Genomic DNA, 286,173 nt, shown 5'->3' with positions numbered 1-286,173 from the left:
GGGGTGGACCTCCAGCAATGGACGCAGGTAGGGGATACGCGGCTCTGAGTACGCCGCTTTCCGGCGCCCGGAAAATCGGGGAACCGGTGCCGGTCCCGATTTCGTGCGCCAAAATGGATTCTCCGCCCCGGCGCAGGCCGTGATTTTGGCGTTGCGGTGCGGAGAATCTAGCCCAGGAATTCCCCATGGCCCAACTCCCTGTAATGTTAGTCCCACTGTAGAGAGTACAGTGGATTTGGCTTGATTGTCTCGTGTACTGAGGTACAATGAAAAGCATTGTTTGGCGCACAGTCCAGATAGATTGTTCCATACATGACAAAACATAGGACATACGATAATTACACAAAGTAAAACATGGACATAGACATCAGGTGAAGTTTATGGAGTGTAGTAAAGAGTGGAATAGTTTTCATCTCTGCCAGGGCCCCGGTGTATTGAAGTTACAGTGTGATTGCACCAGAAAGGTTGTAAATATTCAGCCCCATTGTAATAGAATTCTTTTTCACTTATTCGATCAATATAAATCAATGGCCCTGACAGCATGCTGTGTGATATACGGGACAAAACATCATACATTCCAGCTGACCATCAACAGCACCATGGAATTTCTCTATCATGTTGAACACTGTTAAGTTTATTACAGCTTTCATCAAATTTGATTATTCCCCTTTCTTGTTAAGAGGATCAGAGTGGGCCATGTTACTGATGGGTGATACACAATAAACATCTATAATAAAGAATCATGAACTGTGATATGATCAGTACAACTTAACCAAGTGATGATTAGCAATTGATTACTGGCAATGACCTGTATATATTGCGTAATTATACAGTGAATATACAACTCAGCAAAAACACTGCTGGTTTATATTATAGAGAAAATTCTACTCTTCCGTCTTTTTTGGTAGTTACAAGAGTAAATTCTGCATGTCAGTGGGAAAGCTACGATCAAGGGAGAAAAGGTCAAAGATGGGCTTCATCCCCTGCCAAGGCAGCATTGCATAATTTACCAGTCTAAATAGCAAACAAGGTTCAAGTATTTTAATGTTTACAATGACAGCTCCAGCAGACACAATTTTTCTTTTCATTAAAGCAGGCTTCGCAGTGTTAAGTCAATCATAATTTTATGGTGCAATTTGTCTCATATTATTTCCAATCTGGAAAATCCCTTTTGTATGTGTAAATGTCCTTCTATCAGTAACTGCTGGATTCCACCCACATCTAGATATATAAACATGGATTTACAACACTGATCGTTTTGCAGTATTGCTGTTGCATACTACCAGGGAATGAATGCACTTCATTCATTTTAATGATCCCATCTGTCCCTCATTTTGATCATTCATGTTAAACAACCTGGTTCACTGCATCTGGCTAAACAAACAAAATTCCATTTTGTAGATCATTATGTTTAAACTGAACAAAACTGATAGCACACAGTTCAAAGTCCAAAACGGGGGAAAGAAATTCGGAAAAGCATAGGTATTCATAGATGACTGGTAATCCCTTTTTGCAATCACTCATATTTGTCGCCGAATATGAAAAAAAACCCTGAATTGAAATCACTGTGCCAAAATAGTTAACCAAGTCCATCAGGCTAGTTTTAACGGATCCTATTGCATATCTGTCTTTGTTGGGTTGTAATTAATACTTCTTAAAGACGCACGTGTGCATGAAAAGGAGTAAAAAGATCTCCAAACGGAGGAGAAAAAACAAAAAGATCCTTGCAACTGCGATTTGCAACCGTACATACTTTAAGAAGATTTTGCCATCTGTGCAATGATGCACGTCGGGCTTTGTAACTTTGAAAATGACAATTATTTTAAAAAGCATTAACTCTATTCCTTTTAACTTAGAACCCATTTAATAAGCAGGATAAGGTTGCCACCTCCCTCATCTTGGACCGGACAATCTAATTTGTGAGTCTGTAAATTGTTCAGACGTTGCGTATTTTTCCTACTTTGTCAGTCTCAGAATGTGAATGACTTTGTCAGTCATTATGTTTACATCGCCTGCAGCATTCGTCCTCAGCAGAGAAAGCATTAGAACCCAAACCGTGGAAAAGCTGTGTACCCCAGTCCAGCTTCTGTCATGGCAAAAGGTGCCAACCTTAATGGGAGACAAACATTTCCCCAGCAAATGGCCACATTTCAATTGCTTTTTGCATTGGCAAAATGCATTTCCATTGATTACAATCGACCTGAGAAGCAATGTGCACATCCTTCTCCAAGATACACAAAAAGATACAATGATTTTCAGACATGTAAAGCAGTGAGGTAGACCTAGGAGATTCACGTGTGTATTTTCCTTATGAGTAATGGAGTGCTTGCATCTGCTGCACTATTGTATGCAAAATGTATACTTGTTGCAAGTTGCACATTTATACCAATGATTGTACTTTTATATTTCAATAAAGTTTAAATTGAAGTTTTGAGATTAAATGTTCAAAGACTTCTCAAACAGATCCCACTGAGTCAATAGTCAATGATATTTGTGTACACAAACACAATAGATGCTACAACATTGCCAACTTAATGCTGTTCCCTGTTTTTTATGTATTTCTTTTCCTTTTTTGTCCCTATTTTCTGCCTCCTCCCCTACAGGCTAGAGGAACATAGGAGCAGGATTAGGCCCCTCGTATCCTTAAGCATGGTCTACTATTCTGTTCAATCATGAGCGATCTGCACTTTTAATTCCTACAGGGGTAACTTGTAATCTTTCAGTATCTCATCATTCTACCTGTGCGAGCCTATACGATAAGTGCCAGCAGGAGTTGGGAGCCGAGCCCAGTCCTATCCCAACCTGATACCCCATGGATACTCATCAGTTTAGGTGATTGGATAATTGCCGTGAGTGAGAATCCCAGGCAATTTTGTTCCCTTGCCAGGAACATTGAGGTCAATTGTAGAGGACTCTTACCAGCACCCTGGCTGAAGTCAGCTGATCCAACGCAGACTGTGATCAAATCTGTGATCTCCTTGATATATAGGTGGTCACTTCCACATTGTAGAATATTCACTCAGGGAACATTGCTGACCTTTCAATTTTTAAAATAAATCTTGCGTTTAGATCTTCGGTAACTTAGATCCTGCTTCTCCGTTTCCTTGAACCAGTGTGATTCCATAATGTTATAGTTTTGAGCAGGTCCATTAGAGATTATCCCCTAATATTTGGACATTGTATAACTTAGTCACCAAGAGTGGTTCCCTAAATATATCTTTGTGTGTGTGAAACTCTGTATGCTGAAAATGTGTGGGAATTTTTGTTTAAAGGGAGATGCTACTTTTCAAACATGTTTTGTTAAAATCTGGATTTGTTCAAAGGTGCAGTTAACTCAAGTTTGTCTCTCTGTTAGGAAGGTTTTGTGAAAAGTCAGGTTATTCATTACTCAGGCAAATGAAAGATGACAACCTTAAATCCAGCTGTTGTTACACAATGTAGTTGTAAAATATTATTGATGATACGTCAACAAAGGTAACAAGACTACGGACTGTGAAAACAGTTGATGCGAATCGTTGCCCACCATTCATCATGTTAAGGTTAAAGAAAGCACTCCGTCAACAAAACAATACTCTCACAAAAATGTCTACGCTGACTACTGAGATTGATGATCAATGATGCCTCCCTCCTGCGGTTAACAGCAAACCTATTTCACAGCAGTGACATTTTATTGCTACTGTGAACAAATCTGAGTATAATAACAGGAACCGCAAAAAGTTGCCATTGCCATAACAAGAAAGCATTTCATTACAATTGCAGAAACATGTAATAGTGGCATGGCATAAAGACATCTCATCATAATAGCAGGAAGGCAATCTATTCTAATTGAATTGTACTCCCTAACGGCACTCACTATTTTCTCGATGACTCATACTGGTGCATAATTCCATAGGAGGTTCCAGTCTCCAGTATTCACTCAAGCGGCTATTATTTAATTGTGGACCTATTTGACAAAAGGGTTTATCGCAGTCCTCACTTGACACATGGCGTACAAATTTGTTTACATTGCACCCCATTGTACACATGTGAATTTGACGCCCAGTTGTCCAATATAGTGTGGGGAGCATTCTGCCCAGGTGGGGCTGGACTTTATCAGCTCCTAGGATTGGGCGAAATAGGCTGTGCAGTAAAATGGTGAGGGGTGGAATACCTGCCATTTTACTGGCAGTGGGGAAGTTGGAGAATGACCCATCCGCCAAGAGGTCAAGTGTGCCAGTTTTCTGGCCAATTAAATGCCTCTTCTGTCGGTTTACCAGTGGTGGGTGGGCCTTCCACCGCACATGAGGAGACTGTCTGGTAAAGCCTAGTGGCTTGGATGGGGAGCCTTCTGATTAAAGAGCCTGTAACCCATGGAGGGCACCCCCATAGCAATGGCTGCTGCTGCCCTCATCCCTACCTTCACCAAACATCCAACTACTTTGCTGGGACCCACCTGAATGTCCCAGCAGCCCGGAAGACGCAGGGGCAGAATAAAGCCTTTCGGCCCATCGAGTCTGCTCCGCCATTCAATGAGATCATGACAGATCTGATATGAAAATCCTCAACTCCACTTTCCCACCTTGTCGCCATAATCTTTGGTTCCCTTACTGATTAAAAATTGGTCTATCTCAGCCTTGAACAGACTTGATGACCCAGTCTCTATGGCTCTCTACGGTTAAAAATTCCATAGGTTCACTACCCTCCGAGAGAAGAGATTCCTCCTCATTTCTGTCTTAAATGGGTGACCCCTTACTCTGAGATTATGCCCCCTGGTCCTAGACTTTCCCACAAGCAGACCCCCACCTTTCAGATCTATCCCGACAAGCCCCCTGAGAATTATGGACTGGATTCTCCGATTCTGAGGCTATGTTCCCACGTCGGCGTGGGAACGGTGGCGTTTTAGACAAAATGCTATAAAACGGTCACTGATCCCCCGTTTAGCTGGGGGCTAGCATGCCAGCAGCGTAGAGCACCCTGCTCTAGCTGCCGATACGGCCCGGAGAATTGCCGGGTCCCTGGCCGCGCATGCGCACGGCGGCTGTCTGCAATGGCAATGCCGCGCGACATGGCGGAGGCCGCTCGCGGTCCCGACCCACTAAATAGTGCTCACACGCCCGGACCACACCCCCCCTCCCCAAAGTGCCCCCAGCCCCTGATAAAGTTCCCCCTTGCCTGCGGATCAGCCATCCCTCGACTGTGGCGGCCCTGGGCTGAGTCCACAGCCGCCACGCCACGTTCCCAACGGGTGAGACCATGAGTGACCCATGCCGTCGGGAACTCAGCCGATCAGGGACGGAGCATCGGCAATGTCCTGAGGCCGTCGATACGGCGCTCTGAGTACGCCACTTTGGATGGGTGTGAGCATTGTGAAAGCAGCACCGCCCCCAATTCGGTCGTAAACTTTGATTCTCCGGCCGATCGCCGAACGCGATTCCGGCGTCGGCTACCGGAAAATTCAGCCCTATGTGTCTCACTAAGATTGCCTCTCACTCTTCTAAACTCTAATGAGTACAGGCCCAACCTACCCAAACTCTCCTCATAAGAAAATCCCTCCATTCCCCGGATCAACCGAGTGAACCTTCTCTGTACTGCCTCCTCCAATGCCAATATATCTTTCCTTAGATAAGGAAACCAAAAATGTTCACAGTATTCCAGGTGTGGACTAACTAGTGCCTTGGCAGGACTTCCTTATTTTTATACTCCATTCCCTTTGCTGGAACCACTGCTGGGACTGCGCCCAGCCGACAACAAGCAGTAATGGACGCCGCCCTCGCATCAAGGTGGGTGGGGCCAAGGGAAGTTATACACTTTGGTAGGAACATAGAACATAGAACATACAGTGCAGAAGGAGGACATTCGGCCCATCGAGTTTTATACTCCATTCCCTTTGAAACAAAGGCCAACATTCCATTTGCCTTCCCAATTACTTGCTGACCTTGAATGCGCGCCTTTTGTGATTTGTGCACGAGAACCCTCAAATCTCTCTGTGCTGCAGTTTTCTGCAGTCTTCCTCTGTTTAAATAATATTCAGCTCCTTTATTCTTCCGGTTTCCATAGTGACCAAAAAGGATAGGAGGGGTTATTGGGTTACGGGGAAGGGTGGAATTGAGGGCTTAAGTGGGTCGGTACAGACTCGATGGGCCTCCTTCTGCACTGTATGCTCTATGTTCTATGTTCCTACCAAAGTGTATAATCCCTTGGCCCCACCCACCTTGCTGCGAGGGCGGCGTCCATTACTGCTTGTTGTCGGCTGGGTGCAGTCCCAGCAGTGGTCACCACTCCCAGTGGTGCTGCTGAGACTGTAGAACCGCTGATCCTCCCATTGGCCTACAGCTTTTGGTGGGAGCTCTTGCTGGGTCCTTTGTCCCTTAAAGGAATGGGAGACCCGACACAAACCAATTAGCTACATGCGGCTGGGGGTCCATGAGACGGCCAAAATGGGGTTGCCCCTTGCTTTGGGTAGCATGGTAGCACAGTGGTTGCACTGTTGCTTTGCAGTGCCAGGGACCCAGGTTCAATTCCCGGCTTGGGTCACTGTCTGTGCGGAGTCTGCACGTTCTCCCCATGTCTCCGTGGGTTTCCTCCGGGTGCTCCGGTTTCCTCCCACAAATCCTGAAAGACATGCTTGTTAGGTGAATTGGAAATTCTGAATTCTCCCTCGGTGTACCCGAACAGGTGCCACAGTGTGGCGACTAGAGGTTTTTCACAGTAACGTCATTGCAATATTAATGTAAGCCCATTTGTGACCACAATAAATATTATTATTATTTTCAACTCTTGCTTTTCATTGATGCCCTTGCCACCCAAACAAAATTCAGTATGTTGACTACCACCTTATCATATTGGTAAAGGCTCCAATAGGCGTCCAGGGACTGAAACAGGAGTGCAGGACTTTGCCTGTGCAAAGCAGTGGCTTTATACCTGCTGGAGGCTCCCTTTTCAGAATGGAGCTGCTCTGAGCACAGCAATTTCCAGGTCTGTTGTATACAGGCTAACCTGATCTATCTGAGGCAGCCCTTAACTAGATTGTTAGAGGCTGCGAGCAAAGATGTAGGGCGAGATTTAATGGCCGTGTTGCGCTTAAGCAAGAACGCAACGGGGCCGTTAAACCGCGGGACAGGCCAAAATCGAGACAGTGCCGGGGGCCGATCAGTTTGCGATTTAACCTTCCCGCTCCTGCTGATAAAATCAGGATCCGACCTTAGCATGGCGAGAAACCAATAGTCACCACCTCAGCCCATTCCCACAGGAGCGACCCCCTATTTAACGTCCCCCCCATGATCTAACAGCCTCCCCTGTAAGTGGTCACGTGGGCGCTGATCAGTATACCTTCTTAAAAACGTGAAGCTGGCGGAAGAGATGCTGCAGGGAGCTGGGGAGGTGAGGATCTTCGCTCACAGGCAATGAGCTGGGGGCATTGGGGTTGCTGCCCCTGTGCTCGGAAAAGAGGTGGCCTCAGTTGGGGTGGCCCGCCCTCGATGGGGCGTTTGTGGAGCAGAGGGGGTTGCCCATGGCCTGGGCTGGTGGGGGGGGGGGGGGGCAGTTGGGTGTCTCAGCGCCCAAGGGTCCACCTTGCCAACCTCTGGACCATGTGTTCCCAATCCAGGGGCAACCCCAGCCCCTGCCCGCCTGCCCCACTGACCACCCATAACGCTCGCTGACGGCGGAGGCATCTGGCCGTGCGGCTGAAGGTTATCGCTAATTGAGAATTGGCAATGATAGTTAAGTGAGCACTTCACACATCCTAAGTGGATTCCTGTGAGTAGGTGGGCCATGTAGCATGTGGGAGTCATTGCCTCGCATCCCAATCACACCATGATGGCCAGACACTGTGCCTGATCACTGCGGGAGGCAACACCACACATGCAACGCCCAAACACCCAGGGGCTGGACTCCAGCACCGGGGACATTTCGGCGGCCAGAGGGTGGGTCAGTGCACCAGGGAGGGGACCGATCCCTGATCCAGATAGTGTTTAATGCCGGTGTCTGGGTGCAGGGTATGGGGTCTGGTGAGTAGGGGCTCCCGCTGTGGACTGGTATGCGTGGGCAGAGTGTACTGGGTTGGCGGGGGGGAGGGGGACAATGGGGGGACTGAAGGGTCCTGGGCTGGAAGACACCGCCTCCTCGCGCCTGACAATTTCTTACAGATCTTACACGGAATGGATGATATCTTGGCCCCACGGAAGCTGCCATCATGGTGCTGCTGGTTAGACGCAAGAGAAGGTGGAGAGACTCAAGGTGGCGGCCCATGTACAGGGTCCCGTCCCACACCCTGTGGAGCCGGCCACCCAACAGGCCAGGGACGGACCCAGAGGGGAAGGCCCGTAATGGCCCAAAGTGTACAGGCGTCTGATCTTTCGAACTGATGACGGACGTGGCACCACGTGGAGGAGGAGAATACTCGCTCCCGGTGCCCATCAAGGTCAGCTCAGCCCTGACTATCTATGTCTCAGGATCATTCCAGGGCTCAAGCGGGGACTTCTGCTGCATCTTCCCATAGGCTACGACCCACAGGTGCATCCGTGAGGTCACGGATACCCTGTTTGGCCAGGCAGTGAACTATATAAACTTTGACACGGACCAAGCCCAACAGGATGCCCGGGCAGCAGGATTCTCCGGCATCAACGGGATGCCCCAGGTCCAGGGGCTAATAAATAGCATTTATGCTGCTTCGCGCTCACTGAGCCGTTTGGGAGTGCTCTACATCGACAAGAAGGGGTCCTACTCCTTGAACATCTAGCGTGTGTGACCACCACATGCAGATAATGCATGTTTGTGCACGCTTCCCAGGGAGTGTACATGACATCCAGGGGCAATCGGATATCTCCGGCCTATTTGAGGACCACTCCAGGATGGCCGGTTGGCTCTTGGGGGACAAGGGTATCCGCTGAAGACCTGGCTAATGACACTAAAATGAAGGCCAGTGACCGATGCGGAGACACGGGCTGTCATTGAGCGGTGCATCGGACTGCTCAAGAGGTGGTTCCATTGCCTCGGCCACTCTGGTAGTGCAACACACCCCCCAGAGGGTCGCCCGCTGTGCGGTGATCTGCGGTGTCCTCCACAACCTGGCACAGCACCGGTGCGACATGGTGGAGGTGGAGGGGGAGGAACATGTGGCCACCTCCGAGGAGAAGGACGAGGAGGCACTGGACCAGGAGATTTAAGATAAAGATAGATAGTTTTTTGAAGAATAAAGGGATTAAGGGTTATGGTGTTCGGGCCGGAAAGTGGAGCTGAGTCCACAAAAGATCAGCCATGATCTCATTGAATGGTGGAGCAGGCTCGAGGGGCCAGATGGCCTACTCCTGCTCCTAGTTCTTATGTTCTTATGCCGGAGGACGATCCCAGGGATGATCCACAGGACCAGCCAGAGGATGGAGGAGAGGAGGCAGTGGCAAGGGTCCGGCAAGCTTGAAGGGCCAGGGAGGGCCTCAACCTCGCCCGCTTCACATAGGATGTGGCCTCGTCTGTCATTTACCCTCACCCCAACCCCCCCACTTCCTGAACCACTCCCCATCCCTCAGCCTTCCCCTTCCCTGTTCCCATTCCCCAACCCCTTTACCCTCCCTCCAACCACCTCCCCCCATTCTTCACCCTCCCCCCAACCACCTCCCCCCATTCCCCAACCCGCTTCACCCTCCCCCCAACCACCTCCCCCCATTCCCCAACCCGCTTCACCCTCCCCCCAACCACCTCCCCCCATTCCCCAACCCGCTTCACCCTCCCCCCCAACCACCTCCCCGCATTCCCCAACCCCTTTACCCTCCCCCAACCACCTCCCCCCATTCTTCACCCACCCCCCCAACCACCTCCCCCCCATTCCCCAACCCGCTTCACCCTCCCCCCAACCACCTCCCCCCATCCTCCAACTCTCTTCACCCTCCCCCCAACCACCTCCCCGCATTCCCCAACCCGCTTCACCCTCCCCCCCAACCACCTCCCCCCCATTCCCCAACCGGCTTCACCCTCCCCCCAACCACCTCCCCCCCATTCCCCAACATGCTTCACCCTCCCCCCAACCACCTCCCCCCATCCTCCAACCCCCTTCACCCACCCCCCCAAACACCTCCCCATTCCCCAACCCCCTTCACCCTCCTCCAACCACCTCCCCGCATTCCCCAACCCCCTTCACCCTCCCCCAACCACCTCCCCCCCATTCCCCAACCCCCTTCACCCTCCCCCAACCACCTCCCCGCATTCCCCAACCCGCTTCACCCTCCCCCCCAACCACCTCCCCCCCATTCCCCAACCCCCTTCACCCTCCCCCAACCACCTCCCCCATCCTCCAACCCCCTTCACCCTCCTCCAACCACCTCCCCCCATTCTTCACCCTCCCCCCAACCACCTCCCCGCATTCCCCAACCCGCTTCACCCTCCCCCCCAACCATCTCCCCCCCATTCCCCAACCCCCTTCACCCTCCCCCAACCACCTCCCCCATCCTCCAACCCCCTTCACCCTCCTCCAACCACCTCCCCCCATTCTTCACCCTCCCCCCAACCACCTCCCCGCATTCCCCAACCCGCTTCACCCTCCCCCCAAACCACCTCCCCCCCATTCTCCAACCCGCTTCACCCTCCCCCAAACCACCTCCCCGCATTCCCCAACCCGCTTCACCCTCCCCCCAAACCACCTCCCCCCCATTCTCCAACCCCCTTCACCCTCCCCAACCACCTCCCCCCATTCCCCAACCCGCTGCACCCTCCCCCCCAACCACCTCCCCCATTCCCCAACCCCCTTCACCCTCCCCCAACCACCTCCCCGCATTCCCCAACCCGCTTCACCCTCCCCCCAACCACCTCCCCCCATTCCCCAACCCCCTTCACCCTCCCCCCCAACCACCTCCCCCCCATTCCCCAACCCCCTTCACCCACCCCCCCAACCACCTCCCCCCATTCCCCAACCCGCTTCACCCTCCCCCCAACCACCTCCCCCCATTCCCCAACCCCCTTCACCCTCCCCCAACCACCTCCCCCCCATTCTCCAACCCCCTTCACCCTCCCCCCAACCACCTCCCCCATCCTCCAACCCCCTTCACCCTCCCCCAACCACCTCCCCCCATCCTCCAACCCGCTTCACCCTCCCCCCCAACCACCTCCCCCCCATTCCCCAACCCCCTTCACCCTCCCCCCAACTACCTCCCCCCATTCCCCAACCCGCTTCACCCTCCCCCCAACCACCTCCCCCCCATTCCCCAACCCCCTTCACCCACCCCCCCAACCACCTCCCCCCATTCCCCAACCCGCTTCACCCTCCCCCCAACCACCTCCCCCCATTCCCCAACCCCCTTCACCCTCCCCCAACCACCTCCCCCCCATTCTCCAACCCCCTTCACCCTCCCCCCAACCACCTCCCCCATCCTCCAACCCCCTTCACCCTCCCCCAACCACCTCCCCCCATCCTCCAACCCGCTTCACCCTCCCCCCCAACCACCTCCCCCCCATTCCCCAACCCCCTTCACCCTCCCCCCAACTACCTCCCCCCATTCTCCAACCCGCTTCACCCTCCCCCCCAACCACCTCCCCCAATCTCCAACCCGCTTCACCCACCCCCCCCAACCACCTCCCCCCCATTCCCCAACCCCCTTCACCCTCCCCCCAACCACCTCCCCCCATCCTCCAACCCCCTTCACCCTCCCCCCAACCACCTCCCCCCATCCTCCAACCCGCTTCACCCTCCCCCCCAACCACCTCCCCCCCATTCCCCAACCCCCTTCACCCTCCCCCCAACCACCTCCCCCCCATTCTCCAACCCCCTTCACCCTCCCCCCAACCACCTCCCCCCATCCTCCAACCCCCTTCACCCTCCCCCCAACCACCTCCCCCCATCCTCCAACCCGCTTCACCCTCCCCCAACCACCTCCCCCCATTCTCCAACCCGCTTCACCCTCCCCCCAACCACCTCCCCCCATTCCCCAACCCCCTTCACCCTCCCCCCAACCACCTCCCCCCATTCTCCAAACCCCTTCACCCTCCCCCCAACCACCTACCCCCATTCTCCAACCTCCTTCACCCTCCCCCCAACCACCTACCCCCATTCTCCACTGCTCCTTCACCTTACTCATCCCCAACTGACCCCCGCCCCATTCCCCACGCTCTCTGAGTCGGTGTAACATCACCCCAGATGGATCGACACCACCAGATGAGGATCCTGCGGGAGAATGGACATGTGGTCAGTGGGAGGGATGCGTCAGTCTGTATGACATTAACAACTCAGATGTGACAGATCATCTGGGTGGGGGCCGGTGGATCCTCACCTCTGTGCTGTACGCCAACCTCTATATTGGTTACATATCTGTCCTCGGCCACCCTCGCGACCTCCAGGGCCCAATCCTCATGGGGGTGAGGACTCTGATGTCTGGCACCTCACCGCCCATCGTGGCCCTCTCCCGTCTGTTGTGGGCCAACATCTCCTCCCAGGACACAGAGGGGGCATAGTTAGCTGCATACATCATTCATTGCGGGGCTAGGGGGAGCTCAGGGTGGGGTGGGGGGGTTTCGGCGGGAGGAGCCCCTTCTCCTCAAGGAGTGAGGGAGAGGCCCTTAGCCACCCATAGGGAAATGGAGCAGCAGCCAGACACCCCAGGGCCATCCACCGAGGACTCACCTGAGCTGTCCATCCACCCAAAGTCCCCTTTGCTTGTGGCCAAGGAGGGTGCACCTGCCCCACAGCAGGAGACCCAAAGCAGTTTGGGGCCCTCCAGACGGCGCCCGTCAAGGTAATCCCTGACAACAGGGTGTAGTGGTCAGCATGCTGCCTCCACCTCTGCTGCTGATGTCAGCAATGCACCTTGATGTAGCAGTGGGGTAAAAACACAAATGAAGAAATTTTGAGATAATAAAGGTGTTTACAATCTGTATATATATTGCCCGTATGTAAACACTTTTAGTTTCTCATCTAGTGAATGGCTCTTCTAACTGATGCAATGTTCCAGGGTCTTTCAAATGGAGCCAAGACTGCCCCTCCTCACATATTTCCCATTGTGTGCCTGAGGTCCATGGTGTCTCACACCATCTCCTTACAGTGTGTCGCCTCTCTGTACACAACAGGGACATGTGTAAGGCCTCTGGCTCCAGAAAAATAGTGGTTGGGAAATGCAAATCTGAGATTTGCATGAGAGGATCATATCATGTGGCCCCATGAGTATAGACGTTGCAGTTTGGTTTATTCACCTGATGTTTTTGCACTGAGAAATGGTCCATGTGGTCCGCTTATGTTTTAATGTTGAGCCGTATTGGAGTCAATCTCAGTCCGTGCATCTCTCAATGGCCTCCATGTAATGGCTGTCACATTTAGTGTGGGTTACATATCTACCAGGATGTTATGCGCTCCTGAAAGCCTGCAGTATTATGCCATGTCCGCATTCACAAGTCCCTACTTGTCCACCTGCCTAATGCAGAACCTATTGACCTAGTTAATATTCGGTGACTCCTGAAATAGCTGCTAAAGGGCAATGAGAATGCAAGAATAGAGGTAGATGTCAAGGCCTCAGATGTCAGACTATTACATGTGAGAATGCCACTCTGAACCTGAAGCTCCGGTGAGTGTGGCTTTCCCAAACTCCCAAGGCCATTCTCTGATGGGCAATCGCCACGGTTACCTGATCGGGAGAAGCCATCAGTGTGCCTGGTTTCCGTATGGACTCCTGAGACTTCGGAAATGAAAATGTGGAGGTCTCGAATGGGATCAGACCTAAACTCTACTACATCTGACCTGTGTTGTTTATTAACAAAGAATTAACTATTTAATGTCAAAATGCAGTGTCTGCATTCTCAGGCCACAGATACAAAGGCTGGGCTACACAGGAAGTTAGGATACTCCAGACGAGGGCAAGATCATGAGTGATTGTCAATGGTCAGACGATGCTGCTGTGGAATCTCTCACAGAGCACACTTGACCCAATTTGAAGGCTTGCATCCATCCGAGAGAGTGATAGAACACTGCGTCCTAAAGAACGATCTGAAGCAATGGACCCAGTATGATGATGAGGTCTGAGCACTAATCTTGCATGAGCCATTGCCTGTGGAGAGACCCTGCAGTCCGGATTCAGATGGGCTCAGACATCAAAGCGAGAACCAGTTAGTGTTAATGATCTTCCTTGAGGTGCCTAACAGCACTCCAGGCATACTGCCACGAGTGCACTGAGGTTGGCAGTATAGGTCCTGCCTCTTGTTTGCTACCAGTGGCAGTGGAATGTTGGTGAGACGGTTGAATAGACTACATCATGTTTACTCTGTTCACAATGCACCGAGTTATGCTCCGATAACAGAATGGTCAAATGTTCCAGGGGCTTCCCAGGGATGCAGCCATCATCATGCAAGACTGTGACTCCTCATTCTGAGATTGGTGTCCCTCATTGAGATGCTGAAGATACCATTGTTGAGGCAGCATGGAGGGCACAGGTGAAAGAGAATCATCATCATCGTCTTAGACCTTTGTGACTATAAGAATCTCACGGGCACGTCTGCCACATCTGGCCTGTGCTATAGCCACACCTTCTCCTCCAGAGCCCCAGCTTCTTCACCCTCATCTGACGCGAGGAAGGAATGGTCAGGTGAAGGAGCCTTGGATGACAAGAGAAGTGGAGCTTCTAGTCAAGGGGAAGAAGGAAGCTTATGTAAGGTTGAGGAAGCAAGGATCTGGCACAGCTCTAGAGGGTTACAAAGTAGCCAGGAAGGAACTCAAAAATGGACTGAGGAGAGCTAGAAGGGGGCATGAAGGTGGGTGTCATGCGAGAGTGCCTTTAAGAATTGGATGTTTAAGCAATGTACCTTTAAGAAAACAGTGATGTCATAGAGTGGGTGGAGCTCAGCTCAGTTCAGCCATTTTGCAGGTTTTTAGTTTCAGTTTAAAAAGCAGTTTGAAAAGTGCCTGGCTGGCTTTGCTGAGAGCAGTTTCAAAGTAGAAAGCCAGTTTGAGAAAGCAGCTTGTGTGTGTCTGTGTTTCCAGAGAGTTTGCAGGAAGAAAGCAAGGTGCTGGAGCTGAAGTCAACCAAGCTAATATGTCTCTGCCATTCAACAGAAAGTATATATATCCTTTAACCTGATGTGATTCTGTTTAAAGGTGTTAAGTCTCTTGGAAGTTTGAAGGAACATTTTAAGGAGTTATTCACTGTTGCAATATTTTCTGAGTTATCTTTGAAGTAAGGGGTGTTAAGAGTTTGGCTTTTGTGAACTTAAAGACAGTGAAGGATTGTTGCTTTTCCAGTGTGATATTTTAGTTTAAGTGGGGAGAGTGTTGTGAACAATGGCTCTTTCAGAGGCTCAGAAGTTTTTGGGGGTGGAGAATGTTACACGTAGTACCTTATGGACAGAAATGAAAAGCTTGGCAAGAACATTGCAGTTAACATTACCTGACAAAATGCGAAAAGATGAGGTAATTATGGCGGTGGTTAAGCATTTAAAGTTGCCTGAGATAGAGTTTGGCTCATTGGAAATGGTAAAAATTCAGTTTCAAATTAAACAAATGGAACATGAGAAAGAATTAAAGTGGCTGGCATACGAGAGTGAGAGAGATGAGAAAGAGAGAGAGAGGAAAAAGAAAGAGAAAGAGAGAGAGAGGAAAAAAAAGAGAGAGAGAAAAAAGAAAAGGAGAGAGAAGAAAGGAGAAAAGAAAGAATAGCCCTAGCAGAACAAAAAGATAAAGAGACGGAGTTTGAACTTCAGAAAATGGCCATGAAATATGACAATCAGTTAAAATTGGCAGACGTAAAGGGAAACGTACAGTTGGATGATAGTGATGAGGATAGTGAGAAAGAGCGTCATAGTCGAAGGCTTGGTGGGAATCTATTTAAATACGTCCAAGCATTGACAAGGTTTGACGAGAAGGAGGTAGACGCCTTTTTCATTTCATTTGAGAAGGTAGCTAAACAAATGAAATGGCCACAGGACATGTGGGTATTACTGATTCAAACAAAGCTGGTAGGTAGAGCTAGTGAAGTGTTTGCATCACTACCGGAGGAAGTATCTGGAACGTATGAGGAGGTGAAGAAATCCATCTTAAGTGCATATGAGCTAGTGCCTGCAGCTTACAGACAAAGGTTTAGAAATTTAAGGAAAGAATTTGGTCAAACATACATGGAGTTTGAAAGGCTCAAACAGAGTAATTTTGATAGGTGGATAAGGGCTTAGAAAATAGACCAAATGCAGAGAAATTATACTTTTGGAGGAGTTTAAAAATTCAATTCCTGATGTCGTGAGAACTCATGTGGAAGAACAGAGGGTTAAAACTGTGAGATTAGCAGCGGAAATGGCAGATGATTATAAATTAGTTCATAAATCAAAGATTGGTTTCCGACATCAGCTTCAGCCGGTGAGGGATAGAAACTGGGGACATGAGAAATACTCAAGTGGTAAAGGTAAAGGTGATCTGATGGGAGATAATAAAGAGTGTGTACCTCAGATTAAAAAAGAAATCCAGGAGGATGGAAAAGAAATGAAAAGTTTCAGATGTTTTCACTGTAATAAACTAGGCCATGTAAAGTCACAGTGTTGGTGGTTGAAGAAAAGCACTGGGAAGGCTGATGTGGTAAAACAGGATAAGACAGTGGAGTTTGTTAAAGTGGTAAAGGAAAGCCCAAGGGAAGTGAAGGAGGTGCAAACGCTTGTACAGCCTGCTCAAGAAGTAATTGTTAAGAAGGTGCCAGATGTCTTTGAAGAATTTACTTGTGTGGGTAAAGTTTACTCATGTGCATCAGGAGGAGCAGGTAAAGAAGTCACAATTTTAAGAGATACAGGGGCTAGTCAATCTTTAATGGTAAGAGATGAGGAATTATGTAGTTTGGGAAGAATGTTGCCAGAAAAGGTGGTGATACGTGGAATTCAGGGTGAGAGGAGTAGTCTTCCATTATATAATGTAAGGTTGAAAGTCCAGTGAAGAGTGGTGAAGTGGTAGCAGGAGTAATAGATAAACTATCTTGTCCAGGAATACAGTTTATCTTGGGTAATGATATAGCTGGATCGCAGGTGGGAGTGAGGCCTACTGTCATAGATTGTCATAGATTGTACAGTGCAGAAGGAGGCCATTCGGCCCATCGAGTCTGCACCGGCTCTTGGAAAGAGCACCCTACCCAAGGTCAACATCTCCACACCCTATCCCCATAACCCAGTAACTCCACCCAACACTAAGGGCAATTTTGGACACTAAGGGCAATTTATCATGGCCAATCCACCTAACCTGCACATCTTTGGACTGTGGGAGGAAACTGGAGCACCCGGAGGAAACCCACGCACACAACTGTGGTTGATAAGCCAGTGGAAAATCAGTCAACTGAAGTGTTGAAGGAAGAATATCCTGGGATTTTTCCGGATTGTGTAGTAACAAGGTCGCAAAGTCACAGATTAAGACAAGGGGAGAAATCAAGAGTGAAGATGAAGTTGAAGTGGAATTATCAGAAACGATTTTTGATCAGATGGTTGAAAAAGAACAAGAACAGGTGGAGGATGAGGCAGATATTTTTAGTTCAGGAAAATTGGCAGAGTTACAACAGAAAGATGTCGAAATAAAACGGATATATCAGAAAGCATATACGGAAGAGGAATCTGAGAGTATACCAGAGTGTTATTACCATAAAAATGATGTCTTGATGAGAAAATGGAGAACTGTACACATACGGGCGGATGAAAAGTGGGCAGAAGTTCATCAAGTAAAATTGCCGGTAGGGTATAGAAAGGGGGTGTTGCGAGTTGCACATGAGGTACCAGTGGGAGGTCATTTGGGAATAAGGAAAACTCAAGCTATAATCCAGAAACATTTGTATTGGCCTGGACTACATAAAGATGTAGTTAAATTTGTCAATCATGTCACACATGTCAAGTGATAGGGAAACCTCAAGCAGTGATAAAACCAGCGCACTTAATACGCATTCCAGCATTTGAGGAACCTTTTACAAGGGTCCTAATTGACTGCATAGGACTGCTTCCTAAAACAAAAAGTGGGAATCAATATCTTTTGACTGTAATGGATGTGTCTACTAGGTTTCCAGAAGCCATTCCAGTACGTAATATTACAGCTAAAAGGATTGTGGAGGAGTTACTTAAATTCTTTACTAGATATGGACTACCCACAGAAATTCAATCGGATCAAGGATCAAATTTTACTTCAAGGTTATTCAAAGAAGTTATGGATAGCTTAGGAATAAAACAATTTAAATCAACTGCGTACCATCCAGAATCGCAGGGAGAGTTAGAAAGGTGCATCAGACATTAAAGACAATGTTAAGGGCGTATTGTCAAGATTATCCAGAGAATTGGGATAAAGGAATCCCATTCGTATTGTTTGCAATTAGGGATGCACCTAATGAATCTACCAAATTTAGTCCTTTTGAACTAACTTTTGGTCATGAGGTAAGAGGACCACTTAAATTGATTAAGGAAAAATTGGTGGGTGAGAAATCGGAAATTACACTATTGGATTATGTGTCAAATTTTAGGGAATGATTAAATAGAGCAGGTGAATTGGGCTAGACAACATTTGAAAGTTGCACAAAATGTGATGAAACGGGTAGCGGACAAGAAATCCAAAGTTCGTAATTTTGCCAGTGGGGATAACGTTTTAGTGTTGTTACCAGTGGTAGGGGAGCCTTTAAAAGCTAGGTTTTGTGGACCATATTAGATTGAAAGGAAATTGTGAGGTAAATTATGTGGTAAAAACACCAGATAGAAGGAAGACTCACCGAGTGTGTCATGTGAATATGCATAAAAGGTACTTTGAAAGGGAAGGAGAGAAAAAGGAGGTTTTAATGATTCTAACTCAAAGTGACCAACCAAATCCAGATGTCTGTGAATTTGACATACCTCAAATTAAATTGGAAAATGAGGATGTTCTTAAATATTGGGATGAATTGTTAAGTTACCTTCCAGAGGAAAAACAAACTGACCTGAAAGAGTTATTGATATCACATGGACAAGTTTGTGGAGATAAATTGGGAAGTACTAAAATGGCTATACATGATGTAGATGTGGGAAATGCTATTCCTATCAAACAACATCCATATAGACTTAATCCTTTAAAATTGGCACAGGTTAACAGAGAGATTGAGAGTATGCTGAAGAATGGCATAATTGAAGTGGGTTGCAGCCAATGGAGCTCACCCATAGTGATGGTACCTAAACCAGATGGTACTCAATGGTTGTGTGTGGACTATCGAAAGGTGAATGCAGTTACAAGAACGGACTCTTATCCTATTCCACGTGTGAGGGATTGCATTGGGAAAGTGGGACAATCTGCTTTTATTTCCAACTTCCAGACATGGAAAGAACATTTAAAACATTGTATGGAGTTCTTCGATCGACTTCAGGAGGCGGTGATGAACCTAGCCGAAAGTGAATTTGGAGAAGCCCGAATCACTTTCCTTGCGGAGTTTCCGTTATCTTCAAGACAAAGGGAAATAATGCAATCTCTTAGCATGAATGAATTTGATCGACCCCTTGTGCAAAAGATTTGTGGCGTGATTACTCCACTGGTGGAATTGCTGAAGAAACGTAAAAAAATTTCAATGGACAGGGGACTTTCAACAGGCATTTGACTGCCTGAAAGCTGTGATCACCAATGCTCCTGTATTGGAGAATTACAAGGGACTCTGTGGTCAGATTGAACTAAAGTATCTGATTCTAAAGAGAAATACTGAGGAGTAGAGGAATGGATGGATTGTGCAGAGACTTTGTTCAAAGAGACTGTCAATTGAGAAGGTTTTCGGTTGGAGGAAGAAGAACAAAGAAAAATGAACTATATTATTATACCTGTTTGCATGTGTTGGTTTTTTTTTTAAAAACGAAAAGGTATATTTATTGTGTACATTTCTTAGTGGATGGTGCAAAAGTGAAAAATGAAACCTTCTTGAAGTTGATGGTTTATTTTTTTTTCTTGGGGGGAGGTGTCATGAGAGAGTGCCTTTAAGAATTGGATGTTGAAGCAATGTACCTTTAAGAAAACAGTGATGTCATAGAGTGGGTGGAGCTCAGCTCAGTTCAGTCATTTTGCAGGTTTTTAGTTTCAGTTTAGAAAGCAGTTTGAAAAGTGCCTGGCTGGTTTTGCTGAGAGCAGCTAAAACGTGCCTGGCTGGTTTTGTTGAGAGCAGTTTAAAAGTAGAAAGCCAGTTTGAGAAAGCAGCTTGGGTGTGTCTGTGTGTCCCCAGAGAGCTGCAGGAAGAAAGCAAGGTGCTGGAGCTGAAGTCGACCAAGCTAATTTATCTCTGCCATTCTACAGAAAATATATTTATCCTTTAACCTGATGTGATTTTATTTAAAGGTGTCAAGTCTCTTGGAAGTTTGAAGGAACATTTTAAGGAATTATTTACTGTTGCAATATTTTCTGAGTTATCTTTGAAGTAAGGGATGTTAAGAGATCCAATGTTTATTTAAGATGTTAAGTTGAGTTCATGGAATAAACAGTGTTTTGTGTTTAAAAACCCACGTGTCCATAATTGTAATCCCACACCTAGGGAAAAAGCTGCGTGCTAGGAAAAGCAACAAACCATTAAAGGGAGAGGTTGGTTGAACTCCATGATACATTTTGGGGTTCTGAAAACACCTCGCCCATAACAGTGGGAAGGATTAGGGAAAACTCCAAGGTGTTCTACACTTATGTGAGAAATAAGAGGATGATCAGAGTGAGAGTAGGGCCGATCAGGGATAGTGGAGGGAACTTGTGCCTGGAGTCTGAGGATGTAGGGGAGGCCCTAAATGAATATTTTGCTTCAGTATTCACTAGAGAGAGGGACTTTGTTGCTCGTGAGAACAGCGTGACCCAGGTTAATGGGCTCAAACAGGTTAATATTAAGAAGGAGGATGTGATGGAAATTTTGAAAAGCATCAGGATAGATAAGTCCCCTGGGCCAGACAGGATATACCCAAGGTTACCACAGGAAGCAAGGGAGGAGACTGCTGTGCCATTGGCAATGATCTTTGCATCCTCACTCTCCACTGGAGTAGTACAGGATTATTGGAGGGAGGCAAATGTTGTTCCCCTGTTCAAGAAAGGGAATAGGGAAATCCCTGGGTCTTACATCTGTGATGAGCAAAATACTGGAAAGGATTCTGAGAGATAGGATTTATGATCATTTAGAAAAACATAGTTTGATTAAAGATAGTCAGCATGGCTTTGTGAGGCGCAGGTCATGCCTCACAAGCCTCATGCATTCTTTGAGGATGTGACGAGACACATTGAAGGTTGGACAGTGGATGTGGCATATATGGATTTCAGTAAGGCATTTGATAAGGTTCCCCATGGTAGGCTCATTCAGAAAGTCAGGGTGAATGGGATACAGGGAAATCTGGCTGTCTGGATACAGAGTTGGCTGGCTGAAAGAAAACAGCGAGTGGTAGTGGATGGAAAGTATTTCACCTGGAGCCGGTGACCAGTGGTGTCCGGCTAGGATCTGTTCTGGGACCTCTGCTCTTTGTGGTTTTTATAAATGACTTGGATGAGGAAGTGGAAGGGTGGGTTAGTAAGTTTGCTGATGACACGAAGGTTGGTGGAATTGTAGATAGTGTCGAGGGCTGTTGCAGGTTACAACAGGGCATTGACAGGATGCAGAGCTGGGCTGAGAAGTGGCAGATGGAATTCAGCTTTGATAAATGTGATGTCATTCATTTTGGAAGGTCAAATTTGAATGCTGAATACAGGGTTAAAGGCAGGATTCTTGAAAGTGTGGAGGAACAGAGGGATCTTGGGGTCCACGTACATACATCCCTCAAAGTTGCCACCCAGGTTGATAGGGTTGTTAAGAAGGCATATGGTGCGTTGGCTTTCATTAACAGGGGGATTGAGTTTAAGAGCCGCAACGTTTGCTGCGGATTTATAAAACCCTGGTTAGACCACACTTGGAATATTGTGTCCAGTTCTGGTCGCCTCATTTAGGAAGGATGTGGATGCTTTGGAGAGGGTGCAGAGGAGATTTACTGGGATGCTGCCTGGGCTGGAGGACATGACTTATGAAGAAAGGTTGAGGGAGCAAGGGCTTTTCTCACTGCAGCGAAGAAGGAAGAGAGGTGACTTGATAGAGGTGTACAAGGTGATGAGAGGTATGGATAGAATGGATAGCCAGAGATCTTTCCCAGTGCGGAAATGGCAATCACGAGGGGACATAATTTTAAGGTGATTGGAGGAAGGTAAAGCGGAGATGTCAGGGGTCGGTTCTTTACACAGAGAGTGGTGTGTACATGGAATGCACTGCCAGTGGAGGTGGTGGAGTCAGAGTCATTAGGGACATTTAAGCGAGTCTTGGACGGGCACATGGACAGCAATAAATGGAAGGGGTGTAGGTTAGGTTGATCTTACATTAGGATCAATGTAACATTGTGGGCCGAAGGGCTTATACTATGCTGTACTCTTCAATGTTCTATGAAGAGTCGGGAGCGGAAAATTTAAACCTGTTTTCACGCTGGCGGGAAACTGACTTTTGGCGCCGCAGTCCAAATGTTCCCGTCCCACCCACCCAGGCTCCTGGCGGGACTGGAAATCCCACCCTTAGGGTCTCTGCACAATTAGTTAATTATTTCTCACTTTGTACCCACGTTTGCATATAAAAGTATCTGAAAGTCTTTAAAACATGTGACTGCCTGTGCAAATAAATAGGACAGCTGTTAGAATCAGGGACAGGAGTGTTGCTTAGGAGCAGGCCAAGCAGAAGGAATTTCAAGACACCAAAATCTCTATTACATGGCATCCCTTGTGTTTCTGAAATCCACAGAGAATTATCTTAATTATGGCTTTACTTTGTTCTGATAAAGCATTATTCACTGAAATATTTTTGAAAAGGGTGCATAGTTGATATTAACGGAGAGGGGTACATATGTGTTAACAATCATAAGATACATGTTTTTGTTTATTTGTTCATGGGCCGTGGGCATCGCAGGCTGGGCCAGCATTTATTGCCCATCCCTAATTGCCCTTGAACCACATGGCTTACTAGGCCATTTCCAAGTCAACTTCTTTGCTGTTGACCTGGAGACACCTGTAGGCCAGACCAGGTAAGAATGGCAGATTTCCTTCCCAAAAGGATGAATTCCCAATTTTTTTATGGAATTCAAATTTCACCATTCGCTGTGTTGGGATTCAACCCGGGTCCTCAGAATATTACCCTGGGTCTCTGGATTACTAGCTCAGTGACAATAACACTACACCACCGCCTCCCCTATTGCACATGCACTAGCTCCTCGGGGATCTGACTAATAATGGTGAGGAAAGGCTCTAATCTACATTAAGAAAAAAGACGTTCATTTGATCTCATCATTTCTTGTATCTTACTAATAAAATCAAGAGAGTGTGTAGTTTCAAATTGTGTAATTCCCGTGAGTGTTATTTTATTAGCAGGAATGACAAAATGGCAACCATTTAACAACATAAAATCTTAACAAAGAAAATGGTAAAAACAGATGCCAAACCAAATGAGATTCTAGGAGAATTGACCAAACGTTTATTGTTCAAAAAGATGTGTTTTAAGAAGGTCTTAAAGGAGGAGGGAGTGGTGGAGAGGTATTGAGGTTTATAGCAGAATGCCCAGGCAATGAGAAGTACAGAGGATGCATTACAGACCAGAGTTGGAGGACCAGAGTTCTTGGAAGGTGTAGAGCTGGAGGAGGTTACAGACAGAGGGAGGTATAGTATCACAAGGGGATTTAAACATGAGCTCTGTTCCATTGTGCAGCCTGTGCATAAGCGACAAAGCAGAAGGCACCACTTCTGAAAACAATGAGATCACAGTGATTCCATCAAAAGAGACTGGGCACTGCTGCAGGTACATCAGTGATAATGGCATAGTTTCTGCATACCTTCTAGCTTTATAGTGGCATTGCAGTCACCTAACATGAAGACAATGAAGTCATGCACAGCTTGGACATTCTCAAAGTCTCCTAACACCTTTCAGTCAATTAAGGGAGCACTTAAAGGCACCTCCACAACTAGCACAGAAAATGTTCTAGCATGCAAGAGGCAAACATACTGGCAAACACATTAATCATGTACACCAGTTTCACAGCACAATAGAATACAATGAATTCACATTGACTTTGTCATGCAGTCCCTGATTCTTTCATGGTGAAAACTATTCTACGGCTAACTATCTTGCAGATAACTGGAATGACACTCTGGTATTAATTTGAAGGAACTGATGACCTCCACTACTTACAACATTGCAAATGGCAGATTGTCCCTGCAGGGCACTGAGGGCAGGTGGCATATTGCAATCATAACCTCCTTGTACACTGCTCCTCCACCATGTGCAGGTAGCTAGATAACTGACTATGCGGGAGTTGAGCCATGAAGAGATGCACACTTTCTATGCCCTCTGCAGTCTCCAGACACTCCTTACTCCTTGCAATATACAGTGCCTGCAATGGTTGTCATACACATTTTCTGACATCAATCTGAGGAAAGTATGGACCTTAAAAAAAAAAGAAATAAATCACAATGTCTAACACTAACTGATCTCATCTTGAATCAAAAGACAGAAAATACTGGACAATCTCAGCAGGTCTGACAGCATCTGTGGAGAGAGAAGGAAGCTAACGTTTCGAGTCTGGATGACTATTTGTCAAAGCTTTGATAAAGAGTCATCCAGACTCGAAACATTACCTCCCTTCTCTCTCCACAGATGCTGCCAGACTCGCTGAGATTGTCCAGTATTTTGTTTCAGATTCCAGCATCCGCAGTAATGTGCTTGAATCAAAAGAACCTCAATCAGGAAAAAAAATGATTTAAAGATGTTAAGAGCAGGTAGACATCGCTAAACATCTACTTGTATGTCAGAAAATATAATTTTGCAACATTTCTGATGCACTGCAATTCTATGGGTTATTTGGAATGGAATTGGTCGTCTCGAAGGAGCTTGAAATCCTATTTAAATGCGGAGTGGGTAATAGAGTTAGTCATTATGTTGATGATGCTCTTCAATCTTTGAACCATGAAGGGATTGGTGGGGTTTTGATAGAATCCTGAAAACTATTTCAAGGCATATTATCCACCTACTGAAATTCCAGTCATTTCAGCTAATTATTGTGCTCCCACTCCAATCTGATGGCTATTTCAAAAATTTCAATTAGACCCCTTCTCATTGTCAAATAATAATATACGCACTTGACATTGTTGCAAATAGGGCTGGAGCAGATATGCCTATGAAAACGCACAAAATAAAAACTTTGCAAAAATAGCTTGGATTCTCCAGATTTTATTGAACATCATTGTGTATTCTGACCTCAAACTTAAACAGCCCTAGTCCATGCTGAGCTAATTGATCTGAGCTAGGGTGGTGGTATCTACAGTTGTGTTTAATCACCCTCATTGGGGGGAGCAAAGATCGGAGACTTCTCTCTCTAGGTGCATACATTCAGATGAGAAGCAGTTGAGATCTGTACTCGATGGAGTTTGGGAGAATGAGGGGCGATCTCATTGAAACTTACAGAATACTGAGATGCTTATAGAGTGAATGTGGAGAGGATGTTTCCACTCGTAGGAGAAACTAGAACCTGAGGGATGGTCCTTTAAAACGGAGATGAGGAAGAATTTCTTCAGCCAGAGGGTGGTGAATCTGTGGAACTCATTGCTGCAGAAGGCTGTGGAGGTCAAATCACTGAGTGTCTTTAAGACAGAGATAGATAGGTTCTTGATTAATAAGGGGACCAGAGGTTATGGGGAGAAGGCAGGAGAATGGGAATGAGAAACATATCAGCCATGAGCGAATGGTGGAGTAGACTTGATGGGCTGAATGGCCTAATTCTGCTCCGATGTTTTATGGTTTTATGGTCTTATGAAAATGGTCACTCAGGTGAGGTGTTGAAGGATGGAAACTGTAAAAATATGGGGCGGGATTCGCCCACCCCGTGCCGGGTCGGAGAATTGTTGGGGGGGGGGGGGGGGGGGGGGGGGCGTGAATCACGTGACGCCGTTCCGACGCCAGTCCACTGATTCTCCGGCGACTGGAGAATCGGCACCATTGGCGCCAACGTGATCGGAGCGGCACCAGTCGGGGCCCCCCCCCACCGATTCTCCCCGTGCGATGGGCTGAGTGCCCACCGGGTTAGGCCGAGTCCCGCCGGTGTCATTCTCGTGTGGTCCTACCTGGCGGGACCTCGGCGTTCATGCTGCGGGGGGAGGCCTGGTGGGGGGTTAGGTCGTCCCCATAAACTTAAATTTAAGGGAATACAAAGGAGAAGTCCATCGTCTCCAGCCCAAACTTGTGCTTCAATTCCTGTGGGATAGAATGTAGACAGATCAACCTTGTCTAATCCTACTTATTTTGCCCAGCTCCAATTCAATGTCCATGCCTGGTTCACACCTGTCGGCTAGTTCTGGATGTGATAAAAACCTTTGTCACAGGAACATAAGAAAAACTCTACAGGTTATTAGCCAGGGTCGAAATCTAATAAGCAGAAATCAATTACATGCACATTTTCAAAGTTTCAGCAGTTTCCATAACCTCAGGGGAAGTCATTCACTAAAATCGCAGGCTGAAAACCTTTGTCAACTATTGGTTTCATAGTTTCGAAAGAAATGATAAAAATCGGCAGTGTTTTCACCCAGTTCAAGAAGGTTATGGTCTATGGTCTGTAGTAGCAGAGGAATCGTTACAGTACAGCAAACCCCACAATCACTCACTGCAGATCAGGACTCGCTGATGTGAATTTAAGAGGAATGCTGAGAATTCCTCAGCCATGGGGTCGTTGTGTAGCCATTGTCTATTCCTGCTTTAATCCAATGTTATAATAGCATTGATATTTTTGCAGAAATCGTTATAAAGCATAAGACTTATGTATTCAGCAGACTGCCAAGTTTAATAATTGCTAATGTTGAGCCTTTTATCACCATATTGGGGAAACAAGCCACCAAAATGCAGGCTGGCAGCTATGTCAGGATAGCATGTTTATTCCAAATAAATCATAATGGTATTGAAATCACTAGTTCTGTAAACATGGTGTGACACTAAATATTTTTATTGTAAAGCAATTCTAGATTTTATTCTTGTGCTCTAGTCATTTCACTAATATCAGGTTTTAGTCACCATTTGCTGCTTTGCAATCTATAATGGACATGGTACAAAAGCCGAGGGAGCTCTGCTGATTGGGAAAAACATTTAATCTGAAGCTCCATAAGTCAGATGATTCATTCTATTTCATTAAGGGTTGAATTAAGCACAGGGCGTGCTTATTGATATCCTAACCACGAAGAAAAGGAAAATCTTGGCGACCTCTGTAACTGTCTGAAATTTGATTGCTGGTTGTTTGACTTGCTTGCCAGAAGAAACCACGAGTCCAGCCAAAAAGATAGGTTATGATCCAAAATATTAGCGCTATGAACTGGGAAATAAGTTGGCTCTGCAATTTCATTAGTGAACTTTTACTTTCCATTCTTATCTATCACTCTGTCTGGACTGTGAGTCGCATGTGGGCCACAAGATTCTGGGTTCAAGTCCCACTGCAGAGATCTGGGGCTGAATTCTCCGATTTGGAGACTATGTCCCCACGCTGGCGTGGGAACGGTAGCTTTTTACGCCAGGAAAACTGGCACAAAACAGCTGCTGATTCCCCATTTTGCTGGGGGCTAGCAGGGAGGCAGTGTATGGCACGCAGCGAGAGCTGCCATTACGCCCTGGAGAATTGCCAGATCCGTGGATGCGCAGTATCTCATTGCTGTTTGTGAGGCTTTGATTGTGCAGAGTGACATTTTTTACAATAAAATAGTGACAACACTTCAACGGTATTTAATTGGCTGGAAAATGTTTTGGGATGTCCTGAGGTTGCGAAAGAAACTATACAAGTGCAAGTTTTCCGTACTCCTTGATGTCGATAATTGGCTGCTGGAAGGTGTAGGAGCATAAAGGGTTCCATCTTCGTTCTAATTTTCCCTCATTGAATCCACGCATGTGTACCAGACTTTTATTCATGATTCCAGATCCAGGCTTAACTTAGTAAGAATTGTGATAACGTGCTCACAACCACTCTACCACTTTGTAATCCTATCAGCACACCCACACTAACCACTGACTGCATGCCTCACCCCATGGCTCTACCAGACTCTTCCAACCTTGGTGGCATATTTGACTCCAAGAAAAGCTTCCAACCACATATCTGCCGCATCGTTAAGGCCAAATAGGGGCTGTTTGGCACAGTGGGCTAAGACAGCTGGCTTGTAATGCAGAACAAGACCAGCAGCACTGGTTCAATTCCCATTCCAGCCTCCCCGAATAGGCGCCGGAATGTGGCGACTGGGGGCTTTTCACAGTAACTTTATTGAAGCCAATATTATTAACTATTCCCCCCCTCCATAATGTCCCTAACTCTGGCCCTGACTCAGCTCATCTACTGCTGAGATCATCATCTGTGCCTTTATCACCACTAGACTTGATTTTTCTAATGCACTCCTGGCTGCTCTTCCATACTCTACTCTTTGTAAGCATGAGGTTGTCCAAAATTCTGCTCCTGTCTCCTTACTCAGATCATTCGCCCTGTGCTCACTTGCCCACTCTGGCTCACAGTCAAGCAACATCTGATTTTAAAATTGCCATCCTTGTTTTCAGATCCTTCCATGGCCTTGCTTCTCACCGTCCCTTTAATCTCCTCCAGTGCCACAAATCTCTGACTTATCTGCACTCACCTAACGCTTGAGCATCTTAAATTTTAATCACCCCATTCTCACACTGGGGAGAGGGATGGAGTTGGTGGTGGCCGTGCCTAGTCCCAAGCCCCAGAATTCCCTCCTTATGTGTTGAGCCAGAGGAAATGGGCGAGGTACTAAATGAGTACTTTGCATCAGTATTCACCAAAGAGAAGGACTTGGTGGATGATGAGTCTGGAGAAGGATGTGTAGATAGTCTGGGTCACAGTGAGATCAAAAAGGAGTTGTTGGGCGTCTTGTAAAACATTAAGGTATATAAATCCCCAGGGCCTGATGGGATCTACCTCAGAATACTGAGGGAGGCAAGGGAGGAAATTGCAAGAGTCTTGACAGAAATCGTTGTATCCTCACTGGCTACAAGTGAGGTCCCAGAGGACTGGAGAATGGTTAATGTTGTTCCTTTGTTTAAGAAGGGTAGCAAGGATAATCCAGGAAATTACAGACCGGGGAGCCTTACGTCAGTGGTCGGGAAATTATTGGAGAGGATTCTTCGAGATAGAGTTTACTCCCATTGGACGCAAGTGGGCGCATTAGCGACAGACAGCATGGTTTTGTGAAGGGGAGGTCGACTCTCACTAACTTGATCGAGTTTTTCAAGGAAATGACGAAGATAATTGATGAAGGTAGGGCAGTGGATGTTGTCCACATGGATTTCAGTCAGGCCTTTGACAAGGTCCCTCATGGCAGACTGGTACAGAAGGTGAAGTCACACGGGATCAGAGGTGAACTGGCAAAATGGCCACAGAACTGGCTAGGTCACAGAAGACGGAGGGTAGCAGTGGAAGGGTTCTTTTGCTGAATGGTGGTGTTCCGCAGAATCAGTGCTTGGACTTTTGCTGTTTGCAAGGAACAATATATACAAATGATTTGATGGAAAATGTAATTGGTCTGATTAGGAAGTTTGCGGATAACAAAAATGCTTGTGGAATTGTGGATGGCGATGAAGACTGTCAGAGAATACGGCACGATATAGATCGGTTGGGCGGAGAGATGGCAGATGGAGTTTAATCTGGACAAATGTGAGGTAATGCATTTTGGAAGGTCTAATACATTTTGGAAGGTTTTGCACTGAGTGCTGAATTTGGTGCATTTTGAGTGCTATAGTAAGAGTTTGGTGACCGAGGGAGTATACGGCTTCATTTTTATCTAAAGTTTAGTCTTTCTTTTATTTAGTTAATTAACTTAAAAGTTGCTGTTTGGTTTAGAAGAAGGTGAATTTTCAATCAGCTTTAAACAAGCTTCTACTTGTAGGCACTTGCAGCTGGAGCTTGTTAATTAGTTAATTGGATTAGGCCAGTTTTCAGAGGCTAGATTCACAGTATAAAAGTGATCCCCTACAGTGCAGACTTTGTTTGCACTGAGTGCTGAATTTGGTGCATTTTGAGTGCTATAGTAAGAGTTTGGTGACCGAGGGAGTGCTGAATTTGGTGCATTTTGAGTGCTATGGTAAGAGTTTGGTGACCGAGGGAGTGCTGAATTTGGTGCATTTGAGTGCTATAGTAAGAGTTTGGTGACTGAGGGAGTGCTGAAATTGGTGCATTTTGAGTGCCATAGTAAGAGTTTGGTGACCGAGGGAGTTAGGTGAGGAAGGAGTAAGGTGCTCCTTTCATTTTGTTTCTGACATTTCCGCAAAGAGTGAGAAGAGAGCCAGGAGTTTACAGAAAGTGTAGCTGACTGGGAGCAGAGTCGGAGGGCGGAGATCTAGTTAGTCCACAGGGCAGCTATATTCTGTCAGGTAAGAGGGGATGGAGGCTAGGCCAGTTGCATGCTCCTCCTGTAGGATGTTGGTGGTGAGGGATACCACCGGTGTCCCCGCTGACTATACCTGCGGGAAGTGCACCCAACTTCAGCTCCTCAAAGACCGTGTTAGGGAACTGGAGCTGAAGATGGATGAACTTCGGATTATCCGGGAGGCAGAGGGGGTGATTGAGAAGAGTTACAGGGAGGTAACCACACCCAAGGTACAGGACAAGAATAGCTGGGTTACAGTCAGGGGAGAAAAAACAAACAGGCAGACAGTGCAGGGATCCCTCGTGGCCGTTCCCCTTCAAAAGAAGTATACCGTTTTGGATGCTGTTGGGGGGGATGACCTACCGGGGGAAGGCCCTAGCGGCCAGGTCTCTGGCACTGAGTCTGGCTCTGGGGCTCAGAAGGGAAGGGGGGAGAATAGAAAAGCAATAGTTGTAGGAGATTCAATGGTTAGGGGAATAGATAGGAGATTCTATGGTCGCGAGCGAGACTCCCGGAAGGTATGTTGCCTCCTGGGTGCCAGGGTCAGGGATGTCTCGGATCGTGTCTTCAGGATCCTTAAGGGGGAGGGGGAGCAGCCAGAAGCCGTGGTGCACATTGGTACCAACGACATAGGTGGGAAAAGGGGTGTGGAGGTAATAAACAAGTTTAGGGAGTTAGGCTGGAAGTTAAAAGCCAGGACAGACAGAGTTGTCATCTCTGGTTTGTTGCCGGTGCCACGTGATAGCGAGGCTAGGAATAGGGAGAGAGTGCAGTTGAACACGTGGCTGCAGGAATGGTGTAGGAGGGAGGGCTTCAGGTATTTGGATAGTTGGAGCGCATTCTGGGGAAGGTGGGACCTGTACAAGCAGGACGGGTTGCATCTGAACCAGAGGGGCACCAATATCCTGGGAGGGAGGTTTTCTAGAACTCTTCGGAAGGGTTTAAACTATTTTGGCAGGGGAATGGGAACCGGATTTGTAGCCCAGCAACTAAGGTAGCTGATATTCAGGACGCCAAAGCGTGTAATGAGGCAGTGGGGAAGGGAACACTGACAAAGGAGAGTACTTGCAGGCACGGAGATGGGTTGAAGTGTGTATACTTCAACACAAGAAGCATCAGGAATAAGGTGGGTGAACTTAAGGCATGGATCGGTACTTGGGACTACGATGTGGTGGCCATCACGGAAACTTGGATAGAAGAGGGGCAGAAATGGTTGTTGGAGGTCCCTGGTTATAGATGTTTCAATAAGATTAGGGAGGGTGGTAAAAGAGGTGGGGGGGGGTGGCATTGTTAATTAGAGATAGTATAACAGCTGCAGAAAGGCAGTTCGAGGAGTATCACCCTAATGAGGTAGTATGGGTTGAAGTCAGAAATAGGAAAGGAGCAGTCACCTTGTTAGGAGTTTTCTATAGGCCCCCCAATAGTAGCAGAGATGTGGAGGAACAGATTGGGAAACAGATTTTGGAAAGGTGCAGAAGTCACAGGGTAGTAGTCATGGGTGACTTTAACTTCCCAAATATTGAGTGGAAACTCTTTAGATCAAATAGTTTGGATGGGGTGGTGTTTGTGCAGTGTGTCCAGGAAGATTTTCTAACACAGTATGTAGATTGTCCGACCAGAGGAGGGGCAATATTGGATTTAGTACTTGGTAATGAACCAGGGCAAGTGATAGATTTGTTAGTGGGGGAGCATTTTGGAGATAGTGACCACAATTCTGTGACTTTCACTTTAGTAATGGAGAGGGATAGGTGCGTGCAACAGGGCAAGGTTTACAATTGGGGGAAGGGTAAATACGATGTTGTCAGACAAGAATTGTAATGCATAAGTTGGGAACATAGGCTGTCAGGGAAGGACACAAGTGAAATGTGGAACTTGTTCAAGGAACAGCTACTACGTGTCCTTGATATGTACGTCCCTGTCAGGCAGGGAAGAGATGGTCGAGTGAGGGAACCATGGTTGACAAGAGAGGTTGAATGTCTTGTTAAGCGGAAAAAGGAGACTTATGTAAGGCTGAGGAAACAAGGTTCAGACAGGGCATTGGAGGGATACAAGATAGCCAGGAGGGAACTGAAGAAAGGGATTAGGAGAGCTAAGAGAGGGCATGAACAATCTTTGGCGGGTAGGATCAAGGAAAACCCCAAGGCCTTTTACACATATGTGAGAAATATGAGAATGACTAGAGCGAGGGTAGGTCCGATCAAGGACAGTAGCGGGAGATTGTGTATTGAGTCTGAAGTGATAGGAGAGGTCTTGAACGAGTACTTTTCTTCTGTATTTACAAAATAGAGGGGCGATATTGTTGGAGAGGACAGTGTGAAACAGACTGGTAAGCTCGAGGAAATACTTGTTAGGAAGGAAGATGTGTTAGGCATTTTGAAAAACTTGAGGATAGACAAGTCCCCCGGGCCTGACGGGATATATCCAAGGATTCTATGGGAAGCAAGAAATGAAATTGCAGAGCCGTTGGCAATGATCTTTTCGTCCTCACTGTCAACAGGGGTGGTACCAGGGGATTGGAGAGTGGCGAATGTCGTGCCCCTGTTCAAAAAAGGGACTAGGGGTAACCCTGGGAATTACAGGCCAGTTAGTCTTACTTTGGTGGTAGGCAAAGTCATGGAAAGGGTACTGAAGGATAGGATTTCTGAGCATCTGGAAGGACACTGCTTGATTAGGGATAGTCAGCACGGATTTGTGAGGGGTAGGTCTTGCCTTACGAATCTTATTGAATTCTTTGAGGAGGTGACCAAGCATGTGGATGAAGGTAAAGCAGTGGATGTGGTGTACATGGATTTTAGTAAGGCATTTGATAAGGTTCCCCATGGTAGGCTTCTGCAGAAAGTAAGGAGGCATGGGATAGTGGGAAATTTGGCCAGTTGGATAACGAACTGGCTAACCGATAGAAGTCAGAGAGTGGTGGTGGATGGCAAATATTCAGCCTGGATCCCAGTTACCAGTGGCGTACCGCAGCGATCAGTTCTGGGTCCTCTGTTGTTTGTGATTTTCATTAATGACTTGGATGAGGGAGTTGAAGGGTGGGTCAGTAAATTTGCAGACGATACGAAGATTGGTGGAGTTGTGGATAGTAAGGAGGGCTGTTGTCGGCTGCAAAGAGACATAGATAGGATGCAGAGCTGGGCTGAGAAGTGGCAGATGGAGTTTAACCCTGAAAAGTGTGAGGTTGTCCATTTTGGAAGGACAAATATGAATGCGGAATACAGGGTTAACGGTAGAGTTCTTGGCAATGTGGAGGAGCAGAGAGATCTTGGGGTCTATGTTCATACATCTTTGAAAGTTGCCACTCAAGTGGATAGAGCTGTGAAGAAGGCCTATGGTGTGCTCGCGTTCATTAACAGAGGGATTGAATTTAAGAGCCGTGAGGTGATGATGCAGCTGTACAAAACTTTGGTAAGGCCACATTTGGAGTACTGTGTACAGTTCTGGTCACCTCATTTTAGGAAGGATGTGGAAGCTTTGGAAAGGGTGCAAAGAAGATTTACCAGGATGTTACCTGGAATGGAGAGTAGGTCTTACGAGGAAAGGTTGAGGGTGCTAGGCCTTTTCTCATTAGAACGGAGAAGGATGAGGGGCGACTTGATAGAGGTTTATAAGATGATCAGGGGAATAGATAGAGTAGACAGTCAGAGACTTTTTCCCCGGGTGGAACAAACCATTACAAGGGGACATAAATTTAAGGTGAAAGGTGGAAGATATAGGAGGGATATCAGAGGTAGGTTCTTTACCCAGAGAGTAGTCGGGGCATGGAATGCACTGCCTGTGGAAGTAGTTGAGTCGGAAACATTAGGGACCTTCAAGCAGCTATTGGATAGGTACATGGATTACGGTAAAATGATATAGTGTAGATTTATTTGTTCTTAAGGGCAGCACGGTAGCATTGTGGATAGCACAATTGCTTCACAGCTCCAGGGTTCCAGGTTCGATTCCGGCTTGGGTCACTGTCTGTGTGGAGTCTGCACGTCCTCCCCGTGTCTGCGTGGGTTTCCTCCGGGTGCTCCGGTTTCCTCCCACAGTCCAAAGATGTGCAGGGTAGGTGGATTGGCCATGATAAATTGCCCTTAGTGTCCAAAATTGCCCTTGGTGTTGGGTGGAGGTGTTGAGTTTGGGTAGGGTGCTCTTTCCAAGAGCTGGTGCAGACTCAGGGGGCCGAATGGCCTCCTTCTGCACTGTAAATTCAATGATAATCTATGATTAATCTAGGACAAAGGTTCGGCACGACATCGTGGGCCGACGGGCCTGTTCTGTGCTGTATTTTCTATGTTCTATGTTCTAATACAGGTGGGAAATATACAGTAAATGGCAGAACTCTTAAAAGTATTGACAGGCAGAGAGCTCTGGGTGTACAGGTCCACAGGTCACTGAAAGTGGCAATGCAGGTGGAGAAGGTAGTCAAGAAGGCATTCAACATGCTTGCCTTCAAAAGCCAGGGCATTGAGTATAAAAATTTGAAAGTCATGCTACAGCTGTAGAGAATCTTAGTTTTATTTTTAAATTTAGAGTACCCAATTATTTTTTTTTCCAATTAAGGGGCAATTTAGCGTGGCCAATCCACCTAACCTACACATCTTTGGGTTGTGGGGGTGAAACCCACGCAGACACAAGGAGTAGAGAATCTTCGTTGAGCCAAACTTGAAATATAGTGTTCAATTACCAAAAGGATGTGGATGCTTTGGAGAGGGTAGAGAAGATGTTGCCGGGTCTGGTGGGCATTAGCTATGAGGAGGGATTGGATAAACTCAGTCAGTTCTCACTGGAACAATGGAGGTTGAGAGGCGACCTGAGAGAAGTCTACAAAATTATGAGGGGCATGGACAGAGTGGATAGTCAGAAGTTTTTTCCCAGGGTGGAAGAGTCAATTGCTAGGGGAAATAGGTTTAAGGTGCAAAGGGCAAAGTTTAGAGGAGATGTGTGGGGGAAGTTTTTTTAAACAGAGACTATTGGGTGCCTGGAACTCGCTGCTGGTGGAAATGGTGGAAGCAGGTATGATAGAGACGTTTAAGGGACATCTTGACAAATACATGAATAGGATGGAGATAGAGGAATACGAACCCTGGAAGAGTAGAAGGTTTTAGGTTAGACGGGGAGCATGGGCGCCACATGCTTGGAGGGCCAAAGGGCCTGTTCCTGGGCTGTACCTTTCTTTGTTCTAGATTTCTCCACCTCGCTTTGCTCTTTTAAGAGACTCCTTAAAACCTGCCCAAGCTTTTGATCATCTGCTCTTCTGTGCTCCTTATGTGGCTCAGTATCATGTTTTGTTGTAATTAAAGGTGTTATGTAAATACAAGTTGTCTTATGTGGTTGTAACCTATGGAAGCTAAAAGCTTGATGCAAGTAGCCTAGTTTCATTACTTCTTATGTAATTAGCAGAAGAAAAATAACAATTTTCAAATAACTGACCTGCAGTCTCTCCAAGCAAGCACAAAAGACAGATTTGAATTGTATTCTGGACTGGGAATTCAAATCTGTGTTTGATGGGGTGTGAGGAGAATAGAGATGTACTCATTATACCATTCTTGTGAAAACAAATACAAGGCAATAAAAGCCTACCTATCCATTGGGCCAGAGAGACAATAGGCAATGTTGTAATGCTGTGATACAGACTGCATTATCTCCTTTAACGAAAAGCTGCTTACATTTATAAACGGTGCCAATAATTTTATATATGAATGGAGACGGTGCAGTCCTCTGATATGAAATTGTTTCCCAGTCCTCAGACCTTTGTGAGATTGCCGTGTTTCCACAATACCAATTGATTAGAGGTGCAACTATCATTCCAGAAGCAGCGAAAGGACTTATCTTTTAAGGTATTTATTCTCGGTCACATCCAAGCCAGTCGACCTTTTATCATACGCATGTCAAACTGATTACTTGCTGGTCAAGTACCTTAGAGTGAGATGTCTACAGAACCATTGAGTCAACTGTACAGTTACGGGGTGATTGAAATTGGATTCTGCATCATTCTTCAGTGTTCAAAACAAAAGCATCATTAGGCGGCTATGTTTCCATGTAAATTAAGCCACTGAGATCTTGCCGATACAGGTCGGAACTAGACCTTAATGCCTGAAAATGCTGGATCTTATCCCCACAGGTTGTGTTATGAGATATCCATTATTGTTGTTTATTCCTTCAAGTATAATTTCACTGCACCATTCAAAAATATATTTTTTATAGTGAATAAATTGGTGTGCAGCAAATATGGTTCGCCATTAAATAACCCATAAAAGTTCTTTATTTTAACAAAAGGATATTAAAGCTTTAGTAAATATCAACTTTGAAACATACTTCAACAGCTATTTATAATCAAGCCGCATCCATTCTTCAATGAGTACAACAATCTCTTTTAAGATATAAAACAATCAAGAAGACCATTTGCTCAACCATGTTCATCTCTCCAACCCCTAATCCCTTTGATTGTGCTATCTTACCTTTGTTTTAAATTTACTTTTCACTCATTTGAATTTGTATCCTTTGGTTTTATTGAGCTGACTCAGCAAATACTCCAGCTTTGCCCAACCATTAGCATCTAATATTTCTTACCCACCCCCCCACCTCCTCCTCCAAGTGAGGTTGCTCATAATCATGATAAGCTGCACAAAAGACCTAGATAGTCACCCCCAGGTTTGGTGGGCGGAGATGGGAGAATTCCTGGCTCGGTGAACACAGCCTTTAACAGTGGCCTCTGCAAGTCGAATTTCAGTTCTGGGGTGGGGATTGGTATGGTGGATTGTAAATTGGGCTCCTGTCAAAGGAATCAGTGCAGAGGTTGCCTGGTGTGGAGGCGGGCTGGGCAGGAGACTGCTCTGGCATGGTGCTGAATTGAATTTGAAAACAGCTGTCACCCATCAGCCACCACCCATTTCCCAAGTCCCAACCATGACATCTCAAGCTCTCGACCGTCCCATGGCCTCTCATCTCTCATACCCACTATGCCCCCCACATCCTCGTGGCGCTTTATAGCCCTAGGTGTATCCAAACCTTTCACTCTGGGGGATGGTGGTGGGGGAGCATATTTAAAGGCTGGCACAAAAAGAAACTGAATTTGTTTTTAAAAAGCTGAGGTTTTAAGGAAAGAAACAATTGCTGATCAAAAATACAGCAATACTAGAGCAATATATATTTATGTTAAAAAAGTAATGAGAATGACTCACTCGCACACACATACTTGCTTCTCGGGCCCGCCTGGACCTTTCGTTCCCTGAGCCCGGCTGAACAGTTTTTTGTCAGCTTGACAACATCTTGACAGCTTGGCAGTTCTTTGACTGCATGACAGCTTTTTGACAGCATGACGATTCCTTGATAATTTGACATCTTTGACAGAATGAACGCTTGACAGTTTTAATTAGTTTACACAAAATCATGTTTACTTTTAGCAATCCCAACGGGTGCCTTACCTCTCCCAGGACCAGATCAAAAGGGGTACCTTAGCTCTCCAGAAGAGTACCCTGACTATTCAAACAAATCCATAATGTTCAGACCTCCTCCTACATTAACTAATCTGCACATTCCACAATCCTGACCTACCAAATCCCACTTCAGTGGAGTCAGCTGCTGATTTAAACAGCCAGCTGCCTCCGCGAACCGAGTGTGCGCAATACCTGATCTGACTCCATCCTGCCCTGTGAAAATTGAATATGTGTGGGTGTGAGACATAGGATTTCTGGGTTCCATCCATCCGTCCATCCATTTATTTTTAATTTTAAAAAAAATTTAAAGTACCCAATTATTTTTTTTCCAATTAAGGAGCAATTTAGTGTGGCCAATCCACCCAACCTGGGTTGTGGGGGTGAAACCCACGCAGGCACAGGGAGAACGTGCAAACTCCACAGGGACAGTGACCCAGGGCCGGGATTCGAACCTGGGTCCTCAGCGCCGTAGGCAGCAATGCTAACCACTGTGCCACCGTGCTGCCCCCATCCGTTCATCCATGAGAGAGAGAAAATTGACAGTACTCTGACTCCTGAGGTACATCATGTCACTCATTCTCCAATCAAGCAACTGTTGTTTACCATTCAACTTTCTATCTATCCTCCTACATTTCTTCTTACAGCATACATGAACAGGCCTAACAAGCTTCTGGTGAGATACCATATTGAGTGCTTTTCAAAATCTACCTTTACCACAACCACTGCACTCCTTTTGCCTATCAAATTGATCATTTCTTCAAAACAATCAACTTGAAATTATTTTCAACAAATCTATGTTGGTTCTCCTTGATTAGCCGACACATTTCTGAACGCTTACTAATTTCACTTCGCGTTGTAGAATTTGAATTTGGCCATATTGACAGTAACAGTTTATAGTTACGCACTTCATCCTTTTCTGCTTTATTTAATAATAATAATCAATTATCTTTATTGGTGTCACAAGTAGGCTTACATTAATAGTGCAATGATGTTGCTGTGAAAATCCCCTAGTCATCACACTCTGGCGTCTATTCGGGTACACTGAGAATTCAGAATGTCCAATTCACCTGACAAGCCTGTCTTTCGGGGCTTGTGGGAGGAAACTGGAGCACCCGGAGGAAACCCACGCAGACACGGGGAGAACATGTAGACTCCGCACAGACAGTGACACAAGCCAGGAATCGAACCGGGGACCCAGGCGCTGTGAAGCAACAGTGTTAACCACTGTGCTACTGTGTTGCCTTGGATGTATGGGGCGGGATTCTCAGTTTTACCAGCCCCCGGGGGTTTCCCGACGGTGTGGGGCTGCCCCACAATGGAAAACCCCATTGACCGGCCGGCGTAACGGAGAATCCCGCCGGCGGGTCGGGGCAGAAACATGCTTCAGTTTATATATTATGGGGGAATTGAAAAATTGGGGCCAGAGCCTCTGCTTATTTGTCCCTGATTCATTTTAACAACTGAGTATGCTTATTCACAGGACCCAGTATCTATCCACGCTGCTTTTTCTTTTAGCACCAACAATGTTTCTGCAGTTTTTTTGAACAAATACCACATATCCTCCTCAAACACACACATTCTCACTTCTGCCATTATTTGTAAATGCCAATGTAAAGCATGGTTAACTCGAGTGCCTTTCGAAGTTGATGGTTTTGTTAATGTAAACAAAAGTGCAGATTTGATGTTGATTTTCACCCATTGCCTTCCTATCTTTTCGGTGCTCTTTCCAAGAGCCGGTGCAGACTCAAAGGGCCGAATGGCCTCCTTCTGCACTGTAAATTCAATGATAATCTATGATTAATCTAGGACAAAGGTTCGGCACAACATCGTGGGCCGAAGGGCCTGTTCTGTGCTGTATTTTCTATGTTCTATGTTCTATGGTACTGGTTGTCAGATGTGCTCATGAATCCATGCAATGCTGATTGGCAGCCTGTTCGAAGGTAGAACTTTAATGGCCGTAATTGAAACAGTCCCAGTCGCTATAATAAATAATGACTGCTTCTGTCGGTAGGAATATCACATTAATGGATAAGACTTATGGTGACCCCCCCATAAGAGCAGTAATTACTGCAATGTGGATGCACAATTCTTGAGTTATAATCTTTTTATAGTCATAAATTTATTAAAAAGAAATTCTGCATTTCACTATTTATCAGTCCCAAATGAGTTGTAAAGTTTCAAGTAGAAAACAATATTAGGAGACCATGAAGACTCACTACTCTGGAGTCAAACTTTCTTGTTTGCTAATGTTTCAAGCAATTTACTTCCTCTACTGGTACGTATGGTTCTCGGAGGGTGCTGAGCGTTCTCTGCTATCTCACCCAAGGGTGGGTGTTTCTTAAGTAAACGAGACAATGAATGTCATTAGGGTATTCAATCATGTACCTCACCACAAACCAGTCCAATTCTATTCTAACTCAACAGCCATGCACTTAAAAACATGCGATGGAAACCTCTGCTTTGGAGACCCAGTCCGGAGGTTGGCAGGGAAGCTGGAGTGGTTCCTGTTGATGGCAGGATGCCACAATCTTCCACTTTTCAGTTCATTATGCAACTGAGAGGAGCTTGGCGAATTTCCGGGGGGGGGTGGGTTAGTTGCAGGATGTCAGTCACCCCGCCATTATCTCATGGGCTCGAAGGGAGCCCGACCAGTCATTCACTCAATGCAGCACAGGGGCTCCACTCTTCTGGAGTCCTTGTATCTCTGCAGCTAATGCTGGAGAAGCTGGGTAGATGTCAGCAACCACATACCAAGACACATGAAGGCACCTCCAGCTTTGCCTTTTGCTCGTCTCTAGATAAGAACACAACCGGCGATACACCCATGGTCAGACCAATGCTCTCCGTTGCAGTAGGCCCTGTTCACCACATCTTAGCCTTTTGGAGGCTCCGCTGCCTCTTGCTACTCAGGTCGTTGCTCCTCCTGGCCCTGTGCCAACTGGTGACAGACCCTCCTTCTCCTCATCTGGATGAGAGTCATTACCAAGGTATGGATAATCTGCATCATCAATATTTCAGTGGATCCGTGAACAAGTCAAAGTGATACATTTAGTGAGCCTGACCTTGACAGGTTTCCCTTCATTTCAAAGCCAGCAGGCCAGTGCTAAGACCTTTGCCTGGCCTGTCTAGTCATAGCAACCCCACCTCACCCCTTCCAGGTGAAGGATACTCTGGAGGAACAGAGATGAGTGTTCCTCCTGTTCATACATGACACTGCATACATTGCTCTTTAACCAGGGTGATGAGACCCATATGCACAAAGCTTCCCTCTGACACGATTCTGCTCGCCTGCACTACCTTTGAGACTGCAGAGAGACCACTGTCTTGGCAGCATAGAAAGACAAACCACAGGAGTCCTTGACAGGCATAACCATTCACCTGGGAGGATGGAGGTTTGGAATCACAAGCTGGCTGCATTCCACCAGTTGTGCCCCTTGGAGGCATCGACTTCCCTCCCCCATTGCTGCCTCTTACTGCAGCAGACAACAGCTGGCACAGAATGAATGGCAGCTCTACACCTTGCTGGGATCTCAATATCCTGAGCGTCTCACCATGGAGAATCCAATTGAGCATAGTTGACATCCAATTGTCTCATAATTATTAGTGCCCCCCATTAATCGGCCACTTGCACAAACCTTAAACCCCACCCACCCGAAAAAACTCTTCTCCTCAGATGTGATGCTTCCTGCAAAATAGGTCTGGATAAATGCAGGGTAGCCTGAATTTTGTTCGTGGCACTCCCAGGTGGCATACAATGCTCCCAACCACTAACTATCCTGCTGGTTTACTCCAAGTCAGACTGCTGTACTACAAGTGTGCAGCTGTAAGCGTCCTAGTCAGGGTTCATTCATGGGTGCACCCTGAGGTAGGTCGAAAGGCAAAAATGGTATTCATCAGTCATCCCTTGAGGCATTAAAGTAACCTGAGTCAATACAGAATGTCATGAGTAGCTAATGGTGCCAAGCTTGCGATATCTTATAAAGCCCTTTCTGCCTTAACTTGGTGGAGCCTGTTCCCACATCACAAAGTACATCGGTAGCAGCAATGGCTACATTTTCTTATGGAAAGCCCGTGATGGGCCATCTCTTCCAGTGTGAGCAACCAGTTGGACAACTATTACAGTTTGTACTCACCTGGCTGGTGAATATATCTCTTACAAGTGAAAGCAGCACCATCATACATCTCCTGCCTCAAAGAAGCAACTCCTGACCAGCCCACCTTTCTCCAACCGAGTTGTGTAACCCCACTGGACTTGCCTTTCCATTACTTCACAAGTCGATAGGTCCGACTCCTGTTATCCGGATTGGGAGCAAAAATTCAGCCCATTGTTTCCATCTCATCACTAATGACCACTTGAAGCAGAAGATACTGACAGCAATCCAGACTATGACCCCTAGTTTATTTCCATTTCCTATCCCAAAGGCATTGAAACAATTCTAATTTATTTTAGCCCTGATAATACAAAGACCCCAAAGAGTTACTTATCAGAACTGTCAGAGGAAATTAGGAGCAAAATAGCAGAACACAAAATATGCAGTTGTATTTAGTGTTGTGCATTAAGCCTGGTCAGTTTAAATTTTAAAAAAAGAAAAAAAGAAACAAATGGCCTATTTTGATACATCGCTCTTAACACAGCTCAATTTGTTTAAGCAGCTCCCAACTGCTCCACTCTTCATGGTCCTAAATTTGATTTATTTCTTTGTTGACACAGCTTAACATGAACGAGCCGTTTGAATTATTTAAACTTGCAGAACAAGTGGAAGCAAACAGTCTGGAGATGTCAGGTCAGCAAGTTAATGAGGTTGGGATGGACGAGACCTTGGCTGTGTCAGGTCTCCATGCCAAGGGCTATTATAGTTTCACTTCAGTGCCATTTAATATCTCTAGCATGGGTTGGCAGAATTCCATCATCAAAATCAATTTTTCCCCCTGAAATTAAATTTTTAAAAAGCAAAAAATTACATCCTCAAACAGGCCAAAACACTGGAGTGAGAATCAAATGTTTAACAATTAATCAGGGACAAATTTATGATAAGAGTTTTTAAAAACCAAACACTATACTCCAGAACAATTAAATACTAACCAAGAAAATCAATTTTCAATTAAATCTATTCACAAAACGTAGATTGAATGTATGTTTAAATAAATGTGGATTTTACAATGTCTTTAATTATTAATTAATTATTAAGATTAAAGAGATATGACATTGAAGCTGTTCGTCTGAATGGAGTTGGAAGACAGGTCTGCGTGCATCAGAAGGGATTTGCTTTCAACTGGAATAGGTCAATGAGTTAGAGTGGACATTCCAAAGATCAGGTGTAAATAACCTATGACTTGGGAAATATGTGAGACAAAGACGACGTGGGGTTATCTGCTATGACAAGACTGTGATTTATATTCCTAATGAAGCTGATGGAAATAAAAATCAGGCTATTTCTATATGGAGCAGGTGGTGCACAATCAGTTCCAGCCTTTCAGTGGGGCACGGTTCCATAGACATTGTTACAATTTCTACACTGGAAAAGAGATGAATTGCCCAAACGACCAATGGAAATGAAATCTTGTCCACTGGGTTAAGATTTTTACTGTAGCTAAAATCCACACAAATCAAACATTAATTAACAGGCAACTAATACAAATGAGTGTTCAGAAGACGTCATATTCGGCTTGAAACTAAATGGGAACAAGTCCCATAGCGAGCGCATTTAGCCGCGTGTTTCCCAGCTCTCGCAACGCCAAAAAACACAAAGCTATACAACGGCACTCTTATTACATAAGGGGCCTCAGCGGGGCATGCGCAGCCAAGCCGCATATAGCACCATTCGCCACACCGAGGAGCTCTGCTCGCTGGGAGTCCTCAGTGTAGTGAGAGATCGGGGCACCATTTTTAAATGGCATCCTGATCTCAGAGGCTCGCCCCCAATGCAATTTTCTCTGTAAACACTGTGAAGACTGCGCCCATCATATTTGTCCCATGTCACAAACTGCATTCCCTTGCCAAATAATATATACCCTTCTCTAGCCAATGTTTCAGAATGAACAAGACTGTTCTCAGCCTGTGCTCTCGGCACTGTTTGACTCAGCTGAGCTCCCAATGCCTCTTCCACAAAGACTGCACATCTCCACGTCTCCAGCATCACCTGTCTCCACCCATCTATTGAAACTAGACTCAGGACTCAACTATTCAAATACTCTTTTTTTGTCCAACTTCAGTTCATCCAAATTTCTGTCCACATTATCCCACATCAAGCTACCATTTGCCAGTCTTCCAGTCAGCTGAGACCTTGGATTTAAAATTCTCATGTTTAAAGACCATTATATGGCCGTACTTCTTCCATCTCTGTAATCTCTCCCAGCCCACAACCTTCAGATTCCGATCACTTGTGAATTTGTCTCTTCCTTCATGCAACTATCGCCGGCCATGCTTTGATAAGATACTTGGGAATTCTGTACCTAAACCCCTACATTTCCCTCTCCTCCTATCCTTAAAACTTCATCTCTTTTAATCACCCCCTCCTAATATGCCCTCCATTGGTTCATTTCTTTTAATTACATTTCCATGAAGCATCTTTTCCCCTGGTTAAGGTGTAATGAGTTCCAGCATTTGCAGTTTTTCCCTTTCATTTTACTGCACATCACAGGCTGTCGGCCATCTAATTTGTTCAAGTCACAAAAGAAACAAACAACAGGAGATTTTTATTAATTTTATTGAAAATCTCATCTTTCAGAAGAAAATTAATTATAAAATTAAATGCAGTGTGGACTCACATCGCAGCTACAGTATGCAGCATAAATGGTATCACGCAGAGCTTGGCAAGAACAGCACTCCTCCAAACTGTGTCCCATTTTACATCTGAATTCAATGTGGGAATTGTTGACACATATGGCTGCTGAACTCACGAAAAAGGCTGGCCTTACCATTTCCCAAAAAACATGTTTTTCTTGCTCTCAAGATAATAACCACCCCATTACAATTTATGAACTAGACACTTCACATGTTCAGAGAGGCAATAACATACAGTGTTGACTGTGAAGGAAGGAACTACACCTTCATCTCCATGACTGGCCATGCAGTGGATGGCATCCACGTTATAGATACTTTTGTTCTCCTCACGCCTCTCTTCTCCCCCCCCCCCCCCCCCCACCCCCCACCACCCGCTTCCCCATCACATTTAAAACTATACACCTCAGTATATTCTGTGAAGTTAACTTTAAAACCATGAGCTTATGCCATGGATCTTGAGATAATTTCGTTGATAAAACCATTATTCTGTGCTAGCACTTCAGACTTTAGCTTCATTAACTTCTGCTTTAAGTCTTCCTCAGACATATCAGTAATGGGTAAAGCTCTGATTTTTGACAGAAATTCGGCAATGATCCTTTCACCATCCTACAAAATAGAAGGGAAAATATTATTTATGTTGTTGAATTACAGTATGCCCCTCGGGCCACAATGCTCTATTACTCTTTAATTATGTATTAATTGGTACCTCAGATATGACCACACAGATACTAAGCATTCCAGGCAAATTAATTTCCCCAGTGGGTCTACTGTTGCATTAAATTACCCCACAAAATATTGCCCACGACCGACTCTTCCCCATGAACATTTTCAGTGGCCTGACGCCTACAGAAAAGACTGATTAACATTCTCAGTCTGTGCAATCATAATATTGTAACCAGGGGCTGGTTTAGCACACTGGGCTAAATCGCTGGCTTTTAAAGCAGACCAAGGCAGGCCAGCAGCACTGTTCGATTCCCGTCCCAGCCTCCCTGAACAGGCACCGGAAAGTGGCGACTAGGGGCTTTTCACAGTAACTTCATTGAAGCCTACTTGTGACAATAAGCGATTTTCATTTCATTTCACCACTAACGCTGAAGAAAGTTGCAATTTTAAAAGGAAGGACAAGAGTCTGAGGGTACTGTTTAGCACAGGGCTAAATCGCTGGCTTTGAAAGTAGACCAAGGCTGGCCAGCAGCACGGTTCAATTCCCGTAACAGCCTCCCCGAACAGGCGCCGGAATGTGGCGACTAGGGGCTTTTCACAGTAACTTCATTGAAGCCTACTTGTGACAATAAGCGATTTTCATTTCATTTCATTTCACTAGTACCAATTTCCAAGATCACATTATTGCAATTAAAAATAATTAACATCTTTTTATTTGGCAATGTTTGGTTGAAATTATTTGTTTAAATAATTTATTGGCAGGTGGTTTTTCAGCTACGGGGTACCTAGCTCCAACTTTTGCTCCACCAGAGCGAAGAGTTCCTGTACAGGTAGGCCTAATGATTAAGGTGGTCATGATGACTAATTCCACTCTACTGGGTCACTAAGTGGTCACCTGGATTGAAATCCTGAAAAAGATTCTGGGCCCCATGTACAAAAACTGTACTCCTGGCTCAGGTTTTTACAAAGTGAACATTCCTCTCTACAAGTAGTTTTTGATGAAACAAGAGAATATGGCAGTTGAAATCCAATGTGACACGAGTACAATGCATGTCACCCTCTTCCTGCTGACTTCTGGGGTCCTCATTTCATTGGATTTCATGGAGATTGAACCACAGGATAAAACTCTGCACGATTAATTAGACTGAGATGGCCCATGTGGAGATAATCATATCATAGAATTTACAGTGCAGAAGGAGGCCATTCGGCCCATCGAGTCTGCACCGGCTCTTGGAAAGAGCACCCTACCCAAGGTCAACACCGCCACCCTATCCCCATAACCCAGTAACCCCACCCAACACTAAGGGCAATTTTGGACACTAAGGACAATTTATCATGGCCAATCCACCTAACCTGCACATCTTTGGACTCTGGGAGGAAACCAGAACACCCGGAGGAAACCCACGCACACACGGGGAGGATATGCAGACTCCGCACAGACAGTGACCCAAGCCGGAATCGAACCTGGGACCCTGGAGCTGTGAAGCAATTGTGCTATCCACATGGCTACCGTGCTGCCCCATATCATACTGATCATGGTACAAAGTATCCTTCTGGTCATGTTTGAAGTACTTAAGACAGAGTAGGATCCACCCAATTCTGTATATGATCTTTGAGTACTTAATGGTAATGCTGAGTCCATTGTAGAAGTGCTCCCCTTCTCAGCACTGATATTCCTCACTTCTGAAATGTAAAATAATTCTGAATAATTCAGAGTGTCTAAGCTCCCTTTGTTCAGTCACAGACCTGCTTTTCTTGGCGGGATTTCTTAGCTGCAGGCCCTTCGTCAGAATCTTCAGAGTTCCCTATAGTTTGGAACGCCTCGAGCTCCATGGCTTTCTCTTTAGCACTTTGAATAACATGTTTAGGAAACTGAGCAAGCTCAGCCACATGAATCCCAAAACTCTGGTCACAAACACCTGCAAATAAAATTTGAAACATGTTTAAAGCGTTCAATACCATACAATTACTGGGTGCCACGAGGTTAAGAGTGCGATCATGGAAGTTGTAACAATGAAAAGCTTAATTTCCCGTGTTCTGGAATTCAAATTATGCACTGTTCATATAAACAAAGCTTAGCAAGAATTTGCCGGACATTAATGCAGTTTCCACGAGTTGGCAATAGCACAATTGGTCAGATGAACCAAATTATAGTATAGTTTCAATTTATAGGAATTCAATAAGGTTCCAGGATCCAGCAACAACTGAAACTTGAACTGCTGAATGAATGTAAGTATCCAAAAAAGAATCTCAGAAATGGTTACAGCACTGAAATAGGCCATTCAGCCCATTCAGTCCACATGTAGACTTTAGCTTAAACTGCTAGCCTCTGGTTCTCAACCCTTCCATCAAGGGGAACAGTTTTCCCCATCTACTTTGTCTGGAACCCTCATGATTTTGAACACCTCTATTAAATCTCCTCTTAACTGTCTAATTTCTAAGGAACATTTCAGCTGGTACTTCGCTGGGAAGTGGAGCTCCAGGCTGAGGGAAATTATGCCCTGCAAACACATTGCACTACTGGGAAGCACGACACTTAAGTAGCTGAAACGATCTATGTTTACAGCAAATGGCCAGTTAATATCCTTGGCACGATTCTATGCACCTCCTTTGCTTATTCATCAGCAATTCATCAAGCAACTGCAGGACCTACAAAGTTAGCACTGCGTTATTAACATTTAAACATTACTGTAGATGATGACATGTTTAAAAATTCAAACTGGTGGACTTCGACAAGTATTAGTTGGTCTTCTAGCTAGAAAAGCTCCTGAAGTTTCAGGTCAGGGGCAGGATATTTATTATTAGCGTTGAGCATTTACAAGCTATAAGAATACGGGGGGGGGGGGGGGGGGGGTGGGGCTGAAAAAGGAAAATACTGAGGCTTCCATCTTTGCCAAAATAAACTGATTTCCGAAATCCAGTTGAGATGTAAAATACAAAACAAAAGCTAATGCGACCCTCCTGAAGTTGTGGTACTGTGCCATACAAGTCATTTCTCGATTAGCTAGCACGTCTTTGCAGAGGAGACTGGAGGTGATCATTTTAAGTTCTGGCATTGCCTGCTGTACTGCATATTTAGAGGTCAGCCACATCCTTATTGGAAGTGTCCTATCCACTGTTAGAAAGAATCAGTTTATAGCTAATGGTTATGCTCCACTAGTTTGGTTCTCAGTACCCGACTGCAGTAATAGTGCAAAAGAACTAAAGGCTCTCCCCCCGGTCCCAACTGGAAACAAAGAAACTGAATAGTTCTGAAGAAAATATAGGAAAATAAACACCCTCAATGACAATGCATAATCCTCTCTGCCATCCTACTGCATCACTTCTGCATATCATAGCATTTCAGTACTTTTAATTCATTTTATTTTAACCAAAATAAAACTCTCACAAATTGAACACCAATTCTGGGTGAATTGCTGACAATAGATTTTTTAAAATTTCTATGTTTTTGTTGGGGCACAACCTGTCCAGGTCACACCTTCCCCCGAATCAGTCCCAATCCCTCGGGAATCTAAATCCCTCCCACCAAAACCAACTCTCCAGCCACACATTCATCTGGTCTACTCTCCTATGCCTGATCTCGCGCTAGCATAGATTATCATATCATAGAATTTACAGTGCAGAAGGAGGCCATTCGGCCCATCGAGTCTGCACCGGCTCTTGGAAAGAGCACACTACCCAAGGTCAACATCTCCACCCCATCCCCACAACCCAGCAACCCCACCCAACACTAAGGGCAATTTTGGACACTAAGGGCAATTTATCATGGCCAATCCACCTAACCTGCACATCTTTGGACTGTGGGAGGAAACCGGAGCACCCGGAGGAAACCCACGCACACACGGGGAGGATGTGCAGACTCCGCACAGACGGTGACCCAAGCCGGAATCGAACCTGGGACCCTGGAGCTGTGAAGCAATTGTGCTATCCACAATGCTACCGTGTTGCCGCATGCGGCACTGGGAGTAAGGAATAGAATAAATGAATATTCCACATTTGTTCCGATTTCCAGAACCTCAAGTCCGTGATAAAAGCATTCTAGAGGGAAGCAGATTAAGCGATTTGAGTAAAACCTATTGTGATAGCCTCCTGTCCAGCTCATATAAAACAGAAAGATTGGTACTTCAAAATTCAAATTCAAACTCAAAGTACCCATTACAGACCAACAATCAACAACACAAACAGAATCCGAACAATATTGTCAAATGAGTTGACTCGATATAGTCTGAAGCCAAGTTCGGAAACTATAATGGTCTGGTCAGATTACAGCTTCAATATTGCATTCATTACGAGCTGCCAACTCACGAGGTTAGGCTCTAAACCATTGAAATGGTAGAGAAAGCAACAAGACTGACTCTTAATATTAGAAGACTGAGTTGAGAAAAAGACTTCTGAAATTTGAAGGGAAGCAAATGAGCAGACATTTTGCACAGGAATCTAAGATTAAATGATAGAAAAAGTTAATCCTCATGACTACTTCAATTAACCCAGGATAAGGGAGCTTGGTACAAACTGGTAAAATGCAAACTCAGAAAATGCTGACAATACTTGTAGAAATAAAAACTCAAAATATTCATGAGGCAGTTCGAGGCCATGGTGGCCAGGAACAGGGAGGAGAGCCCGGAGGGTGTTATGGAAAAATTAACTACAATATGGAAATGTGTTCTCCTTCATCTTTAGTTTTCACATATGATGATTGACCACATAAATAAGGTACAGGTGGGACAGCCGACAGCCAAGAACCAAGGGGGCAGAAAGCCAAAAGGGGAAAAGTTGGGGGGGGGGGGGAGAGAGAAAAACAAATTGAAGTTGAAGCAACCTGATAGGAGTGGAGGAGGAGGAGGGTGAGAACTGAATCGACAGCTTTGAGGTCTTATGAAGGCAAAATATATTAACAAGCACAAGATGTTTGGGCTGTGTGCAGCAGATGCAGCTTCGAAGACACTCTGAACTCAACATGTTGTTCTTAGTTACAAATGTTCCCGTCCCACATTAATTATATGCTTCAAAATGAGGGGGCCTACACAGACTTGCTGGGCTTTAAATTACCCAGCACCAACTGCTTTCCTGAAATGGTGACACTCTCACAAACGTTCAGAATGAGCTGAACCCCAGGTCTCCAATCCTCCCACTCTAGCTGTGTGTTACTCATCCTGCTTTTATTAGTCAACAGTAATTACCTTGTGTCATATCCATTTATAAAACACGGGGCCACTGGCGGCATTTTTAAAACAATTAGGATTAACATTTTTATCCAATTTGTTCTGCCTCGAAGTTTTAATGTCACATTCAACCACTGATAAATCCGGCTGAGGCAATGGCATGAACCAGTTGCTGGACACAAGTGCCGGAAGCAGCCAATCAGCAGCACTAGAAACCCCGTCATCTACTCTTTGCACTGCTGCACTGAACTGTTTCTCTATTACAATGAATTGCACCAAAAAAGAAACGTTTATATTGATGGCAATAAATTTGTACTGCTTCCTCCCCCCCACCCCCCACCAATGTTTTAGATGAAAACAAATATTTGTCATTTTAAATATCAAAACTTCACTCCTCCATGAAGCTTTGTGAATTCAGGAGTGTGACAGTCAAATTTGTTAGATTCAACAGTAGTATACATTTACAGGTCGTGTTTCCCTTCAAGTCCTGTTGGACATTTATTAAAATAGGTCAGTAGCTGTGCCAGTAGTGGGTACGATAGTAAATCAGCCAGAGACCCACAGGCACAAGTAGAACCTCTGGGACGGGTATTGAAATGTTCAGCCCAAATGTCAATGGAAAAATGACATTATCGAAAGATTTCCAAAACTATGGGCACGATTCAACAGAAAATTTCTAAGTCGTTTTGGTCGTATTTGGCAAGGTGTTTCTCGACGGCCGCGTTGGCGAGATCGCGGCCCGTATTCAATGGTACTTATGCAAAAATAAGCCCCACGTGAATCTCTCCATTACTGGTTGTCTCGCCGCCTGTTTCGACGGATGGCGCCTCAGCGCCTCGCCGCTAACGTGGGGAAGCTGCTTCTAAATAGTCCCTCACCACCAGTCAACACACAAGCATGGCAGCATGCTGACCTGCTCCTCGCTTTGCCAATGCCAACCTGGCCAGCCTTCTCGACGCCGCAATGTGTGACGGGATATCCTGTTCCCTTGAGGGGGCTGCAGGCCCAGCAGCAGGAACAGCAATGCCGCCTGGAAGGCAGTGGCAGCAGCTGTCAGTGCGGGCAGCATGACCAGCGTCCAATGTTGGAAGACCAACCACCTCAACCGAGCTGCAAGGGTAAGTTATCATTTTTCTCTTGGCATCAGTTCCACCTGCTACCCCTCAAATTCCCAAAGCCTCCCCCTCACAGATCACTGGCTCACACCCTCCCACATCTGATGCTCAGAATACACTGGCACCCAACCAGCACAACCCCTTCATGTCCAGGTGCGGTGCCCACACATGACACCTGCTACAGACCTCCCTGACCCATCAGGTATGCGGCTCACAATGCCCTCTTTGTCTCTGCAGGAGAAGACAGCCCATAATAAGCAGGAAGGGCCAAGACGGGGCGGAATCCTGGAGATTCGAGCACTCACCCTCTATGAGGAATGGTCCCTGGACGTCGTGGGATTGACCGAGGAGTGAGCATTATCAAAAGATTTCTAAAACTATGGGCACTAGTTGACCTGCGCCAGAGAGGGGAGGATCCGCTGCCCCTTCACCCAAATAACCCGTCTCAAGTGAGTTGTTCATGTCAGATAAAATCATCCTTCCCTCTCTCAGACCACATGTCCGTTGTCTCGCAGGTTCTCAATCTGATGAGGCCGGTCCATCTGGAGTCGTTCCCCTCTCCCCAAGAGACCACCTCAGAGGAGAGCTCCAAGGAAACCAGCGAGGCATCACCTCCACTTTCCATCTCGATGGGCAACGTCAGTGGACAAGCTTCTGGGGCACAATCTGGTGAGCACCACACAATTGCTGATACATATCAGGTGGAGGCAGAACATCCAAGGGAGACAGCAGTCGGAGATCTGACCTGGAACTCTTCAGCCCCACCCCCCGACGAAGCCCAGCCACCCCAGCACTGGGGCAGCAGCTCCGGTGCCCTTGAACTGCATGCCGGAAAATGGAAATGACTACTCGCCTCCCCTCAGCAGCTATTGCACCAGCCTCAGGTTTTTATAAAGGAGAACTGAACAACATCCAGATGATTTCTCGTGGGTGAGTCAAAGTAATTCCTGGGAGGCCGCTGCATTCAACTTCAATCTCACAAATGAGATTGAAATTAATGCAAATGAGGGTTAATGATAATCTCGCCATCTTTGTGCGAGACCCGGAGCTCGCCATCGACAACGGGCCACGTGAATTGCAAACTGGTTCGCGCTCGGCGCCAATCAGGGTTTTGGCCTTTCCTGCTATTTACCCAGTGCGTGCTGATCTGCGCCAGGCGCAAGGCAGTGGCTGAATCACACCCTTTATCTTGTAGCGAGGACCTCATTTATTGTGGAATGAAATTGTTCCACCCAAAGGTACATTTTGTCCATTAGTCTTTTCAGAAGAGACAAACCCAATAAAATTCTGAGAAGGGGGCAAATGTAAAGGTATTGCCTTGTCTGTAGGGATATATTTTGTAAAATACATGAAAGGAAATCACTCACTCACTAATGCAGAAAGCGGTTTATGTGGCACAATTAACCAGCAATCTGCTGCACTCTTGTAGACCAATTGGAACCTTTGGAATATGCATGATTATCATTAACCTGTTCTACGCAATACGAATTAGAGAATAGAGTAACAATCATTTCAAACAGAGTTGGTGCCGCTATATGTTCGTGCTTTACCTTTCTTTACACGGTACAACATGGTTAGTGTTTCATCTGTGGTTAGCGCAGTCACATGCAAGTTGTTGACTGTTGCCACTTGGTCAGCCAGGGCAGTCAACTCGTGGAAATGAGTGGCAAACATACAAAATGCACAAATCTTGGTGGAAATGTATTCTGATATGGCCCAGGCCAGGCCAAAACCATCGTATGTAGAGGTGCCTCTTCCCAATTCATCGATGATAATTAGGGAGTGTTCAGTCGCTGATCTGGGAAACAATAATAATGTTAAAGTTAGTGCCTCCTCTTCTGGGGCCCAAAAGGTGAGTCAAATTCAACCATCCAAAGTTACATGTATATTATTCATAATGGTTTTCTACCCTTGCTGAACACCTACATTCTACTTGGCAGGTTACAAGAAAAGAAACTCCTGTAGCCTCCTATCTCTCCTCAGAGCAATCTGAATTTTCTTCCTGTTAGTACTGAATCCTGCAGACGAGCCAACACCTATCCCCTGCAATTTCACTGTCCTGAAATCAAGACTTGACAAGTTGGGGGCGATTTTCAGCCTGCGTTCGCTGTCAGCGAGAACGGCGAAGTGGAAGGAAAATCCCATGAGAATCGGAAAACGCAATTTGTGTCGGCATGATCGCGTTTTCCGATTTCCAGGTCCCTACACCAGTGACATAATGAGGTTCACGCCTAGAAAGGGCGGGACCCTCACTTAAATACATTTTAATATACTTACCGAGCCTCTCCCGCCACGATTCCCACCTCACTGAATATTCATAGCTCGCCGATGTGGTTTACAACAGGGTTTGGAAAACGAGAATCAGTCGAGGAGGTACTGCCCGGGGGCACATGAGTATAGCCCCGGGAGAGGGGAGGGGGACACGAAAAGCCATTCTCGGGCACTGTGACAGGGGCGGACCATCTGGGGGGCGCAGTTGCAGCAGATTCCATCTACTTTATGTGTCTTGGGTGGGGGGTGGGGGAAGAGAGAGAGAGAGAGAGAGAGAGAGAGAGAGAGAGCGCTGATGAGGGCGGTGGGGTAGAGCTGGTGGTTGGGGAGGAACTATCCCCGTCTTTCTATTCTACCCCACCTCCTTTGCCTGCCTCTCCAACTATATAATTTATTACATTTCCAAACCTCTTCAGTTCTGCAGAAGTCATATAGACTCGAAATGTTAACTTTGTTTCTCTCTACATAGATGCTGCCAGAGCCGCTGAGTTTATCCAGTATTTTCTGTTTTTATTTATGGTAGAATTTCCTATGTGGACAGCTTTGTACGTTAGCTTCTGTCCTCAAGAGCAGTGAAGTCTTTGTCTCAGGATAAGAGGACAGCCATTTAGGAAGGAGATCATGAGAAGCATCGTTACTCAGTCGCAAATCAGTGGAGCGAAGATCATAAATAGGAGCACAATTCTCTACCTTATAGGGCTGGGTGCGCTATTGTTGAGTCAAAAATCTAGCAATCCCATTCTTGAATAGAATGTCAAATCAATCAAGGGATAAGACAGGAATGTGAGGTTGATGTAGAAGTTCAGCCATAATCTTATTGAATGGCAGAGTGGGTCTCAAGGCTATGGCCTACTCCTATTTCTAATGTGCTTATGAGTCAGGGCTCTGGGTTCACGGTAGCACAGGGTCCCAGGTTCGAGCGGAGTCTGCACGCTCTCCCAGTGTCTGCGTGGGTTTCCTCCTGGTGCGCTGGTTTACTCCCCAGTCCAAAGATGTGCAGGTTAGGTGGATTGGCCATGCTAAATTGCCCTTAGTGTCCAAAAAGGTTGCTGGGTTACAGGGATAGGGTGGAGGCGGGGGCTTAAGTAGGGTGCTCTTTCCAAGGGCTGGTGCAGACCGAATGGCCTCCTTCTGCACTGCAAATTGTGTGATTCAGGAGCGTTTATTCAGCAAGAATTGGGCTATGAACATTTTATTCAAGAAAGGAAGAACCTGGATCTTATTTGAACATGCTGAGAATTTTATTAGGCAATCCAAAATCAATGAAAAGCGTAAAATATAGCATCAGCCTGGGAGATTTTCAATTATCTGTCCGGGTAGGGTGTCGTCTGTTGCAGCAGATAATTAAAGTTTCACTGCATGCCTTTTTGGATTTATTCCATGGAAACCATTTGCAGAACTGCTGACTCAATGCCCCAAATCAGATCTTTGTGAACAAAATGCTGACAAGATTAGCTCCTATTCTCATCTTGTACTAACAGAAGCCACAAACACAGGCTAAGTGCAGCATTGATCTCCCTGTGGGACGCATGGAGTATGAGCTCCCCCAGGTAGGGAGCGGAGGCACCGCCTGGGGCTCATTATGTACAAATGTAAATGCTGGTCCAAAGCAGAGCCCTGTGTGGTGAGTTCTCCCAGCAAGGACTGTACTGGGGCGATATGCTGCTTTGAGCAGAACTCTGTAAATAGTTTATTACCACCAGCGTCCTCAAGTTACCAAAGTAGGAACGTTAGTTATGAAGAGAACATGAGGAGTCTGCAAAGGTATCTGGAAAAGTTTAGGGTGTGGGTAGAAATTTAGCAGATGGAGCTTAATGTGAAAAAATATGAATGTGTCCACTGTGGCAAGAAGAATGGAAAAGCAGCATATTATTTAAATGGCGAGAGATTGCAGAATTCTGAGATACAGAGGGATCTGGGTACATGAATCACAAAAAGTTAGGATGCAGGTTCAGCAAGCGATTAAGAAAACAAATGGAATGTTGACATTTATTACAAGAATAAATATAAAGATAGGGATGTTTTGTTACAGTTGTACAGGGTCTTGGGGAAGACTACATCTGGAGTACTGTATACAGTTTTGACCTCCTTACTTATAAAAGGATATAAATGCATTACAAGCAGTTCAAAGAAATCTCACTTAACAGATATCAGGGGTTATGGGGAAAGATTGGTCAGGCTGCGTCTGTACCCATTGGAGTTTAGAAGACTGAGAAGTGATCTTATTGAAGCATACAAGATCCAGATGGACTTGACATGGTAAATGCTTAAAGGGTGGGAGACACTATGACGAGGGGAAATAAGGTCTCTCAATTAAGTTGGAGAGGAGAAGAATTATTTTATCTCAGGAGGGTGTGAATATTTGGAACTCTGCTCCCCAGAGTGGTGGAAGCAGGGCTAGATCTTGACTAATAAGGGAGTCAAAGGTTATCGGGGGTAGGCAGAATGTGGAGTTCGGGGCTGCACGGTGGTGCAGTGGTTAATGCTGTTGCCTCACGACGCCGAGGACCCAGGTTCGACCCCGAGTAACTGTCCATGTGGAGTTTGCACATTCCTCGTATCTGCGTGGGTCTCACTCACCCCCACAACCCAAATAGATGTGCAGGGTAGGTGGATTGGCCATACTAAATTGCCCCTTAATTGGAAAAAAAAAAAAGAATTGGGTTCTCTAAATTTATTTTAAAGAAGAATGTGGAGTTGAGGCCTCAATCCGATTGGCCACGATCTTACTGAATGGTGGGGCAAGTTCCAGGGGTCAAATGGCCTACTCCTGCTCCTAATTCGTACACTCATAAATGGCACATTGCCTTTATTGCAAGGGGATTGGGTTGGAGGAATAAGGAAGCCTTGCTTCAATTACACGGGTCTTTGAAGAGATCACACCTGGAGTAGTGTGTAAATTTTGGGTCTTCATCGTTAAAGAAGGATATCGTGTAGTGAAGGTTCACTAGATTGGTTCCATAGAATCCCTACAGTGCAGAAGGACACCATTCAACCCCACTCCCCCATCCTATCCCCTTAACCCCACCTAACCTGCACATCTTTGGACACTAAGGGGCAATTTAGCATGGCCAATCCACCTCACTCGCACATCTTTGGATTGTGGGAGGAAACCGGTGCACCCGGAGGAATCCCACACAGACAAGGTGAGAACCTGCAAACAGAGGGTTGTTCTCTCAAGAGAGGCTGAGTAAATTGGGCCTATATTCTATGGAGTCAAGAAGAATGAGAGGCGATTGCATTTGAAATATACAAGATTCTGGAGGGTCTTGACAGGGTTGACGCTGAGGGGTTCTTTCCCCTGGTTGGGGAATCTAGAATGTGGGGGCACAGTTTCAGGATAAGATGATCAACATTTGAGGCTGATTTGAGAAAAAAATGTCCTCACTGAACAGATTTTGAATCTTTGGAATCCTTTACCGCAAAGGAATAAGTCTATTTGAGGCTGAGAGAAGACAAAGTTTTGGTCTCAGGAAATTCAAGGGAATTGAGGCACACATAGGAAAGTGAGCCCAAGTTCAGCCGTAGTCATTCATACTAAATTGCTGAGGAGGTTCGAGGGGCCATGTAGTCTACTCCTGCCAATTTTGCATGTTCAGTTCTTCCCCTTCATAGGATGGGGATTCAAAGATGAGACCTAGTACGCAAAATAAAATGCTTAGGTCAAAGCAGATGTCAAAAATGAGAATTTCTAATCTAAAATCCCTGCAGTATTCGTCTATATCAGCTAGACTTATATGCTAGATGCAGGTACAATGGAGTTACTTAAATTGTCACACTGCGAGGAGGACAGATGGTACTGGAACGAGCTAACAGAATTGTTCACCAAATGAACAGGCATACCTGCACCCTCAACACATTAATGCACGTGGACACAGTAGTGTTGTATAAAGTAAATTTCGACATTGAAGCAAGTTGTAAATATAGAACAATCGGTGCAGGATGTTGTAATGCTCTTACTCCCCTTTCACTCAGCACAAACACAAACTGAAGTGTTCATCCAGGAGATCCAAAGCCTACACAATCTCGCTGAACCTCTACAAAATAATAAATTCAGAGGATGCTGCAGGCCCCTATGCGACTATATACAATAATGAACTGCACTAATCATAGGCATTTGGCAATGACATTTTATCCAAATAGGTAACATTTTTCAAGGTTATTTAATTTGTTCAGATCTATTACAGTGTTATGCCTACAAATTATATAGATAAATAATCATTTCACCAGAAGGACCCAAGTGATTAAAATAAAATCTTTTTCCTCTCTGCTAATAAAGGGGCCAGATCAGAGGCTGCGGGGGGGGGGGGGGGGGGGGGAGAGAGAGACACACACAGGACTGGTGTGCACCAGAAGGGGGGCAGGATGCACGAGCTGCAAAGGTTACAGCAACTGGGATCTGGCATGGTTGTAGCAGCAATTCTGTCAGAAAATTATCATCCCATTGGACAATTACTGTGCATATACCAAACTGCTCCTTGATCTGCCAGAAAAGATGAACTGGAAATCTTTCCAATTTGTTTGTAAATTGATGAGTGGCTCTTTGCCGAAACCAGTTCCTGCACACAACCAGTGACACCGGTCATTTCTCCACACAGCAGTCAACTTGCAACATCTCAAGAGATGGCTAATAAATACAAATTAGGCTGAAAGCCCACACCCACTAGGAAGGAATCCAAATTGATTTGACATAAGGTCCTTACAGTCAACAGATAGACAGCTTTCATCCAACATTCTAAGCTGGTTTTACCGCAGGATCCCAAGGTGAAATACTACATAATTCAGTCCCCGAATAATTTTTAAAAAATAATTGACATAACTTGCATGTTCAAGTCAAAAATGCAATCATTTCTACAATGGAAGATCAAATGCAGACTGAATGACCACTTTTCAAAAATACTACATTCAGTTGCAAGCATGACCATATCTGTACGTCTTCTGGTCACCAGTCATTTTAATTTCCCACCTTGCTCCAACTGGCCTTGATCTTTGACACTATTACAGCTCAATGTAATCTCAGGGAACAACATCTCACTTTTTGATTATGGAACAAAAAGGCTTCTGTGATCAATATTGCTAACAATTTTAGATCATAATCTATGCCCCTTTTTTCTGACAATAAAAAACAATATAACACAGGAATAGTCCCTTCAGTCCTCCAAGCCTGCACCGATCAGGATGCCTGTCTAAACTAAAACCTTCTGCACTTCCGGTGTCCGTATCCCTCTATTCCCACCCTATTCATGTATGTGTCAAGATGCCTCTTAAACATCACTATTATATCTGCTTCCACTACCTCTCCGGCAGTGCGTCTCAGGCACTCATCACCCCGTGAAAATAAGCTTGCCTCGCACATCTCCTCTAAACTTTCCTCCTTGCACCTTAAACCTATGTCCCCTAGTAATTGACTTTTCCACCCTGGGAAAAAGCATCTGACTATCCGCTCTGTCCGTGCCACTCAGAACTTTGCAAACCTCTATCAGGTCTCCCTTAACCTTTGTCATTTCAGTGAAAACAGAGTTCATCCAACTTCTTCTCGTAGCTAATACCCTCCAGACCCAGCAACATCCTGGTAAACCTCTTCTGTAACCTCTCCAAAGCATCCACATCTGGTAGTGTGGCGACCAGAATTGTACACAATATTCCAAATGTGGCCTAACCAAGGTTCTGTACAGTTGCATCATGACTTGCCAATTTTTATACTCACTGCCCCGACCGATGAAAGCATACATGCTGTATGCCTTCTTGACAGCCTTATCTACCTGAGTTGTAATTTTCAGTGATCTGCGGACTGGCGCGTCCAGATCTCCCTGCTTGTCAATGCTCCCAAGGGTTCTGCAATTTACTGTATAACTCTCACCTGCATTAGACCTTCCAAAATGCATGTCCTGATTAAACTCCCATCTGCCATTTTCCGCCCAAGTCTCTATCTGATCTATATCCAGCTGTATCCTGACAATCCTCTTCATTATTCACAACTGCACCAACCTTTGTGTCGTCCACAAACTTACTAATCCGACCCGCTACATTTTCCTCCAAATCATTTGTATATACTACGAACAACAAAGGTCCCAGCACAGCAGAACACCACTAGTCACAGCCCTCCATTCAGAAAAGCATCCTTCAACCGCTACCCTGTTTCTATGACCAAGCTAGTTCTGTCGCATCTTGCTGGCTCAACTTTAATCCCGCGTGATTCACCTTTTGTACCGGTCTGCCATGAGGGACCTTGTCAAAGTCCATGCAGATGTTGATATAATAGTATATATATTGATATATGGGTGGCACGGTAGCACAGTGGTTAGCACTGTTGCTTCACAGTGCCAGGGTCCCAGATTCGATTCCCAGCTTGGGTCACTGTCTATGCGGAGTCTGCTCGTTCTCCCAATGTTTGAATGGGCTTCCTCCGGGTGCTCCAGTTTCCTCCCACAAGGCCCGAAAGACGTGCTGTTAGGTCATTTGGACATTCTGAATTCTCCCTCTGTGTACCCGAACAGGCGCCGGAATGTGGCAACTCGGGGCTTTTCACAGTAACTTCATTGCAGTGTTAATGTAATGCCTACTTGTGACAATAAAGATTATTATATAACAATAGCTGTTGGTGACTCTGGTTTTCCCATTTACACCTCCTCTAGACACATCATTTATTTCTTTACTCATTCCACTATCACTTCCTTTGCTTTGCATTATCACTTCTTTTTGTCCTTTCATCACTTTTGCCTTCCTTTCTATCACAGACTTTCCCTTTCATCCTTGCCCCCTCTTCCCCCATCTCTTTCCCTGTTTTTCTAACAGGTTTTTAAACAAGTACATCTCTAAATCTCTTCCGGTTTTGACAAAAGTCAGACACCTGAAATGTCAATTCTGTTCCTCTCTCCGCAGATGCTGCCTGACCTGACTATTTCTGATGCTTTGTTTTAATGCCTAATTCTCAAAATCCACTGTAGTTTGGTTTTGATATACTTTGAAGCCTTGTGACATTTTAAAGAAAAACATTACAAAAATCTATGCTGTTATCGTGGATTAACAGTCACATGGAAGTCATCAGAATACACCAAAAAGAGCAGTCTGTAATTAGTGCTTTCAATGTGATAATTATCAATGATGCACAACTTCCTGCAACATACGTGCTTCTTCCCAAAATTCAAGGCATTAGCACACCCATATTTAGAGAACAATCCAGTGAAAATTATACATGTTCAGTACTCTTTCCTGGTCCCTTAGTAGAAACTACTTGAGACAGTGAAGTGTAAAAGATTCAGTTCATTCAATAATTTGGGATTTATGAGCAAATGTTCTCCATTATAAATTACAGTAAATTCATGCAAGTGACCTATTCAATTAGCACTTATGCTTACGGTTCACATTAGTCAACTACCGATCCCTCCAGGCCACTTTGCTGATGGACTGAATGGAGGTACAATAACTTGCTCAGTAACACCTTAATCGATCACACTTTCTACAGAACAAAAGGATTTAGGTGAAGCACAACTCCAAAGGCAATAGAAGCCAGATTGCACTGAAAGAATGGCACTAAGGACTTTTAATGCCAACAGATACAGATGAATCTGCGTTTGTTTCCACTATCTGTCCCATCTGCTTTACAGAGGTGCTTTTGACCTGAAACCATTCTTACTGTAGGCAGTAAAATAGAGAATGCAACAGCTTCAATGTGGAGTACTAAACTTTCAGGAAGGTGAAGCGGTGTTAGGAACACTACCTCAAAATTGCTGCAGTCTCCAACATTTCCGCCATGAAGGTTGAAACGCCTTTGAGCTGGCTGTCACCGGCGCCAACTCGAGCAAGAATGCAGTCCACAATACTGATTTCTGCAGAGTCACAGGGTACAAAACAACCAATCTGGGCCATCAGGACCACCACGCCAGTCTGTCGGATATACGTTGATTTACCACCCATGTTCGGACCTGTTAAATGTCGAGAGAGACGAGGTAGAAACTACATTAGTACCATTAAAAAAGGCGTTTACAGCATCAGCACAGTTAATCAAATTTGACTGCAATCTGCGCCGCTCAGAATTCTATGAAGGAGGAAATCTGTTGCTGCAATTGTTTACATGGTTCCTCGATATCAATTGCAATGCTGTGGGGCGCCCTCCACCTTTCCCACCCATAGAGGAACAAAGAGAACGTCTAGAACAGAGAGCCTCAGTCAGTAAAGATTTTGATGATGGAAATGGTTTCCAGACTTTGTTTAGTGAGCTGGACTCTCACTGGAGATTCACGTTCGATGTACACCACCTTTCTTTCGAAGGAACATTTTCAGATAGAGCATTTTTTTCTTTTCAAAGCTCACTGCTGGTGGTTGTTACAGCATCTCTGCTCCAAAGCGGTGTTTGTATACAGATAACAGCAATGTTTTGACCTGTTTATCTAGAACCTTTGGTAGCTATAGAACCACTAAAACGCCCTGTAACAACAGTCTTTCTCCAATCTTACATTTCCTGTGCCAGTTGAATAGCTGTTATAATGCATTGGAAAGGATTGCCAGCATCTTTCAGGCAAGAAGTAGTTTGAGACAAAAAGCAGAAAAATGCTGGATAAACTCAGCAGATCTGGCAGCATCTGTGGAGAGAGAAACTGAGTTAATGTTCGAGTCAATATGACACTTCTACATTCAGAATGGAGAAGAATCATGTAGACTTGAAATATTAACTCGGTTTCTCTCTCCTTGGATGCTGCCAGACCTGCTGAGTTTATCCAACATTTTCCGGTTTTATTTCAGATTTCCAGCATCTGCATTATTTTGCTTATTTACATTGTTTCAGACAATCAGCAGAGCCATTCAGGCTAATTCTCGGTCTGCATCAGCAATCCCTCAGCACTGCACCATCAATCCTTCAGTACTGCACCATCAATCCCTCAGCACTGCACCATCAATCCCTCAGTACTGCACCAGCAATCCCTCAGCACTGCACCATCAATCCCTCAGCACTGCACCAGCAATCCCTCAGCACTGCACCAGCAATCCCTCAGTACTGCACCAGCAATCCCTCAGTACTGCACCATCAATCCCTCAGTACTGCACCAGCAATCCCTCAGCACTGCACCAGCAATCCCTCAGCACTGCACCAGCAATCCCTCAGCACTGCACCAGCAATCCCTCAGCACTGCACCAGCAATCCCTCAGCGCTGCACGATCAATCCCTCAGTACTGCACCATCAATCCCTCAGTACTGCACCAGCAATCCCTCAGTACTGCACCAGCAATCCCTCAGTACTGCACCATCAATCCCTCAGTACTGCACCAGCAATCCCTCAGTACTGCAACATCAATCCCTCAGCACTGCACCAGCAATCCCTCAGTATTGCACCAGCAATTCCTCAGCACTGCACCAGCAATCCCTCAGCACTGCACCAGCAATCCCTCAGCACTGCACCAGCAATCCCTCAGCACTGCACCAGCAATCCCTCAGTGCTGCACGATCAATCCCTCAGTACTGCACCATCAATCCCTCAGTACTGCACCAGCAATCCCTCAGTACTGCACCAGCAATCCCTCAGTACTGCACCATCAATCCCTCAGTACTGCACCATCAATCCCTCAGTACTGCACCAGCAATCCCTCAGCACTGCACCAGCAATCCCTCAGCACTGCACCAGCAATCCCTCAGCACTGCACCAGCAATCCCTCAGCACTGCACGAGCAATCCCTCAGTATTGCACCAGCAATCCCTCAGCACTGCACCAGCAATCCCTCAGCACTCCACCAGCAATCCCTCAGTGCTGCACGATCAATCCCTCAGTACTGCACCAGCAATCCCTCAGTACTGCACCAGCAATCCCTCAGTACAGCACCAGCAATCCCTCAGTACTGCACCATCAATCCCTCAGTACTGCACCGGCAATCCCTCAGTACTGCACAATCAATCCCTCAGTACTGCACCAGCAATCCCTCAGTACTGCACCATCAATCCCTCAGTACTGCACCAGCAATCCCTCAGCACTGCACCATCAATCCCTCAGTACTGCACCAGCAATCCCTCAGCACTGCACCATCAATCCCTCAGCACTGCACCATCAATCCCTCAGTACTGCACCATCAATCCCTCAGTACTGCGCCAGCAATCCCTCAGTACTGCACCATCAATCCCTCAGACCTGCACCAGCAATCCCTCAGCACTGCACCATCAATCCCTCAGTACTGCACCAGCAATCCCTCAGTACTGCGCCATCAATCCCTCAGTACTGCGCCAGCAATCCCTCAGTACTGCGCCAGCAATCCCTCAGTACTGCGCCAGCAATCCCTCAGTACTGCGCCAGCAATCCCTCAGTACTGCGCCAGCAATCCCTCAGTACTGCACCATCAATCCCTCAGACCTGCACCATCAATCCCTCAGACCTGCACCAGCAATCCCTCAGTACTGCACCAGCAATCCCTCAGTACTGCACCAGCAATCCCTCAGTACTGCACCAGCAATCCCTCAGTACTGCACCAGCAATCCCTCAGTACTGCACCAGCAATCCCTCAGTACTGCACCAGCAATCCCTCAGTACTGCACCATCAATCCCTCAGACCTGCACCAGCAATCCCTCAGTACTGCACCAGCAATCCCTCAGTACTGCACCAGCAATCCCTCAGTACTGCACCAGCAATCCCTCAGTACTGCAACAGCAATCCCTCAGTACTGCACCAGCAATCCCTCAGTACTGCACCAGCAATCCCTCAGTACTGCACCATCAATCCCTCAGACCTGCACCATCAATCCCTCAGTACTGCACCAGCAATCCCTCAGTACTGCACCAGCAATCCCTCAGTGCTGCACCATCAATCCCTCAGTACTGCACCAGCAATCCCTCAGTACTGCACCAGCAATCCTTCAGTACTGCACCAGCAATCCCTCAGCACTGCACCAGCACTCCCTCAGTACTGCACGATCAAACCCTCAGTACTGCACCAGCAATCCATCAGTACTGCACCAGCAATCCATCAGTACTGCACCAGCAATCCCTCAGTACTGCACCAGCAATCCATCAGTACTGCACCAGCAATCCCTCAGTACTGCACCAGCAATCCCTCAGCACTGCGCCAGCAATCCCTCAGTACTGCACCATCAATCCCTCAGCACTGCAACATCAATCCCTCAGTACTGCACCATCAATCCCTCAGTACTGCGCCAGCAATCCCTCAGTACTGCACCATCAATCCCTCAGACCTGCACCAGCAATCCCTCAGCACTGCACCATCAATCCCTCAGTACTGCACCATCAATCCCTCAGTACTGCACCATCAATCCCTCAGTACTGCGCCATCAATCCCTCAGTACTGCGCCAGCAATCCCTCAGTACTGCGCCAGCAATCCCTCAGTACTGCGCCAGCAATCCCTCAGTACTGCGCCAGCAATCCCTCAGTACTGCGCCAGCAATCCCTCAGTACTGCACCATCAATCCCTCAGTACTGCACCATCAATCCCTCAGACCTGCACCATCAATCCCTCAGACCTGCACCATCAATCCCTCAGTACTGCACCAGCAATCCCTCAGTACTGCACCAGCAATCCCTCAGTACTGCACCATCAATCCCTCAGTACTGCACCATCAATCCCTCAGACCTGCACCATCAATCCCTCAGTACTGCACCAGCAATCCCTCAGTACTGCACCATCAATCCCTCAGTACTGCACCAGCAATCCATCACTACTGCACCAGCAATCCCTCAGCACTGCACCAGCGATCCCTCAGTACTGCACCATCAATCCCTCAGTACTGCACCATCAATCCTTCACTTCAGCACCATCAATCCCTCAGTACTGCACCAGCAATCCCTCAGTACTGCACCATCAATCCCTCAGTACTGCGCCAGCAATCCCTCAGTACTGCACCAGCAATCCCTCAGTACTGCACCAGCAATCCCTCAGTACTGCACCAGCAATCCCTCAGTACTGCACCAGCAATCCCTCAGTACTGCACCAGCAATCCCTCAGTACTGCACCAGCAATCCCTCAGTACTGCAACATCAATCCCTCAGTACTGCAACATCAATCCCTCAGTACTGCACCAGCAATCCCTCAGTACTGCACCAGCAATCCCTCAGTACTGCACCAGCAATCCCTCAGTACTGCACCAGCAATCCCTCAGTACTGCACCAGCAATCCCTCAGTACTGCACCGTCAATCCCTCAGTACTGCACCAGCAATCCCTCAGTACTGCACCAGCAATCCCTCAGTACTGCACCAGCAATCCCTCAGTACCGCACCATCAATCCTTCACTTCAGCACCAGCAATCCCTCAGCACTGCACCATCAATCCTTCACTTCAGCACCAGCAATCCCTCAGTACTGCACCAGCAATCCCTCAGTACTCCACCAGCAATCCCTCAGTACTGCACCATCAATCCCTCAGTACTGCACCAGCAATCCCTCAGCACTGCACCAGCAATCCCTCAGCACTGCACCAGCAATCCCTCAGTACTGCACCAGCAATCCCTCAGTATTGCACCAGCAATCCCTCAGTGCTGCACGATCAATCCCTCAGTACTGCACCAGCAATCCCTCAGTACTGCACCAGCAATCCCTCAGTGCTGCACCATCAATCCCTCAGTACTGCACCAGCAATCCCTCAGTACTGCACCAGCAATCCCTCAGTACTGCACCAGCAATCCCTCAGTACTGCAACATCAATCCCTCAGTACTGCACCAGCAATCCCTCAGTACTGCAACATCAATCCCTCAGTACTGCAACATCAATCCCTCAGTACTGCAACATCAATCCCTCAGTACTGCAACATCAATCCCTCAGTACTGCAACATCAATCCCTCAGTACTGCACCAGCAATCCCTCAGTACTGCAACATCAATCCCTCAGTACTGCAACATCAATCCCTCAGTACTGCAACATCAATCCCTCAGTACTGCAACATCAATCCCTCAGTACTGCAACATCAATCCCTCAGTACTGCAACATCAATCCCTCAGTACCGCACCAGCAATCCCTCAGTACTGCACCAGCAATCCCTCAGTACTGCACCATCAATCCCTCAGTACTGCACCAGCAATCCCTCAGTACTGCACCAGCAATCCCTCAGTACTGCACCAACAATCCCTCAGTACTGCACCAGCAATCCCTCAGCACTGCAACATCAATCCCTCAGTACTGCACCAGCACTCCCTCAGTACTGCACCAGCAATCCCTCAGTACTGCACCAGCAATCCCTCAGTACTGCACCATCAATCCCTCAGTACTGCACCATCAATCCCTCAGTACTGCACCGTCAATCCCTCAGACCTGCACCAGCAATCCCTCAGCACTGCACCATCAATCCCTCAGTACTGCACCAGCAATCCCTCAGTACTGCACCAGCAATCCCTCAGTACTGCACCAGCAATCCCTCAGTACTGCACCATCAATCCCTCAGTACTGCACCATCAATCCCTCAGTACTGCAACATCAATCCCTCAGTACTGCACCAGCAATCCCTCAGTACTGCAACATCAATCCCTCAGTACTGCAACATCAATCCCTCAGTACTGCAACATCAATCCCTCAGTACCGCACCAGCAATCCCTCAGTACTGCACCAGCAATCCCTCAGTACTGCACCATCAATCCCTCAGTACTGCACCAGCAATCCCTCAGTACTGCACCAGCAATCCCTCAGTACTGCACCAACAATCCCTCAGTACTGCACCAGCAATCCCTCAGCACTGCAACATCAATCCCTCAGTACTGCACCAGCACTCCCTCAGTACTGCACCAGCAATCCCTCAGTACTGCACCAGCAATCCCTCAGTACTGCACCATCAATCCCTCAGTACTGCACCATCAATCCCTCAGTACTGCACCGTCAATCCCTCAGACCTGCACCAGCAATCCCTCAGCACTGCACCATCAATCCCTCAGTACTGCACCAGCAATCCCTCAGTACTGCACCATCAATCCCTCAGTACTGCACCAGCACTCCCTCAGTACTGCACCAGCAATCCCTCAGTACTGCACCAGCAATCCCTCAGTACTGCACCATCAATCCCTCAGTACTGCACCATCAATCCCTCAGTACTGCACCAGCAATCCCTCAGTACTGCACCAGCAATCCCTCAGTACTGCACCAGCAATCCCTCAGTACTGCACCATCAATCCCTCAGTACTGCACCATCAATCCCTCAGTACTGCACCAGCAATCCCTCAGTACTGCACCAGCAATCCCTCAGTACTGCACCATCAATCCCTCAGTACTGCACCGTCAATCCCTCAGTACTGCACCAGCAATCCCTCAGTACTGCACCAGCAATCCCTCAGTACTGCACCAGCAATCCCTCAGTACTGCACCAGCAATCCCTCAGTACTGCACCAGCAATCCCTCAGTACCGCACTGGAGTGTCAGCCTTGATCTTTGTCCTCACACCTTGGAATGAGATCTGAACCTGGAACCTTGCCACTCAAGAGACAAAAGTGCTACCACTGAACCACAGCTGGCACATGTTAACAAGAAGCAGGAGAGGCAGGAGGTTGCAATATCAAGGAGAATATATACCATCAAGAATGGTGGAAAACAAAATTCAGTGATTTTGTTTCATGGAGTGCTCAGGGTCAGCATGTGATAATTAAATGATCCATGAACCAAACCAGGCACATGGATGTTTATAAAAGCAAATTACGAAATAGCGCAGGTTAAGGATAGCAGAGGCAGACTGGTAACAGGGCCAATGGAGATCAATCGAGCATTTGAGACCTTCCTTCTACTGGGGACTGTACACCTCCAAGCCCCCCAACGGGGACGTGGGAATGAAACAGTTCCTAGACAGACTGGAACTACCAGTGGTGGGGAAAGACATTCAGGGGGGGGGGGGGGGAGAAAAGACATTCAGGGGGGGAGCTGGAAGCACCAATAGACCTGGAAGAAATCATGGAGAGCATCAGCTCCATGCAGGCGGGGAAGGCACCGGGACCCGACGGGTTCCCGGTGGACTTCTACAAAAAATTCGCACCAGTCCTGGTCCCACACCCAAGGGAAATGTTTGCGGACTCACTGGCAGGGGGCGCCCTGCCGCCCTCCCCCCCCCCCCCCCCCCCCACGCTAGCGCAGGCCACAATCTCACTGATAGCCAAAAAAGATAAAGACCTGACGGAATGTGGATCATACAGACCCATTTCACTGCTGAACATAGCTGCGAAAATACTCACAGAGGTCCTGGCAAAAAGGCCGGCGGGCTATGTACCAGAGGTGGTTGCAGGACCAAACAGGCTTTGTCAAGGATAGGCAGCTCACAGCGAACATCAGGCGTTTGCTGAATAACGGCCCAGAACAGATTCTGTTACCGGGCATCCAAATAGCCAGAGACTGGACACAGATACACAAGTGAAACCTGACCAGCCTGGCTACAGCAGCACTCCCATCCTCCTCAGCAAGGTACACAACGGGCCCAGTGGTAGCGGCCACGCTGAGAACGTTGAGACAGCACTTTGGGATAACTAAAATGTCCCCCATGGCCCCCATCCGCGGCAATCACAGATTCCCCCCCCAGCCATGCTAGATACCACCTTCAAAAGATGGAGACGGGACGGGGGCACACTGACGGTTGGGGACTTCTACGTTGGGCACAGACTGGCGACACTGGACGAAATGAGGAAATGGAAACTAGCAAAAAGGACAGGAATTGAGACACCTCCAAATAAAACACTTCCTCCGCAGAGACAGTAAGGTACCCGGGTCCCAGAAAACACACTACTAGAGGACCTGATAGGCACAAGCAGCGAGAAGGGAGGGCTATGTGGGAAAATATACGGACAGCTACTGGACAGAGCTCGAACACCATTGGACGAGATCAGACAAAAATGGGAGGATGAACTGGGGACAGAGTTGGAATGGGCACTCTGGAGCGAAGCACTGAGCAGGGTGAACTCCATCTCCTCCTGCACAAGGCTAAGCCTAATTCAGCTCAAGGTGGTGCACAGAGCGCACCTGACCAGAACCCGAATGAGCAGGTTCTTCCCGGAGGTGGAGGACAAATGTGAGCGGTGCCAGAAGGGCCCGGCCAACCATACCCACGTGTTTTGGGCTTGCCCCAAGCTTGCTGGGTTCTGGACAGCCTTCTCCTAGGCAAAATCCAAGGTTGTGGGGCGAGGGTGAAGCCATGCCCAATAGTGGCAATCTTCGGGGTATCGGAGCAGCCAGAGTTACACATGGGGAAGGGGGCCAACGCCCTTGCTTTCGCTTCCCTAATCGCACGCCGGAGAATCCTGCTCGGCTGGCGATCGGCAGCACCACCCACAGCTGCAGACTGGCTCTCTGACCTCTCGGAATTTCTCCACCTGGAGAAGATTAAGTACGCCATCCGAGGGTCAGAGGACGGCTTCCTGGATACTTGGGGGCAGTTCATCGGCCTGTCCCAAAACCTGTTCCAGGCCAGCAACGAGGAGTAAGCTGAAAATAAAAGATAGATGAGGAGCCAAAGGACTGCGCAACTCGGGGGGGGGGGGGGGGCAACAAAATGTACATAGTTAGTTAAAGGAAGGATAAAATAAACCTCTCTTTAAAATAAAGTGAATTAGCGCGGGCAAGAAAATTGTAATGTATATACACAACAACGGTTTATAAATATGAGAACGGCCAATAAAAAGATTTTCAAAAAAAAAAAAAAATATTAAAGCAAATTACTGCGAATGCTGGAATCGGAAACTAGCTAGCTTTTTAAAAATTAAAATTTAGAGTACCCAATTCATTTTTCCAATTAAGGGGCAATTTAGCATGGTCAATCCATGCACATCTTTGGGTGGTGGGGGTGAAACCCACACAGATATGGGGAGAATGTGCAAACTCCACACGGACAGTGACTCAGAGCCGGGATCGAACCTGGGACCTCGGCGCGTGAGGCAGCAGTGCTAACCACTGCGCCACTGTGCTGCCCGGAAACTAGCTAGCTTTGACAAAGTGTCATCCAGACTCGAAACGTTAGCTTCCTTCTCTCTCCACAGATGCTGTCAGACCTGCTGAGATTGTCCAGCATTTTCTGTGGATGTTTATAGATGGTCAGTCATTTCTCGTGACTGTGGGCCACCCTATGGTGCTCTCCCTCTAGCATCTGCTTTTACCATCAGATGCTGGCCTAGTGTGTGCTGGATTACTACCTTTACATTATAGAAACAGTCATCTTTAACCAGACAGCAGATTTATGGACCAGCATTTTTCCAGGTCTCTTGTTGCCATCCACTCCCTTCAATCTGTGCTGCTTTATATTTTAATGAGTGCAAATAACAATGAGTTAAAACCCACACCTACAGTTAGCAAATGTCCTACGAAATAAAAACAAATTTTGTTTCCAGCTGAAGGGAACCAGCTATTTCTGATAGGTAAAAGGGTAATTGCTTTAACCATTTTGATGTAAATACTAAAGCCCACTTTGAAATCCATTTTAAAATGGATTTCCTCCTAAGACTTCAAGCATAACCTTAGATTACAAAAACACACAGCTTGCAGTAACAAAAGCACAGAATTTGAAACATCCTCAGGCTAGTTAGAAACAAATGCAACATTTCTACTGAATAGTTAAATTGACATTATAAACTATCCATTGTTCTAATGAACAGACTTGCAGAAGTTCAAATTAGTTTCATTACCACAATCTGATCAAGGTCAAAATAAGCACCATGACAACATGAATCTACCATTGTTCAGAATATGAATAGTATAGCAGTCAGTAGAAAAAACAGCAGAAACCAGAGCTGATTAAAAGTATAAATCACATTCCAACACACGACAAGCAACTAAAAAGCAACATATCTACAGCTATGTTGCATACTGATGATTGACAACTGACCATCCAACCAAATGCATTTGAGACTCATCCAAGCCAATCAGCACACTGCAGGGGTAGGGATAGATGGAGTCAGGCTGATAACACTTTCCTTAAACATAGAGGTCCAGGCAGCCATTTTCCATCCAAGATCACTCTATACCTTTTACCTAACTATTCGCTATCCTTATTTCGTATTTTCATATTTCCACTCTAACTCTTACAAGTCTGCGCAAGCTGTTCTTGCTTTGAGCAAGAAACCATTACTGTATTTTGAAAGTTAAATCTGTTTGTAAACTACTAAGTCGATTGTATCTCAAAGTCTTCTGCAGGCAGGGGCTTATTGAGAACATTTGAGTTGTAACCACAAGATGATCTCAAACTCTCAATTATAATCAATAAACACAATAAAAGATTTCATTTTGCACCCGAGACGTGTAACTTTAATGTCTACTGAGTTCAAAGTGTATACGAGACTACACTTAAACCGCATGGTAGATTTCAACACCAGCATACTATTTTATCAAAGTGTGAGGAAAAAACCCAACATCATACAAATGCTCAGCTGGGAAAGGTCCAGCGCCCTCTACTAGAAATCAACAAGGAGTCAAAATCTGAACTTTAACCAGGATCACCACATATGCATTACCTCTGGCTATACAAGGCAGTATGAATGTCTCTCATACTTATTCCTTTAGATCAGCGCATTCTGTTCATGCCACAACCCCAGATGACCTCTGTCTCACCCCACATCCCCCTCAAGCTTAGGATTCGCTGCACCAAGGTACGTAGTATTCTGCAGGAATTTCAATCCTTTTTAAATTGGCATTGACCAACAGGTAAATCCCGAAATTATGTAATACCAATTTACCTGAAATGCCGGTTTTACGGACAGGCTTGCAGACTTGCAATAGCAGCGGGATGATATTGGGAGTCACTCAGGCTACAGTAATTTAGATTCATTTTATATGGATTTTGGCTGTTGGTCTGCTTTCCATAGTGGATTGATTTATATTGGTTATTGATCATCTTCAAACTCAGTCAGCACTGCAGTACTTGTGCCAATCTACTTGTTGCCAATGCAGGTTTAACAGTGACATTTCTCAGCTGGTCAGTCCTGCAGCACAGCCTCCGTGTAGGGTCATATTAATGACACCTTCCCAAGAACACTAGATTAGCTGAAGGGAACCTTCCAAAAGAGACAGAGACAATCCCCTTTGTTGCTGGGGAAGTGCCGGTTTTATGGACAAGCTTGCCTGTTTGGGGCGAGTGTTATTTTGGTTTTTGTTTTCGGCTGATTCGGCTGAAACGTTCCCTCGCGGAAACACAGCGCCAGCTTTAAGGAAAATCTTTTATTATGGAATGAACTCGGCCCTGACCCGTTCCATATTTTGTTATGACAACTACCACTGAACAATCCCAAGCAAAAGTTCATCAAAGATTAAGAGTAGGGGAGTAGGGTAATACTCTTGACTCCATAAAAAAACTCAAATGTGTTATATAATTAATTTTTTCCCCATCTTATCCTTAATTGAGTAATTTCTCCAGTAAAAGCACCAACACTTACCTGTTATTATATGGAACATTTGTTTATCTCTCTCAAAAGTAACATCGTTGGGTATGAAGGCCATGTCATCCTGGACCTCGATGCAAGGATGCCTGGAAGCCTTCAGGATAATCCGACCATTGCCCTTCTCGAGGATCACAGGCCGTACATATGGCACTGGTGCTCCATTGGCCACATGGGCAAAACTGACTACTGCATCCAGTTGAGCAATCACATCACTTAGAGTCTGTTGAGGTTCCACATATCCTGTAAGTGTAGGAAAAATACCCCAATAGGGTTATCATTAAGGTTTCAAAGCAAAGGAATTGCAGCTTTCTGGGCACATATTAATGAGGTGGTGGTGAGGGCGTTTATGGGGGGCTGGCAAACTCCTTTTACCTCTCATACCTGGAAGTGAATTCAGCCCATATTGAGGAAAGTTTTCTCCCTCTGACAGATGTCAGGATCTTAAGTGAAATTAAGCAGTCTCAATCACTCTGTGACAAGACGCCAATTCAGTACCTACCACCATTCTTACTCAAATAAGCCAGGCTGATGTAAGGAAAAGTGACCATTTACCCAGTCGGAGATCTCTAACAAGGTTGCAGTTACAGCAGGTTATTGTACGGTACAGTAATATCACCATAGTCCCAGATGACCATCCCCTTTGAGGGGAAGAGCTGACTGGTGGTGATTTAACCTGAGGATCATTGCACCTCAGGCGAGGGGCAGGGTTGAGCAGGTGGGTCTTCATGAATAACCTCAACCGGTATGGGAATTGAACCCGAGCTGCTGGCCTCACTCTGTATCACCAACTAGCTGTCTAGCCAACTGAGCTAAACCGGACCAGCATTGCTCTGTAGTTAACCAATGTTGCGCCTGACTTAGATAACTTTTTTTAAATACTTTTATTCGGGATTTTCTATTTTGTAAAAAAACATATTACCCACAGCAGATGATGCACAAAACCAACATAACAAAATCCCCAGCCAACGATACCCACCCCATCCAACCATACCCACCCCATCCACCAATTGCTGGCTCCTAAATTCAGCCTGTTAGATTTGCCAAGAATCCCCACTACCACTAAACTACAAAACAGGAGTAGCAGAGCTGTAAGAAGTCACCACCATATTTATGGGATCTTTTAAACCAGAAACTAAAAGTTATCTCTCACTCTCAGACAGAAATGGAAACCATTGCATGTAGATGAACAAACGAGTTGAACCACGCTTTAATTGCAAATCTTGTTTTTAAGAAGTCCAATACTTAACATTCATTCTAGGATTGAAGTCATTTAACAGGCACTCCATGTGTCATGATAATAGTGAAATTTATGCCCCTCAAACAAATATTCTACAAGTAAAGACTGACGGAAATCAAGACTGGAACCACGTTAAGATGATACCAGTTCCTCAATAATGCCATCATTCCACCCCCTCCATTTTAGGTAAGAATGCTAAAACAGTGACCTGTCTCAATTTTAATATATACCAAGGTTTCTCTGAAAAGGCGAAACATTTCCCATAAAAAAATCAAATATTTATGAGATAAAAATAAAATAAGACATTTTCAAATAAATGAATCTAAATTCAACTGAACCCAGACAACCTGGAAGACTTACTCTCAAGTCTGGCAGTCTGACTGAAGCCACCCACTTGTTCTGCTGTGCTGAATTTATATCCAAACATGTGCCTCAAGTTGTCGTCACATGCGCATGCCCATTGTTAGCAAACTGAGAGGTTAGGTCAAAGGAATTAGATATCAAGTTGTGTGGGCACTTAGAACGTTCATAATTCTGTTCAAAAGTGCCCTTAATTATACCCTCGGAGAATAACTCGTTATTTTACTTTGACAGCATCACAACAGCCTCCGTTGGTCTCTGACACCATTTTGCAATTATCTGTAATGAACATTGTTTTTTGAATTTTAAGACCCTACTAACCACCATCAAAATTGAAGATGCCATAAAACTGGGTATTAACTATTTAATTCTGATGTTCAGACATTAAAGATATAGGACATATTTTAACAAATTCCAGAAATAACCTATAATGCCATAATAAAATGTTACAGCGTACCAAAACACTATAGGCTGCTCTGTTTACAGTGATCATTTAGAGCATCTTATTTGTGCCTTCAGTCGGAAGATTTATTTACTCGATACAAATATAAAAATCCTTAAGGTCAATTACTAGCTCGAGTCTCAACACCCATTAACTAATTAAAATTGATCAAATTCTATAGATTAATGTTATAGTTATAAATAGACAACTACTTCTCCCAGTCTCACTGTTGTATTGCATGGTAATTTCTGCAGCTTTCAAAGAATTGCAGGGAATTATATGGTGCAGTGAGTCATTCATCTCTAGGATCAAATCCACCCGATCCTAATGACCCTTGGTTTCCATACAGTCCAAAGATTGAATGATTTCAGCCATGAAGGTGATCAACAACTGAGCATCGAATAAACCTCTGGGGCAGATTAAGTTTCATAACCCTCTGAGTGAATAAATATATATTTTTTTAAATTTAGTGCACCCAATTCATTTTTTCCAACTAAGGAGCAATTTTAGCATGTTCAATCCACCTAGCCTGCACATCTTTGGGTTGTGGGGGCGAAACCCACGCAAACACGGGGAGAATGTGTAAACTCCACACGGACAAACTCCACACGGACAGTGACCCAGAGCCGGGATCGAACCTGGGACCTCGGCGCCGTGAGACTGCAGTGCTGCCACTGCGCCAATGAGTGAATAAATATACGCTTGTCTCAATCTTAAACGATCAAAGCCTTACCCTCAGACTGGACACCTTAATTTCCGAAACTTCAGCCTGGGAAACAACATGTACCCTCTCAACATTCTCAGAATCCATGCATTTCACGAGATCACATTCCACTCCAGAGAACCTAAGCCCAATCCACTCAACCTCCAATAAAAGGACAATCCTTCCATCACAGAAATCAATCTAGTGAAACTTTGCTGCACAATCTCAAAGACAAATATATCCTTCCTTGGATTAGGAGATCAAAACTGTGCATAATACCCCAGGTGTATTCTCACCAAAACCCCACACAATTGTAGCAATCCTCTGTATTCCAACCCCCTTGAAACTAAGGTTGCCATGCCATCTTCCTTCCTAATTGCTTGCTATATCTGCATGCTAATTTTGTGTATGATGACATTTAAATCTTGAGGAACATTAACATTTAAGTTTCTCACCTTTTAAAAAATATGTTCTGCTTCTGCACTGTTATTACCAAAGTAAATAACTTCAAATTATCCTACAGTACACTAGACACCTTATCGCCTTAACCGGATTATATCCCTCTGTGGCCTCATGTCCACACCACAGCTTATCGTTCCATAAAGCTTCGAATCATTATCAGACTTGGATAACATTATACTTGATTTCATCCTCCAAGTCATAGATTGCAAATACAGTAAAATCTCGGAGTTAAATCCCAGGAGAGCCACCTCCAAATTCATGTTAAGCAGAGTTCCATAATAGTTGAGGAGGCCCCATTCCCACATGAATCCATCTCTATGTAACCTGATATGCCTACAAACCTGGTCTACGTCAGAAACAAAAGGTTCAAATGCCTTCACCCTCCCTCCGATCAACACTTTTAACTTTCTCACAGGTTTTCTGGATCAATCATATTCACAGGTTTTGAATCCGCAGGGGGGTCTCAATGTCAAATGATGGCCTGCCCAGCATTCCATGACTTTGTGCTCATGTTGTCTAACTCCACTCTGATTGGTTAGCTCGGTCATATGACAAACTTAAAGGCACAGAGTTACCAGTGCGGAAGTTCAGCTAAACACGGGCACTGTTCAAAGGGATTTGCTACTCTGCCAGTGGGAACGGTTGATTACTTTGATATTACCGGAATTTTGTGTTATCCAAGTTTAACTCATCGCAATTTCACTCTTGTAGAGACACCAGTACTGATCCTTGCAATGCCCCATTGGTTACTGCGCCAACTTGAAAATCCCCCGTTTATCCCGATTCTCTGCTTTCTGTTCGATTCCTCTATCGATGCTAATATACAACTCCAACTTTATGACCCTTTATTTTTATTCGTTCTTGGGCTGTGGGCGTTATTGGCTGGGCCTGCCAATCCCTAATTGCCTTGAACGGCTCGGCCATTTCAGAGTCAACCGCATCGCCGTGTGGGTCTGGAGTTACACGTAGGCCAGACCGGGTAAGGATGGCTGGTTTCCTGAAAGACATTAGTGAAATAGATGGGTTTTTACGACAATCGACAATGACTTCATGGTCATCATCAGATTTCAATCCAGATTTTTACGGATTTCAAATTTCACGATCTGCCATGGTGGGATTTGAATCTGGTACCCCAGTGAATCACCCTGGGTCTCTGGATTACTAGTCCAGTGACAATACCATGGCACCACTGCCTCGCCACAAACTTATCTTGTGTAATGACAATCACATCTACTGGTTCCCCTTCAACTATTTCAGCAGACAATCTTCAAAAAACATAAATACATTTGTTAGACATGAATTCCCTTTCTTAAAACCATGTTGACTCCGATCATATTATGAGTTTTTAAGCACATTAGGATTTCCTTAACAGCATTTTTCTGGATTAACGGCAGGCTAACTGGCCTGTTTTTTCCTAGTTTCTTTCTCCGTTCTAGTGTTGTTACATTGCTTCTTTTCAATCCACAGAACATTTCTAGGATCTAAAATCACAACCAGTCCACTCATGGCTTCTACAGCAATCTCTCTTAGAAAATTACGTAAGCCATTAGGTCCAAGAGACTTGTAGGCCTTTCATCCCATGAGTTTCTCCAGTGGTAAAATGCCCACTTGAGTTGAAGCTGGGGCTGAGGTACATTGCTGAGGATGGTGTAAAGCTTCTACTTTGCACCTGCCGTGTGCAATATCTGATCTAGCAGTGCTCAGTGCTGACACGTACGTGTGTGGATGGTGGTGGGGGGGATTTCCCCTGGACCGTGGAGACACTGGGCGTGGTGTAGAGAATCGGGAAAATGGCAAAATGAAAATGCACAGACAGGGTGATTCTCAGCCTAATTGTACCTTTAGCGGAGGCGGCCTCAAAGTGGTGTCAGCAATCTGCCCAATCATGATGGGAAGCCAATTAAGGTAGAGCAATTTTTTAATTTTAATAATAATCTTTATTGTCACAAGTAGGCTTACATTAACACTGCAATGAAGTTACTGTGAAAAGCCCCTAGTCGCCACATTCCGGTGCCTGTTGGGTACATGGAGGGAGAATTCAGAATGTCCAAATTACCTAACAGCACGTCTTTCGGGACTTGTGGGAGGAAACCGGAGCACCCGGAGGAAACCCACACAGATATGGGGAGAACGTGCAGACTCCCCACAGTGACCCAAGCTGGGAGTCAAACCCGAGACCCTGACGCTGTGAAGCGGCAGTGCTACCCACTGTGCTGACCCAGCATCAGGGTGTTCCAATTTTCCCCAGACTGCCACAGTGCGCATAACCTGCTCGCAGGAAGCAAGAGCATAACAGGAGATTCCAATCGTTTGACATTTACTTGCAATCTGACCTTTAGTTGCCAAAAACAAAAATCCTTCAGTCATTCATAGACACAGGTCTGACATTCTGAAAGTCTCTCATGGGGACTGTGGTGCCATAGTGTGTGTGTGTGTGTGTGTGTGTGTGTGTGCGCTTGGGTTAAAGAAAAGCCTTGTGGTGCCTTTGACCTCATTGACATTTCTTTGCATGGATCCTTCTTGTGCCTAATGCACTGTAGCTGCACCCACATCATAGCCAAAGTGAAGGCTGCTAGCCACCGTCATCATGTTTTGGGTGTTGAATGGCCCTCATGCTAATGCTCATTTAAAAATATATATTTTATTGAACAACGTTTCACCATTTTCACCGTATGGAAGAAAAAAAACAATCCCAACAACACAAAAACAATCCCACCCAAACCCAGGAAACCCTCTCCAATCCCCCCCCCTTCACCCCCACAATCAACGGTAACCAACTCCCGAAAGTGCATGATGAACAAACCCAAACAATTGTAGAATCCATCCTTTGCCCCCCTCAGCTAGAACTTCACCTTCTCCAGGGTCAAAAACTCCAGCGGGTCCCCCCCGCCAGGCTGAGGCACAGGGTGGAGAAGCTGACCTCCAGCCCAACAAGACCAGACTACAAGTTAGCGAGGCGAAGGTTAAAACATCTGCCCCCCGTTCCCGCCTGTAGCTCCGGCTGGTCCGACACCCCAAATATCACCCTTCTCAACTGACGCATCACTTTCCCCGTGGACAACTGGTCGAACCTCGCCTGCAACTCCTTCCTCTTGGCCAAGAGACCCGGGTCCGGGTCCCCACATACCTCCAATCCACCTCCAGAATCTCCTCTCTCAGTTTTTGGTGTTCCTCTCTCTCCTCCTTGTCCACCTTAGCTTTAAACAAAATCACCTCCCGCCTCACTACTGCCTTCAGTCTCCCAAATCACCGTCTGCGAAACCTCCCCCGTGCAATTAATCTCCACATATTCCTCAATTACCTTGCCAATCATATCACAAAAGCTCTGGTCAACTAATAACCCCACGTCCATTTTGCACCCTGGTATCTGGACCATCCCCTTCTCCAAAATCAAATCCAACCAATGCGGCGCATGGTCTGAAATCGCAATTGCTGAGTACTTTGACCTCCTAATCCCAGCCAATAGCGCCTTCTCCACCATGAAAAAGTCTATCCTCACCGGGGAGCAAAACGAATGCTCCCGTTCCCTCGGGTGCAAGAACCGCCAGGGGTCCACTCCTCCCATCTCCCTGATGAACCCAGTCAGTGCCTTCGCCCCTACACCCGCCGACTGGGTCAGCGAGCGCAGCTGAGACCTGTCCACCTGCACTTCCTGCACTGTATTCCAATCCCCACCCACTATCAACTCCTGGATACCCAGATCAGGGATGGCACTCAGCACCCTCTTCACAAACCCTGCATCATCCCAGTTGGGGGTCATATACTTTCGCCAATGCCACCAACCCCCCCCCCCCCTCTAGCGACCCTATCACCATCACGTACCTGCCCCCCTGGTCCGCCACCACCTTCTCCATCTGAACCCTCACCCTCTTGCCCAACAATACAGGTACCCCCCCTCCCCCCAAGCCCCGCTACTCAACCACGAGCGAGTGGCAAACCTGACTTACCCAACCCTTCACCTGATCCTTTGCCCCCAGATGGGTCTCCTGCAGCATCACCATAACAGCCTTTAAGTTCTCATGTGTAAAAACCCTCGATTGCTTCACTGGTCCCCTAACCCCCTCATATTCCATGTCACTATTCTGACTGGGAGGGGTCGCTCTTCTCTTTCTCCCCCACCATAACAACCACGGGCCCTGTCCTTCAGGCTGCCCTGCCCCATCCCTTTGTTATCGTCGAACCCCTCTTCCCCCAGAATCCCCACCCCCCATCCACTTCCCCTTGCAAACACCTCTCCAAGTATCGATCCCCTCCTCCCACCTTTCAGGCCTCCCAGACCCATCAAAACCTGTTCGACCAGGCCCCCATGACCTCGCGCCCACTCCCCCTATTCACTAGCCAACCTTCGCTTCCTAGCGTGGAGGATTCTGCTCAGGCCCCCCTTCTGGTTTATTGAATGGCAATCCTAGAAGCTGGTTTCTTAATTGGCTCTCTCCCATATGATTGCACCTGATGGGCAGCACGGCTGTGCAGTGGTTAGCACTGCTGCCTCACGGCGCCGAGGACCCAGGTTCGATCTCGGCCCCGGGTCACTGCGCGTGTGTAGTTTGCACATTCTCTCAGTGTCTGCGTGAGTGCCACCCCACAACTCAAAGATGTGCAGGGTAGATAGATTGGCCACGCTAAATTGCCCCTTAGTTTAAAAATAAATTCCACCTGAAGTTCAGCTGCTGCAGCCAAGGGGGTAAGGAACCAAAAATAGTTGCTGCCTGAAAATGATCAGAGTCTGAAAGATTGCATCCAAAACCTAAACGGTCCATTCACCAGCATGAATATCTCTCATTGCAGCGCAAGATTTTTCTAAAAAAACACAAACTGCATAGTTTATTTTTTGCATTGCCAGTATTTTCTTTTTTTTTTAAGCAAACAATTTTATTGAGGTATTTTAGGCATATAGAAAAAATGACATTGTACAGTACAAACAAAAAAAGGCAAGACACAAATTCCACATGAAATAGTGCAAACCACGGCTCTGTTCACGCACAGACCTGCCTCAATATTCCCCTACTCTACTCTACCCTAGCCCCCCCCCCCCCCCCCCCCCCTCTGCTGACGCTTACTCCTCTGTGAAGATGCCAATAAATGGCTGCCACCTTCGGGCGATCCTTAATAGCGAACCTCTCAAGGCGAACTTGACCTTTTTCTAGGCCAAGAAAGCTCGCCATGTCCGATAGCCATACCTCAGCCCTCGGGGGCTGAGTCCCTCCATGCTAACAGTATTCGTCGCCAGGCTACCAGGGAAGCGAAGGCCAAAACATCGGCCTCCCTCTCTTCCTGGACTCCCGGGTCCTCCGAAACCCCAAAGATTGCCACCTCCGGGCTCATTACCACCCCAGTTTTCAACACCCGGGACATAGAACATAACAGCGCAGTACAGGCCCTTCGGCCCTCGATGTTGCGCCGACCTGTGAAACCACTCTAAAGCCCATCTACACTATTCCCTTATCGTCCATATGTCTATCCAATGACCATTTGAATGCCCTTAGTGTTAGCGAGTCCACTACTGTTGCAGGCAGGGCATTCCACGCCCTTACTACTCTCTGAGTAAAGAACCTACCTCTGACATCTGTCCTATATCTATCTCCCCTTAATTTAAAGCTATGTCCCCTCGTGCTAGACATCACCATCCGAGGAAAAAGGCTCTCACTGTCCACCCTATCCAATCCTCTGATCATCTTGTATGCCTCAATTAAGTCACCTCTTAACCTTCTTCTCTCAAACGAAAACAGCCTCAAGTCCCTCAGCCTTACCTCATAAGATCTTCCCTCCATACCAGGCAACATTCTGGTAAATCTCCTCTGCACCCTTTCCAATGCTTCCACATCCTTCCTATAATGCGGCGACTAGAATTGCACGCAATACTCCAAATGCGGCCGCACCAGAGTTTTGTACAGCTGCAACATGACCTCATGGCTCCAAAACTCAATCCCTCTACCAATAAAAGCTAACACACCTTCTTTTTAAAAAAATATATATTTTATTAAAGTTTTTCGATCAAACAAAAACTAACATTTCCCATTTTACAACTTTGTAATAATATATACATTGATCGTTTTTTAAATAAATAATATGCTAACCACCGTACGCCTTCTTAACAGCCCTCTCAACCTGGGTGGCAACTTTCAGGGATCTATGTACATGGACACCGAGATCTCTCTGCTCATCCACACTGCCAAGAATCTTACCATTAGCCCAGTACTCCGTCTTCCTGTTATTCCTTCCAAAATGAATCACCTCACACTTTTCTGTATTAAACTCCATTTGCCACCTCTCAGCCCAGCGCTGCAGTTTATCTATGTCCCTCTGTAACTTGTAACATCCTTCTGCACTGTCCACAACTCCACTGACTTTAGTGTTATCTGCAAATTTACTCACCCATCCTTCTACGCCCTCCTCCAAGTCATTTATAAAAATGACAAACAGCAGCGGCCCCAAAACAGATCCTTGTGGTACACCACTAGTAACTGGACTCCAGTCTGAACATTTCCCATCAACCACCACCCTTTGTCTTCTTCCAGCTAGCCAATTTCTGATCCAAACTGCTAAATCACCCTGAATCCCATACCTCTGTATTTTCTGCCGTAGCCTACTGTGGGGAACCTGATCAAATGCCTTACTGAAATCCATATACACATCAACTGCTTTACCCTCATCCACCTGTTTGGTCACCTTCTCAAAGAACTGAATAAGGTTTGTGAGGCACGACCTACCCTTCACAAAACCATGTTGACTATCTCTAATCAAATTATTCCTTTCCAGATGATTATACATCCTATCTCTTATAAACCTTTCCAAGACTTTGCCCACAACAGAAGTAAGGCTCACTGGTCTCTAGGTACCGGGGTTGTCTCTAATACCTTTCTTGAACAAGGGGACAACATTTGCTATCCTCCAGTCTTCTGGCACTATTCCTGTAGACAAAGATGACTTAAAGATCAAAGCCATAGGCTCAGCAATCTCCTCCCTAGCTTCCCAGAGAATCCTAGGATAAATCCCATCCAGCCCAGGTGACTTATCTATTTTCACACTTTCCAGAATTGCTAACACCTCCTCCTTATGAACCTCAAGCCCTTCTAGTCTAGTAGCTTGAATCTCAGTATTCTCCTCAACAACATTGTCTTTTTCCTGTGTGAAGACTGACAAAAAATATTCATTTAGCACCTCTCCTATCTCCTCGGACTCCAAGCACAACTTCCCACTAGTGTCCTTGACTGGCCCTACTCTTACCCTAGTCATTCTTTCATTCCTGACATATCTATAGAAAGCTTTAGGGTTATCCTTGATCCTACCTGCCATGACATGACATCTGCGAATCCCTACCAATACCCCCCCCCCCCCCCCCCCCCTGAGTTTAGGGCACGGCCAGAACATGTGTACACGGTTAGCCAGCCCTCCGGCGTATCGAGCACACTTGTTCTCCAGCCCGAAGAATTTACTCATCCGGGCCACCGTCATGTGGGCCCAGTGCACGACCTTAAACTGGATCAGGCTGAGCCTGTTGCAATCGTGTTTACTCTGCTCAGGGCTTCTGCCCAAAACCGTCCTCCAGCAACTCCCCCCCCCCCCCCCCCCCCCCCCCCCCCAGAGCCCCTCCTCCCACTTAAGCTTCAGGTCCTCGGTCTGCGTATCCTCAGCTCTCATTAGCTCCTTGTAGACGTCTGAAACTCTACCCTAGAAACTACCCTGTCCTGCCTCCCCTTCGGCAGGAGATGTGGGAAGGACGGCACCAGTCTGCGTACAAAATCCATCACCTGCAAGTATCTAAAGCCGTTCCCTCTCATCAGCCCAAACTTCTCCTCCAGCGCCCTCATGCTCGGAAAGCTCCCTTCCAGGAACAGATCCCCCATCTGGGCAGCATGGTAGCATTGTGGATAGCACAAATGCTTCACAGCTCCAGGGTCCCAGGTTCGATTCCGGCTTGGGTCACTGTCTGTGCGGAGTCTGCACATCCTCCCCGTGTGTGCGTGGGTTTCCTCCGGGTGCTCCGGTTTCCTCCCACAGTCCAAAGATGTGCGGGTTAGGTGGATCGGCCATGCTAAATTGCCCATATGTGTCCAAAATTGCCCTTTGTGTAGGGTGGGGTTACTGGGTTATGGGGATAGGGTGGAGGTGTGGATCTTGGGTAGGGTGCTCTTTCCAAGAGCCGGTGCAGACTCGATGGGCCGAATGGCCTCCTTCTGCACTGTAAATTCTATGATAATCCTCACAATCCCCGCCCTCCTACACAGTCGATACCCCCCCGTCCATGTTCCCCGAGGCAAATCGGTGGTTGCCGCAGATTGGGGTCCACACCGATGCTCTTACCTCCCCTACATGCCTCCTCCACTGGCCCCAGGTCCGAAGAGCCGCCACCACTGTCGGGCTGGTGGAGTACCACGCCGGCGAAAGCAGCAGAGATGCCGCGACCAGGGCTGCTAAGCTAGTGCCCCTGCACGAAGCAGCCTCCATCAGCTCCCAAACCGACCCCGCACCCACCATCCATTTCCTTATCATCGCTATGTTGGCCGCCCAGTAATAGTTGCTGAAGTTCGGCAACGTCAGCCCCCCTTCTCCTCTGTTCCTTTCAAGCATCACCCTCTTCACCCACGGGGGCTTCCCTGCCCATACAAATCCCAGAATTTTATTCAGCCTCTTAAAGAAGGACCGCGAGATAAAGAAGGACCGCGAGATAAAGATGGGGAGACACTGAAAAACAAACAAAAACGCGGGAGAATCATCACCTGCAAGTATCTAAAGCCGTTCCGTGCGGGGAGGGTGAACAGTCTGCACCCTCCCCGCCAATGACGGCGGGAGTGCATCCCACCTCCGGACCTCCTCCCTCACTCGTTCGACCAGTCGGGACAGGTTGAGCTTATGCAACCTGCCCCAGTCCCGTGCCACCTGAATCCCCAAATATCAGAAACTCTCCCCCACTAGCCTGAACGGCAACCCCTTCAGCCTACTCTCCTGCCCCCTCGCCTGAATTACAAACAACTCGCTCTTAGCCATGTTCAAATTTGTATTCGGAGAGCCGGCCAAATTCCCTCAGGATTGCCATAATACCGTCCATCCCCACCATCGGGTCCGATACATACAACAGCAGATCATCCACGTATAACGAGACTCTATGTTCCACAGCCCCCCCCCCCCCCGGACCAGCCCTTTCCAGCCTCTAGAAGCTCTCAGTGCAATTGCCAGCGGCTCTATGGCCAGTGCAAACAGCAGTAGGGAGAGAGGGCAGCCCTGTCTTGTCCCACGGTGCAGTCTAAAGTAGTCCGATGTCGTCCTGTTCGCCCTTACACTTGCCTCCGGGGCCTGATGCAATAGCCTAACCCAGTCGATGGACCCCCCCCCCCCCCCCCGACCCGTCCTAGTACCTCCCACAGATAATCCCACTCGACCCGGGCCTTTTCAGCATCCATGGCTACTACTATCTCTACCTCCCTACTCTCCGGGGGCATCATAATCACGTTGAGCAGCCTTCTTATTTTGGCCACCAGCTGCCTCCCCTTTACAAGCCCGGTTTGGTCCTCCACAATTACATCCGGTACACAGTCCTCAATTCTGGTGGCCAAAATCTTGGCCAGTAACTTGACGTCTAAGTTAATCAAAGAGATCGGCCTGTATGACCCACAGGCCTCTGGGTCCTTATCCCGTTTCAGAATGAGCGAGATGGTGGCCTGCGACATCCTCGGGGGTAAACTCCCTGTCTCGTTAAAGACCCTGACCAGCACAGGCCCCGGGGCTTTACCCGACTGCATGACCTTCAGGCCCCCCAACACCTCTTCAATCCTGACCAGGGCCCCCAGTCCGCCCACCAACCCCCTCCCCACTCTTGGGAAGGTCAGTCCGTCCAAGAATCGCCTCATCCCCCCCCAGTCACCCGGGTGGTTCCGAAGTGTACAGCTTCCTATAAAAGTCCCTAAAGACCTTGTTCAACCCTGCTGGATCACCCACTAGATTACCTTCCCCATCCACCACCATCCCTATTTCCCTAGCCTCTTCCCTCTTCCTCAGTTGCTGCGCAAGCATTCTACTGGCCTTCTCCCCATGCTCATAAATCGCGCCTTTTACCTTTCCCAGCTGCTCTACAGCCTTGCCTGTAGTCGGCAACCTAAATTCGGCTTGCAGCCTCTGTCGTTTCCTGAGTAACTCTGGCCTCGGGGATTCCGGGTAACTCCTGTCCGTCCGTAGAATGTCCTTAATCAGTCGGTCCGTCTCTGCCCTATCTGTCCTGTCCCTGTATGCCCGGATTGAAATCAGCTCCCCTCTCACCACTGCCTTCAGTGCCTCCCAGAGCACCGCTGCCGAGACTTCTCCAGTATCGTTCACCTGCAGGTAATTCTGCATGCATTTCCTCAGCCTCTCGCACACCGCCTCGTCCGCGAGTAGTCCAACCTCCAGCCTCCATAGTGGGCGCAGAAAGCTATCCTTCCAAAACTGCAGGTCTACCCAGTGCGGTGCATGGTCCGATATGGCAATTGCCGAATATTCTGCCCCCACCATTCCGGCCAGCAGGTCCCTACTCACAACAAAGTAGTCAATTCGGGAATACACCTTGTGGACGTGGGAGTAGTACGAGAACTCCCTCGCCGTCGGCCGGCTAAATCTCCACGGATCTGCTCACGCCATTTGCTCCATGAACCCTCTCAGTTCCTTTGCCATTGCTGGCAACCTGCCCGTTCTTGAACATGACCGGTTCAGGCTCAGGTCCAGGACCGTATTAAAGTCCCCGCCCATGATCAACTTACCGAGTCCAAGTCGGGGATCTTCCCTAGCATCCTCCTAATAAAATCCACATCGTCCCAATTAGGGGCATACACACTGACCAGTACTTTCACCCCTTCGAGCAGAACCCGCAGATGCGCAAACACACGCTCCCTCTTCACTGACCCGTTTAACCCTCTAACGTTCCAGGTGATCCAGGTAACGTTCCACTTTGCACCCCCCCATGCCGATCAGCCATCCCCTTTCCTTGGTCAGCCCCCCAGTCATGTGTTGCGCTTCTTCTGGCCCGCCTCCACCCATGACCTCCTCACTGTTGCCATGCCCAGTTCCCCTCCCAGTCAGCAGAACAACTCTTCCCCCCCCCCCCCCCCCCCACCCCCCGCAACACCATCCTATCACCTAACTCCTGCCCATATCTAACTATATGGACACCCCCCACCTCGGCTCCCGTTGACTAGCTGCACTCAGCTAGCCTGGGGCTCCCAGCCTCGGCTCCAGCCCGTCTCCCACCGATTGTTCCCAGTCACCCCTCCCCCCGACACCACTTCCCCAGATCAGCCCTACTTATGCAAATACTCTTTACAAGTCATAAACAACCCCCACAATAGCACAATTCAAGTTAAACAAAAGAGAGATCAGGCACTCTTCAGTCCTTCCCATACAGACACAGAAAAAAAAATTGCACAAAGTTTCCCTGAAGCATCCATTTTAACCCAACCCTTTTAACTGTTTCCTTTATTAATGTCCCCCCAGCCAAACTCCAAATAATCAAAGAGCCCAAACAGGAAACATTCAGGTAAACCACGCAAAAAACAACCACAACAAAAGAAAAAGAGACACCACATATACTTAAAAGCCCAAACATGAGTCCAAACGTCTTCAGCTCAGGGCCAATACTTCCAAACGTCCTCAGCTCAGGGCCAGCCTTTGCTTCTTAATGAAGTCCATCGCCTCTTCGGGTTCCTCGAAATAGTGGTGCTGACCCTTATACGTAACCCACAGTCGCGCTGGAAAAAGCAGCCCGAATTTCACCTTGTTTTTATACAGTATCTCCTTCACCTGCCTGTAGCCTCCCCTCCTCCTGGCCACCTCAGCGCTCAAATCCTGGTACACATGGAGGGTGGTATTGTCCCAAATACAGCTTAGTATGCTCTTTGCCCATTGCAGCACCCGTTCCTTGTCCAGGTACCTGTGAAAGCGTACCACCATAGCTCGTGGAGGACCCCCTTGTCGCGGCTGCCTCACCTGCACTCTGTGTGCCCTGTCCACCACCAACACCCGTGCCCTCCAGCAACTTCTGAAACATACCCTCTACAAATGCAGCAGCATCTAGCCCCTCTGCCTCCTCCGGGAGGCCCACAATTCTCACGTTCTGCCGGCGAGATCAGTTGTCCAGGTCCTCCAGCCTTTCCAGAAGCACTTTTTGCTGGTCCCTCAGCCTCTGAATTTCCATATCTGCCAGCGTTTGAAAGTCAGCCTGCTCCTCCACTGACTTCTCTAACTGCTGGAGCTTCTCAGCCTGATCATCCAACCTTTTTCCCATCTGATCAATCGACTTCTGAAGCGGCTCCAAGTTGTCACGCTTCAAAGCCAAAAAGCCCTCCTGCGTAATCTGCAGCAACTGCTCCATTGTGGGCTGGGCTGTCGGCTCCTTGCTCTGAACACCACCATGCTGGTCTCTCTCTCAGCCTCCACTGTGCCCTTACTCGACCATTTCTTCTGCTGTTTACGGTCCCTCCGGCTTCTTAGGTCCAAACAATTCTGTATGGGTCCAGTGCCTGAGTACTATTGCTTTCCAGTTCCGCGCTCAAAAGCGCAAAAATGTCAGGGGAAAAGGTCCAAAAGTCCGACCGAAACGGGAGCCACCAAATGTGCGACCTACTCCCTCATAGCCACCACCGGAAGTCATTGCCAGTATTTTCCCCACATGGCTGGAGAAGCTCTATATATTCCAGCTGTAACAAAACTGCATCATTTGTTTCTGGCTGCTTTTGCTTCTGATGGCAGGGTTAATATTGATACCCAAAGGGCAGCACGGTGGCGCAGTGGATAGCATTGCTGTCTCACGGCGCCAAGGTCCCAGGTTCAATCCCGGCTCTGGGTCACTGTCCGTGTGGAGTTTGCACATTCTCCCCGTGTTTGCGTGGGTTTCGCCCCCACAACCCAAAGATGTGCAAGCTAGGTGGATTGGCCACGCTAAATTGCTCCTTAATTGGAAAAAAATTAATTGGGTACACTAAATTTAAAAAAAAAGAAAATATTGATACCCAAGAGTGCACTGCCATTAGCGGTGCTGCTTAAATGCTTAGATCATAAAATTTACAGTGCAGGAGGCCATTCGACCCATCGAGTCTACACCTGCCCATGGAAAGATCACCACACCTCCACCCTATCCCCGTTACCCAGTACCCATCTATCCTTTTTGGACACTAAGGGCAATTTAGCATGGCCAAGCCACCTAACCTGCACATCTTTGGACTGTGGAAGGAAACCGGAGCACCCGGGGGAAACCCACGCAGACACGGGGAGAACATGCAGACTCCGCACAGACAGTGACCCAAGCCGGGAATTGAACTTGGGATCCTGGAGCTGTGAAGCAACTGTGCTAACCACTGCGCTACTGTGCCACCCTTTACTTTAGTAGTGGACATCAACCTTTACACCAAGGCCAATGATACGGAGGTGTCTGCCTCAGTAGCTACCCCAAACATTAGTATAATTAGGGAATAATATAATTCAAGCTTTTATCCTTTAAAAATAAAATCTGCTTAAAACGAATGACATGATACAGAGCTTCCCAGTAGAGCCGGCTTCCACATTGCTGGAGGAGGTGCTGACGACAGGGGGACTGGAGAAGGGGGTAGTATCAGTGGTTTACGGGGCTATTTTGGACGAGAAGGCGCCGCTAGAAGGGATCAAGGCAAAGTGGGAGGAAGAGTTGGAAGAGGGTATGGAGGAAGGGTTCTGGTGTGAGGTGCTCCAGAGGGTGAATGCCTCCACCTAGTGTGTGAGGTTGGGGCTGATACAGCTGAAGGTAGTGTATAGAGCGCACCTTACAAGGGCGAGGATGAGCTGGCTCTTTGAGGGGGTAGAAGATGTGTGTGAATGGTGCCGGGAGGGGGGGGGGGGAGAGAGACCACGTTCATATGTTTTCCCTCTCGGGAGGCCATATTCGGGGTGTCGGATGAGCCGGGATTGGAAACGGGCGCGGAGGCAGATGTTGTAGTCTTCGCCTCGTTGGTCGCCCTAAGGCGGATTCTGTTAGGGTGGAGATCAACCTCTCCACCCTGTGCCCCGGCGTGGCAAGGGGACCGGTTGGAATTCTTAACGCTTGAAAAGGTCAAATTTGAACGGAGGGGAAGGATGGAGGGGTTCTACAATTGACAGGCGTTGTGCATTATGCACTTTTGAATTGGATCACATCGAACTTAAAGCGGGGGGGGGGGGGGGGGGGACTGTGTGTGTTAATGGTGACTATGGGTGATTCCTGATTCCTTTTTGTTATTTGTTTATGTTAACATGCGGGCTAATGTTTGGGGTTTGGTGGGAGGATGGGATCGTTGTTATTGATCTGGGGATTGACATTACATTCGTTACTGATTATTGTTGGGTGTACATTTGGGAGAAAATGTGAAAAAGGAGAATAAAAAATTATTTTTATAAAAAACTAATGACATGCCTTTTGGGCATCACTAAAGTTTCACCTCTTCTTACCCAACCTGAATGTAATCTGCTTAACAATAACTGCACTAACCTGGCAGGTGGCCCAAGATTGCCACCGCAATAGATCGGTGCTTGTTGATAACATACAGAACCGCATCAAATAGTGGGTCTCCAATCACCAATGCTCACACACTGGCCATTCTAACCTACTCCAAACACACTTTGCAAATGGCACTAAATAAATATTTATAGTGTCTCACATCAGGTTAAATTATCTCAAAAGTGCTGCATATAATGAACCAGTGCAGTGGCTACTTTGGAGGCAACTGCCAATAGCCTGGAGAACAGCAATTTAGATAGGTGTTTCTTTTTAATGGTGTTCTTTAAAGGTGGAACGCTGGCCAAGACAATAGGAGGAAGAACTATGCACACTTCTTCCAAATTATGGAATGATACCATTGCAACTTTCAAATGAACAGAGCAGCAGGCTCTTTATTCAATGTCGCATGTGGATTTAAAAACATGCAGAGCAATTTATTCCAGAACATCTTACCTGCAGAGATATTAATAATTTCTTTGACAATTGCATTCTGAGCTTCTTCATATTCCTCCCTACTCTTCATGTAATCCTCATTGTAGGAGGTCAGTTTACTGCAAGGAAGGAAGATGTATGTTTGTTTCATAAATTCAGTACAAGCAGCTTAGTAGCCTTTCTTTTGCAATTTAAGCAATGCACTTTAATATGCTGCATCTTAACACTTGGCAAGCAGAGTTCAAGGTAGACGGTTGCACGTCATGCACTGGGCCGCTGCAGAGTAAGGAGGTTGGGGAAATATACTTTTGCTCTCTCAGCATAGTAGCAGCCGTGAGTGCACATCAATATATTAGGTGTGGAAGAGAGCAGATATTAGGCGTGGAAGAGAGCAGATATTAGGCGTGGAAGAGAGCAGGTATTAGGCGTGGAAGAGAGCAGGTATTAGGCGTGGAAGAGAGCAGGTATTAGGCGTGGAAGAGAGCAGGTATTAGGCGTGGAAGAGAGCAGGTATTAGGCGTGGAAGAGAGCAGGTATTAGGCGTGGAAGAGAGCAGATATTAGGCGTGGAAGAGAGCAGATATTAGGCGTGGAAGAGAGCAGATATTAGGCGTGGAAGAGAGCAGATATTAGGCGTGGAAGAGAGCAGATATTAGGCGTGGAAGAGAGCAGATATTAGGAGTGGAAGAGAGCAGATATTAGGCGTGGAAGAGAGCAGATATTAGGCGTGGAAGAGAGCAGATATTAGGCGTGGAAGAGAGCAGATATTAGGCGTGGAAGAGAGCAGATATTAGGCGTGGAAGAGAGCAGATATTAGGCGTGGAAGAGAGCAGAAAATAGGCGTGGAAGAGAGCAGAAAATAGGCGTGGAAGAGAGCAGATATTAGGCGTGGAAGAGAGCAGAAATTAGGCATGGAAGAGAGCAGAAAATAGGCGTGGAAGAGAGCAGATATTAGGCGTGGAAGAGAGCAGATATTAGACGTGGATGAGAGCAGATATTAGGCGTGGAAGAGGGTACATTTAGGACAAACCCTATCCAAATTTGTGCGTAGGGGGGTTAGGCAATCTTATGTACAAGATCACAATTCAATGGTCAAAATTGTACAAGAATCTCACTTAGCAAAAAGAAAATGAAAAGCAATATGCACAGCAGTGATTGCATTGAGCAGACCGTCTAGAGTTGGCATGGGGAACTGAATGAATTAGCAAATTCAGATAGTTAGATAATAATAATCTTTATTGTCACAAGTAGGCTTACATTAACACTGCAATGAAGTTACTGTGAAAATCCCCTAGTCGCCACACTCCGCCACCTGTTCGGATACACAAGAATTCAGAATGTCCAATTCACCTGACAAGCACATCTTTAGGGACTTGTGGGAGGAAACCGGAACACCCGGGGGAAACCCGCACAAACAAGGGGAGAACGTGCAGACTCCGCACAGTGACCCAAGCCGGGAATCGAACCCAGGTCCCTGGTGCTGTGAAGCAACACTGCTAACCACTGTGCTACCATGCCGCCATATCTTGAGAAAAGTACAATTGGGATTTAAATGTATCACAAGAAAGGATATTTCCAATATTTTTGAGACACTGGGGCAGCCACAGACCTCAATAGCCCTTTTGATTTTCTACATGCCTATGTCATAAGGTATATTCCTGGCCCTGCTGCAACACAGTTCGCTTAATTCATTCTAATGTTCTGCATTTGAGTTCTCAATCTATTACCTAATTAAATATTACATTCTAATGATACATTATTATTGGAACATCTATCCGTGAAGTTGTGCTCCAATTATAGGTTCCCAGTCCCAACAGCAATAGGCATTTTGCCGCAGCAAAATTGAGCACAGATTAATTTTAATTTTTGACCTGTTCTGCTCCGAAATTACATACGGAGAATTATACATTCACTTGCTGGAGTTCAAAAAGAATCATGTACAAACAACCAAACCCCACAGGATATAGGAAAAGATGCAGCAACACAAACTAATTTAGACATAGAATTTCTGATCAGAGGAGTACAAATGCAGAAGAGTGTGACACCAATACAGTCTTGAGGGAGGGAGGGAGCATTTCATTCGACTCCAGACTCAAAAGGTGGCGATCTGAACTGGAATATAGGGCTGCAAGAGGTAGAGTGGACAATTTCTAAATCAAAGTATGTGGGAAAAGGTTGCACCACTTGATGTTGCACCACTTGATGTACGAGGTGATAACGGTGAGCAAGCTCTTTGCTAGCTGGGACACAGCCAGTGGAATTCTGGAAGAGTTGGAGTTTGCACAGTGTGGGTCCAAGAGGCCACTCAAAACGACACTAGTAAAAGCGGAGCCTTGTGATGCCCAGCACTGTGCTTAGCTGCAGGGAATAGACTCATTTATTATATCAAATGAACTGTCATATTCCGCAGCAGTAACTGTGCAATTTAGGATGAATGCAAAGAGTTGGAGGTGGGTGGCATTAAAAGAGATTCACGCCATGCTCACCGATAACTCTGCCAAGAGGAAAAAGGCAGCCACGTATCATGCCATGGCTTGGAGCATGCCACGTGATTGTGTGGACAGAGGAAGTCGTCAGTGGAGCATGAGAGAGAAATGTGGAGTCAGTGGAGCATGTGCTGGATAGACTTAGCTGGAATTGGACCACGGTGTCATGATGACCGAAGGTCAACTTTACTGAAGAATATGGAGAAATGGAGGACAGCCATGGAGAATGAAAGTGGGAATCACAGCTAAACCAAAATCCCCAAACATTCCCGCAGCAATCAGGAGCAGAAGCCCTGGCTTGTGTGATCTGCTCTTCCCCCCTCCCCACACTCCCCTCTTACTCATAGCCCAGGAGCAGCAAGTATGGCAGAATGAAAACTGCAACTTTGAGCTAGGCAGAAAGTTAAAAGACAGGACCTCGAGGGTTGTAATCTCGGGATTACTCCCTGTGCCACGTGCCAGTGAGGCTAGAAATAGGAAGATAGAGCAGACAAACACGTGGCTAAACAGCTGGTGTAGGAGGGAGGGTTTCCGTTATCTGGACCACTGGGAGCTCTTCCGGGGCAGGTGTGACCTGTATAAGATGGACGGGTTGCATCTAAACCGGAGAGGCATAAATATCCTGGCCGCGAGGTTTGCTAGTGTCACACGGGAGGGTTTAAACTAGTATGGCAGGGAGGTGGGCACGGGAGCAATAGGTCAGAAGGTGAGAGCATTGAGGGAGAACGAGGGAATAGGGACAGTGTGGCTCTGAGGCAGAGCAGACGGGGAGAAGTTGCTGAACACAGCGGGTCTGGTGGCCTGAAGTGCATATGTTTTAATGCAAGGAGCATTACGGGTAAGGCAGATGAACTTGGAGCTTGGATTACTACTTGGAACTATGATGTTGTTGCCATTACAGAGACCTGGTTGAGGGAAGAGCAGGATTGGCAGCTAAACGTTCCAGGATTTAGATGTTTCAGGCGGGATAGAAGGGGATGTAAAAGGGGAGGCGGAGTTGCGCTACTTGTTCGGGAGAATATCACAGCTATACTGCGAGAGGACACCTCAGAGGGCAGTGAGGCTATATGGGTAGAGATCAGGAATAAGAAGGGTGCAGTCACAATGTTGGGGGTATACTACAGGCCTCCCAACAGCCAGCGGGAGATAGAGGAGCAGATAGGTAGACAGATTTTGGAAAAGAGTTAAAACAACAGGGTTGTGGTGATGAGAGACTTCAACTTCCCCAATATTGACTGGGACTCACTTAGTGCCAGGGGCTTAGACGGGGCGGAGTTTGTAAGGAGCATCCAGGAGGGCTTCTTAAAACAATATGTAAACAGTCCAACTAGGGAAGGGGCGGTACTGGACCTGGTATTGGGGAATGAGCCCGGCCAGGTGGTAGATGTTTCAGTAGGGGAGCATTTCGGTAACAGTGACCACAATTCAGTAAGTTTTAAAGTACTGGTGGACAAGGATAAGAGTGGTCCGAGGATGAATGTGCTAAATTGGGGGAAGGCTAATTATAACAATATTAGGCGGGAACTGAAGAACATAGATTGGGGGCGGATGTTTGAGGGCAAATCAACATCTGACATGTGGGAGGCTTTCAAGTGTCAGTTGAAAGGAATACAGGACAGGCATGTTCCTGTGAGGAAGAAAGATAAATATGGCAATTTTCGGGAACCTTGGATGACGAGTGATATTGTAGGCCTCGTCAAAAAGAAAAAGGAGGCATTTGTCAGGGCTAAAAGGTTGGGAACAGACGAAGCCTGTGTGGCATATAAGGAAAGTAGGAAGGAACTTAAGCAAGGAGTCAGGAGGGCTAGAAGGGGTCATGAAAAGTCATTGGCAAATAGGGTTAAGGAAAATCCCAAGGCTTTTTACACGTACATAAAAAGCAAGAGGGTAGCCAGGGTAAGGGTTGGCCCACTGAAGGATAGGCAAGGGAATCTATGTGTGGAACCAGAGGAAATGGGCGAGGTACTAAATGAATACTTTGCATCAGTATTCACCAAAGAGAAGGAATTGGTAGATGTTGAGTCTGGAGAAGGGGGTGTAGATAGCCTGAGTCACATTGTGATCCAAAAAGACGAGGTGTTGGGTGTCTTAAAAAATATTAAGGTAGATAAGTCCCCAGGGCCTGATGGGATCTACCCCAGAATACTGAAGGAGGCTGGAGAGGAAATTGCTGAGGCCTTGACAGAAATCTTTGGATCCTCGCTGTCTTCAGGGGATGTCCCGGAGGACTGGAGAATAGCCAATGTTGTTCCTCTGTTTAAGAAGGGTAGCAAGGATAATCCCGGGAACTACAGGCCGGTGAGCCTTACTTCAGTGGTAGGGAAATTACTGGAGAGAATTCTTCGAGACAGGATCTACTCCCATTTGGAAGCAAATGGACGTATTAGTGAGAGGCAGCACGGTTTTGTGAAGGGGAGGTCGTGTCTCACTAACTTGATAGAGTTTTTCGAGGAGGTCACTAAGATGATTGATGCAGGTAGGGCAGTAGATGTTGTCTATATGGACTTCAGTAAGGCCTTTGACAAGGTCCCTCATGGTAGACTAGTACAAAAGGTGAAGTCACACGGGATCAGGGGTGAACTGGCAAGGTGGATACAGAACTGGCTAGGCCATAGAAGGCAGAGGGTAGCAATGGAGGGATGCTTTTCTAATTGGAGGGCTGTGACCAGTGGTGTTCCACAGGGATCAGTGCTGGGACCTTTGCTCTTTGTAGTATATATAAATGATTTGGAGGAAAATGTAACTGGTCTGATTAGTAAATTTGCAGACGACACAAAGGTTGGTGGAATTGCGGATAGCGGTGAGGACTGTCTGAGGATACAGCAGGATTTAGATTGTCTGGAGACTTGGGCGGAGAGATGGCAGATGGAGTTTAATCCGGACAAATGTGAGGTAATGCATTTTGGAAGGGCTAATGCAGGTAGGGAATATACAGTGAATGGTAGAACCCTCAAGAGTATTGAAAGTCAAAGAGATCTAGGAGTACAGGTCCACAGGTCATTGAAAGGGGCAACACAGGTGGAGAAGGTAGTCAAGAAGGCATACGGCATGCTTGCCTTCATTGGCCGGGGCATTGAGTATAAGAATTGGCAAGTCATGTTGCAGCTGTATAGAACCTTAGTTAGGCCACACTTGGAGTATAGTGTTCAATCCTGGTCGCCACACTACCAGAAGAATGTGGAGGCTTTAGAGAGGGTGCAGAAGAGATTTACCAGAATGTTGCCTGGTATGGAGGGCATAAGCTATGAGGAGCGGTTGAATAAACTCGGTTTGTTCTCACTGGAACGAAGGAGGTTGAGGGGCGACCTGATAGAGGTATACAAAATTATGAGGGGCATAGACAGAGTGGATAGTCAGAGGCTTTTCCCCAGGGTAGAGGGGTCAATTACTAGGGGGCATAGGTTTAAGGTGAGAGGGGCAAGGTTTAGAGTAGATGTACGAGGCAAGTTTTTTACACAGAGGGTAGTGGGTGCCTGGAACTCACTACCGGAGGAGGTAGTGGAAGCAGGGACGATAGGGACATTCAAGGGGCGTCTTGACAAATATATGAATAGGATGGGAATAGAAGGATACGGACCCAGGAAGTGTAGAAGATTGTAGTTTAGTCGGGCAGTATGGTCGGCACAGGCTTGGAGGGCCGAAGGGCCTGTTCCTGTGCTGTACATTTCTTTGTTCTTTGTTCTTAACTCTGGCTAAGACCATCAGTAAATGCAGCGCAAGATGACAGATCAGACCTGGTATGGAAGGTTCAGCTCCTTAGTGGAAATGTATTTGAGCAACTGTTTTTATTTGTGCAAAAAAACCTAGAATATCTAATAATGCATGCCTCAGTATTGAACTTGAGTCAATGTAACCTTCAAATCAATATCAACATTCTCAAAGCAGAGATGGAAAGTGAAAATTTTGGATATTTGATATCCGTCCAGTACAATAGGCTTCTCCAATTCCCATCTAAATGACTGACTATTACAATAAAAACAGAATTCTAACCCATTGGTGAATCGAACTCCATTCTTCTGGATATCTATGGTGTTAAATTTCTTATTGTTACGAAGAGCCTTCTCCTCCTTGCAAGTGACACGGAAATAATAACCCAATTGAGCATTTGACTCCAGTTTCACAGTCTTGCCGGCTTCAAGACCTGCATGTAAATTGAACAAATAATAATTTAATGAACGCATTCCACAGATATTCAATTATTCCACAGATATTCAATTACTAAGTATTCATTATTTTTTACTTACCAAGCCTGTTCTCTCCCAATAACACCTTCCTCAACAATGCACAATTACCAACTCACATTGACACCATCAATGATGCTCCTGGTATAGTCCAGTGCTTACTTGCAGCTACCTTGTTCTTGATCTGACATTCACAGTGGCAATGCAAGTTGGAAGAGGATGTCAGTGCACCTCAGATTTAATGCAACCCAGGCAGAAAAAGTAAAGGAACACCAGTTGGAATCTATCCCAATCTATTCTGGTACTGAAAAAGGAAACGTCTCATGGGAAAGTAGGAAACACAAGCTGAATTCTCCGCTGCCCGCCACCAGCAGCAAGAATTGGGATCAGGCGGAGAATAACACACAAGTGAAATATCGCGATTTGCGCCGATTCCAACACCATGCTCCGATCCCTTCTGACGGTGTCAACAAAGTTTGCGCTACGAGCCGATGGGTCCATGCGTTATTGGCATGGATTAAAATCTCATTAGCAGGTTGAACATTTCATGCTCCACCCCTTCGCAATGCTCCACTCCCCTCAGGCGGAAATCATATGAGCACGAATTGGTGGTGGAAGTATTTACTATTTTTAAAAAATATATTTATTTTAAAAATTTCATATTAATCGAAACAAACCGAAACAATCAAACTGAAATACACAATAGAAGAGAAAAACATTCACAAACCAAGTTGTCTTTAACACAAAAACCAACCGAAACCCCTAACAGCTGACGGCGAATAACTCCTGAAAAGAAGAAATGAATAGTTGCCATCTTATTTTTTAAATATTTTATTCAATACATTTTCACATTTTTACACAAAATATCAGAACAGCAAAACAACTCAACAAACAACCACAACCCGCCTGCCCCCTGACAGCAACACCCCGCACTTACAGGACACAGTCAGCACAGGAGGAGGTTAAGGGGGTTAAAATGGGATGGGGGGGGGGGGGGGGGGGGGGGGGGGGGAGGAGAAGAGAATGGCTACCCTCATTGGAACAAAAGATTTATGCTTGGAGTGATCCAATCTAGGCTCCAAGACACAGTTCAGGTCTCCACCCAAGATAAGTTGATTAGTGTCTAAATTGGAGAGGGTATTAATAAAATTCATATTGTCCTAGTTCGGGACGTAAATGTTAACCATAACTATCATTTATCCCAACAATGTAACACTTCAACATACCAATCGACAAAACCGAAAACTCAATTACACTGCACCCAACTTGTTTTTTTTAAATGAAAGAGTCTGCCTCTCCCGATGTGTCAACGAAATAGCCTTTTCCATCCAAAGTTACTCTGAGCCGGCTCGGGTAGACCAAACCGAACCATATTCCACCTTTATACAGGGCGGCCTCGTGTCCACTCAACACAGCCCTCTTTGTCGCCAGCTCCATATCCTTGTCTTGATGGAACCTGATGGCGTGGCCTTCTCACTTAAAGCCGCGGTGCTCCTTCGCCCATTTCAAAATTCTCGTTTCCTTGAAACTGTGGAACCTCACCATCACCACACGTGGTGGATCGTTAGGTCAAGGCCTCAGCCAGCACGTATGATAGGTTCAATCTAACTCGGGCGGGGATGTGAATCCACCCTCACCCACCATCTTACCGAACATGCCTGAGAAGTACTCAGTGGCTATTAGGCCTTCCATTCCCTCCGGCAACACCACAATCCAAATATTTTGCCTCCGCAACCTAGTTTCTAGGTCATTCGTCTTGGCCCTCAACAAGTTATTTGCTTTGATCACTGAAGCCAGCTCAGATTCCTGCGTGGCAATACGATCGCTGTGGTCAGTCAGGGCTACTTCCATATCTTTGATTGTGGCTCCCTGGGCTTCCATGATCTGATTAATTTTCCCCATAGCCGCTCGAATTAGGGCCACCGCCTCTTCAAATGATTTCCTACAGCCTTCTGACCTAATACGTTGGTGCGCCAAGGTATGTGAAAGCACCTCAGCCGTTAGTGGAGTGGACGGTCCACCAGAACCCGACCAAAGACGTGCCGGATAGGTGGATTGGCCATGATAAATTGCCCTTAGTGACCCCCCCCCCCCAAAAAAAAAGGTTAGGAGGGGATAGTGGGTTACGGGGATAGGGTGGAAGTGAGGGCTTAAGTGGGTCGGTGCAGACTCGATGGGCCGAATGGCCTCTTTCTACACTATGTTCTGTGTTGTTCCGCCATTCAATCAGATCACGGCTGATCTCTTACTAGTCTCAAATCCACCTCCCCACCTGTTGCCATGTCCCTTTAACCCATTTTTAAATTAGAAATATAGCTATCTCCCTCTTGAAACCACTTTATGACTCAGATTCCACTGCACTATGGGGCAGCACAATACACAAATTCACCACCCTCTGCGAGAAATAGTTCCTCCTCATTTCAGTTCTAAATCCACCGCCTGTCAACCAATATCCATGACCTCTCAGTGTAGATTGCTCCACAAGGGGGAACATTTGGTCTACGGTTACTTTATCAATATCATTTAGTATTTTATACACCTCAATTAGATCCCCTCTCATCCTTCTAAACTCCAGCGAGTATAAGCCCAAACTGTTTAATCTCTCCTCATATGTCAACCCTTTTTAGAGTGCCCAATTATTTTGTTCCAATTAATTGCGGAATTGCCTGGATGAAGGAGAAAGGAGGGAGGATGACATTTGCTGCTGCCTGGTTTATCTGAAGCTCACCGAATGTTACAGGGAGCTGCAAGAGAGGGAAAGCAGTCTTCACAGGTGAAGGTTGGCCTGTACTGGCTTGGATAGAAGTCCAGCCTAGGACTGGATTGAAACACTGCCTGCCTCCCGGCATTTCCAGAGCTTGTAGCAGAAGGAGAGATGGGGCCAGGACAGTTTGCTGCCTGTTCCGTCTACAGGGCCCTTGGAGCTGGGACGGTTTGTAGTTTGCTGACTGTATCATCCACAGAGCCCTGGGGCCTGAGGCCTCCCAGCAAACAGGAGGTTGTTGCAACACTTGGAAGGGGACGAAGAAGAAAAGAAGGTTGGTGCAACTGTACTTTATCTTGTTTTCATCTGCCGATAATGCCGAGACGGGATAATATCCTTGGACTGTTTTGTTGGGCTCTTTTCTTTTTTTAAATTTTACCCTTTCTGAGTTACCAAGCCAGGGCGCAGAGTGTGGGTTAGGGGCGAACCCCTAATCCAGCTCCTCGCCTGCTCCAAAAAACTAATTCAAATTGAATCCAGTTCATGGTCCCCACAAGAGAGACATACCAGATCTGAACCCAAAGGCTCAATCTACAGACACTTGATCTTAGCCAAAAGGCCGAGAAGCGATGTTTTGTTGGGCTGAAGACCCTGTCCCCCACCCACCCACCTGCTGCTGGATCGAAGACCTTTTGAGGGACCAACCTGCAAGACTTTCCTTGGCACCGGCCTGTCCTTTTGGGCCTTACCTTCCTGCTCCTTCCACCCCTTTCCTCCCTTGTACTTGGGGCACACCACGGTCAGCTGTGTGCCCCATCCTCCTGTGCCTCCCCCCCTCCCCTTCAGTTACTCTCCCTCCCCTTTCTCCCCTATCGTCCACCACTGACTGGGATGGGCAACACCGCCTACGCCGGTGGTGGGACCCTCTACAGCCACCTATGCGGGAGTGGTAGCCTCCACCCTCCCCACTGTTCTGGAGGCTAGGTAACCGTTTCGCCACATGACCCAAAAACTTGGGGTGAAGTGCTTCGCCCACCCCACCATGTCAATCGAGGCCTGCTTCTGTGCTATGGCCGACGTTGTTGGCCCTTCAGCCAGTTTAGCCTCGAAGGTTTATGGCAAAGCTGTCTTCTTTTTGAGAGCCGAGCAGGCGGTCCACCTCGCCCTGGAAAAAGGGTTCACTGTGGGCAGGATCTACCTGGCAGTGGAACACCTGGAGGCCACTGCCAAGAGAGTTATTCGCTCTAATGTCGCACCTTTTATTCCCACAGAGCTCCTCCTCACCCACCTCCATGAACTGGGGGAGGTATGGTCAGGGGTGATACCGCTCCCGCTCGGCCTCAAAGACCCCACCCTCAAGCATATTTTCTCTTTCCGGCTAGAGGCCTTTGTTTGCCTGGCCCAGGAGGGGGCCCTTTTGGGGACAAAATCTACAGCATCTTCTGGTCTGCAGGTGTGCGGTGCCACACCTGCAAGAAGATGGGGCATATTAGAAAAAATTACCCCACCTCTAACACTGCCGCTGATGGTGCCGCCGCCCCCTCTACTTCCACTGGCATGGAGGCGAGCAGACAGCCGCGTGGTCGGAAGGGTGAGAGGAAGACCAACAGGGCGATTCGCCAGCGGTCAGGTTTGGATCCTTCTGACCCTCTGATCCAACACCTAACTGGGCTGGTTTAGCACAGTTGGCTAAATAGCTGGCTTGTAAAACAGATCAAGGCCAGCAGCGCGGGTTCAATTCCCGTACCAGCCTCCCCGAACAGGTGCCGGAATGTGGCGATTCGAGTAACTTCATTTGAAGCCTACTTGTGACAATAAGCAATTTATTTCATTTCATCCGGACTGACCCAGTGCCCCTGGCTACTGACTCGGGTGCAGCCGTTACGCCTCACCCCACCATCACCCAGCAACACCCTCAGCCCGGTGACATTTCGCCATCGGACGCCGGGCCCTACGACACTTCTGCGCAGGCCCCTGTGGATGGCGGTAGTGAGGTGCACGACCTCGAACCAAAGGGTGTTCTGTCCCAGCCACAAATTCTGGAGAGAAGCATTGAGGGTCAAGGCGTCTGCCTGGAGGGGCCTCCAGAGATAGAGGACTCCCCGGTGTGTGACCCTCTCCACTGCAAACAGCGTCACTCCAGGTTCTTTTCCATAGATGTCACGCCCAATCCCCGAAAGAAAAGAAGCGGGGGGATAGTGAGGAAATCCCAGCAGCTACCGCTGTTCCCCGAGCAGGGTGCTTCGGGTCAGACGGGACCCTAGAGGGCCCCCCTTCCACCCAGCACAATTTAGCACCCCGGTCTTTTCAATTTCTCAGGGAGGGGGTCAGCGATAACCCCCCTGCTTCTTAGGTTCTTTGCGGGTTATAGTTTGGAAGATCCTCTGTCCCAATCGCTGTCTTCAGGCACCTCTGCCACCATCCCGAACCTGTTTCCAGAGTTATTTTCGGGGTCTTCCGGTGACCAGGCGGCGAGGGTGGCACCACCGCCTCCCACTGGCCTGGGATCCCAGGAGGAGCCTGAGGAGATCCCGCCTGTCGATGATCCCGGTGGTGGGATCAAGGCAGGCCCTGGGTTGGTTGGTGGGCCCGTGTCGCCCGCCGCACTGTGGTGGAGGATTTGGGCCAGGAGAGTGACTGTCCGAAGGCTGTCAGCCGCCCAGTGTCGGGAGCGCCGGGTGCACGTGAGGCTCTCTGCAGTGGGGTGCAGGGCTCACTCGTGCCTGACACTGCGTTGCCCCTCACCCACTCTGGGGGACTCCCAGAATCTGGCACATCATAATTGGAAGGTTCTTTTGTTTTTCTGCCTCCGCAGGTGTTTCAGGCAGTGTCCTATTGGGCCCCCCCCCTTCACCAACATTCCAACTCCCTCCCTCCCCACCAGCCTCCTTTCCCCTCTCTCCCCATCACCTCTTCCTTTCCCTTCTGTTGGTACAGAGGCGAGGGTATCTGGTCTCTCCAGCGCAAAGTTTAGTGAACTGTTTTAATAATCAGAGTATCCACCCCCCCTCCCCGTACATTGGTACTGAGGGGAGGGTACCTTGTTTCTCCAACACAAAATTAGTGTTTGTACCGTTTGGCCTTGTATATATTTTTTACTGTTTTAATAAAAAGATACGGCCAATCCACCTAACCTGCACATCTTTGGATTGTGGAGGTGAAACCCACGCAGACATGGGGCGAATGCGCAAACTCCACACGGACAGTGACCCGGGGCCGGGATCGAACACAGACTTCAACCCTTCCATCCCCAGAATCAATCTGGTGAACATCCTCTGAACTGCCTCCAATGCCACCACATCCTTCCTCAAATAAGGAGACCAAAACTGGACACAGTACACCAGATGTGGTCTCACCAACACCCTATACAATTACAACACTTCCCTACTTTTATACTCCAATCCTTTTGCAATAAACGCTAACATTCCATTTGAATTTTTAATGACATGCTGTACCTGCATACCGACTTTGTGATTCATGAACAAATACACCCAGATGCCTCTGCCCAGACACATCTTGAATCTACTCTCCAGATAATATTTTGCCTTTCTATTTTTTTGGCTAAAATGGATAACCTCACACATGTCTACTTCCATCTTCCAAATTTTGGCCCAATCTCCTAGCCATCAAAATCTGTCCTGTAAAATCTTCATCTCCTCTTCACTGCCTACTTTCCCACCTATTTTAATATCATCCACAAATTTTGCACGTGGCTAATAAGGAGAAGAAAGTTGAAAACTATGGATTTTAAAAAGGTTTAACTTGTGTTTGGAGCCCCTCCCCATAACATATTGTTACTGGTGCTTACAGCTGAACATTACTTAGTTGTAGCCCAATCATATCAGCTCCAGAGCATCACTGCAGGAGTTCCTCATGGTGGTGTCCAAGGCACAACCTTTTTGAGCGATTTCATCAACAGCGTTCCTTCCATCATAAAGTAACAAGTAGGGGTGTTTGCTGTTGATCACATAACGTTCAGCATCATTCGTGACCCCTCAGATACAAGAAGACCTGGACAATAATCAGTCTTGGGCTGACAAGTGGCAAGTAACATTCGCACCACATAAGTATCAGGTGATGACCATCTGCAAAAAGAGAGAATCTAAACATCGCCCCATGACATTCAATGGCATTACGAATGTGGCGACTAGGGGCTTTTCACAGTAACTTAATTTGAAGCCTACTTGTGACAATAAGCAATTTTCATTTCATTTCATTTCCTGGGGGTTTTCCCATCAACCAGAAACTGAACTGGACCAGCCATATAAACACTGTGGCCACAAGAGCAGGGCAGACATTAGGAATCCTGGACAAGTAACTCATCTCCTGACTCCCCATAGCATGTCCAGCATCTACAGGGCACAAGTCTGGAGCCTGATAGAATATTCTCCACTTGCCTTGATGAGTGCAGTTTCCACGGCACTCAAGAAGCTTGACACCATCCAGGACAAAGCAGCCTGCTTGATTGACACCCCATGCACAAACATTCACGTCCTCCACGACTCATGCACAGCGGCAGCCAGGTCTACCATCTACAAGATGCACTGCAGGAACTCACCAAGGCTCCTTAGACAGCACCTTCCTAGCCATGACAACCACCCCTAGACGGACAAAGGCAGCAGACGCATGGGAACACCACCACTGCAAGTTCCCCTCCAAGCCACTCACCATACTGACTTGATCCTTTCAATAATGAAAAAAGCTTCTCTACCAGACTCCTGATTTCAAAAACCTCTATCAAACTTCTTTTTTTTATTTATTTGTTCATGGGACGTGGGCATACAGGCTGTGCCAGCACTTATTGCCCATCCCTTGAGGGGACAAATAAGAGTCAACCACATTGCTGTGGGTCTGGAGTCACATTTAGGCCAGACCAGGTAAAGACAGCAGATTTTGTTCCCTAAAGGACATTAGTGAACCAGATGGGTTTTTACGATAATCAACAATGGTTTCATGGTTATCTTAATTCCAGACTTCTATTGAATTCAAATTTCACCATCCGCAGTGGTGGGATTTGAACCTGGGTCTCCAGGATTTACTAGTCCAGTGACAATACCACTGCACCAGCGCCTCCTCATATGAATGAAACATATATATGTTCTACTCGTTGCAGTAACATTTATAATTCCTGACAAAGTTGTTAATAATTATTGCTGGAGCCAAGCAAGGGCTTTACTCTGCGATTCATCATGCCCGATGCTGATACCAAGTTCCCAAAATGGAAAGTTCATTGATGTCGGTTAACTTTGATTGCTAACATTCCTGTGAAGCCCCTCTGGGTAACATACTATAGAAGTGCAAGATATTAATCTTGATTCATGAACACAAAATGGAAAAGTGCTCAGATCAAATGCGAATATTAAAAAAAAGTACAGATTTATCTCAGAACCATTTCATACCTAGCTCCCTGGCAGCTTGGTTGAGTGTTGACTGCATACTTTTCTCCAGGTCATCCATCTTCTCCCTCAGCTCAGTTAGATTTGGGTCAAAGGATGGCTTCACTAGGAACTCATGGTTTTCCACCTGTTAAATCAAGCGATTACTTTTAGCCTAATTAATTCCTTCATTATTGCAAAAGGAGGCCACTCAACACGCTGGAGTTCAGCTGGTATCTATTTCTATTCTACATGGACTACAGGAGAAGGAAGTTATAAAAATAAACCATTCGTAAATGCACAGAAACTCAGCTGGATAAAGATACTGAAAGGGACTGAAATAATGATCTAGAGTACAAAGAAAGATTTGCATTCATTAGGTGCCTTCCATGACCTCAAAAATGCCTCAGTCAGTGGAGTGCTTTTGATGTTTAGTCACTGCTGTAGGAAACTCAGAAACAAACACTAAATCACTCATTTTGTACAAGTCAGTTGGAAGTTGTTTGATTTTTCTGTATTTTTGTGGATCTATTGTTCAACACTCATTTCCATACCAAGTGAAGGCACCACCTGTCACAAAGCTGAACAAGTCATTTTACTAAAGACTAATTAGACCCCTTGACATGGATTTTTCTCCAGCAGCCCTGCCATCACCAATGAAACTCCTTTATCTCATTTCCACTGGAAAAGCACCTGCTCAGCTCTCAAATAGGACCACGTATTGGCACACAAAAGACCAAAGAGGAATTTATTTTATCCTACAGCTCCAGCATTACAAATGGGGTTGAATTCACCTGCAATGTTGGTTCAAGTAAATCGAAGCACACCATCACTTGGAGCAAGCACTATCCAGACAGATTAGTTTCCCAAACCAAGACACTCATCTGTCCTTAATATCACCCTGGGAATGGCCCTCAGGAGTTAGGTTAACTCAAAAGCAGTTCCTAGTCACATACTAGGTGCAGTTAAAGCCTCTTTTCATACATTGCGGACAGCTCCTTTGCTGGAACATGGCTACAGTTGTCAACACTATACCTAATGCACAAATTGGATGAATTAGAATTTCTTACGTTTATGATTGACCAGATATCACAGGATGACAGTTGGGTTACAGTACAGGAGGCCATTTGGTCCGTCATTTCTGCACCAGCTCCATAAAGGAGCAACTCGCCTTTTGCCACTTCCGCTTTCTTCACGTAGCCTTGCACATTTATGTTTCAGAGAATAGCCCCGGTTGAACCTGCCTCCACCATACTCTCAGGCAGTACATTTCGGATCCTAACCACTTCCTGGGTGAAAAAAACCTTTCCTCATGTCATCTCATATAATGGGAAACTAGAAATTACAGCCCCTCCCACAACAGAATTATAATTTTCTAAGGAATTTAAACAGGCCTTGCAAATTAAAATCCTTATGACTTTCAATAAAGTAATTAGATTGCCAATCAGTACATTCTGAAAATGCTGCAAAATGAATCCAATTCCTCAAATACAATTAGCAGTGGCTAGATTAGGGAATTAATAAAAAGTGTTACATATGAACTTCTTTTCCTTTAGCCCCACAAAGTCGCCTGCACTTCTTTTCAGAGACAAATTGGTGGAATGGGCAGAGAGGAGACAGATGATGTTCAATGTGGAGAACTGCACAACTCTGAAAGGGGCTGCAGGAACAAAGAACCCGACCGAGCGTGTATGTGCACAAATCACTGAAGGTGGCAGGACAGGTTGAGAGAGCAGTTAATAAAGCATACAGTACCCTCGGCCTTATAAATATGGGAATATAGTAAAGGAGCAATGAGGTTAGGTTAAACTTGTAGGAGACTGGTTGGGTCTCAGCTGGAGCACTGTGTCCAGAACAAAAGAACAAAGAACAAAGAAAAGTACAGCACAGGAACAGGCCCTTCGGCCCTCCAAGCCTGCGCCGACCATGCTTCCCGTCTAAACTAAAATCTTCTACACTTCCGAGGTCCGTATCCCTCTATTCCCATCCCGTCCAGTCCTGGGCATAGACTTTGGGAAGAATGTGAAGGCACTGGAGAAAGTGCAGAAAAGATTCACAAGAATGGCTCCAGTGCGAAAGACCTTCAGATACGGAGACAGATCGGAGAAGTTAGGACTGTTTTCCTCTGAGAAGGGAAGGCGGAGAGGTGATTTGTTGGAGGTATCCAAAATCATGAGGGGACAGGACAGACTAGAGAGGAAGAAAATATTCCTGCTCGGGAAAGGATAGAGAACGAGAGGGCACAGATTTAAAATAATTTTCAAAAGAAGCAAAAGCGTTGAGAAGAAAAAACATTCCCGACATGAAAAAGTTACGGTCTGGAATGCACTGCCCAAGATTGTAGTGGAGGCAGGTTCAATTGAGACATTCAAAAAGGAATGAGACTGTTATTTGAAGAAGAATGGGCAGGGTTATGGGGAGAAGGCAGGAGAATGGCACCAAGTGGATTAATCATTCGAATATAACTGATGCAGACATGATGGGCCGAATGGCCTCCGACAGCACTGTAACAATGCTATGATTCTATGATTCTGATTCAAACTTGAAAAACCTCACATATTAACTCTCTCAATTAGACCACTTACCTGATTCATGTCCAACGTGGTCTCAATCAATTCTTGAAACTTGGCGAAATCAGAGATGAGGTCCGTCAGTGGGGACAGAAACACAGCTTTCAATAACATCTGGTGTACTCCTGTGAAAACAATTTGAGTTGATCACATTAGAGAAGCTGTGGCAATCAATAAGGGAGATTTACTTAATGAACATACCTTTACTAAAATAGTAATATTTCACTGAAGGCACAACAAAATGGGCCACAATGTATTGATCAAATAAGTGAACCAATAGCACATTCATATACAAGGGCGGCACAGTGGTTAGCACTGCTGCCTCACAGCTCCAGGGTCCCGTGTTCAATTCCAGCCTTGGGTGACTGTGTGTGAAGTTTGCACTTTTTCCCCATGTCTGCGTGGGTTTCCTCCAGGTGCTCCAGTTTCCTCCCACAGTCCAAAGATGTGCAGGTTAGGTGGATTGGACATGCTAAATTGCCCCTTAGTATCCAAAAACGTTAGGTTGGGTTACGGGGATGGATGGAGATGTGGGCTTAAGTGGGGTGCTCTTTCCAAGGGCCGGTGCAGACTCGATGGGCCAATTGACCTCTTTCTACACTGTAGGGATTCTATGATATGGTCCCACAACTTTCAGGAAATGCAAAATTGCGGTCTAAGATGCATCACTTCACTGTTAGCTTCTTAAAAACAACAATCTACTTTCTGATATTGAAACACGTGTTGACATGAAACTACTACTATATTCACCTGATAAATACAAATACTATATCAGATGAACTCATCACGAAAAGTTAATCCTTATCCATTCAGTTCTAATCCTTATCCATTCAGTTCAAATACCCTTTTAATGATTGCCAATAAAGCTCACGTGCACGAAGCATTAACTACAGCGTGGAATCTCATTCCTTCAGATTTTAATTGTTGGAGATTTTTTTTAAATGTAAAAATTTTAAATTTTTTCAGCTTATTTTTCTAATTCAACCTTTCTTTCCCGTTCTAATTCTTTCTGTACCTGATTTGACATTTAGTTCACCCGTTCTGATTTTCAATTCTTTTTCCGTCCTTGCCGTGTTAAATTCACAATCCTTCAGTCTGACAGGTTAAGAAGATACTGAGTTGCTTGCCTGTTCACACAGATCCTACAAGCCCACTGTCGCTTGCTGCCCTGCATCCGTCCAATATCAGCAACTTGCTGCACAAATATTTACAAACCTCAATTTGCAAGGACACGTCTAACTAAAAGATGGACAATGTTAGATGCCTTGCCGCAGAAAATTATGGGTCAATTACCATAATTCTTAACAAATGGTATTGGCTTTTATTTGCAGCCTTTCAATACTTCTGCTATATCAGCTTAATAGCACGGTAGCACAGTGGTTAGCACCGTTGCTTCACAGCTCTAAGGTCCCAGTTTCGATTCCCAGCTTGGGTCACCATCTGTACGGAATCTGCACGTTCGTCCGGGTGCTCCAGTTTCCACCCACAGTCCAAAGATGCGCAGGTTAGGTGGATTGGCCATGCTAGATTGCCCTAAAGGTTAGGTGGAGATACTGGGTTAATGGATAGGGTGAGGTGTGGGCTTAAGTAGGGTGCTCTTTCCATGGGCCGGTGCAGACTCGATGGGCCGAATGGCCTCCTTCTGTAAATTTTATGATTCTATGATAATCTAGGCTGACACTTTAGTGTAGAGCCGAGCACAAGATGCAATGTATGATGTTTATGTGATGAGAGTTCAGGGCCTATATTCTGCTTACCTAAACAGGCCACTAAGTTAGAAATTCCAATGTAATTACCCAAGAGTAGAAAGGTTCCCGGGTGCGCTGTTCAGCATCTGTTCCTTTATCAACAACATCACAACAAATTAGCTGGTCACTGCCTCGTTTTCTTTTGTGGGATATTGCTGTTGGCTGTGCTTCAGTCGACTGTCACATCAGGCTACAGAACATGGTCGATGACATTTCAAAAAAATAACTGAACAGTAAAAGGCCGCGGGACGTCCGGTGACGGCGGGCGGGAGGCAGCCGCACATTGGAGGGCTCCCGTTTGGAAATGGCATTTTCGGGGTTTAACGCCCGATCCCAGGGGCAACAGAGGCAACAGAGGCGGAAAAAGCAGGAAGACGGCACAGTGAAGGGAAATGTCGAAAACAAGTAAAAAAAACGGCCGTGAAAAAAGCAGCTGAAAGTCCATCGGGGAATGGAAAGGTCACTGTGGGGACGACAAGGAAAGTGGAGGCTGGGGCACCAGGGGAGGCCACATTGTCCACGGCTGAAGAAATGACTATGGTGATGGCTGTGGAACTCGAAATGCAGTTCACTAAGCACATGGAGGCGATGAGGAAGGAGATGGGGGCGGTATTGAAAGCACTGGTGGAGGAGGCAATTGCCCCGGTGAGGGCGGCGGTATTGAGCGTGGCGGTATTGAGCGCAGTAGCGGAGCTGCGGGAGCAAGGCAAGGCGCTGAAGGAGGTGGAAGAGACATTATTGCAGCACAGTGATCAAATTACCTCGATGGAAGGAGATGCGGACTGTGATAGAGATCAACAAGAATCTGCGAGCCAAAATGGACGACTTGGAAAACAGATCCAGGCGACAGAATCTGAGGATTGTGGGTCTTCCGGAAGGAGTGGAAGGCCCGATGAGTATTTTGCCACGATGTTGGCGAAGCTATTGGGGGAGGGGGATGATCCCATCCGATATGAACTGGATCGGGCTCACCGGTCGTGGAGGCCTGTACCAAAGGAGAGTGAGCCGCCAAGAGTAGTAACTGTGTGTTTTTGTAGGTACAGCGTGAAGGAGAAGGTCCTGTGCTGGGCAAAGCAGAAGCGGGTGGTGCAGTGGGCTGGAGCTGATATACGCATGTATCAGGACTATACGGTGGAGCTGGCGATGAGGCGGGCTGCCTTCAGCTGGGTGAAAAAGGCACTGTACATCAGCAAGGTGCAGTGCGGAGACTTCCGGGTGCAGCGATGACCAGCTGAGTTGCACGTTTCGGCAGCTCCCGGTGAAACGGACTTTTGGGCTCTTGATAGGAGCCCCAATGGCAATTTTGACGGCTAAAAACACTGTGCGGTAAACCAGGAGGGAATCCCCCCTGGATACGGATGAAAAAAGGAGGAGAAAGTGGCCGGATTGCAGTGGATCCTTTAGAACAGCGGCAAGGAAGGCAAGCAAAAATCAAGATGGCGTCGGAAGGTGGCAGTTTAACATGGGGCCCTGAACAACAAGAGTTCTTGAAATGCTGTTTGGAAGAGCTCAAAAAGGAAATGAAGAAAGAGCTGTTGGCCCCGATACTACAGGCGATCGAAGGGCTAAAGGAGGAACAAAAGACCCAGGAGCGGGAGCTTCGGGTCGTGAAGGCAAAGGCAGCCGAGAATGAGGACGATATACAGGGCCTGGTGGTGAAGACGGAGACGCATGAGGCACATCAGAAACGATGTGTGGAAAGGTTGGAGGCACTGGAGAACAATGCAAGGAGGAACAACCTGAGGATTCTTGGTCTTCCTGAAGGTGCGGAGGGAGCGGACGTCGGGGCATATGTGAGCACGATGCTGCACTCGTTAATGGGAGCGGAGGCCCCGGCGGGTCCGTTGGAGGTGGAGGGAGCATACCGAGTGATGGCGCGAGGACCGAGAGCAGGAGAAATTATTCCCAGAGCCATAGTGGTGAGATTCCTCCGTTTTAAGGATGGAGAAATGGTCCTTAGATGGGCAAAGAAAACTCGGAGCAGTAAATGGGAGAACGCGGTGATCCGCGTTTATCAAGACTGGAGTGCGGAGGTGGCGAGAAGGAGGGCGAGCTTTAATCGGGCCAAGGCGGTGCTTCATAAAAAGATAAAATTTGGAATGCTGCAACCGGCAAGACTGTGGGTCACATATCGAGGGAGGCACCACTACTTTGAGACGGCGGATGAAGCGTGGACTTTTATTGTGGAAGAAAAACTGGAATGAGCGGGTTATTAAAAAGAACGTTTGAACAAAGTGGTGGGGCGAATGTGGGGGGCGAAGAGGGGGGTTAAAAAGGGGGGAAAGAGGAGTTTTATGTACTAATCCTGCGATGTGGTAACTTTTCTCTCTTCCACAGGTGGTGATGGGGGGAGGGGAGGTGGAGGAGATGGGGCGTTGGCCATTGGGGGCGGGGCCAAGGGAGAAGCGCGGGCTTGGTTCCCGCGCTATGATAATCATGGCGGGAATAGAGAAGCAGGAAGGAGGGGGCGTCGCACGGTGCGAGCCGAGGTCACGGGGGGAAGCCGAGGTCGGCCAGAGTTTGCTGACTTCTGGGAGCAACATGGGGGGAGTAATTATGCTAGCAGGGGATCTAGCGGGGGGAGTAGGAGGGGGGAATTACTTGGTTGCTGCTGCTGGGGAGAGGGGGGAACTGGTATGGGAGGGGATGGGCAGGGGGGCACCGCCTGGGGGAGATACAGCTGCGTGGGAACCGGGTGAGGAGCTGGAAAAAGGGGATGGCTAATCGACAAGGGGGGGGGGGGGGGGGGGTAGGAAGCCCCCCAACCCGGCTGATCACGTGGAACGTGAGAGGGCTGAACGGGCCGATAAAGAGGGCACGGGTACTCGCACACCTTAAGAAACTTAAGGCAGATGTGGTTATGTTACAGGAAACGCACCTGAAACTGATAGACCAGGTTAGGCTACGCAAAGGATGGGTGGGGCACGTGTTCGATTCGGGGCTAGATGCGAAAAACAGGGGGGTGGCTATATTAGTGGGGAAGCGGGTAATGTTCGAGGCAAAGACTATAGTGGCGGATAACGGGGGCAGATACGTGATGGTGAGTGGCAAACTACAGGGGGAGACGGTGGTTTTGGTAAACGTATATGCCCCGAACTGGGATGATGCCAATTTTATGAGGCGGATGCTAGGACGCATTCCAGACCTAGAGATGGGAAAGCTGATAATGGGGGGAGATTTTAATACGGTGTTGGAACCAGGGCTGGATAGGTCGAAGTCCAGGACTGGAAGGAGGCCGGCAGCAGCCAAGGTACTTAAAGATTTTATGGAGCAGATGGGAGGTGTAGACCCGTGGAGATTTAGCAAACCTAGGAGTAAGGAGTTCTCGTTTTTCTCCTATGTCCATAAAGTCTACTCGCGAATAGACTTTTTTGTGCTGGGAAGGGCGTTGATCCCGAAGGTGAGGGGAACGGAGTATACGGCTATAGCCATTTCGGATCACGCTCCATACTGGGTAGACTTGGAGATAGGGGAGGAAACAGGAGGGCGCCCACCCTGGAGAATGGACATGGGACTAATGGCAGATGAGGGGGTGTGTCTAAGGGTGAGGGGGTGCATTGAAAAGTACTTGGAACTCAATAATGGGGAGGTCCAGGTGGGAGTGGTCTGGGAGGCGCTGAAGGCGGTGGTTAGAGGGGAGCTGATATCAATAAGGGCACATAAAGGGAAGCAGGAGAGTAAGGAACGGGAGCGGTTGCTGCAAGAACTTTTGAGGGTGGACAGACAATATGCGGAAGCACCGGAGGAGGGACTGTACAGGGAAAGGCAAAGGCTACATGTAGAATTTGACTTGCTGACTACGGGCACTGCAGAGGCACAATGGAGGAAGGCACAGGGTGTACAGTACGAATATGGGGAGAAGGCGAGCAGGTTGCTGGCACACCAATTGAGGAAAAGGGGAGCAGCGAGGGAAATAGGGGGAGTGAGGGATGAGGAAGGAGAGATGGAGCGGGGAGCGGAGAGAGTGAATGGAGTGTTCAAGACATTTTATAAAAAATTATATGAAGCTCAATCCCCGCATGGGAGGGAGAGAATGATGGGCTTCTTGCATCGGCTGGAATTTCCCAAGGTGGAAGAGCAGGAAAGGGTGGGACTGGGAGCACAGATCGAGGTAGAAGAAGTGGTGAAAGGAATTAGGAGCATGCAGGCGGGAAAGGCCCCGGGACCGGATGGATTCCCAGTCGAATTCTATAGAAAATATGTGGACTTGCTCGCCCGGTATTGACGAGGACCTTTAATGAGGCAAAGGAAAGGGGACAACTGCCCCCGACTATGTCTGAAGCAACGATATCGCTTCTCTTAAAGAAGGAAAAGGACCCGCTACAATGCGGGTCCTATAGACCTATTTCCCTCCTAAATGTAGATGCCAAGATCCTGGCCAAGGTAATGGCAATGAGAATAGAGGAATGTGTCCCGGGGGTGGTCCACGAGGACCAAACTGGGTTTGTGAAGGGGAGACAGCTGAACACGAATATACGGAGGCTGTTAGGGGTAATGATGATGGCCCCACCAGAGGGGGAAACGGAGATAGTAGTGGCGATGGATGCCAAGAAAGCATTTGATAGAGTGGAGTGGGATTATTTGTGGGAGGTGTTGAGGAGATTTGGTTTTGGAGAGGGGTATGTTAGATGGGTGCAGCTGTTGTATAGGGCCCCGATGGCGAGCGTGGTCACGAATGGACGGGGATCTGCATATTTTCGGCTCCATAGAGGGACAAGGCAGGGATGCCCTCAGTCCCCATTATTGTTTGCACTGGCGATTGAGCCCCTGGCGATAGCGTTGAGGGGTTCCAAGAAGTGGAGGGGAGTACTTAGAGGAGGAGAAGAACACCGGGTATCTTTGTTATGCGGACGATTTGCTACTATACGTGGCAGACCCGGCGGAGGGGATGCCAGAAATAATGCAGATACTTGGGGAGTTTGGGGATTTTTCAGGGTATAAATTGAACATGGGGAAAAGTGAGTTGTTTGTGGTGCATCCAGGGGAGCAGGGTAGAGAAATAGAGGACCTACCGTTGAGGAAGGTAACAAGGGACTTTCGTTATCTGGGGATCCAGATAGCCAAGAATTGGGGCACATTGCATAGGTTAAATTTAACGCGGTTGGTGGAACAAATGGAGGAGGATTTCAAGAGATGGGGTATGGTATCCCTGTCACTGGCAGGGAGGGTGCAGGCGGTTAAGATGGTGGTCCTCCCGAGATTCCTCTTTGTGTTTCAGTGCCTCCCGGTGGTGATCACGAAGGCTTTTTTTAAAAGGATTGAAAAGAGCATCATGGGTTTTGTGTGGGCCGGGAAGACCCCGAGAGTGAGGACGGGATTCTTACAGCGTAGCAGGGATAGGGGGGGGGCTGGCACTACCGAGCCTAAGTGAGTATTATTGGGCCGCTAATATTTCAATGGTGAGTAAGTGGATGGGAGAGGAGGAGGGAGCGGCGTGGAAGAGATTAGAGAGGGCGTCCTGCAGGGGGACTAGCCTACAGGCTACGGTGACAGCCCCATTGCCGTTCTCACCGAGGAACTACACCACAAGCCCGGTGGTGGTGGCTCCACTGAAGATTTGGGGACAGTGGAGACGGCATAGGGGAAAGACTGGAGTCTTGGGGGGGTCCCCGATAAGAAACAACCATAGGTTTGCCCCGGGGGAATGGATGGGGGATATGGAATGTGGCAAAGAGCAGGAATAACGCAACTGAAAGATCTGTTTGTGGATGGGAAGTTCGCGAGTCTGGGAGCGCTGACCGAGAAATATGGGTTGCCCCAAGGGAATGCATTCAGGTATATGCAACTGAGGGCTTTTGCGAGGCAACAGGTGAGGGAATTCCCACAGCTCCCGACACAAGAGGTGCAGGACAGAGTGATCTCAAAGACATGGGTGGGGGATGGTAAGGTGTCAGATAGATATAGGGAAATGAGGGACGAAGGGGAGACTATGGTAGATGAACTAAAAGGGAAATGGGAAGAAGAGCTGGGGGAGGAGATCGAGGAGGGGCTGTGGGCAGATGCCCTAAGCAGGGTAAATTTGTCGTCCTCGTGTGCCAGGCTAAGCCTGATTCAGTTTAAGGTATTACACAGGGCGCATATGACTGGAGCACGGCTCAGTAAATTTTTTGGGGTGGAGGATAGGTGTGCGAGGTGCTCGAGAAGCCCAGCGAATCATACCCATATGTTTTGGTCATGCCCGGCACTACAGGGGTTTTGGATGGGGGTGACAAAGGTGCTTTCAAAAGTAGTGGGGGTCCGGGTCGAACCAAGCTGGGGGTTGGCTATATTTGGGGTTGCACAAGAGCCGGGAGTGCAGGAGGCGAGAGAGGCCGATGTTTTGGCCTTTGCGTCCCTAGTAGCCCGGCGCAGGATATTGTTAATGTGGAAAGAAGCCAAGGCCCCGGGGGTGGAGACCTGGATAAATGACATGCCAGGGTTTATAAAGCTAGAGCGGATTAAGTTCGTTCTAAGGGGGTCGGCTCAAGGGTTCACCAGGCGGTGGCAACCATTCGTCGAATACCTCGCAGAAAGATAGATGGAATGGAAAAAAGAAGGCAGCAGCAGCAGCCCAGGATCGGGGGGGGGGTGAGGAGGAACCAGAAGGACTCTCAGGGTTGTTAATATATACTGTATAATATGTATAGGTCGTTGCGACAGATAATTATATATTGGACTGTTAAATTATATTTTTGGAGAGTGTTACTTGTGATAAGGCAGTTGCCAATTAGGGTTAGTTTTCATTTTTGTTATTTATTATTTATTCATTTTTTGTTTATAAAATAGGTCATTGTTATTTGTGTTGTTATAATATTGTGTAAAGGATGCACAATGTACTGTGTTGGTTGACCAAAAATTTTTAATAAAATATTTATTAAAAGAAAGCAAGGTGCAGTGCGGCATAGTATACCCAGCTAAGTTAAGGGTGACCTACAAATCCAAGGACTTTTATTTCGGGACGGCGGAAGCAGCAGAGGAGTTTGCGAAGGCAGAAGGACTGTGGCCGAATTGAGAAGTAGCCATGTACCGATGTAGCCTCATGTAACTGTATTTTTTCACTGCTGCTGGTGTATGTGCCAATTGAGCTAACGTTGTAAATACTTGGACAAGGGAAGAGATGGGACTTTTGCTTGCAATGATGGTTCTTTGGGGCTTGAGTGTTTATGCAGGGTTTTGTGCTAAAGGGGATTTCTTGGTTTTCCTGGGACCGGGCAAGGGGGAAAGAAACCCAGGTGGGGGCCTCCACGCTGGCCGGTGTAAGCCGGCCAGTGAACGGGAGTGAGGTGGGGGAGGGGCTGCGGCCATCGGAGCCCGGCAGAACAGGTTCCGATGAGTCTAGCCAGGGTGGAAAGTTGGGGGGGAAGGAACAGAGGTTGAGGGGAGGGGTTTTGTAAAAGGAAGTGGAGGGGAGGAGTCGGGGGGGCTTGCAATGCGTGAGTGTTATTTACGGTTCTCTTTCGGGGATTGGATGGCATTGAATGTTAAGGGAGGGAGGGGACTCTATAGGTCAACGGTGACCATAGGCAATTCCTGATTCCTTTTTCTTTTATTTTCTCCTTTGTTTGTCCCACCGTGGGAGGGTTTGTTTTATTTGATGCTTGTATTGTCAAGTGAGTCGTTGTTTGGGGTGGTGGGAGGATGGGATTGTTGTTGTTCATAAGGGAATTGACTTTGTATTTGTTACCGTTTACTGCTTGTTGGTGGGGTGTAAATTTTGAAGAAATGTGAAAATGGAGAATAAAAATATTTTACAAAAAAAACAGTAAAAGGCCCCATCTGCCACACCCCACCCTAATCCACAGTACATGAGCCCAGGACTTGGGGAAAGCAGTGAACAGGAGGCAGGAGCCGCTGGTTCATGTTACGTGCCTTTTACAGAATATCTTGTGGGTCAGAAGCCAGAGCATAAAAATACCCCTCTTGGCAATCGCACCAAGGAAGGTCACAAGAATTATGACATGGGAGATGGTGTAGCAGGGATTGGGCAGAGCGAAGGGAGATTTTGGATGTATCGAAACGTCCTGAGCTACTCGTGACTCGGTAAGTCAAATTCTACTTTTATACACAATGTGGCAAGTTTTACTGCACTTTTTGGGGTGGGAATTTACACAATGAGTCTGCAGGTTTTTCAGTGTAATTAGTAACATTGCCATTAATAAAACAAAGCTGCCATCGTTAATCTGCAACCAAATAAATTAAACGGTGGTTGTGTGGGAGTCCAGGATTTTTACTTGTGTTTTGGGGATCGGAACCCAAATCTGGTCTGTTGTTCTGTTTTAAAAAGACCGTGGCAATATGTAAACAGAAGTGCTCAAACAAAGATAGACAAAAAAATAATTGGAAACTCAAAACGTGAAAGGGTTTCTCACTGTGAAAAAAGCAAAGCTGGTGGGTTGCCTGGTAAACAAGGGCTGCCAAATGGGACTTAGTTATCTGCAGGGTATTTGAAATTAAAGAGCCCAGTTTAAACTTAATTTTGCTGCAGATTACAAAAGTGAATATGTTGCATGGGCTCCCAGAACTGCAGAATGCAGCACGACGAATAATGTATGTTGAACATGGCAGAATTTCCTAAAGTGTTATTTCTTACCTTCATATCTGTCCAACACCTGCACCATGTTGGGGAGATGATGGACAGCCTGGTAAATCCGATAGCAATCCTGCAGGGTTGCCGCCTGACGCTGGAACTTCTTCGCCAGGCGGTTGAGGTCAGGAAATCGTCGAAGCAGGTCCTCTTGTAAATTCTGCCGCAGCTCAGTGTCGTCCACAAAGGTCTCCACCAGGTTAAGTCTTTTCAAGATAATTGACAAGAACTTATTAGACATTTGTTTTTTTAATGGAATAGAGCTCAAAGCTGCTTATTAACATGTTGGTCCCAATCAGATCAGAAACTGGGGGGGGGGAGGGAACAGCACATGAAGCTGTGGTATAACACACACTGTGTCATCAGAGAGTTGGCATGCAACTTCACTGCCTCAGTCTGTCCAATTCCGTATTGGAACTGCATCCCAATGCTTCCGTATTGGAACTGCATCCCTGTGGAAAGATGGCAACAGCCAGGTTCCAGACCTGCAAGGGCAAGCCGTGTTTGGAAGAGAAAGACTTTCTTGGCTCCAGTCAAGCAGCTCCATTGCTTCAATCCCAGTTTAATTTATTTGGTTACAGCAACATTGGCAAGAGCCTGGGATGATGTAGGCTGGGCACTATCTCAGCTTGTGGTTTTGATCCTTGGCCTGGCAAATCAGGGAGGATTTAGGGAGAAAAACCGAGAGGAAAAGGTAAAACCGACACAAAGAACCGCCCTCACTTCCCTCCTTACTTCTGGAAATGGCCTGCCAAAACAGAAATGCCAGGCCTACAAAGAAAATTCCTGTTCACAGGACAGAACTTGCATCTGTTGAGCACTTTTCACAACCTCAGAACACCCAAAGCATTCTCAGCCAATCCATGTTCTTCTGCAGCACAGTTGCCATCATAATATTGAAGGGAGCCACTTTGCATCAGAAACAACTATAATTTGAAGGTTACAAAATATCCTACCTCTCTAACCATTTTTAACATGCTGCATTCTCAGTTTGGAATCCTTCTACATTCTGCTGCCTTGCAAATTTACAAATAAATCGGGATTCTGAGTGTTACCCTGCCACCTTATGGCCATGAGAGTATAGTGCAGACAAAATCCATAAAGACCCCGCACAAAATGAAGCTGTTCTCTCACTCAACAATTTCTCCTTTAACTCGTCTCACTTCCTGCAAATAAAAGGTGTGACCAAGTGTACCTATATGGGCCCCAGTTACACCTGTCTTTTTGTGGGGTATGAGGAACATCCCTCGTCTCAGTCCTACTCGGGGCCCCCTCCCAGAACTCTTTTCCTGTTATATTGTTGGCTATCGGTGCTGCTTAATGCTCTCGGGTGGACCTGGAAAAATTTATAATCGATCTTGCTTTCAATTTCCAACCCTCTCTCACCTTCACATGGTCCATCTCCAACACTTCCCTTACCACTCTGTCTCCATTTCTTGCGATAGACTGGCTACCAACATTCATTACAAGCCCACCGACTCCCACAGCTACCTCAAATACAGCTCCTCCCAGCCCATCTCTTGTAGGAACTCCATCCCATTCACCCAATTTCTCCACTTCTGTTGCATCTGTTCCAATAATGCTACATTCCAAAACGGCACCTGACAGGTCTTCCTCCTTCCAGAACCAAGGGTTCCACCCTCTCCATCAGGGGTTTTAAATGCAGTCTAGGTGACCTTTGTGGAACCGTCGGTCAGTTCCCCAGCGTGACCCGGACCTCCCTGTCACTTGCCATTTCAACTCCCAATCTTGCTCTCATGCCCACATATCCATCCTTGGTCTGCTACTATGTTCCAGTGAAGCCCAATGCAAACCGAAGGAACAGCGCCTCCTTCTGAGGAGGCATTTTACAGCTTTTTTTATTTTAAAATTTAGAGTACCCAATTCATTTTTTCCAATTAAGGGGTCATTTATTGTGGCCAATCCACCGACTCTGCACATCTTGAGTTGTGGGGGCGAAACCCACGCAAACACTGGGAGAATGTGCAAACTCCACATGGACAGTGACCCAGGGCTGGGATTGAACCTGGGACCTTGGCAGCGTGAGGCAGCAGTGCTAACCACTGTATCACCGTGCTGCGTTTTTACAGCTTTTCAAACTTACCATGGAGTTCAACAATTTCAGACCATGAGCTCTCTCCTCCATCCTGAATCTTTTTTTATATCCAATTTTTTTGACCCAATGTTCCACCTCCCCACAGGGCATCTGTGACTTGCTCTTAAGTTTTGCTTTCACTTGTTGTTAAACACATTCTGCTATCTTACCTTTATGGCACTATAACACTACCACTAACACTCCCTTTATCTTGTGTCCATCACATCATTGTCAAATCTCTCCCAAGTTCCCACCTATCCCTGGCCTATTTTGCTCTGCCCCATTTTAAACAGTATTAAATCCATCACATTTCTCCCTCTTTAGCTCTGAAGAATCGTACAGACTCCAAATGTTTATTCTGTTTCTCTATCCACAGATGCTGCCATACCTGCTGAGTTTCTCTAGCATTTTTTTTATTACAAAACCGGACCACATCTTATACAGTGGTGTCTCTACAATCTGTACACTGGACTCACCTTCTTGATTTGGGTGTTAAGAGGTATAATCGATTGGGAAATGGGGCAAAGGTGCACATAACACAAATTTTTGGAGAGGATGTTTTTAATGAACTCCCAATTATGCCATTTAGACATCACACATTTTGTTGACATTCTTGTACAAACTATACTTTAGTCATGGAGGCCGGTTTAGCTCAGAGCTGGTTTGTGATGCAGAGCAAGGCTAGCAGCTTGGGTTCAATTCCTATATCAGCTGAGGTTATTCTGAAGCCTTCTCAACTTTGTCCCTCACCTGAGGTGTGGTGATCCTCAGGTTAAATCACCACCAATCAGCTCTCCCCCTCAAAGGGGAAAGCAGCCGATGGTCATCTGGGACTACGGCAACTTTACCTAATACTTAAGTCAATCATATATGGGCATCAGGATTTCTTGTGACCGAGCTGGGTGCAGAAGTTAATTTAAAAAGCTGATGCTTTGCATGCAAACATTTTCGGGCCTCCTCGCTTGCAATGTTCAGAAACCTCTGCAGTAATTGTGCCAATATTTCTCCTCCATATTATCTGCAAAAAAATTTCAATGACCTCATCTAAGCAATGGACTGCTTCCTGATCTTTTACTCCCCAGGAGCTTTGCGTTTTCTGGGTAAACCTTGGTGAATTCCAAACTAGCTGGACAACAACTCCTTCAAGCAGTTGCTGGAATTTAAACACTAATTCAACAATGGCCTGCAGAGGGCAGCAGGACCTTTGTTTTTCAAGTTTTATTACCCTCCATTTTGAAATAATTGAGACATCCACTCCACTCACGACAGTTGCGTTTACTGAAGAAAAATGGCTCACGGTGTTTTATACAGTCTTGGGGAAAATTGGATGCCAGAAGGAGAGAAGTGCAAGGAAAATGTAACAATAATGTATTGTTTCCATCAACATAATGGCGAGACTTGTACAGCCAAATGCACACATCCATCTTACTGGCTACAGCAGATAACACTAACAAACGATAAATTTAAACTTGACGTTGTACATAAGAAAGTTAGGCAGCACAATGTGCAAGATGGATAGGCATGGGCAACTCCACAGAAATACACATTCAGTGACAAAGATACATTTGAACAACAGTTTTGTTTGATATTAAAAGTCAGGACATGCGGAAGTCAGGGGTAAGAGGGAGTGGGATGGTATCTTAGCACATATCTGGGAGTAGGTTGGTACGGTTCAACACATATTCTGTATACGGCAGTGTATGGTTAAGAATTGCTTTCTTTGGATTGATACCTTTAAAATGAGGTTTGCTTACATACAACTTTACCAGTTGGCTGTACCCTTACCCTAAACGTTGAAGCAAGGCCGGAGGTAAAGAGGTTGGCTTAGATCCAGCCCACCTTTGGAAGCATTGAAAACTGCACTCTCCTCTATGCTGGCTTCCCTACCCCCATCCCACCAACCCCAAATTGGTCCCTACAAGGGTCAACTCTATGAAAGGGTATTCCTGGGTTTGTCAAGGGCAGACAGCGAACATCAGATGCTATTGAACGTGGTCATAACCCCACCCGAGGAGGAGATACCAGAAGTGATCATCTCCCTGGACGCAGAGAAGGCCTTCAATCAAGTAGAGTGTAAGTACCTCATGGAGACAGTGGAACGGTTTGGGCCAGGGTTCACATCGTGGGTGGTACAGCGCTCCCACGGCGAGGGTACGGGCAAATGCCACCAGCTGACTATATTCGGCTACACAGAGACACGAGGCAAGGATGTCCATTTTCCCACTGCTGTTCACTCTGGCAATTGAGCCGCTGGCTATCGCACTCAGATCAGTGGAGAGGTAGAGAAACATTCAGAGTGGAGACAGGGAGCAGAGTCTTTCTCTAGGTGGATTACCTGCTGCTCTACATCTGAGCAAGAGCGAAATCTTCCCGGTGAACCCGCAGGGGGAAGACGCAGACCTGGGAACGCTGCCATTCAGACTGGCCCAAACCAAATTCAGATAACCTGGCAATCTAAATAGCCCACAACTGGGCACAGCTCCATAAGTGGAATCTCTCTAACCGGGTGGAGGAGGTGAAAAGGCCTCCTGAGGTGGGACTCGTTCCAGCTCTTCTTGGCAGGGAGCGTGCAGACAATTAAAATGAACGTGCTGCCAAGGTTCCGCTTCATATTAAGATCACTCACGATCTTCATCCCCAAATCCTTCACCAAGGTGGACAAATTAATCATGGTCTGTGTGTGGCTGGAAAGTACCCCAGGATCCGCAAAACCGTCCTACAGAGAGAGGGTGGGGGCGGGGAGCGAGCACTACTGAACCTCTACCACTGGGCAACAAATATAGAACGGGTGCGGTGGTGGCTGAGGGAGCCGGAATGGGTATGGATGGAGACCTCCTGTGCTGGAATGTCCCTGTGGACACTGGCCACCACCCCACTCCTATTCCCCCCCCCCACCCCAGCCAAGTGTTCGGTGAACCTGGTGGTGGAAGCCACACGAAGAACCTGGGACGAAGGAGAGTTGACAGTAAGGGACCTATACGTGGACAGTAGAGAAGCAACCCTGGGGGAATTAACGGAGAAAGCTCCATATCCCGAAAGGGAAGGAGTTTCGATACCTTCAATTACAGAACGTCTTCCTCGAGGAGGCCACAATGTTCCCCCAGATCGTGGGTGGTACAGCGCTCCCATGACGAGCGTACAGGCAAATGCCACCAGCTGACTATATTCGGCTACACAGAGACACGAGGCAAGGATGTCCATTTTCCCCGCTACTGTTCACTCTGGCAATTGAGCCGCTGGCTATCGCACTCAGATCAGTGGAGAGGTAGAGAGGCATTCAGAGAGGAGACAGGGAGCACAGAGTCTTTCTCTAGGTGGATGACTTGCTGCTCTACATCTGAGCAAGAGCAAGAGCAAAATCTTCCCGGTGAACCCACAGGGGTAAGACGCAGACCTGGGAACGCTGCCATTCAGACTGGCCCAAACCAAATTCAGATAACCTGGCAATCTAAATAGCCCACAACTGGGCACAGCTTCAGACACACCCTGCTGACAGACCATTAGCGCAGGACACACATGGGGACGGTGAATGCGCAGACGTGCATGGACAACTGCTAGAGGTAAGGGCCCCACTGGATGAGACAAGAGAAAGATGGGAGGAAGAACTGGGCACAGAAATAGGGGGAGAAATCTGGAACAAGGTCCTGTATAGGGTGAACTTCACCTCCTTCCCAGAGTTGAAAGACAGGTGCGAGTGGTGTCAGGGTGGGTCTGGCCAAGCACTCCCACATGTTTTGGGCCAGTCCCAAGCTAATCGGGCTCTGGACCACCTTCTTTGAGGCCATGTCCAATGTCGTGGGAGTGAAGGGGTGGAATTCGGAGTGGTCAGAGCAGCCAGAACTCTGAGGGGAGAGGGGCCACTCCTTGGCCTTCGCCTCCCGATTGCCCTTGCCCGCAGCGACTCCTGCTCGGGTGGAGGTCAGCAGCACCACCCAAGGCTTCAAGTGTGGCTGTCCTGTGGAATTCCTGAGGCTCGAAAAAAATAAAATTTGCCATCAAGGGTTAGAGGAAGAATTCCACGAGGAATAGCTAGTGTGTGTTTGGGAGGGGGAAGAAAAGAGTCGGGGCGGCGGACACCCATAACACTACAAGGAGGAAGTGAAATGTTTGCACTACACCAGGGGCATGGGTGCTCACAAACAGCACGATCCTACAAAAGGCAAATCTCCATGCAAAGTTTTATCTCCTTTTTTGCTTCTTCTTGTGGTGCTGTACTGTGTGTTCATCCGCCTCCTCAGTTTACAACGGGGTAATTCTTGTCTATTTATTTACTACACTTGTGTACACTGGTCTCAATTTTACTAAGTTTATTACAGGTGTACATTTTAATCGCATTTCTCTTATTTTTATTATAATGATGTATTTTATTCATATCTTTTATTATGGTTGATACAATTGTGTATTTGGATAATATGTTTAATAGGTTTGTTTGTCTTAAATGAAAATTTTCAATAAAAACATTTTTATAGGATGGCATGGTGGCAGTGGTTAGCACTGCTCCCAGCCCCGGGTCACTGTCCGTGTGGAGTTTGCACATTCTCCCCGTGTCTGCATGGGTCTCATCCCCACAACACAAAGATGTGCAGGGTAGGTGGACTGCCCATGCTAAATTGCCCCTTAATTGAAAAAAAAGAATAATAATCTTTATTGTCACAAGTAGGCTTACATTAACACTGCAATGAAGTTACTGTGAAAAACCTCTAGTCGCCACATTCCAGCACCTGTTCGGGTAGACTGAGGGAGAATTCAGAATGTCTAATTCACCTGACCAGCACATCTTTCGGGACTTCTGGAAGGAAACCGGGAGCACCCGGAGGAAACCCACGCAGACCGTACAGACAGTGACCCAAGCCGGGAATCAAACCCAGGTCCCTGGTGCTCTGAAGCAACAGTGCTAACCACTGGGGACTGTAAATTAAAACATTTTTATTAAATTAATGGGTATTCCCAGCAAAGTAATACAATGGCGAAAAGCTCAGAAAAATTCTATGTTTGCAATATTATCTGCAATGCGATACTTATCAGGTTATGCCGAGTGGGAGGCTCCAACAGCTTTTGCATTACTAAACAATCAAGCTTCAGTGAGCCACCAAGCACAGGAAGCATTTTCATTTTACAGGTATATTCTCAATCTGTACAATTTCCGGGTGTCACGGACAAGCAATCTGTAGCTTAAAGTGCCATTTGTCTTAAACTGGAAGAATACAATAAACCAGCTTCTGATCCCAGCCCAAATAATTAATGTTTAACACAGTGTGGAGCAATAGAGTGACTTGCCAAACTCTTGATTGTGGGGGAGGGGCGCTGAGCGAGTCCAAGACAGCAGGGAAAAGCTTCTTTACCTTCGATGACACCACTCTGTTTCTCATTAAAATAAAAGTCTTCTGAGTTAAGCAAACTCACCAAGTACGTCAGAATGGCTCCAAGAATAGGCAGCACGGCAAAGTGGTTAGCACTGTTACCTCACTGCGCTGAGGACCCGGGTTCGATCCCAGCACCGGGTCACTGTCCGTTTACACATTCTCCCCGTGTCTGCATGGGTCTCACCCCCCACAACCCAAAAAGATGCGCAGGTTAGATGAATTGGCCACGCTAAATTGCCCCTTAATTGGAAAATAAAAAGAATTGTGTACTTGTATTTTTTTTTTTAAATGGCTGCAAATGTGTGAGAGAGAGAGAGAGAGGCAAAAGGAAAATAAATCAAATCATATTGTTCGCAAACAGCATCTGCTCGATCCCCTGAAGAGTGACGCCTGATGTCCAAAGGAGTTATGGATAAAGCACCCACGATTACAAATTCTGGTTATATTCCTTCATCCATTTTTGAGACAGATCCAGAAATCCACAAGGTTCAGATCTAGCATCTTTCGAGGATCCTGCCCAAAGCTTGCCCCCTCTGGTTTCTGATGTGACCGCCTTCTGCTGTCACAAAGTGTGGATCTCCATTCTGGAACCAGACAGGTTTAGCTCAGTTGGCTGGACAGCTGGTTTGTCATTCAACAAGCATGTAGATGAAACACCAGTTGGGCATATCCAAATCCGCACAGGTTTTTCTCGGCCTCCACAAGAAATGGGACACATCAAATCCTGGGGCCCAGATTCACTTGGCATCACTGCCTTTTATCACCTCCCCCACCCATCACAACCATATCATGCTGTCCTACTCAATCAGAGGATATCTAAACAACTTCCCAAAATGCAAAAGCCAGGTGATAGAAGGAAACCTTCACAAAGTGCCAATTAATTCTTGAAGCAACAGTAGAAAAACAAAGCTGACTGGCACTGCTCCAACATAAGTAGGCCCCCACAACGACAAGTGAAGACAGGTGTAGATGGAATGAATCTCAAAACACCAAGTCAACAGAATATAAACAGCATTTTAGTATTAAAAAAATGTTTTTTTTCTCATGGAACTTTTGGGAGGGCAGTAATGTGAGTTTGATGTCACAAAACATGGAACATGGGGAAAAGATGGGAGTAGTGGAAATGGGGAGAGTCAGGCTGATACAAAACGGATACTCTTTCTGGTCAGCATTTATAAAACATAAATAGAATACAATTTTCAATTGAACATGCCCAAATACTGGACTACGTGACCAGTTCCCGAGTTCAGGAGCAGCAGCAGCTCTGAAGGGCAAGGCAGTTCAAACATAGTTACTGTTTAACCACAAACTGGCAATACATAAGGAAAGCTTCAGTGTCTGGGCCGCAAAGCAAAAATCCAGGTATGGTAGTTCTAGTTTAGATCCAATGTAAATTTAATAGGGTTCCTGGCCTTCCTATGTGAAAGGGGGAAGCACTGAATCCCTGATTAGCTCAAATAGAATCATAGAATCACTACAGTGCAGGAGGCCATTCAGCCCATCGAGTTTGCACTGACCCTCTGAAAACACAGCCTATTTAGGCCCAATCTCCCACCCTATCCCTGTAACTCCACAAACCCCACCTAACTTCTTTTTGGACACAAAGGGACAATTTAGCCCGGCCAATCCATCTAGCCGGCACATCTTTGGACTGTGGATGGAAGCCAGAGCATCTGGAGGAAACCTACGTAGACATGGGGGGGGAAAACGAGCAAACTCGACAAAATTACCCAAGGCTGAAATTGAAGCGGTTCCCTGGCGCTGTGAGGCAGCCATGCTAATCACTGTGCCACCCTCTGGCATGTTACTGGCACGAATCAGAATGGCATATTGAGATACTGAAATTCGCTTTTGCCTTCCAAGGCTGGTGAGGGCAAATCTCACAATAATGAAACAGCAAGTATCTCCATACAGCAGTGACCTTTAGAAAGACAGAAAGAAGTCTTACAACAATCGGTTAAAGTCCCAACAGGTTTGTTTCGAAGCTTTCAGAGCACTGCTCCTTCATCTTTCCTTTAGAAAGACAGGACAGGCAAGAAAATAAATATATATATTTTTTAAACACTGGAATTAACATGCTCAAAATAACTGTATGTCAATCCCAGGTTGTCAAGCCCAGGTTATCAAGGGAAGGGGTTTTCTGTATTTGTTCATCCAATAGAGTATTTGTAGTTCTGACCTTCCAGGCTTTTGCCTGGATAGAGTATTTTGAGCAACATAGCTGAGTGTGGTACTCGTGGTTACAGGCATGTCACTGGTAACAATGATGGGAAAAGAATGAACAAATTGAGACGTTGAATCAAGAGCATCACACTAAGCAAGGTAAAGTCACCACAGTCCCAGATGACCATAGGCTGTTTTCCCCTTTGAGGGGAGAGCTGACTGGTGGTGGTTTAACCTGAGGGTCACCACATCTCAGACGAGATTGGATTGGTTTATTGTCACGTGTGCAGAGGTACAGTGAAAAGTATTTTTCTGCGAGCAGCTCAACAGATCATTAAATACGTGAAAAGAAAAGGAAATAAAAGAAAATACACGGCACTCAGCCGGTGTGGGAATTGAAGCAGTGCTGCTGGCCTTGCTCTGCATCACAAACCTGCTGTCTACTGAGCTAAACCGGCCCCCGGTTGCAAAGCACACAGCTTTGCATTACATTGTTGCGCCATCCTGGGCTAGTGCACAGTCAATTCCAGCCCCATGTGCCCCGCAGTCACATCACAAGTCAATTAACCAATAATTCTTCTAAAAATCCCTGAAGTCTTTGGCCCTTATTCTACCACTAAAGACAACCTACGCCCATCTCCATATTACCCAGCTTTACCTCTATCAATCTGCTGTTGAAACCCTCAACCTTGTTTCTGTTACCTACAGACTTGGAAAATTCCACCACACTCTTGCCCAGTCTGCCATTTTCCACCTCTTGCCTGTATCCCATTCGCCCATCGGCCCTTTGCTTGCTGACCTACACCCGTTCTGGCAATGCCTCAATTTTAAAATTCTCACCCTCTTGATCAAATCTCACCACGGCCTTGTTCTTCCCTACCTCAAACGTCCTCCAGTCTAACAGTCCACAGATCTCTGCATTCCTCCAATTCCGGCCTCTTGAGCCATGTCCCCCATTCCTTTGCCCCAACATTCACAGACATTCTTTGAACTGTCACAACCTTAAACTCTGGAATTTCCTCTTCAAATCTTTCTCTCTGGATCATGTGCGTTTAAGGTACTCCTTGACCAAGCTTTTAGTCACATATTTTGAAGTCTACTTTTTTTTTTGCTCATTTCTTCGTCCAATCATGCTTCTGTGAAGTGCTTTAGAATGTTTACTAATGGTCAATGTAAGTGGATGGTCAAGCTCAGTGGCAGCATGAACAGCTAACGCTGGTTTCCTTACTGCAGTCAGGCCACAGTCACAATTCAAAGAAAAGCGACCCAAGGCTTTGCAGTTATTGGTTTACTAAAAGACAGAGCAAGTCTGTTACCATATAGCTCCTTCAGAGCTTCAAGTTGTTTTCAAAATATCAAGAAACAACAGTTGGGGATTCCAGTGTCTAATTGAACAGCGGCACGGTAGCACAGTGGTTAGCACTGTTGCTTCACAGCGGCAGGGTCTGAGGTTCGATTCCCAGCTTGGATCACTATCTGTGCGGAGTATGCACGTTCTCCCAGTGTCTGCGTGGGTTTCCTCCGGGTGCTCCGGTTTCCTCCCACAAGTCCCGAAAGACGAGCTTGAGAGGTGAATTGGACATTCTGAATTCCCCTTCCGTGTACCCAAACAGGCGCCGGATTGTGGCGACTGGGGGCTTTTCACAGCAACTTTATTGAAGTGCAATGTAAGCCTACTTGTGACAATAAATATTATAAAACATTCTAAAACCCAAGGGAGGATATTTGGAGTAGATGGCATCAAAGGCAAATTTAAACAGTATTTGCTGAAACGTGTTAGCTTATTGACTAATAGTTATCCCACCACAGCCAGTATCCCAATCCACCGAAACTGCCTGCCCATTTTCTGTGGAAATTGTAGAACCCAAAACCTGCTTGAACTGGTTAGAATGGGAGTGCCTATTTAAGCTACACTCATGCACCCCTGAAGCAATGTTCCTTCTAGAAGAATGATTACAGGAACCTTTACGTCACTGTTGATGAAAAATCTCAAGGGAAATACTTTCCAGTCAAAACACAAAGGTAAAGCTGGCATCGTTTCTACTGATCACACACTAATTAACCATGTACAGCCTCGCCACCTGGACAGACAAGGCTACTACAACTTCTCAGAACCTTCCATATGACTGTTCATTTGTTTCCTTTTGAAGTGTTTTAAATAATTAGTACTCTCTGATAGAGCGAAAAGAGTATTGAGAAACAGACGCACAAGAAGCAAAGGCGAGTCAGCACATGATCCAGATTGACGTAGTGGCTGAGCAACATGGAGCAAAAAACAAATCCCAGCCTGTGTCAAATTAGTGATTCCAGATAAGGCAGTAATATGAACCTCCAAATTGGCCTAAGAACTTTGGGAGAAGCAGATAGGGAGAATAAGACAAGATTCCTGATCCTGTCAATGATCATTATTTAGCAAACCCCGCCCCCCCTCGAGTTTGGGCATCATCTGCTGAGCTTTCTCACCGATCTCCAGAGGTAAGAGAAGGACGATGGTAGGAAAGCAAACATGACTACCAAAACAGAAAAAGGACACACACACGCAGCTGCACAATTTTGTGTATGACTAACATGTACACATAAAACAATTAAACTTAGCCTAAAATAAATCCTCATATGCTGGTTTGTATGGGCTGGCAGTGGTTGTTGGAATGGCAAAAATGGGCAGATATGCCAGGCTAGGCCTGGTTGAGGTTCAGAGTGAACTTGGAACAAATGAAGTAGGGCAAATCTGGCCAGGGAGAATTTATTGGTAGCTGCTACTCAACTCAACCAGAAGAGTGGGTCAAGTTCTTTGCAACGTAAAAACGTTTTAAGGACAGTGCCTGTTGTGAAGCATCTGTGGGCAATTTACCACAAATGCACTAAATAAATGCAAGCTGTTGTTGTTGCTCATCTATAAGAAACAAATTAAATAACTAGTGGCAATTCTTGGTGTTGCTCAAATCGGAGGAGATGCTTATTTTAAATAATCTGCGATGCATAAACTATGTTCCTTCAAGTCTTCAACGTTTCGGTTGTAAACAGAGGAATTTTGATTTGGTTGATTTCAGGTCAAAGATTACAAAATTGGCTTTGAAGCATGCAGCAGTTCAAGGTTGTATCTGTAAGTACATTCAGTCATCCTCCATGCAGCAGTTCAAGGTTGTATCTGTAAGTAGATTCAGTCATCCTCCATGCAGCAGTTCAAGGTTGTATCTGTAAGCACATTCAGTCATCCTCCGAACTATCTTCTCATTTCTTTCAATCTCCAAATATACTATTCAACAGTCTTTTATTCTCACAAATAATGGGCAGAATTTCCGGCAAGAAAATTGGTGCAGTTCCCGTTGGCCCTGGCAGTGTGATCGGGATCGTAATCTTTATGGACCAAAAAACTTTTTTCCTCCCACATGAAAAACGCCACGCCTGAATCGCAACACATCTGATTTGCACGCCCTAGGGGTAATCTGGGCACTTCAATCAAGAGGACATTGCATTTAAGCGGCTCCACAGCACTTGATCAGATTTAAGCCAGGATGACGGCAGCAAGGAAATCCGCTCCTTAATTTACTGAGGGGTCCTTCACCCGCATGTACCTCCCCCCCACCCAATCCGTTGTATGTTTTCAAGAAGGGGTTAGATATAGTTCTTGGGGTTAAAGGGATCAATGGTTTGGCCTCAAATGCTTTCTGTGGTAGTGATTTCCAAATGCTCACACTAATGGACAGTTTTATCATGGCCAATCCACCTAACCTGCACATCCTTGGACTGTGGGAGGAAACCGAAGCACCCGGAAGAAACCCACATAAACACGGGGAGAACGTGCAGACTCCACATAGTCATCCAAGGCTGGAACTAAACCTGGGTTCCTGGAGCTGTGAGTCAGCTGTGCTAACTAATTTGAACATAAGTTATGATTGTAAAAAGTAACATCATTGGCACCACCTGTCCATCCAGCTCAATCAGTGGACAATGAACACTTTGATAACAGAGGGTCAACTGCTGGCACAAAGGTCTCAACTAGTCTAAACCATGCTAGACTTGAACTGGTAGCTCTAATGTTGATTAGAAGTTAACAGAGAGGGAGATGGTATGACGTTACATTACTCAGCTTAATTTAACTCTGCATCATTAATAGATACTGCCCTAAGTGGGAATAACATTTGTTGCTCAATCATTCCCCAACACTGCCTTTGGGATTTTAGTGACAACAGCCTGAATGCACTTTGAATAGCGATTATAATGACATCACTTGGTAATCCTAGACTGGGTACACAGTAATAAGTTTATTTTTGTCCATCTTTATTATAATACTCGATGATTTTTCAACCTGCAGTTCTTAATCACTATTGAAAATCATGATATAAGGCAGATCATGCTTCCCCAGAGGGTCATGATGGTTAAATGTACATCCCTCCATAGAATTTTATATAGTACCTTTAATGTAATAAAACATCCCAAGGCTCTTCAGAGGAGATTTACAAACCAAACGAAGAAGAAACCAGAATTAGAACAGCGCAGATATCTTAGAGGATTGCGCGGTTGAAGGAGAATACGGAGTTGGGATGTTGCTTGACCGGGAGACATTGTAGGTCAGTGAGCGCAGGAGTGACAGGACTTGGTACAAGTAGGGACACAAACACCAGGGCTTCGGATGGTGTCAAGTTTACGGAGGGTGGAATGTGGGATACTAGTCAGGAGTGCATTGAATTGGTCAAGTTTAGAGATAATGAAGGCATGAATGAATCAAACGACAAAAACCAGGAAGGTCACAGGTATGAGTTAGCAGAGGTTAGCTGCTGTGGCAGATATTTTACAAGCAAAAGTCATAGGAAGACTCGTCTCCGTGGTAGTTAGCGTGTGATGGCTCATGATTGATCTGCAGGCTACTGAGCAGTTGGGGTACAAGAACCCCTGGTTTGGAGGCGGCTCTATTTATTATGCAAAGACAAATCCCCGAAGCCTTGCAACAGCCTCCTCATTTGGTGAGTTTAAGGTGATTAGTTTGCCACTTAGCATTGTTTCTTTGTACAAGTGCATAAAGGGTTTGTACTGGGGCCCCAGCATTAGAGATTGGCTGCACCAGGGGCCGTGTCCTGAACCTATTCACAAGGATCACTCTTGCCATGGCAGTTCAAAGCCTGCCATTCGACAGATGGGGTTTTTCACAAGTAATGTTAGCGACTTCCTGTGATTTGATCTGCAGGAGAATGGGACAGAGTATAAGCAGACTTTTTCCATTATCCGCTGCAGTCAGTGACAGGATCAATCTAATTCACCTCAATGCATAAACGGGAAGAAAAAAGTTAGCCTCGGACCTTGCTCCTCGTCATTGGTTAGTGACCCGCCTACTGAAAAGTATTGAACGTTGGCAGCCAAGAGAGGACCAAGCTTGGGTAACTTTCCCAAACCGTTTACACCTCTGTTGAATACTGTAATTACCTTCACATCTGGGCTGTGGCAAAATAAGGCATGACAGAATAGTTGCTACTTATATAACAAGAGACTTTTACAAAAAAAATAAAACGGCCTACCTCTCCTCAATCCTATTCTTGTCCATCAATGGTTGTTTGATCCACTGGTTAACGAGGCGTTGTCCCTGAGGAGTTTTACATTTGTTCAGTAAGCCAGCCAATGACTGTGTACTGTTGGCATCTTCTGATGAGCCCTATGACGAAAAGAATATTGCAGGTCATCTATCCTTCACCCTCTCAATTGATTTGTGGCAGTTCCTCACCATGTTATTCCATTCATAACAGTAACAGTACAACACTAACTTTCTTGGAGATCTATTCAAACATCCTGGATCACTGTCAATATAATGAGGAATTGCCATAAAATATTTTAAGGATGATCGGAGTCAAAAATGGACTTAAAACACAAGAAATACCAAATAATTTGTCTTTGGTCTGCTTCCTTTACACAACACCAAACTGCCATTCTATTGGGCGGTGCAATTAGTCCCAAGGGTAATGGAGCGTCAACTTCGAGAATATTCAAATAACTTTTGTATCTCCGGAAAGGTGTTGGGAAAATAAAGATTGGGAAAAAGAGGAACGAAAAAGGGAGTTATTTTATAACATATGGCAAGTATATCATGCTTGGGAGGAACAGGTGAGCTTCAGCTTATGGTTTCCCACCTTCGGAGTTTTAGGTGTCTAGGCCTGGTATAGACCAACTAGTTGATAAGAGGTTGATTGATTATTTGCTATGATTAGTCAACAACTCTATTATCATTGTATCGTGCAAATACTAGGAGTATACTCTGCAAACTAGGTTTTAGCAACAAAAATCTGACAGGTGATTGGCTACATACGTGAAAGGAAGTAGGAGGTTTCATAGAAGAATTACCTAGATGGCCTAAACATCCTCCCTGATCTGTTTATTTGGTATTAACCAATGGAGGGTTATCATAGAGAAGAACCCAGCTTCGCACTTACAATTATCAATAATTATGTGCTACAGAGTGAGGTATAAGCAGTGTTTCCCTTTATAGAGGAAGAGACAGAAACAAAAAAAAATTATCCTGATGTTACTCTCAAAGTGTGTTCATACAAACAGCGCAAAAAGTTAATATGCAGGCATAGCAAGAAATTAGTACGGCAAGTAGCATGTCTTCCTTTATTAGAAAGGAGATTGGAGTACAGGAATAAGAAGTCTTGTTAGAGTTGTACAAGGTTTTGCTGAGACATCATCTGGGAGTAAATTGTGCACTTTGGGTCTCCAGATTTAAGAAAGGATATATTTTTCATTGGAGGTAGTACAGCAAAGATGCACTAAATTGGTCCCTGGGATGAATGAACGGCTCCCTGAGGAGAGGCTGAACAAATCACATCTATTTTCTCAACAGTTTACAAGAATGAGGTCACAGATAGAGGTTGAGAGGTGATAGATTAAGAACTGAGATGAGGAGGAAATACTTCTCGCAGAGGGTGGTGAATTTGTGGAACTCGCTGCCCCATAGCGCGGTGGAATCGGGGTTGTTAAATGGTTTCAAGAAGGAGATAGATATATTTCTGATTTTTAAAACGGGTTAAAGGGATATGGGGAACAGGTGAGGAGGTGGATTTGAGACCAGGAAGAGATCAGTCATGATCTGATTGAATGGCGGAGCAGGCTTGAATGGCTGAATTGCCTACTTCAGCTCCTAATTTCTATGCTCCTAAATCCATTGGGCAGCATTTAACGTTCCCCAAGGTGGGTTCTGAGATGGGGTGGAGCGTAAAATTAAACAGATGGGATCTCTCCCCTTCTCCCCTCCCCGCAAGAGAACGTGCCTGCTCAAAGCCTGCTGCAATTTCATGCTTGGGCAGGCTGGGCTGTGGGTAGGAAACCGACCCAATCACCTATCCCACCCTCCTCAATTTGTAGGCTGGTGGGTGGGGTGGGAAAGTGACATTTACACTTTTCTCCATTCCAGATGGAATTTTGGTTTTTTTTTTTTGGTGGGGGGGGGGGGGGGGGGGGGGGGAGACCTCAATCTGAAGACCCCCTCAGAGTTAAGGCACCTTCCCCTCTGGGACGTTGCAGCTCTCCCCAGTTTACCTTTATGGAAGTTCCGGGACTTAATCCCAGGCAGCGCACGGCAGTACCACATCTGGACACTGCAGCGGTGTGCTTGACCCAGTTGAAGAACTGTCAACTAATTAGAGCTCTCAGGGCGAGACCTCCTTCGAAGGGAAGGCGCAAGACCCATCCACTGCCATTCAACGCTCAAATGAGCGATTAATGGCAGTGGGATACACGGTCCAGACTTTGAGGATTTAACCCTTCTGGCAGTAGACCACGTACTCAGCCGCAGGAAGTGCATGGCGGGAGATACAAGAAAGGGGAAGACGAGAAGAGTATATATCTTGAGGAATGGAACAGAAAATGTAACTCTTCCACCTCTTCTATATGACAATGCATACCAGCTCTGCTGCAGTCTTTAGCATTATGCAGGAACGCTGTAATTTAACATGGATCTCCAGGGTATGTACCTATTTTATTGAATGATGTGCCAATATCTGTCCTCCTTCCCCAATTTATAGTTAATCCAACTGTATTTACAGAGCTCCACAAAGGACCTGCTGCATAATTATCCAGTGCTTTACAATGGTGATTATTTCTGTAATGCTTACATAGTATCTACACTAATCTGGGATTCTCTATCCTGATGAATAATTTCTAACATATTGTACAAAGTACAGTACATTAATTCATAATACTTAACCCAATACTAAAGTTCCATTGGAAATACGAAGTACTATCACAAGGTGGTCTGAACTATTGAGCTCTTATAGTTGCATGACATGCTCCATTATAGCTATCAGTTAATGTGCTGGAATCTTCTCCCCTCCTTTAAGGGAAACCAGTTGGCCTCAGCAGGACAGGTACAAAAGGTCAGACCCAGCCCTCTCACCTGATAAAGATTGAGTGCACTGACTGCTGCATTGTCCAGCCTCATATACTGGCTCAGGTCAAAGGTCATCAGTTCATATTGGCCAAAGTTCATTTTGTCAGACAGGAGCTCCAAATATTTGATCACAGCAGAAACAGAAGATGTGGCAACCTTGTGAAATAGAAAATATATCTGCATTAGCCACCTAGTCCATATTGCTGCATGTAGAGGTGAATTTATGGAACTCGCGGATCCATAGTGTGGTGGAATTGGAGTAATTAAATGGTTTCAAGTAGATATATTTCTGAATTTAAAAAAGGGTTAAAGGGGCATGGGGAACAGCCATGATGATTGAATGGCGGAGTGGGCTCGAAGGGCTGAATTGCCTACTTCTGCTCTCAATTTCTATGTTTCCATGTAACCACCATAAAAATGATGCACTTATCAACGACATACCAGATAGGTGCTTGCAGGAGTCTAACATTTGCAACTGAGCATATGTCTGGTTGTACCAATGTATTCTTTCTGTTTGTTATCCGTGTTTGAGTGCATAATCATGCACCTTGCAGGAAACATTAGTAATCTCACTGCTCTTCAATTGTTTACTTTTTTTTGGCCAGTCAGATGTCTGACACACATACACCATTGTCATTGTCACTCACAAGCTCATGAAAAACCTACGCACCTCGAGTTTCTGTTTGCCCGATAAGAGTCCACTCTGTCAGTACACACCCAATCTTGGTGAAACCCAAGGCTCAAGGAGCATCAAGTAAACTAGAGTTTCATCAATTAACACCTTACCATAGAATCCCTACAGTGCAGGAGGCCATTCAGCCCATCGAATCTGCACTGACCCTCTGAAAGAGCACCCTACTTCGGTCCAACTCCCCACCCTATCCCCATAACCCCACCTAGCCTTTGGACACTAAGGGCCATTTTAGCATGGCCAATCCACTAAATCTGCACATCTTTGGACTGTTGGTTGAGCGTGGCACGGTGGTGCAGTAGTTAGCACTGCTGCCTCACGGCACCGAAGACCCAGGTTCGATCCCGGCCCTGGGTCACTGTCTGTGTAGCGTTTGCACATTCTCCCAGTGTCTGTGTGGGTTTCACCCCAACCCAAAGATGTGCAGGGTAGGTGGATTGGTCACACTAAATTGCTCCTTAATTGAAAAAAAAAAAGAATTGGGTGCTGAAATTTTTTTTAAAAAAATCTTTGGACTGTGGGAGCAAACCAGAATACCCAGTGGAAACCCACGCAGGCACAGGAAGAATGTGCAATCTTCACAGTCACCCAGGTCGGAATCAAACCCAGGTCCTTTGCGCTGTGAGGCAGCAGTGCTAATCACTACATTACCATGCCGTCAAAAGTTGCCATAGTCCCAGAGGACCATAGGCTGATCTTCTCTTTTGAGAGAGAGCTGACTGGATGATTTAAACTGAGGATCACCACACTTCAGGCAAGGGACAAGGTTGAGAAGGCGGAATTTCATGGAAAACCTCAGCTGGTACGGGAATTGAACCCACATTGTTGGTGACGCTCTGCGTTATGAACCAGCCGGAGAGCCAGCTGAGCTAAACAATCCCCTTAGTTTATTAGCATCAAAATGATAACCTCCTGTCACCCACTTAGCAAGCATGGCATTAAAGTTGGGCCACTTGCTTGCAACGGTTTCTTGAAATTAAGTGGGGTGAATCCAATCTCCGGATGGCAGGTTCTACCTCTCAAAAGTTTCCATTAGTGAATCAAGCTAGCTGCTCCATGATTAACTGGACACTTAAGAATATTGTTAATATTTTCCTCAGGCATTAGATTAGAGTCTTCTTCCAGACAGTCAATTTGGTTCTTTTTGTGAGGGCCACGAAGAATCCAGCACAGTTTTAAGGATACAAAGTAATAACATTTATTTACAATATATATATATATATATATCAGCAGCAACTTCCCTTGCTGCACACTCCTTCCTGCTGGTTCCTGAACTGGCCAGCTTTATTTATACTAGGAGTTTACTAATAGTTTCTCCGCCCCCCTCATTGGGGAAGCTCATACTCCCACAGGATTGTGGGATTGTCATTAGCCCCCAGCCAATGGTAAGTAGGCAGGTTATAACATCCCTCCCCCCCCAAAAGTCCAAGGAATCCACCGAAGAGACCCTGGCGAAGGAGGGCGTCGGACTCATTTGGCCGCAGGCCGGACACCATTTGCACGCGGCGCTGGATCAGACGGTGTGTAACGAGACGGAGACCGGCGCTTCCGTGATGAACGGCGCAACGGTTGTACATCCACGGCCCGTGGACCCGAGGATTCCCCCTCTGATGCATCCTGTGTCTCCATCTCGGAGTCAGAGTCTGCTGCCTCCGTCATGTCAGCGTCTCTATCTCCATTCGGTTCCGTAACGACCTGCGCAGGCTTCGAGTGAGGCACCGGTGGAAGATTGTGAGGACTACCTTCCCTTGTCTCCGGTCTCTGCGGCTGTAGAAATGAGCTCCGGGGAATCTTTTGAGGGGATAGTCTTCTGGACCGAACGTGGTCTACATGTTTGCGCTGGAGACGACCCTGGGCTTGCACCTGGTAAGATATCGGGCCCGTATGGCGAAAGATTACACCAGGAACCCATTGGGCACCACCAGCAAAATTCCGAACGAACACTGGGTCACCGGGCGCAAACTGCAGAATTGGCCGATGCCAAGAAAATCCCTGTCCCTGCCGTTCTCGTGTGCGGCGTACATTTGCACCAATGTCCGGGAAAACCATACTAAGGCGGGTGCGAAGTCTCCGGCCCATTAGGAGTTCTGCGGGAGCTACCCCAGTCACCGCATGTGGGGTGGTCCTATACGTAAACAAAAAGCGAGCCAGTCTCGTGTCCATTGATCCGGAAGACTGTCTGAACTGCGCGCTCTGCCAACCCATTTGAAGCCGGGTGGTAAGGGGCAGTGTGGATATGGCGTATGCCGTTCATCTTCGTGAACCTCGCAAACTCCTCACTCGTGAATGGAGTGCCGTTATCCGTGACCAGCACCTCGGGGAGGCCATGCGTACTAAACGACAAACGCATCTTTTCAATTGTTGCGCAGGACGTTGTCCCTGCATCCTATGCACCTCTAGCCATTTAGACTGGGCGTCAATTAATAGAAGGAATATGGATCCTTGAAAAGGGCCTGCAAAATCTGCATGCAAGCGTGCCCAAGGCCGCCCTGGCCATTCCCAGTGATGTAGGGGCGTGGCCGGCGGAAGCTTTTGATGCTCCTGGCAAATGGAGCAGTTTTGGGCCACCTTCTCAATGTCGGTGTCGAGGCCTGGCCACCAGACATAACTCCGGGCCAACATTTTCATTTTGGTCACACCTGGATGCCCATTGTGCATGTCTGATAGTATCAGCTCCTGGCCTTTTTCCGGGACAATCACACGCGTCCCCCACAAGAGGATGCCGTCTTCCACGCTGAATTCTGACAGCTTGGAGGAAAATGCCCGCAACTTGCCTGGGAGCTGTCTATGCTGCCCACCATACAGGACTATGTGCCGAACCTTTGACAGGACTGGCTCCGTCTGGGTCCACTCACGGATCTGTGATGCCGTGACAGGCAAGGTGTCCATAAAATTTAGGGTTGCAACCACCTCACCAGTCGTGGGGGTCGACATGGGGCCGGTCGATAAAGGCAATCGGCTCAGTGCGTCGGCATTTGCTATCTGCGTACCTGGTTTGTGCTCCAGAGAATACTCGTATGCAGCAAGCAACAAAGCCCAGCGCTGGATCCGTGCGGAAGCAATGGGCGGTATTGGCTTATCCGCTCTGAAAAGTCCCAGCAGAGGCTTATGATCAGTCACGATAGTGAAATGGCGGCCATACACGTACTGGTGGAAGCGTTTCACCGCAAAAACCACTGCCAGGCCCTCCTTCTCGATCTGCGCGTACATTTTCTCCGCTGCAGTCAATGTGCGGGAGGCGAAAGCTATCGGTCGCTTGGCCCCGTTCCCCATCTTGTGGGACAGGACGGCCCCAATACCATACGGGGAAGCATCACACGTGACGAGCAAAGGCTTTCCAGGATCATAGTGGGTTAGTAACCCAGACGACGACAATTGTTGCTTTACCCGCCGGAAAGCGGTTTCTTGCGGCTGACCCCAAACCCAGGTGTGATTTTTCTTTAGCAGAAGGTGCAAAGGGGCCAGCGTAGTTGCCAGATTGGGGAGGAACTTCCCCTAATAGTTTACGAGACCGAGAAAAGAACGAAGATGCGACGTGTCAGTCGGGGCGGGGGCCTGTTGAATTGCACGCACCTTCTCTGCGACGGGGTGCAAACCTTCACGGTCCACCCGATAACCTAGGCAGACTACTTCCTTTGCCTGAAATACGCACTTTGTGCGACATAAACGGACTCCAGCCTCCGAAAGGCGTCTAAGGACAGCCTCCAGATTTTCCAAATGTTCCTGCTCCGACGTCCCTGTAATGAAAACATCATCTAAGTAGACAGCAACACGTGGTAAACCTCTCAAAATGCCCTCCATAACACGTCGAAAAATTGCGCAGGCAGAGGATACTCCAAAGGGCAACCATGTATATTCATACAGGCCCCGGTGTGTATTAATCGTTACATATGGTCGGGAGGCAGGGTCCAGCTCCAACTGCAGGTAGGCGTGACTCATATCTAATTTTGTGAACGAGAGTCCACCTGCAAGCTTCGCGTAGAGATCCTCTATGCGAGGCATTGGATATCGGTCGAGTCGGGAAGCCGTATTCACTGTAAGTTTATAGTCGCCACACAAGCGAACTGTGGCATCTGGCTTCATTACAGGTACAATTGGTGCTGCCCAGTCAGCAAAACGGACCGGCCTGATAATACCCAAACTCTCCAAACGAGTGAGCTCCCCTTCTACCTTCTCGAGCAAGGCACCGGGCGCGCCCGGAAATAGCGCGGCGTGGCTCCTGGTTCGACTTGGATACGGGCTACAGCCACTTTTATTTTCCCCAAACCAGGCTGGAATACATCTGGGTATCGTCCTAGCACCTCAGTCAACCCTTCAGAAACTGTTTGGAGGATGTGCTGCCATTGCAACCGCAAATGGCGCAATCAGTCCCGACCCAACAGGCTGGGCCCATGGCCGCGCACCACGATAAGTGGGAAACACCCCTCCTGGCGTCCATAAACAACAGGGGTCATTGTAGTTCCTGCAAAGTCTAGTGATTCCCCCGTGTAGGTGGCCAACCTGGCCTGTGAGTCGGTTAATGTAAGGGTCTGTATACCCTGCTTGATGCGGTCAATTGTCCTCTGGGCGATCACGGAGACCGCTGCGCCAGTGTCCAACTCCATCTCAAGCGGGTGGCCATTGACCCGTACTGTCACCTTAATGGGGGCCACACGGGGAGCTGCCACACAGTGCAGCTGCAGGCAGTCGTCCTCCGCCTCCACGTCCTCAGGAGTAGTCGCCGCAAGTTCATCCACATGGAAGGTACGGCCCCTGGGCTGGTCCCAGTTTTGGTCGGAATGACAGCGCCTCTGGCGCCCCCAGGACCGCCGTCCGCGACGGGGTCGGCGCCTACAAGTCTGACACGGACATGGCTCCTCATCCATTGGTTCTGGAGAAGGCTCCCTTCGGGGAGGAATGTCCGACGGCCACTGGCGTCTGTCCGAACGTTGCCTCGCCCAAGGTACCGCAGGAGTGCGGGGGGACGTTTCCGGACGGAAGGGGTCGCGCCCCAAGGCATGCACTTCCATTCCCTGTAGCTCCTGCACTCCTCGTTCTGCGCTCTCTCGGGACAATACTATTTGAATGGCCTGTTGAAAAGTCAATGTTGGCTCAGCTAACAACTGTCTCTGGGTGGCCGCATTGTTAATACCGCAAACCAAACGGTCGCGTAACATTTCTGACAAGGTCTCACCAGTCACAGTACTCCGCAATCCTGCGTAGCCTGGATAAAAATCGGCAAGGGAGTCTCCAGGGGTCCTCTCAGCGGTATTAAACCGGTAACGCTGGACTATGGTGGACGGGGTTGGGTTAAAATGTTGCCCCACTATATTCACAAGTTCATCAAACTTGTTTTGGTGTCCGGCGCAGCTGGGTACGCAAGGCTCCTAATCACCCCAAACATATGCGGGCCGCAGGCAGTGAGCAATATGACCACCTGCCGCTCGTTTTCGGTGATATTGTTTGCCCGGAAATAGTAACGCATCCGTTGTGTGTACTAGTTCCAGCTTTCCAGCGCAGAATCAAAAAACATCCAAACGTCCGTACAGAGGCATGGTATAGTAGAAAACAACTTCCAACCTGTATCCAACAAAAATCCAGGGAGGTGGCTTCAGCAGTGTAGACAGCTATTCACTTTAACCTCCGTCGCCAGTTTTGTGAGGGCCACGAAGAATCCAGCACAAGTTTTAAGGATACAAAGTAATAACATTTATTTACAATTATATTATATATATATATATATATATATAATATATATATATATATTTATATATTATATATATATAACAGCAGCAGCAACTTTCCTTGCTGCACACTCCTTCCTGCTGGTTCCTGAACTGGCCAGCTTTATTTATACTAGGAGTTTACTAATGGTTTCTCCGCCCCCCTCATTGGGGAAGCTCATACTCCCACAGGATTGTGGGATTGTCATTAGTCCCCAGCCAATGGTAAGTAGGCAGGTTATAACAGTTCTCTATAATTTAAACCTACAGAATCAAATGTAATATCTATCTGGTTCACCAGTCAGAACATTTAACCATTGACCCCACAACCCATCTCAGCTTTGTTTAAAAATGTTTAATTGAAGGAGGCCAAATTGCAGGATGCATTCCAGGGGCCTGGGAACATTTCCAGTTCATGGAGGAACATGTAATTGAAATAAACATCAAATATCTCAGATGCTACACTCCAAATAAATATTTCAGAGGCATCGTATTTTCCAACCCAAAAGGTGCAAATTTTAGCATGGATGCAGTATCAACAAAAAGTGACACAAGATGTCCGACCCATATTATTAAGCATTTAATCCCCCTCCAGAAGGGCCAGGAAAGTCAATATTTCATTTGCCACACCTCATTAGAGCACTTTTCAGGAGAGAAACTGCGGAAGCTTGGAAGTAAGCTAGCCATCGTTTACCCGGTTAGCCACAGATTGTGCATGAAGTGGGGGACAGCACAGAAAATAATTTGCAGCAAGAATTTTATGTACTTGCTAAGTGAAAAGTATTTAATTTCCCAGCACAGCAATGAGCAGTAAAATGAAATTAATCCTTTAACAATACTGCAGATGCCTAAAATCTGAAATAAAAATAGAACATGTTGTAAATGCTCAACAGGTCTGTCAGCATCTATGGAGAGCGAAACAAGACCGTAAGACATATGAGCAGAATTGGGCCACTCGGCCCATCGAGTCTGTTCCGCCATTCAATCATGGCTGATATTTTTCTCATCCCATTCTCCTGCCTTCTCCCACTGATCCCCTTATTAATCAAGGACCTAACTATCTCTTGTCTTAAAAACGCTCAGTGATTTGGCCTCCACAGCCTTCTACGGTAAAGAGTTCCACAGATTCATCACCCTCTGGCTGAAGAAATTCCTCCTCATCGCGGTTTTAAATGATCATCCCTTTAGTCTGAGATTGTCCCCTCTAGTTCTAGTTTTTCCTGCAAGTGGAAACATCCTCTCCACGTCCATGCTATCCAGGCCTCGCAATATCCTGTAAGTTTCAATAAAATCAGGGGGGGGGGGATGAGGGGGCATCCTTCTCAACTCCAACGAGTATAGACTCAGAGTCCTCAACTGCGCCTCATATGACAAGCTCTTCATTCCAGGGATCATTCTTGTGAACCTCCCTGGATCCTTCCCACGGCCAGCATACCCTTCCTTGGATACGGGGCCCAAATTTGCTCACAATACTCCAAATGGGGTCTGACCAGAGCCGTATAAGCCTCAGAAGTACATCCCTGTTCTTGTACTCTAGCCCTTTTGACATGAATGCTAACATTGCATTTGCCTTCCTAACTGCTGACTGAACCTGCTCGTTAACCTTAAGAGAATCTTGAACAAGGACTCCCAAGGACTCTATTTCCTAAGCATTTTTCCATTTAGAAACATCGAGTTGAAAATGACTTCTTCGATAATTTAATAAACAGTGTACTTGAAGTCTGAAAATGTTAAAGGAGTGCAAATAGAAATGTTCTGTTTAACTAGGAGACACTAAGGGTTGAGATACATAAAATATAACTAAATAAAAACAGAAAATGCCTGAGATACTCAGAACTGTTATAATGAAACATTAACACGGTTCCTCTCTTCAAAAATGCCACAAGACCTACTAAATAATTCCAGCATTTTCTGGTTTTATTTCAGGTTTCCAGCATCTGCAATTTTTTTTTTTTAATAGAACATTGTAACACACTCATTTTGCAAAACAATCCGAAAAGTCACTTTACTCACCTGCTTTTCCATCTCTGGCAAAGCAGCACTTGACACCTGTTCCCCTTTTTTTGCCTTCAGCAGGCGGTTCAGATCCTGTACAATGTCTTTATTCGTAAACTCACTTTTCTTTCTATCCGTTATCAAAATGCCTCCTCGTTGTACAACCTGTATTAAATATAAACACAAAATGGCACAAGCTAGCTGGATATTTCAAAGCTAACTGATCACTGTATGGTTGCTGTAGAACTCGTCAACCACCACCACACCAAGGTCCAACTACAACTCAAAAACATATTAGCTGTGCCTCAAATTGGTAGAACCCTTGCCTTTTGGGTCCCACTCTAGGACTTGAGCACAGAAAACAAGGCTGACAATCAAGTGGGCGGCATGGTAGCACAGTGGTTTGCACGGCTGCTTCACAGTGCCAGGGTCCCAGGTTCGATTCTTGGTTTGGGTCACTGTCTGTGCGGAGTCTGCACGTTCTCCCCGCGTCTGCGTGGGTTTCCTCCGGGTGCTCCGGTTTCCTCCCACAGTCCAAAGATGTGCGGGTGGAAAGACCAAGCTAAATTGCCAAGAAGGTGGGGGTGTCACTGAGTTACGGGGATAGGGTGTGGGCTTGGGTAGAGTGCTCTTTCCAAGGGCCGGTGCAGACTCGATGGACCGAATGGCCTCCTTCTGCACTGTTAATTCTATGTTTCTATAAATGCAGTGCATGCAAATGAGATATTAAACGGAGGCCAAATCTTACCTTTCAGGGGGACTTTAAATCAATCCCATGGCAATATTACAAAGAAAAGCAGGGAGTTATCCCTGGTGTCCTGGTCAACATATATCCTGAACTCAACGTCACATAAAGATTTTCTAGTTGCTACCACATGTTGTTTGTGGGTTCTCGCTGTGTGTAAACTGGCTGCAATGTTTCCTACATTACAACAGTGACTTCACTCAAAAGTACTTCATGACTATAAACCACATTGGGTTGGCCCGACGTCATAAAAGGCAAGATATAAACACAAGTCTTTCCTTTCATTAACAAATTATCTTCCTTCCCAAGACAATAACAATCTTGATTTTGACTGGGCATAGTTTGAGCTGGGAGGGGCTGTATTAGACTCAGTGGGCAGGCTCAACGCAACTCAGCTTACATTTCAAAGCAAATCTATTCTCACTTGGCCAGCTCGCCCCACTTAAACCTTTTAGGTACAGCCGTTTCTCTCCTTCTTCAGGAGTCCCTCAGGATCGATACTGTCTTGCTTCCACTCCAGTTCGATGGGTTCAGAGATCGGAGATGGCTAATGAGGCCAATGTGTAATCTGCACACTCTGCAACATGCTGGATCGATGGTGCTTGAAGGGTTGGGCGAATAAGTTGTTTGGAGATGTGTGCTTTCCTTCCAACACCTAGACTTCGCCTTTGCATGCCACCAAAGAAGAACTGTGGATGTTTGGTGCTTTCCTGAATGAACCTTTGCCATTTTAGTCAGTCACAAGCTAATGTCTCCTCCTCCTCCTTCCCCCCATGAATTAACAGGTATGTTTGATCACCTCGGGGATGCTTTAAGGACATTCCTAAAGCATTTCCATTTCCAAGCCTGGGAATCTCTTGCCGCAAACACATTCCAAGTAGAGCAGCTGCTTCAGGTGTCAGGTAAAAGAACATGCCCAGTCCACCGCAAATGGTTTTTGAGAGATTAACCAATTTGGGCAAGTTGGTTTGAAAGAGGACACTGCTATCGGATTGCCTTTCTTGTGACTAGATTTGGAGGATCTTGCGAAGGCACCACTGATGGTACTTCTCCGGTGCTTTGAAATGCCTATTTTAGGTTGACCAAGTCGCGTAAGCATACAAGAGTGCAGGGGTCACTGCTGTCTGGTAAACCATAACCTTGTCTTGGATTTGAGATCCTCATCCTCAAATACACTTTTCCACAAGTCGGATGAAGGCTGAGCTGGAATACTGGAGGCTATGATATATTTCAATATCCATGTCTACCTTGGACAGGAGGTGGCTTCCAAGATTTGGAAAACGATCCACATTTTCCAGGAGCTCACCATTGATCTTTAGCGAGCACGGAGGTGTTTTGCTGTGGGAGCTGGTTGGAGCTGGACTTTGTTCTTTTTGAGTTAGGAGGTGGTGTGACCTTTTGTCCCCAGGAGGAAGTCCGCCTCAAAGAACTGCTGGCCGATCAAAGAGGTCAGCAGCTCAGCACCACACCAGGATCGGTGACCACTGCCAATATTGCCATTGATATCGCCAAACACCGGGAAGTTGGGGATATGGTGGGTTCAAATTGGCAGGCCCCGCTGAAGGGCTGGGCATGTTGCACAGGACAGGTGAAGGGTGGGTGCAGGGAGGCAAAACTGTGGATGTGGGGATGACTTTGATTCACACAATGGGTTGGGGAAGGAGGCACCGCCCTTTCACTGACCAGCAGCCCACAGGGTTAAACCTGCTACGCTACATGTTGGGTGCAGGCCTCTATCGCCACCCATTAAACTGGAGTGACAGTGGGATGAGGCCCTTAATTGTGCATGAATTCCAAACGTAACAGTCTAAATTGCGCCATGGATAGGCACCCCAATTCCGGGTCAACCCTCGGATGGCCTGTAAGATTCAACCCAAGGAGATCTTACTACAAGAGGAAAGTACAGTTCAATGGGATATCAGAACAGAAAGAAATTGGACTAAAGCTGCTTTAATTCTGGGTGACCGAAGATGTGCAAGTGCCAGCTCAAAGGCTGCTCTAGCAGTCTTCTTAAGAGAGGGAGTTCAGCTGGAGTGCTTAGTTAATAATAGTATAATAATCGCTTATTGTCACAAGTAGGCTTCAATGAAATTACTGTGAAAAGCCCCAGTCGCCACATTCCGGCGTCGATTCGGGAGACCGGTACGGGGATTGAACGCGTGCTGCTGGCCTTGATCTGCATTACAAGCCAGTCACAAGTGGAGGGGTAATAAAGGTCCTTAGCTTAAATGTAACAGCCTGGTGTTGGTATGAGAGAAAGAGAATTTCTTTTCTTTTTTCCTAATAAATTTAAAGTACCCAATTCATTTTTTCCAATTAAGGACAATTTAGCGTGACCAAAGCACCTACCCTGCACATCTTTGGGTTGTGTGAGCGAAACCCACGCAAACAAGGAGAGAATGTGCAAACTCCACATGGACAGTGACCCACAGCTGGGATCGAACCTGGGACCGTGGCGCTGTGGAAGCAGTGCTAACCACTGCACCACAATGCTGTCCCAGAGAAAGAGAATTTCTGTTAAGAAATTTCAGACAGCAGGGTCTCTGATCAATCAATAACTCCTTGCAATCAATAACTCCTTGGGAGTGCCAATAAAATCATTTTTCAAATAGTGTGCAACACACTAATATCTTGAACCATTGCTTGTATAATTTGTGGCATCAGAACTCTGCTCAAACCCACAGTAATTGATTAAAAATGGATATTCACAGCCATCCATAATGCAGACTTCCTGAAATATACACTAACTCAAACTTTTCAAACGCAAGTGGGCATAGATTTTGCAATCTTGACAAAAAGAAGAGAACTTTGTTTCTTTATAAAACTGACAGCATATTGTTTTCATATATTAAAAAATGTACCCAAACACAATTGGTATATGCTTAAGCCATGAAGGTCAGAAAACGCCTATGGAATATGTTTGAGAGGCTAAACAGCCTATGTCCCAGAACCTGATCTGTGAGGTGTTTGAAGATACCATCTGCATTGGTTGTGTAAATGGGGTGCTGTAATCAGCTACATTGCTGTGAATTAGTAAGAGAAAAACCTGACCAAACTCCAGCTCGTGATCTCTAGCTAGTTGACCTACGATGGAAAGTGTCTTTATGTGGACATTTCTTTCTCCTTTTTCCAATTAAGGGGCAAGTTTAGCATAGTCTTCTATCCCTTACCCCATTGAGTGTCTATCGCCGTTAAATAGTTCTGCAACAAGCTCGGAGTTCAAAAATAAAAAAGGTTATTTAATTTCACACGTAACCTCACCACAAATACAATATCTCACACACGTGTTCTCTCACACACAGAAAGGTTAGATACAGATACGGTTATGTACATTTACAGATTATAGTTAGCTCAAGTCTCTGCTTTACGATCCCCGATTCCCCAGGTGGTTGGCCTGTAGTTTTGTAGGTTGTTTTGATGCTTTAAAGGTGAAGCGAGGATTTTTCATAGAATTTACAGTGCTGGAGGCGATTTGGCCACCGCATCAGCACCGGCCCTTGGAAAGAGCACACTACCTAAGCCAATGCCTCTATCCTATCCCCATAACCCAGTAACCCCACCTATACTTTTTGGACACTAAGGGCAATTTATCATGGCCAAGCTGCAGATCTTTGGACTGTGAGAGGAAACTGGAGTACCCGGAGAAAACCCACGCAGACACGGGGAGAACGTGCAGATTCTGCACAGACAGTAATCCAAGTCGGGAATCGAACCTGGGACTCTGGAGCTGTGAAGCAATTGTGCTAACCACTGAGCTACCGTGCTGCAAAGCAAGAGTTCACAGCAGGCTGAGGTTTTTTGTAGTCAAATTTCTAGGTTGGTTCTCAGGTGAACTTCCAACTGGAACATGTTACATACTTTGGCTGCTTGATTGTATGCAGTTTTTTCTGAGTGTGAGTCACAAATGGGCAAAACTAATGGTTTCAATGGCTTTGGTGATTCAAGCTGTTAACGTCTAGCTGTGCATTTATGTGCACCAAGACCACATGGTTGTCTCACCATGTGACTTTTCATAATTCAAAGTCTTTTCAAATAAGGGGCTGATGTTCATATTGATTTCACACAGTTATGGTTTAACATCTTCGAGATTCAGCCAGTCTAGTTTAGATGGGGAAAACCATCATAATACTATGGAAGGTTAATGGAGTCCAATCACTTCTATCTGCCACAAATTGAGTTTTGCCCTTCCCTTTTGTCCAGCATAAAGCAAAGAGACAGGCAGACTTTAAATTCTAGAATCCTTTTATATTGACCCATCTTTAAACAAAGAAATGTGTGATAATAATAATTTTTATCTTTATTGTCACAAGTAGGCTTACATTAACACTGCAATGAAGTTACTGTGAAAAGCCCCTAGTCACCACACACCACGCCTGTTTGGGTACACAGAGGGAGAATTCAGAATATCCAATTCATTAACAGCACGTCTTTCAGGACTTGGGGGGAGGAAACTGGAGCACCCAGAGGAAACTGACGCAGACACGGGGAGAGCGTGCAGACTCCACAGACAGTGACCCAAGCCGGGAATTGAACCTGGAACTGTGAACCACTGTGCCACCATACCGTGAATTCACAAACTTCTTTGGCTGCTTCATCAATAGGTCAGAAGTGGGGATGTTTGCTCATTACGTTCAGCACCATTCACAACTCATCAGATACTGAAGCAGTCCATGTCCATATGCAGCAAGACCTGGACAACATTCAGGCTGGAGCTTATAAGTGGCAAGTTACATTCCAGTGCCAAGCAATGTCCACCTTCAACAAGAGAGAATCTACCCATTGTCCAATGACATTCAATGCCATTATTAAATCACCCACTATTTACACCATGGAGTTAGCATGATCCAGAAACTGAACTGGACCAGCCATATAAATACTGTGGCTACAAGAGCAGGTCAGAGGCTTCAGCCCCTGTCGTGCTATGAAATGTCTGGGCCCAACTCACTTCAGTTGTCCTCTTCTCCCAATTCTTGAGCTAGTTAGTCTTCCTTCTTCCCTCAAATAGCATCTAGCAATTTGTGCACCACAGTTAACAAACCATCACTAGGGGGGTGGGGGCTGTGTAATGAGATGAGTTGGTTGCAGTTTGGACCTTGTGTGTTTGGCAGTTCATAAAGGGCGGTATAGTGGTTAGCAGTGCTGCCTCACAACGCCAGGGACCCAGGGTCAATTCCAGCCTCTGTGGAGTTTGTACATTCTCCCCGTGTCTGCGTGAGTCTCCTCCAGGTGCTCCGGTTTCCCCCCCCACAGTCCAAAGATGTGCAGGTTAGGTGGATTGTCCATGTTAAATTGCCCCTTAATGCCCAGGGATGTGCAGGTTAGGTTCTGGGTTACGGGGGTAGGGCGGGGGAATGTAAATGGACAGAGTGCTCATTTGAAGGGTCGGTGCAGACCCAATGGACCGAATCTGCACTGTAGTGATTCCATAAATCCTTGGAGCTGTTTGGTACAGTTAAGACTCAGATGTAGCGGTGGGAAGCGGTGAAGGAGGTGGAAGGTCACTGATTCCATGCTGGAGAGGGCAAAGCTCAGAAGAAGCCGTGGAAGCTATTTATAGCTCAGTGCAGCCAGGAGACTGGAGGTCGGGGAAACCCATCGCAGCTACAGATCAGTGATGCAAGCAGACTGCAAAAGAGCCAGTAATTAGGTGCGAGTGCAACTTTGTGAATCCCAGAGCAGTCTCAGAAGAGACTGAACCATTGGGAGGTGAGCAGTCATTCAGGCAGTTAGAGCAGCGTTTAAAGGAGTTCAGAGGCTAGATCTTTGCAAGTGAGGAGCTGAAATCCCTCATGAGGAGACAGTGTTTTAATGAGATTTTCTGACTCGTGGTGGTCACGGACATCTAGATGTGCTGCTGAGAAATCTGTGGGATATGTCTTGGTTGCATCTGCCATTTAACCTGCAAAGTGGGGTGTTCAACCATAGTTTGCCTCTTAATCCCCATTTACCTATGTTAATTTTGAATTAGAGTACAAGATATTGTAGGGCATTTTACGTTCCTGACTTTGCATAGAAACGTTTATGGTTTATCTAAAACTGTGAAATCTTGTGGCTTTATTCCCCTAATGGGTTACCTCAGATTTCAAGCTTTAAACAAGGGGTTACTGATTCCAAACTGGATTATAACACACTAAATATTAGCTCTGCAAGTCAGCGAGTGGAAATTAAAATTTGTGTCATGCTTACTCATTTGCACCGAATATTAAATAAAGCCAGAAATTTACCTGTCGAAGTTTAGTGATATCTCCTGCAGCCTCACCACCTGATAACACACATTCCTTGGGCCCAATCTGCACCAGCAGAGCCTCCAGATTGGAAAACTGATCATTGTCTGGGAACTCGCACACTCCCAGCTTCCGAAGTGTGGAGTCAACGTAGCCAACTCCAACTAACCGCTGCCCATCTGCAGTGCCCAGTTTGACACCCACTACGCCAGCTGCAGTCGACATATCACTGTTGCCAAAAAGAATCTCTTCAAATTGAGTGAGGTTACCCGGTGAGGCCTGTAGAGAAAAGAAAAAGGTAGAAAATTGGATTTTTAACCAGGCAATAAATCCAGGGACTGTCAAATTACAAATACATCACAATTTAATAATCCGCTCTGAATGTTGACTCTGAGGCAAGGGTAGATTCATAGCCAATGGCATTATCTGTGCATCACACATTTTTAAAAATAAATTTAGAGTACCCAATTCACTTTTTCCAATTAAGGGGCAATTTAGCATGACCAATTCACCTAGCTTGCATATCTTTGGGGTGTGGGGGCGAAACCCACGCAAACGCGGGGAGAATGTGCAAACTCCACACGGACAGTGACCCAGAGCCAGGATCGAACCTGGGACCTTGGCGACATGAGGCAGCAGCACTAACCACTGTGTCACCGTGCTGCCCTCTGCATCACACATTTTTGCCACAAAAACACGCCTTTTAAAGATGATAAATATAGGAACATCGGACTGGGAGCAGGATCAGGCTATTTCGTCCCGTTCCACCATTTGATAAGTTCAGTGCTGATCTGGCTGTGGTCTCAACTTCACTTCCTGCCTGCCCATTATTCTTGATTTCCCCGTCTACCAAAAATATATCTAACTCTCCCTTCAATGACTCCAATGACCTAGCCCCCACTGCTTTCTGGGGAAGGGAATTCCACAGACTAACAACCCTCAGAGATGAGAATTTCAAGATATTTGCTTCAAAATTAGCCCTACTGTATTTCATCTCTCTTACTCCTCGTCTTTCTCTCATGAAATTTTAGTGTCGTTATACCATTCGTAGTGATAATCCTGGTTATCCTTCTCACTACTGCCCTATTGCAGATCATATGTGTAGATCTTAAAACTAGGAAAGCTGCCAATTGCCTGGAACGATCCATGATCAATACTGTTTCCACCATAGACATTCCATCAGCGGGTTTATTGCTTAGAGCTCACAACTCTGGAATTCATTTCTTGAACACTTTGGTGAATCATCCGTTATTGCCTTAGACATTTCCATGGGCTGCATCCAATACTTGATTATCATGAAAGCTCTTTTAACACCTCTTTTCACATCAAAGAGATTATGTTCAAAAAAAAAGTTTGCCACCTGATAAGACAGTTGCTCTTTTTCCCCCCACCCGTCATCACAAAATTATGTATTAAAAAAGTTTAAGAGTGGGAGTTTAAAATCATTTACCAGTCTTATTGTTCACCAACACTTACCTTGCAGGCCAAGTACCAATCATTCTCCTTTGAGGACTTACTCGCAACTCTGTTCCTATAAACCTCCACACGATACTGTCGGACCAACAGAAGATCCCTGACCACAGATTCAAAGTTCATTTTACTGAGTACAACACTTTCGACCTTGGTGTTTCCTGCAAAAAGAGGGTAAACAATGACCACTACAATTTTTCTTCTAATAATCTTACCACCCCCCTCCACCCACGATTCTGGCTGAGGGCATTCCACAGCCACTAATTCATCCAACTGATTATTCTTTATGCAAGCTTAGACAATAAAACGTGAGCATCTATCCCACCAACCTGGTCTGACCTACAAGTGACTCCAGATCCACCATAGCTGGACGCGTCGAGAGGTTCAAGTTTTTAGGTGTACTGATCACCAACAGCCTGTCCTGGTCCCCCCATGCCGACACTATAATTAAGAAAGCCCACCAACGACTACTTTCTCAGAAGATGGAGCATGCTCTGCCCAAGACTGCAGGAAACTATGAAAGGTCGTAAATGTAGCCCAGTCCATCACGCAAACCAGCCTCCATCCATTGACTCTATCTATAATTCCCACTGCCTCAGAAAGGCAGCCAGCATAATTAAGGACCCCATGCACCCCGGACATACTCTCTTCCAACTTCTTCCGTCAGGAAAAAGATACCAAAGTTTGAGGTCACGTACCAACCGATTCAACAGCTTCTTCCCTACTGCCATCAGACTTTTGAATGGACCTCCCTCGTATTAAGTTGATGTTTTCTCTACACCTTGCTATAACTGTAACATTATATTCTGCAGTCTGTCCTTCCTTCTCTATGTACGGTATGCATTGTTTGTACAGCATACAAGAAACAATACTTTTCACTGTATACTAATACATGTGACAATAATAAATCAAATCAAATCAGCAATGTGGTTGACTCTTAAATGCCCTCTGAAAGTGAGACCATCAGTTCAAGGGGCAATTCGGGATGGGTAACAAATGCTGACCTTGCCAGCTACACCTACATTCCATGAAACAACAAAGAAAGTAGTCAAAGTTTCAATTCAATATTGTATCCCCCGGACGGCACCTATAGGGGAGGCAGTGGCATATTAGTATTGCGCTGGGCTAGTAATCCAGAGACCCACGGTAATACGCTGGGGACCCGGGTTTGAACCTCACCATGGCCGATGATGAAATTTGAATTCAATAAAAATCTGGAATTAAAACCTTATGACCATGAAACCATTGTTGATTGTTGTAAAAACCCATCTGGTTCACTAATGTCCTTCAGGGAAGAAAATTTGTCATCCTTACCTTGTCTGGCCTACATGTGACTACTGACCCACAGCAATGTGATTGATTCTTAAATGCCCTCAGGGATGAGCAATAAAACTTGCCAGCGACGTCCACATCCCATGTACTTCTCAGTGCAATGCTCCCACTGCACTGGACTGTCAATCCTGATTTTTCAAGGGGCAGCACGGTGGCACAGTGGTTAACATTGCTGCCTACGGCACTGAGGGCCTGGGTTTGAATCCCGGCCCTGGGTCACTGTCCGTGTGGAGTTTGCACATTCTCCCCGTGTCTGCGTGGGTTTCACCCCCACAACCCAAAAGATGTGCAGGTTAGGTGGATTGGCCATGCTAAATTGTCCCTTAATTGGAAAAAAATAATTGGCTACTCTAAATTTAAAAATTTTTAATCCTGATTTTTCAATAGTGACGTGGAGCAAGTGGAAGTAACTGATTGGGGGAGTACAGTTGGGTAGGTATTTACTACTTTTATCACTTATAGTTTGTAAGATCTTTATTTTGTGGTTTATCGTATGTACGGGCTATATTCTGTAGAAATGAGGATCAAGGAAGAAGGGCCTTTGAGTAATTGACATTATTTGATTTTAAGTATCTTCCAAAAGATTTAATTTAAAGGGGTGCCATGGCGCTCTCCTCCTGCTCTATGTTGGAAGCCTGGAACATTTCCAGTGCTCAGGGTCAGCATGGATTCAGGAAGTGCCTCCAGCTGCAGCTCCCGGAAGTTTGGGAATTGGAGCTGGAGCAGTGGCTGGGGACAATGTGGAGCATTCACGAGGCAGACTATCGTGGGTAGCTGGTACAGAAAGGTGGTCACACCGCAGGCTAAGACTCCACAGGCAGGAAGGGAATGGGTGACCATCAGGCAGAGCAAGAGGAATATTCAGAGAGTGCAGGAATCTCCTGTGACCATTCCCTAACTGCTGGGGTAGGATGGCACGGTGGCGCAGTGGTTAGCACTGCTGCCTCACGGCACCAAGGAAACGGGTTCAATCCCGGCCCTGGGTCACTGTCCGTGTTGCGTTTGCGCATTCTCCCCGTGTCTGCGTGTGTCTCACCTCCACAACCCAAAGATGTGCAAGGCACAGGAGTGGCCACGCTAAATTGCCCTTTAATTGAAAAAGAAGAATTGGGCACTTTAAATTTTTTTTTTAAAAGATACTGTTGGAGGGAATGGCCTGTCTGGGGAAAGCAGCAAAAGCCAAATTTGTTGCACCAGTTAGCTCTGCTGCACCAGAGAGGAATAAAACATGTGGGAGTGCAATAATCAAAGGGGATGTAATTGTAAGGGGAATAGATAGGTGTTTCAGTGGCTGCAAACAAGATTGCAGGATGATATATTGCTTCCCTGGTTCTCGGGTCAGGGATGCCTCAGAGCTGCTACAGGACATTCTGGAAGGGGAGGGTAAACAGCCAGTGGTTATGGTACACATCGGTACCAACAAAACAAGTAAAAATAAAATGAGGTCATAAAAGCAGAATACAGGGAGTCAGAAAGTAAGTTGAAAAGTAGTCCCTCAAAAGGTAGTGATCTTAGGATTACTACCAATGCTGCATGGCTGAAGAGATGGTGCAAGGCAGAGGATTAGAAATTTCCAGGACATTGGGACTGGTTCTAGGGGAGGTGCAAGCAGTGCAAACTGGACGGGTTGCACATGGGCAGGATCAGGATGCTCGAGTGGTCAGGGAAGATTTAAACTAAAATGGCAGGGGGGATGGGAACCGAAGCAAGGAGTCGGAGAAGAGGGAAACAGATAGAAGAACAAAAGACAGAAAGGGGAATGAGAAAAATGATAATCAGAGAAATCAAGTACCAAAATCAAACAGGGCCACAGTGAAAATAATGTGAACGGGGCAATGAATGTTAAAAAGGCAAGCCTCGCCACTAGCAATTGCGCTCAGAGCAGCAAAAAGCTGGAGGGGGCTCCGAAGGGGCGGCAGAGAGCACAGTGTCTCACTCTATGCAGATGACCTGCTCCTCTACATTTCGGACCCACAAAGCAGCATGGATGGAATCATCGCGCTCCTGAAAGAGTTTGGCTCCTTCTCGGGCTACAAACTCAACATGAGCAAAAGCGAGATCTTCCCGGTACACCCACAAGTAGGGGGGGCAGCACTAACAGGATTGCCGTTTAAACAAGCCCAAAACAAATTCCGCTACCTGGGGATCCAAATAGCCCATGACTGGAAAGAGATCAATAAATGGAACCTCACCAGTCTAACAGAGGAAGTAAAAAAGGACCTGCAAAGATGGAACACACTCCCCCTCGTGGGGAGAGTCCAAACAATCAAAATGAACGTACTGCCTAGGTACCTCTTCCTACTTAGATCCATCCCGATATCCCGATCTACATCCCCAAGGCCTTTTTCAAAGCACTAGACAAGCTAATCATGGCGTTCGTTTGGGGCAGGGGGGGAGAAGAATGCTAGGATCCCAAAGAAGGTCCGACAAAAAACCAAATCAAGGGGGGGGGGCTAGCCCTCCCAAATCTACAATTCTACCACTGGGCGGCGACGGCCGAGCTAATAAGGGGATGGATCAAGGAGCCAGAAGCCGAGTGGGTGCGCACGGAAGAGGCCTCCTGCATGGGGACCTCCCTCCAGGCCCTCGCCACGGCGACACTCCCATCCCCACCCAAAAAGCACTCCAGCAGCCTGATGGCGATAGCCACCCTCCAGTCCTGGAACCAACTACGGCAGCAATTTGGCCTGACCAAAATGTCGGACAAAGCTCCCATCTGCAACAACCATAGGTTCACACCAGCACTGACTGACACCACCTTCAAAAGGTGGGGACAGGGCGGAGGGACACGGACAGTCAGGGGCATATACACGGACGGCAGGATCGCAACACTGGACAAACTGACAGAGAAATTCCAGCTAGCCAGGGGGAACGAGCTAAGGTACCTGCAACTCAAAATCTTCCTCCGAAAGGAGACAAGGACGTACCCACAACCGCCACGACAGACATTACTGGAAGTTACTGGACCCAAGCATACTAGATAAAGGGAACTGTAGCGCCATGTATGACCGACTGGTAGAAAGGGCCGTCACCGTACTGGACGCAACAGGAAAGAAATGGGAGGAGGACCTGGGGATTGAAATAGGGTGGCAACTCTGGAGTGAAGCACTGCATAGGGTCAACTCCACTTCCACGTGCGCAAGGCTCAGCCTGACGCAACTAAAAGTGGTACATAGAGCCGACTTAACAAGAACCTATGAGTAGGTTCTTCCCGGAGATGGAGGATAGGTATGCCAAGGAGGCCCGGGCAACCACGCCACATGTTCTGGTCTTGCCCCAGACTTGCGGGGTACTGTGGTGAGGTTGATGGTGGAGCCATGCCCGAAAGTGGTGGTCTTCGGGGTATCGGACCAGCCAGATGCATTCTGGGGAGGAGGGCGGACGCCCTTGCCTCGCCAATCGCCTGCCATAGAATCCTGTTTGGCTAGCAGTCAGCAGTACCACCCAAAGCTGCAGACTGGCTGTCCGACCTCTCAGAATCTCTCCAAATGGAGAAAATCAAATTTGTCATCCGAGGGTCAGACGACGGCTTCCACAGAACGTGCGAGCCATTCACCCAATTGTTCTGGGACCTGTTTGTGGCCAACGAACAAGCAGAAGAATAGCCAGGTAGCCAAGAATCAGGGGAAAGTAGCCAAGGCACGGGATAGACCGGGAAGGGGAGGGGGGGGGGGGCGGGGGGAGAGAGAGACAGCTAAACCTAAGAGGAAAGAAAGGTGAACCACAGGAGGGGGGGGAAGGGGGTAGGAGGAAGGGGGGGGGGGGGGGGGGGCAAGAGACAGGGAACAATAGAGGAGAACCAGTGAGGTGCCCCCTGGGGGGGGGGGGGGGGGGGGGGGGGGAGGGAGAGAGGGGCAGGGAAATGATAGCCGGAAGGAGGGCACAGGGAACAATAATAAACTTGGCATCTACAGGAACAGAGAGCATGAAGAATCCAGGCGAAAGACGGGATGAACGGCTGAAGCGGAGGTGAGCGCAAGACGACAATGAGACCCGTCCGGGAGAAGCAAGTGACAACAACACCAATCCATTAGAGTATTGCCCTCTGTAATTGTTTCTTCGGCACCCAAATGTAGATCTACCTCCCCAGTCACCCCCCCCCCCACCCACCCCCCAAACAGATGCCTACTTATGTGTTGTAAATAATATTGCCAAGTGTACAGAGTTTCTGCTGTTGAGCTGGTGCACAATACCTTCCCAGTTACTTCATTTTATTTTTTATTTATTTCTTATTATTACTTTTTTTTTGTATGTTTGTGTGTGCCCTTCTCTTATATATATATATATATAGCTTAATCTGTGTACATAACGGTAAATATGCTTTGGTCAAAAACCCAATAAAAAACATTTATTTAAAAAAAGGCAAGCCTCAAGGCTTTGTGCCTTAATGCACAGAGCATTTGCAATGAAGTGGTTGAATTAATCGCGCAAATACATGGAAACAGGTATGATATAGCCAGGATAATGGAGACTTGGCTGCAGGGTGACCAAGGATTGCAACTGAACATGCAGGGGTATTCAGTATTTAGGAAGGACAGACAAAAAGGAAACGGTGTGGGGTTAAATTGCTGGTTGAAGAGGTAATTAGCACAATAGTGAGAAAGGATATTAGCTCCAACAATGTGGAATCTGTATGGATTGAGCTGAGAAACACCAAGGGGCAGAAGGGGGCGGTATATAGACCTCCAAACTGTAACTGTGATATTGGGGATGGTATTAAACAACAAATTAGAGACACAGGTAATAAAGGAACATCTGTAATCATGGATGACTTTAATCTGCATATAGATTGGGCAAATCAAATTAGCCACAATACCGTGGAGGAGCAATTCCTGATATATGCATAGGATGGTTTTCTGGACCAATACGTTGAGGAACCAACTCGAGAGGCCATCCTCGACCTGGTATTGTGTAATGAGGATGGAATAATTGGCAATCTAGTTGTGCGAGGCCCCTTGGAATGAGCGACCATAATATGACAGAATTCTTCATCAAGATGGAGAGTAACGTAGTTGATTCTGAGACTAGGGCTCTGAATCTAATTGAAGGAAACTACGATGGTATGAGGTGTGAATTGGCTACAATGGATTGGCGAATGTTACTTAAAGGGATGATGGCAGATAGGCAATGGAAAACATTCAAAGAACGTGTGGGTGAACTGCAATAATTGTTCATTCCTGTCTGGTGCAAAAATAACATTGGAAATGTGGCTAAACCATGGCTTACAAGAGAAATTAAAGCTGGTATTAAATCCAAGGAAGAGGCATACAAATTGGCCAGACAAAAACAGCAGACCTGAGATTGGGAGCAGTTTAGAATTCAGCAAAAGAGAACAAGGGATTAATTAAGAAGGGGGAATAGAGTACGAGAGAAAGCTTGCAGGGAACATAAATACTGACTGTAAACGTTTCTATAGGTTTGTGCAGAGAAAAAGATTAGTGAAGACAAATGTAAGTGCATTAGAATTTATAATAGGGAACAAAGAAATGGCTGACGAACAAAGAAATGGCTGGCCAACAAAGTACATACTTTGGTTCGGTCTTCATAAATGAGGACACAAATAACATACCAGAAATGTTGGGGAACACAGGGTTTAACGAGGGAGGAACTGAAGGAAATCAGTAATAGTATGGAAATGGTGTTAGGGAAATTGATGGGATTGAAGGCCAACAAATGCCCAGGGCCTGATAATCTACATCCCAGAGTATTTAAGCAATAAGCCCTAGAAATAGTGGATGCATTAGTGGTCGTCTTCCAAGATTCCATACTCTGGAACAGTTCCTGCAGAGTGGAGCATAGCCAACAGAACCCCACTATTTAAAAAGGGAGGTAGAGAGAAAACAGGGAATTATAGACCAGTCAATAGTGTGGGAAATGCCAGTCCATTATAAAAGATTCAATAGCAGAGCACTTGGAAAACAATGGCAGGATTGGACAAAGTCAACATGGATTTACGAAAAGGAAATCATGCTCAACAAATCTATTGGAATTCTTCGTGGATGTAGCTAGTAGAGTTGATGAGCGGGAGCAAGTGGATGTGGTATATTTGGACTTCCAGAAAACTTTAAACAAGGTCCCACATGAGAGATTAGCATTTAAAATTAAAGTACATGGGATTGGGGGTAGTGTATTGAGATGGATAGGAAACTGGTTGGCAAACAGGAAACTAAGATTTGGAGTGATCAGGTCTTTTTCCAAATGGCAGGCAGTGAGTCGTGGGATACTGCTGGAATCAGTACTAGGGCCCCAGATATTCACAATGTAAATCATGATTTAGATGAGGGAACTAAATGTAATATCTCCAAATTTGCAGATGACACAAAGCTGGGTGGGAGAGTGAGCTGTGAGGAGGATGCTGAGATGCTTCAGTGTGATTTGGACAAGTTGAGTGAGTAAGCAAATGCATGGCAGATGCAGTATAATGTGGATGAATGTGGATAAGTTATCCACTTTTGTAGCAAAAGCAAGGAGGCAGTTTTTCTGAATGGCCACAGATTGAGAGGGGAATGTGCAATGAGACCTGGATGTCCATGTACATTTGCCGCTGAAAGACTGCAAGGGGTCACAATCTAAGGACACAGGGTAAATCATTTAGGACTAAGATTATGTAAAATCTCTTCAGACTGATAAGCCTGTGGAATTTGTACCAGATAAAACAGTTGAGGCTAAAATATTGTAAGTTTTCAAGAATCATTGGTGACGACTGACTAGATGCCCATAACGCCCCCCCCCCCCGCCCCGCGCCCCCTCCCAGGTTTCAAATTTCCATAGTGTCACATTGAATTCAGCTATAAACATGCACACTAAACATCCCCAGTACCATCTTTAAAAACATAGTCCCTATCAAGCTTTATGCATTAATGCTCCCACAAGGTGTTCAGCCTGCAGATTTAATTTGACAGGTGCGACAAGTGGAAATACAAGAAGCCAGTGTGATTTATACAGGGCAGCAGAGCAGTTAGCACTGTTGCTTCACAGCAGCAGGCTCCCAAGTTCGATTCCCATCTTGGGTCTATGTTGTGTGGAGTCTGCATGTCCCATGTCCCCCCCGTGTCTGCGTGGGTTTCCTCCGGGTGCTCCGGTTTCCTCCCCACAAGTCCCTAAAGACATGATAGGTAATTGGGACATTCTGAATTCTCCCTCAGTGTACCCGAACAGGCGCCAGATTGTGGAGACTAGGGGCTTTTCACAATAACCTCCTTGCAGTGTTAATGTAAGCCTACTTGTGACAATAAAGATTATATTATTATGAGAAAAATAAATAGAAACACTGATTGGTTGGTCCACGAGGGCATCTTTTGTCCCAATAATGATGAATGAGAATCCGCCATGATCAGCTCCGGCCTGCGGTCTGAGAGCGGATTCCCCCCCTGGCCCAGCCCAGCACCCCTGGCCCAGCCCAGCACCCCGGCCCAGCCCAGCACCCCGGCCCAGCACCCACCCGATCCCAGAGTCTTGATCACTCCGTTGGTTTTGAAGACCTCCTTGGCGGCAAACAACGCGTCCTTGCCGTGCACCGTGTAGTAGTCGTTGCGGTCAAAGACGCGGAAGGTGGTGTCGGGTTTCTCGGGCATAGACCTGTAGAAGGCCGCGAAAGCGCCACCATCCTGCCCGCTGTCCACTCCGGACAACCGATCGCGGGGCTGCACGGCCATCTCGCCCAGTACACAAGTCAGAGGTTAGCCGCCGCAGCGCGGGACAAGCAGGAGGGGGCGTGGCCATAGCGAATGTTGAGGGGGGTCACAGGTCAGCCGCCGCAGCGCGGGAGAATCAGCAGGAGGCGGGGCCTCAATACGCAACTGGGCGGGGCTCACTGGCAAACAGCACCGTTGTGAGGTCACAATCCCCAGGAGAGATGAGCAAAGATGCTTTAGCTGCTGCAGTGGGGAATCATTTCCACTCATCACTGGATCCTTTTCAGTCTTTACTCATATCAGTCCAAAGGAAGGAACCCCATGCTTTCATAACTTGTTGAAAGGTTTTGGCAGAAGTTTGGAAGGTTATGCTCTATTGCACAGATATTGTGATTAGCTATTTGTCATTTTCATCAAAGCAGTCATGTTTTCCGGTAGAAGCCAAGCACCTCTTCACATTCCCCTTACAGTCAGAACCAGGGGAATTGAGAACTAGGGGAATTCAGAACCAGGAACAAAAAAATGGCCGGGGAACTAAATTCGTACCTTGCCTCTGTCTTCACAAAGGAAGAAAAGAATAATGCACTGGAAGCTCCGAGAAACACAAATTTTAGTGAGGAGCTGAAGGAAGTCAATATTAGCAGAGAAATGGTTTGGGGCAAATTAATGGAATTGAAGGTGGATAAATCTCCAGGGCCTGATAATCTTCATTCCAGAGTACTTAAGTAAGTAGCCCTAGAAATAGTAGATCCATTGGTGGCCTTTTTCCAAAATACTTTGTATTCTGGAATGGATTCTGCAGATTGTAGGGTAGCTATAAGGATGGCACAATAGCACAGTGGTTAGCACTGTTGCTTCACAGCGTCGGGGACCTGGGTTTGATTCCTGGTTTGGGTCACTATGCGGAGACTGCACGTTGTCCGCATGGGTATTCGCCAGGTGCTCCGGATTTCTCCCACAAGTCCCGAAAGAGAAGCTTGTTAGGTGAATTGGATATCCTGAATTCTCCCTTAAATCCCAAACAGGCGCCGAAGTGTAGCGACTAATGTAAGCCTATTTGTGACACTAATAAAGATTATTATAAAAATATAAGCCCGCTATTCAAAAATGGAGATAGAGAGAAAATGAACAATAGACCAGTGAGCCTAACATCGGAGTAGGGAAGTGCTACAGTCCATTATCAAGGATGTCATAGCACAGCATTTGGAAAGCAGTGGCATAATCAGACAAATTCAGCATGGATTTACGAAAGACAAATCATGCTTGATAAACCTACTGGAATTCGTCGAAGATCTAACTGATAGAGTTGACCAGGGAGAACTGGTGGATGTGGTTTATTTAGACTTGAAAAAAAAAATGAAAATCACTTATTGTCACAAGTAGGCTTCAAATGAAGTTACTGTGAAAAGCCCCTAGTCACCACATTCCAGCACCTGTTCAGGGAGGCAGGAATTGAACCGTGCTGCTGGCCTGCCTTGGTCTGCTTTCAAAGCCAGCGATTTAGCCCTTGTGCTAAACAGCCCCTTTCATAGAAGGCTTTCATAGTAAATTACTATATAAAGTTAAAGCACGTGGGATTGCGGGTGGTGGCTTGAGATGGAGAGAAAACTGGTTAGGAAACAGGAAGCAAAGAGTTGAAATAAACAGATATTTTTCTGTTTGGCAGACAGTGACTTGTGGAGTACCGCAGGGTGCTAGGGCCCCAACTGTTCACATTATATATTAATGATTTGGACGAGGGAACTAAATGTGTTATCTCCAAATTTGCAGATGATAATAAGTTGGGTGGGAGGGTGAGCTGTGAGAAGGATGCAGAGATGCTTCAGTGTGATTTGGACAGGCTGAGTGAGAGCATATGCATGGCAGATGCAGTGTAATGTGGATAAGATATGAGGTTATCCGCTTAGGTAGCAAAAATAGGAAGGCAGTTTATTAGCACAATTGCTTCACAGCTCCAGGGTCCCAGGTTCGATTCCGGCTTGGGTCACTGTCTGTGCGGAGTCTGCACATCCTCCCCGTGTGTGTGTGGGTTTCCTCCGGGTGCTCCGGTTTCCTCCCACAGTCCAAAGATGTGCAGGTTAGGTGGATTGGCCATGATAAATTGCCCTTAGTGTCCAAAATTGCCCTTAGTGTTGGGTGGGGTTGCTGGGTTATGGGGATAGGGTGGAGGTGTTGATCTTGGGTAGGGTGCTCTTTCCAAGAGCCGGTGCGGACTCGATGGGCCGAACGGCCTCCTTCTGCACTGTAAATTCTATGATAATCTATGATTATTTGAATGGGTGCAAATTGTGAAGGGGGATACTCAGCGAGCCCTTGATGTCCTCGTGCATCAATCACTGAAAGTAAGTGTGCAGAGGTACAGCAGGCATTAAAGAAGCAAATACAAAGAACAAAGAAAAGTACAGCACAGGAACAGGCCCTTCGGCCCTCCCAAGCCTGTGCTGACCATGCTGCCCGTCTAAACTACAATCTTCTACACTTCCAGGGTCCGTATCCCTCTATTCCCATCCTATTCATGTATTTGTCAAGATGCCCCTTAAATGTCACTATCGGCCCTGCTTCCACCACCTCCTCCAGCAGCGAGTTCCAGGCACCCACTGCCCTCTGTGTAAAAAAAACAGCCTCATACATCTCCTCTAAACCTTGCCCCTCTCTCCTTAAACCTATGCCCCCTAGTAATTGACCCCTCTACCCTGGGAAAAAGCCTCTGACTATCCACTCTGTCTATTCCCCTCATAATTTTGTAGACCTCTATCAGGTCGCCCCTCAACCTCCTTCGTTCCAGTGAGAACAAACCGAGTTTATTCAACCGCTCCTCATAGCTAATGGCCTCCATGCCAGGAAACATCCTGGTAAATCTCTTCTGCACCCTCTCTAAAGCCTCCACATTCTTCTGGTAGTATGGCAACCTGAATTGAACACTATTCTCCAAGTGTGGCCTAACTAAGGTTCTATACAGCTGCAACATGACTTGCCAATTTTTATACTCAATGCCCCGGCCAATGAAGGCAAGCATGCCTTATGCCTTCTTGACTACCTTCTCCACCAGTGTTGCCCCTTTCAGTGACCTGTGGACCTGTACACCTAGATCTCTCTGACTGTCAATAATCTTGAGGATTCTACCATTCACTGTATACTCCCTACCTGTATTTGACCTTCCAAAATGCATTACCTCACATTTGTCCGGATTAAACTCCATCTGCCATCTCTCTGCCCAAGTCTCCAAACGATCTAAATCCTGCTGTATCCTCTGTCAATTCCACCAACCTTTGTGTCATCTGCAAACTTACTAATCAGACCAGTTACATTTTCCTCCAAATCATTTATATATACGACGAACATCAAAGGTCCCAGCACTGAACCCTGCGGAACACCACTCGTCACAGCTCTCCAATCAGAAAAGCACCCTTCCATTGCTACTCTCTGGCTTCTATGACCGAGCCAGTTCTGTATCCATCTTGCCAGCTGACCTCTGATCCCGTGTGACTTCACCTTTTGTACCAGTCTGGCATGAGGGACCTTTTCAAAAGCCTTACTGAAGTCCATATAAGACCATAAGACCATAAGACATAGGAGCGGAAGTAAGGCCATTCGGCCCATCAAGTCCACTCCACCATTCAATCATGGCTGATTTCAACTCCGATTCACACGGAATGACAACATCCACTCCCCAACCTGCATCAATCATCTTTGTGACCTCCTCGAAAAACTCTATCAAGGTAGTGAGACACAACCTCCCCTTCACAAAACCGTGCTGCCTCTCGCTAATACACCCACTTGCTCCAAATGGGAGTAGATCCTTCCTCGAAGAATTCTCTCCAGTAATTTCCCGACCACTGACGTAAGGCTCACTGGCCTGTAGTTCCCTGGATTATCCTTGCTACCCTTCTTAAACAAAGGAACAACATTGGCTACTCCCCAGTCCCCTGGGACATCACCTGAAGACTGAGGATCCAAAGATTTCTGTCAAATGGTATGTTGGCCTTCATAGCGAGGGGATTCGAGTATAGAAATAGGGAAGTTTTACTGTAATTATATAGGACGTTGGTAAGGAGTGGAGTATTGTGTGCAATTTTAGTGTTCTTATCTGAGGAAGGATGTTCTTGCTCTGAAGGGAGTGCAGCAAAGGTTTCCCAGGCTGATTCCTGGGTGGTGGGATTGTCATATGAGGACAGTCAGTTAGGATTTGAGTTTAGAAGAATGAGAGGGGACCTCATAAAAACATATAAAGTTCTAACAGGATTAGACAAGGTAGATTCAGAAAGAATGTTCCTGATGGTGGGGGAGTCCAGGACAAGGGGTCGTAGTTTGAGGATAAAGGGTAAACCTTTTAGGACTGAGATGAGGAGAAATTTCTTCACCCAGAGAGTGGTGAATCTGTGGAATTCACTACATAGTAAAGGCCAAAAGGCCTTTAAAAGGCCTTTAAAAGGCCAAAACATTGTGCGATTTCAAGAAGGTATTAGATATAGCTCTTTGGGCTCAAGGGATATGGGGGCAAGGCAGGATCCAGGGTATTGAATTTGATGATCAGCCATGATCGTAATGAATGGCAGAGCAGGCTGGAAGGGCCAAATGGTCTGCTCCTGCTTCTATTTTCTATGTATGTTTCTATGTATGTTTCCCAGGTGGTTCTTGTGGTGGACTTTAGGGTTGACCAGGCACTATAGGCATACAGTAGCACCTGGTGGCTGGAGGTTGAGAGAGTGGCAGCGAGGCACTGATTGAGAAGAACATAGGCCTGCCTTAGTGGGATCTTCTAGGCCTTCAATGATAATTTTATTGTGGTATTGCTTCTGTTGCCCCACCCATTTGGGGCAGGCTGATAGAGATGATAGAGGTGATTGGTCCAGCAGTAGTCAGTACCTGCCATGGCAGAGGTGATGGAGACACCTCTGTAGTCCCTTGCTCGAACTACATCAAGTATGTGCTAATGTTTGGAAGTTGGGTGTTGCCATAAGGTCTTTCCTCCTTCAGGTGACTACCTGCCGTCAGTATGGGGTTACTTGGTTACGGGGATAGGGTGAAGGTGTGGGCTTGGGTAGGATGCTCTTTCCAAGGACCGGTACAGACGCGATGGACGGAATGGCGTCCTTCTGCACTGTAAATTCTATGAATATGTTCGCAGACAAATGTGTGGTGAATGCTTCAGTCCAGGACAAAGTTCTGTAATGTAAGGAATTATTGGATTGGCCATGGTAAATTGCCCTTAGTGACCAAAAAACGTTAGGAGGGGTTATTGGGTTACGGGGATAGGGTGGAAGTGAGGGCTTAAGTGGATCGGTACAGACTTGATGGGCCGAATGGCCTCCTTCTGCACTGTATGTTCTGTGTCTATTGGATCGCAAAGCCAAGTCCTTTTGGCCATTTAACTTATTTAATTTCCCCCTAGATAAGGAAAGATATACTGGCATTGGAGGCAGTTCAGAGAAGGGTCAGCAGATTGATCTGGAGTATAGTAATATTTTCTTATGAGGAGTTGCGTAGGTTGGCCTTGTTCTCGCTGGAGTTTAGAAGAATGAAAGGCAACCTTATTGAGACAGACAGAATTCAGGCGCTGACAGGTGTAAGGGCCCTTTCTGTTGATTCCCTTATTTCCCATTTCTTTTATTTTGCCGTTATCATTTTTGATCCATGGATGTTTGATGTACGTGCACCTTCAAGTTGAGCAGAGAAAGTGAGGAATTCAAAAGTTGCAACATAGTACACTGTGCTAGCTGTGGAACAGCTGAACTCAGACCTTTTGGCACCCGAGAGATCGGAGGGACTTGGTCCAATTGGTTGTCTAGTGGCCAATCAATTGGCCAAAAAGGCCATATTCTGCCCGGAACCGGCAGTGATTGGGTCCTATCGGAGTGGACTGGTTTTCAGAGAACCAAGGAAAGGACAGTCGGATCCTGGATGCTCAGAGTAGAAGCTGTGTGAAACTCTCTCTTTCTCCAGAAAAGCTGCATAGCTGCAGTATTTCTGAATCCACAGAGAGTCTGGATGAATCTATAATGAAAACCATTACAGACTGAAAGCAGAAACCGCGAGCTGAAAGCTTCAACGAAAGGAAGGTGTGCGAGAAGACAACTATCTGAACCAAAGACTCTGATTCTTTTTATTTTCATCATCATTTTTAACCCTTCCATTTCTCTCTGTGCTTGTCTGCCTTGTGTGTGGAGGGTGGAGCGAGTTAAAGAGGGGGCTGAAGAATTAGATAATAATTAACCTGTTGTATTTGCTGCATTTTGAATTATAGTTATTTTTGTTGTTATTAATACAATTATTTGTGTTTAAACTTACAAACCTTGTGATTGTAGTTATTGGGCAGCCAAGGGACAAAGACTTAGGGTGTTTTCCTAAGAATTATTTGTTAATTTCAATTGTGTTGCGACTCCGGGTCAAGTGTGGATGGAATTGACTGCACACTAGTCCAGGGAGTCATTACATTGGGTAGATACCAAGAGTTTGATTCCCCTTGTGGGAGAGTCCAGGACAGAGGGCATAATCTCAGATTCATCCACTTAAGACAGAGATGAGGAGAAATTTCTTCTCTCAGAGGCTCGATGGCACATTGGTTAGCGCTACTGCCTCACAGCGCCAGGGACCTGGGTTCGATTCCGACCTCGGGTGACTGTCTGTGTGGAGTTTGCACGTTCTTCCCGTGTCTGTGTGGGTTTCCTCCGGGTGCTCCAGGTTCCTCCCACAGTCCAAAGATGTGCAGGTCAGGTGGATTGGCCATGCTAAATTGCCCCTTAGTGTCCAAAGGTTGGGTGGGATTATAATGATAGGCGGGGGTTTGAGCATAGGTAGGGTAGTCTTTTGAAGGGTCGGTGCAGACCCGATGGGCCAAATGGCCTCCTTTTGCACTGTAGCGATTCTATGATAGTGAATCTGGGGAATTCTTTACCGCAAAGGGCTGTAGAGGCTGGCTTGTTAAGTATGCTCAAGGCTGAGATAGATTTTTAATTTTATTTTATTTTATTTGTTGTCACATGTTTGAAGTACAGTGAAAAGTATTTTTCTCCAGCCGAGGGAACGTACACAGTACGTACATAGTAGACTAAAAGATAACCACATTGATAACTGGTATATCGACAAACAGTGATTGGTTACAGTGCAGAACAAGGGGCCAAACAAAGCAAATACATGAGTAAGAGCAGCATTGGGCGCCGTAAATAGTGTTCCTGCAGGGAACAGATCAGTTTGAGGGGGGGGGTCGTTGAGGAGTCTTGTAGCTGTGGGGAAGAAGCTGTTCCTATGTCTGGATGTGCGGGTCTTCAGACTTCTGTACCTTCTGCCTGATGGAAGGGTCTGGAAGAAGACAATGCCTGGGTGGGATGAGTCTTTGATAGTGGTGTCTGCCTTCCTGACGCAGCGAGACATGTATACAGGATCAATGTGAGGGTGGCAAGCTTGTGTGATGCGATGGGTTGAGTTCACCACAGTCTACAGTTTCTTGTGAACTTGGACCGAGCAGTTGCCATACCAGGCTGTTATGCAGCTGGATAGGATGCTCTCTATCGCATATCTGTAGAAGTTTGTGAGAGTTGATGCAGACATGCCGAATTTCTTTAGCTGCCGTAGGAAGTAGAGATGTTGTTGGGCTTTCTTGACTGTTGCATCAATGTGAGTGGACCAGGACAGACTGTTGGTGAGGTGACCCCCAGGAACCCAAAGCTAACACTAAGGGAATCAAAGAGGTATGGGATTAAGGCGGGAAAATGGAGTTGAGGACTATCATATCAGATCAGTCCTTTAAAAAAAAAATTTTTTTTTCCAATTAAGGGGCAATTTAGCATGTTCAATCCACCTACCTTGCACATCTTTGGGTTGGGGGATGATACCCACGCAAACACGGGGAGAATGTGCAAACTCCACACGGACAGTGACCCAGAGCCGGGATCGAACCTGGGATCTCGGCGCCGTGAGTCAGCAGTGCTTCCACTGCGCCACCGTGCTGCCCTAGATCAGTCATGACATCATTGAACGGAACAGATTTCCTGGACCAAATGGCCTACATCTACTTCTACGTCTTATGGTTTTATCGGTTTACACAGCTAGGGTGCATTCTGGTGTTGTAGTGTTACATGAGGGAGACATTGGACGGGATTTACCGAGCAACCTACTGCGTATTTTTAAGCGACCCGCCAGCGGGATTTTCTGGTCCCGCTGTCGTCAATGGGACATCCCATTGACTGCGTCCCTCGTCACTGGGAAACCCGTGCACCGTCGATGGGACTGGAATATCCCATTGGCGTGAACAGCCAGTAAATTCCACCCTTTGGGAAATTGTGTCCAGAAATGAGACCCCAATGTAGCAGGCAATTTAGGGATTAAACTGACTGAAAAAAAACCCTGCTCGCACAGAATTAGAGGGAGACACCCATACTTGGCTGAGTTACATTGTCCCAGTCAGACTTAAACTCATTAGGGGGAATACACAGGATGTCCCCAGACCTATTGTTCTTCGGGACACTCCTGTCTGACCAGCTATTAGCCCATGACAGAGTCTGATGTCCTCTTTTTCCGTCAACGGGAGGTTAGCTGCATATCAACATCATGACTCTGGTCTTTTGTATAAACGGGAGTGAGCAATCGGCCAAGACAACAATGATAGGTTCAAGTCTGGAAACCCCAGAGAACCTTTGCTTGAGGGGCTGGGCGGAATTTAGAGAGAGAGAGAGAGAAGGAATGCTGGACGGAATTTAAAGAGAGAGAGAGAAGAAATGCTGTTTTGAACAAAGGCTTTGGAAATCAACCGAGATGGTCATGAAAGTTGCCACCGAGACAGGCTTTGGAAAAAGTGTTCAAAACGAATGTCCCTAAGAAGAAAACTTGCTTCGTAAATGCCTTTGTCTGCCTGTGTAAGTGACTTGAGAGCTGCATGTTCTGTTACAGTGTTGTTTAATAGGAACTAGTGTATTAAGGTTAAGAAACTGCATGCAATCTGCTATTGTTAGGGTTGAAGTTTAAAAGTTTAACTATTGTTTCATTTTCTTTTAATAACGTTTGTTTATCATTGCTGCCTCACGGTGCTGAGGTCCCAGGTTCGATCCCGGCTCTGGGTCACTGTCCGTGTGGTGTTTGCACAATCTCCCCGTGTTTGCGTGGGTTCCGCCCCCACAACCCAAAGATGTGCAGGGTAGGCGGATTACTTATTTATTACCCCTGGAAAGAATCGATCTTCCTGCACCGTCTTATAACTTCAAAAAGTTATGGTCCTGGTCCGGTACCTTAGCCGCTGTTGAAAGCTGACCAGGCGCCCATGACAGTAGAGTAGATCACTGCAGTTGTGCTCTCACCCTCCTGCGAAGGTGCGGGCCTCCCAAAGTACTACAGGGGAGGCAGAGTGTCAGTTATAGCAACAGAGAGACCCAGTTCAGCTGGAGTGTTAGCAGGGCAGGACCACCTGAACGACCATTCTGAATGCCTCCTCAGTGAGAAGACTTCCAAACCTCCCAGACCCAGGGTGAGTAAGTGCCAGTTGTTAAATACGTAGCAGGACGTAGACTATAGTATTGAGTATCGTCAAATGGAAAGGATATCAGTTCATGAGGATATCATGCAGGATGGGGAGGCAGATTTAGGAAGACAAAGCTGAAAAGAGAGGGAGCGCATAAGAAAAGAGAGTGCGCGTGGGAGAGTGTGTGCGTGAAAGAAACTGAGTGAGTCTGTATCAAAAAGAGACGTCCCGTTGACTGGGAGCGAGCTGGACGCTCATACACAGAGAGGTACTCGGTGTGGGAACACTTGCCCCCCAGGCCCCACCGAACACACCCCCTCCCCAAAAACCTATCCACACAAGAAGGCCAGTGGGGAGGATTACCTAGACTGAAAGGCAACCCATTTCTGACCCCCATTTTTCTCAGAATTCCACCAGACCAGCTCAGAGTGAATACCACCAGAGGTGAATGCAAGGTCGGTGTTAGTTAATCCAATACCTCACCTCGGCCCCTGTACCTCTCTCCCTTCCCTGGTGACGAGAAGTTGCAGCTTGTGGCGCTTAATAAATTGTGGCGCACAAAGACTCCGTGAGACAAACAGAGTGAAGTCGATGAGGCTTTATTAAGCGTGTCTGTTCCCCAGCAGCCCGATAGTAAACTGGCATGCGGGGGAAGGCACCGGCTTCTTATACTTCGCCTTCAGGGCGGAGTATGAGGTCAACGGCCAACCAGGACCCGGGATCTGTCAGCCAATGACATTAGGGCTTCCAGTCCCACATGACCCCCAATACATACTACCACACAGCTTAACCTGCCTCTTTGTAGAACTGCTTCTTAAGTGAAAAGGCAATAAAGGTTTTATTAGTTAGCTCTGCTGCTTGGCATTTCTAAATGGTCATTTTTCTAATTGTTCATTTTTTTAAATGGTAAACATATTGCTTTGACATTGTTGAATACATTAACCAGTTTTTGAAATTCATGTTTATTGTGCCAAACCAGATTTCAGGCAACTGCTGCTAAGTTTCTCGCTGAGGGGCAATGGGAGGCTCACAAGAATCTGATTACTTTTTGTAGGCCCAGCAAATGGAGTTATTTTTGCTCCAGTAGAAATAGGAGGTGTTGGAAATGCTCAACAGACTTGGGTCATCTGTGCAAAGAGAACTCCAGCTCAGTGAAACTTCATTTCTTTTTTAAATTTCGAGTACCCAATTAATTTTTCCAATTAAGGGGCAATTTAGCATGACCAATCCACCTAGCCTGCACATCTTTGGGTTGTGAGGGTGAAACCCACGCAAACACGGGGAGAATGTGCAAACTCCACACGGACAGTGACCCAGAGCCAGGATCGAACCTGGGACCTTGGCGCCGTGAGGCAGCAGTGCTAACCACTGCACCACCGTGCTGGCTGCAGTGACACTTCATCAAAACTATTGCAGATTGTGGACCCGAAGCATTGTCTCTATTGTTCTCTCCATACATGCTGCCTGGACTGCTGAATATTTTCAGCATTTTCTGTATATGTTTCAGATTTCCAACATCTGCAGTACTTTGCTCTCCTATTATATGCTCCATTTCTAAACCTGGGCATTGAAATTGATTTACAAAACTGCATTGTGGTTCGAGAGGCAGGCCACCCTGTTCCCAGGGGGTGGGAAAGAGGCTGCCACCTGCCGCCATACACTGGACCTGGGCCCAAGTGGCAGAGGCCGTGAGCGCCATGGGCCCCACCACCAGGACCGGCCAACAGTGCTGAAGGAAGCTGCACAACCTCCTCAGGGTGACCAGGGTGAGAATGCAGCACTGTGCCCCTGGCACCAACCCCCATCTGTAATTGATAATATGGAATGATGTGTCATTTGAAACATGGAAGTCTGGCAATACCTGAATTAAGAAACATGAGAGGATACAGGGAAAGATCCCACGAAGGGTTAATAGAAGCTGCAAAGAGCAGGATTATAAAATGCAAACAAACAGGATTTTTGTATGAAACTAAAAACAATGGCTCACACCTTCATTGAAATTAACCATCTTAGTAAGCATCTGGAAAAGCATGGATGAGAGTTTCAGTTGAGTTAGGTGATAAATGTAAACCTTTCAAGTTATAACCAAGTGGATTTTTAGCATTACACTAAAAGCAATGATTCACACCTTCATTGAAGTAAAATCAGCAGATAGAAAAGAATGACTAGGGAGACAAATATATAGGTGTGAAATTCTGCTTACGCCAGGTAAATTAAAGAAAATTGGAGACTTCAGTCTACGAGAAACATAATTTAAAGCCAAAATCAAAGTCAAAATTATGAGCTGGGGGTCACAATTGGAAAATAAAACTATAGAAATGTCAGGAACCAAAATTCACACCTCTATTGAAACCAAAGCATTTTTGAATATCACAAAGGAACTTTGAACATTACAAAGGAAACAATGTAATCAGAGACCTGAGAGATGAGGTCATGTCAAAATGAATACTTAGTTGCATTAGAATGTTTAGATCAAAGATACTTTTTATAATCCAAGTGAAATAAAAGTTACTTTACAATAAAGTCATAAAAACTTAATAACTGTTAGAAAGAGAATATAAACCCAGAGACCAGAGCAGGAACTACCAGAGCTCAGAGAGAAGCAGAGAAGGAACAAGGGAAGCAAGCAGAGTCAGCTTACAGTCAGCTCGGTCATGGGAAAGATAAGACATTGCAGCCAAGCTAAAAAAGCGAATACATCTATGGAAGACTAGAATTTAAAGAGGAGGTAGAGTCAGCTCAGAGACAGCCAGCAGAGCCAGCTCTCACAGCTCGGTACATGGGAAAGATAGGACATAGCAACCGAGCAGAACAGCAAATACATCTAAAGAAGACCAGACTTTAAAGAAGATTGATTGTCGAGGTGAGCCTGAAGGTCCCTTCAACCAACCAGAAGGATTCAGAAGCAAGATCTTTTTACCTTTCTGTAAAGACAGAGATTGCAGCTTTTAAAAGAAAAAACATAATAATAAAATGACTTAAAGGTTTTAACCTGAACAGTGGTTATTCCAAAGTCTACTTTACTTACTTAGCAATGCGGGACCCAGGATCGATGCTACTAAGTGGTAAGTTGATGAAATATTCTGTGAAGGTATGGGTTATACCGGGGGATAACTTGAAAATATAGTTTGACCTGAATAGCACCCAGCGAAGCCTGTTTAGGAGTCAGGGAGTGAGAATCCCTGTTCACCATTTAGAATGTCGGCCCTTTTTGGTACAGGGGGACTTCTAAGAAATAGTGGTGAGTTTTCAACAACACACCCCACACACCCGTAAACACCCACTTACCCGGAGGGCGACCAAACCCCACCCGCCAATAGTGTGCTCGCTTTCCCACCCTGCAGCACATGCTAGCACCCATACCAGTTATGGCCGGATGCCCTGGCCACAAAAACTGTGCGGTTTCTGTCTCTCACTCTCTCCCCCCCCCCCCCCCCCCCCCCCCCCCCCCCAAGGCTAAGGTAGCACATAACCACAGGGAAAGAGAGAGAACCAGAGGGGGACCGCCGGGCTTGCATACCCTCACCGCAGTGGAGTGGCGGGCACTGGACCTGGTACATGGGCTCAGAGAGAGGGCAGTTGCTGAGGCAGAGGTCGCCATCGAGCAACCAGGTAAGGCCCTGCTGCATTGAGGTTTCCCATGGCATGTGTGGCACAACCTTCCGAAACTTCCCGGAGCACCAGTCTGGGGATGACACTGACTTCCCATCACAGCTGTCTTCAACACCCTCCACCATCCCCAACACACTCACCTCGGTTGGGCACCTTAGTGAAGAGGCCCCTGGTACACTATCTGGTGCACACCACACACGTGCCACGGTACATCAGGTGGAGGTAAGAACTCCCAAGGGGGCAGACGGTCTGAGGGCAACCCAACCCCAGGGCCTAGCTGCCGTCCAGAAAGGTCTCGGGCTTTGGAAAGGGCAGTTCCATTGATAATGGAGATGCAGACACAGAGCCAGGAACTACATGAGCGGCAGTCAGCAAACATCCAGAGCCTATAGGTGCAGTTGGAGGAGTTCAACCTTGTGCAGGTGCAAGAGGCGGTGCCGACAATGCGTGGCACCCAGGCCAAGGACTCCTACACCAGACTCCTATTTATTGACTACAGTTCCACCTTCAACACATAATCCCAGCCAAGCTCAAATCAAAGCTCCAAAACCTAGGACCTGGCTCCTCACTCTGCAACTGAATCCTCGACTTTTTGACCGATAGACCACAATCAGTAAGAATAAACAACAACAATGTTTAACGATAGCCCTCAATGCCAGGGCCCCGCAAGGCTGTGTACTTAACCCCCTACTATAATCCCTATACACACACGGCTGCGTGGCAAAATTTGGCTCCAACTCCATCTACAAGTTTGCTGACGACACAACCGCAGTGGGTCAGATCTCAAACAATGATGAGTCAGGTACAGGAGGGAGATAGAGAACCTAGTGGAGTGGTGTAATGACAACAATCTCCCCGTCAATGTCAGAAAAACTAAAGAGCTGGTCATTGACGTCAGGAAGCAAAGGACCGTACACACCCCTGTCTACATCAACGGGGCCGAGGTGGAGATAGTTGACAGCTTCAAATTCCTAGGTGTGCACATCACCAACAATCTGTCCTGGTCCACCCACGTCGACGCTACCACCAAGAAAGCACAACAGCGCCAATACTTCCTCAGGAAACTAAGGAAATTCGGCATGTCCACATTAACTCTTACCAACTTTTACATCCTATCTGGCTGCATCACAGCCTGGTATGGCAACTGCTCGGCCCAAGACTGTAAGAAACTACAGAGAGTCATGAACACAGCCCAGTCCATCACACAAACCTGCCTCCCATCCATTGACTCTGTCTACACCTCCCGCTGCCTTGGGCAAACGGGCAGCATAATCAAAGACCCCTCCCACCCAGGTTATTCACTCTTCCAACTTCTTGCATCGGGAAATACAAAAGTCTGAGAACCAACAGATTCAAAAACAGCTGTTGTTACTGGACTCCTAAATGACCCTCTTAAGGACTGATCTCTTCACACATCTTATCTACTGAGCAGTAATATCACCCGATGCCTGTATCTATGTATTTACATTGTGTAATTTATGTTTGCCCTATGTATTTTCTTTTCATGTACGGAATCATCGGTCTGAACTGTACGCAGATCATTGCTTTTCACTGTACCTCGGTACATGTGACAGTAAACAAATCCAATCCAATCCAACACTGTACGGGTGGCGTCCGCTGTGGAGCCCTTGGGGGGGGACAAAGGTATTGGCCATGGGTCAGGATGTCCAAGACCTGGGCACTCTGTGCGGGCGGTGGCTGAGGCATATGACAGGGGCCCCCTTTCACAGGCAGCTATATACCAGGACCACCTGGACATGTGGTTCCAAAGTCCATTGTCTGCAGGAGGTAAATGGCAGACGTGTTAGGATGGTGCGTACCCCCGTGCCCAACCACAGGATGAAATACTTCCAATGTGCCAGCTCAGCCTTCAACTGACTGAGGAAAAGAGTATTTGAGGACCTAGGTCTGAAACGCGAGACGAAGGTCATAGTTTACTGGATAACAATGATCCACGTTCTCCTCTATGCTTCAGAGATTTGGAAGATCTATAGCAAGCAACGGGAATACCACCAGCGGTGTCTTTGTAAGATCCTGCAAATCTGAAGACTCCAACAGTAGTGACCTCTTTCAAGCTACGTTGCTCAGCATCGAGGCACTAATCACTCACAACTGGCCCCAGCGGGCTGGTATTGTGTTTGTGTCTGCTCTACTCAGAACTTTATTGCGGCTGGAGACTCCTAGGAGGACTGGGGAGCGGTTTCAGAAATGTCAAAAAGCATCCCTGAATAAAGCAAACATTCCCATCGGCTCATGGGAGACCCTGGCTTGTTCCCGACTAAAATGGAGAAGACCCAGAATGCATCAAAGACTTCAGTCAGAATGTGCTGAAGTAAAGTCCAGGCATTGGACGGAACGCACAAACCTCCAAACAACCCACCTGCCCAACCCTTCAGGTATCATTTGTCCAACATGCCGCAGAACCCGCATTCAATTTAACATCCATCTCAGAACTCACCAAATTGCATTGGAAGCAAGTCATCCTCCAGCCCAAGGGACTGCCTAAGAAGGGAAAGAATGTATTCTCTGTCTCCATATTCAATAATTAAAGTCTTCATTATAATATTCTTTATTTGTGTCACAAGTAGGCTTACATTAACACTGCAATGAGGTTACTGTGAAAGTCCCCCAGTCGCCACACTCCGGCGCCTGTTCTGGTACACTGAGGGAGAATTCAGAAGGTCCAATTCACCTAACAGGCACGTCTTTCAGGACTTGTGGGAGGAAACCGGAGCACCCGGAGGAAACAAACGCAGACACAGGGAGAACGTGCAGACTCCACACAGACAGTGACCCAAGCCAGGAATCGAACCTGGGACCCTGGCGCTGTGAAGTAACAGTGCTAACCACTGTGCTACCGTGCCGCCCATTCATTTAATTAATCCTGCAGACTTCCCCGATTTTATCTCTCACTTACGTTACAGGCTTGTTCTTCTCCAGTTCTTCCTCGTGTCCCCCCTCCCACCCTCCCTAAGGTTGAACAGGCATTGTTTTTCCTTTCATTCTCCCCCACCTCTCCTCTAAATATCTGTCACAGGGCAGGAAATCCCACACACAGCTTGTAGCTGAATTCTTGCATCAAGAACAGTAGAATTTGGGAGAGGTGGATGATACATGGTCCAAGGATCTACAGGGCATGCTTGAATTGGTTGCAGTCAAATGTGCAGTTCTTAAAGGGGCCACTTAACCCTGTGTGATGAATGCAAAAAATTGGTAAATAATTGGATTGTATGTATCTCCTGAAGTAATGTTCCTAAAAGCCTGGGTTGGAGTGTGTTAGCAGGAAAGAATCCTGGAAGAATCACTCTGCATTCCGGTCTGCTCCAAAAGTCAAACAGTTTATTGATTACGCTGGTGGGAAGCAAGCCGCTGGGCACAACATGCACTTCTTCCCTGAACAAAGGCAAATTATCAATATTTATGCATTTTCAAACAGTTACTCAGCCCATTTTGACTGGACACCAACCAATCGTACAGATTACGTATAGATCCAATTAAATATGTTATTAGACATGATGGGGCTGCGTGATTGACTCATGGACAGGCAGAGGTTTCGTAATCATGTTATCCTGATCTTTACCAACTGTCCCTTGGTCTTCACAATAGCTCGCAAGTTTGAGATTTCCTCACCTTGACTTCCTTAGCTGGTTCCATTGTTCAGAGACAACTGCCTGTCATAATCTCGTCTAGCTGCTGAATGGGTCATTGTGTCGGTTTAATCTCGTCGTCTAGCTGCTGAATGGGTCATTGTGTCGGTTTAATCTCGTCGTCTAGCTGCTGAATGAGTCATTGTATGTGTCTGTGTAAACTGGCCTGCTGCATGAATGTGGCCAAGTAAGCCTCTGCAACTTATCCTCCATTTTGGCTAAGATTTATACATTCTTAGTGTAATAGCAAACAGTGTGAAATTAATATAAAAATAACATATATGAATGAAATGAAAACCACTTATTGTCACAAGTAGGCTTCAAATGAAGTTACTGTGAAAAGCCCCTAGTCACCACATTCTGGCGCCTGTTCAGGGAGGCTGGTACGGGAATTGAACGGTGCTGCTGGCCTGCCTTGGTCTGCTTTCAAAGCCAGTGATTTAGCCCAGTGTGCTAAACCAGCCCCTGCAGGTGCCTCTAACCTGGGAACTTGCCCCAACAAATGCCAAACATTTTTTAAAATCCTGGTTTGAAAAACAGACAGACTTTGTGGCTGCAAAAAGGTGCAATTAAGATGTTGTCGATGTGAGATCATTGTTCTTTCAAGCAATGCTTATGTTTACAAGGAAAGGCCTAATGGGTTTTTGTTATGATTTTTGGGGAGGAGATAATTAGAGACATTGTGTTTAAACTTAATTAATTAGGTCATGGGATTTGACTGGGATAAGAATGATTTAGTCGTAGGGGGAGTCAGGTCTGTGGCAGTACGTTTTGAGTGAGTTTAGTTTTGGCTGCGAGCTGAACAGCAGCTGCTGCAGAAGGCTGTCAGATTCAGCATTAATCTGTCAGGATCTCTCTCTCTCTCTTCAAGAAGTCTTTTAAAAGATCTCTGTCCAAAAAGTGGCAAGTTACCCTGTGTTTGCTTACTCAATTTAAAAGTGTTTTTTGACCTGTGATGATTTTGCTTGATTGGAGATAAAAGAAGGTATCAGTTGGAAATTAAAGTGTTTCTTTTGATTCTTAAGCATTGTTTAACTGATAATTGAAGCTATATTTCTGTGATGTTAAGGTAGTTAAATACTATGTTGATAATAAAATTTGTTTCAATATATCATATGCCTATTACTGCGTGGAATCGTCTCTGGAGCAAAGTATCCTTTCCATATAATTTTACATTTTTTTTGAAAGTCCTGTTCTGGTATCCTAGCAGATGTTGGGGTCTGGTTCGGAATCATAATAAAATTGGGGGCTCCTTACCAAGATTTAAAAGTTTAGTTCCTTGTTTGGCTTGGGATTATTGAATTTAAAGACAGTGAGTTTGTGAGGAACTGGTGTTTCTTTCAGGTGATGGTGTTTAAATAGGGAGTGACTTGGGAAATGGCTCTTTCTACCGCAAAGAATGTCCTGGTTGTGGAACAGGTCACTGGTTGGTTTAAAAAGGGTGGTTAAAACATAGCTTTTGGATTTGGTGGTCCGGCTGCAGTTGACTTTACCTGAAGGGGCGAAGAAGATGGAGATAATACAAGCAATAGCTCTATTTGAATTTGCATGAAACACAGCCTGAATCTTTAGAATTAGTTAGAATTCAATTGCAAATGAAACAATTAGAAATGCAGGAAAAAGATAAACAGAAAGAAATAGAACTGAAGAAATTAGAAATGCAAGAAAAGGAAAAGGAAAAAGTGGCAATGACAGAAGCACAGGAATAGGAGAGAGAATTAGAACTTCAGAGTCTGGAACTGCAAATAGAACATCAATGTGAAATATTGGAGTTAAAGGCAGAAGCTGAGGAAAGTCTAGAGGCAGGATTAACACTTCCCAGTCAAAGGCCTTGGGGAATATGTTTAAATATATTCAATTACTGGCAAGATTTGATGATAAAGATGTGGAAGCCTTTTTTATCGCTTTTGAGAAAGTGGCCAAACAATTGAATCAACAAAGGCCATGTGGGTATTGTCGTTTCAAACAAAGTTGGTAAGTAGAGCTAGTGAAGTGTTTTCATCACTATCAGAGGAGATATCTAGGGATTATGAATAAAGTATTGGCGTTCCTGTCTGGTATCCGAGCAAATGTTGGCGCCCAGTCTGGGATCGTAATACTTGTCACCTAAAAGATAAGTGATAGATTTTTAATTGGGTTAGTCTGGAGATAGAAGCTCTGCTCCTGGTTCGACCATTGTTCCTCACTCCCACCCAAGTGCCTCGACTCTTCTGAGTCCCTTGGCTGGCAACCAAGTCACGACCAATGAGCAATTTGCAGGGTAATAAATAGTGATACGCTTCACCTGTACTATCCCATTAAGGCAGATGGGCCAATTTGCCATCAACCTGTAAGGCAGGTGCTGCATCCGGATTGCAGCCTAATTCACACAGAATCCAGATCGACTCCACTATGTCTGAAATACTGATTGTTTATGTAACACACAGGCAGTTAGCCTGTAGTTTTCCTCTGTAATTTTCTCCACTTCCTGGATCCATTTTTCTTCCTTGAAGGCAATCCTTAACGTGACTCTTCATCCAAGCTTTTAATCACCTCCATTCTCCTTTTTGTTTTTGCGTTGATTCTTGTCTGCCAGCATTTTTGTGAAGTGCCCTGGCAGGTTTTTCATACATTAAAGGTGCTTTACAAACATTAGCTGTTACTGTATGACGGTACTGTAGCAATACGATTGCCAACCCTCCAGTGTGTTGAGTCTCTGGGATTTGATGGTTAATCTCCAGGACATTGCTGTGTGAAAAGTCATTCAAAAAGATTCATTTTGTCATTTTCTTTGAATATTTTTAACCAGATATAAACATATTAGAAGCAAATTCAAAATAGTTATATGTGACTTTTTAAAAATAAATTTAGAGTACCCAATTCATTTTTTCCAATTAAGGGGCAATTTAGCGTGGCCAATCCACCTACGCTGCACATCTTTGGGTTATGGGGGTGAAACCCATGCAGACACGGGGAGAAGGTGCAAACTCCACACGGACAGTGACCCAGAGCCAGGATCAATCCTGGGACCTCGGTGCCGTGAGGATGCAGGGCTAACCCACTGCGCCACTGTGCTGCCCATTATATGTGACTTTAAACGTTAACTCTGTTTCTCTCTCCATAGATGCTGCCAAACCTGCTGAGTTTTTCCAGCACTTTCTGTTTTCATTTCGGATCCCTGCAGTTTATGTGTTTTGTTTTATTATATAAATGTTGGGCGACATGGTGGCGCAGTGGTTAGCACTGCTGCCTCACGGCACCAAAGACCCGGGTTCCATCCTGACCCCGGGTCACTGTCTGTGTGGAGTTTACACACTCTCCCCGTGTCTGCATGGGTCTCACCCCCACAACCCAAGAAGATGTGCATGGTAGGTGGATTGGCCACGCTAAATTGCCCCTTAATTGGAAAAAAAGAATTGGGTACTCTAAATTTACTTTAAAAAATTATAAAAATATTGAAAATGGGTGAAAAAAGGATGTTTGGTATCATCCCATTGGATAATAAGCATGAATTTCCAGTTGGCGTAGGAAGGCACTATGCCAATAGGATGAATGTGTCAGTTGACTAATGGTTGGAAAGTGGGTGAAATTCATCTGACAAAACCTCCAGGAATACATTTAATCACAGTTCGCAACCCTACGTAAAGAGCATATTGCCTGCTTAATTATGCTGCTGACAAGAAATACTGATATGTTTTTGTCCGAGTTAGAATTGTTTGGATTTTATCCATGCTCTCTGCTACAGGGTGGAAGGACCCATGACATGTGACTCCCATTTATTATAAAAAATATCGTGGTGTTTTAATTTTTGACACTTCTGAGGAATGTTGTTTTTATATTGTAACAAATTTTAAAAAGCATACTTGAGTGTTCTTAAGCTAATTTTCAATTAACTCCATCTTTTTAATGGGCAACTTGTTTAAAATCGTTTATTCGCCACCCACCAACAAGAGCTTTCATTTATGGAACTTTCCATGTGTTGGAAGAGCATATTACAGTTCAGACAAAAAAAAATACACCAATTGGTTCCACGCTGGTTCAAGGCACGGTTGAAAGAATTGTTAGAAAATCTTTAGCTGACTTTTGAGAGGAGAGGGGCAAGAGGCAAGGTGAAGGGAACTGGGAGAGGGAGCTCCTGGGACAGGGGCATGGTGGTTGAAAGAGCAGATACCAATGGTGGGGTACAAGGAGAAGGTCAGTGTCAAAAAAGCAGGATTGTAAAGCTAACGTCGCTCACAAGCAGGATGGGGCAGGGTTGTGGAGTCATTTGTAGTTGGGGATCTTGAAAATTACTTGGTTGGGTGCAGTGAATCAGGAGACAGGAATATTTTGAATTGCAGACATAGTACCTTGATCACACAGGTCATGAAGCATATTATCATCTTACAAAAAATGTGTATGACTTAAATGAGATAAAAGTGAGATGTATTAGGGCAGCACGGTGGCGCAGTGGTTAGGCCTGCAGTCTCACGCCGCCGAGGTCCCAGGTTCGATCCCGGCTCTGGGTTACTGTCCATGTGGAGTCTGCACATTCTCCCCGTGTTTGCGTGGGTTTCGCCCCCACAACACAAAGATATGCAAGGTAGGTGGATTGGCCACACTAAATTGGCCCTTAATTGGAAAAAATGAATTGGGTACTCTAAACTTTAAAAAAGTGAGATATGTCTTCCCATTGTTTTTCTCTCCTGACAAATAGGATCATAGAATTTACAGTGCAGAAGGAGGCCATTCGGCCCGTCAAGTCTGCACCGGCCCTTGGAAACAGCACCCCACCTAAGCCCACACCTCCACCCTATCCCCGTAACCCAGTAAACCCACCTAACCTTTTCTTTTTTGAAAACTAAGGGCAATTTAGCATGGCCAATCCATCTAACCTGCACATCTTTGGACTGATGGGATACATTTTGATGGTGGTGCAGAAATTGAGCCCTCTGCTGAGGACTTCGATTTTGTCTGGTTGAAGGGTGTAGTCCGACAAGTTGACAATAGATTTCCCGGTATTGTTTTCTACTGTGGTGGTGATACCGAGTTTCTCAAGCTCTGTGTTCTTGGTGTGCATATAGGTGGCGTAGTATTGTTGTCTCATCTGTTTGACTGCAAACTGAGTGTAAGTTGAGAATATGGCCTCTACATTGGTTTCCAGGTTGCGGCGTCTGCTGTAGAGCTGGTGTACGAGGTGGTTGAGGAGTGTGAGAGAGGTGCGATGGCAGAGTCTCTCAGCGTAGTCTGTGTTGTAGGTCGACTTGAGTGGGTTTGTGATCTGTAGCCCTTTCAGGATCTTGTCTGCTTTCTTGCATCTTTGTAGAAACCTAATGTCAGTTTCTATATGCGCGGTCTTCCTGGAGATCCTCTCCACTTTGAGCCGGTAGTTTGCGGTGTCGATGGTAGACATGATGTGGAGATGCCGGCGTTGGACTGGGGTGAACACAGTAAGAAGTCTTACAACACCAGGTTAAAGTCCAACAGGTTTGTTTCGAATCACTAGCTGTCGGAGCATAGCTCCTTCCTCAGGTGAATGAAGAGGTGGGTTCCAGAAACATATATATAGACAAAGTCAATGATGCAAGACAATACTTTGAATGCGAGTCTTTGCAGGTAATTAAGTCTTTCCAGGTCGTCACAGGATGTTGGCATCACTGGCAAGGCCAGAATTTATTGCCATCCCTAATTGCCCCTTGAGAAGGTGATGGCGATCAGCCTTCTTGAGTCGCTGCAGTCCATTGGTGTAGCAGCACCTACAATGCTGTTAGTGAGGGAATTCCAGGATTTTGACCCAGTGAATCATAAATGGGAGTTCTTCCTTTAAAAAAGAACGGATAGTACACCCTTATCTCTTAACTGTTATTTTGCTCATTCACCTTGGATCGAATCCAGAATCTTTTGCTCTGTTTCTGGTTGTCTCAATGGCCCAGCACAAGATGCATTCATAGGAACAGCAATAGGCCAATCTGCTCCTCATGCCTGCTCCACCTTTCAATATTGTCATGGCTGATCTTCCTCTTCAATGCCTTTTTCCCACACTATCCCCATATACCTTTACGCCATTGGTATTTAGAAATCTGTCAATCTCTGCTTTAAACATACTCAATGGCTGAGCTTGCACAGCCCTCTGGGGTTGAGAATTCCAAAGGTTCACTACCCTCTGAGTAACAACATTTCTGCTCATGTCCATCTAAGTAACTCCCTCCTTATTTTCAAGTTTGGCCCTTTGGCTCTGGACTTCCCAACCAGTGGTAATCATCTTACTTGCATCTACCCTGTCTATCCCTTTAAATATTTTGTAGGTTTCAATGAAATCACCTCATTCTTCATCGGACAGTCCTGCCATCCCCGGGAACAAGTCTGGTGAACCTTTCCTGCACTCCCTCTATGGAAATACTATCCTTCCCAAGTTAAGGGAGCCAAAACTGCACACAGTACTCCAGGTGAGGTCTAACCAAGATTCTATATAATTGAAGCAATACTTTGCTTCTTCTGTACTCAAGTACTCTTGCAATAAAGGCCAACATACCATTAGCCTTCCTAATTGCCTGCTGTACCTGCATGTTAGATTTCAGTGACTTATTGACAAAGACACACAAGTCGTTTTGTGCATCTACACTAATCTCCAGAAGGAGGCCATTCAGCCCATCGAGTCTGCACCGGCTCTCGGAAAGAGCACCCTACCCCAAGGTCAACACCTCCACCCTATCCCCATAACCCAGTAACCCCACCCAATACTAAGGGCAATTTTGGACACTAAGGGCAATTTATCATGGCCAATCCACCTAACCTGCACATCTTTGGACTGTGGGAGGAAACCGGAGCACCCGGAGGAAACCCACGCACACACGAGGAGGATGTGCAGACTCCGCACAGTGACCCAAGCCGGAATCGAACTTGGGACCCTGGAGCTGTGAAGCAATTGTGCTATCCACAATGCTACCGTGCTGCCCATTTGTTTCCTCACACAGTCCAAACATGTGCAGGTTAGGTGGATTGGCCATGCTAAATTGCCCTTTGTGTCCAAGAGACCGGTTAGGTGGGGTTACGGGATAGGTTGGAGATGAGGAAATAGGGTGGAGGTAGAGGCTTAGGTAGGGTGCTCTTTCCAAGGGCCGGTGCAGACTTGATGGGCCAAATGGCCTCCTTCTGCACTGTAAATTCTATGATTCTATGAATTAAGTGTCCATTTATCACATCATTTATAACAGATTCCTCCCACAGTCCAAAGACGTGCAGGTTAGGTGAATTGGGATTAGCCATGCTAAATTGCCCCTAAGTGTCCAAAGGTTAGGTGGGGGTATGGAGGTTACAGAGATAGGGTGGGGGGCATGGGCCTAGGGGACTCAATGGGCCCAATGACCTCCTACTGTACTGTAGGGTTTCTATGATTCAATGAAAACCTGGTCACCATCCATCTGAATGTTAGTGTAGAAACCTTGAATGCCGTCAGTGTGGCAAGAAGGGACAAATCAACATAGAACATAGAACATACAGTGCAGAAGGAGGCCACTCGGCCCATCGAGTCTTCACTGACCCACTTAAGCCCTCACTTCCACCCTATCCCCGGAACCCAATAACCCCTCCTAACCTTTTTGATCACTAAGGGCAATTTAGCATGGCCAATCCACCTAACCTGCACGTCTTTGGACTGGTTGGAAACCGGAGCACCCAGAGGAATCCCACGCAGACACGGGGAGAACGTGCAGACTCCGCACAGACAGTGACCCAGCGGGGAATCGAACCTGGGACTGTGAAGCCACAGTGATATCCACTTGTGCTGCCCACAAGTGTGCATGTAAACCAAAAAGAAAGCACTGAATCTGAAAAGCAATACAGACAAAAAATAATTTGCAGTCTGGCGTAACAAGAAGAATCTGCATGCCAAACAGAAGGAACGGGAGGACCGAGTGACACAGTTCGAAGAAGAAGGGCCCTCCACATCTTGTCAGTGGCAGCTGGTTCACAGGGCTACGAGGTAACGTCGCTGCTGGAGGGCAAACCAATATGTATGGAACTCGATACAGGGGCAGCAATATCTCTGGTTCCAGAGGCCGTGCATAAGGAAAAGCTTAAATATCTTCCCTTGACACCTGCAAAAATCATTCTGAAAACATATACAGTTGAATCTGTACCTCTGATGGGTAGATTGGAAGTGAATGTGGAACTAAATGGACAGAATGCGAAGCTACCCCCATTTGTGGTGAAAGGCAGCGACCCAACTTTAAAAGGACAGTGATGGCTGGAGAAGACCCGATTAAACTGGAATGAAGTGCATAGCATTGCAACCAAATAAACTGGTCTGATAGCTGTTAAACAAAAACATGCTGTTGTTTTCAAAGAAGATTTAGGAAACATGAAGAGAGTTTCCGTAAAATGTATGTCAAAGCTGACTCTCAACCAAAATTTCTGAAGGTCAGAACCGTGCACATTTGCGATTCAACCAAAACTTGAAACTGACCTGGAGCGACCAGTCAAATTAGGAGTCTTGGAGGGGCGGCATGTGGCGCAGTGGTTAGCACTGGGACTACGGCACTGAGGACCTGGGTTCGAATGTAGAGTTTGCACATTCTCCTTGTGTCTGCATGGGTTTCACCCCCTCAACCCAAAGATGTGCAGGTTAGGTGGATTGGCCACGCTAAATTGCCCCTTAATTGGAAAAAAAAATAATTGGGTACTCTAAATTAATTTTTTTTTAAACTTAGGAGTCTTGGTACCTGTCCCTTGGGGGAGGTGGGAGCATAGGTGTATTGTTGCTGGACTAGTAATCCAGAGACCCAGGCTACTGATATAGGGACCAGGGTTCGAATCCCACCACGGCAGACAATGGAATTTAAACTCAATAGAATATCTGGAATTATAGCCTAATGATGACCATGAATCGATTGTCGTAAGAACCCATCTGGTTCGCTAATGTCCTTTAGAGAAGAAATCTGCCATCCTTACCTGGTCTGGCCTATATGTGACTCCAGACCCACAGCAATGTGGTTGACTCTTAAATGCCCTCTGAAATGGCCTCGCAAGCCACTCAGTTGTAAACAACCGCTAGGAAAACACAAAAAAGGAATGAAACTGGACAGACCACCTGGCATCGAGCTAGGTACCGGAAACGACAGCGACAAACCCAGCCCTGCCGACCCTGCAAAGTCCTCCTTACTAAACCTGGGGACCTGTGCCAAAGTTGGGAGAAATGCCTCACAGAGTAGTTTTTTAAAAATATATTTATATTTATTAAGATTTTTTGACAACACAATTTTTTCCCCTTACAAACAATAACCCCCCACCCCGTAACAAAATAACACAAAATCGCACTGAGCAAGATATATACATGGCAAAATGGTATATTTACATAGCTTTATACACTGGCTCGCGCCCGCACGTGCCAGTCCCCCCCCCCCCCCCCCCCCCCCCCCCCAAGGGTTGCTGCTGCTGCTGACCGGCCTTCCTCTAACGCTCCGCGAGGTAGTCTAGGAACGGCTGCCACCACCTGTAGAACCCCTGTGCAGACCCTCTCAAGGCAAACTTAATCCTCTCCAACTTAATGAACCCGGCCATGTCGTTTATCCAGGCCTCCAGGCTAGGGGGCTTCGCCTCCTTCCACAATAACAAGATCCTTCGCCGGGCTACTAGGGACGCAAAGGCCAGAATTCCGGCCTCTTTCGCCTCCTGCACTCCCGGCTCATCCACTACTCCGAATATTGCTAGCCCCCAGCTTGGCTTGACCCGGACTTTCACCACCTGAGATATTGCTCCCGCCACTCCTCTCCAGAACCCCTCCAGTGCCGGGCATGACCAAAACATGTGGACATGGTTCGCCGGACTCCCTGAACACCTTCCACATCTGTCCTCTACCCCAAAGAACCTACTCAATCTCGCCCCCGTCAATTGCGCCCTGTGAACCACCTTAAATTGTATCAGGCTGAGCCTGGCACACGAGGAGGAGGAATTAACCCTACCCAGGGCATCAGCCCACAAACCTTCCTCGATCTCCTCCCCCAGTTCCTCCTCCCATTTACCCTTCAACTCTTCTGCTAGGGCTTCCCCCTCTTCTTTCATCTTTTGGTGTATTGCCGAAACCTTGCCCTCCCCGACCCATACACCCGAGATGTCTCCCAGAGTAGTTAAGCAACAGCCTGACATTGTCATACTCACAGAATCATACCTTACAGACAATGTCCCAGACAGCACTATCACCACACCTGGGTATGTCCTGTCTCACCGGCAGGACAGACCCAGCAGAGGTGGTGGCACAGTGGTATACAGTCGGGAGGAGTTTCCCTGGGAGTCCTCAGCATCGACTCTGGCTACAGGTTAAAAATGGGCAAGGAGACTTCCGGTTGCGGCGATGACCAGCTAAGCTGCACGTTTCGGCGGCTCCAGCTCGAACGGACCTTCGGGCTCTTTTAAGAGCCCCAACGGGGAATTTTTTCGGGACGAAACCCGGTGTGGGGTGAGACAACAGGGAGTCCCCCCCAGCGAAAAAGAAAAATATCGGCGGCAGCGGCGGCCAGATCGCGAAGAATCCTCGAGGACAGGGGCAGAAGGAAAAAGGAGTAAGATGGCGGCGGAGAGAGCCCAGGCGACATGGGGGTCGGACCAAGACGAATTTTTGAGACGGTGTGTGGAGCTGCTTAAGAAGGAGGTGCTGGCCCCGATGCTACAAGCAATTGAGGGGCTTAAGGAGGCACAAAAGACCCAGGAGATGGAGCTCCGCGTGGTGGAGCAGAAGGTGACGGACAACGAGGACGAGATCCTGGGCCTGGCGGTCAAAACGCAGACGCACGAGGCGCTCCACAAAAAGGGCATTGAAAGGATTGAAGTCCGAGAAAACAGATCATGGAGAAAGAACCTTCGGATCCTGGGTCTCCCCGAGGGAGTGGAAGGAGCGGACGGCGGGGCTTACGTGAGCACGATGCTAAGCTCGCTGATGGGAGCTGAGGCCCTCCTCAGTGGAAGTGGAAGGGGCCCATCGGGTCCCTGCGAGGAGACCAAAGGCGGGAGAACCACCTAGGGCGACGATCGTGCGATTTCATCGCTTCAATGACAGAGAGGTGGTTCTGAGATGGGCCAAAAAGGTACGAAGTAGTAGATGGGAGAATGCGGTGGTACGGGTGTACCAGGATTGGAGTGCGGAGGTGGCGAGAAGGAGGGCGAGTTTTAATCGAGCCAAGGAGGTGCTACACAAGAAGAAGGTGAAGTTTGGGATGTTGCAGCCGGCGCGACTGTGGGACACGCACCAGGAGAGGCATCACTACTTCGAAACGGCGGAAGAAGCATGGACCTTCATTAAAAACGAGAAACTGGATCAGAACTGAGGGACTGATGTTGGAGGGGAAACGACAATGCTGATGTATATAGAGATGTAAATTGGGGAGGGGGGGACACTAAGAAATGTGGGCGCCGGTGGGGGGGAAGAAGAGACATAGGCGGGGGATGGGGAATGGGAGTGGGGCGGCAGAGGGAGCTGCACCACGAGGGGCGGGACGGCTCTAGAGAACACGGGGCTTATTGTTCTTGTTCCCGCGCCAGAAAGATGATGGCGGGAAGATAGGCGCAAGGTGGATGGGAGTTCCCCACACGGGGGGGGGTCAAGGAGATAGCGGGAGAAGCCGGGGTCAGTTGAAGTCAGCTGACTTTCGGAAGCAATATGGGGGGAGTAATCATGCTAGATGGGGATCTAGCGCGGGGGGGTGGGGGGAGGTTAACTGGGTTGCTGCTGCAGAGATCGAAGAGGAACTGGTAAAAGAAAAGGTGGTCGGGGCGGGAATGCGCCGCCTGGGGAACGGGTGGGTGCGCGGAACCGGGACGTGGGACTGGCCTAGAGAGGGTGATGGCTAGTCGACAGGGGAGGGGGGCAGGCAGCCCCCAGTTCGGCTGATCACGTGGAACGTGAGAGGCCTAAATGGGCCGATTAAAAGGGCCCGAGTGTTCGCGCACTTGAAAGGACTGAGGGCAGACGTGGCCATGCTTCTGGAGACGCACCTGAAGGTGGCGGACCAAGTTAGGTTAAGGAAAGGATGGGTGGGACAGGTGTTCCACTCAGGGCTGGATGCAAAGAACAGAGGGGTGGCCATACTGGTGGGGAAACTGGTGTCATTCGAAGCTAGGAACATTGTAGCAGACAGCGGAGGCAGATATGTGATGGTGAGTGGCAGACTGGAGGGAATGGAGGTCGTGTTGGTTAACGTATATGCCCCGAATTGGGATGATGCGGGATTTATGAAGCGGATGCTGGGACGTATCCCAGACCTGGAGGTAGGAAACCTGATAATGGGGGGGGACTTCAACACCGTGTTGGACCCAGGGTTAGATAGATCTAGATCTAGGACCGGAAGAAGGCCGGCAGCGGCCAAGGTGCTTAGGGGGTTTATGGACCAAATGGGGGGAGTGGATCCGTGGCGATTTGTTAGGCCGATGGCCAAAGAGTTCTCCTTCTTCTCCCATGTCCACAAGGTGTACTCCCGGATAGATTTCTTTGTTTTGGGAAGGTCACTGATCTCGAGGGTGGAAGGAACTGAGTACTCAGCCATAGCTGTTTCAGATCATGCCCCACACTGGGTGGACCTGGAACTAGGAGAGGAGAGGGAGCAGCGTTCACTCTGGCGACTGGATGTGGGATTACTGGCGGATGAGGGAGTCTGCGGAAGGGTGCGGGGATGTATCGAAAGGTACCTGGAGGCCAATGACGACGGGGAAGTCCGAGTGGGAGTAGTATGGGAAGCACTAAAGGCGGTGGTCAGAGGAGAGCTGATCTCCATCAGGGCCCACAAGGGGAAAATAGAGGCCAAGGAAAGGGAAAGACTACTGGGGGAGATTTTGAGGGTAGATAAAGAATACGCGGAGGCCCCGGATGAAGGATTATACAGGGAGAGGCGACGACTCCAGACGGAGTTGGACCTGTTGACCACAAGGAGGTCGGAGGCACAGTGGAGGAAGGCACAGGGGATGAGATAAGAATATGGGGAAAAGGTGAGTCGCCTGTTGGCCCATCAGCTGCGAAAGAGGACAGCGGCGAGGGAGATAGGGGGAATTAGGGATGAAATGGGAGCTACGGTGCGGAGAGCAGGGAAGATAAACGAGGTGTTTAAGACCTTTTACGGAAGACTATATAGGTCCCAACCCCCGGAGGGAAAAGAGGAGATGCGGCAGTTTTTGGACCAATTAAGGTTCCCGAGGGTGGAGGAGCAGGAGGTGGAAGGCCTGGGGGCGCCGATTGGGGTGGACGAGGTTACCAAGGGGCTGGGGAACATGCAGGCAGGGAAGGCCCCGGGACCAGATGGGTTCCCGGTGGAATTCTATAGAAAACATGTGGACTTGTTGGCCCCGCTGCTGGTAAGGACCTTTAACGAGGCCAGAGAAGGGGGGACCCTACCCCCGACAATGTCGGAGGCGACGATATCGCTAATCTTGAAGCGGGATAAAGATCTGCTGAAGTGCAGGTCCTATAGGCCTATCTCACTGCTAAATGTGGACGCCAAGTTGCTAGCAAAGGTGTTGGCAACGAGGATAGAGGATTGTGTCCCGGGGGTGGTGCACGAAGACCAGACAGGGTTCGTAAAGGGGAGACAACTAAATGTCAACGTGCGACGGCTATTAGGGGTGATAATGATGCCCCCAGCAGAGGGGGAGGCAGAGATAGTGGCGGCAATGGATGCAGAGAAGGCATTTGATAAGGTGGAGTGGGAGTATCTATGGGAGGTGCTGAGGAGGTTCGGGTTCGTCAGCTGGGTTAAACTCCTCTATGGGGCCCCAACGGCAAGTGTGGTCACAGGTCGGCAAAGGTCGGAGTATTTTCGACTACACAGGGGAACAAGACAGGGATGCCCGTTGTCCCCATTACTGTTCGCGTTGGCAATTGAACCACTGGCCATAGCGCTGAGAGACTCCAGAAAATGGAGAGGGGTGATTAGAGGGGGAGAGGAACACCGAGTGTCACTCTACGCGGATGACCTACTGCTGTATGTGACGGACCCAGTGGGGGGGATGACAGAGGTCATGCAGATATTGAGGGAGTTTGGAGATTTCTCGGGATATAGGCTTAACATGGGAAAGAGTGAGCTTTTTGTGATACACCCTGGGGACCAGAGTAGAGGGATAGATGGCCTACCGCTAAGGAGAGTGGAAAGAAACTTCCGATACCTGGGAATTCAGATAGCCAGGAGCTGGGGAACCTTACACAGACTCAATCTGACACGGCTGGTGGAACAAATGGAAGAGGATTTCAAAAGGTGGGACATGCAGCCGCTGTCACTGGCGGGCAGAGTGCAGGCAATAAAGATGATGGTCCTCCCGAGGTTCCCATTTGTGTTCCAATGTTTCCCTATACTGATCACTAAGGCCTTCTTTAAAAAAATAGATAGGAGCATCACGAGCTTCGTGTGGGCAGGGAAGGCCCCGAGGGTAAGGAGGGGGTTCCTACAACGTAGCAGAGACAGAGGGGGACTGGCGTTGCCGAATTTGGGCGACTACTACTGGGCCGCCAACGTGGCGATGATTCGTAAATGGATGATAGAGGGAGAGGGAGCGGCGTGGAAAAGGTTGGAGATGAAGTCCTGCAAAGGGACGAGTTTAAAAGCACTGGTGACGGCGCCACTACCGCTCTCCCCCAAAAAATTTACCACAAACCCAGTGGTGGCGGCAACATTAAGTATCTGGGGGCAATGGAGGCGACAGAGGGGTGTGCTGGGAGCCTCGGTGTGGTCCCCAATCAGGAACAACCATAGGTTTGCCCCAGGGAGGCTGGATGGAGGATTCCAGAGCTGGCACCGGGTAGGAATCAGGAGAGTGGGAGATTTATTTATAGGCGGGATGTTTGCGAGCTTGGGAGTGCTTGAGGAAAAGTATGAGCTGCCCCGGGGAAATTTCTTTAGATATATGCAGGTGAGAGCGTTCACGAAACAACTGGTGAGGGAATTTCTGCTGCTCCCGACACAAGGGATCCAGGACAGGCTGCTTTCGGGGGTGTGGGTCAGGGAGGGCAAAGTGTCCGAGATATAGCGGGAGATGAGAGGAGAGGGGGAGGAGTTGGTGGGCGAACTGAAGGGAAAATGGGAAGAAGAGCTCGGGGAGGAGATTGAGGAGGGTCTGTGGGCTGATGCCCTAAGCAGGGTAAATTCCTCTTCCTCGTGTGCCAGGCTTAGCCTGATCCAATTTAAGGTGCTGCATAGAGCACACATAACGGGAGCAAAGTTGAGCAGGTTCTTCGGAGTGGAGGACAAGTGTGGGAGGTGCGGGGGAAGCCCGGCGAACCACACACATATGTTTTGGTTGTGCCCGGCACTGGAGGGGTATTGGAGGGGAGTGACGGGAGTGATCTCGAAGGTGGTGAAGGTCCGGGTCAAGCCAGGCTGGGGGTTAGCTATATTTGGAGTAGCGGATGAGCCGGGAGTGCAGGAGGCGAAAGAGGCCGATGTCGTGGCCTTTGCGTCCCTAGTAGCCCAGCGTAGGATTTTACTCATGTGGAAGGAAGCAAAACCCCCCGGACTGGAGGCCTGGATAAACGATATGGCGGGGTTCATAAAACTAGAGCAGATGAAGTTTGTGCTGAGAGGATCGGCTCAAGGGTTCACCAGACGGTGGCAACCGTTCCTCGACTACCTAGCGGAACGTTAGAGGGAAGATAGATGGCCAGCAGCAGCAACCCAGGGGGAGGGGGGGGGGGGGGGGGAGGAGGGAGTAAATTGTTTGGGTTTTTGGAGGGGGAGAGGGGGCGGGGGGGAGTATTACTTTGTGTTATTTGGTTAGTTTACCATGTTAGTTAAACAATGTTATATTGCAGTTATCATGTTACCTTTATTTTATTTTTTGATTTGTAAGGGAAAAAATTGTGTTTGAAAACTTTAATAAAATATATTTTTTTTTAAATTTTTTTTAAATGGGCAAGGAGGGCAGCACATTGGCACAGTGGTTAGCACTGCTGCCTCACGGCGCCAAGATCCCAGGTTCGATCCGGCTCTGTGTCACTGTCCGTGTGGCGTTTGCACATTCTTCCTGTGTTTGCGCTGGTTCTCAGGAACCTGGTCAGGAAGATGACAGACTTCCAATGGCTCCCTGCCCACGAGCGCGAATGGGGGGAACTCAAGGCAAAACTGACCACGGCCCCGGTCTTAGCTTTCTTTGATCCACCAAAGGAGACCAAAATTTCAACCGATGCCAGTCAATCCGGCATTGGGGCAGTGCTCCTTGGGGTGTGCGATGACCCCACGGAGCAGCGCTACGCGCAGATAGAAAAGGAGTGCCTGGGCCTTCTGACCGGTGTTGTTAAGTTTCATGATTATGTCTACGGACTTCCTCAATTCACCATCTTGACCGACCATCGCCCGCTGGTCAATATAATACAGAAAGACTTGAACGACATGACGCCTCGCCTCCAGCGTATTCTTCTCAAGCTCCAGCGATACGACATCCAGCTTGTATACACCCCAGGCAAGGACCTCATCATTGCTGACGCTCTCTCTAGGTCAGTCAACACTCCATGTGACCCAGCGGGATTTGTCTGCCAGGTTGACGCCCATGTGGCATTCGCGGCCTCCAATCTACTTGCCTCAGATGAACGCCTCGTCCAAATTCGCTGCGAGACCGCGGCTGACCTTTTGCTACAGCGTGTCATGCGCCACCTAACGGACGGGTGGCTCAAGAGCCAATGCCCTCAGTTCTATAATGTCAGAGATGATCTGGCGGTAGTAGGCGGGGTTCTTCTAAAATTGGACCGCATTGTCATCCCGCATAGCATGCCCCAGCTTGTCCTGGAACAACTACACGAGGGCCACCTTGGTGTGGAAAAGTGCTGCCGACGGGCCCGAGAGGCAGTGTACTGGCCCGGCATTAATGAGGACATAGCCAACACAGTGCTCAACTGCCCCACTTGTCAGCGCTTCCAGCTGGCCCAACCACGTGAGACCCTGCAGCCCCATGAATTGGTCACGTCACCATGGACCAAGGTGGGCATCGACCTGTTCCACGCGCTGGGTAGAGACTATGTCCTGATTGTGGACTACTTTTCGAATTACCCGGAGGTGATACGGTTGCACGACCTCACCTCGTCTGCCGTCATTCGTGCATGTAAAGAAACCTTTTCTCGACACGGCATCCCACTCACAGTTATGTCGGACAATGGCCCCTGCTTCGCCAGCCAAGAATGGTCCCCCCTTTGCCAGGTGGTACAATTTTGTCCATGTGACGTCCAGTCCCCTGTACCCCCAATCCAATGGCAAAGCAGAGAAGGGAGTACATATAGTCAAACGGCTCCTATGCAAGGCTGCCGATGCTGGGTCTGATTTCTACCTTGCCTTGCTGGCCTATCGCTCCGCCCCACTGTCCACTGGCCTGTCGCCAGCCCAATTACTCATGAATTGCACCCTGAGGACAACGGTGCCGTCCATCCAAATCCCACGTTCCGGTCCTTCGCCGGATGCAGCTGTCTCGTGCACAGCACAAGGTGGCTCATGACTCCCGTGCAGCTGATCTCCCTGCTCTGGCTCCAGGTGGCAACGTCCGCATCCATCTTCTGGATGGTGGCTGGTCTGCAGCCGCTGTTGTCCTTCGGCAGGTGGCCCCCCGCACGTTCCTGGTTCGTCTACCAGATGGCTCTATTTTGCGCCGCAATCAACGCGCCCTTCGCTCGTTCCACATTCGCCACGTGATCCTCCGTTGTCACCTTGCCCTCCTGCTGACCCTGCCCCGGACTATGCAGAGTTCCCTGTCACTCTGCCTCCCCCTGACTTTGACGCAGTCCAGCCCGCTCCTGAACCGGCGGCTCTCGACCCACCCTTGAGGCAGTCAACCAGAATTCATCACCCACCTCAGAGACTAAATTTATGAACTTTTTGAATTTATGGACTCTCTGAATTGTTTCGTTGCTTTGTTTGATCGTTTCCCTGGTTTGTATATAGTGTTGATCTCGTTACTCTTGTTGCATACTGCTTCTCTGCACCAGGCACCTTCCCATGTAAATAGCTTATAGTAAATAGTTCTCATGTACATAGTCCTGTAAATGTGTCTGCGCACCCCACACGTGGTTAGGAACATTATCACCACACATTATTTATTGCCACAAACATACATTTTTTTATAAAAGGGGGATGTCATAATGCAAACACACACTGATGGACACACAGCAAGACCAATCAACACACACAACACCGCAGCCAATCACCAGTTAGAGTACACGCACTATAAAGACAGAGGGCATCAGTTTTCCCGCTCATTCGGGATGCAGCCTTTCAGAAGGACAGAGCTTACAGCTTAAAGCACAGATCTTCACCATGTGCTGAGAGCATAGACTGGTTAGGATTGGCATAGGTCTTTAGTTTAATCTAACATTGTGTTAACCCACAGTGAAAGTATGTTCAACAGTTTCTAGCTTCATAAAATATAGTTGTTCTATTTTAAGTGTTGGTAGCCTGTATGTGTTCCACGGATCCAAAGCTCCCAACACATCACCCTCCTCAAAGAAAATCCCTCCATATCCGGGATCAAGCTACTGAACCTTCTCTGGACTGCCTCTAATGCCAGTATATCTTTACTTAGCTAAGGGGAACAAAACTGTTACCAGTTTTCTAGGTGTGGTCTAAATAGTGCCTGGTATAGTTTTAGCAAGACTTGCCTATTTTTATCACAAACAAAATCTTGCTTTTACCTTGCCTATTTTTATATTCCATTCCCTTTGAAATTTGGCCAAAATTCTATTTGCCTTCCCTATTACCCGCTGAACTTGCTTACTAGTGACATATGAACAGGGCCCCCCAAATCTCTCAATTATGCAGTTTTCTGCAGTAATTTCTCCATTGAAATACTAATAAACAGCAATAAAGAACAGTTGCAATGTTAATCACACTATGCCTACTTATGTACTGACCAAAAATACAACAAAGTGACTCCTGCACTTCCTACCTAGTCCCCTTAGACTGCCTGGTGGTTGCCCATTCTCTCTCTGCCCTCGTACACCAAATCTACGGTGTTACCACCTTCCTAATCATGCTATCCACATAGTTCTCTGCCTTGCAGGTGCAACACAGTGACTCCAGCCACCACTCAAGTTGCAACACGCATAGCTCAAGGTTCTACAGTTGATGACACTTCCTGCAGATGTATTCATCTAGACACATGGTGCATCTATAACTTCCCACGTCACAGAGATGTATGTTCGACTCGGCTGAACTGACCTGCGATACCGTTACTTTAAAACTAATTGCGACAATTAAAATAACTTACCAGCTACTTAATCAACTTCTTCCCCTTTATCAACATAAGAGCTCACTGCTGGACGCCGCAAAACCGACCTCTTGACCGACTTCTTGATCAACCAACTCATCGACCACCAAATTCCAGCTTGCATTCAAAGCAGCACAGAACACACCCAAGCAGCACTGAGGAAGATTTGCTTTTAACTTGCTGAAGAACAACTGATCGAAGCTTCTGAAAACCAATTTAAGCTAGCTACCTAATTAACTAGCTGTAGCTGCCGTCAGCCTGTGTAAGGCTGGGATAAACTTAACTTAAGGAGTAATTTTCAGTTATTTGCTCAATTAATGAAAATAAAGACTTTAGAAAGAAACAGACCCTTAAAAGTGCCTCCTTCATGAGAGGCGGCAGGTCTCGGAGCAGGCACTGGGACACGGGCAGAGTTTGGAACGATTTTTATTTTGAAAACAGAAGCAGCCTGTGAAAAAAGATAACCATCGCTGAATTGTTGGGCCGATTGAGGCGACGATGTGGGAATAGTTTACCCAGTGCCAACCTAGTCACAGGAGAAATTGGAAGAAGAGAACAAGGTTATTGTACCAGAAGTAGGAAGTTACTGAGGCCAGTCACACAGCAGCACGATAACCAGAAACCACATAGATACAGTACAGAGGTTACAGTGAGTTTCAGGAAGTTTTACAATGGACCTTTATCCTATTTCAGTTCAGTACTGACAAGACCAAACTTTGGTAAGTGGAAATTTCCAGCTCTGTCATTGTAATATAATAATAATCTTTATTATTGTCACAAGTAGGCTTAAAGTGACACTGCAATGAAGTTACTGAAAATCCCCTAGTCGCCACATTCCACGCCTGTTCGGGTACACAGAGGGAGAATTCAGAATGTCCAAAGCATGTCTTTCGGGACTTGTGGGAAGAAACCGAAGCACCTGGAGGAAACCCACACAGACACAGGGATAACGTGCAAACCCCGCACAGTGACCCAAGCCAGGAATTGACCCGTGTCTCTGGCGCTGTGCTGCAACAGTGCTAACCATTGTGCTGCCATGCCACCCTTTGAGCTGCCGTTCAGGAACGTAGGAAAAGGTGTTTAATTGACGAGAACAAATACAATTGTGAAATATTAGCAGTTTCTTTTTCTCACTACTTCCCCAGCAATTGTGACCACTGATAATTATTTCTTTTCGGGTATTTCCTGTTCAATGGTACAAAAGCCAGACCTTTGCTCAGTATGTTGATGTTGCACCTGGCAGTGTGTATCACAAAAACACTGTGGAATTCTGGAGCAAAAACAGAATATACTGGAAAGACACGGTGGCCATGTAGAGTGAGGAACAAAGATAATAGGCACGATTTAACACCCAAACAAAGAGTCTTGTTTTAGTCGTGAATAGCTGGGTGTTTGTCTGAGAAAGACCTTGCTATCTAACGGGACTTTATTTGGCCTTGCTTACCTCATTGCCTACACTGGTGAAAGAGATCGGGGCGAATCTTGAGAGGCCTCACGCGAGATTTAACGGCCTCGTTGCATCACCGAGTCAAGCACGACGTGGCCGTGTTCAAACCCAATGTTTCAGATTGATAACCTTGTGTTAGAAAATTATCTATGGAGCAATGTAACATATTATAAGAAAAAAAAAGGGAGTGGCAGAAAGAACAAAGGGGACTGTATGTTTTAGGATGGAAGGCAGGAGAAATTGACAAACAGGATTATGATGTCAGGCAAAGGAGATGATAAAGCAACAAAAGATAGGTTTAGAAGAGGCGAAAATGGGCATAGCAGGAACTTCACCAACACCTTTGAAAAAGAGGGTCAGGGATTATGTTCTGAAATAGTTGAACTCCATGTTAAGTTTGAAAGGCTGCAGTGTACCTCAGCAAAAGATGCTGTTCCTCAAGCAGTCCCCCATGGTCGGTCTTTGGTCTGGTCTCTTCCTGGCTCTGCTCTTCCTTCTGCTGGTGGCATGGTTGGTCTTCCTTGTTGTCCGATGAAGGTCACCGTTGTTGGTTGCTGCTGCACAGAGCGATCGTGGGGTTGCGCAGCATCTTTTATCTCTGGGGATTTTGCGCCCTTTTGGGTGGTCCCAGGTCGGCCACCAATCAGTCGATCAGGGTTCGATCACCCTGATCGACCAAAGTCCTATCAAGTTCCGCCACCCTGATGGCGGGGTGTGTCCATGTCCGTAGGTTTCCAGGGCTCATTGGCCTTTCCAAGGAAAGTAGGCGCCGCTGAATTTGCTAGTTGCATGAAATTAACATGCAAGCCCTATTGTCCCGGGATGGTCTTTCCCCTGTGTATTTGCAAGAGTCTCGGCTGCAGCTTTAGTGTTTATTTTGGGCTGCAGCCTGCTTGTCCTCTATGTGGCCATTTTTCCCAGCATCCCTTGCTGGACGCCATTTTAAGTGGCCACAACAGAAAAACTAAATTGGAAGAAGCACAAGGAAATGTCTGTTTCACCTGGAAGGAGTATTGGGGGTGCCCCGGATGTTGGGGGGGAGGGGGGGGGGCAGGGTAATGGCAGATGTTGCATCCCCCATGCTTGCATGTGATGGTAAGGGAGTGGGTGATAAATGTAGGGTATCGCAGAGGAAATAGTCCCTTTGATGCTGAACGGTGAGCAGGGAAAGATCAATTTTGGGGTGGTGTCAGAAATGGTGGAGGCTGATAGATTGAATGTGGAAGATGGGGACAAGAGATCTCTATTGAGGTGTTGAGAGGGAGGAGACGAGGTGAGAGCAGAGGTGAGGCAGTGGGACAGACACGGTGAGAGTCTTTAAAAACACAATATGAGAACATATGAGAAGAGAGTGCTGATTGGTTGGCAAGTGGATTCTAAATCAGAGGGAGGGAAGGCAAGGGTTTGAAGACAAAATTGAGATTAAGCCTTTCAGTGGAGGGGAATCCTAGACAGAGAACAAAATAAACAGAATGGAAGTTCTGGTCTGGAAGGTGGCATCATTAGAACAGCTGCGACCAAGTTAGACAATCTGCAAGAATGGAATGGAGTCCTGTCGGGAAGCAGGGTGGAAAGTAGTGCAATCGAGATGACGGAGGGAATTAGTGGGCTTCTCATGGATTTTGGTTGACAGCTTATCCCCAGAAAAGGGAACAGGGAAGTTGAAGAAGGGAACATAGAACATAGACCATTACAGCGCAGTACAGGCCCTTCGGCCCTAGGGTCAGAGATGTGAACACGAGAGAAGGGTGGAAATTGGAAGCAAAATTGACTATATTTTCTAGTACAGGATCGCAGTAGGAAACAGCACTGATAGTCATCAGTGGGCTAACAAAAGAGGACTAGAACCTAAACAGGACTAGAATAAACAACATTCCAGCTCACATGTCCCATGAAAAGAAAGGCATAGTTAGGACCGATATGGATTTCCGTAGCAATGCCTTTCATTTAGAGGAAGTGAGTGGAATCAAAGGAGAAGCTGTTCAATGTGAGAACAGGTTCAGCCAGACAGAAGAGGGTGGGATGGGAACTGGTTAGGTCTCTGATCAAGGAAGTAGCAGATAGCACTCAGACCTTCCTGTTGGGGGTGAAGGTACTAGATGTGGGCTATCCCTGATGAAGAGGGGATGTCTAGGAATGGAATCTGGGGCAGCATGGTGGCGCAGTGGGTTAGCCCTGCAGCCTCGCAGCGCCGAGGTCCCAGGTTCGATCCCGGCTCTGGGTCACTGTCCGTGTGGAGTTTGCACATTCTCCCCGTGTCTGCGTGGGTTTCACCCCATAACCCAAAGATGTGCAGGCTAGGTGGATTGGCCACGCTAAATTGCCCCTTAATTGGAAAACATTAATTGGTACACTAAATTTATAAAGGAATGGAATCTGGAAACTATTAATTGGCAGAGTGTGCTAGAGGAGACTCGATGTAGGTGGGAAAAGTCTGGCTAAGGGGGAAAAATTAAATTCACCTAGGGAGTAATCAGTTCTATGGGTCAAAAACAGCAAGTACATAGAACTTAAAATGAAAGCTATTAGGTAGTACAGGGGTATTTCTGAAAAAATAGATTATTTGTCAAAGCTTTACATCAGGACAGTGTGCAAGAATAGCAAAGGTAAAGGGAACAACAATTTATACTGTATGAGAAGAGAGTGCTGATTGGTTGGCAAGTGGACTTTAAATTAGAGTGAAGAAAGACAATGGCTTGAAGATAACATTGAGAATTTAAAAATCAAGACTTTGCTTGAATGGGAGCCAGTGTGGGTGAGTGAGCACAGAGGTGATAGGTAAATGGGAACTCGTGCAAGTTAAAACACAAGCAGCAGTTTTGGACAACCTCATAGTTTACAGAGTGTACTGGATTGGAGGCAGTGAAAACATGAGTAAAGGTTACAGCAGCAGATGAACTGAGATGGACAAAGCCAGGCACTGTTAGAGGTGGAAAGTTTGATGCGTTGTATGAGATGATGCAGTCGGGCAGATATGAATTAAAATCATGGTGTAAAGAGAGAAAATCGAGGCAGAAGGGGCCAGACTCCATCAGAAATTGGCCACCTTAATTAGTAGTAGGCGTCCGCTTTTCATCATCTGGACATCTCAGATTGTGGGTTTGGAACAGTGCATGCCTCAACTGTTCTGCTAAAAATACCCAGAAGAGGCTCATCCATTGAAACATCTGGCTCCCCTGGCCGCCAGACTCGTGTCTGCAGATTAACAACATTAATCGGGCTGTTCGCTGTGTGGTTCTGTGAGACATCTGCTCTTACGAGTCTGTGAGTAGGATCACGGTATCATAGTGAAGTGTTGGGGAGTAGGCGGAGTGGAGGGCTGTCATGGTCTGGGTTCCGGAAGGTGGGGATGGTATGCTATGTGGAAATTCTGCTTGATCCCAAAGATGGCCATTACATTTTGAATTACTCTGCCGGTGAAGTGGTTCCCTTGGTCTGCCTCAATGCTGCGGGGAAGACCTCAGCGCATGAATATTTGATGGGTCAGGACTTTAGCTGTGGCTTTCGCTGTGTTGATGCGGGTGGGGAAGGCTTCTACCCAGTTAGTAAATGTATCAATGAATTGTGGAAACCTTGTGGGAGATACGTCCAAGTATACTGCTGACCTTGGAATGTAAAAGCAAATTTATATTAGCAAGCTCCGTCTAAGTGAATGGAACAGAAACCATTGCTAATATCTAGCACGGTGAAATATTTTGCTTGCACCTCCTGTTTAAGCATGGTCGCGGGACTTGTGGCAATGGTGGGAGCTGTTAGAGGGGTCACTTTATTTAATTTGTTCGCGATAATCGATTGTGAGTTGCCATAACCCATCTGGTTTTTAATTGGCCAAATCGGAGCATTGTTGGTGGACGCTACGGGTCGAATTACACCTTGCTTTAATAAGCTGTCGATTACCTTTGCAATGTCATTCTCAGCCTGCTGGGGAATGCCGTATTGTTTCTGTGGTTTGGGGTCTAGATCTGTAATCAACACCTCCCCTGATATTTGTCCGCAATCATGCATATGCATAGCAAAGACCTCTTTCGCTTGGTTAGCACCTCCCTGATGGTCGGTTCAGTGCTAATCGCTAAAGGATTAAACCAGTATTCTCCCACGGAACAAATCGGATTAACATAATCACCCACTGATAGTGTGATTGGCGCTCTCGTTATGGTGGACATTTGCCATATACATCTATTTATGGGGTCAAATGAGAGGTTATTGGAGTTCATGAAATCCATCCCTAGAATGTGCTCTGCAGTGGGGGGGAAGTTCGACTAAAACGACAGGATGATTAGTGGGCAGCACGGTAGCATTGTGGATAGCACAATTGCTTCACAGCTCCAGGGTCCCAAGTTCGATTCCGGCTTTGGTCACTGTCTGTGCGGAGTCTGCACATCCTCCCCGTGTGTGCGTGGGTTTCCTCCGGGTGCTCCGGTTTCCTCCCACAGTCCAAAGATGTGCAGGTTAGGTGGATTGGCCTTGATAAATTGACCTTAGTGTCCAAAATTGTCCTTAGTGTTGGGTGGGGTTGCTGGGTTATGGGGATAGGGTGGAGGTGTTGACCTTGGGTAGGGTGCTCTTTCCAAGAGCCGGTGCAGACTCGATGGGCCGAATGGTCTCCTTCTGCACTGTAAATTCTATGATAATCTATTAGTTGTTATAGTTCCGACATGGACAGGTATGGGGGCTGTAATGCACCCTTCTTGCATGTGCCCAGTAAATCCGCTAAGGGTGATGGTGTCCGTGATCGGCCATGGGGTTTCGAGGTACAGGATGGATGAATTTAAATTGGTCCGAGAGCCCCCCGTGTCCCAAAGAAAATCAACAGAATTACCCCGGACTTTGCCTGTGACCACTGGCCTCCCGACATTATCCCAGCGTCTATCACAGGTCCACGTTGGAGAGGCTGGGCACTGTCAATCGAGGGAGTTATATGCAAGGTCATCTACTTATGATATGCATGAAGGAGCGTTGCCTTCTAGCCGGTGTGGGTGGCGGTCGAGATCGGGCCTGTTGTTTCTTGGCGGGGGGAATGGAGTGGCCCTGAGGTCTCTGGTATCGGTTATATGGTGGTGGATTTTGTCTACATTCGCGGGCAAAGTGTCCCGATTGCCCACCGCTAAAACATGACCCATGGGGCGTGGCGGGTGGACCCGGTGCTCTGGTGTATTGCTCTCTGGGGTATTGTTACCTGGGATATTGGACTTTTCCTCTACCCTCATTTTTCCATGCGGGTCCCTGATTAGTCCTAACTGGGTGCATGGCACCTTCCAGGCGTTCTGTTGTATTTGTTCCTGCAGCGACTGTTCGTATGCTCTAGATAAACGTCTGAGTACCCATGCTTCATTGTGTGCCTGCTCTGCTGGATCAAAGTTTGTGCCTTTCTACCTGCTTCTGTGGCATTTGACACTAAGGTGCAGGCCCATTTGGTAGTGTCTACATCATCTAAATTAGCGCAATCTAAATCTCCAAATGCGGCTTTAAAATATAACCAGAGGCGACCGGCAAAGGCAGTCGGATGTTCCCCTTTCCTCTGTCTGCATTTATTTAATCCATCCACATGAGTTTGACCTTTTTCGGTCATCTAAACTGTTCATAATTTTCTGTTGGCAAACCTCTTCAAAGAAGCAATGCGGGTCCGCAGTACGCGCAAATGTTGTTATTTTGTTACACCCATCCCTTAACTGGGTTACTGTGAGTGGGATGGTGTAGGTAATAGCAGCATGTACGGTATTCCCCATCCTTCTTTCCGTAGTGACCGGATTCATGGGTGCCGGGGCATTTTCACTACTTACTGGGGTTGGTGTGACCTGTGCAACTGGGACTGTTGGTGCAGCTGGTGCATTTATTACTGGGGTGGCGGTGGTTGCTTTTGACTCTCAGTTCTTACTACATTTGTTCTCTAACTGGGCAACCTTTTGTTCGGCCTCCTCTCTTACCGAGACAGCATGTTGTAGGCCTTGTCGTACTGGGTTTGGAAGCTGCTAAGATGGATTATACTGGACTGGTGGGCATGTTTACCATCCGCGATCTCCCTGTCCTTCGCTAACTTCCCCAGGTGTTCCTCCTCCTTCTCCACTAACTGACCGCGGAGCATCTCTGGGACCTCCTCGGTTCCCCTTAACTGAGCCAAGCAGCACACTATGGCCATTGGCTTTTTAAACTTTGTCACATTCTGCATAAATCATCCCACCAAGTTTGTCCTATCTTCCCAGGATCTGAAATTTTACCATCCTTTCCTCTTTAAGTATTTCCTCAGTACATCCTCCCATACGGGACACTTCTCAGACATGTCGACTACTTCTCCCTCAGTTTGCTGTGGATTCATCTTCTTTACCAATAGTTGAGCTGCCATTGCCTCACTTTTTAATTTGGAACAAGGGAACAGGGAGTCAATCGAACAACGGATACGGCTTATGGCTATGTTCCGGTTCAAAATCCCTCTAGATTTGCGTGCAAATCTGCAGAGTTTATCCTATCCTTCCCGGTTATTTGGCCAATACGGAACTCGCTTGTGGTTTGTTTTTCCTTTTTACCAATTTAATCAAAAGTTGTGGGATCTTTCGGAGTAACAAAGTCACTTCTAGTTGAATCCCATCAGTCGCCAATTATGTCAACTTCTATCTTTATTACTATTAATAACCACAATGTGTCCCATAGAACAATACAGCGCAGTACAGGCCCTTCGGCCCACGATGTTGCACCGAAACAAATGTATTGGATAAATGACCACACGAGTATTTAGTATAGTCAGTTTATTATTTAACATAGGATTAGTTCTGTACTTAATAAATTACACACTACACATTAGACTATATCTAGCAGTTTAAACAGCCTTTACTTAACTTCCAAGTGACCGGCTCTGTGCAGGTTAGATAAGGCCTTTATCTGGTTCCCCATGTGTGGCAGCTGGAGGTTGTCTGCTTCATCTAGGCTGCGTGTCACCTTTCAGGTGCCGATCACGGGTTCGTGAACTTGGCTGGTCAATGTGCTGCTGTTGGATGACAAAAGCCAGTCCCCCAAGAGACAGAATGTTGGTTGCACAGTTCTTCTGATCTTTTGTGCTCTTTTGGGCAGTCCCAGGTAGGGATCCAATGGATCGATTATCACCCCAATAGATTCTGGCCAATTAGGGGTGGGTCCTAGTTGTTATTGGCCAAGGCAAGTAGGCACTCCCAAATAAGGCAAATAGGCACCCCAGAATCTGCTACGATTCAATCTGAAGTCCATTGGCCCAGGAAGACCTGTGAGTGGCCTCTAGCAGGTGCGAGTTTCTGTACAAGTCGGAGTTGTTATTTGCAATATACACAGGTTGTTACCCATCTGTGTCCTAACCCGATCACAATTCCTATCATCCCTTGTGGGTGGCCATTTTAGATGGCTGCACTCTCCCCAATTTTGTTTTATCCTATTCAGGAATTAATTTATCTTTCAGCTGGGCAGCGCAGTGGTGCAGTGGTTAGCACTGCTGCCTCATGACACCAAGGACTCCGGCTCGATCACAGCTCCAGGTCACTGTGTGGAGTTTGCATTTCTCCCTGTGTCTATATGGGTCTCACCCCCACAACCCAAAACGACATGCAGGGTAGGTGAATTGGCCACACTAAATTGCCCTTAACTGGGGGGGGGGGGAAAAAAAAAACAAAAAAAAAACCACAGGTTGTCTATTTATTCCTTGATAATCCTGTTTAGGACTAAAACAGTCTTGGATGAAGCAGCTCAATAGAATTGAGGGACTTGCAAAATCAGCAAGTAGAGACAACAAAGGGAGAAGAAGTGTAAAAGCTGAGTTTCATTACAATCCAACAAATAAAACAGCTTCAGAAATATATTACAACAGTCTTTATTAAAAATGATTTTATACAGCAGTTTAAAACATTGTACTCCTATTTAAGTTCGGCTTTGTTAAGTATAAAAGCATAGTGACTAAAACAATGACAGTCCAAGAGACCGAAATTCCAGACTATATGAGCAAGTACAAAATAAATCAGTTAACCCAATAAAAAAAATGGCCGGACTCGATCCGGCTTCTTCAGGGGGAAAAGTCCTTTAACTGTACCAGTTTATAACCAAGGTTTCTTCCAAATGCATGTGGGACAGAGTGGAGGGCACCTAAATGAAGTTCAAAGGAATGGAAATGGAGTGCTGCACATAAATCTTGCAGGTAACCCAAAACTAGGTGCTGTCCACTTGGCATTGCCTTCTTAATTCAAAGATTTTCCTCACAATCAGGCCAAGATAGACTTGTAACTAGCCTCTTTTCTAGGAATACAATTAGGTAGTCAACTGTTGTTTCTGAACTTCATCCAATTCTCGTCCCTGGAATAGAAGAATGCAAACATTTAAAGTAAAAAGATTTCCACTTCAAAATAAAATCAGCTTAACAAGAGACAGCAGAAAACTTACCTCAGCCTTTTGATATATGTGGGCTTTTGCTGCCTTCCTTCTGCTAAGAAACTGGAAAAGGAGCACAAAAAAAAAAAAGGTATTAAGATACGCAACTTTTGACATACAAGGGAGAGGTGAAATTTATGCAAGCACTAGGAATAGTGGGGCTGTCCAAAACCTGTCCGTATCCAACTCCCATCCACCTGCCTGGCCTTATTCCATAAATACAAAATCTCAAATCTCAGATGAGCTAGCATCTAGGAGAGCTGCTTCCTTGAGTTTGGCCCAAAGGCAGCTCGGACCCACAGCATCATGGCCTCCACCACAGGCAGGTTCTAAATCCACCCTAGACATAAGCGGCAGGAGGGTTATTGATCCACCCCAGACAAAGGCAGCAGGAGTGTTATTGAACCAACATGGTGATCCACACCAGTGTCCCCCATCCCCTGCCTGCAGCGGTCAGATCTCTTCTGTGCAACAGAGTCCCGAATTACATTAACACTACACCCGGTATGCTTCATCCAATGCCAGTGCTTACGTAGTTACATTATATGTTGTGTTGCCCTATTATGTATTTTCTTCCCATGTACTTAATGATCTGCTCGCAGAAAAATACTTTTTCTCTGTACACGTGACAATAAACAAATCCAATCCAAATCATGGTAGAGGCTACCTGCCTTTAGTGTATTGTAACAGTTTAAAAAAAATAATATTATTAAAGAGGATGCTCAGCAGAATTTGGTCCCAGACTCAAAAGCACTCAATCCAGTTTGAATTGGTGCCTTGGATCAAAAAAAAAAAAAAAAAAAAAAAAAAAAAATCTATTCTTATTTTATACTTACAAATATAATGATTCCAGCAATAATGGCTAGGCACACCACCACAATGACTGCAATAATGCCACCGGTCAATCCCTTCATGGAGAATTCTGGATTTTTTGAATCAATGTAGTACACATATGCTTCCTCAAAGGCAAGTTTACCCCCATCAAATTGGATACCATCATCCTGAATGGATCGATTGTATGTGTTGGAAAACAAGGTGTTACCCTTGACCTGGTAGGGATGAAAGGGTTATAGTCAATGTTGTACTGCAGCTAGTCAAGGGCCACCATTACAAGTTACAAAAGAATTAAAATCACTGTGGGCGTGTTAACTTCTTAAGCACAAGTAGTTACATTAGACAAGATTACAAATGTATTTATCAATCCAAAGCATTTGCCCCAGAGTGGCTGACAAGTAATTTCTCATTGATAAATACTTTACTCTTTCGGGGTATGTGGGAGTCAGTTGTTACCCATCCCCAATTGTCCTTATAAACTGAAAGGCTTGCTAGGTCACTGCAGAGGATACGTTGAAATCAGGCAAGAATGGCAGATTTCTTTCTCAAAAAAAGTTAGCGAAACAGACGTTTTTACAACATTGATGGTCACTTGCTGGATAGTGTGGCCCTTGTGGCTAAAGAGATCAAGGGGTATGGAGAGAAAGCAGGAGTGGGATATGGAATTTGCATGGTCATATTAAATGGTGGTACAGGCTCAAAAAGCCTACTCCTGCAACATCTTCACCACCATGCTATCTTGCTCTATTTGGCCATTAGTGGAAATTTGTATTACAAATCCTAGAGCGAGTTTTGGCCTGTTTGAGCTACAGCCAATACCTACTTTGGTAGATATTTGTTTGAATACACTTACATCCTTCTCCAGGTAATAGGCTGCTGTTGCAAGATCAGTTTCTGCCTGCACAGTTTTGTTTTGTTTCAGATCCACCAGAATAAATCGATCGTCCTTAAGATACTAAAAATAAAGCAGAAAAGACAATTACAGCATGGTGGAATTCAAATTTATAATGCCTAATAAAGACTCCAGGATGAATTAACTGGGAGAAAGCCCTCAGTAATATAATCTTGACCATGAAAAACCTTATTGCTAAGGGCAACACAGTGGTGAGCATTGCTGCCTCACAGCACTGAGGTCCCAGGTTCAACCCCAGCTCACTGCCCATGTGGAGTTTGCACGTTCTTCAAGTGTTTGCGTGGGTTTTGACCCCACAATCCAAAGATGTGCAAGGTAGGTGGATTGGCCATGGTAAATTGCCTCTTAAGGGAAGTAACAAATTGGGTCCTCTAAATTATGAAAAAAAAAGTTTGTTAGCTGCCAATTAGCTAAAAGTCAAAACATTAGGCACAATGGTTAGCACTGCTGCCTCACAGCACCAGGGTGACTGTAGAGTTTGCACATTTTCCCAGTGTCTGCATGGTTTCCTCCCAGTCCAAAGATGTGCGGGTTAGGTGGGGGAAGTGGGTGAGTGCTCTTTGAGGGTAGGCGAGTGCTCTTTGAGGGTCGGTGCAAACTTGGGATGGGCCGAATGACTGCCTTCTGCAGTGTAGGGATTCTATGATCAACAAGAGTGTTGTTCCTTTACATTGAATTACAAGTAATCTCATTTTTACACTAGTCATTGGGACCCCATAACTAGAAATATAATAGCTGTCTAGGTAAACATGTGATGAGAGCTTTTAAGGTTTTCCCATTATCAGTCAGTTGAAAATCAGTGCTTACTGATTATTGTTTTGGCCATTGCATTACTCTACAGCCATTACAAGTTTCAAAACTAAATGATAACAGTAATGCACCTCAGGTACAAATCAGACACCATAACAAATAGCTCAATGCAGACAACAGTAAAAACATTTATACAATCAAAAATATTATTTATTCATGGAATGTGGGAGTCACTGGCAAGGCTGACATTTGTTGTTGCCCATTCCCAATTGCCATTGAACAGAGTGGCTTGCTGGGCCATTTAAGAGTCAGTCAACCACATTGCTGTGGATCTGGAGTGACATGTAGGTCAGACCAGGCAAGATAGAAACCAGATGTCACTGGCTCCCATCACACAAGTGTACCAGAACTATAGACAATGTAAATGTCAAACTAGACACTTCAATTTGGGAGCTTTACTCTGTATCTAACCCTGTGCTGTACCCGTCCTGGAAGTGCTTGATGGGGACAGTGTAGAAGAGGGAGCTTTACAGGTGTACAAAACAAACAAAAATATATGGAAATAGCTAACCCACTGCCAAGGGAGCAACAAAAAAAAAAAAAAAAAAGTAATTACCTCGATCTTGTCAATGTACATTGGATCCACCTTGTAGGCACCAAGAGTTTCTTGGATAGCTCTGTTGGAAGAGCAGCACAATGCATTCACATTAGCCAAACAAGTCTCAGAAATGGGACTGACACTGGTCTTTTAATATGCAAATTGATCATACAACAACAAGTTAAAGCTATTTCTCAGCTGGCAAATTTAGACTCAACCAATCCAAAGAATGTTCCTTCAATTCCAGCTGCACTCCACTGGTGCAACAATTGCTTTTGAGGGAGTTATATTTGATGCTGCACCAGGTTAATTGAAATGCCTAAAAATTCCATGTCAAAAGAACTGTGACAGTTAATGATTTTTCCCCTCCCTAAATGCACTTGTAATGTAGTGAAACAGCAGCCACAACAGTGAGGTGCCTTAAACAACAGAAGGATCAAGGACATTTGCAAAGTCATTTAAGAATCAACCAGATTGCTATGGATCTGGAGTCACATGTAGGTCAGACCAGGCATGGCAGATTTCCTACCCAAAAAGGACATCAGTGAACCAGATGGGTTGGAAATCAAAGTCAATGTTTCTTAATTGAACTCAAATGTCACACTGCCGTGGCAGGATTCAAACATCCTTGGTCCCCAGAGAGTGTAACTTATTTGTTACGTTGGTAAAGGGATAAATCAGAATATCAGGCAAACTGCAGTTTAAAAGCAATCACACAACTCTGGAGGGAAACCGGGTTCATCTAAAAGACTGCACTTCAAGAATCATAAAATTTACAGTGCAGGAACCATTTGACCCACTGAGTCTGCACCGGCCCTTGGAAAGAGCACCCGACTTGAGCCCATGCCTTCACCCCATCTCCATACCACCTAACCTTTTGGACACGAAAGGACAATTTAGCGTGGCCAATCCACCTAACCTGCTCATCTTGTGGACTGTGGGAGGAAATTCACAGACACTGAGAAAGTGCAAACTCCATGCAGTCACCCGAGGCCGAAATGGAATCCAGGTTCCTGGAGCTGTGAGGCAGCAGTGCTAACCACTGTGCCACCTCCTTCTTTCTCCAATTGCAGGGAAACCAGGTTAATCTAAAAGACTGCACTTCTTCCAATACATCACTGTAGGCTGGAAGTGACAACTGGTGATTCATTGATAATAGGCACATTGAAAAAGTGATGCTTACTTTTGAAGTTTTTCTTCATCCATTTCTTTATCCATGGGTTTGTGCCTCAGTTGAATTTGAAACCAACTGCAACAAAAATAATAAATTTAATAACCAATACCATTGAGGATGAATATATATGCACAACAAATCGAGTAAGTGGGATGTTCAAATTTTAATGAACTGCCTATCAATTTAAAACGTTTAGGGTTTTAATTTGCCAACATGGAAATCAGGGCAGCTTGAGTGATTGCAGTAGCATTGAGGCTTCAGATCTCCTTCCATAGCATTACCATGCACAGAAAATGTTTTGGATTGCAGTGTACTTACAAAGTTTTCACCAGTTCAGGACACTCCTTGCTTTGATCTCCCTTGTCAGTCCTCCGGACACCTGCAGTGTTTACACACCAGCAGGTGTCAGTGCCATTACATTGCTTGGCATGGAAGTTGCCATCAGCCTCGCAATCAGGATCATAGATGCCATCATTATCCAACATGGCGTGCTCAGTGGGTTTTCTGCGGGTTCCAATACCATTTTTCATTCTATGCATTTCATTCTTCATCATCCAGCATTTCCTGGTCACTAGAGGGTTCCAAAGTAAAAATGTAGCCAACATCTAGCTCAATACAAATCTTGTATATGCAATTTCTCCATCCAATGTGCTTTGACAATTATACAAGTGTGGTCTTGTGTATGCAAGTTCTACAAGTATGGATTCTCAGGATATGGAAAAATAGCAAAGTGGTTTGTCATCCACCTCCAAAATGGCTCAAGATAATTATAACCTTGAATTTACAACCTTGAATTTACTCAAGTCTCTCTGGGTTAGGTGAAGTGACCCATATATGGAACTGGCATCATCACCATAACATAGTCTGGGGGGGGGGGGGGGTCAGGAAAACGATCTGCTGCAGTAATTTAAAAAGACAACAGACCGATTGATTTATAGTGTTCCTCCAATATTTGTAGTCAATAAATATGGAAACGATACAGAAGCAGTGCACATCGAATGCAGAAATGAGAAATTTTGGGTTTCAGGAATGGAGAAGTCCAAGATCTGAGCAGTAACCTACTGGGTAAGAAAGTTGTAAAAACCTAACCCACAAGTTACTTTCATGCTTAACTGTGGTGGGTCCAAAAGCATGACATTTCCCAAGCTATTCGATTCTCAGCTAGAGCCGTCTCTAGGTTAGGAGTTGACTACCATTGTCAATTTACCCCATGGAGCCATCTTCTGCACAAATGCCAAATACAATCACTGACGGCTAAATTACTATTAGGAGATTAAAACTGCATTAGCCATTTCTGTATTCAGTTTTTAAAAGGGCATACAAGGGCAGCACGGTGGCACAGTGGCTAGCATTGCTGCCTATGGCACTGAGGACCTGGGTTTGAATCCCAGCCCTGGGTCACTGTCCGTGTAGAGTTTGCTCTTCTCCCCGTGTTTGCGTGGGTTTTGCCCCCGCAACACAAAAAAGACGTGCAGGTTAGGTGATTGGCCATGCTAAATTGCCCCTTAATTGGAAAAAATATAATTGGGTACTCTAAATTTAAAAAAAAACACAAGTAAATTAGGAGGTTGTCGATTGAAGAATCAGTCTCAAATAATTTAGAAAACTAAATTACACAATTGCTAGCAATGTGCAAAACAAACTTACATGTACTGCAGTTCAATGGTTGCTTATTGGTAGAATCTAGTTGCAATGTACAGCTACAAGTGCCATCTTCATTAACACATTTGGCAAATTGATTGGTTGGACACACAGGACAGTCTGAAAAAGGAATACATTGGAAGTCCAGTTATACAGACACCTACAACAAAATACTGGCACAGTTGACAAATTTGTTTGTTTTTAAAATTCTAATCCTGTTCCCCCCCCCCCCCCCAAAAAAAAACAGGATTTAAATTACATTTTCTAAAATTGGAGAAGTCATGACCACATATTAGCAATTGTTCAATTATAAAGAGCTTCAAATTGTCCCAAGAACAGTAGTGCAGCCATGTAGATAAAAAAATTCCCCTATTACATTGAAACTAAAAGCAGAAAATACTAGTCTAGATTAAAACAAGAATGCTTGGGTGATAGCGGTTAGTTAGTACTGCTGCCTACAGCACTTGAGGACCTGGATTCAGTCCCAACCCCGGGTCACTGTCCATGTGGAGTTTGCACATTCATCCCATGTCTGCGTGGGTTTCACCGCCACAACCCAAAGGATGTACAGGGTAGGTGGATTGGCTATGCTAAATTGCCCCTTAATTGGGTACTCCAAATTTTAAAAAACAAGAATGTCAACCACCATACTAATCTGTAATTTATGCAGCAGCCAGAAGAGACCTACGGTTCGTAAACTAAATACAGGAATATAGGAAGAATGATCAGGTCAGCATTCAAAATGTAATGAGAAAGCCACTTGATTTAATCAACGACTGCACCGAACCCACCCTTGAAACCAGAGGAAGATTGGAAGCGACCCCTATCGAAAGATGGAGGAAGACACTGTCACACCCTTGCGGCCAGGGCTGGAACAGCAGCCTGCCCCACCTCGCCGCTCCAAACAACAGCGTCGAAGGAATAGCGCCCCCAGCCCAAAACTGGGAGGAGAGTTCGAAGCCAAATCAATCCTACCAACCCAATCCGTAAATTCAAAAGTTTTAAAAATTAAAAAAAACTTGGAACAGTGAGTTGAAAAACGCATTTAATCAATTCGCGGACTACACTTGCGGTGGCGAAGGGGATTTAAAAACAAAACATATGTTTCGGTGGAGCCACACCTGGGAGACAAAGCGCCTCTTTCCTCCCCCTCTTCATTCACTTACCCTCTTCTTGAGCCAGGGCGATCGGCACCAACACGAGCAACCAGACCAGGGAACGCATCTTTCCCCCTTCACAACAATAAACCCTCGTCTGCAGAGAGTCTCCTCACAGAGCCCAAGTCCTCGCTCCCCCTGCTTTCAAGAGTTGGGGCACAAGTTGACGAGACGAATTGATCCACTCGAATAGGTTAATTCTTCGATGGCTGGCCGACTTTAAATTGCCCCCAAAATGGATGGAAATAAATAAGAGGTTGGTCCCACCGTGTACCTCTGCTGTTGTCTCAATGCCAGTTTCCGCCCTCCTTCCAGGTATTTATACCTTCAGCGAACTGACGTCAACTCATTACCTGCTGAAACTTGAGGCAGTCCTTTCCTGTGAGGTCACATCACTCATACCTTCTCCCCACACCATATTTGTCTCTTCCTCGTCCAAGGAAGAAAGGGCGTGATCCCACCTTCTCTCTCTCTCTTGGGATGGTTGAGAATAAAGTGTATGTATATATTCAAATAGTGACAAATGCTCTTCCTCACCCCACCCAATGCAGAAACCAAACAAGGACGTGACAATGAATCATCACGGAAGGGTTTTTTTTTTCAATCACCCCCCCCCCCCCCCCGCCCCCCGCCAGAGGCTAATTACGGCGCGAATCCCGACGATGGGTTTCGTTCGTGTTCATTTTAATCTTCACAAAAATCAAGGACCTGGTCAGGCCGAAAGTCATGTTTTTCCTTAACATGTACCAGCAAGCAAATAGTCCGACATTCAACTTTGTCAGTGAAATAAATTGAAATGCCCACACAGCGCCTGGTAGGTTGAGAAACAAAGGCAGCAATCGCTGGCAATACTCCGCGGGCCTGGATCCGTTTATCCGGGGAACAGCGGTGTTTCCAATTCAGGTCGATGACCTTCGGTCAGCACTGTAAGAAGTTCGAGAACAGTTTGCAAAGCAAATACAGTGGGGAGAGGGGGGGGGGAGCTGGAGGGATGAATAAACAAAGAGAGCCTCTATGATTGCAGGTATGAACAACAAAAATGGGGGGGGGGAGAGGGCGAGCGAGGCAAAAGGGCAAGGTAAATGGGACACATCAGAAAATTGCCCTGCAGTGGCGAGGGAGCTGACCCACACTGCCTCCTGTGCAAACAATGTCTCATTTTAAAATTCTCATCCTTGCTTTCAAGTCTCCCTGTTTTTGTCATCCCCTCCAACCGCACCACCCTCCAAAGTGTCTCACCACTGGCCTCTTGAGCATCAACAATATCTTTTTTTAAATAAATTTCAAGTATGCAATTAATTTTTTCCAATTAAGGGGCCATTTAGCCTGGCCAATCCACCTGCCTTGCACATCTTTGGGTTGTGGGGGGCGAAACCCACGCAGACACGGGGAGAATGTGCAAACTCCACACGGAACAGTGACCCAGAGTCGGGAACGAACCTGGGACCTCGGCGGCGTGAGACTGCAGTGCTCCCACTGCGCCACCGTGCTGCCCTAGCATCAACAATATCAATTGCTCCACCATCGAGGTGCTGAGCGAGGCCCTGAGCTCTGGAATTCTCTCCCTCAACCTCTTTGCGCTCTCTGGGCGGGATTCTCTGGTCGTCGGTGTCAAAATTGTGTTCGGAGATGGGTCAGAGAATACCCGATTCCGACCAAATCGGGGGCGGCGCCGCTTCCGCGATGCTCCGCTACCTCCGAGCACGCCACGCCACGTATCGATGGCCTCAGCCCCCCGATGCTCCGCACCCGACCGGCAGAGTTCTCGCCGCTGTGCGACACGGGTGGCGGCTGCGGACTTAGTCCAGCACCGCCACAGTTGGGGGGAAGGCCGATCAGCGGGCAGTGGCCGACATTATTCGGGGCTGGGGGGCACTGTGGGGGGTGGTCCGGGGTGCACGAGCCGGCCGGAGGGGGGGCTCTATTTTGTGGTCCGGGTCTGTGAGCGGCCACCGCCATGTAGCACGGCGCGGCCATGGAACCGACAATTCTCCGGGCGTATCGGCAGCCAGAGCCGGGAGCTCTGTGCTGCCGTCCTGCTAGCCCCAAGCAAAACGGGGAATCGGTGGCCATTTTGTGCCATTTCTTCAGGTGTAAAATGCCACCTTTCCCACGCCGCCATGGGGACAAAGCCCCAGAATCGGAGAAGCCAGCCTCTCCTATTCCTTAATACAATTCTTTTCATCCAAGTTTTTGGTTGTCTGCCCAGATATTGTCTCACACAATCATAGACACTTACAGCACAGAAGGAAGCCACTTGCCCTGGCATGCCCGCATGGCTCTTTGAAAGAGCAGTCGTGTCTAGTTCTATATCCCCACTTGTTGTCTCCAAGTTTCCCAATCTCAAGAATCAGCTTATGGAATCAGCTTCCACCACCTTTTCAGGGAGTGTTACAGAATCTGACAGCTCTCTCAGCATGGTGGCGACACGGTAGCACAGTGGTGGCGACACGATAGCACAGTGGTGGGTGACACGGTAGCACAGTGATGGGCGACACGGTAGCACAGTGGTGGGTGACACGGTAGCACAGTGATGGGCGACACGGTAGCACGGTGGTGGGCGACACGATAGCACAGTGATGGGTGACACGGGAGCATAGTGGTGGACGACACGATAGCACAGTGGTGGGTGACACGGTAGCACAGTGGTGGGTGACATGGTAGGACAGTGGAGGGCGACACGATAGCACAGTGATGGGCGACATGGTAGGACAGTGGAGGGCGACACGATAGCACAGTGATGGGCGACATGGTAGCACAGTGGTGGGTGACATGGTAGGACAGTGGAGGGCGACACGATAGCACAGTGATGGGCGACATGGTAGGACAGTGGAGGGCGACACGGTAGCACAGTGATGGGCGACACGGTAGCACAGTGATGGGCGACACGGTAGCACAGTGATGGGCGACACGGTAGTACAGTGGTGGCGACACGATAGCACAGTGGTGGACGACACGATAGCACAGTGGTGGGCGACATGGTAGCACAGTGGTGGGTGACATGGTAGGACAGTGGAGGGCGACACGATAGCACAGTGATGGGCGACACGGTAGCACAGTGATGGGCGACACGGTAGCACAGTGATGGGCGACACGGTAGTACAGTGGTGGCGACACGATAGCACAGTGGTGGACGACACGATAGCACAGTGATGGGCGACATGGTAGCACAGTGGTGGGTGACATGGTAGGACAGTGGAGGGCGACACGATAGCACAGTGATGGGCGACACGGTAGGACAGTGGAGGGCGACACGGTAGCACAGTGGTGGGTAACACGGTAGCACAGTGATGGGCGACATGGTAGCACAGTGGTGGGTGACATGGTAGGACAGTGGAGGGCGACCCGGTAGCACAGTGGAGGGCGACACGGTAGCACAGTGGAGGGCGACACAATAGCACAGTGATGGGCGACACGGTAGCACAGTGGTGGCGACACGATAGCACAGTGGTGGACGACACGATAGCACAGTGATGGGCGACACGGTAGCACAGTGATGGGCGACACGGTAGCACAGTGGTGGGTGACATGGTAGGACAGTGGAGGGCGACACGATAGCACAGTGATGGGCGACACGGTAGGACAGTGGAGGGCGACACGGTAGCACAGTGGTGGGTAACACGGTAGCACAGTGATGGGCGACACGGTAGCACAGTGGTGGGTGACATGGTAGCACAGTGGAGGGCGACCCGGTAGCACAGTGGAGGGCGACACGGTAGCACAGTGATGGGCGACACGGTAGCACAGTGGTGGGTGACATGGTAGCACAGTGGTGGGTGACACGGTAGGACAGTGGAGGGCGACACAATAGCACAGTGATGGGCGACACGGTAGCACAGTGGTGGCGACACGGTAGCACAGTGGTGGACGACACGATAGCACAGTGGTTGGCGACACGGTAGCACAGTGGTGGGTGACACGGTAGCACAGTGATGGGCGACACGGTAGCACAGTGATGGGCGACATGGTAGCACAGTGGTGGGTGACACGGTAGGACAGTGGAGGGCGACACGATAGCACAGTGATGGGCGACACGGTAGGACAGTGGAGGGCGACACGGTAGCACAGTGGTGGGTAACACGGTAGCACAGTGATGGGCGACACGGTAGCACAGTGGTGGGTGACACGGTAGCACAGTGGAGGGCGACACGATAGCACAGTGGTGGGTGACACGGTAGCACAGTGATGGGCGACACGGTAGCACAGTGGTGGGTGACATGGTAGGACAGTGGAGGGCGACCCGGTAGCACAGTGGAGGGCGACACGGTAGCACAGTGGAGGGCGACACAATAGCACAGTGATGGGCGACACGGTAGCACAGTGGTGGCGACACGATAACACAGTGGTGGACGACACGATAGCACAGTGGAGGGCGACACGATAGCACAGTGGAGGGCGACACGATAGCACAGTGGTTGGCGACACGGTAGCACAGTGATGGGCGACACGGTAGCACAGTGATGGGCGACACGGTAGCACAGTGATGGGCGACACGGTAGCACAGTGGTGGCGACACGATAACACAGTGGTGGACGACACGATAGCACAGTGGAGGGCGACACGATAGCACAGTGGAGGGCGACACGATAGCACAGTGGTTGGCGACACGGTAGCACAGTGATGGGCGACACGGTAGCACAGTGATGGGCGACACGGTAGCACAGTGATGGGCGACACGGTAGCACAGTGGTGGGTGACACGATAGCACAGTGGTGGGCGACACGGTAGCACAGTGATGGGCGACACGGTAGCACAGTGATGGGCGACACGGTAGTACAGTGGTGGCGACACGATAGCACAGTGGTGGGTAACACGGTAGCACAGTGATGGGCGACACGGTAGCACAGTGGTGGGTGACATGGTAGGACAGTGGAGGGCGACACGATAGCACAGTGATGGGCGACACGGTAGGACAGTGGAGGGCGACACGGTAGCACAGTGGTGGGTAACACGGTAGCACAGTGATGGGCGACACGGTAGCACAGTGGTGGGTGACATGGTAGGACAGTGGAGGGCGACCCGGTAGCACAGTGGAGGGCGACACGGTAGCACAGTGGAGGGCGACACAATAGCACAGTGATGGGCGACACGGTAGCACAGTGGTGGCGACACGGTAGCACAGTGGTGGGCGACACGATAGCACAGTGATGGGCGACACGGTAGCACAGTGGTTGGCGACACGGTAGCACAGTGATGGGCGACACGGTAGCACAGTGGTGGGTGACACGGTAGCACAGTGATGGGCGACACGGTAGCACAGTGATGGGCGACATGGTAGCACAGTGGTGGGTGACACGGTAGGACAGTGGAGGGCGACACGATAGCACAGTGATGGGCGACACGGTAGGACAGTGGAGGGCGACACGGTAGCACAGTGGTGGGTAACACGGTAGCACAGTGATGGGCGACACGGTAGCACAGTGGTGGGTGACATGGTAGCACAGTGATGGGCGACACGGTAGCACAGTGGAGGGCGACACGGTAGCACAGTGGAGGGCGACACGATAGCACAGTGATGGGCGACACGGTAGGACAGTGGAGGGCGACACGGTAGCACAGTGGTGGGTAACACGGTAGCACAGTGATGGGCGACACGGTAGCACAGTGGTGGGTGACATGGTAGCACAGTGATGGGCGACACGGTAGCACAGTGGTGGGTGACATGGTAGCACAGTGATGGGCGACACGGTAGCACAGTGGTGGGTAACACGGTAGCACAGTGATGGGCGACACGGTAGCACAGTGGTGGGTAACACGGTAGCACAGTGGAGGGCGACACAATAGCACAGTGATGGGCGACACGGTAGCACAGTGGTGGCGACACGATAACACAGTGGTGGACGACACGATAGCACAGTGGTGGGTGACATGGTAGGACAGTGGAGGGCGACACGGTAGCACAGTGATGGGCGACACGGTAGCACAGTGATGGGCGACACGGTAGCACAGTGGTGGCGACACGATAGCACAGTGGTGGACGACACGATAGCACAGTGATGGGCGACACGGTAGCACAGTGATGGGCGACACGGTAGCACAGTGGTGGGTAACACGGTAGCACAGTGATGGGCGACACGGTAGCACAGTGGTGGGTGACATGGTAGGACAGTGGAGGGCGACACGATAGCACAGTGATGGGCGACACGGTAGGACAGTGGAGGGCGACACGGTAGCACAGTGGTGGGTAACACGGTAGCACAGTGATGGGCGACACGGTAGCACAGTGGTGGGTGACATGGTAGCACAGTGGAGGGCGACACGGTAGCACAGTGGTGGGTGACATGGTAGCACAGTGGAGGGCGACCCGGTAGCACAGTGGAGGGCGACACGGTAGCACAGTGGTGGGTAACACGGTAGCACAGTGGAGGGCGACACGGTAGCACAGTGGTGGGTGACATGGTAGCACAGTGGAGGGCGACCCGGTAGCACAGTGGAGGGCGACACGGTAGCACAGTGATGGGCGACACGGTAGCACAGTGGTGGGTGACATGGTAGCACAGTGGTGGGTGACACGGTAGGACAGTGGAGGGCGACACAATAGCACAGTGATGGGCGACACGGTAGCACAGTGGTGGCGACACGGTAGCACAGTGGTGGACGACACGATAGCACAGTGGTTGGCGACACGGTAGCACAGTGGTGGGTGACACGGTAGCACAGTGATGGGCGACACGGTAGCACAGTGATGGGCGACATGGTAGCACAGTGGTGGGTGACACGGTAGGACAGTGGAGGGCGACACGATAGCACAGTGATGGGCGACACGGTAGGACAGTGGAGGGCGACACGGTAGCACAGTGGTGGGTAACACGGTAGCACAGTGATGGGCGACACGGTAGCACAGTGGTGGGTGACACGGTAGCACAGTGGAGGGCGACACGATAGCACAGTGGTGGGTGACACGGTAGCACAGTGATGGGCGACACGGTAGCACAGTGGTGGGTGACATGGTAGGACAGTGGAGGGCGACCCGGTAGCACAGTGGAGGGCGACACGGTAGCACAGTGGAGGGCGACACGGTAGGACAGTGGAGGGCGACACAATAGCACAGTGATGGGCGACCCGGTAGCACAGTGGTGGGCGACACGGTAGGACAGTGGAGGGCGACACAATAGCACAGTGATGGGCGACACGGTAGCACAGTGGTGGCGACACGATAACACAGTGGTGGACGACACGATAGCACAGTGGAGGGCGACACGATAGCACAGTGGTTGGCGACACGGTAGCACAGTGATGGGCGACACGGTAGCACAGTGATGGGCGACACGGTAGCACAGTGATGGGCGACACGGTAGCACAGTGGTGGGTGACACGATAGCACAGTGGTGGGCGACACGGTAGCACAGTGATGGGCGACACGGTAGCACAGTGATGGGCGACACGGTAGCACAGTGGAGGGCGACACAATAGCACAGTGGTGGGTGACACGATAGCACAGTGGTGGGCGACACGGTAGCACAGTGATGGGCGACACGGTAGCACCGTGATGGGCGACACGGTAGCACAGTGGTGGGCGACACGGTAGCACAGTGATGGGCGACACGGTAGCACAGTCTTGGGCGACACGGTAGCACAGTGATGGACGACACGGTAGCACAGTCTTGGGTGACACGGTAGCACTCTGATGGGCGACGCGGTAGCACTCTGATCGGCGACACGGTAGCACAGTGGTGGGCGACACGGTAGCACAGTGATGGGCGACACGGTAGCACAGTCTTGGGCGACACGGTAGCACAGTGATGGGCGACACGGTAGCACAGTCTTGGGCGACACGGTAGCACAGTGGTGGGCGACACGGTAGCACAGTGATGGGCGACACGGTAGCACAGTGGTGGACGACACGGTAGCACTCTGATGGGCGACACGGTAGCACAGTGGTGGGCGACACGGTAGCACAGTGGTGGGCGACACGGTAGCACAGTGATGGGCGACACGGTAGCACAGTCTTGGGCGACACGGTAGCACAGTGATGGACGACACGGTAGCACAGTGATGGGCGACACGGTAGCACAGTCTTGGGCGACACGGTAACACAGTGATGAGCGACACGGTAGCACAGTCTTGGGTGACACGGTAGCACAGTGATGGGCGACGCGGTAGCACTCTGATCGGCGACACGGTAGCACAGTGATGGGCGACATGGTAGCACAGTGGTGGACGACACGGTAACACAGTGATGGGCGACACGGTAGCACAGTGATGGGCGACACGGTAGCACAGTGGTGGGCGACACGGTAACACAGTGATGGGCGACACGGTAGCACAGTGATGGGCGACACGGTAGCACAGTGATGGGCGACACGGTAACACAGTGATGGGCGACACGGTAACACAGTGATGGGCGACACGGTAACACAGTGATGGGCGACACGGTAGCACAGTGATGGGCGACACGGTAGCACAGTGATGGGCGACACGGTAACACAGTGATGGGCGACACGGTAGCACAGTGATGGGCGACACGGTAGCACAGTGATGGGCGACACGGTAACACAGTGATGGGCGACACGGTAGCACAGTGATGGGCGACACGGTAGCACAGTGATGGGCGACACGGTAACACAGTGATGGGCGACACGGTAGCACTCTGATGGGCGACACGGTAGCACAGTGATGGGCGACACGGTAGCACACTGATGGGCGACACGGTAGCACTCTGATGGGCGACACGGTAACACAGTGGTGGGTGACACGGTAGCACAGTGGTGGGCGACACGGTAGCACTCTGATGGGCGACACGGTAGCACAGTGATGGGCGACACGGTAGCACAGTGATGGGCGACACGGTAGCACAGTGATGGGCGACACGGTAGCACAGTGATGGGCGACACGGTAACACAGTGATGGGCGACACGGTAGCACTCTGATGGGCGACACGGTAGCACAGTGGTGGGCGACACGGTAGCACAGTGGTGGGCGACACGGTAGCACTCTGATGGGCGACACGGTAACACAGTGATGGGCGACACGGTAGCACTCTGATGGGCGACACGGTAGCACAGTGATGGGCGACACGGTAGCACAGTGGTGGGCGACACGGTAGCACTCTGATGGGCGACACGGTAACACAGTGATGGGCGACACGGTAGCACAGTGATGGGCGACAGGCTAGCACAGTCTTGGGCGACACGGTAGCACAGTGGAGGGCGACACGGTAGCACAGTGGAGGGCGACACGGTAGTACAGTGGAGGGCGACACGGTAGTACAGTGGAGGGCGACACGGTAGCACAGTGGAGGGCGACACGGTAGCACAGTGGAGGGCGACACGGTAGCACAGTGATGGGCGACACGGTAGCACAGTGGTGGGTGACATGGTAGGACAGTGGAGGGCGACACGATAGCACAGTGATGGGCGACACGGTAGGACAGTGGAGGGCGACACGGTAGCACAGTGGTGGGTAACACGGTAGCACAGTGATGGGCGACACGGTAGCACCGTGATGGGCGACACGGTAGCACAGTGGTGGGCGACACGGTAGCACAGTGATGGGCGACACGGTAGCACAGTCTTGGGCGACACGGTAGCACAGTGATGGACGACACGGTAGCACAGTCTTGGGTGACACGGTAGCACTCTGATGGGCGACGCGGTAGCACTCTGATCGGCGACACGGTAGCACAGTGGTGGGCGACACGGTAGCACAGTGATGGGCGACACGGTAGCACAGTCTTGGGCGACACGGTAGCACAGTGATGGGCGACACGGTAGCACAGTCTTGGGCGACACGGTAGCACAGTGGTGGGCGACACGGTAGCACAGTGATGGGCGACACGGTAGCACAGTGGTGGACGACACGGTAGCACTCTGATGGGCGACACGGTAGCACAGTGGTGGGCGACACGGTAGCACAGTGGTGGGCGACACGGTAGCACAGTGATGGGCGACACGGTAGCACAGTCTTGGGCGACACGGTAGCACAGTGATGGACGACACGGTAGCACAGTGATGGGCGACACGGTAGCACAGTCTTGGGCGACACGGTAACACAGTGATGAGCGACACGGTAGCACAGTCTTGGGTGACACGGTAGCACAGTGATGGGCGACGCGGTAGCACTCTGATCGGCGACACGGTAGCACAGTGATGGGCGACATGGTAGCACAGTGGTGGACGACACGGTAACACAGTGATGGGCGACACGGTAGCACAGTGATGGGCGACACGGTAGCACAGTGGTGGGCGACACGGTAACACAGTGATGGGCGACACGGTAGCACAGTGATGGGCGACACGGTAGCACAGTGATGGGCGACACGGTAACACAGTGATGGGCGACACGGTAACACAGTGATGGGCGACACGGTAACACAGTGATGGGCGACACGGTAGCACAGTGATGGGCGACACGGTAGCACAGTGATGGGCGACACGGTAACACAGTGATGGGCGACACGGTAGCACAGTGATGGGCGACACGGTAGCACAGTGATGGGCGACACGGTAACACAGTGATGGGCGACACGGTAGCACAGTGATGGGCGACACGGTAGCACAGTGATGGGCGACACGGTAACACAGTGATGGGCGACACGGTAGCACTCTGATGGGCGACACGGTAGCACAGTGATGGGCGACACGGTAGCACACTGATGGGCGACACGGTAGCACTCTGATGGGCGACACGGTAACACAGTGGTGGGTGACACGGTAGCACAGTGGTGGGCGACACGGTAGCACTCTGATGGGCGACACGGTAGCACAGTGATGGGCGACACGGTAGCACAGTGATGGGCGACACGGTAGCACAGTGATGGGCGACACGGTAGCACAGTGATGGGCGACACGGTAACACAGTGATGGGCGACACGGTAGCACTCTGATGGGCGACACGGTAGCACAGTGGTGGGCGACACGGTAGCACAGTGGTGGGCGACACGGTAGCACTCTGATGGGCGACACGGTAACACAGTGATGGGCGACACGGTAGCACTCTGATGGGCGACACGGTAGCACAGTGATGGGCGACACGGTAGCACAGTGGTGGGCGACACGGTAGCACTCTGATGGGCGACACGGTAACACAGTGATGGGCGACACGGTAGCACAGTGATGGGCGACAGGCTAGCACAGTCTTGGGCGACACGGTAGCACAGTGGAGGGCGACACGGTAGCACAGTGGAGGGCGACACGGTAGTACAGTGGAGGGCGACACGGTAGCACAGTGGAGGGCGACACGGTAGCACAGTGGAGGGCGACACGGTAGCACAGTGATGGGCGACACGGTAGCACAGTGGTGGGTGACATGGTAGGACAGTGGAGGGCGACACGATAGCACAGTGATGGGCGACACGGTAGGACAGTGGAGGGCGACCCGGTAGCACAGTGGTGGGTAACACGGTAGCACAGTGGTGGGTGACACGGTAGCACAGTGATGGGCGACACGGTAGCACAGTGGAGGGCGACACGGTAGCACAGTGGAGGGCGACACAATAGCACAGTGATGGGCGACACGGTAGCACAGTGGTGGCGACACGGTAGCACAGTGGTGGACGACACGATAGCACAGTGGTTGGCGACACGGTAGCACCGTGATGGGCGACACGGTAGCACAGTGATGGGCGACACGGTAGCACCGTGATGGGCGACACGGTAGCACAGTGATGGGCGACACGGTAGCACAGTGATGGGCGACACGGTAGCACAGTGATGGGCGACACGGTAGCACAGTGATGGGCGACATGGTAGCACAGTGATGGGCGACACGATAGCACAGTGATGGGCGACACGGTAGCACAGTGATGGGCGACATGGTAGCACAGTGGTGGGTGACACGGTAGGACAGTGGAGGGCGACACGATAGCACAGTGATGGGCGACACGGTAGCACAGTGGTGGGCGACACGGTAGCACAGTGGTGGGTAACACGGTAGCACAGTGGTGGGTAACACGGTAGCACAGTGATGGGCGACACGGTAGCACAGTGATGGGCGACACGGTAGCACAGTGGTGGGTAACACGGTAGCACAGTGGTGGGTAACACGGTAGCACAGTGATGGGCGACACGGTAGCACAGTGGTGGGTGACACGGTAGCACAGTGGAGGGCGACACGGTAGCACAGTGATGGGCGACACGGTAGGACAGTGGAGGGCGACACGGTAGCACAGTGGTGGGTAACACGGTAGCACAGTGATGGGCGACACGGTAGCACAGTGGTGGGTGACATGGTAGGACAGTGGAGGGCGACCCGGTAGCACAGTGGAGGGCGACACGGTAGCACAGTGGAGGGCGACACAATAGCACAGTGATGGGCGACACGGTAGCACAGTGGTGGCGACACGATAACACAGTGGTGGACGACACGATAGCACAGTGGAGGGCGACACGATAGCACAGTGGTTGGCGACACGGTAGCACAGTGATGGGCGACACGGTAGCACAGTGGTGGGTGACACGGTAGCACAGTGATGGGCGACACGGTAGCACAGTGATGGGCGACACGGTAGCACAGTGGTGGCGACACGATAACACAGTGGTGGACGACACGATAGCACAGTGGAGGGCGACACGATAGCACAGTGGTTGGCGACACGGTAGCACAGTGATGGGCGACACGGTAGCACAGTGGTGGGTGACACGGTAGCACAGTGATGGGCGACACGGTAGCACAGTGATGGGCGACACGGTAGCACAGTGATGGGCGACACGGTAGCACAGTGGTGGGTGACACGATAGCACAGTGGTGGGCGACACGGTAGCACAGTGATGGGCGACACGGTAGCACAGTGATGGGCGACACGGTAGCACAGTGGAGGGCGACACAATAGCACAGTGGTGGGTGACACGATAGCACAGTGGTGGGCGACACGGTAGCACAGTGATGGGCGACACGGTAGCACCGTGATGGGCGACACGGTAGCACAGTGGTGGGCGACACGGTAGCACAGTGATGGGCGACACGGTAGCACAGTCTTGGGCGACACGGTAGCACAGTGATGGACGACACGGTAGCACAGTCTTGGGTGACACGGTAGCACTCTGATGGGCGACGCGGTAGCACTCTGATCGGCGACACGGTAGCACAGTGGTGGGCGACACGGTAGCACAGTGATGGGCGACACGGTAGCACAGTCTTGGGCGACACGGTAGCACAGTGATGGGCGACACGGTAGCACAGTCTTGGGCGACACGGTAGCACAGTGGTGGGCGACACGGTAGCACAGTGATGGGCGACACGGTAGCACAGTGGTGGACGACACGGTAGCACTCTGATGGGCGACACGGTAGCACAGTGGTGGGCGACACGGTAGCACAGTGGTGGGCGACACGGTAGCACAGTGATGGGCGACACGGTAGCACAGTCTTGGGCGACACGGTAGCACAGTGATGGACGACACGGTAGCACAGTGATGGACGACACGGTAGCACAGTGATGAGCGACACGGTAGCACAGTCTTGGGTGACACGGTAGCACAGTGATGGGCGACGCGGTAGCACTCTGATCGGCGACACGGTAGCACAGTGATGGGCGACATGGTAGCACAGTGGTGGACGACACGGTAACACAGTGATGGGCGACACGGTAGCACAGTGATGGGCGACACGGTAGCACAGTGGTGGGCGACACGGTAACACAGTGATGGGCGACACGGTAGCACAGTGATGGGCGACACGGTAGCACAGTGATGGGCGACACGGTAGCACAGTGATGGGCGACACGGTAACACAGTGATGGGCGACACGGTAACACAGTGATGGGCGACACGGTAACACAGTGATGGGCGACACGGTAGCACAGTGATGGGCGACACGGTAGCACAGTGATGGGCGACACGGTAACACAGTGATGGGCGACACGGTAGCACAGTGATGGGCGACACGGTAGCACAGTGATGGGCGACACGGTAACACAGTGATGGGCGACACGGTAGCACAGTGATGGGCGACACGGTAACACAGTGATGGGCGACACGGTAGCACTCTGATGGGCGACACGGTAGCACAGTGATGGGCGACACGGTAGCACACTGATGGGCGACACGGTAGCACTCTGATGGGCGACACGGTAACACAGTGGTGGGTGACACGGTAGCACAGTGGTGGGCGACACGGTAGCACTCTGATGGGCGACACGGTAGCACAGTGATGGGCGACACGGTAGCACAGTGATGGGCGACACGGTAGCACAGTGATGGGCGACACGGTAGCACAGTGATGGGCGACACGGTAACACAGTGATGGGCGACACGGTAGCACTCTGATGGGCGACACGGTAGCACAGTGGAGGGCGACACGGTAGCACAGTGGAGGGCGACACGGTAGCACAATGATGGGCGACACGGTGGTACAGTGATGGGCGACACGGTGGCACAGTGGTGGGCGACACGGTAACACAGTGATGGGCGACACGGTAGCACAGTGGAGGGCGACACGGTAGCACAGTGGAGGGCGACACGGTAGCACAGTGATGGGCGACACGGTAACACAGTGATGGGCGACACGGTAGCACAGTGGAGGGCGACACGGTAGCACAGTGGAGGGCGACACGGTAGCACAGTGGAGGGCGACACGGTAGCACAATGATGGGCGACACGGTGGTACAGTGATGGGCGACACGGTGGCACAGTGGTGGGCGACACTGGTAGAAACCACCAGTTAGAGAAACCATTGGGAAAGATGGTTGGAGAAGAGGCCCCAGGCAGCTCGAAGTAGTGAGTGCTTGAAGAAGTCCTGGAGATCTGAGAAGGCAGTGAAAGGTCAGTGACTGTGTACTGCGGGCCATTAGGACGAAGGTAACACTTTGGAGCAGTAACGGTTTGCTCAACATGGCTGATGAAAGTACTGAAGTGTTGTGACTGTGAGTTGTTGCAGGAGTACAGACTTGGGGATCCACGGAATGTAGTCTCAGGAGTAGATTAAATCATCAGAAGGTGAGCAGTCATTGAGGCAATCCAAGTGAGAATGACTTTTGGAGCGAATTCGGGAGGCTAGATCTTCAAAAGTGAAGACTGGAAATGTCTTGTGAGGGAGATAGAATTTTAACAAGTTTGTACAACTCATAGTGGACACTGATGTCCAGGTGGGTTGTTGAGAAAACCATGGGATCTGTCTTTGTCGCATCTGTCATTTATTGTGCAGTAAAGTATGTTCGTCCACAGTTTGCCTATTAAATCACACTTACTTCATTTAATTCTGAATGTTAGAGTATAAGATAGGTGGTTTTGCCTTTTGATTTAAAGTTAATTTTGTTTGTTTAAAAGCTGTGGAATCTTGTGGCTTTATTCGCTTAATAAGTACCTGGGATTTTAAACCTTGGTGACCTTAAACAATAAGTTATTGGTCCCTAACCAGATCATATCTAATCTACACTTTTCAAATGTGTGTACCATAAGACCGTAAGACAAAGGAGCGGAAGTAAGGCCATTCGGCCCATCGAGTCCACTCCACCGTTCAATCATGGCTGATTTCAACTCCATTTACCCGCTCTCTCTCCATAGCCCTTAATTCCTCGAGAAATCAAGAATTTATCAACTTCTGTCTTAAAGACACTCAACGTCCCAGCCTCCACCACCCTCGTGGCAATGAATTCCACAGACCCACCACTCTCTGGCTGAAGAAATTTCTCCTCATCTCTGTTCTAAAGTGACTCCCTTTTATTCTCAGGCTGTGCCCCCGGGTCCTAGTCTCCCCTGCTAATGGAAACAACTTCCCTAAGTCCACCCTATCTAAGCCATTCATTATCTTGTAAGTTTCGATGAGATCTCCCTTCAACCTCCTAAACTCCAATGAATATAATCCCAGGATCCTCAGACATTCATCGTATGTTAGGCCTACCATTCCTGGGATCATCCGTGTGAATCTCCGCTGGACCCGCTCCAGTGCCAGTATGTCCTTCCTAAGGTGTGGGGCCCAAAATTGCTCACAGTATTCTAAATGGGGCCTAACTAATGCTTTATAAAGCTTCAGAAGTACATCCCTGCTTTTATATTCCAAGCCTCTTGAGATAAATGACAACATTGCATTTGCTTTCTTAATTACGGACTCAACCTGCAAGTTTACCTTTAGAGAATCCTGGACTAGGACTCCCAAGTCCCTTTGCACTTCAGCATTATGAATTTTGTCACCGTTTAGAAAATAGTCCATGTCTCTATTCTTTTTTCCAAAGTGCAAGACCTCGCACTTGCCCACGTTGAATTTCATCAGCCATTTCTTGGACCACTCTCCTAAACTGCCAAAACCTTTCTGCAGCCTCCCCACCTCCTCCATACTACCTGCCCCTCCACCTATCTTTGTATCATCGGCAAGCTTAGCCAGAATGCCCCCAGTCCCGTCATCTAGATCGTTAATATATAAAGAGAACAGCTGTGGCCCCAACACTGAACCCTGCGGGACACCACTCGTCACCAGTTGCCATTCCGAAAAAGAACCTTTTATCCCAACTCTCTGCCTTCTGCCTGACAGCCAATCGTCAATCCATGTTAGTTCCTTGCCTCGAATACCATGGGCCCTTATTTTACTCAGCAGTCTCCCGTGAGGTACCTTATCAAAGGCCTTTTGGAAGTCAAGATAGATAACATCCATTGGCTGTCCTTGGTCTAACCTATTTGTTATCTCTTCAAAGAACTCTAACAGGTTTGTCAGGCACGACCTCCCGTTACTAAATCCATGCTGACTTGTCCTAATCCGACCCTGCACTTCCAAGAATTTAGAAATCTCATCCTTAACAATGGATTCTAGAATCTTGCCAACAACCGAGGTTAGGCTAATTGGCCTATAATTTTCCATCTTTTTCCTTGTTCCCTTCTTGAACAGGGGGGTTACAACAGCGATTTTCCAATCCTCTGGGACTTTCCCTGACTCCAGTGACTTTTGAAAGATCATAACTAACGCCTCCACTATTTCTTCAGCTATCTCCTTGAGAACTCTAAGATGTAGCCCATCTGGGCCTGGAGATTTATCAATTTTTAGACCTCTTAGTTTCTCTAGCACTTTCTCCTTTGTGATGGCTACCATATTCAACTCTGCCCCCTGACTCTCCTGAATTGTTGGGATATTACTCATGTCTTCTACTGTGAAGACTGACGCAAAGTACTTATTTAGTTCCTCAGCTATTTCCTTGTCTCCCATCACTAGATTACCAGTGTAATTTTGGAGCGGCCCAATGTCAACTTTTGCCTCCCGTTTGTTTTTAATGTATTTAAAGAAACTTTTACTATCATTCCTCATGTTACTGGCTAGCCTACCTTCATAATTGATCCTCTCTTTCCTTATTTCTCTCTTTGTTATCCTCTGTTTGTTTTTGTAGCCTTCCCAATCTTCTGACTTCCCACTACTCTTTGCCACATTATAGGCTTTCTCTTTTGCTTTGATGCATTCCCTAACTTCCTTTGTCAGCCATGGCTGCCTAATCCCCCCTCTGATAACCTTTCTTTTCTTTGGGATGAACCTCTGTACTGTGTCCTCAATTACTCCCAGAAACTCCTGCCATTGCTGTTCTACTGTCTTTCCCACTAGGCTCTGCTCCCAGTCGATTTTCGTCAGTTCCTCCCTCATGCCCCTGTAGTTACCTTTATTTAACTGTAACACCTTTACATCTGATTCTACCTTCTTTCTTTCAAATTGGAGATTGAATTCTATCATATTATGATCACTGCCTCCTAAGTGTCCCCTTACTTTAAGATCTTTAATCAACTCTGGCTCATTACATAACACTAAGTCCAGAATGGCCTGTTCCCTCGTGGGCTCCATCACAAGCTGTTCCAAAAAGCCCTCCTGTAAACATTCAATGAATTCCCTTTCCTTGGGTCCACTGGCAGCATTATTTACCCAGTCCACCTGCATATTGAAGTTCCCCATGATCACTGTGACCTTGCCTTTCTGACATGCACTTTCTATTTCGTGGTGCATTTTGTGCCCCCGGTCCTGACCACTGTTAGGAGGCCTGTACATAACTCCCATTATGGGTTTTTTGCCTTTGTGGTTCCTCTATGTCGTTTAGTGCTATTAGTGCTATTAGTGCTATTGATTTAATTTCATTCCTAATTAACAAGGCAACCCCGCCCCCTCTGCCAACCTCTCTGTCTTTTCGATAGGTTGTGAATCCCTGGATGTTTAAATGCCAGTCCTGAACACCCTGCAACCATGTCTCTGTGATGCCTACCACATCATACCTGCCAGTCACAATCTGGGCCACAAGCTTATCTACCTTGTTCCGTACACTGCGCGCATTTAAATATAGCACATTTAATTCTCTATTGACCGTCCCTTTATGTTTTCTTAGTGTGGTGGACCTTGGTTTACTGAGCCTTTCCATACACTGTGTCATATTTTGTGGGATGGGGACTATCGTAACCTCTCCTGAGTTTTGTCTTTTCGTGCTTTTTTGTATTCCTAAGCAGCTACACTTCCCACTGATTACTTCACCTCTTGGTCCCCTGACTTTCCCTTCCCCCCAATCTCTAGTTTAAAGTCCTATTGACCACCCTATTTACTCTTTTCGCCAGAACACTGGTCCCAGCTCGGTTCAGGTGGAGACCATCCCAACGGTATAGGTCCCCCCTGTCCCAGAACTGATGCCAGTGTCCCATGAAAAGGAACCCCTCTTTCCCACACCACTCTTTCAGCCACGTGTTAACTTCCCTTATTCTTGCCTCCCTATGCCAATTTGCACATGGCTCGGGCAGTAATCCGGAGATTATGACCCTTGAGGACCTGTTTTTTAATTTGAATCCTAGCTCTTTATAATCTCTAAACAGGTCCTCTTTTCCAGACTTGCCTATGTTGTTGGTACCGACATGGACCACAACAACTGGATCCTCCCCCTCCCTCTCCAGAATCCTTTCAAGCTGATCAGAGATGTCCCGCACCCTAGCACCGGGCAGGCAACATACCATGCGGGACTCTTTATCCTGCTCACAAAGGATACTATCTATCCCCCTGATAATAGAATCCCCTACAACTACAACTTGCCTATTTACTCCCTCCCCTTGAATGGCCTGCTGAACCATGGTGCCTTGGTCAGCTGACTCATCCTTCCTGCAGCCCTGTTCGCCATCCACACAGGGAGCAAGTGCCTCATACCTTTTGGACAGGGTCAAGGGCTGAGGCTCCTGAGTTCCTGACTGCTGGTTCCCTTTACCTGCCTGACTTGCAGTCACACCCTGCTGTCCCTGGCCACTGGAAGGATTTAAACTACTTACTCTGACAGGTGTGACTGCCTCCTGAAACACAGTGTCCAGGTAAGTCTCCCCCTCCCGGATGTGCCTCGGTGTTTGAAGCTCAGACTCCAGCTCATCAACTCTGAGCCGGAGCTCTTCGAGCAGCCAACACTTACTGCAGATGTGGTCGCTGCAGCTCGCAATGGGATCTGCCAGCTCCCACATCAAGCAGCTCAAGCACATCACCTGACCAGCCATCACTAATTAATTAATTAGTTTCATTTAAGTTTACGAGTTTAGCTGTGTTTTTTTTAAATTTGGGGCAGATTTGCTATCAACCAATCAGATCACAGCTTCCTTCTGACGTCACGTTTGGGGGGAAAAACTGGAAAACGAAGTTACCGTTACGTTTTTATACTCACAGAGACTGCTCCTCCTCCTCCGAACGGCTCCCGAAATTAGGCCCGGAGAAAGAGAGAGAACAAAACAGTCGGGAAAAAGCACCTTCTCCCACTCTTCACCGAATTACCTCACTGCACCAAATTACCAAATTCTCACTCTGTGTGTGTCTCACTCACTCAGGCTGTGTCTCCTTGACCAGCGCAATACCATTTTTGGTATACTGACTTTCCATATTATTCCTCCTAATGTGTATTCTTCTCCGCACTGAACATCATCAGCCGTGCTTCTGGACATTTCATCATCCTATCTATGTCATTTGGGGGGGAGGAGCATATGGTCTTTAGTAGAGCAAGTCGCTGAAGGTGCCTTTGAATGGTTTCAGCGGAGACGAGTTAAAGGGGGGGCAGCTGGAGAAGGGTACAAGGTGTGTGGTTGTATTTTATCTTGACGCACATGAAGATGGTAGAAAATGATCTGTTAAGTATGAAGGTTGATGGGATAGAAGAACGGGGATAAGATAAACAATTCCTAAAGCAATTGTTTTAGATTGCATTCAGGTTAATTTTAACTGGATATCTATTTTAATCTTTTCCCCCGAAGGCATACTTTTGGAATTCATTTTATTTATTTAGATTATTTGACAAAATGTATCTACAATAATAACTTGTATTTGTATATCTTCTTAGGTGAATTGGACACTCTGAATTCTCCCTCAATGTACCCGAACAGGCGGCGGAGTGTGGCGACTAGGGGTTTTCCACAGTAACTTCATTTGAGTGTTAATGTAAGCCTACTTGTGACAATAAAGATTATTATTATTATTCTACATAAACTAGTACTCTGACCCTGCTATACCCAGTAAAAAAAACAATGAAAATAGGAGATGCTTAGCTGCCAAATGTGTGATGAATTTGAAAATTAAAGGTTAAAATATACATTTTTTGTTGTTGTTTTTTCAAATAAATTTAGAGTGACAATTATTTTTTCCAATTAAGAAGCAATTTAGTGTGGCCAGTCCACGCACCCTGCACATCATTTTGGGTTGTGGGGGTGAGACCCACACAGACACGGGGAGAATGCACAAACTCCACACGGACAGTGTCCTGGGGCCGGGATCGAACGTGGATCCTCAGCGCCATGAGGCAGCAGTGCTAACCACTGTGCCACCATGCCGCCCTACAACCCACTTTTCAATAAAATATTTGGAACTATTTCTATGTTTGGGATGGGGGTGGGAATAGAATATAACACATTTTGTTTACTCATGGTAAATTTTGAAATTTCCAAAATGAAAATTTTGCTGCGTGGCTTTTCATCAAGTTTCTATTTCAGCTGTTTAACTATTTATCTATAGGGAACATGTTTGTGAGTGCAAAAATGTTCAGTTTACAGTAGCCATCAGAACAGATAATGCGTACCACACAAGTGCCACAAAACTGAAATTATTCGAATGGAAATGCCTTACTGAAGCAGGACATACATTAATTAAATTCCTCGTTTTATATATATCTGAGCATTGCAAGTAAAATATAGGACTTTGTCATCATGATTTACAGACAATACCTGATATCTAATATATTTACAGATAAGATCCATATTGTGCGAGGTTTTCTGATTCCTTCTGCTACTAGCAGGCTTCTGCTGCCAACAGAACCAGTTTCTCAAAAGCCATGGGTGCACTGCCTACTGTGACCGATGGAACTGTTCTGTCGATTGAGAGCTAACATGTATTCAATGGGCTGAATGACATTTTTTCAAATGTAATAGTCAAAACTAATTTGTTATTCATTGTGGTATGAATGTCAACTTGAGAAGTTATTATCGGAACATAATGCACCACTGTATCTTTGAACTAGAGTTACCCCTAGAGCTGACTATTTCAGTGCTCCCTGCCAATCGTGCACCCTCTGTAAACTTGCGCTCATCCAAAAATCTGCAGCCTGTATCCTAACTGACGCCAATTTCCATAACCCTGTGCTCACTGACCCAGAATCATGGAATTTACAGTGCAGAAGGAGGCCATTCGGCCCATCGAGTCTGCACCGGCCCTTTGAAAGAGCATCCCACTTAAGCCCACGCCTCCACCCTATTCCCGTAACCCAGTAACCCCACCTAACCTTTTGGACACTAAGGGGAAATTTAGCATCCACCTAACCTGCACATCTTTGGACTGTGGGAGGAAACTGGAGCACCCGGAGGAAACTCACGCAGACAACAGGGAGAAAGTGCAAACTCCACGCAGTCAGTCACCTGAGTCCGGAATTGAAACAGGGACCCAGGAACTGTGAGGCAGCAGTGCTAACCACTGTGCCACCATGTCACCCTGCATTGACACATGTAAGCGATAGGGTGACGGTGGTAAAGTGGCAATGTCAGGCACCTGACCTGGGCCCATAATGACAGCTGGGTCAAAGCTGCAGCTGCTGGCTATTCCCTGGACGAAGCTAGTCTCAGTAATGATGACTATAATGTCAAAACCCATCTGGTTCACCAGTGTCCTTTAGGGAAGGAAATCTGCCGTCTTTTCCCAAGTGACTCCAGGTGTTCAGTAATCTGGTTGACTCTTAACTGCTTTCTGAAATTGCCTCACAAGCCACACAGTTCAGGGGCAATTAGGATTTGGCAACAAATGCTGGCCACGCTAACAATGCCCATAATAAAGGGGGCTCACAGCAACATGTTGATTTAAAAATTCTCCATTATTTTCCAAGGCCTCCATTGCCCTGAGACCTCTGCATTCCTCCTAATCTGGTCAACTGCAAACTAGCCTCAGATCTTGCATGTAGTGTTTTTTAATCTTTCTTTCCAGTTTAAAGTCTTGGTGTGTGAGTTTGTTTTTCCAAAGACATACTTTATACATGAAAAAATAGTGAAATTGCATTCCATAATTTGACATTAGCAAAAGAGTTCAGGTACTTTCTATAAAGTATATGGCATTCTGATGGGCTTCAATACAACAGCAATGACACTGTCAATATACATTACATTGACAATATATATTCCATGACAATGATACAGCCCATTGGGGGGGGGGTCTGGACAGTTCCCACCCCTACCCTTAGGTTTAGTGTGTCTCTCGAACAGCACGTAGAGCAGGGCCTTGGAATGAGCCAATCATAGAATTTACAGTGCAGAAGAGGGCCATTTGGCCCATCGAGTCTGCACCGGCCCTTAGAAAGAGCATCCTACCTATGCACACACCTCCACCCTATCCCCGTAACCCCACCTAACCTTTTTTGGACACTATGGGCAATTTAGCATGGCCAATTGACCTAACCTGCATGTCTTTGGGAGAACGTGCAGACTCCACACAGACATCCAAGCCGGGACGCGAACCTGGGACCCTGGACCTGTGAAGCAACAGTGCTAATCACTATGCTACCGTGATGCCCAAACTGCAACACTCGGTCGTGAACAACTCTTTGCATTAGAAGACCAACAGGTTTCTGGCAGATACCCAAAGGGCATCTGTCACCAAGTTGATGACCCTCTAGTGGCAGTTGATGTATGTCTTGGTGCGTCCACCTGGGAACAACCAACAGAGCACAGAGTCCTGTGTCTCAGAACTGCTCAGAATAAAGTGCATCAAAACCCCTGCATCTCTTTCCAGACCTTCCTTAAAACACATCCCAGAAGGAGGTGGGTGACGGTTATCTGCTAGAGTACAAGTGATGTTAGCATGGTCACATTTATTGTGTCTTCCTAGTTGCTGAGAGGTGGTGGTGTGTCTCCTTGAACTAGTCCTTCTGTTGTTGGTACCCAAATTAAGGTCATGGTTTACCAGGGAGGAATGGCCCCGATGCTCCTTAAAAACTTTGGAGTCTTGGACAACCTGCAGCCAGCACCTGGAGAAGCACTACCAGTGGTACCTTTGCAAGATCCACCAAATCTGGTGACAAAAGGGTGGTCCAACAACAGCATCCTTTCCCAAATCAATGTGCCCAGCATCAAAGCTCTAATCATTCAAAACCAGCTCCACTTTCATGCGTATGCCCAACATCAGAAACAAAACATTCTACCTGGAACTCAATTGGTTACATTAGGAGAATCCCAGGAGGACAGTAGAAATGCTTTAGGGAAGTCACAGGGCACTCCTGAAGAGATCAAAACCCCTGTCGACTCACTGGTTGGCAGGGTAGCACAGTGGTTAGCACTGTTGCTTCACAGCACCAGGGTCTCTGGTTTGATTCCCGGCTTGGGTCACTGTCTGTGCGAAGTCTGCACGCTCTCTCCGTGCCTGCGTCGGTTTCCTCCGGGTGCTCCAGTTTCCTCCCACAAGTCCTGAAAGACGTGCTGTTAGGTAACTTGGACATTCTGAATTTTCCCTCAGTGTACCCGAACAGGCGCCGGAATGTGGCGACTGGGGGCTTTTCACAGTAACTTCATTGCAGTGTTAATGTAAGCCTACTTGTGGCAGTAAAGATTATTGAAAGTCCCTCCCTTGTCCGACCAAAATGGAGAAGGCTCATTCAGGCAGGCAACAAATATTTCAGGGGACTTTGTCTGGAATGCGCAGAGGCCATCATTGGAGGGAACATGCAAACCTCCAAACAACTCATTGGTCTGACTTTCCAAGCACCTTCGTCCTCATCTGGTAAAGCCAGTAGATCATTCATTGGACTTATCAGCCATCTCAGAACCCATCGAATCAGAGTGGAAGCAAGTATTCCTCGATTCAAAGGGACTACCCAGGAAGAGGAATAGGAAGAAGGAGACTTTACCTCCACAATACTGTTAGATAGGTAATTCCGGGTTTCTGATCAGTGGGAATGGATGTCCTCCATCGCTGGACAGCATCAGTTCCCAAAACAGGCACACACAGCACTTGTTTAAATGGAACAAGAGGAATTCCTTTAATTGAACTATCACCAAAGAAGAGGAATCAGAGAATTGTTATGGCCCTGAAAGAGGCCATTTGGCCCATCGTGCCTGCAACAGCTCTCCAAACGAGCATCGTGACTCAGTGCCATTTCCCTGCCTTTTCCCCATATCTCTGCACATTGCTTCTCTTCAAATAGTTATCTAATTCCCTCTTGAATGCCTCAATTCAACCTACTTCCACCACACTTCCCAGGCAGTGCACACCACACCTCCCAGGCAGTGGACACCACACTTCCCAGGCAGTGGACACCACACCTCCCAGGCAGTGCACACCACACCTCCCAGGCAGTGGACACCACACCTCCCAGGCAGTGGACACCACTCTTCCCAGGCAGTGCACACCACACCTCCCAGGCAGTGGACACCACACCTCCCAGGCAGTGCACACCACACCTCCCAGGCAGTGGACACCACACCTCCCAGGCAGTGGACACCACACCTCCCAGACAGTGGACACCACACTTCCCAGGCAGTGCACACCACACCTCCCAGACAGTGGACACCACACCTCCCAGACAGTGGACACCACACCTCCCAGGCAGTGCACACCACACCTCCCAGGCAGTGGACACCACACCTCCCAGGCAGTGCACACCACACCTCCCCGGCAGTGGACACCACACCTCCCAGGCAGTGCACACCACACCTCCCAGGCAGTGGACACCACACTTCCCAGGCAGTGAACACCACACCTCCCAGGCAGTGGACACCACACCTCCCAGGCAGTGGACACCACTCCTCCCAGGCAGTGGACACCACACTTCCCAGGCAGTGGACACCACACCTCCCAGGCAGTGCACTCCAGACCCGAACCATTCGCTGTGTGAAAAAGGTTTTTCACAAATCCCATTCGCTTCTTTTGTGAATCACATTAAAATTTGTGCCCTCTCATTCTTGCTCCTTTTACGAGCGGGAACAGTTTCTCCATATCTACTCTGTCCAGCCCTCACATCATTTTGAGCAGCACCATCAAATTTTCTCTTTGCCTCCTTCTCTCCAAGAATACTTCTGCATTTTTGCTGCGTTAATGCATTTTCTCTTCTCTGGCACCCACCTTTCCATAAAATGCTCGTAGATACTGCCCGCTTCAAGAAGTTATCTGGCAATGCAAACTAATAACCTTAAATCTTGGTTGTGTTAAGCTGATAAGATAATGCAATCTGCAGCCAGTCTTATTAGTGTTGTTAAATAAACATATTATATACAATTCATTTCTCTTTTAGTAGACTTCCTCATTTACACGAGTCGGAAGGTTTGAGTGTGAAATTTGCAGCAACCGTTCCTGTGGATTTCCAGAGCTAAATTTTGGACTTTATTTTTTGCTTATAGACAGCATTGAACTTTTCTCTAATTGCCTATGGAATTGAACCACCTACTGTGGGAAGTTCAAAAGATCAGGGGCGGGATTCTACCGAATGCTGGTGGCATAGTGGTATTCATAGAATGATAGAATTTACAGAGCAGAAGGCCATTCGGCCCATCGAGTCTGCACCGGCCCTTGGAAAGAGCACCCTACCCAAGCCCACACCTCCATCCTATCCCAGTAACCCCACCCAACCTTTTTGGATACTAAGGGCAATTTAGCATGGCCAATCCACCTAACCTGCACATCTTTGGACAGTGGGAGGAAACCGGAGCACCCGGAGGAAACCCACGCAGACACGGGGAGGACGTGCAGACTCCGCACAGACAGTGACCCAAGCCGGAATCGAACCTGGGATCCTGGAGCTTTGAAGCAACTGTGCGAATGGCTGTGCTACCGTGCTGCCCACTGGACTACTAATCCAGATACCTGGGGTAATGCTTGTGGGACCTGGGCCACAGCAGATGGTGGAATTTGAATTATCTAAAAACGTGTTGATTTTCGTAAAAACCTATCTGGTTCCCTAATGTCCTTCGGGTGGCACAGTGGTTAGCACTACTGCCTCATAGCGCCAGGGACCTGAGTTCGATTCCGATCTTAGGTGTCTGTCTGTGTGGAGTTTGAACTCCAGTTTCCTCCCACAGCCCTAAAATCTGCTGATTAGATGTATTGGCCATGCTGAATTTCCCATTAGTGAACAAAGATGTGTAGGTTAGGTTACAGGGTTACCGGATAGGGCGGGGAGTGAGCCGAGATTGGGTGCTCTTACGGAGGGGAGAGAGAACAGACTCGAAACGTTAGCTCCGTTCTCTCTCCACAGATGCTGCCAGGCCTGCTGAGATTGGGCAGCATTTTCTGTTTTTGTTTCGGATTCCAGCATCCACATTAATTTGCTTTTATCAAAATGTTTTCAGTATTCATTTGTCCCAGCTGGGTTCAAGTGCTGGTTTATACTGATATAGCCGACAGAGGTAATAATAATCTTTATTGTCACAAGTAGGCTTACATTAACACTGCAAAGAAGTTACTGTGAAAAGATTAGGATGTTTGAATTCATTATACCCCATGACTGGAGAAGAGAATGTTAAATTAGGGTTCCCCACTCCTGACCACTGATTCCTAATGAGAAGTGATCAATGTTGAGAGAGGATTGACCTTCCCTTGCCCTATATCACCATTTGTTGTACCAGCTGAGCCATGCAGAGTCCAAGAGAGATCTGGCCTCCTGCCCAAATAACTTGACCCGATTAAGAGTCAATGACTTCTGCTGAAGGGACGATATTAGGACTCGAGATACAAATTAAGTTGTGGCAGAAAGTTACAGTAGCACATTCGTTACCAAATCAAAGTTGTGAGGTAGTGAGAACAACACTGAAACTGCGAAACTGGACATACCTGTTTTTCAATTACTGCAGCACAAACAGTGATTGGAGGGTGTGGTCCATAGCAACCATTTCAGAGACGCAGTGTTTGGTTGGGGGAAGGGCAGGTGCGGATCAAGGCAATTTAATTTCTGTATATACATTCAGCTCAAGGCCACAGCAGTATTTATGCTCGGATTCTCTCAGTTTTCACTCAAGTAAATGAAAGTATTTTTTTAGTTGAGCAATAAGCACTGCTGGCCCCATCGTTGTTTTTCTTTACTCATACAAAAATATTTTAAAACAATGTTCCTCAGCACGACAGAGAAGGGAAATGTAGCATGTCGGGGCAGATCTTCAACTTCTTGCCCAGGTGCAAAACTAATGTAGGTTGGCGTCCCTTAATAGAAACCACTCAATTTCCATATAATGTTAATGTAATTTCCATAACACCCTAGGCTATATACTCCCACCAGCCTCGCACCCTGATCTCTGTTGTGTTATCCAATTTTCAGGAAGCAGTTAGAATTACAACGTAATGGTTGTAAAAACCTTGGGCCTGAGTTCATGAAAGACGCTATAGGAAGGCAAGTCTTTCTTTCAGTAGAGACTCTCTGGGTCAGAGAGGCTGGTAATAATTATAATAATCTTTCTTGTCACAAGTAGGCTTACATTAACACTGCAATGAAGTCACTGTGAAAATCCCCTAGTCGCCACATTCTGGCGCCTGTTCGGTTACGCAGAGGGAGAGTTCAGAATGTCCAAATTACCTAACAGCACGTCTTTCGGGACTTATGGGAGGAAACCGGAGCACCCGGAGGGAACTCACGCAGACGTAGGGAGAACATGCAGACAGTGATCCAAGTCGGGAATCGAACCTGGGACCCTGGAGCTGTGAAGCAACAGTGCTAACCACTGTGCCACCGCGCTGCCATAGTAATAATCTTAGCCAGGGAAGAAGGAGGGGGGGACACCCAAAGTACCAATGGCAGGGGTGGGTGGGTGTCAATTTCAAGGCATACAATCTGTCGACAAGGATCACAGAATCATAGAATTTACAGTGCAGAAATGGCCAGTCGGCCCATCAGGTTTGCAGCAGCCCTTGGAAAGAGCCCCCACGCCTCCACCCCATCCCGTAACCCAGTAATCCTACCTAACCTTTTGGACACTAAGGGGCAGTTTTGCATGGCCACGTGAAGCCGGCACTCCCAGTGCAGACTTTGGAGTTGTGAGGTTCTTGCTGTGGTGGAGAGTGGCTGCTGCTGTTCTCTCCGTCTCTGTTGCTCAGTTTGCTGCCTGCCTCCAGTGCTGCTTGCTGCTGAGCTGCCTGGAGGAGGGAGAGGTGAGGGAAGGAAGGAGAGAGGGGAGAAGGAGGGAGAGAAGGATAACAAGAAGAAGGTGACTTCAACAACAAGGTGGGAGTAAAGCCCTTTGGACTGCTTGTTTGCTGGGTCCCTCCGGGCTGAGGGCCTGGCCCGGCCCGGCCTGGTACTCCCAACTGTCACCAACTGCCTTCAGTAAGGACGCCTTCCTTCTTCAATCTGGAGTGCTTGTTCCAGGACAGGGGGATCGAGAGCATAGTGGGTTTGCTGAGCCCCTTCCCGGGCCGAAGACCCCATACACCAGCACGGTGGAGGTGGATTCCATTGGATGGTCATGCCAGGGTGGGAGCAGGGACTGTGGTTTTGCTGAGCCCTACTTGGGCCGAAGACCTCACAAACCAGTGTCACTTACATCGGTGTAGTCGACCTAGGGTGGGAGCATGGACTGTGTTTTTGCTGGGCCCCCTCCCGGGCTGAAGATCTGCCTTCACGCCCCAATCATCCCACCCTCCAGCTTCACAGGCGTCTTCCACCACAGGCATCCTGCAATCTGTGGTGCCCCACCCTCCTGTGTTGCTAACCGCCTACCACTGCGTCCCTTACTCTCTCTTCCCTTCCTTGCGTCACTCCTCCTATCTTCCCAGCAGAGAATACATTGTTCCACCTCGCTCTTCACCCTAACACCCCCTCCCCCACTGTCTATTCTCCTTCCATTACAACACAACAAAGCCCACATTGGGTGGGCGTGGCACTTGCCCTGATGACCACTCCCCCAAGCCAGTGCTGGGGCCGTCCAGAGCCACCTATGCGGGGGGGGGGGGGGGGGGGGGGGGGGGGGGGGGGGGTGGCCTCTTCTGCCTCCACTGCTCCCGCAGCCCTGCCACCTTTCTGGTTGCTGAGCCGAAAGCTGGGTGTAAAGTGCTACGCTCACCCCACCGTCACCATAGAGGCGTGTGTTCGCGCAATGGCCAGAGTCCTCGGCCCTTCAGGTATTGTGGCCGCCTCTCGAATGTACGGAAAAGTCGTGTTCTTCCTGAGGGCCAAGAGGGCGGTTCATCTCGCCCTTGAAAAGGGGCTCACGGTGGGTGCGACCTACATGGCGGTGGACCCTCGTGAAGCCACTGCCGAGTGGGTCATATTGTCCAATGTCCCGCCTTACCTCCCTACCGAGCTCCTCCTCCCCCACCTCCAACGACTGGGGTAGGTTCATTCCGAGGTGGCTCCCTCCCTATCAGCCTGAAGCCCCCCCCCCCCCCCCCCGCCCCCCCCCATCAGGTGCATCTACTGCTTCCGGCACCAGGCTTTTGTCCGCTTGGCCCAGGAGGCTGTATTAGAGGGGGGATTTGAGGCCTCCCATCTAGGGGAGACCTTTCGCATCTTCTGGTCTGTAGATGGCGTGCGGTGCCAGGCCTACAAGAAGGTAGGCATGTGAGGAAGAACTCCCTGCCTACGAAGCCACCACAGGCACCAAGGCGGCTGCGGCTGGCATTGCCGCCCCCTCTCCTTCCGTTGACATTACCACCCCGACTCTGCAGGGAGACACCACGCTGGCGCCTATTCGCCAATCGGATGCCAGCGTGGAGGAGGGAGGGCATCCACCAGGCTGCAAGGCCCGAAAGAAGGCAAGGCGGGGATTTGCTCTGGATACCCCCTACCCTGTCAGCCTAGTGAACCCTGTGCCCCAGAACTCTGGCCTGGGGGCCACTGATACACCATGCACCACGGACACTCCGTCTCAGCCTGGGCCCATTGACGCCTCAGCGTCGGGTACTGGGCCCAGCATCATTTTGGCGCGGGTCAGCAAGGGGGATGGGGGCAGGCAGTGATGTGCGTAATCCCAGGCCAGTGAGAAGGACGCCTAAATCACAAACTCGGGGGCAGAGTGTTGAGGGAGGGTGGGGGGGCGATGCGAGGATGGAGGTTTCTTCGGCGCAGGCTACCCCCTGCAACCGGCGCCATCCACTCCTCCACTGCATCCAACAGCGTGTCCAGGTCATGGTCCCTGAACCTCGGGGCGGCACGGCGGGCTACGGCCATCTTGCGGGTCTCGGGACTGAGCGCTACTCCCGCACCTTAAGTGACGCGGGCCAGCGTCATTGACGTGTTGTGCCTATCCGACGCCGGTCTGGGGCCGCTCTCCCCCCCGCCCCACCCCCCCCCACCCCCAGTTCTCGCGGCGCCCATCCTAGCCCCTTTTGCAGGCCAGAATTGCTACTCACAGTGGCCTGTTCACGCCGTCGTAAAACGCTCCGGATTTTACGACGGCGTCAACACTTAGCCGCTGGATCAGAGAATCCCGCCCTGTGTGTTTGACAAGTTACTTCATCTCCCCTAAAGTCGGAGTTTGTAAAGTAAAAACAAGATTGTACTTTTTTCTATAATTGGTTAAATTTCTAAAGAAATGTTAATATATATAAAACAAAGTTTGTGTGTAAATGTAAGGATGCACAAGTTCAACTGAAGTTGTTTTAATTTTTAGCAGTAAACAGTCATAAATTTGGAAAAATGGGGCAGCACGGTGGCGCAGTGGTTATCACTGCTGCCTCACGGCGCCGAGGTCTCAGGTTCGATCCCGGCTCCGGGTCACTGTCCGTGTGGAGTTTGTACATTCTCCCCGTGTTTGCGTGGGTTTCGCCCCACATCCCAAAAATGTGCAAGCTAGGTCGATTGGACATGCTAACTTGCCCCTTAATTGGAAAAAATGAATTGAGTACACTAAATTTATTTTAAACAAAGGAAAACATTTAAATAAAAAATAAAAATAAAAAAATTAATACATTTGGAAAAATTATTTCTTAGAAATAAAGTTTCAAAGTAAAAAAAAAAAATGCCGGCCATGTCGGGCCTTTAAATATGAACGATGAGTCTTTCTGCAAGAGGCAGTGGCAGAGAGAAGGTCATGTGTCCGGCACATCAATGCTTTGGGTGCAAAATCAGAGGTAAGGGTCCCCCATTTTGTAGCTGCCAGCAAGAAAGTAACAAACAGACCAGGATCTCACAACTATATCTGCTGGAAAGAACTTATCAGGAGAGTCCACGGCAGAACAAAGCAGTGCTGGTGTGAGCTGTATCCCAAGATCCAGGGCCTCTGGTGGACAAACAATTAAGAAGAAACTGAAATAGGGAAAAAAGCAGTGGAAGGATGATTTCTTGAGGTATGGCACTAAATGTGGCAATGCAAATCAGGATGTGCAAAGCCCATGTGTTTTATATGCAGGGAAGTACTGACACATAAAACCCCCAAATCCTCAAAGGCATTTGAAGACTCAGCATGGAAAGTTCGATGATAGACCTCTTGATTCTTTTCAAAGCATGCAGCAAGAACTTAAATCGTCAGCTGACGTGCTTAGCAGAAATGTAACATTAATGACGAAGCAAGAGAGGTCGTGAGGACCAAGCAGGCCCACCTGTCGCATTAAAAGTAAGCAACAATGATGTGTCGCGAAGGTCGGCCGGTGTGGGTTGCTAACGTCAGCCGGCATGTCTTTTCTTTCTTATCCAGTCCTGGTTCCAAGACATCCAGAGTTCTCTGGGTTTGTTGCTCCTACATTTCACCCTCAATGAAACATTTTGGGCCTGTACTCTCCTCATTTCCTTTTTGAACTGCTGCAGATTTTCCCCACAAGAAGCTGATCCCAGTGTACTTTGGCCAGATCCTGCTTTATTCTCATAAAATCTGCCTTCCCTCAATCCAAAACCGTTTTTTGTAGACGATCTGTTTCCTTCTCCATAACAAATTTTAATCGTACTGTGTTGTGGTCAGTATTACTAAAATGCTCCCTCATTGCCACCACAAACACCTGTCTGGCTTTGTTCTCCAGAATTAGGGGCGGGATTTTTCCACAATCGGCGGGCTGGGCAACTCCGGCGGGACGGAGTGGAGTGAACCAGTCCGGCGTCGGGCCGCCCCAAAGGGTGCGGAATCCTCCGCACCCTCAGGGGCTAAGCCCGCCCCGGAGTGGTTTGCGCCCCACCGGATGGCGGGAAAGGGGCTTGGCGCTACGCCAACCGGCGCCAAAGGGCCTCCGCTGGCCGGCGCGTGTTGGCGCATGCGCGGGAGCGCCAGCATGTGCTGCCGTCATCCCCGCGCATGCACAGAGGGCTTCGTTTCCGCACCGGGAATGGCGGACCGATACAGCCTCCGGTACAGAAGGATAGTGTGCGCCCACGGCACAGGCCCGCCCGCGGATCAGTGGGCCCTGATCGTGGGCCAGGCCCCCTGTGGGGGCACCTACCGGGGCCAGATCCCCCCGCGCCCCCCCAAGACCCCCGGAGGCCGCCCGTGCCGCCAGGTCCCGGCGGTAAGGGACCAACTGTAATTTACGTCGGCGGGACTGGCAGAAGACGGACGGGACTTCGGCCCATTGCGGGCCGGGGAATTCGGGCAGCCCCGGGGCCCATTGAGTCGCGCCGGACCCCGCCATTCTCCGAGGCGAGCGGCACGACTCACGCCGGGCCGATTTCTGGGGGGCCGGAGAATTAGGAGGACGGTGGGGGCGGGATTCACACCGACCCTCGGCGATTCTCTGACCCGGCGCGGGGGGGGTCGGAGAATCCCGCCCTAGATCCTTCAAAATATTGACATAAAAATATCTCTTGAATACAATTCAAGAAATCCATCCCCTCTAAAGCACTTACACTATGACTGTCCCCATTAATGTTGGGGAAATTGAAATCCCCTAATATAATTACCTTATTATTATTATTTTTACACATTTCAGTGAATTGTCTACACATCTGCTCTTCTATTCACAAGTGGATAAGATATAGGAGCCGGATTCGGGCATTCGACCCATCAAATCTGCTCCGCTATTCTATTCATTTCATTTCATTTAATTTCATTTCATTTCACGGCTCATATGTCCCTCATCTGCCCACTAACTGCCTCCATTGCCTGCTAACTGTTTAGGGGCCGATGATACACTCCCAGCAATCTGACTGCCCTTATTAGTTCCTAACCTCTACCCACAAAGCCCTATTTGAAGGCCCTTCCAAGATACTGTCCCTACTGCAGTAACTGACTATTTGATTAATAATGCAACACCACCTCTTCTTTTACATCCCCCCCCACCCGTCTCGCCTGAAGATCCTACATCCCGGAATGTTGAGTTGCCAGACCTGTCCCTCCCTAACCACGTCTCTGTGATGTCAACAGTTTCACAATTCCACATGCCAATCCACACCCTCAGCTCATCAGTCTTACCTATTCCTTGCATTAAAGTAGAGGCCATCCAGCTTCACCTTACTCCCTTGGAAGTCAACATGGCTGAACCCCCTCTGTCTTGGTTCCTTTACTGTGTCCCTATTGTACTAACACTCTGTGTTCTCCCTTCCTGCCGAAATGGTTTAAACTCCTCCCAACAGCACTAACAAACCCACCCACAAGGATATTGGTCCCATTCTGGTTCAGGTGCAGACCATCCCACATGTACATGTCCCAACTTCCCCATATCCAGGAATCTAAAACCCTCCGTCCTGCATTCATCTGCCCTATTCTCCTATTTCTGTACACACTAGCACATGACACCGGCAGTGACCCAGAGATCTCTCGTTTTCACTTATGGACGGAGTGGTGGCACAGTGGTTAGCACTGCTGCTTCATAGCGCCAGGGACCTGGGTTCGATTCTGACCTTGGGTGACAGTCAGTGTGGAGTTTGCACGTCCCCTGAGTCTGCTTGGGCTTCCTGCGGGTGCTCCGGTTTCATCCCACAGCCCAAAGATGTGCAGGTTAGGTGGATTGGGCATGCTAAATTGTCCCTCAGTGTCCAAAGATGTGCAGGTTAGGTGGACTGGCCATGCTAAATTGTCCCTCAGTGTCCAAAGATGTGCAGGTTAGGTGGACTGGCCATGCTAAATTGTCCCTCAGTGTCCAAAGATGTGCAGGTTCGGTGGATTGGCCATGGTCAATATGCAGGATTTCAGGAATAGGGCGTGTTGTTGAAAACTCACCACTATTCTTAGAAGTCCCCCTATACCAAAAAGGGCTGACATTCTAAATGGTGAACAGGGATTCTCACTCCCCAACTCCGATGCAGGCTTCAGTGGGTGCTATTCAGGTCAAACTATATTTTCAAGTTATCCCCCGGTATAACCCCTGCCTTCACCAAAGATTTCATCTACTTACCACTTAGTAGCATCAATCCTGGGTCCCGCATTGCTAAGCAAGTAAAGTAGACTTTGGAATAACCACTATTTCAGGTTAAATTAAGTTATTTTATTATTATATTTTTTCTTTTAAAAGCTGCAAATACTTTCTTTACAGAAAGGAAAAAGATCTTGCTTCTGGATCCTTCTGGTTGGTTGAAGGGACCTTCAGGCCCGCCTTGACAATCAATCTTCTTTTTAAAATCTGGTCTTCTTTAGATGTATTCGCTGATGAGCTTGGTTGCTATGTCCTATCTTTCCCATGTACTGAGCTGTGAGAACTAGCTCTGCTGGCTATCTCCGAGCTGACTCTGAGCTGACTCTGCCTACTCTTTAAATTCTGGTCTTCCTAAAATGTATTAGCTGTTTTAGCTCGGCTGCTATGCCCTGTCCCTTTCCCATGGCCGAGCTGACTGTAATCTGACTCTGAGCTGCTTGTTCCTTCTCTGCTTCTCCCCTCTCTCCCTCGTGAGTTCTGGTTCTGGTTGCTGATCCCTTTCTTCGGGTTGATATAGTTATCTAGTTTTTATGACTTTATTGTAAAAAATATCTTTGATCTAAACTTTCTAATCCAACTAAGTATTCATGTTGACATAACCTCACCTCTCAGGTCTCTGATTACATTGTTTCCTTTGTGATGTTCAAAAATGCTTTGGTTTCAATAGGGGTGTGAATTTTGGTTTGGTTCCTGTCATTTCTATAGTTTTATTTTCCAATTGTGTCCTCAGCTCATAATTTTGACTTTGATTTTGGCTTTGAATTATGTTTCTCGAAGACTGATAGTCTCCAGTTTTCTTTAATTTACCTGGTATTAGCAAAATTTCACACTTAGAATTGTCACCAAATTCAACTGAACCTCATCCATTCCTTTCCAGCTGCTCACTAAGATAGTTACTTTCAATGAAGATGTGAGCCATTGTTTTTGGCTTCATTCAAAAACCTGTTTGTCTTGTTTGGCCTGCTTGACCATTTTACAATACTGTTCTTTGCAGCTGCTGTTAACCCTTTGTGGGATCTTTCCCTGTATTCTCTCATGTTTCTCTCAGACCAGATATTGCCAGACTTCCATGTTTCAAATGACACATCTTTCCATATTTTCAATAACAGGCGGGGGAATGGGCCTAGGTACAGTGCTCTTTTGGAGGGTCAGTGCAAACTTGATAGGCCAAATGGCCTCTGTCTGCACCGTAGGGATTCTAATGGAAATAACCTTGGAGGTCCTGCTTTTAAAAAAATATATATTTCTTTATTCTCCTCCTTTTTCGCATTTTCTCCCAAATTTACACCCACCAACAATAAACAATAATCGGTAACAAATATGTCAATCCCCATATCGATAACAACGATCCCATCCTTCCACCAAACCCCAAACATTAGCCCGCATGTTCACATAACCAACTGGCAAAAAGGAATCAGGAATCACCCAGAGTCACCATTAACACCCATCGCCCCCCCTCCCCCCCAACCCTCCCACCAACCCCCCCACCCCCAACTAATGTTCGATGTTATCCAGTTCTTGAAAGTGCATAATGAATAATGCCCATGAATTGTAGAACCCCCTCCATCCTTCCCCTCAGTTCAAACTTAACTTTCTCAAGAGTCAAGAATTCCAATACATCCCCCCGCCATGCCAGGGCACAGGGTGGAGAGGCTGCCCTCCAACCCATCAGGATCCGCCTTCGGGCGTGTGGTATTATAGGTATTATGGTACCTGAGAGGCTGAAGTACGATTGGTAGAACCTACATGCATGCTATTGGCTAGAGTGTATAATAGCTCCGCCCTGATAGGCGGGGTATAAGAACCCGTGCCATCCCAGCAGCCCTCATTCTGTACCTGAGCTGCTGGGGGAAACATCTAGCTTATTAAAGCCTTCAGTTGGACTACAACCTCGTTTTAGTGGTCATTGATCGTGCATCAATTTAATAAGCGAGATTTTAAGAAGAAAGGATGGAGCTCCGAATCAAGCCGGAGTGTCTGCAACTTAAACCCCACGCGGCGAACTCAGCGGCAATCATCAACCACTGGCTGGCGTGTTTTAAAGGGTATCTCGAGACGACAGAAAACACACCCACGGGAGAGCAGAAACTGCACGTCCTGCACTCAAGGGTGAGCCCAGAGATCTACACCCTCATCGAGGAAGCGGAAGACTTCGATGCAGCAATCGAGCTGCTAAAAGGACACGATATTCGCCTGGTAAACCAGGTCTACGCCGGGCATCTGCTTGCAACAAGACGGCAAACCCCTGGGGAATCGCTGGAGGAATTCTACCGTGCACTCCTGGTGCTGGGCAGAAACTGCGGCTGCCCACAAGTTTTGGCGAGTGAACACACGGAGCTCTTAGTCCGGGACGCTTTCGTGGCAGGTATGCTTTCATCACAAATCCGCCAGCGCCTGTTAGAAAAAGACACCCTGGGTCTTAGGGAGGCACGGGCCCTTGCAGGCTCCCTGGATGTGGCCTCCAGAAACGCCCGCGCCTACGTTCCCGACCGCGCGGCAACCCCCTGGGCAGTGTGGAATCCCGCAGCGGACGACCCAGAGACTTCCCCCGTTCCCCCGCAGGCCTGCTCTGCAAGGCGGCCTGCCAACCCCGAGGGGCCCCGCTGCTACTTTTGCGGGCAGGCCAAGCACCCCCGCCAGCGCTGCCCGGCCCGCGCATCCACCTGCAGGGGATGCGGCAAAAAGGGCCATTTCGTGGGGGAAAGTCAGGCCTGAGCAGTGGCCGCGGTCTCCAGCGGCGAATCCGGACCGCCACCACAAACATCCCCACGGGCCCCATGTGGCCACTGGTCGCGCCACTCCCATATCTCAGGGCCACGTGTGGACTCCGGGCGCCGCCATTTTGTTCCACGGACGCCACGCTTGAGGGATGGGCGCCGCCATTTTGTGCACCACCGACCATGTGCGACCTATGGGAGACGCCATCTTGGATGAACCCCCAGGACCCCAGCTCGGCCGACCACACACTGCCTGAACAGAATTCCCAACTACTGCGATTAGCCTCGGTGACTCTGGATCAATCTCAACCTCGAACACTCTCAGCCGCTACGACTACCGTTTTCATCAACGGGCACGAGACGTCCTGCTTAATTGACTCTGGGAGTACGGAGAGCTTCATACACCCCGACACGGTAAGGTGCTGTTCCCTCCTCATCCACCCTGTTAATCAAAAAAATCTCACTTGCCTCCGGTTCCCACTCAGTGGAGATAAAGGGGTTTTGTTTAGAAAACCTCACAGTCCAGGGAAGGGAGTTCACAAATTTCCCTCTCTACGTCCTTTCCCACCTCTGCGCAGCTACACTCATGGGTTTAGACTTCCAGTGTAACCTTCAAAGTCTGACCTTCCAATTCTGCAGCCCTATACCCCCCATTACTGTCTGCGACCTCGCGACCCTTAAGGTCGACCCGCCTTCCCTGTTGGCGAACCTCACCCCGGATTGCAACCCCGTCGCCACCAGGAGCAGACGCTACAGTGCCCAGAACCGGATCCTTATTAGGTCAGAGGTTCAAAGGCTACTGAGGGAAGGGGTCATTGAAGCCAGTAACAGCCCCTGGAGAGCTCAAGTAGTGGTGGTAAAGACCGGGGAGAAGCATAGGATGGTCATCGACTACAGACAGACCATCAACAGGTTTACGCAGCTGGACGCGTACCCCCTCCCCCGCATATCCGACCTGGTAAACAGGATCGCGCATTATAAGGTCTTCTCCACGGTGGATCTCAAGTCCGCCTACCACCAGCTCCCCATCCGCACTAGTGACCGCAAATACACTGCCTTTGAGGCAGACGGGTGGCTCTATCACTTCTTAAGGGTTCCCTTTGGTGTCACTAACGGGGTCTCGGTCTTCCAGCGCGAGATGGACCGAATGGTTGACCGGTACGGTTTACGGGCAACATTCCCGTATCTCGATAATGTCACCATCTGCGGCCACAACCAGCAGGACCACGACACCAACCTCCGAAAATTTCTCCAGACCGCTAAAATCCTTAACTTTACATACAATAAGGATAAATGCGTGTTTAGCACTGACCGTCTAGCCATTCTCGGCTACGTAGTGCGAAATGGAGTTATAGGCCCCGACCCTGAACGCATGCGCCCCCTTATGGAGTTCCCCCTCCCTCACTGCTCTAAGGCCTTAAAACGCGTCCCCTGATCCAATCCACAGTTTTTCCCCTGTCGATAGAGGCCCACCAGGCCTTCAGCCGCATCAAAGCAGACTGTGGTAACCTCAATAACGACGCTTAGAGTGTAAACGGTGTAGCCACCTAAAATGGCTGATTCCCGATTAATTTGGCCAAAACCTGATATAAAATGGCTAACCGAAAAGGCTGATGGGAAAAGCAGCCAACAGGACACAAACGGACAGCTGCAGACAGAATAGCGTATTCGGCTCTGGGGAAGTCGGCCCAGATCGATACCTGCGACTATTAGCAGCACATCAACACAGACATCTGCAGTTTAATCGGCTATCCCCGGGAACAATTGCAACATATTAGCAATTGAATGCCAGGCCAGACCTCTCGGCGCCTGCAGTGGCCGAAACAAAGACAGGTGAATGACCACCCCTCGATCGAGGAATCGCCCCATTATTGGAGCATATCGAACCCAGTGATTGGGAACAAGTCCAATCACTTGGGACTCAGGGTCAAGGGCAGCCCCGAGAGGCGGGAAGCCCCTGGGCCCTATAAATTGAGGGGCCAAGTTCAGATCTCTCTCTCCCTTCTTCTCCTGCTCGCAACCTTCTCAAGAACATCGACCAGAAATCGTAAGTTTGACTCCAGCGATCGCTACCCGATAGAGACTCCTAGCCATCAACCTTTATCAGCCTTTGAATCCCATGGGCCAGATCCAATTCGCTAAACCATTCTTTTCCCTGACCTGGTAGGCCATCCCCTGAAGTTAAGTATTGGCCAGTAGTGGTAGATAGTGAGATAGAAAGTAGGTTTATTGTGTAAGTATTTATTGCTGTACATAATAAATGACCGTTGATTTCAATCTTACTAAGCGGTGTGCTGACTTATTAATCATAACTCGAGCTTGAACCATGTGGCAGTATCCAAAAGATACCTGGCGACTCGTGAGCAAAGGTGACATAATCAGAGCTAATAAAACTAAGGCTAATAAGAGCAACATAATTGGCGACTCCGCCGGGACCCGGCATAGAAGTGGAAAACCCTTCCAGGAGAACCCCAGAAATTTGAATAGAATCCAATTGGAAACAAAAAACAAAAAAAACCCACAAGTGTTCAAGCGGTTCTGGTTAATAATTCACAATTCGGAAGTGTGTGTATGCATGCGTAACTAACAGGGTTATAAGGTAAAACTGATAGATTTTGTTGCGTCAAAACTGTCGGAAGTCGGTATTTTCGGAAATTAGCGCAAGCCGTACCCGCATCTACGACACCACCTTAGCCCCCTGTTCCAAATTTGAACATAGCAAGCAGATAAGAGAGATGGCCATGCAGACAATGCAATGCCTCATGAACCCCGAAGAATTTGCGGTTGCACCGATCAGCAGCATTAAAGTGGGACAGTGTCCCATTTGGGAAGTGGAAATTTGGAAATTTCTACAGGGCAAAGGATGGCCCGTGTGGAGCGGTTTCTGTAATAATGACGACTCAGGTCCCGGGTGTATAGGGCATACTTGGTGGGAGAACATGAGTGAAATTCATAAGAAAAGCTTAGCAAAAGCGCGCAAGCCGATGGCAATCGTGTCCTGCATGGCACAATTGCGAGGCACAGAGGAGGTCGTCAGGACGCTCCGAAAATAAATAGAAGGCATACATCGTATGAGTAAAATCGATGTATGCGAGATGGAAAAAGAGAACCTGGAATTGAAAAGGCATTTAGAAGCCAAGGACGAAGAGATGGTTGACGCCAAACGGGCTCACCAGTCTTGTCTGGCACATTTAAGCAGTTTTCAATCCCAGTATGAGAAGGTTTATCAGGACACGCAGCGTGCAGTCCTGGTTATGAAAGAGACAGAGAAGCAGGTGGAGACGCTACAGAAGCAATGTAGTGATCTCAAGGCAGCCTTGAGAGCGCTCCACGCTGCAACCACGGAACAAAGGCAGAGTACCTTAGACCACGCGAAGTGCCGAAAGCAAATTGCAGACCTGCAATCAATGCTTTCTGTCCAAAAGAGACACCTTTGGGGAAAGTTTAGAACAGGAAGACGGCCCTGATTGGGAAGAACTGCAAAAGACAGCGCAGAGATATGTTCAGGGAACATGTGCGCAGGGAAAGCCCCAAAGGAGGAAAGCACCCCCACACAGCAGGTAATTCAGGCTCCCATGAACCCTGTAACAACCCACCGCACAGCCACAGCAGACGAGGCGGAAGTCTTATATTCCACCCCCCTCACAGTGACACAATTACAGGACGCGTGTGCTAAAATCACACCGTTCCTCCCCGCTTCAGACCCACACCATTTCTTTGCCACCGTCAAACACCAGGCGACCTTGTACGGCCTGGATGAGAAAGAGCAGGTAAAGCTCACGGTCCTCAGCTTAGACCCATCGGTCGCAGCAGCCCTTCCCGACCCACAGAATGTAGGAGGAGGCACCCTTGCAGAAATGCATACCGCGATCCTGGATGCGATCGGGTATAACCGGGGCAACCCCGTAGATGGCCTAAATAAGTGCAGACAGAAAAAGTCGGAACACCCCACAGCGTTCGCAGGACGCTTGTGGATTCACTTTGAAGCCGTTTTCGGAAACGTAGACCGTGCCCATTTGTCCGCAGACAATATGGCCAAATGGACCCGCACCCTTATCTCCCATGCCACGGAAGCAGGACAGAATGCCTGTAGTAATTATGACCCCTCGGAGGAGGCTCATAATGAGAAGTGGGTGGTCAAAAGATTATCCCGCGTTTGGGGACAGTCGGCTCACAATAAACCCGCCGCTAGAACCCCTGAGGAAAAACAAGCCGTCGCAGACGTGCAGGCAGTAAGAACCACTCTTCACAACCCCGCCTGGGTAAACGAGGGAAAGAGCAGCCCCCCAGCAAAACCGCAAGAATGCTACAATTGCGGACAGTTGGGACATTTTGCCAAAGAATGCAAGACCCCTAAAAAGCCACAGAGAGCCCAACAGACAGGCACTCTCAATAAGAAAAAGGCAGAGCCCATACATAGCGTGGGCTCCCAGTCGGATCAGACAGACTTGACTGGAACGGACTGACGGTGTACAGGCTCCCCCAGTTGGGTCTGCGATACCCTTTGGGATAGGTCAGAACGACCCGTAGTCGCAGCAAAGGTTAGGGGACAGCCGATCGAGCTTCTCTGGGACACAGGAGGGTCCCGCACAACCTTAAATTCCTCCACCCTTGGTAAGGACACGTGGCCCACCACAGCCACTATCACCCTCAGTGGCTTCACAGGCCACTCACAGCAGGGACACATCACACCCCTGTACCCATTCAAATCGGAACCATTAACACAAAACACCCCATAGTTTTAGTCGACCTGCCCCCAACAGCAGAGCACATTTTGGGGATCGACTTCATGAATTCTCACCACCTCTCTTTCGATCCAGTCAACCAGTGTGTCTGGAAGATGGCGAAATCCGCTAGAGCCCCCGCAATGCTCAATACAGGGGACTATATGAACAAAATTAGCGCAGTAGGCGAGTTTTGGTTCAACCCCACCACACTCAGCACGGACCGACAGGTTAGGGCAGTCCTGCAAAAAAAACAGGGTAGCATTCGCGACCCACAAACACGACTGTGGACGGATGACTGGCTCTGTACAAATAACAGGACCGGACCCTAGACCCCAAAAGCAGTACGGATTCCCCCTAGAAGCAGAGGGAGAAATCCTAAAGGTTATAGAAAATTTATTAGAGCAGGGCGTCCTAAGATCGGTAGCCTCAACTAATAATGCCCCGATTTGGCCAGTAAGAAAGCCCGACGGATCATGGCGCTTGACCATTGATTATTAGGAACTTAATAAGGTCACCCCCGCAGCAGCCCCCACCGTTGCAACAAGTCCCGGGACCATGCTCAAACAGGGACTCCATCCCCGATATTTCACGGTTTTGGACGTCAGTAATGGATTCTGGTCCATTCCATTGGCAAAGGCGTGCCAGTATAAATTTGCCTTCACTTTCCGAGCACAGCAATACACGTGGACGTGCCTGCCACAAGGCTTCCACAACTCCCCCTCCATTTTCCACCGACAGCTGGCAAATGGACTAGCAAAATTTTCTCGCCCCGAATGTCTGGTACAGTATGTAGACGATCTACTGCTGCAGACAGACACAAAGGAAGAGCACATTGAGCTTCTGTCCGAACTCCTGGAATTACTACATTCCATTGGCTGTAAAGTCAACCCCAAAAAGGCCCAGATATTGGAAGAAAAGATGGTATATTTGGGTACTATCATCACACACGGCAAACGCGAGATCGAGCACAAAAGAATTGACTCGATCGCTAAATTGCCCATTCCCCAAAACGTTTCAGCCCTCCGGTCGTTTTTAGGACTGGTTGGCTACTGCCGAAACCACATTGACGGTTTCGCCAGCAAGGCAGCGCCCTTCTCAGACCTCTTAAAGAAAGGAGCCCCCTGGGAGTGGCTTCCGCAGCATACGGATGCTGTGGAATCATTAAAACAGGCGCTCATAGCCGCCCCCGCACTACAAGTTCCCGACCCGCTTTCCCCTTACGCCATAGAGGTAGCGACCACAGACCGCACCCTTTCAGCCGTGCTCCTGCAGGAACGGCATGACCAGCTAAGGCAATGCCTTCCGAATTTTAGATGCTGTGGAGCAGGGATTCTCAGCCTGTGAGAGGCACCTGCTCGCAGTTTTCTGGGCAGTCCAGTACTTTTCATACATTACCGGACTGAACCCCATCACCATTTTGACCGAGCACACCCCCACCCAACTATTACTAGACGGACGACTTAAAGACGGTACCGTCAGCCAAATCCACGCTGCTAGGTGGACCCTTCTCTTACAAGGACGGGACATCACAGTCAAACGGATCAAAACACACACATACTTAGCGGACAATCTACAGTACCCCGGAACCCCCCATGAGTGTGAAATCATCTCGCCCCACCATAATATAGGCCCATTTATATCTAAAACACCCCCCAGAAAACTAGCCACTCCATCTCAAAGCCCCCCTCACCCGGACACGTGTGATCCCATTAGGATCTATGTGGATGGATCTTCCACATGGATGGGCAACGCATAACAGGTTGTGGGATTTATGTGGAGGACGTGCAGGGACGCGCCCTCGAGGAAATCGCATTAAAATTACCCGGACACTTAGGCGCGCAGGCAGCAGAGCTTGCAGCCATCGCTTACATTATAGAGCACCCCGACTCCTTCCCCAGCCCAGCAGACATATATTCAGACAGTCTATACGTTTGCAACAGCCTCACCGAATTTCTACCCCTCTGGGAAACAAGAGGATTTGTTTCCGCGGATGGGAAACCCCTCCCCTCAGCCCCATTACTCCGCCATATTCTGAAAAAAGCCAAGGACAGGACTTTTGGCATTAGAAAAGTCCGCAGCCACCATCGTTCCTCCCCCCCTGGAAATGTAAAAGCCGACGCGCTGGCAAAAGCAGGATCCAGGCATGGGTATTTTTGGAAGCCCCCCGAAAGCGCCCCAGTGAGTGCGTCAGTGAGTGCAGTTCAGGTCACGCAGACTAGGATCGAAGATCTAGTAGAGGCCCAGAAGCAGGATAGCGCTCTCACTGAGATCGTGAAAGGGAAGTTTCCAGCGTCATACGAGAGGTACAGAAATACGATAACCACACATGACGGTGTGGTGTTGAAAGACACCCTTTATGTAGTTCCGAAGCAGGATAGGAACCAATTAATTTGCTTATTCCACGATGGCCATGGACACCAGGGAATCGATCCCACCGTAGCACACCTCAAACAGCTTTGTTGGTGGCCAAATCTCAAAGAGGATGTATCCCATTACATTGAGAATTGCCTCATCTGCGTACAGAACAACCGAGATAGATATGCCAAAAAGGCACAACACAGCCACACCCGACCTGTTAACGGCCCCTGGACTAACCACCAGATCGATTTTATAGGTCCATTGCCCCCTTGCGGGAATGTTCTGGTGGTCATAGACACTTTTACAAAGTGGGTGGAAGCATTTCCAGTCCGCACCAACACTGCGAAAACCACAGCCAAAATCCTAACCCACCACATCTTTACAAGATGGGGACTCCCCCGCAGTATTGAATCGGACCAAGGTTCTCACTTTACGGGACGGGTCATGCAGAACGTCCTCACGATATTTGGCATAACCCAAAAATTTCACATTGCGTACCACCCACAGTCGAGTGGTACAGTGGAGCGCATGAATCGGACCCTACAAACCATCCTCCGAAAAATGGTCCAGCAGAACAACACCACTTGGGATTCTGTCCTCCCCTTTACGCTGATGTTTTTGCGTAACACTGTTTCCACCTCCACAGGTTACACCCCACACACTCTCATGACCGGACGCCCCATGAAAGGGACAGAGTACTTGTTGGGTTTAGACCTGACCAGCCCTGAAGTTACGGCCCTCACCCACGAGAAAGCCGTTGAGCAATTACTTGCAAATGTAAAAACGGCTCAGTTAGCAGCCGCTGTTAAACTGGGCACTAAAAGGAAACAGAGCAAGGCCTGTTTTGATAAGGCAGTACATGCAACGGAGTATAATATAGGACAACAAGTGATGTTGTCTGTATAACCCCAGCACATTTCTGTCTCCGAAATACTCGGGTCCGTACTCCATTCCGGATAAAGTAAGCCCATCGGTATACAAAATCAAATACCCAAATGGTAAGCTGCGTGGTTTCACATAAACCAGTTAAAGGCTTATGGAGCACAGTCAAACCACGCCCACCACATCATGCTTGACGCAGCAGACCAAACCCCACCCACAGCCAACGTAACCACACCAACCCCCACCATGTCCAGCCCAGACACGGACTCGCCCCCGACTCCACCCACAAACTTTACACTCCGCCCCGGAACGCCCACAGACTGCAGCAGCAGAGACAGCGACTGTGACTCCGACGACAGCCACAGCACGCCTCCCTACTATCCTGGTCCCACACCCAGCAACTCCGAGTTCGACTCCAGTGACCCCTTCCTGATCACTTTCTTAAACAAACCACACCACTGACCACCGAACCACACGGGCGACCCTGACTTTATCCCCACACAACTTGACGAACGCCATTGGCACCGCGACAACTCCTACAGACTCGTCTGCAACGACAAAAGCAACCCCAACTCACACCACGCAGCCCTCTCAACATTAATTCACTCCAGAATTTGGCACCCGGGAGAAGGGGACGACCTCGAGTCAGACCCCCAATCCGCCAACCCCTTTGCGACCCTGTTCGCAACAGAGAACTGAGGTGTCCACATGATGATTTAAAGGAAACACTTGGGGAAAAGTGTTGTCCTTCCTGATGGAACCTGCAGGATGTTTTATGTTGTTTGGATGTTTGTTTAAGTGTTGTTCGTCTGAAAGGAGAATTTTTCTCACCGCCACACACCCATTCACCTGAAACTTTTTAGCTCTTTCCAACACCCCCACCGCGGCCAGGCGCTTGTTCAGCGGTACCAACTTGTCCACAGATACCTGGTCAGCAGACCTGACGCCTGTTTAGTGGAATTAGCTTGTCTGCAGACACTTTAGCTGATACCTGTTCGGGTACCAGACGCCCGTTCTGATTCGAGGGTAGAAGCACAGCACTAGCTTTTCAGCTGGTACTGGTTCGAGTGCCAGCTGCCCGATCTGATTTGACGGTAGAATCACAGCAGCAACCCCACCATGATGACTACATTTTTGCCCGTTCTTGTCGGTTGCTCAGGCAGTGGAGAAACGGCGTGAGACCCGCCCTGCCTGGGGACCCCCCGCTGGTCAAAAATGCTCGGGTAGGGGACATACGGTATTGGTAGCCGTCCTACCCGAGGACTCCATCCAAATCTTACCCGTCGCGGCCCATACGCACCTCATTCGACCTTTTCCTTTCAAAACAGTTCTATTTATTTCGGCGACCCTTGGGTTGCTGCCTCATACTATTTACATCCAGGAACATTCGGATGATAAACTTAGCACTGGTCCACCATTGGGAAGTGTGCCGTGTCCTAACATTTGTTTTGAAATAAAAAATGGGGGAGTCACATTTAGTGACCAATTATAAGGGTTTAATTGGCTCCAAGAAGGACAGACACACTAACATACCGGATATTATACCAAGGTAGTTACAGATACTATGCTTGTTTTGCAGAACTCCAGAAGCTCCAGGACCGGAGGAAAACAGAGAACACAAAGAAAGACAAAGAAAGAGGTCAGCCATGAGGACTTCTTTCATCGTGATCAAAATTTTTATGATGAACATTTGGTTGCGCGGGAACGCGGACCCCATTACTCCAAACCCTCCTGCCGTTAATATTTCACTGCCCCGCAGTACCGAGGGCCCAGTCACCAGCCACGCTGCATTATCCTGGTGTGCCAAGTTCATAACTTGGTACGTCCTGTCGTATGTCATTGAAGCACTATTAGCGTTGGCAATACTGTGCAGTGCAGACTATGCGCCTCCGCAAATGGAGAAGGAAAGCGTACCGCGCTCGAACCCCGGTATATCGGATCCGATCCCCTATATTCGGGTATGACCAGCCCCCAGACCCCCGCGACCTATAAAACCATAATAATAAAACATGCACTTGCGTTTTTCTGTAAATAAAAATGTACAAAACCCCAATAACAGAAAATGTATGATCCTGCACTTGATGCCAAGCCAGGAACGAGTATATTGAATGTTGTAATTGTTGTTGTATGTTTAGAGAGATAGGATGATGCAAGGCTTGATGAGTGTATTTAGGTAAAATTAGAGGTTCCAAGTTTTTATGTTTTTAGATACATGTCCCTGCCTGACATAGCGCCCTCAAGAATTGTTTAGGTAAATTTTTGTGCATAGCTAGGGTCAGAGTAGTGGCCATGTAGGAGGTGTCCCCCTGGTCAGGGAACGGAAAGGACAAAATTTATGTGATCCTTCACGCTTCGCGTTAGGATCACAAGGAGGGCCTGTAGCCACCTAAAATGGCTGATTCCCGATTAATTTGGCCAAAACCCGATATAAAATGGCTAACCGAAAAGGCTGATGGGAAAAGCAGCCAACAGGACACAAACGGACAGCTGCAGACAGAATAGCGTATTCGGCTCTGGGGAAGTCGGCCCAGATCGATACCTGCGACTATTAGCAGCACATCAACACAGACATCTGCAGTTTAATCGGCTATCCCCGGGAACAATTGCAACACATTAGCAATTGAATGCCAGGCCAGACCTCTCGGCGCCTGCAGTGGCCGAAACAAAGACAGGTGAACGACCACCCCCCGATCGAGGCATCGCCCCATTATTGGAGCATATTGAACCCAGTGATTGGGAACAAGTCCAATCACTTGGGACTCAGGGTCAAGGGCCGCCCCGAGAGGTGGGAAGCCCCTGGGCCCTATAAATTGAGGGGCCAAGTTCAGATCTCTCTCTCTCTCCCTTCTTCTCCTGCTCGCAACGTTCGCAAGAACATCAACCAGAAATCGTAAGTTTGACTCCAGCAATCGCTACCCGATAGAGACTCCTAGCCATCAACCTTTATCAGCCTTTGAATCCCACGGGCCAGATCCAATTCGATAAACCATTCTTTTCCCTGACCTGGTGGGCCATCCCCAAAAGTTAAGTATTGGCCAGTAGTGGTAGGTAGTGATATAGAAAGTAGGATTATTGTGTAAGTATTTATTGCTGTACATACTAAATGACCGTTGATTTCAATCTTACTAAGCGGTGTGCTGACTTATTAATCATAACTCGAGCTTGAACCACGTGGCGGTATCCGAAAGATACCTGGTGACTCGTGAGCAAAGGTGACATAATCAGAGCTAATAAAACTAAGGCTAATAAGAGCAACAACGGTAAAGAAGGCTTTAATAAACTAAGAAGTAGACTGGTGTTGAGTCGTGTGCTAACAGCTACGCCGCCCAATCAAATGATAAAAGGACAGTAATGGTGAACCGAATAAAATCAGGAATGCTGTTGTGGCCGGAATTAAATGAGTGCGGAGATCTTTATGGCTCCCAGATGGGTGGAGCCGGAGGCGGAGTTCCCCAGGGTTCCAAGCCCGGTCTTAAAGAGGGCATCACCTTACATGATGACAAGGGTACAGTGTTACAGTAACTGTTCATCACATTCACCCACTGTTTAAAAACGAGTCCGGCGGGGGTGAAGTGCCATCATAAGTCCATCCGTCTCGGTGGCCGGATCGTCCTCATCGACCTCCTCAGTTCGGGCGGTGGTGCGGCGGACACGGACGTCTTGGTTGAGGGTACGTCCGGGAGCACGGTGGTCGGAGCTTCGGTCCTGATCGGGGCAGGGGAACAGGGCACAGGGAGAATAGGCGGGGCCGGGGGTAGCGGTGCCAGCGCCGGCGGGGTGTGTAAAGGGAGGGCGCTATGGTGCGTGCGCGGTAGGTGCTCACCAACGGGGAGTGGGGCCGGGAGGGGATGTGTTGTAGGGGGTGCCGGGTCCTGCAGGGGAGCGGTGGGGGAAGGGCGTCTGTAGTGGAGGACCCAGCGGGTGCCAAATCCCGGAGGGAAACCGTATCTTGCCTGCCGTCGGGGTACTCAACGTAGGTGTAACTGGGGTTGGCGTGATGTAATCGGACCTTTTCGACCAGGGGGTCCGTTTTATGGCTCCTCGTGTGCCTCCGGAGAAGAACAGGTCCCGGAGCCATCAGCCAAGGTGGAAGCGAGACCCCGGAGGTAGACTTCCTGGGGAAGACAAACAATCGGTTGTGAAGGGTCTCATTCGTGGCCGTGAAGAGGAGCGACCTAATGGAGTGTCGGGCATCGGGCAGGACCTTCTGCCAGCGGGTAGTTGGGAGACATCTCCACCGTAGGGCCAGAAGGACAGCCTTCCACACTGTTGCGTTCTCCCTCTCCACTTGCCCGTTTCCCCGCGTGTTATAACTGGTCGTTCTGCTCGAGGCGATGCCTTTGCTGAGCAGATACGGACGCAGTTCATCGCTCATGAACGATGTACCCCGGTCGCTGTGGACATAAGCGGGGAATCCGAACAGAGTGAAGATGCTGTGCAGTGCCTTAATCACGGTGGCTGAGGTCGTATCGGGGCAGGGAATGGCGAATGGGAAGCGGGAGAACTCATCGATAACGGTGAGGAAATAGGCATTACGATTGGTGGACAGGAGGGGCCCCTTGAAGTCCATGCTCAGTCGCTCAAAGGGCCCCGAGGCCTTCACGAGCCGAACCTTGTCTGGCCGGTAGAAGTGCGGTTTGCACTCTGCACAGATCTGGCAGGCATTGACCTCCTTGGTTGAGTAAGGTAGGCTGCGGGACTTGATAAAATGGACGAGCCGGTTAACCCCCGGGTGACAGAGGTCATTGTGGACGGTCGTCCTGCGCGTTAGCGCAAGTGCCGCGGGACAGGGCATCTGGGGGCTCGTTGAGCTCCCCTGGACGATACTTGATATCGTACGTGTAGGTGGAGAGTTCGATCCTCCACCTCAAAATTTTATTGTTTTTTATTTTGCCCCATTGCATGTTATCGAACTTATAGGCGTCCGACCGTTGGTCGGTGACGAGGGTGAACCTCCTACTGGCTAGGTCGTGCCTCCAGCGCCGCACAGCCTCCACAATGGCTTGTGCCTCCTTCTCGACTGCAGAGTGTCGAACCTCGGAGGCGGTGAGGGTCCGGGAGAAGAACGCTACTGGTCTGCCTGCCTGATTGAGGGTAGCAGCCAGGGTGATGTCTGATGCATCGCTCTCTACCTGGAAGGGGATAGTTTCGTCCACCGCGCGCATAGCGGCCTTAATGATATCGGCCTTGATGCGGTTGAAGGCCAATCGAGCCTCAGCCGAGAGGGAAAAAGTGGTGGTCTTTATGAGTGGGTGGGCTTTGTCCGCATACTTGGGGACCCACTGGGCGTAGTAGGAGAAGAGCCCCAAGCACCGTTTGAGAGCCTTGAGGCTGCGGGGGAGGGGAAGTTCCTTAAGGGGGCGCATGCGGTCGGGGTCGGGCCTAGGACCCCGTTTTCCACGACATAGCCGAGGATGGCTAGCCGGGTTGTGTGGAAAACGCATTTTTCCTCATTATAGGTCAGGTTAAGGGCTCGGGCAGTCTGGAGGAATTTTTCGAGGTTTGCGTCATGGTCCTGCTGATCATGGCCGCAGATGGTGACATTGTCCAAGTACGGGTATGTAGCCCTCAAACAGTACTGGTCCACCATTTGATCCATCACCCTTTGAAAGACGGAGACCCCATTTGTGACACCGAAGGGGACCCTGAGGAAGTGGAAGAGCCGGCCGGCTGCTTCGAAGGCAGTATAGGGGCGGTCTTTTGGTCGGATGGGGAGCTGGTGGTAGGCGGGTTTGAGGTCGACCATGGAAAATACTCGGTATTGGACGATCCGATTGACCATTTCCACGATGCGAAGAAGGGGGTACGCATCAAGCTGCATGAATCAGTTTATGGTCTGACTATAATCCACGACCATCTGTTTCTTATCCCCGGACCGGACTACCACCACTTGTGCCCTCCAGGGGCTGTTGCTAGCCTCGATGACCCCCTCTCCCAGTAAACGCTGGACTTCTGACTTGATAAAAGTCATATCTTGGGCACTGTAGCGCCGGCTCCTGGTGGCGACGGGCTTACAGTCGGGAGTGAGGTTCGCGAATAGCGAGGGGGGTGCGACTTTCAGTGTCGCAAGGCTGCATACCGTGAGGGGGGCAAGGGTCCGCCGAACTTCAGTGTCAGGCTTCGGTGGCTGCACTGGAAATCCAGTCCGAGCAGCAGGGGGGGCACAGAGGTGGGGAAGAATATAAAACCAGGTGATTCTAGTGTTTTAAACACTAGATAAACACTATATTCCCTATTGTGGGTGCAAACATTAGCATACAGTTAGGGAAAGGGAAGTGAGGGATTGTTATGATCCTTGCTCTATGGTGCAGGAACCAAATGGCAGCATTTGGCTGCAAGTGGCAGCCCAGCGGAATTGGTGTCAGATAATCATGGCCCTAATAATGCTATTGACTCCTTCAAGGACACTAATGTTAGCAGCCTGTTTTCCCCGCTGATTCAGAGCTAAGTACATTTGGATTTTGCAATGTATTCTAAACGGTGTTGTTTAAGAGTCTCGCTGATATAATGTTCATCCTTACAAGCCTCGGTGATTACTTCAAATGCATTAATCAAGTCTACTGTAGGCTAATGTGAATTATCTCTCCGACAGGTATTGCAGAATCCAGTGCAGATTCAAAATCTGTAGTCACGCTTGACCCCAGCTGGGTCATCACACTAATAGCTTGGCTTCTTAAAAACCTTGAACTTCTTTTGAAGCTTCAGTGTAAACGCAAATATCTTGAGAGATGAGTCAAGCTACATCTCTGCCTGGCGAGGAAGCAATACCCACCCCTGAGAGGGTACAGACAAAGAACATCCCGAAATTATGTCAGAGGTGATGTGTGCCAGGATACTGTACTTCAGCAGCTGCTACTTTCGGACTTTGAGCTTGTAAAAGTGACAATGGATATGTCTGAACCCTTACTCCATCCTCATCTGACTCCCTCTCTCTCAGCTTAGGGGCTGGTTTAGCACACTGGGCTAAATCGCTGGCTTTTAAAGCAGACCAAGCAGGCCAGCAGCACGGTTCAATTCCCGTACCAGCCTCCCCGAACAGGCGCTGCAATGTGGCGACTAGGGGCTTTTCACAGTAACTTCATTTGAAGCCTACTTGTGACAATAAGCGATTTTCTTTTCATTTTTCATTTCTCCTTCTCCCCTCTTTCCCCTTCCCCCTTCTTTCCCTTCCTTTCCTTTTACAAATAGACAGAACCCTTTTGTTTATGTGGAAAATATATTTTATTGACTGTTGTGTTCAAGTGAGAAAATATATATTATTGCAAGAAAATTGTAAATGAGGTTATTACACAAAATATCATTGTTTAGCTAATGAAGTTAAATGTTAACTGGGAGGCACAGTGGTTAGCACTGCTGCATTATGGTGCTGAGGATCCAGGTTCAATCCGGCCCCGGTTCACTGTCCGTGTGGAGTCTGCACATTCTCCCTGTGTCTGCGTGGGTCTCACCCCCACAACTCAAAGATGTGCAGGGTAGGTGGATTGGCCACGCTAAATTGCCACTTTTAGTTGGAATTTAAAAAAAAAAGTTAAATGTTAACTGGTTTCAAAGTTTGGTGTGTATAAAATTATTTTTGTTAAGAAACCTTTTCCATTAAACTTTAGAAGCTTCTGCAAATATCTTACTGAAAATTCAAACCACAACATTTAATTTTGGGATAATTATAAATGAATAAGATAATTGAAGTAAACAAGGCATAATGACACGGTTAACATGGTGGCACATTGGTTAACACTGCTGCCTCACAACACCAGGGACCCGTGTTCAATTCGGACCTTGCGTCAGTGTGTGGAGGTTGTACATTCTCCCTGGTTCTGCATTGATTTTGTCCAGATGCTCCCGTTTCCTCTCATAGTCCAATAATGTGCAGAGTGGATTGGCCATGCTAAATTACACCTTAGTGTCCAGGGATGTACAGGTTAGGTTCCGGAGATCGATAATCTTAATTAAAACATACAAACACTTTTAAGCATGCCACACATAAAATTATATAATAATCTCATGCAGATTTTAATAGTTTCACAGATTTAAAACAAATTACAAAACCTATGTTCAGTTATAATCACCTTTACTTAGAAAAAATAAAATAAAAATTACTTGAAACCAACCAATAACAACAGCAATGCCTGTATGAGAGAAAGAACAAAAAATGGTAAAACAAAACTTCTACATACCTTTAAAACACTTGTTAAACTTGGGCTGGATTCTCCAATTCTGCGGCTAAGTGTCGACGCCGGAGTGGGAACTGTGGTGTTTTACGATGCCAAAATCGGCGCTGAATCCTCACTGATTCCGGAACTGGTGAGGGGCTAGCAGCGGTGCCGGGTAAAACTGCCGGCTCCCGCGGCAAAAACAGCCAGGTCCGTGACCGCGCAGGCGCATGGCAATGACCTGCAGTGATCACACCATACAACAGGGCGGCGATTGTACGTGGAGCCGACCTGCCAAATATGTCCCCACTGGCCAACGGCACGGCTCCCGGCCGACTGTGGCAGCGCTGGACACAGACCGCGGCCGCCACGCCGGGTTGCGACCACTCAGACCACACGTCACCCGCGCAGTTGGTAACACGGCCCATCTGGAGCGGGGCATCGGGGGAAAGGCCATCCGATGACGCGCCGACACTGTTCCAACGGCGTGTGGCGCGCGACGCGATAATGCCAGTTTCGAGGGGGCGGAGACTCAAAAATCGGCGTCAAACCGGCACCGCCCCCAATTTGGGCGTCGGAAGATATCAAAATGTAGCTGTGAGAGGTTGCAAACCAAATGTAACAACTTATAAACAAAAGACAGATGGCTTGGGAGGGGGAGATTGGGGCGGGGGGGGGGGGGCGCGGTTGCACTGAGGCAATACATTGTGTAAAGTATTTTAAAGGGGTTTAAAATGGAAGAGAAAGGTCGCAATTTAAAGTTGCTAAACTCAACGCGGATCCTGGGTGTTGCATCGTGCCCAGCCGGAAGATGAGAGGCTGCTGTTCCAGCTTGTGAAGCCAAGTATGGAATCTTATTATTATTCATAGAATTCATAGAATTTACAATGCAGAAGGAGGCCATTCGGCCCATCGAGTCTGCACCGGCTCTTGGAAAGAGCACACTACCCAAGGTCAACACCTCCACCCTATCCCCATAACCCAGTAACCCTACCCAACACTAAGGGCAATTTTGGACACGAAGGGCAATTTATCATGGCCAATCCACCTAACCTGCACATCTTTGGACTGTGGGAGGAAACCGGAGCACCCGGAGGAAACCCACGCACACACGGGGAGGATGTGCAGACTCCGCACAGACAGTGACCCAAGCCGGAATCGAACCTGGGACCCTGGAGATGTGAAGCAATTGTGCTATCCACAATGCTACCGTGCTGTCCGGGGAAAAGAAATGGATGGTTGTGGACTACAGCCAGACCATAAACCGCTTCACGCAACTCGATGCGTACCCGCTTTCCCGCATAGCAGAGATGGTCAATCGGATCGCTCAATAGCGTGTTTTCTCCACTGTCGACCTAAAATCCGCCTACCACCAGCTCTCTATCCAACCAAAAGACCGCCTCTATATTGCTTTCGAAGCAGCCGGCAGGCTTTTTCACTTCCTCAGGGTCCCCTTCGTCATCACAAATGGGGTCTCCGTCTTCCAGAGGGCGATGGACCAAATGGTGGACCAGTACGGCCTGCGGGCTACTTACCTGTACTTGGACAATGTCACCATCTGCGGTCATGATTGGCAGGACCATGACGATGGATAAAGAACTGGCTGGGCAACAGGAGACAGAGTGTAGTGGTGGAAGGGAGTGTCTCAAAATGGAGAAAGGTGACTAGTGGTGTTCCACAGGGATCCGTGCTTGGACCACTGTTGTTTGTGATTTACATAAATGATCTGGACGAAGGAATAGGTGGTCTGATTAGCAAGTTTGCAGATGATACTAAGATTGGTGGAGTTGCAGATAGCGAGGAGGACTGTCAGAGAATACAGCAAAATATAGATAGATTGGAGATTTGGGCAGAGAATTGGCAGATGGAGTTCAATCCAGGCAAATGCGAGGTGATGCATTTTGGAAGATCTAATTCAAGAGCGGACTATACGATCAATGGAAGAATCCTGGGGAAAAAGAATCCAGGTCGATAGAGTGGTCAAGAAGGCATACAGCATGCTTGCCTTCATCGGACGGGTATTGAGTACAAGAGTCGGCAGGTCATGTTACAGTTGTATAGGACTTTGGTTAGGCCACATTTGGAATACTGCGTGCAGTTCTGGTCGCCACATTATCAGAAGGATGTGGATGCTTTAGAGAAGGTGCAGAGGAGGTTCACCAGGATGTTGCCTGGTATGGAGGGTGCTAGCTATGAAGAAAGGTTGAGTAGATTAGGATTGTTTTCGTTGGAAAGACGGAGGTTGAGGGGGGACCTGATTGAGGTCTACAAAATTATGAGAGGTATGGACAGGGTGGATAGCAACAAGCTTTTTCCAAGAGTGGGGGTGTCAATTACAAGGGGGTCACGATTTCAAGGTGACTTGCATGAAGGGACCAAATGTTTCCTGGTGCTGTTGGGGCCACTAGTCCCGGAGCCTTTCAGGACATGGTAATGGGCCTGCATGCTTCCCACGGCAAACTAATGCAATTCCAACTGACACCGACATGGGATTTGCTGGGTACGGGATTGGCACTCGAGAGCTTGACAAGCTGCATTAAGCACTCCACTTCCCACACACTCATTCCAGTCAAGAAGATGGCTCCCCAAAGAGCAGCACCCTGCTTCCCGGACGCAGAGCTCAAGACGATGCTGGACACCATGGAGGAGAGGCGGGACACCCTGTTACCTGGGGTGGGAAGGAGGCTGCCACCCGCCGATGTCAACTGGGCCTGGGCGGAGATGGCACAGGCGGTGAGTGCCATGGGCCCCATCGCGAGGACCAGTCAGCAATGCTTCAAGAAGCTGCACAACCTCCTGAGTGAGTCACAACCTCCATGCCCCTGGCACCATCCCCCACCCCCATGGCATTACCGCCCCCCCCCTCCCCCACCACGGCTTCACCGCTCCCACCCCTCCATAATAATAATAATCTTTATTAGTGTCACAAGTAGGCTTACATTAACACTGCAATGAAGTTACTGTGAAAAGCCCCTAGTCGCCACATTCCAGCGCCTATTCGGATACACTGAGGGAGAATTCAGAATGTCCAATTCACCTAACAGCACGTCTTTCAGGACTTGTGGGAGGAAACCGGAGCACCCGGAGGAAATCCACGCAGACGTGGAGACAACATGCAGACTCCGCATAGATAGTGACCTCAGCCAGGAATCGAACCCAGGTCCCAGGTGCTGTGAAGCAACAGTGCTAACCACTGTGATACAGTTGGACAGGTAGACAGTGCTGTGTGAGGATGGGCAACACCTGGCACCACTACCGTCCTGCACCCCGTATGCGCCTCCCCCAAGGGCAATCGAACTCCAGCTGCCGACAGCCCTTCACACCCCACCCTGCACCACATGCCAACACTTGTATCGCCCACCTTGGCCGGATGCCCTGCACATACAGGCCACAATCTGTGGCCCCCCTGTGCAGCCCACATCGGAGTGTCTCACATTGTGCATTATCTGTCCCCCCCAGGAGAAGACAGCCCACAGCTGCCTGGCGAGGGAAAAGACCGGAGGAGGCCCGCAGGGCCTGCGATCCCTGACCGTCGCATAGCAGAGTGTGATGGACCTGGATGGAAGGTGGGAGAGAGGGCAGTCGCCCAGGCGGAGGTCGGCATGGGACAACCAAGTGAGCCCCCAATAAATTGCTATGTCCCTATGGCACGTGAATCACCCCCCCTCCCCTAATCTCACCATGTGTCTTGTGTTCCTTCTTGCAGGATCACTATTGGACGAGGGCAGACTGTCCGGTGTTCCTCGCCTCCAGCGCCCACCCTGCAACACCTCGGAGCACCAGTCCAAGGACGACATTGACCTCTCGTCACTGCTGGCAATGGCACCCTACGCTACCCCAAAGACTATCACCCCCGAGGGGGTGGACAGTCAGAGGGTGGCCCGACCCCAGGGACTAGCTGCTGTCCAGATGTGTCTCGGGCTTCTGGAAAGGACAGGGAGGTGCTGGAACACTGCGGCACTCTGAATCCCCCACTTGTCACTGGTGCATCCAATAGGCAGCGGGCAGAACAGGCTGGCAATAAGTCACCTGTCACACCAGAAAGTCGGCCGGGCCCATCCAGGCCTGGTCACTCCAGAGGACAGCAGCCAGGGGACCCAGATCATAGGGAGTGATACGCAGCCGCCGCCTCCACATCTGATGTACCGCCTGGGGATCCACCGGGAAGGAGCATTAGATCACGCAAGATTAGGAAGTTAGACACCAGTTAATTTGGCATGGGTGAGGGGCTGGGGCACAATACTTGTACATGGCTCAATAAACACTTGTTCACCGACCTTCTGAACGTCCTCGGTGCTCTATCTGAAGGGTGTGAGGGATGGGTTGGGTGGAGAGGGTATGCCGGGTGGGCTGGACCGGTGGGGTGGGTGGCCGGTGGGGAGGTGTGGGTGTTGGAGGAAGGTACGGGGCAGGGCCCCCAGAACAGTCCAGTTTTGCACCCGGGGTCGCCCATGGAGGTTGAAAGGGACGAGATCAGAGATGTGGGAATGGCAGGTGGTGAGTGACCCATCACTGCCACCACCCCATAACCAACCTCCCCATCCCGAACCCCATCTCCGCTTCCCCAGAGGAATATGGGCCCGTGAGATGTAATAGCCAACACACAGGGGTCACCCAGGCAGACAGTAGAATCTGGTACCAAATGCAGGAGTCAGACTTTGCCAAACAATATGGAGCACCGGAGCGCATCACACAGCGGGTAGTCATCATCCTCCATCCCATGGACCAGACCCGCTGATAGTGCCAACTCACTGCCCAGACTCTGTAGTGACGCTGGTGGGAGGCTCGGAGAGTGGTGGAGGTGCTGGTGGTGAGGAAGGGGGGGGGAATGGGGTGCAGGAAGGGGGGGTGGGGGGGGGGGTGGGGGACAGGGAGGCTGGGTTGCCGGTGGCCAGGCCTCCTGTCAGCGAACCTGGAGGGTAGGAGGTTCTCCCGTGCACGGCGGTCATGGCACACACACTGAGCAGCCTCCTGTGCCTGCCCGGGACCCATGTCCTGTCCATTCTGGCCATCCACATCTTCCTCATCGGATGAGGCCTGGTTCCTGTTCTCCCTCCTCCAGCATGTCCCCCTCTGCAGTGTGATGTGGTGTAGGACATAGCAGGCCAGCTCAATGTGGCAGACCTGGTGGGCTTGGCCCACATTGAAGTTCATATAGTCTGCCGCCCGGTAATCTTGGGCATTCCTGATACGCACAGGATGTCTGCGAGATCCCACAGAGATCATCACTCGGCGCCTGGAAGGACCCCATGGTGAAAACGTTCTGGTTAGCTGTCACCTTGATGGCCACGAGCAGTGGGTATCCTCCTCCTTACCCCCGCAGTTTCAGGTGTCCCATCATTTGGCACAGATGCCGCACAGTCTCTCTGGTTAGGCAAAGTCTTCGGCGACACGCTCGGTCCGGCAGGTTTTGAAGGAAAGGCGGTGTGGTAATACCAGGTATTGCGGTACCAGAGAGAGGAATAACCATTGGCTAGACCGCGGGGTCTACCACTGGGCAATGTACATAGCCCCGCCCTGAGAGGCGGGGTATAAGAACCGATGCCGTCCCATATCAGGCGGCGACATATATGCATGGTCTGATGCGTCACCTCCTTCACTCCCTTCACTTCTCTCTCCCGGCTCGATGGATGGCCGGCCCCCCAGCCTCACCAGCTGACCCCTGCTCCTCTGGGACAGGCTCCTGTTGTGCAGGGCCCTCACTGAGCAGTTCCTGTGCCTGCAGCCTCAGTGCATCCGCACGGGCTGCTGCGGCCAGGCAGAAGGCTACCATTCCTGGCTGAACACCAAAGTCCATTCTCGGCAGGGGGACAAGGGCAGACATGTTAGTATGGTGAGTACTTCGGTGCCCATCCAGGCCCAACAGGCTACACGGTGACCCTGGCCTGCACTGCAGCCCCTGCCTCCACATGTTCCCCCATCCCAAACCTGCACCCAGCCTTTCACCGACATCTTGCCTTCCACCCCCACCCTAGCCCCATCGGTGCTGGGCACTGTGGAGCTTCTAATCCCACCATCTATACCTGCCGACAAGGGTACTGGTGGCTGGCAGTACCCATGTCAGCGATACGCTCTGTGGCCCCTGTCCTGTGCCTTCCAGTGGGGTCTACAGACGGAACACCACTTGTGGGGGTCTCCATGGGGATCAGAGGCCCCCCAGATGCAAGCCTTTTGGTCAGGGTGGTGCCCTGGCACTGCTGGTGCCACCCGGGCATCCTGGCAGTGCCAAGGTGGCATTTTTTGCGCAGGTACGTGTTCGGTCTGGGGTTGCCTGCCATGGGTGTAGGGGGCTGTGAAAGTGTACAAACTCAGCAATAGCATGATGGGAAAAATAGCCAATTTATGTAACCAAGTGTGAGACAGCTGTGTCAGCTAAGTGCCAAGATCAGACCCTGACAAACTAGACAAAGCTAAGAATCCACATAATCGTATCATACAAGGCCAGAAGAGGGAAAATAGTGCCTGACCTTATTAAAACCTGATAACAAAGCCACGATCTAGGAATGTCCTAATAACACAACCTCCTCATGACCTAGGTCCATCTGCGTCAAGGCACCATGAGGGCAGAGGTAAAAACAAAATAGGACCACGTCTTAAACCCTCTAAAGACAAAATACTGCAAATAAGCCGAGTCAGGGTCTTTCCATGACAACATGTTTGATCAGAAGTTATGACTGTATTGACATTTTTGAACAAGGTCTGTTTTTGTAAAATGATACAGCTTTTGTATAAATATTGAACGTTTTCTCCATGTCTTTGCGAGCTTGAGAAAGAATGAGCAGGTTTACCTTAACCGCTCTCTCTCTCTCTAACCTGTAGCCATCTGCATGCAGACTTTGGTCAATAAAGACAAAGTTATTTATTTCGAAAAAAAAAAACTGTCGTCTTTTAAAATTTTTCCTACTTCAAGACTGTGAAGAAAACAACTTTACAACTCTGTTTCGAAATAAACAGCTGACACAGCTGTCTCACACTTGGTTACATAAATTGGCTATTTTTCCCATCATGCTATTGCTGAGTTTGTACACTTTCACAGGGCAGAGGGACAGCGGGAATTTTTTTTGTAGGCCTCGGAGATTGGGGTGATGTTTTTAAATGGCGCGACAACGGGGAGTTCCGGCGAGCGGAGCTCCCCATTGCAAAAATGGAGGCTCTGTGCGGCCTCGGTCCCTGTTCAGGCCCCTTATTCAAAGTGAGTCGCATTGTGCTTCTCAGCACTGTGAGTGCCGGGAAACACGCGGCTAAACGCACTCGCTCGGGAAACACGCGGCTAAACGCACTCGCTCGGGAAACACGCGGCTAAACGCACTCGCTCGGGAAACACGCGGCTAAACGCACTCGCTTGGGAAACACGCGGCTAAACGCACTCGCTCGGGAAACACGCGGCTAAACGCACTCGCTCGGGAAACACGCGGCTAAACGCACTCGCTCGGGAAACACGCGGCTAAATGCACTCGCTCTGGAAACACGCGGCTAAACGCACTCGCTCTGGAAACACGCGGCTAAACGCACTCGCTCGGGAAACACGCGGCTAAACGCACTCGCCCGGGAAACACGCGGCTAAACGCACTCGCTCGGGAAACACGCGGCTAAACGCACTCGCTCGGGAAACACGCGGCTAAACGCACTCGCTCGGGAAACACGCGGCTAAACGCACTCGCTCGGGAAACACTCGGCTAAACGCACTCGCCCGGGAAACACGCGGCTAAATGCACTCGCTCGGGAAACACGCGGCTAAACGCACTCGCTCGAGGCCTTTATAGAACATAGAACATAGAACGATACAGCGCAGTACAGGCCCTTCGGCCCACGATGTTGCACCGAAACAAAAGCCATCTAACCTACACTATACCATTATCATCCATATTCTTATCCAATAAACTTTTAAATACCCTCAATGTTGGCGAGTTCACTACTGTTGCAGGTAGGGCATTCCACGGCCTCACCACTCTTTGCGTAAAGAACCTACCTCTGACCTCTGTCCTATATCTATTACCCCTCAGTTTAAAGCTATGTCCCCTCGTGCCAGCCATTTCCATCCGCGGGAGAAGGCTCTCACTGTCCACCCTATCTAACCCCCTGATCATTTTGTATGCCTCTATTAAGTCTCCTCTTAACCTTCTTCTCTCCAACGAAAACAACCTCAAGTCTATCAGCCTTTCCTCATAAGATTTTCCCTCCATACCAGGCAACATCCTGGTAAATCTCCTCTGCACCCACTCCAAAGCCTCCACGTCCTTCCAATAATGCGGTGACCAGAACTGGACGCAATACTCCAAATGCGGCCGTACCAGAGTTCTGTACAGCTGCAACATGACCTCCTGACTCCGGAACTCAATCCCTCTACCAATAAAGGCCAACACTCCATAGGCCTTCTTCACAACCCTATCAACCTGGGTGGCAACTTTCAGGGATCTATGTACATGGACACCTAGATCCCTCTGCTCATCCACACTTCCAAGAACTTTACCATTAGCCAAATATTCCGCATTCCTGTTATTCCTTCCAAAGTGAATCACCTCACACTTCTCTACATTAAACTCCATTTGCCACCTCTCAGCCCAGCTCTGCAGCTTATCTATATCCCTCTGTAACCTGCTACATCCTTCCACACTGTCGACAACACCACCGACTTTAGTATCGTCTGCAAATTTACTCACCCATCCTTCTGCGCCTTCCTCTAGGTCATTGATAAAAATGACAAACAGCAACGGCCCCAGAACAGATCCTTGTGGTACGCCACTTGTAACTGAACTCCATTCTGAACATTTCCCATCAACCACCACCCTCTGTCTTCTTTCAGCTAGCCAATTTCTGATCCACATCTCTAAATCTCCCTCAATCCCCAGCCTCCGTATTTTCTGCAATAGCCTACCATGGGGAACCTTATCAAACGCTTTACTGAAATCCAAATACACCACATCAACTGCTCCACCCTCGTCTACCTGTTCAGCCACCTTCTCAAAGAACTCGATAAGGTTTGTGAGGCATGACCTACCCTTCACAAAGCCATGCTGACTATCCCTGATCATATTATTCCTATCTAGATGATTATAAATCTGGTCTCTTATAATCCCCTCCAAGACTTTACCCACTACAGACGTGAGGCTCACCGGTCTATAGTTGCCGGGGTTGTCTCTGCTCCCCTTTTTGAACAAAGGGACCACATTTGCTATCCTCCAGTCCTCTGGCACTATTCCTGTAGCCAATGATGACATAAAAATCAAAGCCAAAGGTCCAGCAATCTCTTCCCTGGCCTCCCAGAGAATCCTAGGATAAATCCCATCAGGCCCCGGGGACTTATCTATTTTCAGCCTGTCCAGAATTGCCAACACCTCTTCCCTACGTACCTCAATGCCATCTATTCTAATAGCCTGGGTCTCAGCATTCTCCTCCACAACATTACCTTTTTCCAGAGTGAATACTGATGAAAAATATTCATTTAGTATCTCTCCTATCTCTTCAGACTCCACGCACAACTCCCCATCCCTGTCCTTGACTGGTCCTACTCTTTCCCTAGTCATTCGCTTATTCCTGACATACCTATAGAAAGCTTTTGGGTTTTCCTTGATCCTACCTGCCAAATACTTCTCATGTCCCCTCCTTGCTCGTCTTAGCTCTCTCTTTAGATCCTTCCTCGCTACCTTGTAACTATTCATCGCCCCAACTGAAACTTCACACCTCATCTTTACATAGGCCTCCTTCTTCCTCTTAACAAGAGATTCCACTTCTTTGGTAAACCACGGTTCCCTCGCTTGACGCCTTCCTCCCTGCCTGACCGGTACATACTTATCAAGAACACGCAGTAGCTGATCCTTGAACAAGCTCCACTTATCCAGTGTGCCCAACACTTGCAGCCTACTTCTCCACCTTATCCCCCCCTAGTCATGTCTAATGGCATCATAATTGCCCTTCCCCCAGCTATAACTCTTGCCCTGCGGTGTATACTTATCCCTTTCCATCATTAACGTAAACGTCACCGAATTGTGGTCACTGTCCCCAAAGTGCTCTCCTACCTCCAAATCCAACACCTGGCCTGGTTCATTACCCAAAACCAAATCCAACGTGGCCTCGCCTCTTGTTGGCCTGTCAACATATTGTGTCAGGAAACCCTCCTGCACACACTGTACAAAAAAACGACCCATCTAATGTACTCGAACTATATCTTTTCCAGTCAATATTTGGAAAGTTAAAGTCTCCCTTAATAACTACTCCGTTACTTTCGCTCTTATCCAGGATCATCGCCATCCTTTCCTCTACATCCCTCAAACTATTTGGAGGCCTATAGAAAACTCCCAACAGGGTGACCTCTCCTTTCCTGTTTCTAACCTCAGCCCATACTACCTCGGAAGATGTGTCCCCATCTAGCATCCTCTCCGCCACCGTAATACTGCTCTTGACTAGCAGCGCCACACCTCCCCCTCTTTTGCCTCCTTCTCTGAGCTTACTAAAACACTTAAACCCCGGAACCTGCAACATCCATTCCTGTCCCTGCTCTATCCATGTCTCCGAAATGGCCACAACATCGAAGTCCCAGGTACCAACCCATGCTGCCAGTTCCCCTACCTTATTTCGTATACTCCTGGCATTGAAGTAGACACACTTCAAACCACCTACCTGAACACTGGCCCCCTCCTGTGACGTCAAATCTGTGCCCTTGACCTCTATACTCTCATTCTCCCTTACCCTAAAACTACAATCCAGGTTCCCATGCCCCTGCTGCATTAGTTTAAACTCCCCCAAAGAGCACTAACAAATCTCCCCCCCAGGATATTTGTGCCCCTCAGGTTGATAAATTAGGCCTTTGTTCTCTTTTAGGAAGATCCCGCCCTATATTTTGGTTGAATCGCACCCGTATTTATTTTTGAAATTTGTTGAGGTTTTTATACAAGATTTAAGATCCTAATAAATATACTGATATTAAAAAAAGGGTTACTTATCCAACTTTATCCAGTTCTCATAAAATGTTGTTAAACACTAACTCTGACTCTGTTTCCACAGATGCTGCTCAATATTTCCAGTGTTTCCTGATTTTAATTGTAACCTCTGCAGCGTTTTGCTTCTTTTTCACGTCTCTGGTTTTATTGCTCACTGCTGCACTGTGCGGGTCAGTGAGAGAGCTATTTCATATGTGACAGTGGCCAACAGCTACAAAGAGTCCGTTTGTTTTACATATCAATATAATTAATTTATAGATTAATCAAAAGTTGTTTTGTGTAAACTTGAAGGAGTATTGGTAGAAGTGAGAAAGCTGTATTCCGTCAGAGGCTTGACTAAATGACACGAGGAACAATTTAAACTCCTTTCCCTGGCCCCTCTCCCTCAGCAGCAACAACTTTACTGCACATTCAAGTAAACAACTGCATTGATCAAAGCCCTGAACAAAATGTCGTCCACTGAGGTGCAGACAGGATTGCACTGGTTTAAAGAGCTGCAATTCAAGGGTGTGTCTTTTATCGCAGTGTTTGGACGCATTTACCTCTGCTATTTGCAATAGACGAATATTCAACGTTGAATTTTAATGGGCTTCTGATATGCATTACAATGGACATGCCTCACAATATAAACCTTCATTAAGTCATGACCATTTTCCATGAGGCAGTAATGTTCCGTGCAAAAGTTTCATTTTGAAATAAAGGTGGTAAATCAATGTGGAAAGTTGATTTTACCACACACTCTGTCACAGAAAAAGAAGTACCACAAGTGTGAGGCGGGACAGAAGAATTAAATATATATATTTAGGGTGACGGGGATGTGCTGAGCGGCTGCACGAAAGGTAGCTCTTCTCCTGGAAACTTGAAATTAGGCACTTACATTTTATTTTCCAATTAAGGGACAATTTAGCGTGGCCAATCCACCTACCCTGCATATCTTTGGGTTGTGGGGGTGAGACCCAAGCAGACATTGAGGAGAATGTACAAACTCCACACAGACAGTGACCCAGGGCTGGTATCGAACCTGGGTCCTCGGAGCCGTGAGGCGGCAGTGCTAACCACTGCACCACCGTGCCGTCAAAATTAGGCACTTTTAGTCCAAACATCGACCGCTAAACCCGGGGAAAAATTCCCCCACCCTCCCACAACACCACTACAACAAATGAGGCATGCCAGGCAACTACCTGAGGAGCTAAAATGTAGGCAGAATCTGGAGGGAGGAATGAGGCGATGGTGTACACGCAGAGTGACAAGGATTCAACCACATTGAACAGGATGGATTGCCAGAACATATACCGAACTACCCCCCGATAAGTGAATGGAGGGACTTTCTAGCACAGGAGCTCCAAGTGCTCAAAGACGCCATTGTGGTGAACGTTTTGCAGTAACCATTCACCATGTATATAACTGTATCACGCTGTTGCCCATGTGGGCTCTACCTATGGACCATTGTAAGGCATTACCTGTAATGTATCATGTTGGTGCCGTGTGGGCTCCGCCCCGGGCTCCAGCCCTTGAGGGGAGGTATAAAGAGCAGTAGCCCTGTCAGCGGCTCTCACTAGCAGACCAGTCGCAGGCAGGCACTGTTTTAGTTGATTAAAGCCACAGTTTACTTCTACTCCTGGTTTCGTGTGAATTGATGGTCGCATCAATTTAATCAACTACAACACCACGATGGAATTGGCCCTCAAACCTGACCGACTGGAACTCGATCCGCACACCGCGGAGGCGAAAGGGATTTTTTCGCACTGGCTCCGCTGTTTCAAGGCCTACCTCGCCGCCTCCTCCTCGCCTTCTGTCACCGACGAACAGAAGCTGAGTCTCCTCCATGCCTGGGTGAGCCATCGAATCTCTGTTCAACTCGAGGAAGCCTCTACTTACGCAGACGCCCTCGCGATGCTACAGCGCCTCTACGTAAAGTCAGTGAACGAGGTATACGTGCGGCATCTCCTCACTACTCGCCGCCAGCGCCCCGGGGAATCGCTGGAAGATTACCTACGCGACCTCAAAGGCCTTGCACGAAGCTGCAATTACCAGGCCGTTACGGCCACTCAACATATGGACCTCGCCATCCGGGACACCTACGTGGCTGGAGACAGTTCCAACTACGTGAGACAGCGCCTACTCGAAAAAGGTGCCCTAGACCTGGAAGAGATGGTAAAATTAGCCTCCTCTCTAGAAGTAGCGTTCCAAAGCCTTAATGCGCTCCCGTCCGATAACGCGACCCCCTCGTGGACCCCCGACCAAAGAGTACCCCAGGCCGGTGCCGCGCGGCTGCTCTGCCATCATGGGGGCCTACCCTGGTATTTCTGCGGCCAGCATCAACACCCCCGGCAGCGCTGTCCGACCCAGAATGCGAACTGCAGCGACTGCGGGAGAAAAGGACATTTTGCTAAAGTTTGGCTGGCCAGGTCCAAAAACTCTAAATCGCAGGCCCGACCCTCAGACTCACAGGTCCGCAGATTCTGCAGTGTGGCAGCGTGTCTGCCGGCTCCGCCCCACCCAAGCACGTCATCGGCCTCGTGTTGTCCGTGGGGGCAGCCATCTTCCACCCCACCCAACGTGGGCGACCCACGGGGGTCGGCATCTTGTCCATCCTCTCCCACGCGGCCCGCCACGTGTGATTCATGGGGGCCGCCATCTTGGACGCCATCCTCCTCACCACCCGACACATGCGACCGACGGGCGCCGCCACCTTGGCCGCCATCTGCAAGGCCGACAGGGGCAGCCATCTTGGGACCACCCCAGCACCTCCGACCACACCGGCTACCCGCAACGCAGCGCGGTCACCCTTGACCAGTCGCAACCCAAACACCTCCGGAGCTCCATGATGACCGTCCGGGTAAATGGCCACGAAACGCCCTGCCTGTTCGACTCTGGGAGCAAGGAGAGCTTCATTCATCCAGACATGGTAAGACGCTGCTCGCTCCCAATCTTCCCGGCACATCAAACCATCTACCTTGCTTCTGGGCCGCACTCGGTGCAGACCCGGGGTGCAATGCCGCAACCCTCGCAATACAGGGTGCCGAGTACGCCAATTTTAAGTTATATGTGCTCCCCGACCTCTGCGCTCCTCTCTTTTTGGGACTGGACTTCCAGTGTAACCTCAGGAGCCTAACTCTGAAGTTCGGCGGGCCCTTACCCCCACTCACCTCACGATCCTAAAAGTCGACCCTCCCCCACTCTTCGCAAATCTCAACGCCGACTGTAAACCAGTCACCACCAGAAGCAGGCAGTACAGTATCCAGCATAGGACTTTTATCAGGTCCGAGGTCCAGCGACTCTTGCGGGAGGGAATCATCGAGGCCAGTAATAGCCACTGGAGAGCTCAGGTGGTGGTCGTCAGGACCGGGGAAAAGAACTGGATGGTTGTAGATTACAGCCAAACCATAAACCGGTACACGCACCTCGATGCGTACCCGCTTCCCCGGATCGCAGACATGGTTAATCAGATCGCGCACTACCGGGTTTCTCCACAGTGGATCTGAAGGCTGCGTACCACCAGCTGCCAATCCGCCCGGGGGACCGCCACTACACGGCTTTTGAGGCAGACGGCCGCCTCTTCCACTTCCTCCGGATCCCCTTTGGCATCACGAACGGGGTCTCGGTCTTCCAAAGAACGATGGACCGAATGGTGGACCAGTACGGGCTGCGGGCCACATTTCCGTACTTGGACAACGTCACCATCTGTGGCCATGATCAGCAGGACCACAATGCCAACCTCCAGAGATTTCTCCAAACCACCCGAACCCTTAACCTCACTCACAACAAGGAGAAATGCATTTTCCGCACAACCAGACTAGCCATCCTTGGCTACGTCGTGGAAAATGGGGTTCTAGGACCCAACCCCGACCGTATGCGCCCCCTCCTGCAACTCCCCCTTCCCCACTGCCCCAAGGCCCTGAAAAGGTGCCTCGGGTTCTTTTCTTATTACGCCCAGTGGGTCCCCAACTTTGCGGACAAAGCGCGCCCACTAATCAAGGCCACCATCTTCACACTGACGGCTGAGGCCGCCTGGACTTCAGCTGCATCAAGGCGGATATTGCCAAAGCCGCAATGCGCGCGGTGGACGAGTCCGTTCCCTTCCAGGTGGAGTGCGACGCATCAGAGGTCGCCCTCGCCGCTACCCTCAATCAGGCAGGCAGGCCAGTAGCATTTTTTTCACGAACCCTCACCACCTCCGAAATTCGACATTCCTCGGTCGAAAAGGAAGCCCAAGCCATCGTGGAAGCCGTGCGGCACTGGAGGCACTACCTCACTGGATGATCGGTAGCCTTCATGTTCGATAATATGCTGCGGGGCAAGATCAAGAATGATAAGATCTTGAGGTGGAGGATCGAACTCTCCCCTATAACTGCGATATAGTATATCGTCCTGGGAATCTCAACGAGCTCTCAGATGCCCTGTCCCGCGGCACATGCGCCAGCGCGCAAAATGACCGACTACGGGCTATCCACGATGACCTCTGCCATCCAGGGGTCACCCGGCTTCTCCACTACATCAAGGCCCGCAACCTGCCCTACTCCACTGAGGAGGTCAGAACCATGACCAGGGACTGCCAAGTCTGTGCAGAGTGTAAGCCGCACTTCTATCGACCGGAATAAACCCACCTGGTAAAGGCATCCCGGCCCTTTGAGCGCCTCAGTATTGATTTCAAAGGGCCCCTCCCCTCCACCAACTGCAACACATATTTCCTCAACATCATCAACGAGTTCTCCCACTTCCCCTTTGCAATCCCCTGCCCCGACATGACCCCGGCCACCGTCATTAAAGCCCTACATAGTGTCTTCACCCTGTTTGGTTTCCCCACATATGTTCACAGTGACCGGGGCTCATCGTTCATGAGCAACAAACTGCGTCAGCACCTGCTCAGTAAGGGCATCGCCTCGAGCAGGACTACCAGTTATGACCCCAGGGGAATCGGGCAGGTGGAGAGGGAGAACGCGATGTCTGGAAGACCGTCCTCCTGGCCCTACGGTCTAGGAATCTCCCAGTCCCCCACTGGCAGGAGGTCCTCCCTGACGCACTCCACTCTATTAGGTCCCTCTTTTGCACGGCCACAAACGAGACCCCTCATGACCGCCTATTCGTATTCCCCAGGAAATCCACCTCCGGGGCCTCGCTTCCGTCCTGGCTGAAGACACCGGGGCCCGTCCTGCTCCGTAAACACGTCAGGAGCCATAAGTCCGACCCCCTGGTCAAGAGGGTCCAGCTCCTACACACCAACCCCCAGTACGTAACACCCCAACGGCCGACAGGATACGGTCTCCCTCCGGGACCTGGCACCCGGGGGTTCCACTACCACTGCCACCCCAACTTACCCCGCCCGACCTACACTGACCAGCACCCCCGCCCCTACATGGCACCAGCACCCCCTCCCGCCCTCCATTCCCCCTTCACCGACCCACAGGAATGAAAGCTACAGAAGACACGCTCCCGGAGTCCACGTCGGTGCCCGCACCGGTGACTTCAGTACCCATGCCAGCACGGATGAGTTCGACACCAGAGCCAGCTGCGATACCAGAGCTTCGGCGATCACAGCGCATGATCCGTGTGCCGGACAGGCTGAACTTATGAACCCTTCACCCCCGCCGGACTTCATTTTTTAACAGGGGGTGAATGTGGTGAACGTTTTGCAGTAACCATTCACCATGTATATAATTGTATCACGCTGTTGCCCATGTGGGCTCCACCTGGACCATTGTAAGGTATTACCTGTAATGTATCATGTTGGTGCCTTGTGGACTCTGCCCCTGGCTCCACCCCTTGAGGGGAGGTATAAAGAGCAGTAGCCCTGTAGGCGGCTCTCACTAGCAAACCAGTCGCAGGCAGGCACTGTTCTAGTTGATTAAAGCCACAGTTTACTTCTACTCCTGGTTTCGTGTGAATTGATTGTCGCATCAGCCATTAAACTAAAAATGATGTGACGGTGAAAGTGGCGGTAGCGGAGATGCTAATCCTCTTTCAAGCATGCTGGAAAAGATGGAGCGGTATCTGGAGACACAGGAGGCAATGATCAGAGAGCTGTAGAAGGTCCTAACAAACCAAAGTGATCGGCTCACCTCATTGGAGATAAGAGATGGCAAGGTTTGTGGCGACACAAGGGATGGTAAAGGGGAAGGTCGAGGACCAAGAGAATCGGTCACTGCACCAAAACCTGCGCATTGTGGACCCACCGGAGGGTACAGAGGGCAAGAACCCTACGGAGTACGTGGCACAGATGCTGGGCAAACTTGCTGGAGGGGAAAGCTTCCACAAGCCCCAGACGTAGACAGAGCCCATAGGTTACTCCGGCATAAGCCCAAGGCTGGGGAGCAGCCATGAATCATCATCGCAAAACTGCACCAGGAGCAAGACCGAGAAAAGATCCTGAAGTGGGCAAGACACACGGTCCTGCAAATGGGAGGGACACTCGATCCATGTGCATCAGGACTTTGGGGCAGACCTGGCCAAGTGCCAGGCGGAATTTAACACAGCCAAGGTGACCT

The 286,173-nt window shown here is 48.0% G+C and overlaps 2 protein-coding genes and 1 pseudogene across 2 annotated transcripts; all 3 read right to left on the bottom strand.

Moving 5' to 3' along the window:
- Positions 1–44,889: 44,889 nt before the first annotated feature.
- On the bottom strand, positions 44,890–162,645 carry msh2 (mutS homolog 2 (E. coli)). Its single transcript, XM_072511135.1, has 16 exons — positions 162,378–162,645; positions 153,611–153,765; positions 152,135–152,413; positions 145,184–145,330; positions 136,784–136,933; positions 133,917–134,050; positions 118,789–118,988; positions 108,487–108,596; positions 105,926–106,049; positions 97,632–97,782; positions 91,178–91,275; positions 73,045–73,290; positions 61,453–61,657; positions 53,012–53,259; positions 46,931–47,103; positions 44,890–45,127 (listed from the first exon to the last, which is right to left on the bottom strand). Exons 1-16 carry the CDS (start codon positions 162,589–162,591, stop codon positions 44,963–44,965), a joined length of 2,799 nt encoding a protein of 932 aa, XP_072367236.1. The 5' UTR covers positions 162,592–162,645; the 3' UTR covers positions 44,890–44,962.
- LOC140430952 (U2 spliceosomal RNA) lies at positions 100,957–101,157 on the bottom strand (annotated as a pseudogene).
- A 45,067-nt stretch (positions 162,646–207,712) lies between the features above and the next one.
- LOC140426399 (epithelial cell adhesion molecule-like) lies at positions 207,713–215,657 on the bottom strand. The gene is made up of 9 exons (XM_072511122.1): positions 215,356–215,657; positions 214,196–214,309; positions 212,867–213,119; positions 212,558–212,623; positions 211,393–211,453; positions 209,967–210,068; positions 209,116–209,328; positions 208,292–208,342; positions 207,713–208,204 (listed from the first exon to the last, which is right to left on the bottom strand). The coding sequence occupies exons 1-9, from the start codon at positions 215,411–215,413 to the stop codon at positions 208,160–208,162; spliced, it is 963 nt and encodes a 320-aa protein (XP_072367223.1). The 5' UTR covers positions 215,414–215,657; the 3' UTR covers positions 207,713–208,159.
- Between the last annotated feature and the right edge of the window lie 70,516 nt (positions 215,658–286,173).

This window comes from Scyliorhinus torazame, chromosome 1, assembly GCF_047496885.1.
Source record: "Scyliorhinus torazame isolate Kashiwa2021f chromosome 1, sScyTor2.1, whole genome shotgun sequence".
NCBI classification, from domain to species: Eukaryota; Metazoa; Chordata; class Chondrichthyes; order Carcharhiniformes; family Scyliorhinidae; genus Scyliorhinus; species Scyliorhinus torazame.
The sequence above is the reverse complement of the archived record's forward strand: the minus strand, read 5'-3'. Positions and strand labels throughout refer to the sequence as shown.

Coding starts and splice junctions, on each gene's coding strand:
- LOC140426399 (XM_072511122.1), bottom strand. CDS start 215,413: ATGCGTTCCCTGGTCTGGTTGCTCGTGTTGGTGCCGATCGCCCTGGCT. Junction 213,120..214,195: donor ACCATTGAACTGCAGTACAT/GTAAGTTTGTTT, acceptor GGAACCCTCTAG/TGACCAGGAAATGCTGGATG. Junction 208,205..208,291: donor ACATATATCAAAAGGCTGAG/GTAAGTTTTCTG, acceptor CTTCTATTCCAG/GGACGAGAATTGGATGAAGT.
- msh2 (XM_072511135.1), bottom strand. CDS start 162,591: ATGGCCGTGCAGCCCCGCGATCGGTTGTCCGGAGTGGACAGCGGGCAG. Junction 108,597..118,788: donor GGTGTTGGACAGATATGAAG/GTAAGAAATAAC, acceptor TTGTTTTCACAG/GAGTACACCAGATGTTATTG. Junction 91,276..97,631: donor GGAGTTCGATTCACCAATGG/GTTAGAATTCTG, acceptor CCTTCCTTGCAG/TAAACTGACCTCCTACAATG.